Below are 258,156 nucleotides of genomic sequence, written 5' to 3'. Positions count from 1 at the left end.
AAATTCAATCAGGTATTTTTGGTAAAGTGTACTTTCATTCAAAATGATGAAATACTTACGTACATTTTGTCAAGTTTTCCTCACATTTTGTTATTACATTCCGACTAAAGTACTTTTAGTAACAATACTAAAATCAACTAATAACTTTTACTCAGTGCTTTAAGTGAGGAAAAAATAAGTGCAGGCTCTTCGAACGTTGCCAGGTGCCGGGTAACAACGGGTTATGAAGTTAATCAATTAATAAATGAATATATTGTCACGTATAGATAAAGGGGAATAAGAGTTAATCCACTCGTTTTTAGCCATCTCCGGGGGCGGCCATTTTGTCATCGACTGAAAATGACATCGCAACTGCCTAGGTGACGACCAATCACAGCTCACCTGTTTTCTGAAGCTGAGCCGTGGATTGGTCATTACCTGAGCAACTGTGATGTCATTTTCAGTCAATAGAAGTGACAAAATGGCCGCCCCCTGAGATGGCTAAAAAGGGGTGCATTTTGCTGCTTTACTCATATGCCACAAACGCAATATTCATCAGAATGCCGTGTTTACACTAGTTGGGCTACATAGAAAATAATTTTGTAAAGAACATTTTTGGGTTGACCTACACTTTAAGTCTTAAACTCATTTATTCTTGTTTATAAATTTTGCAGTGATGAACTTAATCATACTGGGTTGTTTTTTTTACACTTGTAAGACCAATAGGATTGGTAAAATCCATCCAGCCACATTCTAAAACCTTCATTGACTTGAATGGTTTATATGACACAAAGCGAATTACATCTTTTGTGTGCAGGGGACAAATGGTCAAACGGTGACAATCGGTGGTTAGCTGCACAAATAAAAAGGCCAACATAACACATTTGTTGTTCGGATTCTGTCAGCGGGAGCCTTTTCTGCACACTGTAATCGGTCCCTAAGTGTTTCTCATTTTCATTTCAAGGAAAAAAGGAAACGTGGAATCATTTAGATTGGAGAGTGTGATAAGCGGAGGCGCAGAGCGAGATCAAAATCATTTCTAAGTCCACCTCAAATGATGTGGATTAGCAGCCTTCATTGACTTAAGATGAGTGTGACATAATGGCAGATGTCGGAATCACAATCTGGGTAGAAGTATGGAGACATCTGGTCAGCAGCAACTGAACATGGAAGATAACGTAGCGATCGCTAATGCAGGGCCTCGGGGCCCAGCTCACAACGTCGGTTCGAGCACGTTCCAAAGATGTTTAATGGCGTTGAGGTCCTGACCGTTCTTATTAGAACTGGCGCGACCATTATAAATGATAAATTAAATAAATAAATACATAAAAAAGTAAGGGCGTTTGACTGGTTAGCAACTAATGCATTTAAAAATACTTTCCTATATCGAGCCATCATGTACTGGAATATTTTACCTCCAGAAAAGATGTCAATGAGCATTCGTGTTGCCTTCAAAAAACGAACATCAAAATATTTGTGTTCACTCGTGAAATTTCGCTCAATTGATGTAGCTCTAGTTGTTCAACTTGTTGAGTTTTTGTTTCGCTCTCGACAGTTGCGGAATTGGACATAACTTGACTCTGTGCCCAACGTTTAACTGCCTGTGATTTGTATATGTACCGGTTGCAATTGTTAGCGTTTTTATTAATTGTGAGCACAGATAGGCACATCAATGCACATCCATTATCTTTCCTTCTTTACTTACACATCTTCTCCAGTTTGCTCTGCTAACCTCAGCCAGCAGGTCTACAAAGTAGTGCTTTCTGTGTGCCGGCAGCAATTCCTGGAGGGCATTCAGGCACACAAACCCGGCCAGTGCCCGCTGCATGACTCATGGAGAGGCAGCCGAGGCAGAGAGAGAGAGGGGGGGGGGGGGGAGAGAGAGGAGGGGGTAGAATTGTGAAGATGAGAGGGCAAAAAGGAGTTTTAAGCCGTTAAGAGCCGATGAGAGGGGGCAGGTTGGGGGAGAGAGGAAAGAGAAGGAAGGGCGGGGGTGTGAGATTAACAGAGGGAGGGGTGAGGCGAGAGAGACTGGGGGATGAGAGAGCGAAGGAGAGAGGGAGATGGGGGCAAACGGAGGGCAACCTGCGCAAGCTTGCATGCACACGAGAGGAGCAGACAGGCACGCAGCCCAGCGAGGACGCACGAAGAGAGCAAAATAACCCCTGCTCCCTAAACCGCCACTCCTTCATTCCCACTCTCCGTAACTAAGAAAGAAAAAAAAAAAAAGAAAAAAAAAAAGAAAAAGTGACGCTCCGCACGATAGCCTCACATGACAGTGACCGGGGGCCGAGTAGAGGCCAAGGGAGCTTTGGGACAAGCAAAATGCAGGCAGCATAACCACAAGAGAATTTATCAATGCGCCGAGGAAATAAGGTGAAAGGTTACGCTGACTTGAAGAGAAGTGATATATATAATTTTTACTGCTCGAAATGAGCAAAGAAAAAAAAAAAAGCAATCACGTTAACCACCTCCAACAATTACGCAGTAGAAAACAACACAGCATATAAAAAGAATAACGAAATAAAATGGCAGTGAAAACCTGCAATAATGACAGAAATTGTGACTTTAATGGTGGACGGAGTGTTGTAAAAATATTATCTTAAATATACCCCCCCACCCCACAGTAAAATAAAATAAAATAAAATAAAATAATTACCTAACGTGTGATTATTTTGGATTTAGATGCACAATCGAATTTAGTCAGTTAACGACAATAATACCACCACCTTAATTGTATTGCTCAAGTGTTATTGTTACCTTTTTTCCTCCCCAACTTTTATCTTTACGTTCAAACAAACCAATGAAACCATCATTATCAGACTGAAATATTACCAAGTCAATTGGGAGTGCAAAGATGATCCGATGCTTGCTAAGAGTGATTTATTCTCCCTTTTACAAAGATAATGTGTCAATTTTGTCACTCTTATAAACCAAACATATATCAGAAGTAACTGGTTGCCCTTTTCATTTTGTTAAATGACCAAAATATTAGCAGTACAGCTCAGTATGATGACTCACCCCCCCCCCCCCCTGCCTGTACAAAATCGTGTACTTATACACAAACTTTGGTTTTGACACTTTTCGAGGCTTTAAAAGCTACAGTAAAATACGCAATGTGCATTTTAGACATAGTTGTTTCTGTAAGCCCGGAAAAGCTTGCAATTCCTCCACGGCAACAACATGGACTGTTGTGCCGGGACAGACGGCGTCCACCCCCCTAGACCGCATTAGACACGGCACTCACGTCATATCCCGCTGGGTACAGCTTTGGGTGGGGAGCCAAAAAGGGGGTGCGATGGGGTGGAGAAGGCTTCTCTACTGACAGAAAGGATCCAGTGATCTCACCAAGAAGTCCCTCGGAAAGCTCTCAGACTACAGTGTCACAGCGAGGACATTTTAAAGCTTTTTAAATAGTTAACATGACAGCTGCATAGCTTAATATAAATAATGTAGGACTGTAAAGGTGGAAGTTAGTGTTTGCCTCCCAAAATATTAAAAATAACTTTATTATTTGTCAGTGTGCAGAGGTAAGTAAAGACGTTTTTGTTGCGTAATCGTTTCTTTGAGGCGCCGTTGATTCGATCTAGTTTGTGCTCTGTTGAAAACGGGAAGTTTAGCTTTAGCTACGTCCACAAATCTGTCGCCCCCAAAAAAGTTCTCTAAAGCGGAAGTCAACCTAAGCATTTTGCATTATTTTTGCATCAGGGATTCTGATTAATAGTTTGTGGAATATGAGTTAAGAAACAAAATCCACCCACTTTAGCTATCTTAGGGGGCAGCTATTTTGTCAATTATGTCGACTGAAAATGACATCACAGATGCTCAGACTCAGGTAATGACCAATCACGGCTGAGCTTCAGAAAACAGGTCAGCCGTGATTGGTCGTTACCTGAGTCCTGAGTCATATTCAGTCGACAGAAGTGACAAAATGGACGCCCCCTGAGATGGCTAAAAACACAACCGCAAACCACAAACGCAATATTTATCAGAATGCCTTGTATCAACTAGTGGGCCTGCATAGAACATGCTCTTGAAAAAATATGTTTGGGTTGACTACCCCTTTCAGAAATCAAATTGTAGTTGTCCGGAAAAGAAAGGTTATGGGTTCAATCATGATTATTTCTGATTCCCGAGAAAGGCTCAAATTTGGGGAAAGCAAAAGTTGAATTCAGTTTGAAATGACCCTTGTGAGGATAAGCGGTATAGATAATGGATGGATGGATGACATGTTTCTTTTTAAAATGTTAAAACCGAGTACAGTAAAATTGAAAGAGTCCACAATAAAGCATTTCAGGATGCTGGATTATGTTTATAACAAGTGGCCTATAGGTGCGAATATGTATCAAACACTATGTTTAGTGGAATATCTTAAAAAAAAAAAAAGGGCTGAAATTCTCATCGCTAACATGTCAAATATTAGAATAAACCACATTACTGCATGACATTTGCTTTTCCATTTTTTTATTCAATCAATGTTACATTAAACTAACATAAATAAACATTTTTTATGAACAAAAGGCACACAAGTTCAAATATAAACAATGAACGTTTGTACAGTTTGTCTCAATCAAACTTGTCTACAGTCTCTGAACATGAGCAGTCAGAGAAAGAGAGAGAGAGAGAGAGAGAGAGTGAGAGATACGTTTCATTGCCGCAACTTCATGCAGCATGAAAACTATACACTTCAATTCTCCCTTTGGGAAACTAAAGCGGCGGGCGCCAAGGCAACAACGCCAACAAGGAACAGTTGCAACTTCGTATGAGTCCTCCGGCTGAAGGCTTACAGTACGTCGATGTCCATTTGGAAAAAAGTCTCACTCAAAACGTCCGTCCATTGACCGGTTGAGGAGGCCCCCGAGATTTAAGTCCACTATATAGAAACACGCAACACGTCGACTTGAAACTTGAAAAAACATACAGGTCAGCAGCTGGGAAAACACGCGTTTTTTTTCTTGATTTTTTTTTTTTTTTTTTAACGAATGCTATGGTCCGAGTTATTGGAAGCCTCTGTTGGTTGGTTGCTGCTTTCTTGAAATACTAAATTCAACGATGGCAACTGTCTACTACTTATTAAAAGATAAGGGCGATAACGTTTGATTTTTTTTTCTTGAATGCTCTACTGAATGCGGCTAAGACTCCAGCCAAGCATGACTACTGCAAGCTTGCCATCCACCTCGAAATGCTCAGTACGTTTACATGCACACATTCATCAAGTAGTAAGTCCTACTCTCCATGTAGTGGATGTACACTGCCCATCTCTCTCGCGAATTTGAATGTGATCCAGTTTTGGGTGGAGTGAAGTGTAAAAGGAGCGATAAGAGTTTTGATCCAAATTCAATGTTTACCTTAGGGATAGACCGATTATCGGCCGGAATTATCGGCGCCGATATTCGTCAAAATGTTGAATGTATCGGTATCGGGCTTTTTTGAAAAATCTGATGGCAGATAATAAATCAATGTCAAACTGTGTTAGCTTCAAGGAACTATTTATTTAATTTTCAGTTACCTTTTATAAGAGATCCTACAGACCCTAGGAACACTCGGCACCTTTTGTTTTTGTTTGAAATCAAAACAAAGAGTGAAATTTTAACATTTCTATCATTTAGACATTTTGGAGAACTTTATTTCCTGTAGAAAACTATAGGGCGCTATTGTTTAAGTTTTCATTGAACTTTTGAAGACAAGCTAATGACCCTGGCGCCTCCCTTTTTGTTAGAATTTATGTATATTGGCAAACATTTATACAAAGAAAAAAAAAAATCAACATTATGCAAATCTGAATGCTTAAAGACGATTAAACAAATTTCAGAGGTTCATTTTTTTTTTTTTTTGGACGCCAATATTTTCCTTTTTACACGAAATTGAATATCGGCTCCAAATATCGATTATCGGCTTCCTTGACGACTAATAATCAGTATCGGTATCGGCCCTGAAAAAAACCCATTGATCTATCTCTAGTTTACACGTATTAAGTAACACAGTCTTTTGGGAGTTTTTTCTCGTGCATGTGAACGTACTGAGGGCGTGACATAGATTGTTGTCCCTCGACAGTCCAGTTGTATCCAGTTGAGCCCGGTCCGGACTCGTCTGTGGTTCTTGACTGCAGAGCCCATTCCGGTTGAATCCAGTTGACAGCTTTGTTAGCGAGCGTCTCTTTGAATGCGTTTTAGGCCGTTAGGTGCGGCTAACCACCTGAACCGCCTAAAAGAAAGTGTGCTCAGAGGGCAACGGTGCTGGGCACCTCCTCGTAATGAATGATGAAGTACGGGTAGCTCTGGTCGTCGTTGAAGATGACGTAGATCTGAGGGTCCACCCAGTTGTCCACACAGGAGTCATACAGGTCACTGGAGGCGTCGCGGGGGTTGATGGGTGGCGGTCGCCGCATCGAGGGATTTCCTACAGTGAACCTGCGCACGGAGGAGACGAGGGCACGTTGAGTGCATGTCGACAATTAAGAGCGTTACGTGGTTTTCAGACAAAACCGTCTGTCTGGAGGGGTACGGAATAATTCAACATGTCGAAGAAGGCTCGTCTAAATTTAATGATGACAAGGCTGACGCTCTTTTGTGTGCTTAAGGAAGCTTGAGTAATGTACGCATCAGAGCTTATGGGTTCATATAAGAGCCGCATGAACCCTGTGTGGCGAACTTATATGAAATGAGCCCGCGTCGCCACTTTGTTTGTGCAGGCCTAAGGAGCCGTAAACCAGGAAATCTGCGAGCCGCTCTCCGGGCTTATGAATAAAATAGATTACAGCGGGGACATTTACCGCGACGCACTTGAAAGGCATTAGAGTGAACGTCAAGACTTTTCTCGGGTGACTTGACTTTGTGGTAGGGATCGACCGGTTATCGGCCGGGCAGTCGGCATTTCGACGAATGTCCGTATCGGCCTTTAATGAATAATGAATCCATTTAAATCTGTGTTAACTTCAAGGAACTATTTATTTAATTTTCAGGTGACTTTGATAAGATATTCGACTGACCCTAGGGACATCTCTGCACCTTTTGTTTTTGTTTAAAATCAAAACAAAGATGAGTGAAATTTCAACATTTCCGTCATTTAGACATTTTGGAGAACTTTATTCACTGTAGAAGGCGATATGGAGCTATTGTTTAAGTTTTCATTTAACTTTTGAAGGCATGCTGATGACCCTGGGAGTTCCCTTTTTTCTTACAATTTTACAAGATATTATTGGCATGTATTGGCAAATATTTATAATTATAATAAAAATAAAAAAAATTTTAAATCAACATTACGCGAATCTGAAAAATTGTTCAATAAACATATGCTTAAAGACAATTAAAGTAAGTTCAGTGGCATTGTTTTTTTTGGGCGCCAATATTCTCCTTTTACTGAAAATTAATATTGGCTCCAAATATCGGTTATCGGCTTCCTTGACTACTAATAATCGGTATCGGCATCGGTCCTGAAAAAAAAAAAAAACATATCGGTCTATCGCTAGGACATATACTGCAAATAAACTCACCACAAAAAAAAAAAAACGCTAAGGCTCAACAAAATAGCACTTTGGCAATCCAATAAAAAAAATCGGCTTCCTTGACTACTAATAATCGGTATCGGTCCATCTCTACTTTGTGGTGGTGATTCTTCACGGGGAGTAAACCTGTCACAAATGTGGTCAATTTCATATTTGTTTTTCACATATCTGTTATTCTTAGAAAATTACCGCCCAATCTAAAGTGTCAAAAGTGGCTTTGTCGCTTTGCTGACGCAACGTTAATGTTTTTGTTGGCTTCCCGAAAAGTGAGGGAGATGTGAGAATTCTGCACAACGGCAGTGATTACTGTAGCTGTAAGAATGTGGAACATATTTTCTCCTTGAAATAAAAATAAATAAATAAAAAATTTTTTTTTAAAAAAGGTGATTCTCCGCTGAACCTGAGACCAACGACAAAAATGTGATTTGATGATGAAACACACACCTGCCGGTGAGCACTTTGGCCAGGAACATGCAGTGGACTCCTTTGGGCGAGCGCTTGGAGAAGTTGTGCGAGTAGACGGCCTTCCGGGCGAAGTAGGAGCCCTGGCCGAACATGGTGGCGTGTTTGCCGCAGACCCGCGGGTCAAAGTTGTGCTTGCAGATGCCCTCCACCACGTCCGCCGAGGTGCCGTGGAAGAGGTGACGCTCGCTCAGCAGCCGGTCCATCTCGGACATACGCCTGGACATGTACTCCTTCTTCCTGTGGGAGTGGACAAAAAAAAGCTCAGTCACACATCCACAAAAGCGAATCTGTCTTAGATATTAGAGATAGACCGATATGTTTTATTTATTTTTTTTTTTTTCCAGCGCCGATACGATACCGATTATTAGTAGTCAAGGAGCCCTATAACCGATGTTTGGAGCCGATATTCATTTGCAGCAAAAAGGAAAAATATTGGGTGGGGTCAAAACTTAAAAAAAAACTGTTGAAACGTCCCTAAGCATGTTTATTGAACAATTTTTCAGATTTGCATAATGTTATTGTATTATTATTATACATGTTTTCCAATATAAATCAATTCTAACTAAAAGGGAGCTCCCAGGGTCATCAGCATGTCTTCAAAAGTGAAAAAATTAAACGATAGCTCCATATAGTTTTAAAAAACAGTCCTCCCAAATTCCGATGACAGAAATGTTAAAATTTCACGTATCTTTGTTTTGATTTCAAACAAAAACCAAAAGAGTCAATAGAAGCGCTTAGAATGTTAACTGAAATTTAAATAAATAGATCCTTGAAGTTAACACAGTTTTAAATTGACTTAATATCAGCCATCAGATTTGAAAAAAAGGCAGATGCCGATATTCGTCAAAACACTGAATATCGGCGCCGATAATCAGTCCGGTTGATAATCGGTCCATCCCTAGTAGGGATAGAACGATTCACTCAAGCTTCGATTCGATTTTCTGTTCCAGATTTTTTAAAATTGATTTTAAATCAATTTTCGATTAATCGTTTCATCCCTAGTAGATATGATAACCATATGCACCACCATGCTGCCCCACTAAAAAGTAGGAAAAAAGAAGGGGGGGGGAGGAAAACATGCGCAACTGCAGTTGATAAATTAGTACAAAGCATGAATTCAAAAGTTGTGCTCACAACCTTGTTTGCGCTCAAACCGGTAAGAACATTGGGCCTAATCCCTTTCTTGAGCACACGACTCGTTTTATGTGAGCGGATCAACCAGGCATGCACAGGCGAAAGCCAGCTCGGCGGTGACCCTGCCGTGACCTCCCGTGATCCCGCAGCTCGTGACCTGACACAGGCGGGCCACGGCACGCATCCAAACAACGCGCCCGACACTTTTCTACCATCTGAGCACACATGCGATGGCACGCACGCAGGATCGGATGAAGGATTTCTCTGTCAAAGCAATAGTGGGGCGGGGGGGCGTCTCAGAATGTGGCCTCACTTTCAGAATGACACAACGCCAGTCATTGTGAAAGCCTCGCCGTACCAGTTTGTGCGTTTGTGATTGTGCGTGTGTCGGCGCTGATAGGACCCGCCCTGCTCCGACCGCAGCGGCTTGCCCACTGCGCTCACCGACGGAACAGCGGCGTCACCCAAACATCGCCCCCGCCCGCTTCGTTCGCACACCGGCCCGTTCTCGCGGGGCCCCACCGGCGCTCGTTTCATCCGTCCTTTCTTCCTCTTCCGTTTCGCATGCCACACTATGTAATCGCGTCCCCTGTGAGAATCCAGCTGAGTGCGAAATGCTCGCAAGCAACAACAACAACAACAACAACAACGTGAACAAGAGGGTTGACGCGTTTCAATTTTCTGGGATTAAATGCAACGCTGCTGGATTGCTTTATCACACCGTACGTGGCGATGACAAAGTGTCTTTTTGTGCTAGTACGGTATCTTGTCACAGCATTTCCCCAACTTTTTTCAGCTTCAGCCGTCTGTCAATCCAAACGTGCGTAAAAACGCCAGGCACAATGCATAAAACAAAGACATATTAGGGATGGACCGATTATTGGCCGATGTTTGGCGTTTTGACGAAAATCGGCATCGGCCTTTTTAAGAATCTGACGGACGATAATAAAGCAAATTAAAACTGTTGAGATCAAAACAAAGAAATGTGAAAGTTGAACATTTCTGTCATTTTGAAATTTTGGAGGACTTCATTACTGTAGAAAACAATCGTTTTCATTTCACTTTTTAAGTCATGCTGACGACCCTGAACTTTTTGTTAGAATTTTATAACAAAGATGTGTATAAATATAATAATCACGAAAATAGTCACAAAAAAAAAAAAGAACATTATACAAAACTGAAAAATTGTCCAATAAACATCTGCTCAAAAATGTTTCAACAAAGTTAAGAGTTTTAATTTTTTTTTTTGTGGCGGGGAGATTTTGACGCCAATATTTTACTTTTTAATGAAAATAAACCATCGGCTCCAAATATCGGTCATCAGCCTCCTTGACTACTAATAATCGGTATCGGCATCGGTCGTGAAAAAAAAAAAAAACATATCGGTCTATCGCTAGGACATATACAGCAAATAAACTCACCACAAAAAAACCCCGCTAAGGATCAACAAAATAGCACTTTGGCAATCCAATAAAAACCTACGTTTAAGAAACCACGTCATACAGCATTTATTTATTTATTTTTTTTTGCTTTGCCTGATTTATGTAAATATTGCGTTCAACAGTGAAACATTCCTATTAGTCCTTCCTTTCATAACAAATTGCTAAACCGGATCGGGACGGCGGCTGCGTGAAAGCGGTTGATGAGGAAATCCACAACTCACCTTTTGTACTTCTCCCAGAGGAAGGGGTTTTGTACCCGCAGTATCTTAATGATCCTGAACTTGGTCTCCGCCACCGTTTTGTGGAACAAGCTGTACACGGTCCTGTAGCTGCGGTCGTCGCGGGATACGGGCACCTGCAGGAAGTCTTGGCTCACCGCCATGGGCAACCAGGTCTCGGGGAATAGGCTTGGCGGGTTGGTGGTCGTCGGCGAGAGCGGCTGCGACGCCGTCAGATCCATGGATGAGGAGGGTGAGGAAGAACTAGACAGTGGAGATGAAGAGATACCACCCAAAGTCCTGAACAGAAGAGAGAGAAGCACTTTCACATTCCATCCAATGACATTCCCGCCCGGTAAAAAATAGATTTGGTATGCGTTATAAAAGGCACGGGTATTTCATGACCTCCCGTGTCTGCGTTGACAGTAGCTACACGTTTGGATGGACGCTTTTGTTTACATGATCGGAATTCAAATGCGCGCGCCCTATTTGGAATATTCTGACCCGATCAAGCCCATTCCGATCAAGGTTTTATTCCGAACAGGAGTAGCGGTCATGTCGATTGATAATCCGGTCGGCCCGCATGGAAACACTTATTCCGAAATTTTGGAACAAACCGTCTTTACCGCGCATGCCTGTGACGTCATTATAGACGTTTCTTTTATTCCCGGAAGCGAGTAGAAGCGGAGCAAGACTGAACTGGACCGTATCTCCATTTGGAAGTGTTGACCCGACGTAACCTCGCCGACGGGAAAAATAAGGCGTAACGTTTAAAGTAGAAAAGGACAGAGCGATGTTTTGTTGACACAGAAGTCGCTACAACTTCGTCTACTACTATTTCCCGTGTATTTGGCCAATCTGCACGTGTCAAAATCATTTGTTCCGATCAAAAGTGTGAGGCGTGAAGTACTGATCGGATCAATATTTTTAGTGTCCTTGAAAACAGCGCAGCCGATCATAATTCTATTCGGAACTCTGATCGGATTAAATGCATTTTTGTCCATGTAAATATAGCCACCGCTTGAAAAATTGTAAAAAGGAATATAAAATCAGTCATAAAATATTTTTCTTGTAATAAATTTTGCGTCGGCACAGTAGACTTGTGGTTAGCGCGCTAATCCAACAAATCTCAGCTCCGGCCTGCCGAAATCGAATTTGCATATTCCGCCCGTACATATGAGGGTTTTCTCCGGATTCCCTCTTTCTGGATTTTTGCTGGGGGGCTGGGGGGGGGGGGGGTATTTCATGTCTACCCACTGTTTGTTATCTTCCCACTCTGAGCTTTATTGTTGTCAAAATGCTAGTTACCCCCACGAAATATCATGCCTTGGTCTTCCGCAATATCCCTCCGGCTGTCAACGACGATGCCGGCGTGTAACAGAGCCGAGAGAGTCAAAAACACCCGTCAGGAACGCGAGACGGATAAATTGCCGATTGCGGAGCGGTCACGGTGTCAGAAAAAAAAAAAAAAAAAAAAACATTTTGTCCGTCACGTGGCTCACTAACAGCCGTTTGTCTGTCAACTTCTCACTTTACCACTGTAAATGCAGCCCGAGCCATCGGCCATAAAAACGCGCCATGGGTGGGGGAGGGGGTTTGTCGGGGGTAGTTGGGGGGGTGCTGTCGAGAGATTTTGATCAGTTTGACTCTAAGTTACACTGACAGTTTTCCTCGTCCTGTCTGTCTAGTCCGGATCTCGCGCCGCGATCGACGTCTCCGTCGCCACGGGGGCTTTGAAGAATTGACACTAAGCAATTGAGAAATGAAACAAGAACAAGGGACCAGTGGAGTGGAAAGGAGGGAGGGTGTCACTCCAACAAATGACCTCGACCTATAAAGGGGGGGGGGGGTCAACCCAAACATATTTTTCTCAAGGATATGTTATCTGCAGAACTGATTTATATTGTGTTTGTGGTGGAGAAATCCTCCAATTTTGGGCATTTCAGGGGCGCGGCCATTTTGTCACGTCTTGTCGACTGAAAATGACATCGCAGATGCCTCAGGGCTCCGGTAACGACCAATCATGGCTCGGATTCAGAAAACCGGTGCGCTGTGATTGGACGTTTCCTGAGACCTGAGCAAGTGCGATGTCATTTTCAGTCGACGGCAACTGACAAAATGGCCGCCCCCAGAGATGGCTAAAAAAAAACGCGAGTGGATTAACTCTTATTCCACACGCGCGATATTTATCAGAGTGCCGCGTTTCACCCAATGGGCCTGTACAGAACATCTTGCTTGGAAAATAACATGTTTGGGTTGACTTCCACTTTAAGCCTCACGCGGACTGTTCCTAACACACACGCACACACGCTTGTTTTGGACGCTTAAAAACTCGGGACGCCACATTCGCTGGAAACTCTCGGGAACAAAATCCCTCGTTCCAAATTCCAGCTCACTGTCACGTTTCACACTCCGTTCAACTGGTCTGGAAACCATTTAGCGGCCTCCATCTTTCACTTTCTTGGCTGCGCGCCTCGCTTTCTCACTCCCTCACTGTCTCTCTCTCTCTCTCTCATTCTCTTTCTCTGTGTCCTCTGCTCCCACCATCTCATCTTCTTTCCTCCATCTCTGACACTCCTACATTTTCCTTTCCGTAGCTGCCAGGCCCTGTACGAACAGCTCGTTCTAATTCGCTCAGTGTGGGACGAGAGCAGATGACTGGCGCTCTGCCGAGGACGTGAAAAACTCCGCAAATGAGGTGAGATGACACTTGTTTTGAATCCGCTATCACATTCTTCTGGGCTATCACTGCGGCGAGGGGTGGGAATCCACAGAGAGAAGTGGGATCCCTCAAAGATGCTTATTTCCATCGTTGGTTTCCTGGGTTTTTTTTTTTTGTTTTTTTTTTTTTTCCCCCCCCCCGCGCAGAAAATTTGTTTGGGGTTTTTGTCTGTTCCTGTCTCACGGAGCCGTTTTCCCACCTGTGCGCTCAGAGGAAACTTTGCTTCTGCACTTTTGTCATTTTGTTGAGCTGACAAAAAAAAAAAAAAACATCGCTCCTAATGGCGCTTACAAGACGCCATGTGCGGCGACCTTGGCAGTTCAACTTTTTCCATGTCATGCCGTTGTTTAACGACCGATACTCGAAACGTATGGTGGTGCGTCATTTCGCCCCAATTGAAACGGTTTAACGGCATACGGCAATTTTGGAAGAGTTCATAGTTTGACTTACTCGAGGTGAGGTGCGAGCATCACCGAGGACATGAACATGGGCCGCTTCTTGATCTGACGCCTGAACCCGAACATGGCGTTCTGCTGGAAGCCCTCCCTGATGTTGAGGATGTACTGGTTCTGGAGCGTTATGAATCGCACCTCCTTGAGACCCCTCAGAGTTGCCTTCTCGATAAGCTTCACCACGGGCTATTGGGGGTGGGGGGGTGGGGCAGTGGCGGGAGAAGCGACGGACATGGAAAAGAAGATTATTAACATTCATAGAATGGATGAGTGTGTGAGGAAAGGTGGGTGGGGGGGGGGGCTGCAATAACCTCTGAGTATTCCCTCCAGCCAAAGTTGTCTCTGCAGTAGTACTTCCACACCGTGTGACAGCTAGGGGCGGGGTTTGGGCTCGCCGCGGCCATGGCGAGAGGATTGGCGGGAGTGGACAGCCGGCGGACGCGATCAAACTTCAGGTCACAAACCCGCATGGCTCCAAAGTCCAGGGAGAACACGGAGCCCCTGAAACACACGGCGGGAAAATGAAGACGTCATTGCAAAAACAAGTTTGCGTTCGTAGGATGTCGCGCCTCTGTTTTAAAATGCGGTCACAGTTCATGGAGCGGGCATATTAAGACCGGGGTCACGGAGCAACGTGGCCACGCCTCTAATTGCTCAGCAAGTGAGTCGGTCCGGATAAACGCGACTTATACGTCCGTCACTTGTGAGCGACAAGGGGAAAGCCATCAATGTCATAATCTACACAACCGCGGAATTGATGCTGTGCGCGTTATCTGATCAAAAGGCTCATGTTGTGAAGTTGCGTTTTAATCCAGAAAAGGAATACAAAACGAGGCATTCAAACGTGTTTGAAAATTGTTGACACGACTGACACGTGCGCAATAAAGAAGTGAATTTCGGCTTTTCCCTTATGTCAAATGACCGCTCGGGTTCAAGCTAACGCACAAGCATCGACAGAGTGCGCTAAAGCTAACGCGGCAGCTTTCCATGACTTGGCCAGAAATTGTCACTTACTCTTAATGTAAACACAAGAGCATATTTTGAATCTTTATGTACGGTGAGCTCTTTTCCAAAGCGCTATAAATGAGTTTTTACAAAAATCCTCTTGGGTAATTACTTTGCTCAGTCTCAATATGTTCAACAAAAGCTAGGAAGAGTCTGTACACAATGAACGATTGATCATTTTGAATGAAGTTTGGTTAAATCTTGTTTTGGTTCAGAAAAAAAAAAAAAAAAAAAAGGTCTTCATGTTACAATGGAATGTGAAAACATGTCTGTGTTGAGTCAAAGTTGTAAAAGCTGTTAAGCTAAGCGAGGACCACCTAAGCTAACGGGACGATATACTGCTGGCGTGGAGCCAAACCCTCATAAGTCCCATTTTGGCGAATCGTATTTTTTCACAAAGGTATACTATCGGTCACGCGTGGGTGTTACTTTGACACATTATTGACCAATTTCAAGGGTTGAAAATTGCTCGCTCGCTTTCACGATGCAATGCTAATGGTTGAACAAACTTGCCGTTTTTAGGGGTCGTCTGAAAACGGGCTATTTTGGAGTGTACAAGGTGTTGGCCCGACGCCAGCGATATGTATCCTAAATGGATCCCCGCATTGTTTTCGGAATGTTAGAATGACAAACAAAATTGGTGTCCAGTTTGATAGGGCCATGGCTCAAATATACACGTTGCATTAGCATAGTCGCTATTGGACAAAATACTGTAGCTTATACACGACCTCTCTTGAGCTTGCTAGGTCGTCACCTCATATTGTGTGTGTGTGTGTGTGTGTGTTTGGCGCGGGGGGGGCTGACAGTCTATCTACATTGGTCTGCCATATGGCCTCTAGTGTTTCTGGGTCAGACGTAACACTTGCATAAATACGGGCGCCATATATCGGCACGCTATGCCACAGACAGCGATGAGCCGCGCGCAGGCAAGCATACACGTAAACGGAAGCATATCAACATTGTAAAATAAGCCAAACATGCACACCGTCGGTTCATTAATCGGCCCGTCGAATTTGTTTCCAGGGAAACTAATTGACAGTGACATGTGTGTCTGCGTGTGTTAAAAGCAAAGACGTTGTGGTCTGGAAAGCACGTATGACGATGAAATCGCGGACGGTCAAACTGTGTGGAAGTTGACGGTGCAAACAGAGGGGCCCGGCTCGTTTGTGTCATGCCAGTAAAAACGGGTAAACTGTCACTTTTTGGAAAACGTTTGCTAACAACGGCATAGCACAGCTTCTCCATGAACGTGTAAATTCACTGCATCGCCACTGTGTCCGGTGGAGCCTACTTAAAAACTGCTTTCACACACTGCATTCCTGGCGAAAGGCCGTAAAGGCGCAAGCAACTCACACGCTCAGCAAAACAGGTCAACTTCACAGGAGACTTGGGAAAGCACAAATTCTTATCTCATGTCTTTATCAGAAGTCATTTTGATCCTTTATTATGAAATATTCAAATTTCTTGAGCAAGTGAAATTGGGGTTTTTGTTCGCCGTAAGCCATAATCATCAAATTAATTACGATGTATTTAGATGCACCTATTGCTAATACTGTATGTACTTTTACATGGACAGCATTTCTTTAATGTCCCCCCCCCAAAAAATTGATCCGACTAGGACTTGCGTGTTCATGCATCAAACGTGCCGAGTCATGCCTGCGCACACTTTGAAATCAAACGTATGTGACTGCATATATATTCACAGTCTGTTTCTACTTAGTCATCGTGTGACCGAATGAACGTTTGTAAGAGGAAGCAAAACTGGAATTAATTCGCTAAACATATGCAGAGTCGGAACAGTCAAAAGTCAGAGCACGTATCGTAACATTCGTGAGAAACCTCTAGCCCAGTCATTTCCAAAAATGTTTGATGATGACATCGAAAGTGAGTCGTTCGAGTAATCGTGGACTGAGAAAGAGGAAGAGGAAGGATCCAGCTGGATGAAAGAGCAGAAAAATATGAGAAAATGCACAGCACAGGCAAGTGGATTCAGATAAAAGCACATTTGTAATTGTTTCTGTGTTTTGATGGACTGTTTCTTCCCTTTTGTTTTGGATGTGGAAGCCCCTCCGGATGCAGCTGCATGCACCCCCCCCCCCCCCCTACACACAACGGTTGCTTGGACACGTACAGTATATTCTGTTGAACAATCACATTTTCAAATGTTATTATCAGTCCGCAAAGTGCACTTTTGTGGCATTTACAGGCAGCCTCCCAGATCCCCTTTGTGTCTCCCACCGTGTGGCCCGACCAGACAAATATTTGGACAGCACAGAGGACACTCGGTGATTTTCACAGACATTTCACTGAGCTCGGCCCTCCCTTGTTCCCGACTGGTTTGTAATGTTCCAAAAATAAAATTCCGCCAGTTAAATTAAGTGCACTGAAACGGGGACACGGAGGCTAATCAAATGTTGGAAAGAGATTTTTTTGGGGGGGCGGGGGGGCACTCACTCTGCCAACGTCAGCTTGGCGCATTACATGTGTAAATAATGAAATTGAAGCATCTGCCGACTTGAAGCGAGGTGTGCTAAAGGTGTGGAGGCAGGCTACGAAGAGAGAGAGAGAAAAAAAAAAAAACGGCTAAACCTGCTCTGTATGTTCACAGTTGTAATGCGAAGGGCGAGGCGGCACGCTTGCTGAAAAAAGAACCGGTGTAAAAAAAAAAACAACAAAAGTTTTGAAAACTCCCTGACTCTACACGCATGCATACTGTATGCATTCAAATGTTCTCACGGCTAGACACACACACAAACAAACAAACATACACACACAACCTGCATACCAGCATCAGTCATGCTAGTGTGAACGTCATAGAGAAGCCAAAAAAAAAAAAATGGAGCGCTCACTCACATACATTCTTTGGACAGATTCATGTACACACATGCAAGCTTCATCAAGGCATGCCTCCTCCATCGAACAGTTGATAAGATCTGCTGATGAATGCATGTTTCACACAAAAACACACACGGACACACACAAACGGAGACTGATGTCATGTTTTTTTTTTTAATTCACTTATGAAAAGGACACATTTTTACAACCTCGACGTAAGTGGTTATGTTTTAGTCAGTGCTTGTTTGCTGGCAGAAGTCTTCAAACAGTACCTAAGTGATGACAAAACTCTCGGTTGGACAAAGGACAACCTGCAATATTTTGTTTTTTTTGGGTTCATTTCACATAAACTTCCTCGAGTTCCATTATAGTCGCATTTCAATGACAACTGTGTACGAGTAACTCTTACGCAATGTTCACCCTTTAACATATTGGAAATGTTTATTCAAGTTGTCCGGTTAAACAACGGAAATGTGTTATTGTGATCATTTACACTTGGTTGTACTGTAATATCTCCTCCATGTTTTGACACAGCATAGCTGAACCAACAACAAACAAAAAAAATCATAATATGCATTTTTTTCCCCTCTCCTTTGGTAGCCAGACATGTCCAAAGATATTCAGTCAAGGCACGGTCATCACAATTGGTTTCGCTACAATAAGTCAAACGGAAACCATGAATCGAGAGCAAATCGTTTTCAGCTGCTAGAATCAGACAGTGACAATGGGCTTAAAGTGTATGGGAGAGGAAAAAAAGTTAGCCTAAAAACTTTTTTAAGAAGGAGTACAAGTACAAATAATAAGATTCCAATGATTGCTTTGGTAAAAAGGTCATGAAAGGGCCTCAAAAGAGAAAATGCGCCCGTTTTAGCTCGCTCAAGGAGCGGCCATGTTGTCACTTCTGTCGATGACATCGAAGTTGCTCAGGGCTCGACCAATCATGGCTCAGCTCCGGAAAGCAGGTGATTGGTCGTTATCTGAGCCGTGGGCAACTTCGATGTCATCTTCTGTCGACAGAAGTGACAAAATGGCCGCCCCCGGGGATGGCTAAAAGTGGGTGCATTTTCATCTTAATCTATATTCCACAAACGCAATATCAATCAGAATGCCGTATTTCAACCAGTGGGCCTGCATAAAATATAATCTGGAAAAAAATATGTTTGGGTTGACTTCTACTTTAGTTGAAGAAGAAACTAAACGAATCCGAAGAAAAACTATGACGAGCGCACTTCACTTGATGACGTCATTTCCGCCTTCTTCACGATTTCGCCGTCAGGCTGGCCCCGCCCACAAGAAGAATACAATATTTTACTAACACAACATATCACAATTTGTAAAAAATCGTCTCCCATACACTTTAAACAAAAGAGTTGATAAAAAACACTATTAGAGGGCAGATACATTTTGTAGTTTAGCCTTGCCAGGTCTGCGACTTACTGTGTGATTTTCTATTTTTCGAGCATTGTGGGTACTGAAAACACACGTTGATAAGGGAAAGAAACGCGTGTGTGTCATCTGCCTGTGCTGCATTTAACGCTGCCTGTACCCCACAACATTAAAGCGGAAGTCAACCCAAACAGATTTTTTTTCCAGAATGTGTTCCCAGTAGGCCCACTAGATGAAACAAGGCATTCTGATAAATATTGCATAATCCACCCGTTTTGAGCCATCTCTGGGGGCGGCCATTTTGTCTTCTGTCGACTGAAAATGACACATCACAACTGCTCACAACGACCAATCGCGGCTCAGTTTCAGAAAACAGGTCAGCCGCGATTGGTCGCTGTGAGCAGTTGTGATGTCATTTTCAGTCGACACAAGACAAAATGGCCGCCCTCCAGAGATGGCTAAAAACAAGTGCATTTTGCTGCTTAATTTATATTCCACAAACGTAAAAATTTATCAGAATGCCGTGTTTCAACTAATGGGCCTGCTGGGAACATATTCTTGAAAAAAAATATGTTTGGGTTGACTTCCGCTTTAAGCGTATGGTTCAGGGTGTCCCCTCCAAGAAAACTCTTCAAAAGGGATGCGCATGAATAAACAATTTACAGACTTGAAAAATATACTACTGGATTGATATAACGGTCGGAAAAATGATCTTGATTTCTTTTTTCACCTACAGTATGGATCGCTTTCTCCGGTCCAAATAAGATGATGGGTTTGTAATTGGGCAGCTAGTCGGCAACCTGAACAGGCTGCAGAAGAAACCGCAACACGTTCTGCGGCTTTTTGCACTATGAAACGTTGTCGTTTTAATAACGTCAATAAAAATTTTTTTTTTTAAAAACTCGTTAGGGAAATCTATCTTTTGAAGACCCATCGAGGATACTAATTTGGATACCCATCCCTATTCTTGACTAACAAAGCGGCAGAGCAACACCTGACCTCACCCTGCTGATTCACGGTATGCGAGTACACGCACGCACATGCGCACGCACAGCTCACGTTTGCACACAACTACAACAGCATCGACACAAAAGATAAAACAATCTCGTGTTTCGTATACAATTCGCGACAAAAACGAATGAATCCGACTTGACAAAAAAAAAAAAAAAAAACGCACGCATGAGCCTACTTTCCTACTTTCAAACACACGCGCGCACACGCAGCGGTGTCAGGTCACTTTGCCCTTAGTCCTCGGTGACTCTTTATGTCAGTTAATGACAAGCAAGCCTTTTATCACCTCGCTAACAAAGGAGCCCTATCTCCGGCTCTCATTCACTCGCACACACACACACACACACACACTGACACACACGCTTTGTCACGAGGTCATGCAAGAATTAGCGGGCTGTCTTTCAAGTCCGAAAACATGCCCTTATTACACACACAGATGACAGGAAATGGGCTTGAGACATTCTGTTTTCTAAATCAAACATCACATGCTGTGTTCTAATCATGGGTTGAATTACAGAAAGTACTGACACCCCTCCCTTGCGTATGAACACGCACGCGTTCAGCGACGAGTGGACCGCGGAGGATCGGTGCGGCGCAGCTTGTCGAACCCGAAGTGATGACGGCCACCGTCCCCACTCGCCGCTGACTTCGCGGCCGCGTGCGGGATGAGCAAACCCTTCCCATTCCCGTTTATCGTATGGCTGGAACGACCCTGGGCCGTGGGTGACTCACACGCGGGAACAGCATAGCACAGGACTCAATTTAGGACACATAAGAAGAATCGCAAACACAAAGAAAACACGTCAGCGTTGCCATAATGATTAAGTCGTCGACTGCTCTCGAGCTGGCTACTGATTTTTATCATTTGACTGACATAAGCACAGTGATCACCCGCCGCATGCGTAGGCGCGCAGCGAAACGCTTTGGCAGAACCAAGCGCTGGTGAATGGACCCAGAACTTTGAGGGAATGGCGCGACGGACTCTCCAAGTCGCAAAAAAAAGCCACAATAAGCGCAGCGCCGAAACGCACAATTTACCACCGGTCAAAAGGTCAGCGCGGCTAAGAGATAGGGCAGCTCGATCAGGAAACGTTTTGGTGAGAATTGAAGTCACGATTATTCGGACGATCGTTTACTTTTGGGTACAAAGCAAGAAAGTGTTTAGACGTCAAAAATATAGAGGCAAATAAATGTAAGTGAGTTCCTTTTGGACTAAACAAAATGTATAACATTCGCTATAAAAAGGTGCAAACGTATAAATTCAAGTATGATTTCCTTGTGTAAACAAGGATATGAATGATTAATAATCTTTTTCACGACAATGCCAATTTTGTAATCGTGGAGTGTAATAATCGTAATTGTAATTGAATTTCGGTTAATTGCACAGCCCTAGCAACGAGCATGAAAAACAAACTTTTTTTAACTTTCTAAAAAAAAACTTATAATCTTCACTGTTTAACTGTTATTTTTTTGGGCTTATCAGAGTTTTGCTCGTGTCAGAATCAAACAAAAATAAATAAATAAATGTACAATAGATTTGACGGTTATCATTACAAGTCCTTTTGTGATCAAAATTTTACTTTGAACATCTGCATTTATGCTGTACCAACCTGACGTTGCAAATCGATTCTTTCATTTTTTTACATCGATGCATATATTAAGCATTTTACACCGATTTTAGATGAATCTTTAAATCCCCAGTAAAGAACATTTTTCCCTTCGCTTCCCCTTTAAGTGAATCGATCTGAAAAAGTATTATCATAAATATTTGTGTGTTTTGACATCACTTTATCTGTTTGCAATTTGGGTTTTAGTTCAATCAAAACTGCCTTACCTGATTATTTTTAGTTAGTTATTTTTGGTTTGACTGTTATGTGGCATGTCACAATGTTTCTCATTTGTTTCACGCTTACGTTGTTCTCACACATTTACAAATGTTATTACACGTACCGTATGTACTTTCTCACTATGCAGGAGCAAATGTGACCAAAGGTGGCTGAAATTGCCTTCTTCGGGGGTCTTTTTAGGCCTCTTGGGGCGTGAAGTTCCTGGCATCAAGAATAAACTTTGTTCTTGCGTGGACATGTACTTTTAAGGACAACTGGGGTCACTTGCACTCTCCTACCAGCGACGGGCAGTTGACTAATAGTCAATTAGACACATAAACATTTACAAGTTTGTCGATTGAGTGGATGATTGGTGACTAATTGAGCTTTAGGCGATTGAAGCAAAAATCAAGTGTAATACTTGTCTGGAACCTGCTATAAACATGACCTGAGCTACATTAAAGACATCCGCCATACAAGCCCTATAGGTAGCAATAATATGCTCACTACGACACTGGCATTGAAACAGAAACCCAGAACAATAGAAAAGAGAGTCACTCATCCATGCGAGAAATCGATTTAATCGATTCATTCAAGTATTTGAAGGGACCATTTTTTTTGGGAATCTCCATTTCCCGTAGTTGACGTGCCCCTCCGATGGCGCGCGCCACTTGGATTGACGACATGGCTGTGAACCGAGTGGAGCTAGCTTCCAAAAGCAGTCCGTTTTCACGCCGTTTTCTTGACGAGAAAGGAGCAGAAAGCAGCGGAAGACAATCACAGAGTCAACCACGCTGAACATTACAAATGACATGGCACACGGTAAGCAGTGATTTATTCAACGTGTTAGAAACTTTCGACACAAGTTTTGCAAATCCTGTGGGACTATGCAAGAGAAAAGACGATGCTGCTTGATACCTCGTTTTATGATGTTCAAAAATGTTCATACATTAAGGATTTTGGAGACATACTTGTTTGGACTAGACTGGGATGCATTATAAAAAATTATCGGACCGATTTGGGGGAAATAATAACGTCACATCCATCGGTCCAATATCGACAAAAGTGGACCGATAACAAGATACACTAACTTTGGTGTGGTTAGTGTCACTTTAAAGCGGAAGCCAACCGAAACATATTTTTGTCAAGAATATGTTCCCAGCAGGCCCACGAGTTGAAACACGGCATTCTGATTAATTTTGCGTTGGTGGAATAAGTGTTAATCCACTCGTTTTCAAGCCATCTCTGGGGGCGGCCATTTTGTCTTCTGTCGACTGAAAATGACATCACAACTGCTCACAACCACCAATCACGACTGACCCGTTGTCTGAATCCGTGCCGTGATTGGTCATTGTGAGCAGTTGCCATGTCATTTTCAGTCGACAGAAGACAAAATGGCCGCCCCCAGAGATGGCTAAAAACGAGTGGCTTAACACTCAAGCCACAAACGCAATATTTATCAGAGCGCCTTGTTTCAACTAGTGGGTCTGCTGGGAACATATTCTTGACAAAAATATGTTTGGGTTGACTTGCGCTTTCAAGGCCATATCGCCCAGCCCTTTAAAATCACAACTTTACTACCTGCAGATGAACAAGCCAAATTTGCTGAGTTGACAACAAATGAACGGCTCAAAAAAAAAAAAAAAAAAAAAAAAAAAAAGAAAGGATGAGTGAGTGACGATTATGAACAATAAAAGCGTACATCACAATGGCATTCTTCCAATCTTTGTGGCATGTGCAGTTTCTGTCACGGGAGCCAGCTGAGCCTGTCTGGCTGTATGAGGGCTTGAAGGTACTCACAGCCGAATTTGGTTTGACATCACCAGGTGCATATCCTGTTTGAAGAGCACTTTGCATAAAGCTGCCGCTGTAGTCAACAACTCTGACGTAAATCTCCATGCAGAGCTGGAACTGCATGATGTCCAGTGTTGTCACGATACCAACATTTTGACTTCCATACTACACCTGCATAAAATACCTCCATACCGGTACCTCAACAAAAATCTCAAAATCGGGAAAAGCAGCAAAATTAAAACTGACAAAAGAACTTCGCATTTTAAAAAAATGTGTTATCATTTCAAAATATTAGGATATGCTTGTTTTCGAACGGCGTTAAACACTTGTGAACATTTGCATTTCTAAACTTGATTATTTATATTTACAGACGACATGTCAATGAAACTTTCATTCCATGAGTACTTTTACTTCCATACAAGTAATTGTACTTTTACTCAAGTACAGCATTGTCAGTACCTTTCCCATCTCTGCGGCAGTTATTTCTTTTCATGACGGTGTTCAAAGTGACACCGTCGCTATTTTTAGACACCGCTGCATCACGAATTCCCGTAATACCGCTCAACGCGAATACACTGCACAAGACACGCCCCCGCAAGACCTAATTACCGGTAGGTACATAACGAGACGTACCAAAAACAATACTTTTTTTTATTTTTGTTTAAAAGAACAGAAATACTTTGCTAGCCAACGTTCTCATTCATTTGACAATGACAACTGACACGTTCGCTGACAACTGACCTGTTCACTATTGATGTCGTAGCGGGGTGGAACGACGCTGCCTTGAAATGTCGACATTTCCGGCACCTTTTTTGTACTCATATTGTGGAGGTGTAGCGGAACTAACTAAAGATGTACTGTTCCCGCTGCACGCAGCACACCAAGGAATATTAACGATCAAGGCAAAAAAAAAAAAAAAACCCACGTCAACGCCTTCTTAGCGGCGGCGCTTTTCCTATTTGGAGCAAGGTCGCCGTGCGCGTTCTCATTGTGTGCGACTATGCATGCATGCAGTACAGTTCCGCAGGAAACGGCATGCTCCTTTATGTCACCCCGCCACCGTTTGCCAAGTGCTCGCATGTGTGTGTGTGTGTGTGTGTGTGTAACTTTGTGGGCGTGCGAGAGGAGAGTGAAAGAGAGGTTTATCTCTGTCTGCTAAACTGTGTGCGTGTGAGCGCTGCGAGCCACTGAGCCTCTCTCTTCTCATTCGTGTGAGCATCTGCGTGCCGAGCAGAGAGAGAGAGAGAGAGAGTGTGTGTGAGCGAGCGAGCGCGTGTGTGTGTGTGTGTGTGTGTGAGTGTGCTCTATTGTGTGCATGTCTATGACCGAGGGAGGGATAGAAGCTGCCAAGTGCGGCTGTGTCAGTGACCGCACAGGGGTGGGGAGGGGGGAGGAGGGGGGGGGGGGGTCACAGAAGTTCACCACGCTCTGCCATGAGTGCTCTAAAGTCTGCTTAGGACAGAGCTGCAGCCAAGCGGCGGGCTGACTTACAGGAAATGAATCACAAATATCACGGCGGGGAGAGGGGAAGTCGTATGCCGGGGAGCCGATAGATCACCTTTGCACATAATCGCAGACAAACAACCGTACAACGTACAATTACAGGCTTGAAATAGTTTGTACGCATGCGCGTATTGGATAAAACCCACATTCATATGTGACGTGCGCACGCCGGCCCCCCCTCCCCGGGTTTGTCTGCACCGCTGAAACCAAAAGAGGAAAGCGCGTGGCGTTCCCAGCGCAATGAATGAGAAGGTGCTCACCGGCGGCGAGCGGCCTATCGGCTTACTGCAGCATTGTCGTCATGGCGTTGGCACCCGGCCACTCGCCATGCAGCACCCTTTAGAAATACCTCCAACGCTACAGTATCGAGCGACGCCATTAACTCAAACTTAGGAAACGACACGATCACGTTTCAGTGCCATAGCATGGACATAAACTATTTGTAGAACACAAAAGACATTTACTAATTGCTCCAAACAGAATCCAAAGAGCCCTTTGGCATTTGAGTGTGTACTTGCTTCGACATAATTGCATTTGACTCTGACAGTCAAACGTCAACCTACGTTTGGGAAACTCTTGCCTTAGAGCGAGAACAAACAGGATATGGATTAAAACGTTACCTCCCTTAGGTTACCGGGTATTTGGATTCGACACGACCACCAGTTACGCTACATGACCCGATCCGCGGCTGAAAAATGTATATGCGTAAAACTACATTTGTTGAACCCATTAAGGCCGGGAGCGCATTACCGCGTTTCTACCACTAGAGCCGAGAGCGCTGTTGCGTCTTTCTACCTTCTCAAGCCGGGAGAGCGAATACGTCACTGTCCTTTTTTTAATCCAATTCTCCGTAACGACGATCGCCGGGGGCTCTGATTAAAGTAAGTAAAGTAACGGCTGCTATATAGACGCGGCGCACGACCGGTGGAACCAGTCGAACGTGGTGCGATATGGTTTGTAGACAACGACGATATTGAGGTCTTTGTGACAGAATAGAGGATGGTAATCGCCACTCGATTTTTAAAAAAATGAAAATAGTGCTTCTCTTGCGCTGAAACGTTATTTTTACATCTTTCGATTTTAACAGTAAATAATCATAAATTCTGCCTGCGTGAAAGCCACGTGTCTAAGATCTTTAATTCTTTTGGAATTATGTTTCTGTCTGCCATAGGGTCTGAGATATTCATCATTTTGTAAGTGTTGAATTTCTGGGAGAACTTCGGGTTTTCAAGGGTAATTCCAAAGGCGATCGACGGTTTTGGGGAGCTGTTGAGAAAGGCGCTATTTTTTTCAAGAATGTGTTCTATGCGGGCCCACTAGTTGAAACAAGGCATTCTGATAAATATTGCATTTGTGGAATAAGAGTTAATCCACTCGTTTTTTGTCATCTCAGGGAGCGGGCATTTTGTCACTTTTGTCGACTGAAAATGACATCAGAGTTGCTCAGGAAACGACCAATCACAGCTCACCTGTTTTCTGAAGCTTAGCCATGATTGGTCGTTACCTGAGCACCGAGCAACTTCGATGTCACTTTCAGTCAACAGAAATGACAAAATGGCCGCTCCCTGAGATGGCTAAAAACAGGCGGATTAACTTTATTCCACAAATGCAATACTTATCCGAATGCCAACTAGTGGCCCTGCATAGAACATATTCTTGAAAAAAAATTATATATTTGGGTTGACTTCACCTTTAGCATTTTAGTAATCAGTGTGTGGATTATCAATACTTGAAGGGCAGATTCTTCAGTGAAAACCGGGCCATCATAAAACATCTGACCCAATTTTTTTTTTTGCGCCATGTGGCAACCAGCTACTTGGCACAGGTACAGGAAAACACGAAGAAAGAGGGACGACACTTACTGATACTTGAGTCTGACTTGGTCATTGTCTGGGTTGCAGTAGAGTCTCTCCAGCTGTTCCTGGGATTCATCCGCTATGCTTTGCCACGTCTGAGAGTCGCTCCTGCGGATCTGCCAGTGGTAGGGCAGGACCGTGTGGTGGTGGGCGCAGTCACTGCCGTACACACATTGTCCTTGGAGGAAATCCACACAAATGTCCACAGAGTCCGACTGGTGTGTGTGATACTGAAGCTGGGTGAGCAGCTCAAACACCAAGTCCAGCGAGGCCTCTTCACTTTTATCCTGAAAAAGCACTCCCGTGTCAGGCAGCTGGGCTTGCAGGAGCAGGGCGTGGGAGTCCTGGAGGGCGGTGTAGTCTTTACCAGGGGGGGGATTTGGGTGAGTCGAGCGCTCGTTACTTTTGATGGCTCCCTCCTGGCGAGAAGCCTGGGGTGCGACGACGGGTGGTACATCCCTGCCGGCCGACGTTATTGTCCCCGTGCTCGCCGCAGCCCCGAGGCCTGCTTTGGGTCGCTCCCCTCGCCGCTCCATCTCCTCCAGCTCCGCAGTAGTATCGGCCATCTCCACATCCCCGGTCCCGGCGGCGGCAGCGGCCGGCGAGTCTTTGAGGCCGCACACCGGGCCGATGCAGTTCTGTTTGGCGGCCACCGCCGCGCAGAGGTTCCCCGGCGTGCGTCCGGCCTGACTCCGCGGCACGAATACGCCGTCCCCCGGCATGTCGCCGCTGAGCAGAGAGGTCAGGATGGGCTCCTCCAAGGCGCGGTGAAGGCATTTGGCGTCGAGTTTCCTCTGCTTCTTTTTGAAATAAGGTTTCACCAAAGGTATTTTGTCCGAGAGTCCGACGATCGCCTGCTCTGTGAAGTCCTCCCTCGCGTCCACATTTAAGCTCACGTCCAGCGAGATCCCAGTCGGTACAACGTCTGCGGATTTTTGGAGAATGTGCAAAGTTTTATCCATGTTGCACACCTAACCCTCGGCGGTCCTGAGGGAAAAGAGGAGATAAAGAGGTAGTCATCAAAGGAAAATGTCTATAATCTCTTCGTCTTTTCCCAAGGTGAAGTCATCCTGGCGTATACAGCAATGATTAATAGGTTTCTTCGCTGTTAACTCAAAACCAGCCTTTCCTTTGCTGGAAAGAGAGCAGGCACCGTCTATGTGCTGAAACGAAACTTGCACTGCATTCAACACCTGCGACACTACGAAGAACAACCAAGTCGATCGCACTTGGGTAAAAACGTCAATATAACTGCGTTGGGCACGTACAGGCAATAAATTGGAACAATGAGCTATTCGCGAGCAGCAACTGAAGCGGAAAATATATGAACTAATCCGCGTCAGAGGGGGGAAATAAAAGTCACCGCCACCACCTTCGTTTATCTTGTGATAATCGTATAATAGCGCTTTTATTAGAACCTTCTTGGGAGCCTTTTACAAAAACCGGTCTTGTGTCTCGAAGAAAGAGAGATAAAATCAAGCCTGTGGCACGGAACGAGCACTAATCTCTCTCTCTCTCTCTCTCCCGGGACGTTGTATTTTTGATCACGGGAGTCCGATACGCAGCTCCGGGTCGGCTACGTGCCGTGTACACGTCGCTGCCCCCGCGCAACTTTGCACGTAGCCCACCGCGTGCGCACCCACACACACACACACACACACGCTCACATATCCACTGCGGCGGAACGGCGGAAAAAGACCACCACACCAGAGCACCAGGCTGCCCTCTTTCATCCACCTTGCTAGCTTAGCTCCCTCGCATCATTTCAGAAACGTTGTCCTCGGTTGCCACGACCGAGGCTTCTTTACGGCCTACGTGGGTAGTGACTATATCCCTAAACAACCGCGGCACCACGTACAATGTCCCTTCAACGTCGTGGGTCCGCACAAAAAAAGAAAGAAAAATACTCCCCTACCTGTGCGACAAAGTCCCCCCCACCTCCCCGATTCAGGTCTCGGCGCTCTTTGGTAGGTTACAACCGGCGAGCACATCGGCGGAGCCCGGTCGGAGAGCTCCACAATATCTGTGCGCGGATGAGACGGTAGTCCGGGTAAACGTCGTCGTGTCTCTCTGCTGCCCCCGCCGCTCTCATGCTCCGTGTCTCTACCGCATGTCAGTCCGTCTCTTTGTATCCTTGAGCCGTGGCGTCTGGCAAAGCAAAGAGACCAAGTGAGCACAACGAGGGGAGCTCAGCTGCTGTGAGCGGAATCGCTGTGTTGTGCTGGTCTGCCTCTCCTCTGACGGGACAGGTCCCGCCTCCTAACCTGCTGGAGGTGGGACTCGAGATCCCGTCTTGAGCTCCACGAACAGGAGAAGAGTCGACTAGCGGTGGCCGGAAGAAGTTTCACCGGGGTGGGGGCCAGCGGCGGGCGCCTTTGTTCCCTCGCTCCTGCATGCTGAATTTGAAACCTCTATTCAGTGGGTGCACAAAATGTATTAATCTAATCTAATCTAATACACACGCACCCCCGCACGCGCGCGCACACACACACTTTCATATATATATATATATATATATATATGAATACATTCATAGATTCAAACACCGACCGTCAAAAGTACTCGTGTGTATTGGGAGCCGTTCTCACGTTCACTTGAAAGAGCCCGCACATGATTGTCAATTTCTAATTGTCAATTAGTTACAGACTGCACAAGCCGAAGTCACGCAATAAGAGCACATAGAGGAAACGGGTTAAACACACAGATCAGCTGCTCAAAGCGGCACTACTTAGTTTTATCAATCAATCAATCAATCACACACAATGTGAAGAAATAAAAATAGTTGATTCTATATAAAATAAGTATACATAAATAAGTAAATATATATATATATATATATATATACACACACACACAAATATAATGAATAAGCAAGTAGTTATTTTATATAGAATCAACTATTTTTATTTCTTCACATTGTGTGTAACAGTAATTTTTATTTTTCTTGTTGAGAAATTGATTGTCACATCTTGTCAAAGCTAAGTAGATTTTTAAAAAGCTCTGCTCTAATGTAAATTTATAGAATAACATTTTGAAAAGCATTCGTTAATTTACTCTATGACAGACTTACAAAAAAAAATTAGTACAGAAACCTTAATTAAAAAAAAAAAAAATGTGTATAGAAGTTGAGACGGCAATGAGGTAAAACTAAGTAGTGCCGCTTTGAGCAGCTGATCTGTGTGTTTAACCCGTTTCCTCTTGTGTGCTCTTATTGCGTGACTTCGGCTTGTGCAGTCTGCAACTAATTGACAATTAGAAATTGACAATCATGTGCGGGCTCTTTCAAGTGAACGTGAGAACGGCTCCCAATACACACGAGTACTTTTGACGGGTCGGCGTTTGAATCTATGAATGTATTCATCAATAAAACCTTTTTTTATATAGCGCCGTTCATACTTTAAAAGCAACACAAAGTGCTTCACAAAACCAATGTTAAAAGACACAAACAAATTCCCTCCCGCCCATCCGCAATCTGTATAACACCCCAATCGGAATAAAAAGGCATAATCCGAATCGAATTTCATTCGGATTCACAGGGGTGGTATATCCCTTTTGCCAATCCGAATGAGCCTCATGTAAACAGTTCAATCGGAATAGCCAGACTACGTCCGGTCTGCGCATGCTCTGTCTTGACGTTAATGCCAAGCGACGTCGTTGTACACGCACTTTAAAATGGCAGCGTCTTACCGGGGCTCGTCTGCGACGCGAGAACTTGCTTTAAAGTACTGGTAACTTATTTTTATCAAGATGCCGCTGGAACAAAATTGTTAAAACAATCGCTCATACTGCGCTAAATAGATGAATGAACTCCATCTTGATAGATCATGTGACTTTTACGTCGATCTCTGCGTGTCACACGGCTGTAACACAGCTGATCTGATTAACAGGAGAAAGTAAACGATCGGAATAGATCACGTCACATGTAAACTGGTGACCAGAGGACAAAAAAAAGTCTCCATGTAAACCTGGCTACGGTCTTTGCTAATGTTAGCGGGTAACACTTGCCGCAGTTAACTGACAAGTGCGCGCTTAGCTGTGAGTGCCACTGCTAACATTAGCGTCGTTCGTTGGCCACATGTTGATTAGCCGTTAGCTCTGAGACTGAGCGTTCAGAAATTCACTCTGACGCCCTAACACCACTCTGAGAGTGGTGAGTCCGCTGATTTCCGAACGCAGCCAATCAACAATCAGCACCTCGCACTTGAACTAGCACACCGTGTCCCCCAGTTGGAGCATCTAGAGCGCGCTCCAGCACTCCATTTTTGGTGAAACAGAACAGAACATGTGAAAATACACGTCATTACTGTGGTTGTCTTCCCAGAATCCTCTCTGTACTTCCTGATGTACAGTCAGGCAGCAATAAATTTAGTAAGCTTATAAACTTATTTAGTGCTCATTAAAAAGTCGTATTTCACAAACAGCAGCTGTTTGGTGGCGTTGGCTTGTCAGCAAACAATGAAACTGTGGCTACAAGGCCATGCAGCGCAGCAGGTTCCTGAAAAAGAAAAATGACTTCTGGTTAAACGGGAAGCAAATGGAAGCTGACTTGAGAAGTGGTGAGTAAACATCGCAACACCTGTGGAAACGAAATAGGCGTCTCTCTGTAAACAGTCCTCCAATCGAAAAAACAAAAAGTTGTAAGAACTCGTTCGCTTTTTCAAGTTGACCTTTTTCCTCTTTTGGCAGTTCTTGCTCGAAGACGTATGGTGGCGCCATGACCGAGTACAGTGTCTTGTCTTGGGAATGCTAAGTGTATTGTATTTTGTGTGGCGAACATCACTAACCCTTTTGCTTCAAAAGTAATATTTTGTGCCCCATTAATGGATTGGATTACAACAAATAATGCAACATCAAATTCGTTCAATGTGAAATATGAACTTGTTGGGTGTAGATATTTGACTATGTACATTTAAATAAATGTCTCACCCTTGTGTTGAGTATTTTGTAGTACAGTAGCGAAGTGCTATGCCATGGTGGTTCTGAAAGGAAACTCAAGGTTTCCCAATACATCTCTCAGAGTGTACTCTTTTATGCTGAGCTCTGCACGTCCTTAAAAGTCACGGGCAGCTGCAATTTCTCAGATACTTCCACAAAAGTTTTGAACTCAACTCCTAATGTCCGCAAGACTTTTAAGGTCAAATTTCCCTCCAAACATTTGGAGTTATAGGTGACATGACAGTGTCCCAATGGTTAGGTACTACTGTAATCCCGTATCCAAGGCGTGGGCGAAACAAATTGTAATCACAAGACTATCAGGAGATTTAAAAACACCCTAAGCGCCACTTGCGCACATATTTTAACCTCCCTACTGTTATTAACCCCATGAATTTTGATGATGAGGGCAAACATTCAGCTTGTGCGCGACAGTGATTTTTCAATTACATACGCCTCCCTGCAAGCATCTGAAGTCATCTGCACAAGCCGCAGCCTGAGCCGTCAGAGATGAGTCAAATGGTGTGCTGCCGTATCGCAGAGAAATACTTCCGCTGTCAAAGCAGTGGAAATGAAAGTTGTTCATCGGGAAAGTACGGGCTTGCCCATGCGCTGTAAACGGGGAGCAGTTGGAAGTATATAAAAGTGATTGCCTTGATGCATACCAACAGATCTGGAGCAGTCTTCCTTAGCTGACGCGCATACAGAAGAGCCATTGTTCAAGCCTCAGCTTGTCTGGGAGGACGCTCTGTCAAAGTGTAACCTGCTGATGTCAATTAGCACTTTGCGCACGCGAAATGAAAACAAAAACAAAGCAAAGCACTACGATGATCCTTTAATACATGGATATTGTAGTCATAGCAGAGGTAGGGCAGTAAGATCACTGCTGGGCGCGTTTAGAACACATGGAGACATTTTTGTTCGCTGCATCGCTGGCTGACAAGGGGGTCAAAGGTCAAGCAGTGAAGCAAAATGAGGTGTAGGTAGATGTCGGAGCCACCGTGGATACACACCATAATAAAATGAATAGTCAAATGGTTCTGCTTCGCAAATAGTGAAAGGCGTCTTTTTTTTTCCTTTTTTTCTTTTTTTTTTTTAAATAAGGTTGACGTGTTTTAGCTGTTTGGATTTTATCTGTTCACATGCCTGCACATATTATTGCAGGCATTTGACAGGCAGGCCCTCAGCCTTGACACGTCTTTTGTGCTCGAAACAGTTCCGCGGTATGGGAAATAATGACGGGGCTCTATTTGAAAAAGGAAATGTATTAACCGCGTTTCGACGCGTTTTGATTGAACGCCAACGTTGTGACGGATCGGTCCGTCTATGCCCGTTTTGCTGACGATTGACGAATGACGGGAGGAAAATAGTGAGTTGTTGTTGCGTGGTGGACAGATTTAAGTGAGGGACCCGGCTATGAACGGGCTACCAAAAGTGCTGTGAGTCACTATTTCTGTTCAGATATCGTCCAGCTAGCACGCTAGTGAAAGTTGAATCGGAATCGTCGACGGACGGCCGTTTAAAATTAGAGGCCTATACTATTTTTTTTTTTTTACCCCCGGAAAAAAAAGGCGAATGACGCCCGACGGAAGGGTAACCAGCTGCAGACGGATGACGGATAACGGACAATTGTAGTAAAATGCCCAGCTCTGGATTTGAAGTTTTCAGCTGACAAAATTCCCAAGCCTGTAATTCCTAAATTCAAGGTGTTTATTCATGCTTTGCCTGACTTGCACTTACACTATCTTGGAAGCACGTTTGTTTTTGTTTTACTTTTCAAGCACATTCCACAGCAGTTGAAACCCCCCCAAATATCCTTGACCAACCATTGTTACAGATCTAAAATTCACAACAACAACAGCAACAGTTCCTTGACCCACCTAAATCTAATGCGCCCGTTTGATAAACATTTTGGGCCCTATTTTCGTGCAGAGCGCAAGTCTCGCGTAAAGTGCAGCGTGCACGTTTGGAGTTTTCTCTCTTTGGCATTTTTGTGGACAAGCGAAGTTAGAAATAGGTGTTTGCGCCGTTGTGGGGCCGAACACACCTGACTTGATTGCCGGCCAGTCGAAGCAGGTCCCCTCATTCCTTTTGAATTCAGCGCAGGTGAGGCGCACGGTCTGCAGGGCGGAAGCATAATGGTGTCGACTCGGTCGGTGCAGGAGATCGGCACGCGCAAAGTACGTTGATGAAGTTCGTTCATCAGGAACTGCAAGATCTCTAATTGAGAAGTTGTAAAGTTGGTCACTGCAAAGTGGGTACTTGGAGAACACCTGCAACCCCCGATTGTACGTCTGTGTGCCACAGTATGGGGGTGCTTTTAAAAAAATATATTAAACATGATAATAATGATAATAATAAATACGCATTCAATGAATTTTTTTCAATAAGGATTCAGAGGGTTCGATGAATGTTTGGTGCACTCACCACACATAACACCAGCACAGCACAGAATGTGTTTACCTGTGCCGGGATCAAATCAACCAAAACCGCATTACACCACCTGCACCACAACTTAGACCTGATTTCACCTGGTCGAAAGTATAGTCTACTTTCTGTCAACAAATTGCCGGGTGCGCCGGGGGCGTGTGATTGAAAGCGCCCTCAGTCCGCTGGAACATCCAGCGAGGCGTAGCGCGGTCAGCCAAATTCCAAAACGCTGCAAATTAGCAATTAGCATGCGCTACTTTTTTTTTACTTTCTACTTTCTTTTTTTTTTGGCAATATAACGTGCCCATAACAAACCCATTAGGCTTGCAATATAAGGTTTTTTCTTCTATTTCAGATAGTAAATCAGACAAACCGGAATGCTTCACTCCAATGTTAGCTCTGGTGTCAGCGATTGCTGCAGTGTTTTTCGATTAAAGATGATCGTCAAGGCTCGAAATACATCAGTGATAAGCAAAGTCTTTGTTGCACAACTTGCAGACAACCAAGCTTTTCTCCATTCTTCCATTGGACTTTTTTTTTTTTCCCAAAATAAACTTTCCATCAACAAGGCCAATAAATGCGGTCACACTTCTTTCATCATGTCTTTAGTATGTTCTGATGCCACTCGGTGCATCTTTTGTATTAGTGTTAGTGGCATGCCAGGAATTAGGGCATTGATATAAAAGCGGAATTAAATAGCCATCTCAAAGGGGCGGCCATTTTGTCACTTCTGTCGACCGAAAATGACATCGCAACTACTTGGGGCTCAGGCAACGACCGATCACGGCTCAGCTTCAGAGAACAGGTCAGCCGTTAATGGTCATTACCAAAGCCCCGAGTAGATGTGATTTTCAGTCGACAGAAATGACAAAATGGCCGCCCCCAGAGATGACTAAAATCGAGAGGATTAATCCTTATTCCGCCAACGTTTCAACTAGCGGGCCTGCACTGAACATATGTTTGGGTAGACTTCTCCTTTAAATACCGTTAAATACGCTAAATAAATAAACATATGTTCAACAAATGTCTTTCCAAATATAATCAAAAGCCATGTTGTAATCTAAAGTATACACTAATGAAATGTGTTCAAGATGTTTTGTCAAAGTAAAACAAATGTTCGTTTTGACCAAATGGGCTACTGAGACCATGTTAGATTAGTGGATATTGCCACTGGGAGCCCGATTGCAACACAAAACTAGTGCAGTATTGTTCACAACAGTGCTGACATCAACGAGGCTGTCGCTGGTACAACTGACATCCTTTTGTCAAACGCGCTGATGCAGACAGGACGCATAAGGTCGCTCACACACTCTGTTCCCTCCGCATCGTTTTGATTGCAGCCAACAAACCTCCAGAACCAAAGAGAACTGCAGTGACGTGTGGAGGGGCTGGCATGCGAACCCCAATGCGGGGATTCAGCGCCACTGAATACTGTGCACGACTGTCGGACAAGCAAGCGCGAACAAGGAAAAGATCGTGTCAAAAATATGCTGTCATACTGTTGCCATATCTTTCAAATGTAATAATGTTGGGTTGGGGGGATGAATTTTAGTTGCAAACATCAAAGAATTATCCTTGGCCGCGCTTTTTGTCTCTTTCTTTGCTTTGCTACATGATGGTGTAGCTGCAGTGCTACTCACCTTCACGTTGCCGTGTACCGTCTTCATTACATTTAAGAGTTTTCTTTTTTAAAGCGGAAAGTCAACCACTTTTCTTTACAACGTGTTCTATGTGCCTTTACTAGTTGCATCTGTGGAATATGAGTTAAGCAGCAAAATCCAGCCGTTTTTAGCCATCTCAAGGGTTGGGCATTTTTTCCACTTTCCGTCCACGGGAAATGACGTCACGGTTGCTCAGGGCTCAGGTAACGACCAATCATGGTTCACCTGTTTTCTGGAGCTGAGCCATGATTGGTCGTTACCTGAGCCCAGAGCAGCTGTGATGTTATATTCAGTCGACAACAAGTGGCAAAATGGCCGCCGCTTGAGATGGACAAAGAGGGTGGATTTTGCTGCTTAACCAAACGCAATGTTAATCAGAATGCTGTGTTTGAACTAGCGGGGCTGCATAGACCATTTTCTTGTAAATATTTTTTTTTTTTTTATACCTGCATGGTATTTAAAGCGGAAGCCAACCCAAAGATATTTTTTCCAAGAATATGTTCCCAGCGGGCCCACTATTTGAAACACTGCATTCGGATTAATTTTGCGTTTCTGTAATATAAATTAAGCAGCAAAATGCATTCGTTTTTATCTCCGGGGGCGGCCATTTTGTCTTCTGTCGACTGGAAATGACATCCCCAACTGCTCACGACGACCAATCCCGGCTGACCTGTTTTCTGAATTTGAGCCGTGATTGGCCGCTGGGAACATAGTCTTGAAAAAAAATGTCTGGGTTGACTTTAAGAATAATAAAATATTAGTTGAAACACTGCCTGTATATACCTGTAATTAATCCACGTTTTATAATGGCAACAGTTTGGCTCTCGAAATAACAATCCATCCTTCATTTTCACCGATGGGAAAATTCGATTCAAGATCCGAACAAATCCGACTTTCACCAGTGTCACAGAATGCATTGTGTTTGACCTATGTGGTTCCGCTATTGTTAGACACTAGACAAAACCTTCACTCTTATAAAACCAGTTGGTGTACTTGCGAATGATGCTCTCCTACGACTTAAAGTAACAATTCCTCAGCAAACAGGCTTTCCAAGACGTGGTTTTTTTTTTTTGGAATCCTGTGACAACAATTGAACAAAGTGCTTGACACACATTCCTGCAGGCGTTGTCTACGCGTGTGTCAAAGGGAGTCACACATCGAAACATGCCTAGTGGGCGATGTTTGCAGTTGATAACGCAAGGGTCACTTTTGGTGCTCATCTCATGTTGAGCAAGCACATGATCTTTATTGCACACCGCAAGGCTTCTAATGTGCACGAAACGGACGGTGGGACGATCTCGGCGGCTCTTCGCGGAGGAACCCGGTGAACCTAGCCACCCAACTCGGGTTCAAAGCTTGCTATCAAGGATTTCTGCTGCTATGGAGACCTGGCAGGAATGTGCGCGCGTGCGTGCGCGCACACACACACACACCGGTGGTCTTTTGATGATCAGTTCCAATTGACTAATGTTTATATAGTTAAGGTTCAAGGAGAGGGAGGAGTGAAAGGAAGAAAGAAGCGGTGGGAAAAAAAAGAAAAGAAAGGGAGAAGAGGAGGGGCACGGTAGAGGTTGAGGGTCACCTAAACACAAGGCTCCTTGGCTGAGTTTCCCTGGGTGGGAGCTTAGAGGGCAGGAAGTAGCACAAGGGTATCCGGCGCTTCAGGTTGGGACCTCCCAGCCCCCCTCTTGTGCCTCTCTCACACACAGGTCACCCAGTGTGCCTTGACAATGTATGTTGATCAAAGGCATGGTCTGACTTTTGGGTCGAGGTGGGGGCGGGATCTTGGAGATTAGCCCTGGAGTGGGCGGGGGGGTGTCCGTGGGTCAGCCCAATTTATTTCACCAATCTATTGTTTGTAAATAAGCACATTTACATTTGCAAAAATAAATACGATTTGTGTCATAGCTCAGACCATCCACATGTATGAATTACTCTGTGAAATTCAGTTTACGTGCATCGGTTTGGCTTCCGCACCTCTAGGTGGCGATGATTGCTCTCTTTTTTTCTTTTTTTTTTAAACAGTGGAGATTCAACAAGGAAGATATGGTTGGTTGACGCTTTTTTTTTGTTCTATAAAAAGAACACCTGCTTTGGCTTTTGTGGTTATGATGGCACTCTACAGCAGAGAAAAAGATAATTGTGATAAGAAAAGTGGAAGTCAACCCTAACATATTTTTTTCCCAGAATATTTTCTATGCAGGCCCACTAGTTGAAACGAGGAAATTAATATGAAATATAAGTTCATCAGCAAAATTCAAACGTTTTTATCCATTTCTGGGGGGGCGGCCATTTTGTCACTTCTGTCGACTGAAAATGACATCACAGTTGCTCAGAGCTCAGCTAACGACCAATCATGACTCAGCGCCTGAAAACAGGCGATTGAGAATTTGTGATGTCATTTTCAGTCGACGGAAAGTGACAAAATGGCCGCCCCTTTGAGATGCACAAAAACAGACTGATTTTTCTGATGAACTCCTATTCCACAAATGCAATATTAACCAGAATGTCGTGTTTAGACTCGTGGAGGCGTATGCAAAATTTCCTTGTAAAGAAAATATTTGGGGTGACTTCCTAATTCAAACAATCAACGTCCCATGTTGTTGCCACTCGGTTTTATTCAATGACAATAACAAATATTCAGCTCCATTCTCCGTCCTCCGACCACAAGCGCATGACTTTGCTCGCTTACTTGCCTATCAGAAGTGACAGCAAAAAAAAAATAAATAAATAAAAAAAAATTAAAAAAAAAAGGCTCGCATGCTTCTGCGGCGCAAGAGACAACGCACACGCAGCGACAAGATAGACAGAAGGAACGAAATCAGATCAAAATAAGCGGTGATCAACCCCTGGGCGTGGAAACCAAAGGGGGAAATCTTCCATTAGTCAGTAAGTACGACGTGTGGAAATGGTGTGTGAACTTGCCGAGACTCGCAGGACGCAGTGTGCTCCGGCGGCGGCAAAGGGAGATAACAAAGTGAAGGTGGAAGGCGAGGCCGGCCGGGCAGGTGGGTGGACGCGAGCCAACATGTCACATGGGGGAACAAACCGAGGCTTCCGATAAGCCGTGCGCCCAGAGAAGGAAAGGAATTTTAATGACCCGCAAACCAGCCCAGCAGGTCCCATAGAACTGGAATGCCACAGATACCTCGCGCGTTCTCCTCCTCTATACATCCGCGACTGTACACGGACTCCACCTGTTGCCGCTCCGCTGCAAACGTGTCGTTTTTTTGAGGCCGCGCAAGCGCAGTCTGCCGCGTCATGGTCCGCCTTGTCGTTTAATAGGATTAGCAAACTCCCGCGATCCCGTTTCTGCCCTTGCAGCCAGTGGTTCCGGTTTCGGGGGGTTTTTTTCCCCCTCCTTCCCCACATCAGCTGATTCCACGAGCTTAACTTTGTTTCCGAGTGTGTGCGTGCGTGCGTGTGTGCGCGCGTGCGGATGTGTCACACACTACGATCTGCCGCTTTCCTTTCTCAAGTCAGACGGCCTCGGCCTCTCCGTCACGGGCTCGAGCCTCACTCGCTCTTTGTTTCGTTTTGCAAGCAGATGACTTACACGGACGGGCGGGTGTCACGGGTCACTTCAAAGTTGACGGGGGTCAACCTGGATCGGTCCTTTTCCTTGTTGATTTTTTTTTTACCCCAAACGAACAGGTCCACTCCTGGATTTCGAAATCGTTTGTCACATATGAAGTAAGGAATTAGCAAGTTGATCATTAACAACAACAAACCTCACCCTTGTGAGAACTGCTCTTAAATGTTATTGTTTCGTCTCGTTCCATTTTTGTCAGGCTGGTTGAGAATTGCTTGACTTTTTTTTTTTTTTTTACACTTTATTATATGATTACCTTTACAACCGCTAAAACTTTTGAGGACCGAAGATGGATTGGAATAATTTAGAGATAGCGTATCTGGTGTCCAATCATGGTTCGGCGCGGGAAAACAGGTGAGCTGCAATCGGGTATTCCTGAACCCTGAGCAACTGCGATGTCAGTTTCGGTTGACAGAAGTGACAAAAACGGCTAAAAATGGCTGGATTCCGCTGCTGAACTCATATCCCGCAAGCGCAACATTCATCAGAAATGCCATGTTTAGACTAGTTAAGCCACATAGAATATTTTCTTGGAAAGAACATTTTTGGGTAGACTTCCCCTTTAAAGTGAAGCTTGCTGTGTCAATTCCCCTTCAGGACTGAGTCATTCCAAGAATACAATTAATAAAAGAATGCATCATAACAACACCCTAACACCGGCCTTCCTTTGTTTCCTATCATCATTCATTTCACATTCTGATTATTTGGCGTGAAAAGTAGTCACATTCAGCGATAAAGATCGACTTGAAGTATTATGGTCAGTTAGATCTCATTAATGACCTTTTTTTTTTTTTTTTTTTTGTATTTTTTTTTTTTTTTCTACTGCTAAATCCTCAACCCTTCCTCAAAGGCCAAGATTATTGTGAAGTTTGATATTTATGTGTTGCCAGATTGGCATAAAATACATATTGTATGGTATATAAGTGAGTTTAAGCTTTTATTGGCCATTTGTATGCGGGATCAATATCAAAAACTCTCGGAATAAAAATCAATAGTCCAGCGGTCGTCAGATTTCAGAGGACATAGCGTATTATTTTGTTCATTCGTCATGACGCCATTGGGTGACAAGGTCTAACAATATCCAAAATCCCAAATTTGAAGTGTTTTTATGCTCTCCAAAAAAACAAAAAAAACAATTTTCATTTGGAGACTTGGCCTGGTGATCTTCAGTTTGATTGTTTTCTTGTTGATTGTATTTGGAAGGGACAACAATGCTATACATCTAAGTGCGCATTCAAGCGCCAACGCGATGATGTGATGGAAGCTGCTGAGAAAACGAGTTCGCCGCGCAACGTTTGTAAGGTGGAAATGTCATATATCGTAAACCGAAGACCTCCTGTTCTCACCCTTCAGTGAAGGAGAGTCGCGCTTGTGCCTGGGAGGTGTGTACAGTACATGCTGTTCTTTTGGATTGAAATTTGATTTCTTTCATTTCCAAAAAAAAAAAAAAAAAAAAAGAGAAAATATATGGATGCATGTCGTGATGCATGATGTGTTTGTCTGGCTTCTATAATTTGATGCTTGTGTTATGCTTGTGTTTTGGGGGTGATTTATTTATTTATTTATTTATTTATTTTTAACATTGGCTTCTATAATTTGATGCTTGTTTTGGGGGGGTTATTTATTTATTTATTTATTCATTCGTTTATTTATTTATGTATTTGTTTATTTATTTTTAACATTGGCTTTTATAATTTGATGCTTGTTTTTTTTGGGGTGATTTATTTATTCATTCATTCATTCATGCATTCATTCGTTCATTCATTCATTCATCCATCCTTTTATTTATTTATTTTTAACATTGGCTTCTACAATTTGATGCTTGTTTTTTGGGGGTGATTTATTTATTTATTCATTCATTTACTTATTTATGTATTTGTTTATTTATTTTCAACTTTGGCTTTTATAATTTGATGCTTGTTTTTTTGGGGTGATTTATTTATTCATTCATTCATTCATGCATTCATTCGTTCATTCATTCATCCTTTTATTTATTTATTTTTAACATTGGCTTCTATAATTTGATGCTGTTTTTTGGGGGTGATTTATTTATTTATTCATTCATTTACTTATTTATGTATTTGTTTATTTATTTTCAACTTTGGCTTTTATAATTTGATGCTTATTTTTTGGGGGGTGATTTATTTATTTATGTATTTGTTTATTTATTTTCAACTTTGGCTTTTATAATTTGATGCTTGTTTTTTTGGGGTGATTTATTTATTCATTCATGCATTCATTCGTTCATTCATTCATCCTTTTATTTATTTATTTGTAACATTGGCTTCTAGAATTTGATGCTTGTTTTTTTGGGGTTATTTATTTATTTGTAACATTGGCTTTTATAATTTGATGCTTGTCTTTTTGGGGTGATTTATTTATTCATTCATTCATTCGTTCATGCATTCATTCATTCATTCATCCTTTTATTCATCTATTTTTAACATTGGCTTCTACAATTTGATGCTTGTTTTTTTTGGGGGCGATTTATTTATTTATTTATTTTTGGTCTTGTATGGTCTCGACAATGTCTCGGTCTCGACCGGTGCGGTTGGAACTACGAAACTCACGTGAAGAAAAAACCCCCCAAAAAAAACCGATGTACTGGTCCAGTCAACGCACTCAGCATTCCATTGGCAGCTAAATGTGTTTCACACACCGTAAGTACCCCAGACACACACAGACGATCATGCGCAACACACCTTTGTCACTCTTTCGGCTGGGCAGCAACCCAAGCAAGCGGTGCGCGCACACGCCGGCGCTCATCCTTGACGAGCAAAACACAAGCACGTGCAAACGCGTGTGACCGTTCACCTCCATCGCTCGGAGTTAATATCCAACGCTGGTTTGACATGCAAGCGCGGACACACATAGAACAATGTAGAGGACAATGCAGTGTGTGCGCGTGTACACTGTGGCCTTGCTAAGAGACCGAGGGAGGAAGAAAATAATCGAACGCTCTGTCCTGCATGGCAACAGGAGGTTTTGCCGTCAACACTGGGTTGTATCCTGGAATAGAACAACTGTTATTCAATACAATTCAATAAGGACTGTAACAAATGTGAAGTTTCCTGTCACGAGTTCAACAGATGTTGCTTCCATAATGTCCTCACAGAAAAGCGCATATTTTAAGCAGTGAGGGTTCTGCATCATTCTCAAACAATGACTTCTGTTTTTTTGTTTTTTTTTTGTTTGTTTGTTTGTTTTTTCTTACCCACGAAAGACTGAACGTGCTCATCGTGTGACTTTCTGTCATTTGGACAAACAAAACATCGAGGAGGGGTTAAATGGCAAGAGTGCACGGAATAAAATGAGATGAGTCTAACCACCAGAAAGGATGCTGAGATAATAAACAGTCGAAAGGAAGTTATCTCTCTAAAGAGTGCTGTAAATGTGAGAGGAGGACACTAAAATAGAGACGGGAGTGGGAGTAAACGAAGCAATAGGAAGGAAGGAAGGAGGCGGTAATGTGGAAAATGTGTTGCCTGCTACTGACTTTTGTTCAAAGCCTCAGTCAAAGAACGCCATGATTCACCGGGGGGGGGGTTGCTGACCTCTTGGATAATGTACGTGCGGCGCAGACGTTTTCATCCATTGTCATGCATGATGTCATACAAGACCACTGCAGTATACATTGAATGTTATAAGATCAGTCCGCTTTTTTTTTGTTTTTTTTTAAGTTTAGCATAGCATTAAACGGCCCGTGATGTAATTATTCACATCGTCACTCATTTTGACTCTATAACTGATACATTCGTGGAAGCAGAAGTTCAGCAGCAAAAAATATCCAAGAATTGAAAAAAAAAAAAAAAAAAATCTGTAAATTTATTGGTCACACATGCGTGTGTAGATGAAAAACGGAGTTCCATTCTCTCTCGATCGAAAGCCGAAAAATCGATTCATCGATTTTCAAAATCACTCGATTAATCGATTTTCAAAATCAATCGATTAATCGATTTTCGGCTTTCGATCGGCTTTCGATTGATCGATCTGATTAAATTCAACTAGAAAATGACATCTTGAAACATTTTTTTCATTCCAAATGCATTGCACATTTTGAACGTGTAGATCAAATCTTTGCGCCAAACATCATTGCGTATTGCGTTTGCGCATTGTTGCAGAACCACACTAGTGCACAGAGACAAGCATGGCAGCAATTTTTTAAAAAATCCAATCGAATCGAAAATCGGGAACTGAAAATCGAATCGGGGCTTGAGTGAATCGATACATCCCTCTTGACGGCCTTTCAAAACCTAAACATAGCCAACACTGGGGTTTTGAAAGGGTTATTGATCGCATGTAAACGTAGCGACCTTTTTACCACATCGTGTGTGTTTGCGCACACATGAAATCGGTCAAAGCAGTCCACGCATGCAGTGCAAATCAATAAAACGGTTTACTCTTGTCATCTTCACTGGAATCTGTTGTGATTCTCCACCATGAATGTGCGCAAACGTGCAGTCACACTGCAACACGCCACGCTGCTCAGGCTCTCCCGTGCATGTCACAAAGGCTGTCTGCTTTTCTGGTGTCGGACCCGTCTATTCCTCATGCCGGCAGCTTCATGACCTACTGCCTAGCGTGCTTCTGTCTGCATGCATGTGTGCGCGCGTGTCTGGAGGCTCCCGGGACTGCCAGCTGTACGAGCAACATGCCCGGGGAGAGCGCGGCGTCGCGGGATAGACAGAGAGGGGCCGCGACCCGCCTCTTTCCACGCTAACACTTCCATGTTAACACAAGCCCTGCGTGCATGTGTGTGCCAAATAAGAGACGGGCAGACAGCATCCAATGCAGCAGTGGTAGTGGATGTGGGGGGGGGGGGGGTCGGTCTCGGCAGAGGTGACTTGGAGGCCTTTCACATTTCATTAGGTCGAGCGTTCACACATGTAAACGCGCACAAGCATTTGACACATTTTTGCCCACCTTCTAGTCCACTCCCGGTTTAGCATCCCGTCGCCTCACACGTTTATTCCCCAAACAGGCGCACGACGCCTCCCGTGATGGACAGGCTAAAAGTCTCGCCGCCTAATCATATGAGCCGGACCCCTTTGGCCAATAAACGTCAACGTCTGAATAACGCCGCTTTCCAACTGCGCAACTTTGGCACGGCACCGCTTGGTTAGCTCGATTTGGGCCCGTCCGTTTTCCCGCTTGAAAAAAAAAAGGCTCTTGTGTTGTCTCACGTCGCTTCTTTTGGTAAATTCTCCATAATCTTTTTGCTGCATGAGCATGTGTAAAAGTGGCCACGTTGGTTCAGTCTGATTGATTGATTTATTTATTTTTTTTTTTGTAATTTTCTTGTTGCTGAGCATCTGATGTTCAGCTCACTTGGCTCTAGGTGGAGTATCCACATTGAAGTGCGTCACATAGCACGGATAAATGCGCGCTGCTGTTAAAGACGAACTCGGGTGGAATTCCGTTACCTCACACATGTTCTGCAACTGCGCCATCTGAGGATGAAGAGGCTTCCCATATGGTGTGCTGCACACATCAGAGCTCCACACATCACAGGCACGTCGGTGGAATCACCAGAAATGATAGCCAAATAGCACAGCTGCAAACAAACACACATGCCGATTAACATCCTTTAATCTGTAAACATTTAACAAAATACAGAAAGTCTTGCGGACAAACGTGAGCATTTTGGGAAGGCCCTTTTCTGTATCGAGGAAATGGACAAAAACCTTGTGGCTCCGCTGTTTTTATCTACCTCTAAGACTGGCTGGACTGAAAAATGTTTGATTTTATTTTGGCAAGTGGATGTCGTGTAGTCTGCTCAACAAATAAAATGTAAAAAAAAAAAAAAAAAAAGTTAAAAGCATTTTTTTACGTTCACAAGACTTATTTTTTGAAAACCTCACATAAAACTGTCGAATTCTGGGAAAAAATATATATATTTTGGGATGGACTTCCCCTTTAAGTATAATGATGTGAAAATAATTCAACTTTGACCGGCACTGTCAGGGAGGCATTCATTTGGCGATATGATTATAATTTCGCTTGGAATTTGCAATGGAGTGAAACACACCACTCCATACCTTTCATTTCATTGTGCCGCCCTTCTCGTGCAGCTAAACACCACACCGTAGACACCACAATAGAAAGAACACCAAAGCATAATTATCTTTGAAAGTACGTTTTAAAAAAATACTATACAATAAAAAACAATAAAAAAAACACTGCTCTTGTACTGAATCTCATTACATTATCCAAGTTGTTATTAGTGAGCATGTGTATGGTCTCAAATTGGAGGCTTCCATTAATTCAAGTGGTAAAGACTGATTGATGAACTAATACTATATTTTTTTCCAAGAAAATGTGCCCAGCAGGTCCACTAGTTGAAACACGGCATCCTGAAAAATGTTGCGTTTGTGGAATAAGAGTTAATGCACTCGTTTTTAGCCATCTCCGGGGGCGGCCATTTTGTTTTCTGTCGACCGAAAATGACATCACAACTGCTCACAACGACCAATCGCGGCTGACCTGTTTCCTGAATCTCAGCCGCGATTGGTCGTTGTGAGCGCTTGTGATGTCATTTTCAGTCGGCAGCAGACAAAATGGCCGCCCCCGGAGATGGCTAAAAACGAGCGCATTAACTCTTATTCCACAAACGCGAAATTACTCCGAATGCTGTCTTTCAACTCGTGGGACCTCTGAGAACATATTCTTGCAAAAAAATATCTTTGGGTTGACTTCCAATTTACACATTTACACACTAGTTCAAGTCTTCAGTGAAGTGTGTGTGTGTGTGTGTGGGGGGGGGTGGGTGTGTGTGTGTGTGTGTGTTTGGCAGGGATCCCTACTACTTTGTTTGTGCTGTGCCCAGCACTTCCTGCCTCTTTGTTTATAGCCCTCTGCTGCTCTTTTCACACAGAATTGATAAGAAAGACTCACATTTTAAACGCTTTTGGCAGGCAAGTGGCGACCAACACACACGCGCGCGCGCAAACAATTCTCCCAAATCCACCGCCGTGACCTTTCAGATGCCAAATGCTCCAATGCCAAAATGTCAACATCTTTTGCCGCCGCTTTGCTTCTGATGCAAACTGAGCTGGCAGCAGGTTAGCCCTCATGTCGCTACACATCGTCTCCATGCACGCAACGCATTCTGCGCGGAGAATCTCCACGCGTGAAAGTGCAGAGGCCGGAAGTGTCGTTTTAATCGCCGGCGGCCGCAACGCCGGTTTACAGGAAGGTTTGTGGTGAAGATCCAAACAAAAAGTGGAAGAGTTTCCTCAAAGATTATGTGACTGTCCGTTGCATCTCCAAATAGCAAAATAATGACCAAAATTAGCATACAGTAGCGTAGCAAGCCCATGTTTTCATCCAGGCGCAGGGGGGGGCCAGATTACGATTTGAAGAGTCCAAATCCATGAGTTTTTTTTGTTGTTGTTGTTCTTTTCACTGTAAACTTTTCACATCTAAAATGTGGTCCCAAAAAAAAAAAAAAAAAAAAAAAAAACGAGCCCAATACATCGAGTCGAGTAGTCCAGCGATCGAGAAGGGGGACCGGAGTGAAACAGAACGGGACAGAGGTCTTTTCCTCTGATTGTTGGAGCCTATCATCTGTCACATATTTAACTGAGGAGCAAATTGACTGCTGTGCGTTCCCTCACAAACAAAAACAGAGCAGCCCGTTCTTATCTGCCTGTTGTATGAGCACACAGTGAAATCTCAAGTTTATCGCAGCGAAGGAATGGAACCACGTGAGAGTTTGTTTTGGGACTGAGCTCTGCCTGGAGGGTCACCATAACTTTGCGGCAAGCTGAGCCTGTGTCATCGCAGTCCGGGTAGTTATGAATCTCAGCGCCCGGGTCTGGCTGACCCGATAAATAATCTCTACACCTCCGCACGTACGGTATGAGTCACACCTCTGAAACACTTCCGCGCTGCTAAAGGAGGAAAAAAAAAAAAAAAAAAAAAAAATGAAGCGGCTTTTACTTTGTTAAAAATGAATTGCCTCCGGAGTACAATTGGCTTTCAAGGACTGCTCCAGAAATGTTTTAAGACGAATTCGCAATATTACAGATTTGTGTGTGTGTGTGTGTGCGTGTGTATGACCGGAAGCGAGCGGGTGGGGCTGCGGATACAAGTTTACATTTGTTCTCTTTGGTCACACGTGTGCAAGCACATGTGTGTGCAGCGTGCTGGTACGCACGCACACAGCTAGCGGGCGAGGAAACGTTTTATGGCAAAAGTGGGCATAAAGTGTAAACACATGTCTTTTCAAGGAGAAGTATTTCACTGCCTTTTTCTAGAACCCCCACCACAGCCGCCGACACCCTCAACCCCAGCAGATCACGTCCTCTTCCCTCGGAGCCCACGGCGAGAGGAGTCATCAATCACAGGGCACAAGGATGACAATTTGCAACATGCAAGCATTTAGGCTAAACTGCGATAAAGTTGGGCGGGGTTTTACTTTGGCGCGTGTAGCATGATCGGATTGGCTATTAGCGGCAATGTGTTATTGTTTAAGGATCTAGAGACATCTGCACGTTTGGCTTTTAATTTCACACCTTATTAAAGAAGAAATACTTTATTTTGTCTCCTTTTTTTTTTTTAAATCCATGCATTAGTGCGTTAGCACAATATGTCCCGGATAATGCAATGTGTTATGAGTACAGTACCTGTAGTAGTATTTTGATTTTGCGGGAGACAAAAAGTGGGGACTTTGATTCGTCCATTCATTTTCTATTACGTGCACTCTAAAAAGTTGGGCTGAAAAGAAGATAATTTTGCGTCAAAAATGGACCGATCCACTACTTGGGTCATTTTGACCCACCCCTTGTCAGGGGCGGAGCCATGGCTGGTGACAGACTGCCCACCCAGTGAAATTCATGAAAAAAAAAAAATTATATATATATACTTTTAAATTTTTAGTAAATTATTATACAATTATTTTTGAATTTGTGTTTTGTTATGGTTTTTTTTATTTTATTGATTATTAAGAATGATATAATTGTGGTTGTCTAAGGAAGATTTGATCTTCATATTATTCTGTTTGTCAATTTATTTGAATATACGATGGGCTGGGAGAGGAGGATTATGTTGAGTGAGAGAAATATTCAGGCCCACCCATTAGCCATGTTCTGGCTCCGCCCCCACCCCTTGTGTTCTTTTGTACAAAACTACTGTACCTATTTTGGGGGTTGTTTTATGTAAAAACAACCCAGAAAGTTGGGTCAAATTGACCCAAGTAGTGGATCGATCCATTTTTGACCCAACTGTTTTTAGAGCGTGTGCTCCCAATGGAGTCGCAGGTGGGCTGGAGTCAAATCCCAGCTGACCTTGTGCAAGAGGTGGGGTACACTCACGAATATGGGCAATGTAGAGTCAGTTAAGATAAACTAATCCTTCAGAGGGGAAATTCAGGATTAGAAGTAATTTTGAATGAGAAATAACCTAACATGCACGTTTTGGGGAATGTGGGAGGAAGCCAAAATAGACGCTGGCATGGGGAGCGTGTACAAAATCCACACTGGAGAGCTTTAGCTGAGATTCAAACCCTAAAGCTCATAAATGTGAGGCAGACATGCTAACAGGCATGTCCATTTTTTTTTTTTTTTTTTTTTTTTTACGGCTGACTACAACACCACTTCCCTCAACTACAGCAGATCACGTCCTCCTCTTTTTGAGCCGACAGAGAGACTTCATTCATCACGTGCGGGACACAAACAGAAATGTGTTCAAGTTGAAAAAGTCTTTATGCAAATATGCGCGGATATACAGTATTTAAAGCCAAAGTCAACCCCAAAATTTTCTTTACGATATTATGTTCTATGTAGCCACACTAGTCTAAACGTGGCATTTTGATTAATATTGCATTTGTGGAATATGAGTTAAGCAGCTCAGCATTCCAAAAGATATTGAAAGCCTAGTTAGAGATGTGGCTTTTCAAAATGGCCCCAGTTTATTAATCGTTCCTATTTCACTCAAAGATGTAAAAATAACCACTTTTTTTTTTTTCAGTGCAACAGAAGCACTATTTTTAATTTTTAAAAATCGAGCGGTAAATACCATTTATAATACTTCTATGGTGTCCGCCATTACTGGCGGACCTTACCGACACCCTCCGAGGAGTCGCGGCGCCATCACAGAATTGGATTTAAAAAAAAAAAGAAAATGGCGTATACGCTTCCCGGGCTTTAAAGGTAGAAACGCACAACAGCGCCCCCTGCTTGAGTGTTTCCGTCTGCGCCCGCATCGTGAAAAACTTTGTGACACGTCTGAGGCGAAATGACTGCACAACTACTTACGCACTTGCACGAAAGCGTGCAAAGCTCTGCCGCGTTATTGCTCAATATAAAGTCATTTTTAGGTGCCGTTTGGCCGAGACACAAATGCTGCTTGTTCTGATCTAGTTATAGTCTCATTTCATGAGGAAAGTCACAGTCACGGGCTCCATTAGCGCCTTTTCAGCTTTAATAAGGAGAAGAAAGCTGTGCACTGTGGAATGTTCCCATTCTCGTGGAGGAAATGAAGAAAAACAAAAGACATGCCCACGAGCTCCCTCTCTGTGAGCCCTTTCACTTTTTGGAGCGCATGCCACATGTCAGCGATCAAACATTCATAAAATGGCGTTTTGCTTCAAAACATCAAAGGGAGCATGTGACCACTCGCCCGCTCGCTTGCACATCAAACCAAATGTGCAAAATCATTAGTTGGGAGTCAAGGCAAATGTCATTTTAAATGAGCATTGGCGTGTCCCTCTTGAGTTCATTGCTTGTGCCTCTGAAGGAACATGTTGTGCTCCACTCAATACACCTCGGAGATGACACTTAATACACGACAAGAGGCGTGCATGTATACTTGCTGCTAGCCGGGGAGACAAAATGTCACTTTTAGGTCAAATGCCGGGGGCGGGGGGGGGGGGGGGGGGCTGCACAACTTGGAAGCTGACCAACATTTCGGAAACGGTGGTCAGCGGTCACGTGTCAGTGCAGTTCAGTTGAGTTTCAAAGACGTCAAGGTTTTGCTTTTTTCTTTTTGTTACTTTTTTGGGGGCATCACTTGTGCAAAAAAAACACACTCACAGCATGACCTGACAGTGGTACGTTGGTAAAATGTGAAAAAGAAAAAAAAAAAATCCGCCCTCTTTGACCCAATTTTGTTCCTCTAATCACTCCAAAAACAGTTGGGTTAAAAATAAACACAATTTTGCGTGAAAAAAAATGGACCGATCCACTAAATGGGTCAATTTGACCCACTTTCTTTCATTGTTTTGTACATAATAGCTCAATTGTTTAGGTTGTTTTGTGCAAAACTACCAATTTTTGGGGGGTTGTTTATGCAAAAACAACCCAGAAACTTGGTTTAGGGTTAGGGTTTATTGACCCAACTAGTGGATCGGTCCATTTTTGACCCAGAATTGGGTTATTTTTAACCCAACTGTTTTTAGAGTGATAAGAAGCAACTGTGCCCAAGGAAAAACAACCAATCAGACATTTGCCATACAATTGGGAACAGGGCTTTAAGTGGAAAAAAAACAAGTGCATACTGGGCAATGTAGTAGTCATAGGAGTATGAGTTATTATTATTATTATTATTATTATTATTATTATTATTATTATTATTACACCAGTAGAGCAGGGGTGTCAAACTCATTTTTGTCGCAAGCCACGTCGTAGTTACGGTTGCCGTCGGAGGGCTGTTATGAATCCATATAAATGTATGATCGCATTTTGTTATCACAAATACACAACAAATTGATGGATAACTGATTTTGAAATCACAAGCCAATAAATTGTTTTTCAACAATTTAAAAAAAAAATGAATGAGGGATTGGTGACCAAAAAAAATTGCAATATTTCACATTTCACTACTGTTAAAAGTAAAGACAGTTTCAAAGGAACATGAAGTCAACACATGATTTGCTTTCGCGGGCCACATGAAAGGATGTCGCGGGCCGGATCTGGCCCCCGCGCCTTGAGTTTGACACCAGTGCTTTAGAGTAAATAACGGCTTTACAATTGCAGTCGGAAATTTTCCTTCAAAATCCAAACAAATGAGAGGTTGACCAACATGCCGTTTCCACTGTAATTTGACATCACTACTGCCCGAGAAGGCTCCTGTCACACCACCACACACGGAAATAAATAACACGCACACGGTACACGCGCATACCGTGTGGTGGCATGCAGATGTAAAGTAGGACTCTCGCAGCTTAGCTTTAGGCAAGTGTCACAAAGTCATTGAAAAGGAAGACAAGGGCTCCACTTGAGGTGATCTGTCATGCACACACTGAAGGCTACAGTCAGACTATTGCCAGGCAAAACCATCCCGAGGGTGTCTCGCGTGTGCGTGCGCGTGCGCGGGTTGCTCGGTGTGCCCGCGGTGTCACCAAAGCCAAAGTAATCAACATGAGGGAGAGTGAGTGAACCTGGCATTGTGTTGGCAGGCCATTTGGGATCTCTTCCTGCTCCTCCTAGTTTTTCCTCCTTCTTGCACCCCTGAAGTGCTCGCTTAATCCTTAAACTCTACCCCCCCCCCCCCCCCATTTAAAGACAGGGCCATCACGCAAACCTGCCTGCGTGCATCACACTCGCTCACACGCACGCTGCCCCGCTGCAAACGCAGTTAAGAAAGAGAGCAGCGCGGCAGGGGGGGGCGGGGGCTAAACTATGATGTGGGAGCAGGTCAAGTATCTGTCAGCTTATTTTCAATTGGGACTCCGGCAGCAAACAACAAGCTTTGCATGACGACATAGCGACGAGAAAGGACTCGTGAGCGGCTGAGCGATCGGCTCGTGCAAACGCTTACTGGAATGTTTGTGAGTCATTTTTGACACTCAAGACTTGAATCGATCTACTATTGAAGAAGGCATACGCGTACAAATATTGCATCTATTGCTCATAGCTCGTAGCTATGGAAATACTGTATGTGATGCTGCACTCTGGAAAATTGAAAAGCAGATAGCCCACTCGGCGCTTTAAAAGGTCAGACCTTGAAATGTTCCGGGTGAAATTAAATTTCAAAAATGGCTGATGACATCAGTGAAGCGTCGCATAGCTACAGAGACGGGAAGGAAGGTGCTGTTCCATTACATGTACTTGAAAAAGCAGTCAACTCAAACATATATTTTTTTTCAAGAATATGTTTCCAGCAGGCCCACTAGTTGAAACACGACAATATGATTAATATGAAATAATATGAAGCAGCAAAACCCACCTGTGTTTAGCCATCGCGGGGGGGGGGGGGGGGGGGCGGCCATTTTGTCACTTCTGTCGACCGAAAATGACATCAGAGACCCTCAGGGCTCAGATAACGACCAACTATGAAGTTCAGATCGTCCTTAGACAACCACAATTATGCCATTCTTAATAATCAATAAAATAAAAAAACACAACAAAATACAAACTAAAAAAATATTTTCATAATTTACTCAAAATGTAAAAGTATATATGTTTTCATGAATCTCACTGGGTGGGCAGTCTGTCAATCTGGGTGGGCCTGGGCCCACCCATGGCTCCGCCCGTGGCACATATAGACACAGGCAACTAATCACAATGATTGATCCCACTCTGCATGCACTAAAATCAGGCTTGGTGGAGGTAGTTAAAGTGGTATAAAAGCAAATACTTTTTTTGTCACTCGGCACTATGATTATTAGACTATTTGACTTCGCCCTGCGTGTTTCTTGTTGCTAAGAACTTCCAGTTAGCGGAATGCGAGTAGCAATGAGTAGCGAGGCACACTTCTCCATTAACAGATAAAAAGAGAAGTGGAGTTTACAGTATGTTGGGTAGGAAGAAGAGAAGGAAGAAATATGATGAATGACCCGCTGCTGAAATGAACTGTGTCATGCAAGCATCAGGTTTATTTTCTGCTCTAAAAGCATTTCTTCTGTCCAAGTACAAATAATGGTGAGGCAGTGCACATCCAAAGATGCTGAGGTTGCACGAACGCAAATTGATGTAGTAGGAAAAAAATAAGCATGAATCACGATGAAGTAACATTTCCCCGAGAAGAGAGCTGAACCGTCTGCTGTGTCATGTTGACACATCTTGCTATGCTATTTTAATGTTTCAATTGTTTGATTGCTTGAACCCTATCAATAGAAAGTGGTGTACCGCTTTATAGAGGGGGGTGTTGCCCATTTCAAGTTGACAAACCATGTTGTAATGTGAGTGCGTACGTGCGTGTTTGTTGTGTATTGTGTGTGTGAGGGTGTGTGTGTTGGGGGCGGGGGGTGTTCGCACAGGGCTTCATTCGGGCTAGGACCTCTACTGACTAAAAAAACGAATTTAAATTAAATATGAATCCATAATAAAAATATAATTAAAATAAATAAAAACAATCGGTCAAATTTCACACTCACCATTAGTTTAGTGTTTTGTGTTGGTTACTGTTTTTATATTATGAATGTATTGTTTTTCCTGTATTTGCTTTCATGCGTCTGATTTGTACTTTATGTACAGCACTTTGTTTGAATCTGTAGCTGCTTTTAAAAAGCTCTATAGATAAAGTTGAGTTGGCTTGACAGTTGAGAAAATTTCAGATCATTTAAGACTTTTACTCAAGTAATATCTACAGGGTTACTAACTTCTATTTTCTGTTCAGACACTTGTACTTTAACTCAAGTATCGTTGTCAGGCACTTTACAAGGCTGATTGTATTTTTCCTTCGACTGTCGCTATTCATTTGCAATGATCATGTTTTACCTGTGGGTGGCGATATTGTCATCGAACGCCGTATCTCGTTGCTGAGCGAAGAAGAGAGCAAGCCGTGTACTTCCGGATTAATGCTGACGCGTCCCTCTTGAGCTCTCCTAGCGACGTGTCAGTCCTCTTGTGTCTGCAGCCGAGCAGTCAGACAGGACGCTCATTTAATCCTCACAGTTATGGCGCCTAAAGTCAACAACAAACAGCAGTCAGAGGAAGACCTTCTCCTCCAGGACTTCAGCAGAAACCTGTCGACAAAGTCCACCGCGCTATTCTACGCTAATGCTCTGATTGTTTCTGCCATCCCCATCTGTGAGTACCCCGCTGCTGCTAATTGCTAACTGCAACTATGCCACGCTATCGAGCGTCCCGAATGAATGAAAAGAAAGACGTCGCATGCGGTGCTTCAACTAAAGTAAATGCAATTTGTCATCAGCCACAACTGAGATATAACGTGGTGATGAGCTAACGTTAGCATATCTGTTCTACCGCGGGTTGGCTTTTCCGTAGGGAACGACGGGGAGCTCGCTGTCATTTGTGGGACGTAATCAGTATGACGTCATATTTGATTTGGTTCGTGTGCGTCTCCAGGGTTGTTCTGGAGGATTTGGCACATGGACCTGGTCCAGTCTGCGTTCCTGTACACCGTGATGACTCTGGCCAGCACCTACCTGGTGGCTTTCGCCTACAAGAACGTCAAGTTTGTTCTCAAGCACAAGTAAGATGGGTGTACTGCAAACATCAGCTTTACAGATGCCATGTCTGCTCTGTGGGTGAGGTGTGTTGTTACCGTCATCTACCCTGACATATTTGTTGCAAAGGTTATTAAAACCCCTCATTTTGAGATAGGGTGTTGAATTCCAAGTGTTTAGGCATTTGGTTACTATAAAGGAGGTCTTTGAAAGTTCTCAAACTTGTTTTGTTGCGATTGTTTGGGTTGTTTTGATGGAACAAACCACCAGCTTCCACTATTGTTTAATGATTCCCTCCTAGTACTCAAAACAATCTTTCTCACCAATTCATGTCCAAAATGTTCCCCGGTCCTTCCAGAGTTGCTCAGAAACGCGAGGATGCCGTTTCCAAGGAGGTGACCAGGAAGCTGTCCGAGGCCGACAATCGCAAGATGTCCCGCAAGGAGAAAGATGAGAGGTAACAACAGAACTTTTTTTTTTATATATTTATATACACACAGTGAAACTCAGCACAGACTATATTGTCCCGTAATCACAATAGTTAATCTGCTGTTTTGTGTTGGCTCAGGATCCTGTGGAAGAAGAACGAGGTCGCCGACTACGAGGCCACCACCTTCTCCATCTTCTACAACAACACCCTCTTCCTGGTGCTCGTCATCGTCGCCTCCTTCTTCCTGCTCAAGAACTTAAACCCGGCCGTGTATCCTTTCTTATCATCCCGCACCAACGGTTCAATAAAGTGTTTCAATGTGCAAAAAAACAAAAAGGGTCGCTTTTGCCTTAACACCTTTCCCCCCCCCCCAGCAACTACATCTTGTCAATTGGCGCCTCCTCCGGACTCATCGCTCTGCTGTCCACCGGATCAAAGTAGATGATGATAACGGGAGGAGGAAGGGTGGGATGTTTGGGTTGAATACTTTTCACTAAAGTTGGGAATGGGGAGCAATATCACATTTCAACTTCATGAAATTCATGATCAAAAATCTGGAGGCTCTTTCTCTAGGTATATCTTTTTTTGTAACAATAAAAAAAAATAACCCATATTATTTGCTCATTGTGTGCGTTGATCATTTTCTTCACTTTTCTTGGTCGGATTGCTACTATCGAGCATAAGTCCACAACTATAACTGCAAAAAAAAAAGACAAATCAATTTGTTTCCATTGGTAAAGCCTTTATTCAGGATCTCATTATTTACAGATAAATGTTCTGCGGGGGAAATGACGCTTGTGGTTTCAACTAAAAACAGGTTCGCATCCACAACCGGTGATGTATTTTCCATCTAAACACGAATGGAAATTTGTAATTCAGATTAAAATGAAATATTTACTGATATTAGAATTAAGTCCATTCGGCTACCGTAACCTGCTTCTTTTATTAGCTTCTGACTTTTGTCCCCCTCACGTGTACTAATGAAATGAAATTCATCCTGCTCCGGGGGGGGGCGGGGGTGTCTCATCAAGGCACACAGTTGAGTGTTTAAACCTGTACACAAACACTTAAGTCCACACACAGGGGAGGACACATTTCCTTTCACAACGAGTGACATGACATGACTCATCTTTTTAATTGATCATCTTCACTTCCTGTTTGCTAGATTGGCAAATGTTGAATTTTCGGTCACCGGTATAGAGACCAATATGTTGTCAGATTAATGTGGCGCTTTATTCCCCACAAGAACAACCAAAGGGGGGCATTGAGTCACTTTGAACTCGTCAATGAACATTTTTTTCTGACACTGTCGCAAGTGAAATATCCCAATCATGAGCTGTTTTATTGTGGAAAATTAAATGTCCTTCAGAACACATTTTGAAAACGAGTGACTGAACAATGCAACTTAAAAATAACTATTTACATAACATATCAACCAAAAACCATACACAACAGTGTACAGTTTAGAAATGCACGATGCTTCTGGATGTTTGTTGATATTGTTACAAGGCAAACCCTAGAAGTCTATACAATGAACATGAAAATAAACGTGTTAATCTACAGCTCCGGATTTGTACTGTTGAACATTTTTACATTGAATCAGTTCGAATTATTACGCCAATCGCCATGTTAGTTCCATCCACTTAGCAATGAAATTTTCGATGATAGGCACAAACTAAAATGGGGGACATGTATGAAAATAAATGCACCAGGAAGGAAGGAATGAAAAACGAGCACTTTTCCCCCTCTCCTGTCATTCAGTTCCTCCACTGACCACATGGGGGCGACATATTTCCATCTAGCTAACGGAACACGACATTCTTCCCCAGAGGTTTAAGAGGAGGAATAAAAGCAGTAACCCACTCGTTTTAATTGTGTGCTTTGCTGAACCGAAGCAGCAGAGAAAACATGCATCTAATAATTATTCATCAAATATGTTCCTATTAAGCCTACGTAGCGTTTTTATATCGGCCTAGGCTCTGCAATCAAGCTACTTGCTAGGGAGACAATTCGGGATTTTTGATTTTGTTAACGCATCATATTTGTTGTCTCCTTAATTCCTGAGACATCGAGTCATTTAACACTCAAAACGAAAGCCCCTTTCACACAGTGCAAAAAAAATAGTCTACATACCCCTGTTCAAATGCCATTTTGGGGGGTGAAATTACAAACGAGACCAAGAAAAACCTTTTCTAAAAAAAAAAAAAAATGTTCCCTTGTTAAAAATCATAAATAAGTAAAAATTAACCAATCACATTCAAACACATGTTAAATGGAGTCAGCACATAATGTACCTGCCACCATTTATAGACGATTAACCCCTAATAAAGCTCAGAGGTTCTAGTAGGCTTTTCTTGATTTTTTTTTTTCTTTTTTTTTTTAGCAGAGGTCCTGTACATTTTGTGGTACACTAACTGCTCTATGGAACGGTTCATAACTCCCCCCACCTCGACTAAGGCCACAGTTAATAAAGCTAGGAAAAAAAAAAAAATCCTAAAGCATGATCATAACAACTTTGCATTTGAACAGGGCTGTGGAGACATCTTATATCCACTGTAAGTTTTTCTGATTGGATGCTGTGTTGCTGTGAATGCAAGCAAAATGCGGTCAATATCCTGCTCTGCTGGGTTTTGTATGAAAGGCAAAGGTCGATAAATGCACGCTCTTCTCTTCCGGCTTGGCTCTTTTGCGGCATCTCTGCGTGAAAGAGGCTTAGTAACTTGCTCCCCGACTGTAATTAGAAGTTGCTCTCAAGCAAGGCACTTTTTCTTGAAACGCTCCTGATGTGCCACTCATCATGTAAAAGGTGCCCGAGAGCAGGGGTGGGCAAAGTATGGCATGTGGGACGCAAACTGTACAACCCATGCATACCTTTAATCAAACCCATTGAGCATTACAGGACATGATCAAGAGTCCTGTAATATTTGTCATATTAATTTACCTGTGTCCCAATTCATTTCATTCAATTCAAATAAAATAATAATAAAATGCATGTAAACAAATATTTTACGTCCATATAGGCCTTCTTTATTTTGTGGGGTAATCAAGAATTTGTTCAGAATTTATAATTAAAATGAGGATGTTGCAACTTTTGGCTTTTCCCATGAGTGGTCGCCACATTGAGATGTTTGGCACGTTTTTTTTACGCCGGATGACCTTCCTGACTCAAAAGCCGTCATTTATGCAGGCTTGGAACTGCCACTGACTGGGAATCGCCATCCAAACACTAACTAAAAAAATGAGAATGAATTATTATTTCCTCATTAAAATAAACTATTTGACTTTACATCATTTTACACTCACGTTGTAACTGTTTTCTTTTCTCATCTACAAATGACATTTGTACACCCGCCACACACCGAGTCACGCGGACGAATGCGACTGAACTATCGTGCAATGTGCGAGGTTATAAAATTATAGTTTTCATTGGGGATTTTACAAAAAATGGAGTGTCCGTTTTTCGTTATCCGTCTGCAGCACCCTTCCATCGTCCGTCTATAGGCCGGTCCGCCTCTAATTTTCCTCCGTCGGTGAGTCCGACTTTCACACACTTTTACAAGAAAGGAATGCCGTTCAAGGATCAAAGAAAGCTATTAGAAGAGTGTTTGAATCGATATATATTTGTTTTTCCAAGTAATTGTAATTCCAAGATTTTACTCAACTAAATACCTGGTATAAGCTTCGTAGGAAATTGTAGTTGAAAAATGCCATTAATCGCAATTTTGCGATTGATTAGTTAAAAAAAAAAATGCCATCGCTCGAAAACACCAATTTACATACATACTGACACAGCTGTGTCGCAATCGGCGGCGTCGCTCGGTGGGCGTCGGGCTTAAAACGAAACAATCAAATGTGGCCCTAGAGCGCAAAGGTTTGCCCACCCCTGTTCTAGACATACCGATCTTAGCTAACGAGCTGCGCCACATGTCCAGACTGATGCAAAACAGGCCACGCTGACTAAGCTAAACTAGAAGCGTCAAAGAGAGGCTCATCAGGTCGGCACCTGAGCTTAGCCCCGTGGAAGCGAGCAGGACGGCTCATACAGACCAGGTCATGCAATGCGGGGGTCTGTTCCAGTCTGAGGCGGGCCGCAGCAGCTCCATGGTAGCGGTATGACAAGTCTGTAGCAGCCTTGACCTTTTGGTGGTCCTACAAGCAAGGTCTAGGAGCGGTAGTCCTTCTTACTGTACGGCCTGTTGCCCAGAATGCGGTCGATTTCAGACACCACGTGAGACGTCATCTTGGGAAGGACCTGGATGGGAGACGCATGAGATTTATTCTTGTTCAAGTCAACCCAAATGTATTTTTTTTTTTCCAAGAATATGTTCGTTGCAGACCCACTAGTTGAAACAAGGCATTCTGATTAATATTGCATTTGTGGAGTACGAGTTAAGCAGCAAAATTCACATGTTTGTAGCCGTCTCCGGCGGCGGCCATTTTGTCACTTGTGTTGACTGAAAATGACATCACACACCCTCAGCTAAGGTTGCGACCAATGACGGCTCACCTGTTTTCTGAAGCTGAGCCGTGATTGGTTGTTACCTGAGCCCTGAGCAACTGTGATGTCATTCTCAGTCGACAGCCAGGGACAAAATGGCCGCCCCCCGCAGATGAAAAAAAATATGTCTGGGTTGACTTACGCTTTAAATTCACAGCTGTCAAAACGTAATCATTAAAGGCGTTCCAAGATTGTTATGAATAACAATTAGGAAGGTAAGGTATTTATTTGATTTATTTTTATCTTATTTTTGACAAGGCGCGTAAATGTAACATCAGCACGCGTGCATGTGTCTGCGTTCTCACCTGTATGGCCCCAAGGTTTTCTGTGAGCTGCTCGGGGTTGGATGTCCCCAACAGGACTGAACTCACACCTTCATTCCTTAAACACCATGCTGCAGACAGAGGACCAGGCGGAAGTGTGAGATATAGCAGCAACCAAGGTGCCACTAGGTGGCGCACATTGACTTTGTATTGTCTTGAACTGCTGATTTTGCCTTTGGAATGACATCTGCCAATCATCTGTATGTTGTTTTTTTGTTTTTTTTTATCATCTGTGCGCAACTTCCCGTTTGAGATTTTTTAAATTTCTTTTACAAAGAAAAGTATTGATTATGTAGCTGACACATTTTAGAACCATGAACCTGCGCTCTCTCTTTTAACCTTGCAAAAAAAAGGTAAAGCACAGTGGTGCCTTGACTTATGAGTTGAATGCGTTGTGTGACCGCGCTCATAAATCAAAACATTTACATCTCAATGAATGGAAATGTGATTAATCTGTTCCAGCACCCCAATAAAACACCAACAAAAGGTTTGTAACATGTTTAAAAACGAAAATGATCACTTCACATTCAGTAGTGTACAATACTTTACAAAACATAAAGTAATAATATGATTAAATAGAAAATAAAGAACTAAACAGTTTTTACGTCACAATAGTTCATCGTGCGATTCCTTGTGGTGTGTCCGCCTTGACAACCAGGAGGCAGTATAATTTATACTTTCGGACACAAAAGAAGACGGTCAAAACTGCTCAACGAGCTGCATTAATATTTGTCGTTTTCCCACAGAGGATAAAGAATATAAGTGAGTATTGATATATTTTTAATCTGCAACACCGTTTGTGTTCATATACCCTTTGAAAACGGTGATAACAATGCAACATAAATGCTGTTTCCTTACCCCATCTCTGGTGTTTAGCATTGTGTGTTAGCATTAAGCTAGCAGACTTTTGTATAAAGCAAAGCTATGCGGTTTGGTTTTATGTTTAGTTTTACCGTAAACTTCCACTGTGAGTGACAACAAACAGCTCAAGGCAATCACTTTGCCTCTTTTTTTTTTTTTTTTTTTAAATAATTGTTTAATACATGCCAAACCGTCAAATGATGCGAAGTGTGCGAAGTTTGAGTTCACTGCAACCATCTAGTTCACCAATCCCAAATTCTTGCTCACAAGTTAAAAAAAAAAAAAATCAGACTAAATGACAGCTCATCTCTTCACAACCTTAAGTAAACAAGGTCATTTGTAATTCCACCTGTATCTAAAGTGTATTTGCCAACACACATGCACGCGTGGGTGTTTTTGTTTTGCTTGGAGCCTTTACATCAAAGATGGCCAACGTGAGTGCCGTGGACGGGCTGAAGCGTCGCTTACCCACGGCGAGTTGAGGTAGCGTGCAGCCCAGCTTCTCTGCGATGTGGTTGAGCTCTTTCAGCTTGGCTTGCTGCTTTCGTCCATCTTCGCTCACTATTTTTTCTTTCAGCCATTGATACGACTGGAATGGCGAGAAAGTGGAAGAGTGAAAAGGCAAGGGCAGGTTTGAAATGCGAGCTCACCTCTGTGTGCTCATTTTAACAAGAGCTGGATGTAAAAAAAAAAAAAAAAAAAAAAATTAACGCATGCGACAAATTTAATTTTTTTAAATTCATTTTTTAAAATAATTTAAAATCAAAAGGGAGGTATGTTGTAACGTTCAAGTTTTCTTACAGTTTTATTTTAAATGATTATTGAGCTCAGTCAACATTTCATCTGTTTTTCATTTCAACTTCTGATGCAAGGGCCCTGTTCTAAAATGCATTATTAGAACACACCACATGCCGCTGATTTAAAGCTTTCAGTCGACCGAACATTTTGGACTATTAGAGGCAGCCAAAGAACCTGGCAAAAAAAACAAAAAAAAACTGGTGTGCGTACCTTCATGGACGCCCTGGAAGATTCGGGAATTCCATTCTCATATTTCCCTGTGATGATGCCGCACGCCAGCGGTGACCAAGTCATCGCTCCGACTCCTGCAGCCGAGGGGAAGGCAAACGGTGGACGTTAACAGAAGAAGAACTGTGGAAAGTGGAAACCATAACAGGATGACAGCAAAGACTCCTTTCCTATCTTGTGATAAAGCTCAGGCAGTTGCACTTCCACTTTCTCCCTCTGGAAGAGATGGTACTCCGCCTGCTCGCACACCGGAGGGATGAGATTAAACTGTCTTGCCACCGAGTACGCCTCCTGCAAGAACAAAGACGGACCGAGAATTGGGAAGCCTGATGGATTCATTAGTCTGCGTCTTTGTCACTATAGAAGATAGGAGAAGGGGGGAAGAACTAAAGGAGGACAGATGGGACGGACTTAGAGAGAGGGGGGACGGATGAGAGAGGGCTAATCAAACGGTGGCAATTAGGCGTTCATTCAGATGTTAATTAAAGACAGCAAATCGATTTTCCATCAAGGTACGAACGAGTACAATGAAGGGTCATTTAGATTTTGGTCAACAATGGCTATTTTTTAAAAATGTTATTCATTACAAATTGTTCCATTGCAAAGTACTTTTTTTTTTTTTTTTTTTTCAATTCTTACCATGATCTCCATGGCTGTCCACCGAGACGTTCCCCAGTACATCGCCATGCCTTGGTTGATCACATACGTCATGGCCCGGACTATCTCTGTCAGATAAAATGCAAACCACCAGTAAGTTGCAGTCAGTGTGATCACATTTTCAAATGTGTTTTAACTTCAAATTACGGTAGTCATCACTGATGGCTTATTAACATACACAAGGAAAAATATCGCTATAGAAAGCATTTTTTTACTTTGTTAAAAAAAAAAAAATCTTTGTTTTTGAAAAAATGTGGTCTATTTTTTTTTGCTGCTGTATGTACACAGTAATATTTTAAAAAGTGATTTTTGTGTTTTAAAATCAAATTATTCATCACTGATGCCTTTTTAAGTAAAGGCTATCCGGTTTTTAATTTGGTTGTATTTATTATGTTGTACGTATTTTACGTATGTTCTATGTATGAGTTATATGGATGTGCGTGTATGATCCGGAGATACCGTAAATATAGAGGCGAGAATTCCATCGGACTGACCGGCCGCTCCGTCATTCCGTCATGGACGGAAACCCCTTTTTAAAAATGACGGACCAAGCACTGATGCAAGTGGATTTTCGTCCGTCAGCGCAATCGTCACAAACCGTTTTTTCTTTAGACTGACTAACTGACGGACTGACAAATCGACGATTACAATTCGGTTCATCTCTAAAAAATGATGGGCTGACGAATGACGCACGGGTACCCTGGCCGCTGACGGATGACGAATGACGGACCAGCAAAATTTAATACAATGTAACGTAACGTAAATATTATCAACCTTAGCTTCGAAGAAGGTCGGTGCGAGTGGGACTGAGTTAAGCGTCTACAAATGGATCTTCTCTCAAAAAATGATAAGTCGACAACAAAGGAATGCAGACGCGACACCGCACACATGCACAGTTGCATTTTTGAATGGAGCTTTCTGACAACTCATTACCGACCCCAACCCACCGACCGAACCACCTCCCGTAGTGACGCTTGTGTTCAAGCCTACCGCAGCTCTAATGACGCAATTAGCCTCAAACAGTGCTGACAGCACGAGCCAACAAAAACTCAAGACTTGGGACTGTCATTAGGGCCATTCATCATCACCACGGCCTCACTCTAATTACACCGCCATCTCCCTCAGTGATTGCATCACATTTGCTTCTAGGCGAAGCGATGTAGTGCGAAGGTTCAGAACAGGGTAGGGCGGAAGAAAAAAAGATAGACAAAGGGAACTTTAGAAAACGGACTGAAATTTTAAGAAATAAAATCCCAACGCTTCCTTATTCTATGGAGATAAGAATTGCATCACCACTTGAGCTGGCAGTGGGGATGGTGCCTTGCTCCTGGGCACCTTGACAGTAGCCAACAAGCAGAACGCAGATTACTATCAGTCACCGGATTAGCAGGTGCGTCGGGGGCCAGGCTGCTTGGTGCGCCGGCACACCCAGGCAGGCGCAAGACGGCCCCAAACATGCGAGATTCGCGCTGGCACGGAAAGGAAGTTATACCTGTTTTTTTTTTTACGCCGAGTGCACGGGCGCCAGTCTGCCGAAAATAACATCTAAAAGTAGCAATCACAGGTCCTTTCTTACAGTTTTAATGAACAAGACTGCTAATAAGCGTGATTGCAAGCACTGTTAAAATAGAGCCTAATACCACTGCACATCCAGTAAATTCAACAATAATAGGCTGCGGTAAAAAAAAAACAAAAAAACCCCACACACGCAGTGTAATAAAATGATACCCAGTCAATAGTTACAACTAACTGAAATCGTTCTCTGTCCCTCCAGCCGCTGGAAAAGTGACAACATTGTGAGCGGTGTGTGTGCGTGTGTGTGTAGGAGGTGTGCAAGGCCCCGCCGGCGACTCCGCAAACCTCGCTAAGCATCTGAGACGTAATGGCGATACAATGTGAGAAGGTTGCGCCGCGGCATGCAAATACAGCAAATAAATATTAATTACAATCTGCCACCAGCTGTCTGGATCCACGCGTCATTCGACAACTTTGTCCAAATTGGGAAACGACTCCATGCAAGCGACAGCACAACTGTCTCTGATTGTCTTTTTGTTTTCGAAAGATTGAGGTAGTCTATCAATAAAGTTGAGTTGTATGCATTGTCCATTCATTCCCGATGCGGCACGAACTTCTCATGCATGTTGGTGAGAGGAAGTCAGAGTACAAGCATGGCTGCAACCTGCAAACAGCACACAGGAAGGTCGGAGCCCAGATTTGTACCCGCGACCTCACACCCGCGAGGCAGATATGCTAATTAGCCACTCCCATTATGCACTATATGAAGCTCACATGCTTCAAATAAAGTCAGTGATCAGTTTCATTTCTAGACTTATTCAATGATGTAAATTATGTAAATCAGGGGTGTCCAAACTCGTTCCTCAAGGGCCGGTGTCCTGCCTGTTTTCCAGCTCTCCTTGCTGCAACGCACCTGATGATCGTTAGCAAGCTCTGAAGAAGCTTGATAACGATCATCAGGTGCGTTGCAGCATGGATAAATGGAAAACAGGCAGGAAAGCGGCCCTTGAGGACCGGAGCTGGACACCCCTGATGTAAATACTTCAATTCTTTTTAAAAATTTGAAATTGTAAAAAAAAAAAAAAAAAAAAAAAACATGTTACAAGCGCATCCGCCTCAAAGTTGTAAAGGTTGGTGGTTTGAATCCTCGGTCCGGGCTTCCTGTGGAGGGTTTCTTCGTTCCCCCCAAAACATGCCTGGTAGATTCATTAAAGACAATAAATGGTCAGTAAGTGTGAACCGGAGTGTGAAAGGCTGTCTTGTCTGTGCCTTGCAATTGGCGGCGCACCCCACTGAAGTCAGCTGGAATTGGCTCCAGCCCACCTGCCACCCTCGTGAGAGGAAGTCCTTTTGAAGATGGACGGATGGCGAGGCACGCCATATTAACACTGCCAGACATTTTCAGACTCTCTTTTGTTTGAAAAAATTGAAAAAAAAAAAAAAAAAATGGAAATAAATTCCTGGGATGGAATGGCTGGACTGTAAAAAGACATATAAAAACGTTTTTGGCAGCGAATGGTTTTCATCATGTATCTTACATTTTTCTCTGTGGCCTTCAGTCGAAACAGTTTGGACATCCCTGCCTTACAATGGAATCAATGACAGTATTTTTTTGGGGGGGGGAAACTATAAATGCAAATTCCGACCCAGTTTTGAGTGTAAACAAAACGAGAAGATAAATGATGAGAGAAAGACGAATACGTGTTGTTGCGCGGACGTGGGCGTTGATTACGGTTTCGCGGCGCCTCACCTTCCATCGGGGTGTTGCTGTCAGGGCGGTTGGCAAAAACGACATCGACGTACTCCAACTGCATCCTCTGTAGCGAGCCTTTCAGACCTGCGGGGGCAAACGTGAGGGATGAGAAGCATTCCGATCGACAAATCTTTCTTCCGTAATCCATTATTAAGTCCAACAAGCGTGAGTGTTTTAGGAGCCATACCTTCGATAATGTGCTTTCGAGACAGGCCCCTCTCTGTCTCTGCTCTGATGGCACAAAAAAAAAAAAAAAAAAGACGGACAAAGCTTTTATTTTCTTTGCTGGATTGTCGATATGGCTCTGACAGTTCAGGGAAGTTATTATATATCAAACATGAGGAATTTGTGACAAATATATTTGACATATTTGAAATTCATTGTGACAAATGAAAAAAAAAACATTGTTGCACTATAGAACTCCTCACTTACTTTCCTCCCCAGTAAAGTTTGGTTGTGATGACCAAGCTGGATCGCCTTCAAAACATCAAAAGAGAAGATGAAAGGAACTTTGAAAGATGGTTGCCGTATTGATTTTAAGATCACAAGAAAATGACCTCGAGGATCGATACGGCGTCTTTCTAAATCTTAGTATTATTCTAGCTTGCTGTCTACAGATTTAAGTTTTAGTAGCTTTGGCTTGCTTGTCATCGCGTTTACATTCACGGACTGTTTGTTGTTGACGTGTTTCTCTTCTGGTCTCTTTTATGGTGCATGAGATGGACTTATCTTATATATAGTAGTATTGACATTACCTCCAGCACTTTTTCTTTATAATGGTTCCGAGAATCACTTCGGCCCTGCAAGACAGAGGATAAAGTCACAATCCTATGGCAAGACATTTATATTATTCTTAGGGTAAGGTCATATTTTCTAAAATAAAGGCATACATTTATGAGGTGAACTCATGACGAACAGTTTGTTACCTGCTGGATGTCGTCAAGGTCGTGATGAATAATGAAACGCGACTTGACTTGATTTTGCTTTTTTTTTTTTTTCTTCGTTAAAGCAGAAGTCAAGCCAGACATATTTTTTTCAAGAATATGTTCTATGCAGGCCAACTAGTTGAAACACAGCATTCTGATTAATATTGCGTTTGTGGAATATGAGTCAAGCGACAAAATCCTCCCGTTTTTAGCCATCTCTGGGCGTGGCCATTTTGCCACTTGCTGTCGACTGAAAATGACATCACGCGCGCTCAGGTCTCGGATAACGACCAATCATAACTCTGCTTCAGAAAAAAAAGGGGTGAGCTGTGATTGGTCGTTATCTGAGCCCTGAGGGTCTGTGATGTCATTTTCAGTGGACAGGAGTGACAAAATGACCCTCCCTTGAGCTAGCTAATACCGGGTGGATTTTACTGCTTAATTCATATTTTATATTAATCATATTGCTTTGTTTCAACTAGTGGCCCCGCATTGAACATATCCTTGAAAAAAAATATATGTTTGGGTTGACTTCCCCCTTTAAATGAACCTTAATGTCGTAAAAATAGCACTTCTCCAAATATGACTCGATGACATGTTGATCTCTTATCGCATATTCGTCTTTTAATGTCTAACCCAAATATTTTCGGTCAAAATGAAAAGAAATGGATTAATAATGCCATGAAATGACTAAAATGATAATGACTTTGAATGTCAAAGAGGCCAGTCGACGCCTCGTCAATGACTTTTTACGTGTCCAAATGACACTAAGTTGACTGTGTTTTTAAATCGGAGGCAGAACAAAGTGTGAAGAAAAACTCAATTTCAGTTGACAATACGTCGAACAGCAGTTGCTGCGAGTTGGAGCGGAAGCGCGGGGAACCCGAGATGCTGGAACAACACTCACCTGCCGCCCGCATAGACCTCAGCTGTGTCGAACAGGTTGACCCCGCTTTCGTAGGCAATGGTCATCAGCTGCTCCGCAACCTGGCAACAAAAGTTGAACCGTGAGGACTCAAATTTCAGCTCACATGAAAGAAAAGGAAGGAGCATGCTTGTGGGCCCAGTTTTTATTTATTTTTTTTAATAAATATGATGCATTAACCTACCCAAAATGGTCTTCACACCAAGGAAGAAAATGCCCCTTTCATAAGCGAGTGTATAAAAATACTGCATGTTTGAAATTATTAATCCGTGATCTCAACGTGCAAAATGCGCACAAACAATAAAGAAAGTGTGCTTTTAGTTCATTGTTGTCCAGTTAGCCCGGAATTGACTCAAATGCGCTCAAATGGAGTAAAAATGAGAATATTTTCAGTTTCAGTTTTTGACACCATAGCATTTATTTCTTTGTATAATGTGCAGCTTCCACTTTTTAGTGCACAAAATTTCCATGTTTAACGCCATTTTTTGGCGCATTTCCATAGCAATACGTCTTCCGAGTTATCCACGGTAATGAATAAAACGTTTCCTACTGCTCCAGTAGTGATGCAGCAAGAACTGTATTTTATTTGGCAAGTTCAACATTACGATGACAACATGTAAAAGCTGAAGGCTTCCACCAAGGATTTACAAGACAAATGTTCTTTGTGGGTATCCTTGTGGGCGGTGTTTTTACATCAGGTCAAATGGATCAGCCCTTAAATTCAACAGCTTCCCATTAAATATGTTGACGATGAACAATGAAAACATGACAAGTCCATAAAAATTGGTGCCGGTACTAAGAAATGATTTTGACAAGTTGTTATTGCAGCCGAACTGCTCCCATGTGACGTCGGAGCAGCGCAAACTCAACGTGGAAAATCAATTTTGTGAGTAAAATAGTCAGTGTGATGTCATTTCGCAATCTCCACCTCAACTCTGGGCCTCACTTTTATCTGCGCTTCAAAAGGCTCAATGACGTCTAGTTAACAGGAGAGCAACAAATATAAAAAGAAAAAAAATAGTAATAGTTGCAAGAGTACATCTGCTTCTTAGGGGGAAAACACAGCAGATGTCTCTTTGCTCTTCAGACCAGATCAAAAAAAAAAAAAAAAAAAAAAAGAAACAGTTCAGTTTAAGTAATGCACCAACTTGTGCAAATAACTTGTTAAGAAGAAGTCCAAAAGCTGAATTTAGTATAAAACATTTTTCACTCTACAAAAACTCGGAAAGAACAGCTTATGGTTTTTTGTTTTTTTTTTAATTAAGAAAAAGAAAAAGATGTTCACTGACCACTCATATTTCAAAATATCACATTCTTAAAAGGTAAAGCATTTTTGGTTGATTTCATTTTAGGAAACAATTCATTCATAAAATCAATTGCTTAGAAAATACAAACTCTCCTTTAAAAAAAATAAATAAAATTTTTTAAACAAACCTGGCCAGCCTATACAAAAGAACATTTTCTACTAAATTGACCTAATATTATGTTGGCTATATTCATCAATAAATCAAATTCTTAAATCAACTCTTCCAATTCCCATTTACAATCCCTCTAAATGCCCAGATCACATAATCAATGACAATATTGGCAGAAAAAAAAAATGCTATTAGATTACTTTTCCCAAACATTTAGCAATAATTTGCGCTTTTATGCGTTCCCATGAAGATGGTCAACCCAAACAGGTAGTCTGTAGATTATTTTCAAATATATCTTCGATGACACCAGTCCTGCAACTTTTCTGACACACTTTGTTTACCGACTCAACAATAGAGAACTAGTGAGACATGATGACTTTGCGCAGTTACTTGCGGAGAAGCTTCGTGTTTAGGTTGTTGCTGCTGTTTTTTCTCGGGCGGAGTGGGACCATTTGATTTGAAGACATGCATCATTCAGTCAAAAAAACAAACAAAACAAAACAAAAAAATTTTCTTGTAAGAAACAAGGCTACTCAAACCTCCCACGTGCATCCCGCACAATGCTGGCTTCATCACACACATGTCTTTAAGTTCATTTGAAATGTTTTACTGCAGTTAAGATAAGCCACGTGTTCGACAAGCCTTTGGGTTGCAGATATCGCCATGATGGATTACAGAAGGGCTCAAGCCCGACCTGCTGACCAAGTGCTTCGCTGTAAGCAGAGAGACAAATTGTCTTCAATTAAAGGACGGCAGTAACGTCCACCATGTTGAGCCAGTGATCGTCTATCACAATAAAACCTGTCTCGTTGCCAGAAGGTATTGTCTAGCAAAGTCTGCGCATGTCCCCACTTGACTCTAATCAGAATGGAGGCATGGTGTCGATACCAACAGAAATGGTCAACCGGAGAAGGGGGCTTCTTAAAGTGGAAGTCAACACAAACATATTTTTTTCAAGAATATGTTCCCAAACAAGCCCACTAGATGAAACACGGCAGTCTGATTAATTTTGCGTTTGTGGAATACAAGTTAAGTAGCAAAATGCACTCGTTTTTAGCCATCTCTGGGGGCGGCCATTTTGTCTTTTGTCGATTGAAAATGACATCACAACTGCTTACAACGACCAATCACGGCCCAGATTCAGAAAACAGGTCAGCCGTGATCGGTCGTTGTGAGCAGTTGTGATGTCATTTTCAGTCGACAGAAGACAAAATGGCCGCCCCCAAAGATGGCTAAAAACGAGTGGATTAACACTTATTCCACAAATCCGATATTTATCAGAATGCCTTGTTTCAACTAGTGGGCTTGCATAAGCAGGGTACACACATAAGCGCTAATTAAAACAAAAATCAAGGCCGCTACCGATGTGAGTCAGCAAAGGCCAGATTCTCGCATGTCTGTGGTAGATTATCCTGGACAATGATGGTGCGGTGCATCCAAGCGTACAATTTCTGTCCCCTGGTTGGAACTAACACTGTGAAAGTGACAGGATGTCACCAGTGACAGTGAACGGGGAGAATAATGGCTGGGAGGAAGGCGTGTGACCCCTTAGCGCGAAGTCTTTAGGGTCAAACAAATATTACAGTTACATAAGTTTACTCTTTGTGTGTCCCTTGCATTGGGCAATCTGTGTGTGTGTGCCCAGAGAGACAGCTGACATTGACCCATGGCAATGACAAAACAATACTTAAACAGGAAGTCAACACACACATATTTTTTTCAAGAATATCTTCTATGCAGGCCCACGAGTTGAAACAAGGCAATATGATTAATATGAAATATGACTGAAGCAGCAAAATCCACCCGTTTTAAGCCGTCTCATGGGGCGGCCATTTTGTCACTTCTGTCGACTAAAAACGACTTCACAGTTGCTCAGGGCTCGGATAACGACCAATCGCGGCTCACCTGTTTTCCAAAACTGAGTCACGATTGGTCATTCTCTGAGTCGTGATTGGGCGATATCTGAGCCCTGAGCAGCTGTGATGTCATGTTCAGTCGACAACAAGTGACAAAATGGCTGGCCATGGCTAAAAAGAAGTGGATTCATTCTTATTCCACAAATGAGTATTCCACAAATAATATTCAATAAAAGCATGAGAAGAAAATGGATCATACCTCATCTGTTACCTGACCCCCAAAAGTCACCCATGTACCTGGAGAGAAAACAGAAAGCCACAATTGCATTAAGACATTAAAGAGGAAAGTTAACCCAAACATATTTTTTTCAAGAATATGTTCTATGAAGGCCCAATAGTTGGAACAAGGCATTCTGATAAATATTGCATTTGTGGAATAAGAGTTAATCCACCTGTTTTTAGCCATGGCCGGGGGCGGCCATTTTCTCACTTGCTGTCGACTGAAAATGACATCGCAGTTGCTCAGGGCTCAGATAACGACCAATCATGGCTCAGCTTCAGAAAACAGGTGAGCCGTGATTGGTCATTATCTGAGCCCTGAGCAACTATGATGTCATCTTCAGTCGACGGAATTCACAAAACGGCCGCCGCCTGAGATGGCTAAAAACGGATGGATTTTGCTGCTTAACTCTTATTCCACAAACGCAATATCAATCAGAATGATTTCTTTCAACTAGTCGCCCTGGACAGAACATATTCTTGAAAAAAATATGTTTGGATTGACTTCCCTCTTTAAATAACATAACACGCTCCAGTTTATGAGCTGTGACATATGGAAGTAAACTAACAAGGCTGTCATGTTCCCAAGAGAAACAATTTCCCCTTTGATTAATGAACAGCGCCGTTAGCGCTTTATAATAGTGATGCATGTGTGTGTGACCGAGCCCCCCCCCCCCCCTCATCTTGCCGTGTTCAAAATGAGTGCGCATATCGGGATGCATGTTGCTGATTAGGGGGCAAACAATGCTGATGGCATGCAAAAGGTTAAGCCACCAAACGCAAACAGGCAAATTCCCTCACTGAATTATTAATATAGCTGTGTTGTGGGTGAAAACACTTCCCATTGAAAATTGCCGCAGCAATCTAGGAATTTACAGTGCCACAAAGCAGCCTGTGACAGGAACACCCATTTGCGTCTGCTTCAAACCTTGAAATGCTGCACGGCTTAAGTGTTAGTGGAAGGGGCTGTTTGACGACAGATAAGAAAGCAAGCCTGCAACTTCTTGCAGGGGTGACCTGCCACCATCCGATTTTATGCACTCTTCCCCCTGTCTACTTTCAGAAACAAAATGGTGCACCGACCACTTTTCCCCCTTCAGGACCTTATATTAAGATTCACATAGTCCTACACTCTAAAAACAGTTGGGTTAAAAATAACACCATGTTGGGTCAAAAATGGACCGATCCACAACTGGGGTCAATTTGACCCAACTTTCTTGGTTGTTTTTGCAGAAAGTAACCCCGAAAAAGGGTAGTTCTGTACAAAACAACCTCCCAAAAATAGGCTGTTTTGTACAAAACAATGCAAGAAAATGGGTCAAATTGACCCAATTTGTGGATCAGTCCATTTCTGACCCAAAATTGTGTTATTTTAAACCCAACTGTTTTTAGACATTATGATTATTATTTAGATATTATTTAGACTTTTATATATAGACACACAATTTTGGGTAAAAAATGGACCGATCCACAAATTGGATCAGTTTGACCCACTTTCTTGTATTGTTTTGCCCAAAACAATCCATTTTTGGGGGGGTTGTTTTGTACAGAACTACCCATTTTTTGGGTTGTTTTCTGCAAAAACAACCAAGATTTAGGTTAAAATGACCCAAGTAGTGGATTGGCCCATTTTTGACTCAAAATTGTGTTATTTTTAACCCAACTGTTTTTAGACAGTTTTTTAGACAACAGTTTTTAGACAGTTGGGTTAAAAATAACACAATTTTGGGTAAAAAATGGACCGATTAACTACTTTTTTAGACACTTTTTAGACAGTTGAGTTAAAAATAACACAATTTTGGGTCAAAAATGGACCGATCCACTCCTTGGGTCACTTTGACCCAACTTTCTGGGTTATCTCGCAGAAAACAGCCCCAAAAATGTGGTTGTTTTGTACAAAACAACTCAAGAAATAGGGTCAAATGGACCCAATTTGTGAATCGGTCCATTTTTGACCCAAAATTGTGTTATTTTTACCCCAACTGTTTTTAGAGTGTAAAGATTGTGACTCAACTACACTATTAGCTATCAAGCAACATGATGTCATTTTATATTCCTCCTTTTTCCGGTACTTGTTTCTAGGCAGAATTGATTAGGCTCAATCACGACTAAGGGGAAAAAAAAAAGTATTGTATCCGACCCACCTCTCACTCAAGAGATTCCAGCTCACCTGCGACCCAAACGAGGACAAAGACTATTACAAATGGAAACACATGTGGCTGTGTTTTCTTTTACACCCCCGCACATAATCATTCTTATGTGTCCGCTGTTGACATCTGTTGCTCCACTATCGCCGAGGGATGACAAGACGCAATGAAAAAGGCCGTTAACCACATGCTCAACTTTACGACAACAGAAGCCATTAGTCCACACATGCGTTTTTTTACAGCTCCTCAGAGCTTCGATTTAGTCGAACTTAGGCAAGGCATGTTTATTTGTTGAGCACATTTCATGCACAAGACGATTCAAAGTGCTTTCCATGAAACACTTTGAGACGATCCGAACTTCATATTCAGTTTGTCATTCTATTTGACTATACGAGACAAATATTTAGGCCCACCCAGATTTTTCCAGGCCCAACCATGAGCCACGTTCCGGCTCCGCCTCTGGCATAACATCTACGTTCCTATCAGCACCGGCCATGGGGGCTGATTTGAGAAATTGTTGAGATCAGTAACCATGGCGACTTCACATCTCACAGTCTCGCCTACTGTAAGCCCGCAGCCATTATGTGATTATAACAGTGGAGTGCTTTTCCAGTACAGTGCCGGTATACATATTTCTTATCTACATTTTGCAAATAACGGTGAAATGTGTGTGCTGAGCATCTCTCTTCAGGTGTGTGTGCGCCCGAGTGTGTTCAGTCAGCCCTTTAAACCGTTTCCAGTGCGGCGGAATTGTAATCACTGCTGCGGATGTCCAGTTGCTGCTTTGTGTCTGAGTGGGAGGCTCCGTGTGGGATGAAAACCCTGCAGAGCCCGAGTGTAAAGGCCACTGCACATGCGGGATCAACAGAGTTTTTGCTATTTGATGGAAATTGAATCCCTGCGAATGTCAAACTTTTTTTTTTTTTTTTTTTTTCCACGGGCGACTGCGGGTCGGCCGGTGGATTTAGGTAAGGTTGCTATGCAACAATTTGTAAAACCGGATGACTTTGTGAGACTTGTTCCTGAAACTGAGAGGCATTTAAAGTCAAAAGACAAACGTGAGGCCGGGTTTGAGCAAGTTATCTGCACAACTCAGCGGCCGTCTACTTGAGCAAAATCACCGAAATGGCGTTACGCCACCTGCGCCACGACTTAGACCTACCTCAGTGTGCATTTGGCTATGCAAATGTGTGTGTAGTCTCCATAATGGTGGTTAATATTGCAAAGTCATCAACACTGGCTAACATAATAAACACACAACAATCGTTGGATCTATTTTCAGGTGTGTTGCACAGGCCCATCCAGTGCACTGCCTCCTCATTTTTTTTTATTGATTTTTCCCGAACGGCACTTGAATCACCTTTGACTACTGCGATTTGTCTTTCCGTTGTGTCTACTTTTGACCGCGGCTTTGAGTGGGCGCAGAGAATAACATAAACAGCGCAACCCAGGTTAAAAATACTGTTACACTTTTTTTTTTTTTTGTCAACGCTGACAATGCAACTCAATAACTCACCTCACCTCACTGCTCTCTTTAATACTATAAACTAGTGATTATGAGCACACGTATGAATTTTTCATGGCTTTTTTTTTGTTTATTATACATTCACAGGACATGCTATTGGGTATAGAGTGAGGACCCTCCGAAAACAAATGCCATTAAATGTCTTGTCAGATGTCTTCAAAAGGGTAGTTAGGGTTTGGGTTATTTTTGTCATTACAGTGTGGTTAATTTTCTTTTATACTTATCATAAAGAGCAATACCAAAACTTTCTTAAAACATTGCTCATACAGCCAATACAGTTTTTTGTGATGTGCAAAAGTTCAAAATGAATTCCCCAACTCTATGTGGGTAAACCTCTAAAATTAGAAGAAGCTGCTGAATGGATTGCGTTCAATTGTACCAAAAATGAAGCTTTATAAATACGGTCACCGTCCTATGGAAAACATTTATGTCCAATTTTGGGAAAAAAAAAATAACCTTCACGTTAATGCGATGTGTGTCACGTGGAAACGCCATTCGCGTAAAAATAAGAAAGTTGAAAAAAAAATGGACATAAGTGTTTCTCGCAGGACAGCGACAATATACAGTGTTGCTAAATTGTGATTGCCCCAAATTCGCTTTACTATGTTTGTTATTAATTAGACGTCATCATGCTGGGAGCCGTTGCTCATATTATATCCCGCTTATAAAGCTTAATGTAATAAAATGGGTCTCGTTAGATTCTGCAGATGAACCTAGCCGGTCGTTTTCCGAAAAGATAGCGCGAAAGGGTAGAATTTGTGGAGGTGAACATTTGACAAGCCCAGTGCGTGAGAGGGTCCATTAGAGGAAGAGGAGCTGCAATAACTCATCTTCCACAGCTCAGGTGCATCCTCTCACTGCCTTTTTGCACCGCAGGAGTTTTCATCCGGGGCAAAATATTGTCCGAATTCATCAATCGACAACACGCGTTCATCAAAGCCCTGCGTGACAAGTCGACATGATAATTGGACAAAAATAGGAGCTGATTATGTACCAATTCGCAGTTTGTTGACATCACAGTGAAGCAGCAAAAAAAAAAAAAAAAAGGTGGCCATTCTAATTTGCAATGAGAAAAGACATGCAGAGAAAGTTTGGACTGATCACACAAATCACCTCATTATGTCAACAAAACCTTCTGACTCTCCAAGGTCAATAACCTGTTGGAAACGATAACTTCCATTTTAATTAAATTGGGAGTTATTTAATTCAGACTGGGCAAGTTGCTTCCAAATATTTGACGAATGAATTCATGAAATAGGTAACGACAGGTATAAATAACTATCCATTCTCTTTCTTCCTTTCTCCTTTATTTCTCAGCCTTCTACACACATTTTCTACAAATAATAAAAGAAACTAAGACGACGCAATCTCCAAGTAATATTTGTAACGTGCTACTTTCCTTATTTGGGACACATTTAGAGTGATGGATCCACATATGCAATATAATGTTACACAGTACCTTTAATCAGGGCCAGCGAGATACTGAATTCCATCTTGTGTGTTACACTCCATGTGTGTCATATTAACAGTTCAAAGAGCATAATGCATAGGCCATATGTGGGGGCTGGATACATGCTATATAATTTAGCAGACTATAAAGCATGTTAGAATGGAACTCTCAATGCCATTTTGTAGGAGGCTCCACTCTAACCTCTTTGATAAATAAATAAATAAATATATATATATATATATATATATACACACATTTTTATTTCTTGTGTTGTGTTGGTTGAAATCTTAACACACAAATGTGGGGATCCACAAATTCATGCATGCAGTATGTGCAAAGACATCCAACAGGCAAGCACTCAGAGTGAGGGCCAGCTCAACAATGTTGCTCCCCGAAGCAGTTTGGGGGCATTTAGTGCCTTAGTACAAGGGCACCCAGAGAGCGCCCAGAAAACAGACTGGCTAGACTTCAAACGGCAAGTATCAATTTCTATTTTTATGATCAAGTACAGACACACACACACATCCGGATTGATCTTGGCAACATCTCAGTTTTTCTTCTTTGCCCCTCTGGCACTGTCAGCAAGCGTGTCCACCTGAGGCGCAATATGTGGCGGACAGCTGGCATTCCGATGACCTTTTCTGGACTGCGCAGCTCCGTCAAATTGAAGCAGACCACTTAGACTAATGTGAAGCAGTCATAATAGCCAAGGGATTTGCTTGTGCGTGCGTGTGTGTTTTTATTCCAAAAAGAAAGAGATCACTAGATAATGCTGATCTGCTTTGCATCTGCTGTAGATGTGTTGCTTTAATAACAAACCAGGCTCACTAAAAGTGGAAGTCAACCCAAACATTTTTTTTTTTCAAGAAAATGTTCTATGCAGGCTCACTAGATGAAACAAGGCAATATGATTCATATGAAATATGAGTTAAGCAGCAAACTCCACCCGTTTTTAGCCATCTCAGGGGGCGGCCATTTTGTCCCTTCTGTCGACTTAAAATGACATCACAACTGCTCAGGGCTCAGGTAACGACCAATCACGGCTGACCTGTTTTCTGAAGCTGAGCCATGATTGGTCGTTACCTGAGCCCTGAGCAGTTGTGATGTCATTTTTAGTCGACAGAAGGGACAAAATGGCCGCCCCCTGAGATGGCTAAAAATGGGTGCATTAACTCTTATTCCACAAACGCAATATAATCAGAATGCTGTGTTTCAACTAATGGGACTGCATAGAACATATTCTTGAAAAAAATATATGTTTGGGTTGACTTACGCTTTAAATAGTAACTTTTGTTTTTTTTCATTTTAGTTCTTTGAGTTTGAATCTAACTACAGCACTTTACTCTTGATTTTTTTTTCTCATGACTTAATGCACAGTTAAATATGTTAATGTTATGTAAAAATATGACAAGAAGAAAGCGAAATTTACTTACCAAGTCCAAGGCAAGAGACCCGTAGTCCTGACTTTCCAAGGTTCCTGCAGAAACAGAAGAAACCAACTTAACTCAGTTACATCAAAACACCCTTTAGTGTGCACACCGTGTCACAAAGAAAGAAACGCAATTTAACCGTCAATACAACTTTCAGAGTTTGCCATTAAGATGACGTCGCCAGACAACAGCGCATCTGCGTTAATGCAACTTTTTATTTGACAGCATATTAATCATAGTTGTCATCAATCTCCCAGTTAAACCTGCCTGTCAAAATCAGTCAAGTGATTTATTGCTGACATGACTTTGGTGTCATTCCACATCTGAATACTTAATTGGACATCCAAACTTAAGCACCCAAAGCTAATACATTTTTGACGCTGCACTAGGTCCCCACAAGGCGGGTTTTTAGCTATGTAGACACACCTGCAGCAAACCAGTGCTTGTGGGTTTAACGAGAGGCAGATAAAGACCGAGAGGGAGAAAATAATATTTAACACTTAGTAGGTGCATTGCGCAATTCATCAGCTCCCTCATTTGTAATCTGTCTCAACAGTCTTTCGCAAACACTTATAGCCGGCACACACCACCACCACTTAGTGTGAGCACACACTCCAGCGCGCACAGTGTGCGGCCATTCTGGCCTATCAAATATTTATTGAAATTTTAAACCCCTGTAATCACTTTTCCAAACAGATCTAGCATAACAAGCCTTGCCTGTCAATGAAGCGATTCATCTTTACCTAAACACATCTTCATTTGCTTAATGATGGACAGTAATGACTTTCTCTAGATCTCTGCCATGATGGCAAAATTTACCTACTGCTTGATGTGAAAAATATTTTGTCCGCCTTTCTTTCTAATGCAACAGTTTCAGTGGTTGTATCAATGGCTTGCTCCTCAGCTTCAGTGCAAAATATCGTTGCATGAAATTTCCACTCAACACCAACTAATTGGCAGAACCACTGAGTCGATATACAAATAAGGTGGACAGCACCTGTTTTTATTAGATGTCTCATAAAAGTTAATAACATTCTTGTCTGTGATTATTTTGAATCAATCACAGACTGAGGAGCCTTTTATAGCTCATTTAGTTTTCACCCTCAAAATCTGGGATATTAACATTAACATCTTACTACCTTGAGATATAGCCTGAAAGTCTTGGATGAAAACAACACTGAAGTAGAACACTTAACTCTAAAAATTTCCATCGCTAACAACGGGTACATTTAATCATCAATTTATGTAAAAGTAAAACACTGCATGCCAAATTGGAAGTTGTCTTCTTTAATATCCCAATACAAAATATCACATTAAAAAAATGTGTGGATGAAAATCACCTGACGTTAGTGTTCTAGGGTTAATGAGGCAAACATTTTATATATGCTGACCCATTTTAATATTTAATGTTAAGACATTGAGGGGGGATTTCTGCATTTTTTTTTAAGTGGCGACAGACAGGACCGGAGTGAGCAATCTGGATGTTCTGGCGATTTCCCGGTGGGCCGGGTTGCTGCTTGGGGCCTATTTTCCTCCGACCCATGGACCCGTTTTGAAATCAGCAAATATAGTGCATCCACAATACTTGAATCCAAATATCACCTTCTCATACAAAAGTACTACAAACTCGCAGAGGCAGGCCATTAGAATTTCTATAGCACTGATTGCACTACCTTTACATCAGTCTGATAAGTAGTGAACAAAGTGGTGTGATAAAGAGCAGTGTATAATGTCTTGTCCCGTGTTACGTACACTTGCTTATTGTTTTTGCATTTTTTTTCTTTTTTTTTATGATTTCAAAAACGTATGTCCTCATACTTAATCCAAACACTGATTGTGATCTTGTAATTTTGATTTTTACTGAAATACATAACGAATAGCATTGGAGAGAATGTAAAGCTATTTTAGATTGACACACTCAAATTCAGAGCTGGGCATTTTACAAAAAATTGAGCGTCCGTTATTCGTCGTCCGTCTGCAACGGGGTAGCCTTCCGTCGTCCGTCATAGTACCCGTATAGGCCGGTCCGCCTCTAATTTTAAACAGCCGTCCGTCGACGAGTCCGAATAGAATTTCACTCAAGATAATGGTTCTGCCATAATGATCGCCATACTCTATTGGACTATCTATGCATGAACAGGTTTTTAAAAAAAATTGAAAGATATATAAATAAATTCCAGGGATTGAATAGCTGGACTGTGAAATGACAAATAAATACGTCAATGGCAGTGAATGAGTTAGGTGATGACATATTCTCTTGTGGAAGTTTGTCATTCATTGTGATTTTTTTTTTTTTTTTTTCGAATTTTACAAAATACCGACTGACACAGTGAAAACCTAGATGTCGTTCAAAACCTGGTTCGACACGTTTTGTCGGTCTCGAATGTCCAAGAAGCATTTATTTTTGTGAACAGCCCGGTTGTGAAAATTGAACTGGAAAAAAAAAAGGAAGAGTGTTGAGCCACAAGAGACTGTGACACACTTCTCCAACCGGTGGAAAACAGGCTGACAGAGCAGAGTGTCCGCACGCTGTCGGCCACATGAGCTCCACAGCAAAATGTTTGACAATGTTAAACAATCAGTTGTGCCAAAAGTCCGGCAACAGTCTGGTTTTTGCCGGTGGCCATTCTCCCCTAAATTCCCAATGGCCACCACGCCGCAGGTCTCTACTGAAGAAACACGGACTTGGCTGAACTTTAGCCCAACAGTTGTTTGACCTTTGCCAAAAGCCAGCCAAGAGAAAATTCAAGCAGCAATGACACACCTGTCAATCCGACACTGAAGTAGAATAGAAGATGAGTTTGGAGAAGGTGGAATGGAACATAAGCTTGCAAAAATAAAAATAAGTTTGTTGTTGTTGGCGCACAGTGTCACCTTTTTGTACAATTTTAGTCTTATAAGATTCATATATATAGTGTATTTTCAATAGTTCTTATAATTATCACGGCCTTTACGTATTCCATAGCGACACATTTCACCCGCACCGTGGGGCCGATTGTTCTTCAGTAATCCGGTATTCTCACTTCAAACGGCACGAACAAAGAGACATCCGGAGTCAATTAAAATTCTCTGCTGATTGCAAACGCTATTCCTCTATTTTTCACTGACTGTGTTATGAGTTGCTTAAAACAAAATCAACCATCGTGCAATTCGGACGACAACATTTCAACATCTTCTCACTTGGGAAAAGTCCCGGCTGTGTATCCGAGCTTTGAATATTTTGCAGCCGTGATGTAACTTGCAATTAGAAACAAAAAGGAAATGCAGAGGTGACAAAAGCAAAGTGTTTGTGACAATGATAAACTGCACCAGCCACAAATGAAATAAAGCATGCAGGAGACTGACAACAGGCATCATTCAGCACTTCTAAGAAGCAGTGAGAACTTGGAGGCTTGCTTTTTTTTTTTTTTTTTCCACCGACAGAAGAAAGGAAGCATTAATCATACTCTAACAACTCAAAAAGTTGATGGAGCGCATCCGAATAGACGGCGCGTCACTTTGTGTGTGAAGTCAGTCCACTTCATCCAATTAAATGACCGAAAATCAAAGTGGGCAACATTCTTGAGCCAAACAATGAATTGGCCCTCCCTCAAATCCATGTTGAGTCAGCTCCAAATGCATCCTGGGATTAATCCCCAATAAATAAACACTTTGTGAAAATGTCTGTGTTCAGCTGTTTTGTGACCCAGTTGTATTACTTTGGTAAGACGCAGTGGTTTTACAGAGCTGTGAGCCACAAAACCACTGAGACTGTCAAATTTGTTTTTGTTTCTTTTAGGCTCATAAAAAAAAGTCCCATTGGCTCATTCTTAACAATTGTGCAAGCAAATCAATCGCGCAAATAGAACATTTGATTTAGTGGATCACATTCTACAGGAAGTGAATGCAAGTATATGTTAAGTCCAAACTATACATACATGTACCGGGTACTTATATTCTGCTCCTGAGCCATCCATCTATCCATCCATTTTTTATAGCTCTTGTCCTCAATTCGGGTCGCGAGTGAGCTGGAGCACATCCCAGGTGACTTTGGGCGGAAGGCGGCTGGTCGCTAGCCAATCACCAACACACTTAAGCACGATTTGGAGTTTTCAGTTAGCTAACTAATTCATCTTTGGAAAATGTTTGAGGAAGCCGGAGGAGAAGAAAAAAAAAAAAACATGAAGGGGGAGAACACACAAACTCCAGAATCCTGATTTGAAGCTCAACGACCTGTGCTCCTGAAACACTGTCATTTAGCGTTTTAGCATTTTGTGCCCTTTGAAACAAACCGAACATTTCGGCACACTGTCATGGCTGCCTCGATCTCAATTCAATTCCCCTTTTAATTGAAATAAATAAATAAATAGCGACCAATCACGGCTCAGCTTCAGAAAACAGGTCAGCCGTGATTGGTCGTTACCTGAGCCCCGAGCAGTTGTGGTCTCGACAGAAGTGACAAAATGGCCGCCCCCAGAGATGGATAAAAAAGGGGTGGATTAACTTATTCCACAAACGCAATATTTATCAGAATGCCATGTTTCAACTAGTGGGCCTATATAGAAGATATTCTGGAAAAAAAATATGTGTTTGGGTTGACTTCCCCCTTTTTAAATAGAATACGAGGACCCACAAGTTACCCTCTTGGATAACTACAAGGTTGTACTTCCTCGGGCAACATTTTACAAGCAGTCATCTGCAACGTACCATGTTCATCATTTATTGATGAATGAACTCCTGAAAATATAAAAAGACTGAGCGCCCCAAAGTGTGTGAGAGGTTGCTCTTTTTGTCATGACCCTCTCTGATTTCTGTCTTTGTTTTTCACTTGCTATTTCATGGATGGGCGGAGCCTCCCACACGCACCCGTTGGGCATTACAATCAACAAGGGTTGCTAGAATTAGTATTCCACTTCTTCCTTTTATCTGTCTCCTAATTGTGCTCTGCCCATCTGCCTTTGTTTGTTGTTGTTTATTCCCAGGATTTTAAGTTGACATTTTTGTTGTCGTTTTTTTTTTTTTTTTTTTAAACTTAATTTGTGTTCATGCTCACTTTCAACATGTTCTAAGTGTTTAAAAATGTCTTGATGAGTTTGTTTGTTTCGGGGTCTGATTTTTGTTTAGACGTGCCTTAACACTTAGTTTGATGTGGCTATTGATTGATTTCTCTAGATGTTCTCTTCCCTGTGTGTTTCTAATCAGGATTTTTGTATGAAAGTGTGAGAAGATACATCCACTGTGATTCCATTTAAAAAAAAACATTTCAACGCTGTCCTGTGAAAAACACTTGTGTCCATTTTTTCAATTTCCTTATTTTTACATGAATGGTTACAGACATTGCATTAACGTGAAAATTAAAAAAAAAATATCCCAAATTGGACATAAGTGTTTCTCACTGGACAGCGATGATTTGGTAATGATAATAAAAATTGAGCCACCCGCTGAAATATCAAATATGTTATGCCTGCATATGTAACCGGTTATGTTTGAGTGGAAAAGTCGCCTGGAAATTCGAGGGGATTTGTTGTGATGACTATTATGAATTACAGCTGAACAATATCCATTTATCAAGATCCCTCAAAAATAACCTTCCGCTTCCTCCCTGCCGGGTTGTCGAACCGGCCTTGTAAACTTTTCTTGCTCTTTTTGCTCACTTGGCACCTGAGCGGCTCGGCGGCTCTTTGCCCTCGATCACCCCAGCCCGCCCCCCCCGCTCTGGATTTCCTTTCGGCTCGGTTTCTCCCTTTGGTTTCATTATCGCGTTTGCTCAGCTCGACTGCTGCTTCCCCTGAGCTCAGCGTAGCCTTGCTGCCACCAAAGCTTAAATAAAATATCTTTTTTATGACACACCAGGACACATAGCTCTCAGTGGTCCACACTAGAGTTCACTAATCTGCTTAACATATTGCTTTTGTTTTGTCTTTGGATTCTGAATAAATCCAACTACGCTGTACCAGAACACACTAGCCGATTTTCCATGATTTTGGGGTTTGCCCCTCACGTATTCACTTGTGTTAGTTTGCACTTCATCGCATTCGTTTTCAAGTCGGACTCAAACTACAGCCATGACCAAGTGCTTTTGTCCAGTGTTTTATGGGAATCGGAGAAAGGTCGGAGCCAGCACATTTTGTGGCCATTGGTGTGGACGATGGTGATAAAATCAATAAATTCCCACAGAGCAGCATAACTGAATTGCTGGCTGGATTTTCATTACTTTACTCTTTGTTAAATAATCTATCTAACGCACAATTACACACACAAACCATTTTCTAATAGTGGATATCAAAACAAGAGTGCGTGTCAAATATTCCATTTCTTTCACGGGATGAAAAAACTATTTTTATGCAAATTCATTATTATTGTTTATACTTTTTTTTTTTTGCTCGTAGATACATACACAGTGATGAAACAACCAGTGATTCTAGTGTCGAGTATTCTAGAGGGAAACAATTAGCCATGCACATTGATTAGGTCTATTCTTTCTGACTATACATTACAATCATATGCAAAAAGTAAACATAATCATCAGCGCCTATATTTTCCCTCAAGCGTTTGGTCTCATTTTTCTGACACACACACACACATACATATATATATATTTATTTATTTATTTATTTTTTTACAGCTAGCTAGCTTGTACTAAAATATTGGGATTCACAATAACAAGGCTAGCATTTGACATTTAGCATACACGCCACAGTGATCAAAACAAAACCGAATACAATCTTGATGGCAATAAAAGACACCCCAGGGATAAACAAGCCCGTATTAAAAAATATATTTTAAAATCTCTCTATATATATACTTTTTAAATCAGGTAATGTGTACAAGTGACCTTTTATTTCTCTTAACCTTTCCTTGGTTTCATTTGGTCAGAGGAGAAACAAAATGTAATTGAAGGAAAAAACATCACACACCTCCTATTATCAATTAATCAATAAATCGGCCAATCGCCGGGAGTTAAGGCTAAATCCCAGAGTGGACCTTGAGACTTTCCTCTGAAATAGTACATTTTGTACAATTGCAAAGCAGACATGCATTCCAAAGACTTCACACAAAAGTGGAAGCTTATACTGCAAAAGGGAGCCCAGCTGCACATTTCCACATATCGTTTAATTTCTCTTATAGTGACGCACGGTATGCCAAACCCCCAATACATTTGTCCATCTCATGTACGTCGATCTTGACCTCTCACGATGAGCCCCTTAAAAATCCCGCCAAACCAACAATACTGCCTTCGGATGATCTCACCAAAACGAGGTCGGCTGCATGCGGTGAATGCAAACCGCTAATGAGTTCATATAGACTCTGACCACGCTAAGCTTCACCACTGCATTATTCACCACATCGCTTTGCAGCTCGCTCGGCTGTGAACTCACTGCAGCAGCCGTTATTATAGCATAGAACCACTGCAGCCTTTCAGATGTGACCGTTTCAACTTATGTCCGCCACAGCATTAGGTACACCTTCACGAATGAGATCCAATGCATTAGAATATAATCAGCTGAGAAGCGGAGAGAAAAATATACATTGGATAAAATAGCCCGTATCATCATCAGATCAGAGAACCTCACCGTGTTTGGGTGAAGAACAGTCCAAAAAGTGAACCAATAGTGAATAGACGTCATTTCTCCCATAGGCGCTTAATTCCAGGTGTTGATCTAACGGGCTCGTTAGATTGTCAAGGAATGGACATGAATAAGGCCTTAATGAGGCCATGCTAGCACTTTAAGAATGTGATCACAACTTAATGAAGCCCCGTTTTCATCACCAAATAAAACATTTTAAAAAAAATCCTGATCTCCAGTGACTTCTTTATCTCCTTTGTCCTTCCACACCTTTCCTGCTCTTTCATCCCAAAAAGTCTGTCAACCCACGTCGTCTCATTGTCGCGGGGCCGGAGATCAAGCCAGGGGAAGTAGGGAGGTTGCTGTAATTACACGCCAACGAAAGCGGCTTCAAATAGGAAGGGGGTTGTTCAATAAAGCTACAATTAGCAACATGTGAGAGGATGTTGTCACGCGGACGCATACGGCCCTAATCACATGTTTGGTCCTCGGCAAAAGTGTTGGGAGACAGAGGAAAAAGGTCACTGACGGTGTAATGGTTCGCTAACGTGGACGTAATTAGCCGGGATATGCTCCAGCTAGCCAAAGCCCTCAACAGGATGAACATTATAGAAAAAGGACGGATCGATTATGATGACAAATGAGGAATTCAGTTTACAGTCTTTTTGATGATGATCGACTGTTTTTTTTTTGTTTTTTTTTCATAACAGTAGTTAGGTTATAACATCCCTCCAAGAACTACTTTGTTTTGCCCTCAGCGGGATTTGGACCGTCCTTCCAGATGAGCTACTGTCGCCTCACTACATACTAATTTGTTTACTTGTACCGATGCTATTCGCTTTCAATTACATTTATGTTTGAAATTCTTCACATATTCCCCCATTTTGTCCAGTTTGTGGCCTCATGGGGAAAAAAATGGATGAAGAAAAGGTTGCACACCAGATTCCTCAAAGAACCACATCAAACGAATTGTGTTCATGAGCGTGAGATGTGTATTTCCTTCTCTATTCACTAAAGTCAGCTAAATTCACTGAGTTAAAAAAAAAAAAAAAAAAAAATCGTATTAATGTCAAAGGCAACGCATGAAAATGAGTGCGGAGGACAAACCTCTCCTTGGAAAGATTTACTTTGGTGTTGTAAGAAAGTGGAGAGGAAGCGGAGCAAATCAATCTTGGTGGGATTTGACAATTAGCTGAGGGCGTCCCTGGCACATGCTGTGATTGAATAGCTGTCCATACATCTCATCCCGGCTCTCAATCACTTCCTCTCATCTCGTTTCGCTCACTGACACCCGTACTGTACGATCGCACACTTCAATTTCCTTTTAATTTAAAATGTTTGACTTGTGTGTTAGTCAGTGCGTGTGCACACACACACACACACAAAAGCAGCTTCTAAAAAAAAAAAAACGACATGACCTCCTCACACGCCCGAACACAAAATTTCACATTCCCACCAGGTGGTTTATTTTATTTTTTCGGCACCACATTTGTAGGGACTAAACCTCGAATCCATTGTGTATAAAAACACCAGCGTAAAACCTCCACTAAGACACACAAACACACATTTGAGGAAAAAAAAAACCCACACAACAGAGAGCCTCTCGCTCGCAGCTTTTTCTGTCATTCGCATCTCCATGGAGACGGAAAGTCAATTATACGGCCTTCATATGGATACAAAACACACACGGTCCCATTTCCTGCGCCTGGGAAACGATACACAAACACATCATTAACATGCATATTTTAGAGGCCTTCTGTGGTTTTGGCTCGCTGTTTATTTGACTTTTCCGAGTTTTTCATGCAAAAGTTGCAAAGAACCATGCAACTTACAAATCATGCGATATTTCCTCCCACATTGCATCTTGACCCCTCGTACGTCAGTAATGTCTAGTTCCTCACAAGGACATCAACACAGTACGAAGTCTGTGGTAGCGCAGTGCTAAATGCAGCTCATCTTTACTAGCTCGACGCTAATCGGGAGAAATTCCTTTCCGTAAGAAATGTTGATTAAAATCCTTTTTTTTTTGACTCATTCACTCCCGGACATTTTCAGACCCTCTTTTACCCGAACGTTTGAAAAAAATTTGAACAAAATATAAATAAATTCCTGGGACTGAATGGCTGGACTGTGAAAAGACGAGTAAATTCGTCAATGGCAGTGAATGAATTAAAAAAAAAAAAAAAAAGGAATTGGAAAAATTGAATTTTGAAAAGTTTGTCTTTAAGCAATTAGGAAGTAAGACCAACAACTCTGACTTGGCTTTGTGTAGGTCCAAAATGTTTGCCTTACCGAAAGCACACGAAATACCGAGCAATACGATAGACACGGCCGTGCGCATGTCATTCCGAGATTATTTTGATTTTGAATTTTTCCCTCAGGGCTTCGAAGACACAACACACACGGTCGGGATTGTGTCCCAGATTGTTTGTCATTCACCAAACGCAAATAACAGGCTCAGTATTACACTCAGCACTGGGACCCTGCGAGGCAGGACTCAGAGTTGCGTAAATCATTCCCAGCTGACACAATTATCAACAGAGAGGGCCAAATGTAAATACATTTGAGCGGAAGTGTGCGTATGTGTGTACATGTGTAAATGCCAGCCCACCGTGCGGAAAACATGCCATCAGCCTCAGGGCTCGGTTAAGTGATTTTCTCGATCGCAGCACAAAGGGAGAAACACACTCAAACGCAACTGCACTTATTCCCCAACCGCCATTTGTAAATCTTTAGAGGGTTATGATCAGATCATTTTTGTACGTTTTTTTCCGTGGAAGAATGGAACAGTGCAAAATAAGCAAAGTAAAATAACACTTATGGCGCAGCATAATTGCTGCTTTTGTCCGTCTCGTTGTCAGCCTCTTGCGTTCAAAGTAAAATCGACATCACGATTCAAATGGAATGCATCGTTTTTGATCTGGATCGGCGTCAAAAATCCTCCGGTAAAGTGAAATCATGAAAATGGCAGTTTCTGCGCGGTCCTGCGAACCATCAAAACCACGCCGACCATGATCGAAATAACTTTCGTGCTTGGTGCTGCGAACCATGAGGACGGAGAAAAAAACACCGACGTCAGCACGGTAGAGGGAGTGTGAATGCATTTGTCTTCATTTCCAGGCGCTGAGAGCTATTTGTCTACTGGGATGTTTTTCATTCCACTGAGTCGCACGTGCGCGCACGCCAACGGACACGCGATGTTTCTCTTCATCGCCGACACCTAATTCCCTGAAATTCTGCACCATGTCGTCAGCAGAGCGACACCCCCTGGAGAACAACGAAGACAAGCAGAAGAAGGTGGGCCGAAATAGACGCGAGGTTGGCATTCACGTCGACTCCTTGCTTCGGGATAATAGTTGCCAGAAGATCAAAGTCGACTCCCGTCCTCAAAGACGCTTTGTACGGATCTTTGACGTCTCTGATTGTGCACGTTTTTTTCGCGCAGTTTATAAGGATTGGAGCAGACGTACAAAGACGTCACATGAAGCCACCAGATATCAGCATAGAAAACACGAACGTCGTGGATGTGGTTTGTTGAGGTAAACGTACGGTACTGAACTGCATAACTTCGGTTCTTGCGGTTTCGAGAGTACGACGACTGAGTTCGCAACGACGATATTACCAATGCAACACTCTCATGTCGGAATAGAACGATTGACCCTACAGGCAAAGGACTGTCCAAATAGTCTTGCTAAGAGTCACTGAGACGTAAGATCATCTCGATAAGTCTTGTTATTGCTTTCAATTCAGATTCTGCCTAATTCACGGGTCATTGCTGTACTTCAGATGAAAAAGTTGGTACGCGCTGGCTCTCAGTTGCCCCTCACACAAATCGACTACGGCAATTTTTATTTGATTTTTTTTTAATCGAGTGCCAATAAAAGGATGAAATGAAGACAGCGGCTTAAGACAAGATAAGGTAAATGTGACACAGGTAATGAAGTTTTAACACAGGTATCAAGAAGTAATTGGCAGAGGCCAAATCCTCGAAAATGCTCCTGATCAAAATAATCAGGACAAGTTGCAAGATTATTGGTGATTGTGTGTGTTTTGCATAGTCTTTAGATTTTTTTTTTTAAAGTTTTCTTTTCAATCGTTATTTTTAAAAAAAAGGTCAAAATGACGTCACATGAGATGTCAGCCTATCGCAAAAGACTTTTTGTTCAGCAATGTGCATTTGCGATCCACACGATTTACTTTGTTCCTTGGCTTTTTTTGCAACACAAATTCCAAAAGGAATACGGGGTGTTAAGAGAAGAACACGAGAGGCAAAAACGCAGAATACGAGAGTGACGAATCACTTGTCGACAAAGTCAAGGCTAAAGAGTGCTTTGTGTTTTTGCATTTTCATGCTAGTTCACTTGTTTTTTTTGTTTTGTTTTTTTTTTTAGACTTGTGTGACAAGTGAGAATATTACAAAAGGAGACGCATCTGCTCAGGGAAGAATTGACTTAATTATTTGTGTATCCTAACATTAACAGTAGCTAACTGACTTTTAATTTGCGTCATTAAGAATGATACATTTAATTAAAAAAAAAAAAAGTTAATTAAGGGTTTAGAATGAATAGATTCCGTCAAGTATTTTCTATTAAAAAAAATATATGGATTGAAGTCTAAAGGGACAATCACATTGCAGACTGACTTCTTAAAACGAAGAGTGCAAAGAGAGACATCGCACCTTGTTGTTCCGTGCACATTTAATGTTGTATGCCCCTCATAGCGGTTTATCATCCATCTATCCATTTTCGACCACTTATCCTATTAAGAGTCTCACGGGTGAGCTGGGGACTGTCGTTGTAGTGATTAGAAATCATTTCTGGATGTCACACATTGCCTTTAATGGTGTTCCCTCCATTCTCTCGTTGATTTTAAAACCCCAACAAAAACTCCACCAGGCCAGATTTCCCCCTACTTTAAATTAGTTTATGGGCATGTGACTTTCATTTTTACGCACTCTTAAATTATTAGACACACTTCTTGTCACCAGCATGATGTGAATCTGTCTTTTTAAACTACTACTTTCACTTGCCTAGTCTCTCTTAGTTATCCATTTAGCTAATCAAACCAAGTAATATCCACGGTATGGACTGTTTATGCTTCCTGCTATGCAAAGAGGTATAATAATAGATAGGTAACAGGTAAAATAATAGAACTACAAGAGTCAAGGATGTGATTTCTATGGCAACAAGAAGAGAGCGTTGGTTAGTTGCGATTGTGAGGTCATTTGAAACGTGACCGGCACGCGTGAAGGATTGCGTCCCCCCACTTTGTACTACTCCAATATTACAGTATTCGAAAATATTTTGCCGATGCTCAATCGCTCCGCTCATGATATCATGCACTAACTCGTTTACATGCACCGGTGAAGTGGCCTTTTACATTGTACTGTGCTGTGCAAATATCTCAATAGAGGAAGTTAAGTCATTAAGTATTTTCTGAAATCCCATAAAGTTGTGAGGCACCTTGTTAAATAGCATCTGGCCGCAACGCTGTTTACTCGCCGGACTGAGAGGAAAGGGGGCACTTATTCCAAGTGAGCTCTTGTCAGCTGACTGCCCCTTCTAACAGGCTTTTTGGTCATAGCAGCAGAAAGGGAAAATGACTTGAACGTGATGTATTATTGAACGGGAATCCTTGAAATAGCATTCAAATATCAAAGGCGGGTGTTTTTGGACAACATCGCCGACTCGGCCCACAGGTAAGTCGCACGAAATCAACCTGACAAACGGATGTTAACCAACACCCCGGCCGCAGTCTGGTTCGCAAATGAGTTGGTGTTCAAAATGTCCCAAAATCAACGAGGTTAACTGACGGACAGCTTTCTACAAAGGGAGCGCTTGTTTGAAAAGGTAAGGAAGCCATTTCAAGAATGCACGACTATGGACAATCGGCTTGATTCAAAAATCAACGTCCTGTTGTGTAAGACGCACTTTACCCGCAAATTTACATTCGCAAAAACGACAACTGTCACTCAACACCATCAAAACCAGGCGCATGCCGGTGACGACATTTTCAACCACTGCCCGGATTAGTCAAAACAAAAGTTTGGTAGGTGTGCACAAGTTGCCGCATCGCCCAATCAGCGCCAAGTATTGTACAATACGATACAATTTTATTTCTACAGATTCACGTATCAATCTGGCTCTTGCCAGGTTACCGTTTAGCCCCGGGAGAGAAAATAATCCTAGCACCGTGCCTGATTGTTTACCAGGCAGGAATTTGGCCGCGTATGAATCAACCTTGTGAATGAGTAGGCGCATAAAGTCAGCTAATATGTTATTTAAATGCTAAATTCTGCTTATGCTGTCGTTCACAAGCCCTAGTTCACTGACTGATGAAGACGAAGGCAGACTCAGATGGCCGCGTAGTTGCCATGTTGGAGGATCACTGCACAAACCAACTCGGACCCGAATGACTAGCATGAAGAATGTTTCCTACTCATGTCACCTCCCCTCTTGCTCAGAACGGAGAAGAAACGCTGACATCATCACCGCCAATTGCCTGCTAAACATTTACGGGGTTGGTGGCGACTGCTGAATTTAAAAACATTTGGCATTCCGTCCTGGTATTTATGCTAAAGCCTGCTTCCAGGGCTAATACGACGTGCGTGTGAAACCGTAAACAGGTGCAGTGTAGTGGTCTAAACAATTAGCAGGACAGTACTTAGTTATCGTCTACTTACTAGCACTGCCACTGCCGCACCCCCCTTTGTGGAGGTTTTTTGCAGAGTCATCTAAATTCATGTTGAAGAAAACAAATCTGATTGAGATCCGAGACAGCTTGAACACTGGCAGCCCTATGAATACATGTCGATCATATTTGTCGTCAAGGCCGACTGGTCAATACACCCTCTGGTCACGCTCTGTCAGGACGTGTCATGTCATTTCTCAGTTACACGCGCCCATCTGTCACTCGGAATTCATATTGAGAGACCGAGCCCACGCAGGGCAATCGCTTTGGCTTCTCTGTGAAGGTCAATTAAGCCATTAGTTGTCGTTAGATTTTTTTTTTTTTTTTTTTGGAAAGAAACTAGTAACCAACATACTACACACTGATAACTCCACTAATGGCTTTCCGTGTCTAATCCGCCATGACGCAAACACATTTTTTTTGTCTTGCTTCCTGTACGTTTTCTTTCCGTGCCATTATCGTGTACCCTGCATGGTACCGAAACCCATAGAATGGGCACCTGTCTCTCATTACTGGTCCAGCTGCACCACAGCCCACTTGGATTACATATTGTCCTCACAGTGAGTAACTTGAGTCGGGTTCCAAAAAGGGCGGACAGTGTAATAGTTACGCTTAAAATGACCCGCATTCCAAAACGACCCCCAAACTGAGCTCGAGTGTTACATAATAAGTGGTCCAAGCCTAAATCCCGCCTCTATATAAATAACCGTCGACCTAAAGAGAAGACCAATTGGGATAGAAGATGATGGCAAGTACTGTCAATTTCAATACTTTTACATTCCCGTTTCGCTGACGGTCGACGAATGACGGGAACATTTTTTAAACAGACGGATTAAAGCATGGACGGAAACCCCTTTGTGGATTTATTTATTTCGCTTTTAAAAGTTACCCCCTTTTGCGGTAGCTTTCCTTCCCTGCTATGGTAAAGCGTTACACCGACAAGCTTATAAGTACTTAATAGCATCACTTTGCACAACCAGCAATGTGTCAGACACCCCCACACATACGCTATATAGCGCTTAAGAAGACGGTAGGGGCATTCTACGCAGGATTGTCAGCTCGAGACCAAGCGAGTCAAACACACAAGTCGGCAGAGGTCAAATCGGATTCAGACGTTCTGCCCACGCTGCAGATCTGTGTCATCAAACCACAGCAAAAGCTACGGAGGTGTGTTTTGGACGCGTGGGAGAGAAGCAGAAGCATCGGAGCTCCAGTTCATTCATGGCCCTTGAAAGCAGGTGGAACATTAGAGTGTTGATGAGGAAAAACAAAAAGAAGGTGGCAGGTAGAAGGAAAGAGAAAAACCAAAAAGTAGCTTGCTAATGAGAACCATCAGGTATCAATCTGAAGCGTGTATTCATATACGTTGGGGTTTATGAATAAAAACATAAACACATGCCAAATACAAGCTGACAAAAATTGTGCTTGCCTTGCATTTTTTTCTCCACTTGACAATGAAAATATAATGTTAGGTTTGTTGTCATACGGCTTAATTACTGTAAATCAAAGTCTGGACATTTGTGTTTGCTCGATTATGTCTCTGTGTAACAATGCTTTTTGCTATTGAATTTTACACAACACCGCATTTCACCGGTATGAAATTTACTAGCGAGAAACCTTTTTTAGCAACACAGAAATGATCTACCAAAGACGAAATTCCCAACTTTTTGTATTGTGTCAATAAGGTTGTTGGATAAAAACAACAACAGTGACCTTGCCAAATAGTGAGCCCATACTTATCTCAACTGCTCTGCCTTCTCTTAGTTATAAATGGTAAGAATAAATCTGTTTTCTTACACTTAACACAATAAGGCTGTCTTTTGCATAATAAAATGATTTCAGCTTATGATGACAGAAGATAACTCCTGGAAGTGTGGCAAGTCGCTCAAACAAGCAAAGCAGGCATCCCGTACTCAACCGTTGAAGATCATTTCTGTTCTCCACGGTAACCTCATTAACCTCAACCGCCATAGTTCATTTCTTATGTCATTCCAAATAAATAGCAAGCATGCCAATATTTAGAGGCGGGTAAAAGTCAACAAACCCCCCCCCCCCCCCCCCCCCAGACACACCTGTACTTCATTCCCGTGTGTTTCCCGGTGGACTCCTTGAGTGAGATGTGGCGTGGGGTGAAGGAGCCAAAGCTGCGAGCGATGATGGCCACCGTGCGGAACTTGGCCCTGGCTTGGTTGACCACGCTTGGGCTGGTGGCGCTCTGCTTGCTGTGGTCCCCATTGCCCCTCTTCAGGTTGTGGTCCGTGCAGGCGATGGACACCTGCATGGCTGAGCTTCCTCAAGGAGAAGGGGCTCGGGGTCAGCGGGGGAGGCGGGCGGGGGGGGGGGGGGGGGGTTTGAGCACTGACGGCTGGGATCGGACTGCCCTCACTTCTTTTGGAGAAAGTCTGTATGTTCAGGTTGAACTTTTGCAGGAGACAGATGGAGTCTTCGTCTGCTGCGTCGCCACGCGCATCACTTTGCCCGAGGAAGCAATTTCGAGCTTTTGCGCTCTGCTAACGATCTACGATCAAGTCTCTCTTTTTGCGGGAGGAAAAGAAATAAAAAAGGTCAGCCATCAAAAGCCTCCAAGATCCCGCATCTCTCAGTTGAGCGGTCGGCAAGTTACCGCCATCGCCGGACTTTCTTTTCACCGGCGCGATGCCTCTGATGCCGCCTCCAGCTGCAGAATGACAATCGCGGGAGCCGGAGGGAGCGACGGAAGCGAGCGAGGGAGAGAGATAGATGCTGCGCTCGCTGTGGAGAGCGCTGCTGTGAGAGCGCTGTTGTGTGAGAGTCGGGGGGGGGGGGGAGCAGGAGGGTGCAGTGGAGAGGGTCAGTGTAGAAGCAGGAACAAGATGGGGGTGGGGGTGGGGCCGGGGGAGTCACGCTGAGGTCCCGCCAGGGTGCACGGTTAGCGTATAGAGGTGCCCCGGGCACTTTTAGCACTCACTTCTTCTGCTCCTGGTTCCCTGATCAGGATCTTCAAACCGGCCGCTTCATCGCTTCGCACTGTCCCTACAAACCTGCAGCTGAGTCGGTTGCACTTGCAGCTCTTCCTCTGGTAATTTTTTTTTTTTGCTCAGCAGCTCCATCGACAGCGCAGAAGAGGTTTGGGTTACAGCACGCACCTCCCACTCCTCTTCTCTTTAGCTCCCACTGCACCTGTCTCACTCGCCAGGTTTAGAGACTTTCCTGAGCTGTTACAGCTTTTTTTATTTTTTTATTTTATTTTTTTTTTTTTACTTACACTAAGCAACATACACTTTGCTTCGTTTGGGTTTGCTGCCTATCCCTGCTCTCTTTTTGAATGCTTTCCAAATGCAAATAGCAATGTGGGCACCGTCCTTTGAAGTGGAGCAGAAACGGACTGCGTCACCGCTTGCTTTAAAAATAAATAAATCAATAAATACATTTTAAAAAGCCAGGATTTGACTGGGAAAGTCATTGCGGTGTGTGCAAGAGAAAATACGTATTTGTTACCGTTTGAAACCTCATTTTCTCTCCCGATGCCCTCACACACGCTCCACATCGAACTCCCACAGGCGGCCACGAATCAAAGTGAACTGGAAAGAGATGGATGCTCCAAATGGGGGAGGTGTCGACTTTTTAGAATGTGGAGATAGAAAATGACTACAAGCAACGAGCGAATCAGGCTGAGGCAAATACAAACTATTTCTTCGCATGCCTCACTGCAGCACAGCGTTTGTACAACATTTTGTTCATATTTGGTACTTTCCAAGACAAAAAAAAAAAATCACGGTAAAGATGAAGGGAGCTTTTTTTTTTTTTTTTTACAGTATGGTTTTTGTGTGTTTGTGCCACATTTTATAATCACCCTTAAAGCAAAAGCCAACCCAAACATATTTCTTTCAAGAATATGTTCCCAGCAGGCCCACTAGTTGAAACATGGCATTCTGATAACTATTGCCTTTGTGGAATAAGTGTTAATCCACTCGTTTTTAGCCATTTCTGGGGGCGGCCATTTTGTCTTCTGTCGACTGAAAATGACATCACAACTGCTCACAACGACCAATCGCGGCTGACCTGTGTCCTGAAACTGAGCCGTGATTGGTCGTTGTGGGCAGTTGTGATGTCATTTTCCGTCGACAGAAGACAAAATGGCCGCCCCCAGAAATGGCTAAAAATTAGTGGATTAACACTTATTCCACAAAGGCAATAGTTATCAGGATGCCGTGTTTCAACTGCTGGGAACATATTCTTGAAAAAAAATATGTTTGGGTTGACTTTTAATGTGGAGGAATCAGATTTGCAAATACAGTCAACACTCGTGGCCCTATTTTCGTCCCCAGGCACAACAGGGCCCCCGGTGTTGACTTTTGGGGGTTGAAATGATGTCAAGGGCGGGCCAAACCGTGGCCGGTCTAAAAGCAACGCATTTGCTCTACGGGGATGGAAATGGGCCCTTGGTAGGGAGTGATTCACACGTCTGACTTTTGTGCTGCCGGCATGGACTCAGTTCCCGTTGAACGTCTCGTTCACAATCAACAGCGGCAACTGGTCCCGGATGTTCTCCCCCTTTTTGGAGATGAGGGAGTGGAAAAGAGATTTTTGTGTTCATCACCTCACTGTGTGTTTTGTTATGGGCAAACAAAAAAGTCGAATCAATCAAATTTGATTTATATAGCACTTTTCACACATAGGATGCAACTCAAAGTGCTGTACATTAAAAACGTCAAAATACAACATAAAAAGAGAACCCGCTTCCGCCTTCCCTCCCTCCCTCGCAATATACGCAAAGACAGACATCTACAAGCACACCTGCACTCACGCACGCACGCGCACACACACACACACACACACACATATAACCCTAAAAAGTGGTAAAATGTGTTTGCTGTTTTTTTAACAAACGACTCAGCCAAACAAATTTGGAGCAGTTTTGCACAGTGGGTGTGCATCAAGCAAGCAGTCAGGAGATGTGTACAAGAGAGAAAGTTGAGCGTAAGTAAATAATGGTATGCTTTACACAAAAAAAAAGTCAAAGAAAACAGGGGGCAAGTACACTCTAAAAACAGTTTGGTTAAAAAGAACACAATTTGGGGTAAAAAAAAAAATGGACCGATCCACGACTTGGGTCAATTTGACACAATTTTCTGAGTTGTTTTTGCAGAAAACAATGAAAAAAAAATGGGTAGTTTTGTACAAAACAACCCAAAAAATTGGACTGTTTTGTACAAAGCAACATAAGAAGGTAGGTCAAATTGACCCAATTTGTAGCTCGGTCCATTTTTGACCCCAAATTCTGTTTTTTTTTAACCCCAATTGTTTTTAGAGTGTACACGGTATACAGTATGTCTTATTTGGGGATTTTTTTGTCTTATGATGTTTGTGACTGGATGAATGCGTGTACAATGGGGATAATAGACCATTGTATCTGTAATATTTGCATTGATTTCAAAAGAAAGGAGACAATTGTTTTTGCCTTGTTTAATCCATGTCTAATCGTCTTTGCAGAGCAAGCATTTTTTTTTTTTTCCGAACCTTTGGAATGAAATCTTTGCATATATTCCCAACCACCTACAGCACAAACATTCCACTGAACCCTACCATGCTTTATTATGTCGTGCACTTCAATTACGCTTACCTCTGCCTTCTCCCAAAATGTGAAGCAGAAAAGTGCTGAGTGGTGTGTGGATGCAGACCGACTTAGTGTGCTGGAGTGTGTGGATCTACATGCAGAGCTAACAAAGCAAAACGGCAACACATTGAGGTCAGGCTGGTTTATAACACTGCAAAACTGGCACACACGACACACTACATTATAAGGCCACTGTCCAATGACATGAAAAAACCGAGAATGATTCCACACTGGGAACCTCAAAACCTCTTTTTTTTTTTATCTTCGGAAGTCGTTCACTACATTATTGCCAGTGAAGCGGCTCATGTAAATACAGTCGGTATATGAATTATTAATATCACTGTCATTTATGAATCTATGCTGTTCCACTTCAACCCGACCAGTCGTACTTAATACTGGCCCTGTATATTGCTTAAAGTGTGGCTTATAAAAAAGTAAATAAATAACTGAATTATAGAACAGGTTGTAGAAAGGGGGGGCAAAAAAACACCCCTACATTTTGGTAAGGATAAAGTCGAGAATTGAGAATGAAAATTGTAAAAGCCCACCCATCAATTTGTTCCTTATAAATAGGAAATCAAACCAAACATATTTTTTTCAAGAATATTTTCTATGTAGCTCTACTAGTCTAACAACGGCATTCTTATTAATATTCCATTTGTGGAATATGAGTTAAGCAGCAAAATCCACCCGTTTTTAGCCATCTCAGGGGGCGGCCATTTTGTCACTTCTGTCGACTGAAAATGACATCACAACTATTCAGGGCTCAGGTAACGACCAATCACGGCTCAGCTTCAGAAAAGCCGTGATTGGTCGTTACCTGAGCCCTGATCCGTTGTGATGTCATTTTCAGTCGACAGAAGTGACAAAATGGCCGCCCCCAGAGATGGCTCAAAACGAGTAAATTATTCCACAAAACGCAATATTTACCAGAATGCCTTGTTTCAACTCGCGGGCTTGCACAGAACATATTCTTGAAAAAAAAAAAAAATGTTTGGGTTGACTTCCACCTTTAAAGCTCCCAACACAGAACAAACATGCTCTCCAACTAAACTTTGTAAAGTGCGGCACAGACTCTTGTAATGAATATTTACCCTTCTTCGTATAGGATTGTATCTCCTCTGCAATGATCTATTATTAGTGGGTGCAAGCATCCCGAGTAGCCGGAAAGTATGCACATGCTTGCCGATGTCACACATTACTGCGGGTGAGGATTTACTCCCGGATCATTTGTATCCACGAAGCATGACGTGCATGAGGTGCCCAAGCTGTAAGCATATTGCGCCGATAGCGCTTGGCCTCGGGAAGCTGCGAAGCTATGATCCCGTGCGTCTGGAGTGAGCATCACTCATTTCCTGTTCCATCTACCAGCTCGGCATGTTAGTCAGGCGGAGCCTGCGAACGACTGTAAATTGTACATTGACTCTTCACTGAGCTGCATAATTGGGTGTAATAGACTGTAATTGTGGCTCATTTCATACAGAAGGTGACAAAGTGAGAAGTTATTATATAGTAGAGGTGGAGAAAGCAAGGCAATTAAAATAAAGTGCAGGTGATGTAAGCTATTCTCAAGTGGAAAGAAAGCTGGGGGGGGGGGGGGGAAGAAAATACTCCTAAGCATGAAATTGAAGTTTTTAATCTTCGGTGGTTGACCAATGGTGCGTGTTAGAGTGAGGAAAAATCCCCCCCCCCCCCCCCCCCCCAAAAGTATCCTGTGCTCAGTATCAATATTAACCTTTCAAATAAAACCACATTTCTCCTATAGAGCTATAGGAAAAAAAAAAAAAAAAAAAGTTTGTCTGAGTGGCACACACTAGCGTTACTCGACTTTCTTCATCGGAAAGATGAATGCATTGCTTGTCTTATGCTTTGCTACATCCCTCATAGCTGCTGCCGGTTACACACTACACCGAAATAAACAACTTCTAATTGTGGAGTTTAATCAATGCACCTTTTCGAAGCCAAACGTTTCTATGAGGTAAACTTGTATCATTTGTGAACAAATGACTGACATAATGGCTCTCATCTCGGGCCATGTAGCCTAATGAGAATGTACTCCTACGCTACAGCTTAAGAGTCTTCAGATATGGACACTTGACACTGAAGAGTGGCAACAACCACGGAAAGGCATCATCTCGGTAATAGCATCGCTATGGAAACAGTATGGAGGTGCGTGCGCGTGCGTGTACACTGTAGCAGTTCGTTTTAACAGAGCAGAAAATTCATAGCAAATAAAATCACAAAGTGGCAAATACACTTTTGCTAGATGGCAGAAACCCCACTTGGCTTTAATCGCTTTTTTTTTTTTTAATTCACGCTTTAAATCTTCCTAACACTTCTCTGCTCTACGACTTTGACTGTTGCCAAGCGCTACTGTATATGGCACACACACACACACGCACGCTTATAGCTGCAAGTGTAAAGATGGTACAATAACAGAACAATAACATGATCATTTGTGAATATTCAACCAAGTGAAAATCTATGACACTATTTGAAACGCTTCATATGTATTTCATCTCAAACACGCACTTAGCCGGTGTCCGGTCTTCAAGGGGAGTTTAAATGAACGTGTTGAGATTTGGCTCCAGGTGAAGCATTTCAATCATGAGGGAGTCGAAAATAAAAACCCGCGCCAAGTTAATGGGAGGCTGAAGAGCACATTTGAAGGAAGCTCTCAGATCAGTAACAGGTGCTTGACACAGCTCTGTTAATCATCAACAGGGGACGGGCGGGCGGGGTTTAAGGAGTCTGCGCCTGGAAATGAAGACGAGGGCGCTTGGATGTATCTGATTTCAAACGCCGGGATGTGCACGATGCGCTGCGCGCGCACACCGCGAGGGAATTTCAATCACTGGCGGGGAAATTCAGTGGTACATTGTATTCTACATATTATAAAAAATGCGTACTATTCAGAGGCTGCAACATACCTGGAGGAGTTGCCCTGCTGGCTCATTGGGAAAAGCCATCTTTACATGTGTCGAAAATATTCTTGGAAAGGAGTGTCAAGTTAGCTATAGTTTCCGGACATTTGACTTTTTTGCTTTATGAAGAGCAGCCCCGAATTTGCTGCATCTGCACTGCATTGCAGCACCAAAGGCGGTAGAGTGCAGTGTGGGAATGCTGCTATATAATGTAAAGCATGAAGTGTAGTCTATAAGGAGGGTCGTCGAGGTGATATGCACACTGTCCCTCTGTTCTCCAAATAGGCCTGAAGGGAAAACACTGGAGCGTTTGCGTACAAGTTATAAGACCATGACCCACAACAATCCAATCCGTTTTTTCTTTTTTTGCTGCAGTCTGGAAAGACTCAGCACTAAAGTGCTGATACAAGTACAAAGTACGTCTAAACTTTCCATCCGTGTAAGGCTACACCGTGACCCATTCAACGTAACGTATGAGCAAATAACTAGCGGAAAGTCCGAAACGGAAGGATACAGAAACAGGGAGCAAGCAGTCAGATTGGAATGGGACAATGACTCAAAAACAAAACTTTGCTAGGGGGAAACGCTAGCTACAGAGAGCACAAATGTGTTCAGTACACTCTAAAAACAGTTGGGTTGAAAATAACAAAATTTTGGGTCAAAAATGGACCGATACACAAATTGGGGCAATTTGACCCTCTTTCATGCATTGTTTTGTACAAAACAGCCCATTTTTTGGGTTGTTTATCTGCAAAAACAACCAAGAAAGTTGGGTCAAATTGACCAAAGTTGTGGATCAGTCCATTTTTGACCCAAAATGGTGTTATTTTTAACCCAACGTTTTTAGAGTATAGAAAAGAATGAAAAGGAGGTGAACGTTTATTAGTTATTATTATTATTATTATTATTATTATTATTCCATTTAGGTGTTTGAAGGGATATTACAACTCCTTCTCTTGATGGAAAAGATCGTCCTTCAATCCAGAGTGGGTCCCAGTCCAGCAGAGCACACCTGGCACCCTTTAAATATTTCACTTTCCAAACAATTCCTCCTCTCCCAGCAAACACACAAAGCCAGAGGACCGATCCGATGCATCATCATGAGCTGACATGGGATGACTGGCAATCAAAATGAGCACTGACAAAGCAGTGCTTGGAAATTCACAGTCGGCTACAATCCTGTACGAGGAGATGACTGTGAGAATATAGAGAAGGATCTATACGGGCGTCGGGGCTTGTATTTGTCGCAGTGTTAATTTTAGATCCACCTTTAAAATGAATCATAGGAAGTGAAAATGTCCACAAGAACTACTGTTCAATCTCTTGACACGGCACACTCATCTGCTCGCGCGCGCGCACACACACACACACACACGAGCATCGGAGCTAGTATGTCGCAAGACCACAGCGCCCCCTAACGGCAAGTCTAGCAACAAGCAGCTATTTGAGTCTGCAGCGTTTGCCAGCTCTGTATAGATAAAACTCACTCACGATGTAATGTGCACACCCACATACACCATCTCCTCCAATTACCCCTCTAGAGATTCTCAATGGCACTACTTGCATTCTGATTCATCACTCAAAATGAGACATCTGCCCTTACCACATTGATATGATGTGCGTTTATTAGCAGGAAAGCCGCCAGTGTTGTTTGCCAAAATCTGCCGGGTACACGGCAGGGTCACCTTGAACATGAGTTGAAATATTTCCATCAAACAAAGTGTATGTGTGCAAACTTTATCATTAGGCACAATGCCATCCTTGCTCAAGGCAGTGTAAGGGAGCAAGATGTTATCCTCAGGCAACCACAGAAAGCTTCTGGCCTTTCAGGAACATCTATTTAGCAATGATTTTTTTATAGGTCCATACATATGTACATATGTATATATGTATGTATATAAATGTATATATATATTTTTTTTAATATATATATATATATATTTTTATATATATACATATATATATACCTACATATATATACATACATATATATATATATATATATATGTACATATACGGATATACATATATATACGTATATATACCTATATACATATATAGGTATATATACACGTGTATATGCATATATTTTTAATATTTTATTTTATTTTTTCCTGGGGTCTTGGTTTGCACAGCTGCACATTGATAACGATTGGCCTCCAACATATTTACATCACGTTTTAGAACCGGGCTACTTTTTATAGAACCACAACGGATACCAAAAGTAGATACCAAAAAGAGCAATTAGAATAGATCTGGCTAGATTTGTTGGTGGAGAATGGGCTTTTTTTGAGTAGAGTAGAGTAGAGTAGAGTAGAGTAGAGTAGAGTAGAGTAGAGTAGAACGAGGCTTTAGAAACAAAGCTAATGCTGCGGCAACAAAAGGTTCTTAAATTAGTCATGATTAACGTGAGTTTGAATCATGCGAGGAGCACTGACTTCCCCTTTTCTAAATTTGAATGAGCGGTTGTATTGGCGCTGGCCCCTCTTGGATTCGCTAAAGAGGAGATTAGGAAAAGTCATTAAGCACAACCTAGCATAAAACGTAAACGAGATTTTCCCATCTTGCTGTCAAAAGTCATTTGTCATCTCGACGCTGCTTGAGAGCCAAATATTTTAGGGGATCTTCATGGATCTACCGCCAGACACTCACATTTGATTTATGACGCCTCAGCTATGAGATGTTTGGAATAGCGATAACCCTATACCAAGTTATTGTGGTGATACGTTTGGAAACTGACACGGGCGGATGACCGTCTTTAGAGTGCGAGAATTTTCATGACAAGCGCAAACATTATCAACACTATAAAAGGATCTGAGATGATGCTATTCAATTTAATGATTTAATCCACAAAATCGCACATAAAAACTCAAGTCGTCACCCATGCCGAAGTCCAAAATATGTTGACTCAATGAGTGCCCAGCGATTGAGTTCGCGGTGTACGGTGACCTCTGACCTAATACGTCGTCAGAGGGCATCAGTTCTAGCTAGCTTGGCCGTGACCCCAGTGAGATTGAGAAAATTGAAAAAAGTTATATTAGACAGGGCAACTTCTACTTATACTTAACATATTACTGACATATGATCATAAAATTTAAATTAAAACATGGCGCGTGGACTCTGGAAACAAATTGTTCCGATTAAAACATCTTTCCATTTTTGGGGGGAAAGTTGACCTAATCTAACCTTGTTTCTCCACAACCAAGGTCACATGGGTTGATTTGTAAAAAAAAAGATGTAATAATAAATGTCATGTACTATTTCAAAAATCTGCGTAGTGTTTTTCTTCTTTGCTCAATTCCCTGGCAAGCCCTGCTGCTAAGACAGCACCCTAAATTCGGAGTGCCACCTACACACACACCAAAGTTGCAAAGGAAAACCAAACCGAAAGTGACTTCATTTACAGCTTGTACATTGAGTTATAAATGTTAAAATGATCGTCAACGGAAAGGAAAGTAACAGACAGACCAGCTGTAATGACACTAATACTGTCACCTTCGCACTCGGCTCTGTCAGCACAGTTCACTTAATCTGATGGACTGACAAACATCCAGACTATCGCTACACACACATTGAAGGCACACACACACATCCGTGCACACATGACATATGCTGTCTAGTGACACCTAGTGCACCCTGGAGGTCTAAATATCCCCTCAATGTCACTGCCTTTACTAACTAACACGAGGCTCCTTTTTTTCCCAATCATGTCATGTGCACGCCATCAAGCCCTGTCAGCGATTTGATTGAATTGGTGTCCACTTTAATTTGGCATATGCGATTAAAGTTAAGCTGCAGGCATTCATTTGAGCATCTATTAGCATTTTGCTTCAAAGCGGATGTACTATCTTTATGCGGCTGTTTAATTAATTCACGGCCCATTTTGGTCAATACTATTTCAGTGACACAGAGTAAGCCTGAATGCTGAGTAGTGCTCGGGTAAATTGATCGTCTTGAAACTGACACGTAGAAAAATTAAATTAAATTAAAAGAGGACTATAGTGGAACTACCGCAGTCAAACACAATCAGCTCCTTGATTTTGATCTACATACGATTTGTTCATGTTTGTTGAGCGGTGTATAAAATGGATGGAAGGAATAAAAATGTTCCTTGAGTCGAAACGGTCACAATCTGTAGCGCTTGTCCTGATTAAGGTCGTAGATAAGGTGGAGCCTTTCCTAGTTGACTTTAAGTGGGAGGATGGGTCCACCCTGGATTTCGTCAATAACAAGGCACAAATAGACCAAAAAAAAAATCATTTTCATTGAAAGTGTTCAATTATACAACATAGCACTGTGAGTCAGACATGTTAACCGTTGTACCACCGTGCTACTCCGGAAGTCAACCCAAACATTTTTTTTTTCAAGAATATGTTCTATGCAGGTCCACTAGTTGAAACACGGCATTCTGATTGATATTGCGTTTGTGGAATATATGTTTAGCAGCAAAATCCACACATTTTTTGCGATCTCATTTTGTCATTTCTGTCGACTGAAAATGACATCACAGATGCTCAGGGCTCAGGTGACGACCAATCGTGGCTCAGCTTCAGAGAACAGGAGCAAAAGTGACAAAATGGCCGCCCCCGGAGATGGCTAAAAACGGGTGGATTAACTCTGCTTTGTTAATCATTGTGTTAATAACACCGGCCAACATTTTATTTTCGAGTGCCAAACATATTTGAATGGTTTCTTGGTCATCTTGGACTAAGTGCGAAAATGACATCCATTTCTTTGACTTGGCTCTAGTTTTAGAGATATTGATATTTTTGACAATTAATTGATTGATAAATCACTTGGGGAAATCAAAAATTCTCATTGCTTATTCTCTACTAAAAGTAAAACAAGCATAGTTTAATGTCCGTCCATTTTTTAAAAAACCTGTCGTCCCCATCCGGGACTTAGTTACTTACTTTTCCCCAAGGAAATGTGAATGCAGATCTTCTGTGATGAACTTTTTTTCGGACTCCAAGATCCACCATATCAAGAATATTATACATATATGAAAAGAACACGCTTATGTATCATCGACTCAGTGGTTGCGTAAAGTTTCTGTGAATTAACACAATAACAAACAAGCCTTCGGGGCATCCAGCTGCTTTGCTATATGCTGTACATACAATGCGAACATTGTATGTAAACGAAAACAAGCTTTGCAACACATACACTCTTGAACGCACATATGCTAAGATCCCGGGGCAGAGTGCTAATAGCGCCCGGCCATATGAGCTCTCAAAAGCCAGGTCGACCCAAAAGCGATACAGCTTGCCAGCACACCCTGCCCCCCTCTGTGATGGAGGGCTTTACGGGCTCATATTCTCATTTCTTCTTCACCAACACAACAGTGGACTTTGCTAAGGTCATGTTATTTTTGCCCTCATTGATAGTTGGTCAAATATGTCTGTAGAATACACACAGCAACAATTGGAAAGACTAACGTGAAGCCTCACATAGATTGTTTGTTTCACGGGTAGGCATGGATTTAATAAGAAGTTGCTCTCATTGGGCTTTATTTGAGATGTTGGTAAGGCATATTCATAAATTAATCATTTATCCCTTATGCCTCTGTATAGGTTCTGTTTAAAATTCATGCCGTGTGTAAATATCACCTGTGTTCTATCAGTCCTGCTCTGCTTCCCCTTGTGTTGATCAATCAAGTCGTCCTCACGTGTTGATATTTTTTTAATACCGTAATAAAAAGAAAATGCAAAAATATAACTTGCTTGTAATCCGACCTTGCTGCTGCTTGTATTTGTATTGAGACTCATTCCTGTTTACTTGGAGGTAAACTAAAAGTTTATGTTTAATTAAATAAAAAAAAAATATTATTGAGTTTTTTTCATCATTATTTCATGACTTTTTAGCCTTAGCGAAGCGGTTAGCTACCAAGTATGACACTCTCAAGGCAGTTGTTGACAGATTTTTGTTTTGAAGTCCGCATTGACAGCACATATTGTTGTGCAAAGCGGGCTTCCTTTCTGCGTGGGAATCATTTGTCGCCATAAAAACATATTTCAAGGACGTATTCCGGTATTTTTTTGTGAAACGTACCCTTCTTTTTCTTCTTGGGCATAGGCTCTTGTGTTGAATTCTCACTGGGCCTTTTCCCCATTGCAAAGAAACTTTCCAGATATGTCTGTTTTTTTTACTTTTCTCTTTCTTCAAATGGTTTTTCATGGCAGTTGGCAAAAAAAACGGACAAGTTCATTACCGCCACCTACTGGCAAGGAGTGTGAACCAGGCATGCTGCTAACCCAATACCCCAGGAGAGAAAAATATAACAAGTACAAATAATAATAACAACGACAGTAAAAATGATAACAATCAAATTAACACACAGAACAACCCATAATACAACTACTTAAATCCTCCCAAGCAACCCTGAAGCCTTTTAAAACCTATATAGAAGTCAGCAACTTTTTTTATTCACACATTTGCTAGCTTGCGCACTTAATATTACCGTTACACGACGTAGACAACTTGACATGCGTCAAGAGTCAATCGTAGATGGACGTAACGGAGAGAATCCAGTCAATTTTCAAAATAAAATATTTTTCAGCCTTGAATAATAAATAAACCGGAAGTACTGTACTTTTTAAAAAAAACTTTTTCTTTCATCTGTGCAGAGCCGCCGTGACCCGGTACCGGTCTGCGGCCCGGTGGTTGGGCACCCCTGCTTCAAAGAATTTAACCTGCACTTTCTCTCTCAGTTTGAAAAAAATAGATGAGTAAACAAGCTAAAAAAAAAAACTAGGAAAAACACACATTTTCTGCTACTATGTCCAGACGTTTCATTCACAGACAATGGCCATGCTTACCTAATTTCGCATGGAGTCATCCCAGCATGCATTTTGTATAATTTGGTGCGCCGGTGTGAAATCAACTTAAGAACAAATCCATGTCAAAAACAAACTCCAACTTCTCCCCGAAAGAATGAAGTGCACATTTTCCATAACAAAAGAACTTGCGCAACGTCGATAGGTTTCTGGTCAGTTCAGTTTGTGTTTTCCACGAGGGTCAATCAATAGTCCGTGTGGTGCCGTGGTCATTGCGCAACAGCCATTTAAAAATAGGCTTATTGTACTGTCGATTGATTAAGTAGAAGACTGTTACTGTCCAGCCGTCCCATTCATCGTAATTTTCTCCAGCGCTTATCCCTCATTAGGGTTGCCGGTGACCCCAAGCCTATCCCGTGACAGGCCAGAGCCTGAATTGGAACCCCAAACTGCACAACTGTGAGCTGGATGTGCCGGCCACTCCACCAGCTACTACCCTGACGTGTTTTTCTCCCCTTACTAAAACTTCTTTTTCATATTACAGATTGCCTTGTTGGTACGCAGCCACGTCGACTACTATCGATCATAACAAGTGCAACTAGTGAGGGGGAAGCATCAGTGTTAACGAATAAGAAGTCAAAAATGTATCAATATGAAGGCAACAACCATCTGTTGCGATGAGTTTTGGAAATAGCGTCTTAGGAGGTCCGCGCGCACACGCAGGCACACACACGCGCACACTAGGACGCCGGGTTACCTGTACGCCATGCCGGTCTGGCTCCTGATGGAGTCGTGCAGCGACAGCGAGTGGAAGTTCAGAAAGTCCTCCAGCTGTTTGAGCTCTCTGGCATTGCGCGCTTTGTTGGCGCTCCACAGCATGAGAGGCGCGCACGCTCGGGGCCCCGATCCCGCACACGTCTGACCCGGCAGCCTCCCCTGACCCAAGCCCGGGGCCTGGACCGCGCTCTGCCTTCTGGACGCCTTCTGCTTGGGGTTGGGGATATCCGGGCACGTCGCCTTGTACAGATACATCTTCGCGCTCGATCCGGTCTTTCAGCCAAGTTTGCTGTGAGCGGGTCCCGCTGACACGCACACGCTTGGGGGAGAATCCAGGTAGGCCCGCCGCCCACACGGCGCTGGGCGTGCGAGTAAAGCTTAAAGAAAAGTGAGTGGTTTGTCTCGGGATGAGTTCCCACATAGATGAATCCTCTTGTTTTTAAAAAAAAAAAAAAAAAAAATCAAAGGAAGAAATGGCAAAAATTCCAATTGATGTGGAAAAAGTCCATCATGAAGCTGCTCATAATCACATGTGCTCCTGCAAGAGGGCTGTCACATATGTTCAGTGCGCACATGCAGATGAAGAGAGCAACACATACATGCACTCTCTATCTCTCTGCGCTCTCTTTCACACCCAACACACACACACACACACACACACACACACACACGGACTGTCACTTTGCCCCCTGCACAGCCAGTCTGCATTAGAGGCACACTTTGGTTTTGCTCCCTATTAAACGGTCTGGGAATCTGGGACATTTTTTTTTTTTCCGCCCTCCCTAACTCCCTCCCTCCCTCTCTGTGTTTAGCTTCTTTCTTTCCATCTCTCTCCATCCTTTCACCCTTTCTCCCCCCCCCCCCCCACTTCCTCTCGCCCGCCCTCGCATCCTCCATCATCCCCCTTTTGTCTCCCAGTATTCCCTCTCTGTCACTTACTCCCGATCTCCTCCATTGACTCTCTTCCCGCATTTTCTTCCACCCATTTTCAGCTTCGCCATCTGGAACGGGCCGCTCTTGAAGGTGTTGTTATTATTTACATTCGCTCAACCTCCATTCACATTATTTCTTTTAGCCATGCTTCCGTTTTCTTCTTTTTCCTTTTTTTTCTTTCTTTTTTTTGTAGCGATTTCTCCGGTTTTTCCTGCCTCTTTCGAACCAAGGCGCACGACGACAACAAACGTACGAACAAAAGCACACTCGCAGCCAACAGCGTGTTCTGCACATTTGCACACTGTCTGGGGGCAATGTTTTTGTAATGAAGTGAACCACAAAATATCATGAGGGAAGCCTCTACTCTGCTCCGTTTGTTCTCTCTCTCTCTCTCTCTCTCTCTCTCTCTCTCTCTCGCTCTCTCACACACATGCACACCCCATCACACAAATTCACAACACAGAGTCTCACACCTCTGACCTCCCGTTGGGGAATAGACAATGACATCATGTCTGGTTCCCCCGGAGGATTATGGGACTTGGGACCTAGTGTCATCCTTGCAAATGAGATTTGGATTCAGGCACGCAATGTCGCAAACGCAAAAACACGTCAAAGGTGAAATGCTAAATTGAAGTGAATCCACGTTTCACAATCGCAAGCGTAGTGTTTGTTAAACCGTTGAATTTATTTCAAGTCTTTCGCAGATTCTTATCCGATCTCTTATTGATAAACTGATGGCAACAAAAGTGAGCGCACCACGAAGTGAAAATTTGACATTTTCACTTCATGGGCCCAAAGTGTCGATATTTTGTGCAGCCGCCATAATCTTGCACTTTTCCACAACATCGTCGAGCCGGTGGTTGTGAGAGATCTTTGTGCTTCTCCACCTTCTGCCTTTGGATGCCCCGCAGGTGCTCAATAGGGTTTAGGTCTTGAGACATGCTTGGCCAGTCATTCGTCCTTACCCTCGGCTATTTTAGATCTTGAAGATGCTATTATCACGTCGGAATACTGCCTGCGGGCATTCATCATTCCCTCAGGTAACCTCGGCCGTCGGATGATTTGACGTTTTATTTATGTTTTGAAGGACAGCCAGTGGGGGGGGGGGGGAAATTGGACTCTCCGGAAGACGTAATTATTGTGTGATTATTAATTGTGGGACGTAATTGTTGCGCCAGCTAAAGCTAACTATAGTTAGCTTTTTACTAGGTATGTCATTTTCAGAGCGCCAGCAAAGTCAAATAGTGAAAAATGCTAAAACTTGTTTGAGGAGCTTTTGTCATATCGTCGCTTGTCCTACGAAAAACACTTATGTCCAATTTTGAAAAAAAAATAAATAAATAAAAAAATTCACGTTGATGTGATGTCGGTAACGCGGAAACAGCTTTCGCGTAAAAATAAGAAAATTGGAAAAAAAATGGGCGTACCTGTTTTTCGCAGGACAGCGACCATATGAAGATTTATAGTGCAGTTTAAAATCCGCATTTGAGTTGTTTTCTCGACACACAGCCTCTCGGTGGTTTCAAGACTGACAGAGGGGCAGCTGTGGCCATTGTCCAGTCGGAAGAGTGGAAAAACTGATCCTGCCTGGCAGACGCAATGTCAGCTGAGCTTCTGCAACGTGACTTTGTTTACAGTTGTCATAATAGACACTAGTGTTACACCTGGGGTGATTTTGTGTTCGGAGCAAGTGGACAGAGCCCCAGAAGGCTCCGGATTTTGCATGCTTTCTGATGAATCTCACTTCCCTCGCACTGATAAGCGACGCAGCCTATAACCTAGCTAGCTAGCGCGTCACATTTAATAGGAAGAAAGGATTGGCTATGACTGAAATCGGCCGTGACCGCTCTCACAACAGCGCAGCCCGCCTCGCGGCGCCCGTCTGCAAAATTCAACGATATCGGGTCCAAGCCACCTCCGCGCAGAGTTGCTCCAAGCATTGCGCAATATTTACGCCAGTCACAAAAACAGAGCCCATTCTCTTCACAGGCTTTTGACACATTCCTCTGATACAGCATTTTACGCTAAAAGCTACACGTTCTCCAAATCCAAATTCACTTTAACCAAAAATTGAAGCAGTCTATGAATACTTTCATTTTCAAATAATATGCCTTATTGTGCAATTGATTTGAACTGAAACATAACTGCATCCTCAGCCTCTCACCGTTTTTTTTTTTTTTTTTTTCTTTTCTATTTCTACATCAGCTTCATGTTCCAGGAGACTAATTAAGATTTTATTCTGTGGTCCACCACCTCCACAGTCCACACACACTCACTCCTACTACAATAGTGTGCAACTCTACATACAGTATCATGATCACATACATATTTCCATAATGAGCAACTGAGCTGATTAGGAACAGAAGAGGAAATTACTATTATTTTCTTCTTTTTTTTTTTACTGTGTTAAGCTGTGGCTAAAGCTACTCTGTGTTCCACACTCCGTACTCAGTTTGTCATTTTATGTACATGCAGCGTGAAATCATCTTAGTATTTAGTGAACTTAAATGAGAAGGCTCTTTTCATTTCATTCGGTGCTATGGCGGCAATAATTAAGCCAGTGATCAGTTTCCAGCCCTCAGGGACTGTCCTGCTCCTATTTAAGACCAATGTGGTGGCCTACATTTCCGACTAAAGCCCAACGTTATTATCGCTGAAGATCTAAACCCGCTTAATGCCGAAGAGCACGGTAGGGATCATATTTTCAACACTTAAAATAAAAACTATCCAAACAATACTAATCGTTGCATAGTTAACATTTCATTCAGCTGAAGGAAACCCTTTTTTTTTCTTCACTATTTACCAATAACTAACTTGAACTAATTTGATAAATAAATAAGTTTTCGAGAAAGAAGAAACTTATTAATCAAAAATTTTGTAAAAAAAAAAAAAAGACAATTTGTTAACGCTATAAATCAATCTCAACTCAGATTGTAGGCTACACAAAATTACAATCTCAAAGAATTTATGATATCATGTATCATACACAATATCATATTTCTAATTGAATTGGCATTAATAGCGCTTGACGTGAAAAAAAAAAAAATACAAAAGCTATTTTTAGCTCGCTTAAAGATCCCTGGGAAATCTGCGGTTATATTCTGCCCCAGTTTTTAAATAGAACCGCTAAAGGGCTAAAAGCATTCGCGTGCGCGTGTGCTCACGTGCGTGCATGCGCATGTGTGCATGTGTATTTTTTTTCTATCCTGGTGGGTACAACAACCAAAAATCTACGGGGTCCAAGATTACCCGCGGGGACCACAATTTGGACCGAACTTTACAATCAACGGGGAACTGATCCCCTCAGAGTCAGAGTCAGGGTTCACTATTTGTTGTGTTTGCGTGTGCGCACTTGCGCGCACCCGACCAACTGGGGGGGGGGGGGGGGGGGTCCGTGTGTGTGAAGCTTGTCTTAATCTTATTGCGATTCACACACTATGGTACATTTTACTTCAAAATGAGCTAGTGAACAGAGCCAAAAACAGAAAGAATTGTGAAAGAGGGAAGGCGATCGGAGAGCAAATGAACGTGGCGCTCTAAGCTTGGATGATCGCAATGGGACACAGAGCAAAAAACCGAGTGTGGGAAGGCGCCCGCATTATCCATGCGTGAGAAACAAAGAGAGGAGATATTCACTCCATTCAAAATTGCACAAGGCGAGGTTTTGATCACCATCTTCGAAGTGACGTCACCGGGGGGCGGGGGGGGGTAAAACTCACCTCCATGTGTTTTGTCGCCATGGTGTTAGGAAACATCAACAAAAGCAGCAGGGCAGATGCTGCCTATGAGCATTAGAGCAAGATCAGGTGACACAAGTCTTAAGTCAGGTCAAACTTTGGTGACACACGACACTCACAAATGAAACGATGGTCCGGGAGAGGAAACACTTTTCATCACTGACAGCCTTGGCCAAAAATACTTTGAACATCTATCGACAATCGGGCCAAAATGGAGCATTTTCCAAATAAGTCAGTCAAGGAATGATTACTGGATGTCCCGAAAAGATCGAAGATCGATCACTGTCCTGTGAGGTGGGGTCTGTTAAATTGATTGATCCAAACGTTTTTAGCCATCTCAGGGGGCGGCCATTTTTTTCACTTTCATTTTGTCACTGTCATTTTGCTGTCGACTGAAAATGACATCAAAGCTGCTGAGGGATCAGGTCAACCAATCACAGTTCACCCGTTTTCTGAAGCTGAGCCATGATTGGTCGTGATCTGAACCCTGAGCAGATGTGATGTCATTTTCAGTCGACAGAAGTGACAAAATTGCCGCCCCCTGAGATGGCTAAAAACGGGTGTGATTTTGTTGCTTAACTCATAATCCACAAACACAATATTAATCAGAATGCTATGTTTCAACTAGTGGGCCTGCGTAGAACATATTCTTAACAAAAATACGTTTGGGTTGACCTCCGCTTTAAAGTTCTCTTGTGAAATTTGAAGTGAGACTTGTAATAGTTTAGATGGGAGGAGGCAAAACTAAGAATGATCATTTGCCGTTTGGAACGAGATGACGTGGACTTAAGTTTACAATACTAGTCTTGGATATCAGAACCAGTCTTGCTTGACTGCTGGTTTGGGAGAGGAGTCATTGTTATTTCGTTGTTTGTTGTGTTGGTCATCTCGTGCACCCCCCCCCACAAACCACCGCCCCAATACACAAACAGACACACATTTTTTTCTCATCTTATGTGGGGTAGGCTGCCTATATCACATTTTAAAAAAGATATTAAAAATGTGTATGTGTGTCTGACTGTATATCCCATTTATGAGACAAACGCACACACAGCAAAAGTATAACATGTTTCACCCAATATGATTTTTTTTTCCCCATACTGGGCAATGTGGGGACCGTGCAATGCAGGGACTCACCTGTAGGGCATACCCGTCTTATAGGTGACCGTTTCCTCTTTACCCAGTCCAAACATTTTCAGGTACCAGTTGCTCTCCACCTCTCTGAACATCGCCGCTCTGCTTTGATGAAGCGCCCCCTGTCGTCCGGAGTAGGCGTTGCACCTGAGCTCAGCCGAGTTACCGTGGCCGTGACCTTTCGTCCCAGCGGCGGAGCTGACAGAGTGTTCCCGGTGTACAGGGGGAGGCTGGTGTCCCCCGACCCCTCCTCCGCTACTCCGGGCGGCTATCATGACCCCTGGTGGTGCCCGATCGGACCACTCAAAGACAGATTTGGATTGGATTCGCCACTTCAGCACCCTGGCCTACTCTTCCGCCATTCTCCGCCGTCCGCAAGACTCACTGCTTGCTGGGGTGTGTTTGGCACGTTTGCCTTCTTATTCCCCGCTTTGTATGTTACTGCAAAGTTCACTCCGGCCTCTTATAGCCTCATCCACCCTGAAACAGGATCCGGGTTTCCTTGTCCCGTCACCGCTCTGCGCTGGCCTAAAAGGAGGGAGACAAACATGCCAGGGTGTCGACAATACACACATACGTAAACACACACTTGCAGCAGGATACGTAAACAAGCAGATGGTCAAGTGTTTTGCTAGTTTTAATTTAAGTTCACCAAAGGAACACAATATGAGCTAATTAAGGATAAAAATAATGACTGCATTTGACATATGCTACATGTAGACCGGCACACTTGATTGTTTTTCCAACGACAGCTCTATATTTACACACCTACCAGACTTCTTCGAGGTCTCAGGCTTTAAACACCATTCCGCGTGTCACAAGACTGGGCTGGTGTGTGAAGAGCGTAAATGTGTTACTTTGCCAAGTTATAGTAATCTGACATCTCGCAACTACAACTTGGAACGTCAGTATCCATTATACTATGAAATAACACTAAACTGTATTTACCTTTCCCGCCCGCCCGCCTCACAGTTGGGAGGTTTGGGGGTTCGAATCGATGGTTCCGCCTTCTTGTGCGGGAAGTTGCACATTCTCCCCGCGCTCTCATTGGTTTTCTTGATCGGCTTCCGCCCACATTCCCAAAACATGCACATAGGCTCATTGAAGACGGTAAACTGCGAAGGTGTGAATGTTCGCTTGTCTGCATGTGCCATGTAATTGGCAGGGTACCGCCTCTAACCTAAAGTCAGCTGGAATGAGCTCCAGGTCAACCGCCACCTGGGCAAGCGTGACAGAAAATGAACAGGCGGTATCATCATTTGTTGAATACGCCATAACGATGTGGCTGGTTGGACAATATAATTTTCTTTAAGTATAAATAGTTATCTATTTACCTGTGAAAGGGTGTCTGGAAGAGGTTTAAAGTCTCTTTTTCACTGCAGAAGCTTTCTGCCCGAACTAGGAATTTTGAAAGCAGCACTCTCATATGTCAGTTTTTGTTGAATATGGCGGAACCATGTGGACAAAAGCGGTAGTGTTTTGACAAAAGTCAACCGCGTTTCCCATGCGCCGCCAGCGAGTAGTGTCGTGAAATCCCGAGCTCTCGCTGGCCTGCAAGTTGGACTGAATTACATTTCTATTTCCAGTGGCTGTGTGAAAGATGAATAGCGATGAGGTCATGAATCTAATTTTGTTTAAACAATACTTTTGTTTCTTTGTTTGTATTGGGGCTTCTGCCATGACACCAGTAATAGCGCGTAGACGTTCGAATCGACTTCCGTCCTTACAGCGAAAGGAGGAAGTGAGTATGCCCGTAAAGCAATTCAGGACATTTGTATTTTTTTGGTGTGCCGGGGTTGCTCTCATCCTTCTCAAAGTTGCTCAGTGCCAGTAAAAATGATACATTCGTATCATGAAAACGTTACTGATCACATGATTACACTAATTGGACATTTGATTATACCGAACGATGTACTGCTATCCAAAACAAGAGTGGGATTAAATATTTATGCCATTAGACAATAACTTTCAGTTTTGATGGACTGACAGAGCGGTCTCCATTTAACACTGTTTATTTTATGCGGTTGTACTTTACACTGCGCCATATTGACTGCTATTGCTAATATATTTTTTTTTACCCTCATGTAACTAATTTGGGTAATAGAACAGCTGTCATTATAATAGTGTACAGTTGTACACTACAGAACTATGACAACAATAATAAATATATTGTTAAATGAATATCACGCTAACATTATCAGTCAAAAACGAATATTATATCGGTGTAGGTTTGTGTCTTCTTACATTAAACACGGGCTGATTAAATGTTAAGTGATATTTCGTTTTCCAGTTACCCACAAAAAAAAAAGTGAAAGGTGGTGAAAACAGTTCGACTGTGTTCAGGGTTTGGTCACGTGATGTTTGCCACGTGAACCTGAGGGCTGTTTTGACGTCAGTTTCAGTTACCAGCAGAGGGCGGTATTGGCCAAAATGGCGGACCCAGATATGGATGAAAAGTGATGGATTAATCTACTAATTTCTTTGACCACAAACACAACATTAATCAGAATACCGCGTGGGGTACATAGAACATATTGTTGAAAAGATTTTTTTGGAGTGTGTTTACTTCCCTTTTAAAAGTCAAAACCGTTTGACACACACAGACACACCGACAATGTGTTGGTGCTAAAATTCAGTAGCTGTGCTATGGATACAAGTCGTAGCCGAGGGTTACCACTCTTTCACACACATCCTCTCACAAGAAGCTGTTCTTTTAAAAGCCATGTGCCATTATATAATAGTGAAGAAAGCTTTCAAGGATACACTTCCTATCTTCTCTTGCAAGCTCTGAGCTCTTATACATCACAAGAGTTGAGCTAGATGTAATACACACACACACACGCACAAAAAGCAAGTAGGGAAGGGCAAGTGATGCAAGAGACAACTTTGAGCCAAAACAGCAGCATCTGTTTTACGTGGGGAAAAAAACAAAACAAAAAAAACATATATATATATATATATATATATATATATTCCCAGTATATAACACAACCATACACTCCTCACTCACTAACTAATCTGGGGCTCAAAAGATTCTTTACACCGCTGAGCCATGGCGAAGACAGTATAAATGAAGCGTTACAGCACGCCTACTATGTGACCACTCTCACAACGATCCCTTGATCGTGTTTACAGCGTGCTTGAGCGCCGCGAACAGGTGAGGATCACTTCTTTTATAACCTCGTTTTCATCCGTAACGTGAATAAACGATTGGAGGAACGAATTCAGATGAGTCCAAGCACAAGGTGTGAAAGTTCACCGCGGGGCTTCACCACAGAATGAAACGTGCGCAATCAGTTGTTTTGACCTTCACAGTCAAATAGTGTTGAACCCAACTAAACTCGCATGCGATATTTTCAGAGGCAATAGCTACTCTCTGCTGACAAAAAAAAAAGTGAATCTACTGTAGATCCAAGCTAGCATTTTCTTCTTGAGAAAAAGCTACGGCAGCTGACGTCTGACATTTAGGAGGACAGCATGGGGCACGTGGCTCAAAGACCTGACATGAGAGTCCCTCAAAGACGCCCGATAGGTGCCGCAGTTGCGTAATACAGTCATGACACCTAGGTGCACCTTTTAACGTGATTCAGCAGCTGCCCCGGCTTGTCGGCAAGCGGGAAATTCTAAAAAACATTCCTTCAGCGCTCTGTCACCAGCAGGATTTATTATCGTGCACTCTGACAACTTTGATTGGACACATTCGCAGCTTTGCAGATTCCTGGAAAGGCAGGTGCAACACGTCAATGTACTAATGGACTGTCGAGGTGGCACACATTCGACGCAATTTGATGTCGCAATGCTTTCTCGGGAAATTAAATGTGTTGTTCTGGGGCACTAGAATATATATTTAGAGTCTACATTTGTATCTATCGCTTTATTCAGTTTAACATCAACGTAAAAAGTTTGTTTTCATTCATTTCTAGTACTTATGTAACAAGATGATGATCATAATAATAATAATGATGTTTTGGAACTGTAAACCATCTCACTCAAACAGCCCCTTAGAAAGTGTATGAAAAGTCAAAGCCACATTTACTTCCATTGGCTAAGTGCATTTTTTTTTTTGTCTGTTAAAAAGGAAGTCAAGCCAAACTTTTTTTTTTTTTTTCTCAAGAATATGTTCTATGCAGGCTCACTAGTGGAAAGTCAGCATTCTGACTGATATTGCGTTCGTGGAATGTGAGTTAAGCTGCAAAATCCGCCCGTTTTTAGCCATCTCATGGGGCGGCCATTTTGTCACTCCTGTCGACTGAAAATGACATCACAACTACTCGGTGCTCGGCGAGCGACCAATCACGGCTCAGCTTCAGAAAACAGGTGAACTGTGATTGGTTGACCTGATCCCTCAGCAACTGTGATGTCATATTCAGTCGCCAGAAGTGACAAAATGGCCGCCCCCTGAGATGGCTAAAAACGGTTAATTAACTCTTATTCCACAAACGCAGTTATTAATCAGAATGTCTTGTTTCAACTAGCTTGCCTGCCTGCATAGGACATTTGTCAGTGTTCATTTCATTGTATCGAATTAATGACCTTAATATTATATTGTGTGACAAACAATCTAATCTTGCCCTGTCTAGCTACACGCTATGAGCTGTCACCTAATCATCAATAGCGGTTGATGCGATTGTAGAGTTGACCTCAGTGGCGGAGGTCGCGAGTGACGCCGACGTCCCAGTTGAGGCGCCGTCACGTGCTCTGTCGTGGGGTCTCATCATCTCCTCAGTGTTGCGTTCAGGTTTGAGCAGGAGAATATAACACTTTGGCAAGAAGACGCAGGTGAGCAGTCCAAAGCTGGACGCCAAGATGGCAAAAATCTGGACGGCCACCATGAACTTGCCTCGCGTGCTGAGGTAAGCCGGGACGAAGGAGATCCACACGATGAAGAAAACCAGCAAGCCGAAGGTCACACACTTGGCCTCACTGGAACACAGAATTGGACATATGCATAAAACCAAACGGCTAGGTCTGTTATGTTCCTTTACCTGAGAATTTACTGCTCTCCCACCTGAAGTGATCTTCCAGTTTCCGGGCCAGGAAAGCGAAAATGAAAGCCAGCAGAGCCAGTAGGATATCATAAGCAAAGATGCAACAGATGAAGACCACGGAACCTTCATTGCACTCCAGAATGATCTTTATATTCTGAGCGGAAGTGTTCTTCACGGGGTGGGGCGGCAGGATGATGAGCCACACGGTACAAGCTAAAGCCTGGATGGAAAGTTGCTAGGTCAAAATTGCAGAAGAAAGCACTTTATGTCAGATAACCGCCGCTACATGATCAAATGTATTGATTGAAGAGGAAATCAACCCAAATGTATTTTTTTTTCAAGAATATGAGTTAAGCTGCAAAGTCCACTCGTTTTTCTGCCATCTCAGGGGGGGGCGGCCATTTTGTCATTTCTGTCGACTGAAAATGACATCACAACTACTCAGGGCTCAGGTAACGGCCAATCAGGGCTCAGCTTGAGAAAACAGGCCAACCGTGATTGGTTGCCTCGATGTCAAATCAATCCCCCTTTTAAAGGCCAATGCTTGAAGCCATAATGGCAAAAATTTGGATAATCATGCTAAAAATATGAAAAACAAAGAACAAAGGAGGCTTTTGTACTTTACTTGAATCAATGTCGCCGCAGCGGCTATCGCCCTCTGGTGGGCAAAGGTGAGGCTGTCAGGCTTGACACGAGCAGCAACATCATTGAGGCTCGCCGTGTTGGTCGCGATGACGTCAGGGCCGCCGCTGCGGGCCGCCGCTTCGGCTGCGGCTTTGGCAGCTTTGGCGACAGCCTTGGCCTTGGCGCGGCTCGCTTTCATAGCCTGAGCTCTCAGCATCAGCAACGCCGCCTTGCCTGGGGGCAGAACGATAGCGGGCATGGATTACAGATCATCTATCGCACAGAAGACAGTGCTGGCGTTGGCTCGAAAATTCGAAATTACTTAAAATTCGAAATTTCAAGTGAAAACGTGTGTGCGGAATCTTAAATATATATATATATATATATATTTATTTATATATTTTTTTTAGCTTCACCGTTTTAAATTATTTATCTTGGTCTAATTTATTTTCTTTTTTACACAAAAACCTGCCATTTGAACAGTGGTGTGTTTTTTTTTTTTTTATATACTTTTTTTATATACAATTAAATACTTGCCTTACCCATAAGGGAGGAAAGGCAGAGTGCGAAGCCCAGAGCCAAAGCTACTTGGCTGGTCATGCAGCTCCAGTGTTGAGGCTCTCCCAGGAAAACAATGGAGGAGAGGAAGGTGGCCATCAGCGAGAAGAGAAGCGAGAAGCTCAGCACGGCATCGTTGGCTTTCACCAGAGGAGTGCCGACATGTACGGCAAAAACCACCTACAAAATCACAAACACTTGTATTGCGCTTCCGCAGCCGTAGGAGGGATTTTGTTGCCCATTCCTCACCGCTACGGCAACGGCGACGAGGGCTCCGAAGGCGGAGATGACGATGAGAGTGATCCCAAGCGGTTCTCCAAAGGACAGGAACTCGATGATCTTCGGCACGCAGGCGTCGTGAGCGTCGTTGGACCAGTGATCACCGCTGCACAGGACGCACTCACGGGCGTCTGGCAACGGCAACAATTAAGGAGATGATCTGAAGGTTTTTGATTTTAAAAAATTAAATCAAAATAAAAAAATAAAGCATTTTAATTTGCACAAAACGCTGCTGAGTTCAAATCGTCATGTATGACCGCACACATAATGACTGTTTGCAGAAATTAATTGATTGAACAAGTTATTATCATTATCATCTTAACTCAGTCACTGGCAGACATTTTCAGACCCTCTTTTACCCTAATGTTTGAAAAAAAAAAATAGAAAAAAAAATGTAAATAACATTCTGCGATTGAATGGCTGGACTGTGAAAAGACAAGTTCCAGTTTCAATTTCCTGACTTTGACTGTGTGAATGGTTGTCAGTTTCCATCTGCCGAGAGATCGACTTGCACTGAGCGTGAACAAGTGAGCAGTGCAGACCATGGATCCAGGAAGTCAGGCAGTTTTTTTGTTTTTTTTTTTGTTTAAGAAGCCATTTTGTGCAAATTCCTGTGCTCATACTTTTACAAGCCCTACAAGGTAATTCGTAAAAAAAGGGCCCCACTCAGAGCCAGGTATATTGTATATTTATTTATTTACTGGATATATAAACAGAAAAAACATATACTATAAAATATATTTTTTATTAAAAAATAAAATATATACATATTTTAAAAATTATATATATATATATATATATATATATATATTTTTTTTAGCTTCACCTCTCGAAATGTTTTTTTATTCAGTTGAGTTTTACATATTATAGGTCACATTAATGATGGAAAAAGTTTTAAATTATTTATCTTGGTCTAATATATATATTTTTTTTTTACACAAAAACCTGCCATTTGAACAGTGGTGTGTTTTTTTACATCCACTTTATGTCTTTTTTTTTTTTTTTTTTTTTTAGGAGAAAGAGAAAGTGGTATACAGACTCGTCACGTTGCTAATCTCGCCATCGGCACACGGGATGCAGTCAAAGCAGCAGACCGGCTCTCCCTGTCGGATCCCTTTCCTGGTACCCGGCTTGCAGTTCTCACTGCACACCGACCGAGGAGGCTGAAGAGCACAGATGCACTTATGCGACATTTCCCGGCCTAACCATTTAGAAATCATTTGAATGCGACCGCTTCAACAATGCGCTCCTGACCTCCAATGCTTCATTTTTCCAGACAATGGAATCATTCATTATGGTCATCTTCTCCTCCGAGGCCACGGAACTGTTGTAGTGTCCCACGGTCACGTAAGCTATTTCCCCGTTACTGCCGACCCGCCAGTTGATGATGTCGTAAAAGCCCTCCACATCCCCATCAGTGAAGTAGACCTCCTCGTCTGTGTGTGGCACTTTGAAGCGCACGTTCTTCAGGTAGTACATCAGCTACAAACGGAAGAAAGAAGTAAATAGCAGCTTTGTTCTGTGCACGCAAGTTCAGTCAAAGTTGGAATGAAGAGAAAACACAAACTGCAAAAACTGAAAATGCAATCTGTGTGTATCATTCACATAGTCAGTGCAGTGTATCTTAACCACAATGAAAATTGTTTTTTTTATTGTGTCACATTTTAACACGTGGTTCCCTGAAGAAGACAGTTGCATAAATATTGCGATGTTTTCCCCCCCGATATACACGTTCTCGCATAATCACAATTATACTTCTATCGTCTAATGTTGTGATATCAACATATTATGAGTTAATTTGGCTTCTCGGCACTACTGCTTTTGCCCCTTTTAGTGCTCGTCCTCATTAGGGTCACAGTAGAAGTAGGAACTGGAGTAGTCATCGGTTAGCTACAGGGCACATATAGACAAAAAAAACCACAAAAAAAACCACACATTCACACCTATAGACATATTATTGAATGTATTTTCAATTAATCAATGCAGGTGGCGGAAGCCACAGGAGCGTGGAAGCTCACGGGAAAGTTTTTAGCTGAGATTCAAAGCCCAGACCCGAGAAATGGGAAGCAGATTATAAACCCTTTATATAAGGCAACCCTTCCATTTTTTTTTTTTTTTTTTTTACTTGATTGATTTGACAACACACGTAATACCTGCCATGGCTCAAACTTGGTGATGTCAGCGCAGCCGATCCCAATGAACGGCCCCTGTCCCGGCTCGCAGTGCTCCAGATTGTGCAAGGCGTGGGCAACAGCGTACACCGCTTTGTATACACTGCGGTAAGATATTCACAGTCTACCATGACAAGTCCACATTAAAAATACGATAAAAGGATTCATCTACATTTGCCACGATTGTTTAGTCGGGGTAGGCGGCGTGTGAAGTGACCTGTAGGTGATTCGCAGCTGGGAGATGTCAGAGTAGGTGTTGTTGAGCTGAGCCAGGGACTCAGTGCCGGTACACAAACCGCCGAGAACAACCCCCGCTGCCTTGGACATCGTCCCGTTGGATGTCTTGGCCCTCTCTTTGGCCTTTGTTAGAGCTTTGCCATAATCTAACGTGCAGTTGAACAGCTGTAAGACACACACAGTAGTAATCGGTAAGTGTTCTTTTATTAGAGGTGGTTAAGGTACACAGAATTCGTATTTAAGCAGAAGTAGCAAATACTTAAAATGTGAGTGGTGGTAGAAGTACTGATTCAACTCCTTTACTTAAAGAAGATAAGGAAGGAAGTCAACCCAAACTTATTTTTTTCAAAAATATGTTCTATGCAAGCCCACTAGATGAAACGCGGCATTCTGATAAATATTGCGTTTTTGGAATAAGAGTTAATCCACCCATTTTTAGCCATCTTTAGGGGCGGCCATTTTGTTACTTCTGTTGACTGAAAATGACATCATAGTTGCTCAGGGGTCCGGTAACGGCCAATCGTAGCTCATCTTCAGAAAAAAGGTGAGCTGTTATTGGTTGTTATCCGAGCCCTGAGGGTCTGTGATGTCATTTTCAGTCGACAGAAGTGACAAAATGGCCGCCCTTGAGACGGCTAAAAACGGGCGGATTTTCCTGCTTATCTCATATTCCCCAAATGTAATATTAATCACGATCCCATGTTTCGACAAGTGGAGGCACATTAAACATATTATTGTCAAGAACATTTTGCAGGTTGAATTCAACTTTAACTAAGAGTTAAAGAGAACAGACTGAATTGTTATGTACAAAAAAACTAAAAAAATGTCATTGGTAGTTATTTCTGGTAGTCAGTTTTTTCTACTTGACACAACGTCAAAAGAATGCGTTTTTTCAGATTAGATGGAGAAATGACAACAGCGCCATTTTTAAGACTGAGCAGGAGACAAGGCATTCATTAAGAATTTTGGCGCAAGTAAAATCACCTGAGCAGGGACTTGAACCCTGGACCCTCAGATTAAAAGTCTGATGCTCTACCAACTGAGCTACCCAGGCTCTTTGTGTCACCCCAATCTATGAGAAGCGAGTCGATTGAAATTAAAGAGCCCGAGGGTTTACTGACTATAAATGGACTAAAGTGACTTTCTTGAGAAGAGCTTTGCAGGTTGTGTTCAAATATGGGCGTAAAAAGTAGGAAACCCAAAGAAAAATGAATGCTCAATTAAAGGACAGGTAGCAAAAAAAAAATTAAGTACAATAACAAAGTTAGTTGTCAGTCACTCGATTTATTACACTGACCGTCTCCCAAAATTCCTCGGTGAGCGTGTCGGCATAAGGGTCCAGATCCAGTAAATGTCGCTCGAGGCCAGGAATGTTGGCCCTCTTCACCCCAAAGCCGATGGTGCCACCTAACACCGAGCTCACCTGGGCACAAATAGTTGAGCTCGTAAAAGTGAGTGAGAACGGCGGTCGGCCCAATATAGGCTCTTATCCTCTCTCTTACTCCGGGTCGGTTGATGAGAGCCGATGTGACCCAGGCCTCACTGGCGACCCAAGTGCGGTTGGTCACATTTTGCCGCATCAGCTCAAGCGCCAGAGGACTGAAGTCCACGTCTGATGAAAAGACGACAATGATCTTGGCCGTGGACTCGATAATGGTTTGGACGATTCCCTGGATGTCTTCGGGGGAATTTACCTGAAATTCCAGGAAGAAATCATTAAAAAAAAAAAAAAAAAAAAACAACAACACGCAATTAAGTGAGACAAATGACAACAAAGAAAATGTGAACAAAACCACAGATGCGTACCTTAGGAAGAGTTTTGGAGAAGGAGATACAGACGCCGGCTTCTTCTACCTGCTCCTTGAAGTCTTTGATGCCGTACTTGCCGTAGTCATCGTCTGCGGCTACGGTTCCGACCCAGGTCCAGCCGAAACGCAGCACCAGCTGGGCCATGGCGGTTGACTGGTGTTTGTCGTTGGGAATGGTCCTCAGGAAGGTTGGGAACTGGAACTTGCTGTTCAGGGCCGAGCAGGTTGAGGAGTAGCTGACCTAAAGGATGGTTGAAGGAACACGAGGTTGTGACAATAACGTGTTTTGGGGAAACTACACCTTTGTGCTTTACTTAAAAATAAATAAAAACAGCATAGACCATCATGGTTTTGTTCAGAGATGGGCACTTTACCCTATTTTGACGGTCCCTCCTCCGTCCGCAACCTGGGCACCCTTCCGTCATCGTCCCTCCGTCCTTATTCATACAATAATCGTCCTACGAACTAGTCCATCCTCGTCCTTTTAAATAGGAAATCAACCCAAACATATTTCTATTTTCAAGAAAATGTTCTATGCAAGCCCACTAGCGGCATTCTGATAAATATTGGGTTTGTGGAATAAGAGTTAATCCACCGTTTTTAGCCATCTCAGGGGGCGGCCATTTTGTCATATCTGTCAACTGAAAATGACATCACAGTTGCTCAGGGCTCAGACAACGACCAATCACAGCTCAGCTTCAGGAAACAGGTGAGCCGTGATTGGTCATTACCTGAGCAGTTGTGATGTCATTTTCAGCCGACAGAAGTGACAAAATGGCTGCCCCCGGAGATGGGTAAAAACGAGTGGATTAACTTTTATTCCACAAACGCAATATTTATCAAAATGCCTTGTTTCAACTAGTGGGCTTACATAGAACATGTTCTTGAAAAAATATGCTTGGATTGACTTCCATTTTAAAGCGCTTCCATCCTTATGGTTCAATTACATTACAATTACAAGGACGCACGAAAACCCGCTTCCCGTCTTTGCTTAGTTCGTCCTTTTAAAAAAAAAAAAAAAAAAAACACCCAGCAAGACTCCAGCTGCTCACCAGCAAAAATTCTGGGCGGCTGTGGCTCAGTTTCTAAAAAGGGTTGTCCATTGACCAGAGGTTCGGCTGTTTGAATTTTTGTTCCAGTTTGTATTGTATAAGACCAGCACAAAAAACACAACAAAACCAAGCGTGTCTATGCTGTTTTTTGTTTTTTGTTTTTGTTTTTTTTGCAGTGTAGTCACACATAAACCTTTAGTTGGGACTTTAGTTCAATGAGCAAAGTGACCTGTGTTTATCCTCAAGTGTGGTGCCCTCATACAGTGCCATTTTGATTATTTCCTATTGGTGAATACTCCAAAACATTTCGTCAAACAAATCAAATCATCCGACAATACGCTTTGTTCTACATTAGCTATTCCATTTTATTCTCATATATTTATCGTATACCTGTGGGAAATGGTAGAGTCCCAGAATCCTGGCAGTGGCGATGGACAGGTCCGAGCCCCCCGCCCCCACGAGAGCAGCCAGGGGAGCCCCCGCGCCACAGCGGAAGTTGGGCACTGCCTCGTCTTGGCCGGTCAAATATGTGAGGGTGCCTTCCACCGCCTTGGAGATGGTGAAGCAGGAGTCATAGATGACGTAGCCCAGGTCGGTGTTGGGCAGCAGCTCATCCATGTTGTTTATTTCGTTGATGGCAAACAACATTGTCTGGGTCCAGCGGAAGGTGCGGGAATTCATTCTAGCGCGTGAAGGGATGTGGGAGGCCGTATCATATTTTCAATAGGTTTTGACGTCATTGCCTAGTAAAAGCTTCAACAAACGCTACACTCGTAAGGAAAGATTTTTTTTTTTGTTGTTTTTTTTTTGCTTGTTTTGTTTTTTCGCGGGATAAAGTCAAACCACAAAAGCGCTGCTCGAGGGCGTGAGTCAAGTGGCAGGTTATAAATGTGTTTTTTTTTTTTCACTTTGTTGCTGGTTAGGGACTCGGCAGGAAGGTCTTTTGAAATAACGCATCCTACTTTTTCTCCACCGATTTTTCAAACAATTTGATTAATACAATGCCAGTGTTTTTTTGTTGTTGTTTTTTTTTGTTGGACACCTTGACCTTTCAAAGCTACAATGGTGAAATTGTGGTGTGAGAAGCCGACAAACAAATCTACATTATCTTGCACTTTTACTTAATATGACTGTTGATCGAATCCAGCTTGCTGAACGTCCCTGATTGATCCTTCCTCCAGAATTCAAAACAAATATTTACACAATAGCTTTCAAGCCTTAAAACCGATCATAATCCGATGCCGATTAGTCCAACCGGATTTGCTAAATATTTCATTTCATTCTTGCAGTGCTGCTATTCTTAAACATGCCACTTGAGGCTTAACTTCACGTCGTTTCTGACTACAGCTGCGCTGCCCACTGTGCGCATAATAATGGTGTTAGCTGTTGGGGCTAATTGGTCCCTGAGGTGCTGTTATTTCTCATCTTAAAACAATTTGAATATTTCAGTCGGAGCAATGATAAGAATCAAAGAATTTGACCTGGACAAAAAAAAAAAAAAAAAATTGTGCATCCAACCCAATGCACATTTTATTAAAATATCACAAATAAACACGCAAAACTCGACTCACCCTTCACACCCAGAGGACACGGGCAACCGAGAAGTGTTGCCAGAGCTTGAAGCAACGCTCGTGTGGACAGGAAACATCCCGCCAATGATGACCTTTTTTTTCTCCACATCCTTGTAGCCACTCAGGTTGAACTTGGCCTTCAGCCTGCACGCGGCCTCTGTGGAAACAGAGGCGTCAAAGTGGAAAAGGAGGATCAATCCAAGCAAAAAGCGGCAGGGTTCCATGCTAAGGCGATGCAGAAGAGAGTCAGAAGAGCTTTGCTGTGTGAGGGCATTGAAGGAAGCAGCCAGGTGCGTCAGGTGTTTCCAGGGCCCTCGTGGGAGAGGTGACGGGTGCTAGCTGGAAATTGGATTCAATTGGTAGATAGAGGTGAAATGATACAATATATAGGTACGCTCAAGAAAATTTGTCAAAATAGTTTTGACAAGTCTTAGTATTTTTATTTGAAAAAAAAAAAATAAATAGTTAAGTTTTTTTCTTTTTTAAACAAAGGCAAATAATTCTCCCAAAAACTCTGATGGACATTAAATATACGTTTTGCCACCAAAAAAAAATCCAGAAAAAAAGGGAAAAATCCAAAATATGAAAAAAAATACTGAAAGAAAAAAAAAAAAAAAAAAAAAGTAAAAAATCTCTTCATGTGTGAATCTACAAAATGCACAAAACGATCTTGTACTTTGTTAAAATGGGCCTCTTGTTCAGCAGTTTTGTGCCATCCTTGAATTACAGTATTTATGCGAGAACCCTTTTTACTGGGGAAAAAAAATACAGTATGCGCTTAATTTGTTTTTTGTTTCAAAGCCTTTGATGTTGGGTTAGGTATACATGCATTGAAAAATGTTTATCAATAATTAAAATATCCTAAGAGGAGATATTTTGTTCATATTTCAAAACTTTTTTTTTTTTTTTTAATCTAAAAATTGTGGCCCGCTCCAGCATTTAAGTCCCCTGTTGTAATTGGGGGTATAGTACATAAAATGGCCGTAATTCCTAAAAGAACTTTAATTCATGAAAACTGATTGCACAAAAAGCTAACGCCAACCGTGACATTTTACCATATAGACAGACAACCAGCCATACAGTCTTGCGTTTACCTAACTTTATTTCTTAGCCACTCAAGCAGGGAGAGACACATCAGTACACTCAAGTGAGCCGCACGCAAGGCTGCATGTGAGAAGTTAATTGGCCGCATGCGGTAACATGAAGTCTCTACACATAGCCAAGATACTGTTCCAAAATCAGCCAGTGTCCCCTGAGTTTGATGGCGTGTTGTGGTGGCTGACACAACGTGTCTGCTCTTGTTGCTCGGTCAGCGGGGAAAAAGACACACCTGTTACCCCCACCCACACAAACACGTCCCTCAGACCTCAATTTATTGACATTGTGGAAAAAAAAAAAAAATACAGAAAATGCCACACATTAATTTATGACTAGCGATTACCTTGACCACATTCTAAAATCTTTTTTTTTTTGTTTGTTTGTTATTTTCTGTTGACTTTTTTTTTTTTTAAGTGTCACTTCCAGCTGAAAAAGCAAAAATAACTCATCAAATATTAGACCAGGCTATATCCACAGTTATGTGGTGCCGTATACTGTCGGTACAGAAGAGGTGGCTGAGATGAGGTTTCAACATGGAGATCTTTATTAAAGCTCAGTTTTTGTATAAATTTCATTATTGTTGAACCTGCATGCAGTGACTTTGTTTGAGGCACATTACTAAGAAAGAATGAGCAAAATGACATCAAAACATAACCCCCAGACATACAATTGCATAACTTAATCATGTGGATATTGCAATTTAATTCAACTACAAAATGATGTTTAAGATATCAAGCCACTTTTTTTTTTTTTTTCCATGAAAGCATATGGCAAAAAAAAATATACATTAAAAGGCAGATGAGAGACAGAAAAAAAACAAAAAAAAAACCTTCAAATGTTGTCAAACCATTTGCTTTAGGGTAACATTAAAAGCCTGACCATGTGTTTTTGTTTCAACTCAGTTAAACCTGAGCCACGTGTGACGTTTAGATGGCGTGATTTAAGTACTGTCGTCAATTTAGAATAGAAAAACGTTACGTTTAAAATGGAGCAGGTAACACACGACGCAGTGAAGCATTTAATATGGCCGCACCTCCCAATGACTAGGTTTCTCTTGATAAAGCTTGAAGGCTTTACGTTCAAAAAAAAGGAACAAATGTGCAAAGACGCACTCTTGCTCAACAACAAGAGCAGCAACAAAAGACAACCACAATTTACAAATGATTATGTACTAGTTCTGTAATTATTGTTTAAAAAGCATACGTATTGCAGCATAGTGAGAAAGTGTTATACTCTATTTTGGAAATATCAGAACTGGTCACATTAGAGAAGAAAAAAACAAAACAAAAACAACCCAAAAAAAAAAAACAGGCACGTATAAAGTTACCCACGAGTTTGGCCTCCTGCACAGCTTCACACGAGCCGTGATAGTCAGGATAACAGTTGTCCTTTATGACCACCAGGAGGCGCCAAAGACAACAGCATCTACTTTTGGCAAAACAGAGCGCTTACAAAATGTTAAGGGTTAATGTCAAATGGTCACACACGGAAGGTTGTCTATTCAACTCCACTTCAGACAGGCAACCGTCCTCATAGCACAGTATACAGGTAGAAGGTGAAAATAAGCGGCTGATCATATTCAGACCCACTACAGTTACACGCAACTTTGACAAATGGGGCGGGGCGGGGCGGGTGGATGAACAAACCCTCTTCCTGCTCTTCTCACAACATGAGTATTCCGAGTTGAGCCCGCAATGCACCACAAGAACAGTCTAAAATGTTCACAGTATCTTGTCGCTCTCATTGTGATGCTTGACTCACAACGGAGGGGAACCTTTTGCTTTTTAAACCGATTTTTGAAGGAAAAAAAAAAAAAGAAAAAGATTATCTATAATCGATCCCTATCGCCAAAATGATTAAGACAAGGGGATAAGGGGCGGCGATGACAGCCTGGTCTGTCGCTCATGGGAATGTTGACGAAAAAAGGGCTGCACGGAGGAGATGAAAGCTTGGGACGAGTTCACCAGCCTTCTGATAACTTTTGTGCACTGCATGTGTGTGTGTGTGTGTGTGTGTGTGCGCGTGCATGTATCTGTCTCCTACCACTGCCATGTTATGTTTTTTTTGTTGTTGTTTTTTGTTTTTTTTACTCCCACTCTGTGGTGCCAGGTGGCTTGGAGGTCAGGTCGTACATGACTCTGGAGATGCCTGGGATCTTTCTGATCTCGTTGACCATCTTTAGCACCACCTGGGAGGGGAAATGATGTTGCTGTGACACCAGATATGCATTTCAAATAGCCTGCGCTAGTAACATTAACGTGTTAAAAGTAAAACACATGCCGGTCGGTGTCCCCGACAATAACTGCGTCATATGTTGCCGCTCCATGCACGCGGCCAAATCTAAACCTCCCGACCGCTGCTATTTACCGTAACATCTATGCTAATTTCCGCCTCGTTTGGAACCCTGAACCTTGCCGTACCTCCTCTGGGATTTGGTTTCCCGGCGTGGCAGGGATGCCAGTCATGAAGTCGCTGGTGATAAACGTGCGGACCACGACGGAGCGGCGGCAGGACGGCTGCTTTTGCAGTGGGTCCCGATCAAAGTGCAGGGGGGTCAGGATGATCGGCATCTGGCTGATCTTTCCAGAGTATCCTAAAAGGAGAAGTAGTAACGGTTTCACAGTTAGGGCAGGAAACATACAATCCCCTCCAAAAAATATCGGAATCGTCTCTGATAAGCGACTTACGCATCATCATGTTCAGTTTTGCAGCCTCCGATTTCATTCTTGAAATAGTATAGCATGTATAAAAATAACAGTTTCCTTGTTCCTAAACAAATACTGTGTGAAATCCTTGCCGGGGCAGCCGTTATGTAAAATGACAAGCCCGAATATGAGCGGAACATTTTCTCAGGTTGCGTGTTTGCCTGTGTAGCCGTGAGACATTCCCCTCGCGGGCGCAAATATGTAGCAAGTCAAGTTACGCGGCTCCTTAAAGGCCAACCTATGTGTCACGCATTCTTCAGGTAGGCACTTCACATGCTCGCCGATTTACGAAAAAAAGAATAATCCTGATTATTTTCGATTGATTGAGACGCCGAAATCACAATTCTTAAAAACAACTATTCACTGATTTGAAAACTTTGCATTTATTCAACTACGTACTATTCAACTACTCACACCTACCACCAACCTCCATGGCGATTCATTCACTTTTTTCGCTCAGCACTTTCCATCCATCGGGATGTTTTTAATAAATCGCGAGAAGCCAAAAATCCAGATCCCGATTCAAATTTGACCAATTTGCCAGCCCTCGTCTCTTGACTGCCTCCTTTTCAAGTACAGTATGTGATATAATATTTCCCCCCGCACTATAACGTCTATTTGAACCACAGACACTCACCAGACTCTCTGAGGATAGAGTGAGCGACAAAGTCAGCCTGTCTGAGGGTGCCTAGAACGCCCGTGGTCAGGAAAGTCGGAGTGATGTCTATCGGTGGCTCCTTCACATGGGACCCAAATACATAGACGACTCTGAAATGAATTTAAAAAAATTTTTAAAAAACAATTTGGGCAAGAATGCTCCACTTAATCACAAAACGCTAACCGGATAAGAAATCTATACATTAGCTTTGTGTGTTACCTATTGATGCTATGGCACATGCGAGGGATGAGTCTGGCCAGGAACATGAGAGATTCCCAGTGAGGTGATTCTTTGCTTGTGATGCCACACACATAACTGTAGGAGCGGCAATCTCCCTGGATGAGAAAATCTTTTATTTAGTGGGTAAACAAGAAGAAACAAAACGAAAATCTCGACCTAAAAATGAAAGGGGAGGGGGAAAAAAAAAAAATCACCCCTTGGCGTGTGTGCGCGAAAAGAGGTGGAGGAGTTCAACTTTACAATGTTTGTCTACTGTCTCCACCACACTTTTGAGGTTTAGGCTAAAATTAAAACTTGAGTGAGAAAACAGGAAATAAAAGGGAAAACTTGGCCTCCCAAAAAAAAAAAAAAACGGCAGACCAGGGAATGGTTCTTTCAGCGATGCCGAGTCGTTTTTGAGAACGGGATAATCAAGTTTTGACCAAGTTGTAACGTTTATACCCGATATACGTCACGTGAACCACACGTCTCCCAAGTCCTCCGGGTGGAGGGAGGGGGGCCGAATGTATAAACATGACAGGAACTGTGCGTGCGTGGAGGAGGGGTTTATGTCTACCGCCTGGGCAAGTCCAAACGTAACCACGGGGCATCTGGATGTGACAAAAGAAAGGACAAAGTGATCACCTGGACGCCAACAGTTTTGATGGGCAGCAGGAAGGCATTAAGTGAATGAAGGCTGGTGATCTGCATGAGTTTCTCTTCCTCCTCGTCCGATATGCACGACTTGACTCTCTGCAGCAAGGCATGTGGCTGCAGATGAGAGAGACAGAAGATCCCTGAAAACCATCGCAGGGCTGGACAGCGGACGCGGGGGATTTCCAGGAGGCAAACGTTTCCCGTTCTTGCCGTTTTATTGTTGTTCGGTGACGGCGGGGAGGGGAAAAAAAAAAAGGTAGTGGAGCAAAACGGACCTTTTTGACGCTAGCAGAAAAGTCTGTGACAATTTTGAGGATGTTGTTGGTTTCGGCAAAGTCTTTGCAGATGTATGGCTCCTCTGCGCAAATAACTCTGATGGACAGGCCAGGACCTGCGTGAAGGAAAGAATGAGATAGCCTGGCAAGTAAACCAGAAAAGCTGACATATCAGACAGTCGTATTATGACTGGTTTGTTCGTGCAAATCTCCTGCACAGGGCATTAAGTCGTCATTATTGTAAATATTTGCCTGAAAAATAGAGATAGGCCGATGTGTTTTTTTTTTTTTTTTGTTCCAAGGCCGATACTGATTTTTAGTAGTCAAGGAGGCCGATGACCGATATCAGGGGCCGATATTCATTTTCACTCCAAAGGAAAATATTGGTGTCAAAATAAAAAAAAAGTAAAAAACTTTGAATTTTTCAGATTTGCATAACGTTGATTTTTTTTTTCTTCTAAAAAGACATTATAAATGTCTGCTGATGTGGCCATCTTTGTTGTAAAATTCTAACAAAAAGAGATATTGTATTGACTTCAAATAAAAGGTGCACAGTGTTCCCAATGTCAGTAGAATCTCTTATAGAGTTCACCGAATATTTAAATAAATAGATCCTTGAAGTTAAAACCGTTTTAAATTGATTTATTATCGGCCATCAGATTTTTACAAAAGGCCAATGCTGATATTTGTCAAAATACTGAAATCGGCGCCGATAATCAGTCCATCCCTAATGAAAAACACTTGTCGGCCACAAATATGAATCAAAAGGGGAAAAAAATGAATTAATGCGGGTATACTGTTTCATTGCGTACATATTTGTAAAACCAGTCAAATCATACAATACGTGTGTCTGTGTGTGTTTATGTACTTGCCAGGGAACGGATGTCGGGAAACTATCTCCTCTGGCAGGCCCAATTCTCTCCCGAGCGCTCGAACCTCATCTTTATGGAAATCTTTCAGCGGTTCGATAACTTTTCCCTGGAGCATCACAAACCAGCAAAGTCGGCATTTTAACAAAAACAAACACGCTTTTAGGTTCGCAAGGGTCAACAGAGCACCGATTATGAATTGGCAAAGTCTCCGCTGTAATGGCCGCCCCATGCGTCACTTTCCCCTGCAAAAGTACGTCCGCGTGCAAAGAATTGTGGATGCGTAACGTCTGCCTCTGAAGTACCTCATCTCTGAGTTTGCGGATAAGCTCGGTGTCATTGTGGTGTGTTTTGATGACCTCTGCCTTGCCGCTGGCAAGATGAGAGGCGCTTTCGATGAGATCGGGTCTCAGGGTACCCTGAGCTAAGAGAACCTCCTCCGGTTTTAGATTCATCTCTCCTATCACCTCGTTTGCCACCTGCAAAACGACACAATCCACAAAGCGTCGTCGAGGTATCAAATCAAATCAAAGTAAAAGCAAGGCGGCGAAGACAAAGCCGGCGTGCGCGTGATTGCGCAACTCAGAGCAAAGTGAACGCAAAATAGACTCGGTTGCAAGACGTGTCCCTACCTTGACGAATGTATCCCCAATTATTTTCCTTTTCTCTTCGGGGTTGGTGGTCATATTCAAGGTCTTACTGATCCGTTTCCGGGGGGTCCGGTCCTCCTCCGAGATGGGAAGCGTCGTGGTCCCGTTGTAGAAAGTGTGCGAGGCATTCACCACTGAACATTTCGGCAGAGCGAAAAGCGGAAAACCGAAAAATAGTATTTGGCTAGGCAAAGACCACGCAGTATCGTTTCGGCATACGAGGCTTAACAGCAAACACATTCCGTCATTCCGACCACACCCACCTTTGAGCTTGATGCCTAATTTGGTGAGGGCCTCCTCGACGCTCTGGCTCTCTCGCTTCCTCATGAAGCCATTGTCGATGTGAACGGCAATCACTTGGTCCTGGTTCAAAGCTTTGTTGAGGAGGGCCGTGCACACCGTTGAGTCGACGCCACCGCTCAAAAGCACCTGAAACCATCATCAGAAACAAAGTCACGACTGGGAAGCAGAACATGATTTTATTTTGCACAATATTCCTGTTGGTGAAACGTGTTTTTTTCCATGCTTTTTTTTTTTTTTTTTTTAATGTAAACCCAACAGACTTTTTTTCCCAGTGTTCCAAACAATCCCCGCAAAAAAAAAAAAAACTTTGGATGTACTGAAATATAACACACAAATTGATAGCTGTAACAATCCGTAGGTCACCATTGTTGTTTACATCAAAAGCGGTGAAGTTGGAACGACACTTTGCTTCCCCTGTAGTATTTGGACTGAAAAATGCTACAAAAAAAATGTATGCGACATAATAATCAGTGAACTTAATATTACTTTGTACATTTATGAAGCTGCCGGAATCTGCGACGACATAATAGTCTGAATGGAGAGGGTACCCTTTAAATAAAACGTTATGAGCCACTCTCATCTCCTTCACATTCCCTTGAGATGAAGCCTAGTTTATAAAAGCACTTAGGAAGTCGACGGGCGCTTTTCAGACAAAACTGTTTCATTTGAGTGTTTAATTGCCTCGACTGATGCGGTCACTACTTCCCAAGTGGCTAGCCCGCGCACACGCACGCACGTGCGCACCTTCCCAGCTTTGGATGGATTTTTCCCTCTTTTCTTTTTTTTTTTTTTTTTTTTTTTAAACCAATTTCTCAACAGAAAATCGCATTGAAACAACCCATGACTTGCAACAACGTTACTCACCAACACTTTGGACTTGCCGACTTTTTCTGTGATGCTACTGATGCAGGCCTGCTGGCGGTTCTGGACAGTGAAGTTACTCGTGCATCCTGCAATCTCAAAGAGGAAGTTGCGAAGCATCTCCATGCCACGCTCCGTCAAGTCCACCTCGGGGTGGAACTGAGTTCCGTACAGCTTCTTCTGCTCATTGGCAATACCTGGTAAATGCAGAGGCTGTTAGCGGAACCCTTTCCAAAGCCTGTCCTAGCGTATTTGACAAAGCGCTACAACGTAATATGTGCCCTTTCTTGATTGCAACACTGTCTTTTGTCAATTGAAACGAGGAGCATTGGTGAAAATGAGATCACATTTGGACAAAGTAAGCATTTGACACTCACCAGCAATGATGTTTCCCGATTGGGCCACCACTTTAAAGCCATCAGCCACTTTATCCACACTGTCTCCATGGGTCAGCAGAACCACCTCGTCCTTCTGAAGGCCTCTGATTAGATAAACACAAAGAGGTCGCAATGTCGGCTTTTAACGGGAAAGCGTCCCGTCTAAAGCAGCGCCTCCTGAACGAGCTGGTTGACGAAACGTGTTCATAAAATAAGTTAAAAAGGAAAAATGTAGGGAAACTGACCGGAAGAGTGAGCAGGTGTTGTCCACTCCAATACTGAATACCCCATCTTCCCTTACACATTTTTTGTGAACCGTGCCACCAAAAACTTTATTCATCATCTAGAAATGGAGCAGATGAAAATGTTCAGACGTCATTTTAGTTTGACGCGGCAGCAGCATGCAGTCGGGAGAAAGATGCTTGAGAACACTTTAGACCCACAAGCTGCCTGTGAAAAGAAAGCGAATGATGCTTTTATCTCCCTCAGTTAGTCTCAATGTGCCCTTGAAACAAGATGATGAAATCCCAGCTGGGCCATGAGAGGAGAGTAGCAGCCAGGAAATCATGGCCAAGTGGAAGCTACTCAGAGTGAATATATAGAACATCTCATTCCTTGGATAAATAAATGCCTTCGGACAGCGATTCTCTGTGTGCCGTTTTACAACTAGTGCTCTGCAGGTTCCCTCTGGTGGTATTCCAAAGAATCACTACCTGAGTACATTTCAGTTATATCAAACATTTAAGTCCAATACATTTGCATTTAATCTTTAAGAAATGCTTAGGGTATTTTCCGGACTATAAGCCACTATTTGTTTCCTAGGTGTTGAACCATGAGGCCTATTCCGTGGATTTTTTTCCTCCACCACTAGGGGCGCTAGCCGGCTCGGTGCATTGCAGGTTTTCAAAAAGTATTACCTTTGACTAAAATGCACTACGGCATTCTAGTTAAGGTAAGTCAATATTATGATAAACAGGACAACTTTAACGTAGTTAATAGCGAACGCTCCATCGTCAACTGCCGCGGTTGAAGCTCACGTTCCTCTCACAGCCTGCAGCTTGGTATTTATTCTTCATTTAGCATTTTTAAAGTTAAATTTGCTGTATATAAGGAGGGGGGGGGGGACCATGCCAGGCGGTTCGCAACGGCGTAATAGGTGTAAATCCATCAAAGCCAAAACTGTAAATCCATACATTTACAGTTCCAGATCGTTCTGTGAATGCAGCAAATATCCAATTTTTCAACAAAGATAAGTGCGGCTTATATAAAGGAGCAGCTTTTACATATCTTTTTTCATTTCTTTTTAAGCGCAGCTTTAAAGTTCAAACTCGTTAATGTTGGTCGTGATAGTGATACCTGGAGACCTAATAATATTTTAGATGATACGCGGTGCAAAAAGTTTTTCAAACCACTGCCTTCTAGGAAAAGGGGATCAGAAATCATATAATAGCCTAACAAAAGACTTGTACAGCATGTACCTGCATTCCATAGCAAATCCCCAGGACAGGTTTTCCTATAGTGAATATAGTGGGGTCAAACCATGGTGCATCCTCTGCATACACAGAAGCAGGGCCCCCTGAAATGATGATTGCCCTGAAAGAAAAAGCACATTAGTACAAATATGAATGGCAGAAAAACAGAATTACAGTGGAACCCCCGAAGTTGCTGTGGCTTTGTTTTTTTAATGATTTACTCCAAAAAATGAACCAGCCTCAACAAGACAAGAAAAACATGAGAAGTAAACACACTCAAGGCTGTGTGAAATAAGCAGATTTGCGATCAAATTAAAAACAGTAGACAATATTTCATTATGGTTCATTTATTTTTGCACTTGTCTGTTGTTGAATGCTGTTCAAAACGTTGCCTGAGGAATAAAGGTTTGAGTAAAGGCAACAGTTTGACCCTATAAGTTATTTATTCATTATAATAGGGGACAATTCAAAATCTTAGACGCTCCACTGTACAATGAAATCCCACCACATTAAAGTGATAGATTGATAGGCAGACGTAATCCAGTGTGGAAAATTAAGTAAAATGCTTCATATATTCACCTGTAACCTTGTTCTCTAATAGCAAAGGCCGGTGTCTCTAATGGGAGGATCTCTGAGCGCACACACAGCTCTCGCACACGTCTGTCAATGACCTTGCCATACTGGGCACCAGCATCCAGGATGGCCACGGCTCCCTCATATGACCCATTCTGCTCCACGCTGCCAATCTGAAGCCCAGAGTCACAGTCACAAGGTCACATGTTTGTCCATGAAATACAAGTCTTAATTATTGGCAACTCACTTCTTGACTTAACTGAGATCCATTTCTACTTTTTACCCTTACCAGAGCAATTTGACTTAGTTAAGCTTGTCCTTATCAATGGCATGTGACTGACAAGGTCTTAGTAAACGTGCTGAAACTATTCATCTTATCAGGAGGACCACATGATGCAATTCATTTGGGTATTTATTGAGAATGGGAATAAATCATCTAAATTTGTAGTCGGATTAATTCATTCAAGATTTTAAAATCTCTCAACATAATTGCTTCAAGTGTTTCACTGCCACTTTTGTATCATTGAGCTAAAGATACCCATTCACCAAATAAATTCCCTCAAAAATTGCCCCGCACATTTTTGTTAGCATGGTTCGTATTTCCTTCGCATGCAGTTAAATTCATCTCACCACTTTCACCCCCTAAACAGAGTTAAATACAAATAAGCATTATTCTGACAAATTAAAGCACTGATTAGTGCTAATACGTGTGGCGGTACTAATATTTACTCAAAATGGCGGCTACGTATGATGTTATTTAAAAACGCTCGATTTGACGTCAATGTTATGACAATGGTTGATGGATTTCTGTAAGTGGAGCGACCATTTCTAATTTGAGTGTCCGGCTAGAAATGTTTAGGGAAACGCCGCTTTTACCAAATAACGGACGATAAACCTTAAAAGATACACACGCATTTGGCTGAATAAATTACATGCTGACACGCAATTCGATCATGAAAAATGACAAAACGAGCAATAACAGAAAAGAAACGTGAACTCACGTGGTTTATACTACGCTTGGTTCGCTCACACCAGTCAAGTGCCCCTCAAAAACACCACCAACAATAAGGTTAAAGGAAAGCAAAATTGCACAGAGGTGCCCAGATGAATAATATTACAGTCAATGAGGTGGTATTTATCTCTATCAAGCACAAAACGATGTTAGCAAACTGTCCGGACGAGACGCAAGTTTGTTACAGTGAGTGGTCGAAATAAATAAATTAGCTAGCCAAACGTTGAGTGTCACTATCAAAGAAAAGATCCGATGCTTTTTCGTAGCTACCCGATGGCAAAAGTAACATTTGATCAATTTAGCTGCTCAAGCTAACAAACTGTGCCAGTGTCGCATCCTAGCGGACGGTCAAAATAAACAGTAGTGAGCATTTAGCATGGTAGCACGTACTGGTAGAAGCCGAGCTAAGTTAGCGTTGCTATGCTAAACCCACGCGGTGACTTCATTTGGTGAGGGTCCAGCGTTACAGAAAACTATGCGACATTAGTGGATAACGTTGTTAAATCTCCATGTGTAGTCAACCTGAGTTAAGAGACGACCCTCGGCTTTAGCAACCGGGAGCGACATGTTCACGTCAAGCGGCAACAGGCACGGGGCGACGTACACCCCGGGGTGGTTAATGTTAACAAACACGTTCCTCCAACTTTCCACGCGAATCAACACAGGCCGTAGTGAAAGAGAAGGAAGGGGAAACCGCGACACGGCGGCGGCGGCGGCGGCGGCGGCTGCTGCTGCTGCAAACCGGCTCCACCGACCTTGCTGTCTCCGTTGCACATAGCCATGGAGGACTGCTGTGTGGTGGAATGAGCTCTCCGCTTTCGCCTTGCTGTCCTCGGTCGGTAGGAGGGAGAGCGACAGAGACACTGAGAGTGAGAGAGGGAGGGCGGGGGAGAGAGAGAGATTGTCTACTCTCTGGTTAGCTTCAGACTCAGCACGCTGACTGACTGGGGCAAAACAGGACCACACTTTTTGCTGTGAGTGGACTGTCAGCGTCTCTCCTCCTCTTTTCTACGGAGGACCCGTTTGATTTGGGCCAAAATGACTGCGCGTGCGTGTGAGGAAAGAGTTGTCCTGTGAAAAACACCGGGATTAATGCAATGTCTGTAACACAGAAACACCATTCACATCAAAAATGAGAAAAATGACCAAAAAATGACATAAGTGTTTTTCACAGGACAGCGATGATATAATACTTTTTTTACACAGGACATCCTTGGTTTTACAATGAATACCTCTAACTTTCGACATTTTTGTTTTAATGTTATCTATAGGTGGCTTGCAACACAGCTTAGCATCAATGATCATTCCAAGAAATGTAGTATTATATACTCTTTCTATTTGAATAGAATGTACAGTGATTTTAACATCCTTTGTTTTTATTTTCAGTGCCAAACACAATAAACTTGGTTCTTTCCAAATTTAGCGATAATTTATTGACATCAAACCAATTTTTCAGTGTGTTCACTTCACTTTCGACAGTATTCAGAAGCTGTTTTTGCCAGCACAGGAGAGCTGGTATCATCCGCAAATAGGATACATTTCAATATTCTAGAGACATTGAGTGTATCATTATTATTATTATTATTATTATTATTATTATCCATCCATCCATTATTAATACCGCTTATCCTCACAAGGTTCGCGGGGCGTGCTGGAGCCTATCCCAGCTGTCTTCGGGCAGTAGGCGGGGGACACCCTGAATTGGTTGCCAGCCAATCGCAGGGCACACACAGACAAACAAACATCCGCACTCACAATCCGCACTCACAATCACACCTCGGGGCAATTTAGAGTGTCCAATTAACCTCCCATGCACATTTTTGGAATGTGGGAGTACCCGGAGAAAACCCACGCAGGCACGGGTAGAACATGCAAACTCCACACAGGGACGCCGGGGCCGGGATCGAACCCACGACCTCTGAGGCGGACGTGCTAACCAGCCGACCACCGTGACGCCTATATTGTTGTTATTATTTTTATTTTAGATAGGGTTAGGGTTGTGTGTTGTTTATGTTATATGTTTTTCTCTCCTGGGGTAATAGGTTAGCGGCATTCTTGGTTCACACTCCTTAACAGTAGGTGGCGGTAATGTACCTGACAGTTTCTTGCTTACTGCTATAAAACTCCTTTAGAAGAAGAAGATATATGATATGAATAATTTAGTTGTCAACTTTGTACAGGTTTGCCTGACTATAATTTATTTGTCCTATTCTATTCGTATTTGTTCCACGTTCCTACCGTCATCAATGTTCACAAGCTGTGGGTCATGACTGAAAGAACAAGATCCCGGATACAAGCGGTCGAAATGAGGGGTGTCCAGGCTCTGACTTTAGAGATAGTATGAGAAGCTCGGTCATCAGCTCCCCGGTGACCATGATGAAAACAAGCAGCATGGGAAATTGATGGACCGTGTAACTGATATCTCATGTAGCAATGTGAGAGAGTCAACATATTAGAAAGAGCTTTCAGTAGGATGGAGTGCAGTTATAGAGCAATTCAAACTATAACCACAATAAAGACATTGTTCAATCAATACATCTCAGTGTGTCAGGCCAAATGGAGCGTTATTATTTTTGCAAAGGCATGATTGATTGTGCATGTCAAAATGTTTGGGCTGGTTGGTGCTGATAATAAATATGAATGTGATTACGCTTCCTGCAATGGAGCAATATTTATTTTACAAATGTGTTTTAGTCCTCACAGTCAGAATCGTAAAGCGTCTTATGGATTAACTTGCTGTTGGCTGTTTTAAAAGCGGAGAGGGTTTGTAACACTGCATTATTTATAACAGGGAGCCATTCAGGACTTTGGCAAATACATTTTGGAGTAAAATGGAATTCAAAGCAGGGTATGCTTTGAATTCTAGTTTACTCTGAAGTCGCGTGTCAAACTTTAAGTACGGTATACACCTTGTCTTTCAAGAAACAACCCAGATTCCCCCAAACTGAATCCGATTTTTTATGTATTTGTCTTGATGTCTCTATATCCGATTTTTCATTTATTATGCAATTATTTAAATGAGTTATTTTCTTCTGTTTGATATGTGGTCTGTTTTACTTTCTGTAGCTATCTTGTGCATCATGCTGTTATGAAAAGCGGAAGTCAACGCAAACAATTTTTTTCAAGAATATGTTCTATGCAAGACCACTAGTTGAAACAGGGCATTCTGATAAATATTGCGTTTGTGGAATAAGTGTTAATCCACACGTTTTTAGCGATCCCCGGGGGCGTCCATTCTCTCTTCTGTCGACTGAAAATGACATCACAACTGCTCACAATGACCAATCACGGCTCAGATTCAGAAAACAGGTCAGCCGTGATTGGTCGTTGTGAGCAGTCGTGATGTCATTTTCAGTCGACAGAAGACAAAATGGTCGCCCCCAAAGATGGCTAAAAACGAGCGCATTTTGCTTCTTAACTTCTATTCCACAAACGCAAAATGAATCAGAATGCCGTGTTTCAACTAGTGGGCGTGCTGGGAACATATTCTTGAAAAAAATATGTTTGGATTGACTTCCGCTTTGAATCTCAACTAAACCAACTGCTGAGTATGACACTCAAATGTCTACTCTACACAATCGCAATTGCAACAGCAGCAACAAACATACTGTCAGATGACTTGCATTTTGTTTCAAGGAAAACCTCTTGGTTTATTTTTATTTTTTTTACATGACCTGGCTCTGTTGGATTGCTGTCAAGTCACCATGTATGATACGGTGCACGCTTTAGTAAAACAACAGTAATTGTAGTCGACAGTAGTCACATGCTCTCAGTTAAATTCGAAGTCCTCCAGAGTGAAATTGGAATTTCACAGGGAAGATGCAATTTCGAGCACATGACTTGACGTTCAACTGTAGAGTGAGTCTGAATTTAAGAGCCCAACTGCGTTATAGTGTCACCACTGTGAACGGTGATAATGCAGTTATTGGGCTGAGATTTCAGCAACAGGAGAGTTTATAATGGAGACTTATGAAATATGTCAAGACTTGACTAAGAACCACAAATGCTGTCTAAAACGGACCAGCTTATGCCTGGTTGGAGTTGAACTCTTTAAAGTGTAGACAAAACACATGGACTGCTACAAATACAATTAGTTCATAAAAATGTTTGAAAAGACAGAACACAGGATAGCGGGTGATGAGATTCAAACACCGAACCACAGAACTGTGAGGCAGGCGGGCGTGCTAACCACTCGATCAACGATCTGCCCACTCATCCTAAAAAGACAATATTGCAAAGTACGGTAAATGTTATTAAATATATAAGCGAACAATGAGGACAGCATATCTTTATTGAATTTATTCCCCCGCAAAATCTCATAAATTTTCAAAAGGGTCCATTTGACACGCAACCTAACAGAAGGGTTAAACAGTAGGCATGAAAAAAACCAAACAACTCCACTGCCCCATAAAAAAATGTCACAGTGACTGTAAGTAAAAGGCAGCAACGACAACGACACACCGGCACGTGGTTACAATCAAGCCTGTCCTCATCACGTGCTGATCTTCAAATTTGCCTGTGACTTGTCACATGCCATCTGTGGTGATAAGCAGCTTCACATGCACTCATAGCAACCACAAGGCTGAGCGTGCTGCCAGTCATTACCTTCGACTTCAGCATGGCGCCTTGGCAAAAAGGCCTTTTGATCGCAGAGAACGTTGCTGCTTGGAAATCAAATAACCTGGTGATGATTTTAGACTGGACAAGGACACGGTTTTCAGAGTTGTGAAATATGATAAGTGGCAAATTCCCCTGAAGTGACTCACAATTTCTCAGATGCTACAATCTGTGTTTTTCTTGCAAGGTTGTTTTTTTGTTGTTGTTGTTGTTGTTGTGAGCAGAACACAAGTCACATTTTTTACGTGGCTCAAAAGTTCAAATTAAAATTTTGTGTCTTTGTATATTGTTGAAATCTCACTTTGGGCCAACACTGTATCTCATTCAACTTTGATGCAATTGTGTTATGTTTCTCATGGATTCAATGTTGAGGAAGTACAAAATAACATAATAATACAACAAAATAACCACACACTATTGTTTTTCCCAGTACAAAGGGCTTTCTTGCATAAAAAATACCATTCAAAGGATGGCACAAAACTGTTGAACAAGAAAGCAATATTAAGTGCGAGAACTCATTTTGTACATTTTTTCCCCCAAAAATGAACTCACTCAATACTTTAATATCATTGAGGTACTATGTTTGACCTACATATCAGTCCAAATCCACACAAAAAATATTAGGCTTACTCAAGTCGTAATATAGGGCAGTACAAGACCCTGCAGTGTAAGCACAACTAAGACATGTCTGCTATGTAGGGGTGATTGGTAATATGATATTACTATTAACTTAAAACTACAGTCGACACCCTTTGCATAGGCACAGATTTCTTTCTATTTTTTAATTTTTTTTTTTTTTACCCAGTTTGTCTTGGGGTTTTTTTCTTCCTCATTTCCCCCCGTTTTCGTGGAAAACGCGACTCGGGTCGTGGAAAACACATATTGAATCATCATTAGGTTTCTTTTTGAATTTTGAATTGAATTTTGGCGGTTTGTAAAAAACATGAAAAATTCAAAAAGATTAACACAACAAAAACAATATATTGGGTTATTTAAGAGGCCACAGAGTGGGTTTGTGGGCCAGGGTCCCTGAGATTTTTAGGTGCACTCATAGGTCTTTAACACCGATTTCAAATTTGTCTTGCTTTAAAGCCATAACTATTGTTTAGTTTCAATTCACGCAATTAAAAACCCAAAGGTTCGCTTTCCTTCCTCATGCAAAGGAATATTAATCTCATACTGAGCATGCATTCTTGATTCAGAAAAAGCGTAACAAAATATATTTGTTGCCAAGGAAAATAGAGCAGAGTTAATACATTGGAGCGGAGAATACGAGTGTTTCAAAAAGAGAAGTCTTTATCAAAACCACCAAAGGTTTCAACCTTTTTCACTTGTGACAGCATAAAATTATGTCCGTACCCGACAAGAAGCCAGTCATTCTTACCAGTCACAATAGCGCTACTAGTGCCAGCCGAGGAGGCTGCAGTACAGGTCAAGAGTGACATTTTTCGTCACAAAGGTGTGAGTATTATTAAAGCGGTCGTAATGGTAAACTGTTAACTGTTGATTCATGTTCTTATCAATTACAGGAAGTGTTGCGATGATTCGCTATAGGATAATAATAAAGGACTATATGCACACTTTTCAGTTGCTATAGCAACACTCTCATATGTGGCCAAAGGATGACGCGATGCTTTTCAGTCGCTTTATTCACACGAGTTAGCAAGAGAATGCCCATTTATTCCTTTGCGCTTTAACCTTTGATGACATCACAACCGCCACTTCACAAGCCCGCCCTGAACGACCCACTCAGGGAAAACAAATGCATGTAAACAGCAACGTTGAGCTTGAGTGAAACAAATGCATGTAAACAGCAACGTTGAGCTTGAGTTACTAGAAATATTTACAAAGTGCGCTGCACCACCACAGTTCTACAATCGGAATAGGCAGGACCAGGACCTATAGCGGAACCAATTATTCAGGTAAGTTTTAACACGTCAGCTGTAGTGAATCGGACACATTTGAACGTTGCGCACCAGTACACTTCCTGGTGCGTCTGACATCGATGTTGTTAAATTTTCATCGGTGTGACTTTTCAAACGTCTACGGTAGGCATTTTCAGTGTTTGGTGTTGTCACGTTTGCACCGACCAACAAATTCACTTTTCGCGATCATGTGTAATTTGGCTTCTCGTGTGTGCTTTTTTTTTTTTTTGTTTAGCATGTTGCTTCTTCCGCCGCCATCACAATCAGGTATGCTTGCTGTCATATGAATGATATTTCACCTTTTCTTCTCATGCTTGCATCTGCATGCCCTTAACAACAAACCTTCCCGATTGAAGAGTGTATATACGAAATTTAATGTATAAATTGTAGATTGACAGCGATCTTTGTTTTGCTTTCGTTTCTATGGCCAGAGACCATAGCGCATTGATAGTATTTCTTTTTATTGATGTCGTGATACAAAGTTAAAAGTGGCTTTGGCAATTGTCATTTGACTGACGTTACGTAAAAACAATCTCCAATAGGAAATTGGAGATTACAACCTGGGCAGATTCTTTCAATTATCAAGTTATAAAGTTAAAAGTGGCTTTGGCAATAGTCTTTTGACTGACGTTACGTAAAAACAATCTCCAGTGGGAAATTGGAGATTACAACCTGGGCAGATTCTTTCAATTATCAAGGCGTATATTTTTTTAAAATCTATTCACACAATATTATCTAAATGAGCAAGTGCACACTACTCTAGTGCCGGCTTACCACCCATATCACCGTCCTTATTTGTCCCAGAGGCAGACAAGACTCAATGGACTCGTTTAACTTTTTTGTTGTTATTGTTTTTAAATCAAGTCTTGAAGCCATTTCTTGATTTTGTTTCAGATTTGCGGAGTGCACTGCACCCCTGGACTTCTCCGGTGCTATCATGGAACACAGTAATCGCGATCTAATTCCACCTAAGAATGGCCGGCAGAGAAAGCAGGTAGGTGTGGGCCTCCGCCATTCCGAAAGCCAGAAGGACAGCGGCCGGATAGATATGGGCGTCTCTAAGCCGGAAGTACATGGGGAAGTGGACCCATACTCTGAGGACAGGATGCATCCTAAAGTCCACCGAGGTATTCGGGCCGAATTGGGGAATGTGTCGCTGCTTTTCTTCCTCTATGTGCTGCAAGGGATTCCCCTCGGACTGGCTGGCAGCATTCCACTGATCTTACAGAGTAAGAATGTCAGCTACAAAGACCAAGCTGTCTTTAGCTTTGTTTTTTGGCCATTTAGTCTCAAGCTTATATGGGCACCGCTGGTGGATGCGCTCTACTTCAGCAAGTTTGGTAGAAGGTAAAAATAACTGTATGGATATGTAACATGCACTGTTAAGTTTTTTTTTTTTCATACAAGTTGAGCCCTCTCTATTTCTGCCCATGTTTGTGTAGAAAATCGTGGCTGGTACCCACGCAGTACCTGTTGGGCCTCTTCATGCTCTACCTTTCTCTAAGAGTTGACTCGCTGCTGCAGAGTGAGGGAGGCCCGAATGTGGTCGCACTGACATCCGTTTTCTTTATGCTCGCCTTTCTAGCAGCCACGCAGGTATGCATCCATAAGCGTCATGATGGTCAGGCATATATACCGAAAGAAAAGTTGGCAATAACATGGTCAATAAAGGGAACGATTCTACGAATAAAAGAAAGACAGGATAAAGCTCGAGAAAGAAAATGAAAAAACATACATTTTTCATTTTGAGAAGTAAGCTAAGTGCATAAAAATAGTATGTAAAAAAAAAATGGTGAGAATACTCATACTACAAGACCCAAGACAAGTCGTCATATCTGCAAAAAAACTAAAGAAAAACACAATAAAATCATATGAGAAAAAGGTCTTCAATGAGAAAAAAAAATATCTTAATTTTACAATAATAATGTCAATATCACTAGAGGAAAATCCATAATTTCACAAGATTGAGGTCAACATTACAAGGAAAAACGTCATTTTAGTTAGTTATATTCAGAGAAAAAAGACTATTACAGGATATAAAGAAAACAACTCGAAAAATAGAATGCATTCCATTGTAGAAACAAACATGATTTTTTTTTTAATTATGTTACGAGGAAAGTAAATAAAAATGGAATCATAATACCATTACATTTTTTTATGATAATAGTCATAAACTCTGCATAAATTGAGAACAAAAAATCATAGGTTCATAAAATTGAATTTATAATATCACAAGGAAAAACAAATTGATTAAAAAAGTGAGTGAGAAAAAGCTAGGATTTATAAAAAGGAAGTCATTTTATAATATAAATATTACCAAAAAAAACATACTTTACAAAATTGGGGTTGCAATGTTAAAAACAAAATGGTGCTATTCCAAGAAAGTCGTAAACTGACACTAAAGTTACCAATTTTCATGAATTATGTATGTAGTATGAAGGAAAAATTGTAATTTCATGAAAAAAAATAAATATACAGTATATGTATTTATACCGCAACAATGTCATTTTATTATGAAAACAAAGAATTTTTTTTTGAGTAGATAGAAGTAATGTTGAGACAATGTTTATCTTTTCAGTATGGCCGTAGAGCTCTTGTTTACACAATTACTGTAAGCAAGTACATGTTTGGAGATGGAGTAGTATTTTAAAAAAAAAATATATATATATTATTATTATTTTTTTTGTACTGCTGTCTTCGTCAGGACATTGCTGTAGATGGCTGGGCGCTCACAATGCTATCTAGAGAGAACGTAGGCTACGCGTCTACATGCAACTCGGTGGGCCAGACAGCCGGCTATTTCCTGGGGAATGTGCTCTTTCTGGCTGTGGAGTCTACCGACTTCTGCAACAAATACCTCAGAACGGAGCCCAAGGAGACCGGAATTGTCACCTTGGCAGGTAAGCGGGTGACCGCAAGCACCCAAAGGTCACACAGCTGTCATTTTCAACATCTTGTTGTTTGTCCGCAGACTTCCTGTTTTTCTGGGGCGTGGTTTTCCTGATTTCCACAACGCTGGTGGCCATGTTGAAAAGCGAGAACGGCGTGCGCGGCAAAGGCAGGGCCGGCGATCCCGAGGAGACGCAGGGCGTTTTCCAAACCTACAAGTTGCTGTTCACTATCATCAAGATGCCAGCGGTCTTCACCTTCTGTGCGCTGCTTCTCACTGCCAAAGTAAAGCGAGCGTTCGTTTCAACACGGTTGGAGGGATTTGCCTGGACAGGAGCGCCATTGAGGCCCGCCGCTCTTTTGGCCGCTTGTTTTCAGATCGGCTTCGCCGCAGCCGACGCGGTGACCGGTCTGAAGTTGGTGGAGGCCGGCGTTCCGAAGGCGCAATTAGCATTGCTGGCCGTGCCCATGGTGCCTCTGCAGATCCTTCTACCGGTGGTCATCAGTAAATACACAGCAGGGCCCAGACCGTTGGATGTCTTCTACAAGGCCTTCCCTTTAAGGTTTTAACAACCACACACAAGCGCCGTGCTCTGTGTGCTACGGGTTTTGTGAAGTGTTACGTTGTTGCAGGTTAATCATTGGCCTGGGGTTTGCGCTGCTTGTTGCGTGGACGCCGAGTGTGAGACAAGAAGGAGGTTTCCCCCTTTACTACTATGGCGTTGTAGTGTATAGCTATGCAGTGCATCAGGTGAGATGTCACTTGTATACGCTTTCATCTTCCATCATAGTTTTGCTATTCAGTGGGGAACTTAACCTGACTTAGCCCAACTCAAATACCGCCACTAGTCACGTCGCGATTTTATAAACCGGCAGTGTTGGGCAGTAGCGGCGTTTCTTGTTTAACTGCAGTACATTTCTTTTCCCCTTCAGGTGACCCAATTTCTTTCATTGGCCAGCAGGTGTCACTATTGTTTTCATTTGATCAGAACATCCCGTTTTATTGTCATGATTTATTGTTGCAGCTTCTTTTGCCTAATTTGATCATATGTACACCTGCCTTCCAAGTTGTTACATCCACAATTTAAATAGCTAAATTATTACGTTTTTTCTGATGTAAAATTGTGACTTTTTCCCCCCCCTCAGTATACGTACTAAGATACTTATGGAGGCCCATTCCCGCTGGTAAAAAAACGTTTTTTGGGGTTTTTTTTTTTGGCGGCAGTGGATTTTTTTTTCTCCCGCAGGTAAAAAAAAAAAATTTAAAAAAACTTTGACGTGCAAGGCCCATCCACAGGCAATCACCGTTTGAGCTGATGTTTACTTTATGAAGGTATTATTGTATACTTTTATTTGACGTGTGTTAAAATGGTGTGAGTTGTGTTTTTTGTGTGGCCATTATGCGATATAGCCCATTACGGTGAAGCAAGGTATGTCTGCGGTCCCCCCTTTTTTTTTTTTTCTCCACTGGTGGAAAGGAGCTTCTGCAAAAAAAAAATCCACTGGCCGAAACAGGGCTTCTGCAGTAAAAAAAAAAAAAAAATCTGTGGCAGGAATGGGCTGCTTCTTCCAAAGAACTTTTGAATTTTTTTTTATTTTACTGGCGGATTATTTCTTCCTTTTTATTTTCATCAAACCATGACTTATGTTCTCAACAAATGACTTTGAAATGAAATGATCGAAAACTATCGCAATGTACTCACCAAATCTTCCTGCCCGCAGGTGGCTTTGTACAGCATGTACGTCGCCGGCATGGCCTTCCACGCCAAAGTGAGCGACCCACTCATAGGTGGCACCTACATGACGCTGCTGAACACGGTCACTAACCTGGGAGGGAACTGGCCCTCCACTCTTGCGCTTTGGTTGGTGGATCCCCTCGCCTGGAAGGAGTGCCAGGGCGCCGTCGGCCAAACTTGTTACTCACCGGAGGAAGTGGGGGTCAGGGCGTGTTTTCTGCCTTCTACTACTCTTGACTGTACTGCACAGTAGTGCAAATTTTGGCATAGCAGTCGGACGACAAATATTACTCGTGACGCTAATGGTGATTTTGGTGCTTCTGGCAGGGTCCAGAAAACTTGTGTATTAATAGCCAAAAGTGCCACTCATCGTCCAAAAGAAAAATATTACTACTTAAGCGTCGTAAGCAGAAAATACTCAAGTGTCACGTCTCTTTTCCAGCTGTGCGTCAAGGAAGGCGGCACCTGCGTCACAACGCTGGACGGCTACTACGTGGAGTCGGTGGCGTGCGTGCTGATTGGCCTTGCCTGGTGGGTGTGGTTAGGGAGCAAATTGAAGGGGCTGCAGGATCTCAGACCAGCCGCGTGGAGATGCAGTCGTCACTTTTGATGACTAAACCAGTCCATTTTGTTTTCTTTTTCCTGTGCAAAAGAACATCTAAATGCTGGATGCCTTGCTATCTTTTAGCATTAAAGCCTATTTTATTTTATTTTATTTTTTTTGTCGATGGAATCAGCATGACCAAATCAGAACTGGCTCGGGACAGCATCATGTAACGATCCGCTACCATATGGATAGTGGGCAAGAATGTTCACAAAACCCATCCAGAAACTATGCAACATACCTGCCTGACTGCTGGTTTTTGTTTTATCAACTGATAGGAGAGCAACAACTACATGTTGTAAGTGGATCACATAGTATACCATATTTTGGGACTTATAAGTCATTCCGGACTATGAGTCGCACCAGTCAAAGTAAGAAGGAGAAAAAAGGTCAAAATTCTGGGTGAAATTTATTTAACAAAAACAGACCCAAGAACAGAAGGGCTCGGATTCAGCAACCAAAATCCCCGTTCCCAAATCATGGGCGCGTTTGGAAATACTCTCCGAGCACATACTGCTTCACTCCGACTGTTTTGAAAAGTTAGCGTCGATAATGTGCCTTCATTTATTCAGAGTACCCCGAAAAAGGAAGTGTCGGAGCCTAGTGCGTCAAGCAGTATAGATGGAAATAATTCAAGCACGACCTGATGATTTAGGACGTGTTATGTTAAAGGCGGCGAGTACTTTCGGTACTATTTTCGTACACATATATAACACACTCAATTGTCTCATTAAATTGCCAGGACGTTCTGCCTGCTTGCGCCCCCGTGTAAAGTATTTAAGGGATTTTTTTTCACTTTTATTCTCAGAATTCTGACATTAAAGTGATGATTCTGACTTCAAAGTGAGAATTCTGACTTTATTCTCGGAATTCTGACCGTGAGAATTCTGACTTTAAAGTGGGAATTCTGAAAAGGGAGAATTCTGAGAATAAAGCCAGAATCCTCACATTAAAGTCAGAATTCTGAGAATAGTCAGAATTCTCACTTTAAATGACTTTAAAGAACAATTCTGACTTTAGAGTTAGAATTCTGAGAATAAAGTCAGAATTATGACTTTAAAGAACAATTTATGAGATAAAAGTGTGAATCTTGCCAACCTATTACCCCCCCCACTGGCCCTAATCCTCTTCCGTATTATTGTAATCAAGATTATAATTTTTTATTCAGGGGTCAAATTTCTTCTAGGAAGGGGAACAACGTTTTTAACTACGGTAGATTACAATGTAACAGTGATGTAAATTCATGTACCGTACATGTTAAATGGGATCTTATAGTTGGTGGGTGTATAAACAATTATCTAGTGTATTTGTTGTTTTTTAAATTGATCTAAACCTGGGGTGGGAAACCTTGAACACAAAGCCATTTTGACCGGGTTTCCACAGAAAAAAAAACCCACTGGGAGCCGCAATCACTTTTTGACATCTGAAATTGTTAGCCTACATATATATCTTTATACTTTTAAAATAATATGTTGCTTATGAAATCCATGCAGTCCATCCATGTTCCACAAAATTAAATTTTCTTTAATTAGAACACATTTTGAACTCTTACCCCCCCCCCCCCCCCCCCAAAAAATGCAGAGTTGGTCTCTTTCAAATTAATTAAAAAGCTTAACTTAAAAAAATGTCTGAATTCAAAAATCCAATGGAAGTAATAGCACTACTTCACTGAACAATAAAAATAAATATTTGCAACATAACTGCCTGATTATTTTACCTGCATGGCCGGCCGGGACTTCTGCTCCTGAACCTCTGCGCACAGCGTCTGCAAATCGGGGCTGTAGGAAGTCACTTTCATCTTTACGCAGGACTGTAAGATGCCGTCTTATTTGAAAAAAAAAGAACAGATTTTTGGGTGTTCAGGGCCGCAAAGGCTATAGACTTGTATGAACCGGTCCGCGGCAGAAAAAAAAGGTTGGTGACAACTGATATAAAACATGCAGGAGGATACATATAGGTATTTTGTTTATTGGTTGGTCACCAAAAAATGTGCCGTTTTGAAGGGAAAGTAGTTCGTAAACGTTACATTAACGTTACCATCTAGGTACCCGTGATTTTGGATTCGATCCAATACCAAGTAGTATCTGATATCGGTACCGGAGGTTTTTTTTTTTTTAACAAAGCTGCGAAAAAAACATGTGCGCTGCTACTGCGCTTACATCAGTTGAACGAACTATTTTGTTACCACTTCATGTCATCTTGTCAACAGTGGCGTGCACTCCATGCAGTGCCTACGAGACGTGGGTCTGCAACCTGATCGTTCTTCATCCAATCAAATGTGTTCGCAAATTTCAGGTGGGCGGGCCGGAGCCAGCAATTGTTCTGCCAAGGTAGAAAGCTCTTTGCCTTTGGCAACACACAGGGAAAATTCTGATTAGATGACAATAAAACCAAATTATAAATTTCAATATCTATATAACAAATATCAATACTTTCATCTTGAGGACTTAAAATTAAGCACTCTGGATCGGAACATTAGGTATTTTGGTATCGATCCGCCCAGCCCTAGTGGAGAACAGTTGTGGAAATTTCTAGTTTGATGTCACGGTAATTTATGAGTTGAAATGTCAAATAAATGTCAAGTGCTGTCACACAAGGCACAAAACAATATTTTTTTATGTTTTATTATAATTCCCCTTGCTTAACCAGGAAATTTAAAATGTCCTCCCAAACAAGTGATCTTGATGGCGGTAGCAAATAATGCAGCCAAAACTTTTTCGAGAGCATTCAAACTGGAAACATGTCCAGATCAACTGGCGGCACCGGGAGCAATGTTTCTTTGGAAGTAATGTCCAATGACAATCCAATCAGACGTCCCAAAGGTGCTGGTGGTGGTGGTGGGGGGGGGGGGGGGGGGGGCAATTAATTCAGTACGGGCTTCCTTGCACATGTAACCCATAATGCCCCCCAAAAGGTAAAACGTCCACTTTTTCCAAACATGATATGTTTAATTTAGGCTCTCTTAATTCATAATCGATGTATAGCACAACATTAGATGAAAGCTACAGCCACCAATACATCTCTTTTGAACTATCGACCTAATTGCATCTTTTTTTTTTTTTTTTTTCTCCATTGAATCAGGAATCATTTGCTGTCTTCCCAGCAACATGAGCAACTTCTTCAATGGCATTCACTAAATCAGCACAAAGCACTCGGATGGTTTCTTGAACAGCGGATTGCGCTCTCTGATTAAAAAAAAACAACTCTTGCTTGAAGCTCCTCCGATCGTCCGCGGTGCTTCTTAGCTCCGGCTCGCTACGATGTGGCGGGAGGGGTGGTCAAATGTGAAACCAGAAGCGTCGGCGGAGAAATGTCGTGACGACGATGCGAGACGGTAACACTGATAAATGAACTGAGGCACGCTGACATCCCGGACCGGCGTTCCACCGCCGGGCTGTGACAGCACGTGTGTGTGTGTGTGTGTGGATGGGCAAGATTTGATTGATAATAGTCTCTTAGCATCCATATCTTTTTGCTTTGCTTCTTAAAAATGTCAACAAAAGGAAAAGAGTCAAGAAATAAACTTAAGGAGGCGAGCTGGGTCATAGGTTCATACGTAAATGCTCGGGCCTTTTGGCCACCACGGGGTACGCTTGTTGCTTCATCTGAGCCAGGTTGACCCCGGCAGGCTGACGAATTGGAAGAGGGGCGGAGGCTTCCGAGTTGGTGGTCACATCCATTTGCTCCGGTGTGGAGACCTCCATGGCCTGGTCCTGAGGAGACTGGAGGAGAGCCGGCCCTCCGCTGGGGAGGAGGGAACTCCGCGGCCAGCACTCCCCTCCTGAAAATTTGACCGGGCTGAAAAGGATGGAAGCGGAGAGGGCGACATAAGGAAATGGCGTGTTAGGACAATGTAACTGTTAATTCATACCTGAACAAGCAATTCAACACAGTTATGGACATGACAAATTACAATATCATGCATCACTTTTTATTTATTTATTTTTTTTTTTTAAATAAAAATGGTACTACTACTTTAACCCATTAGTAGCCGCCTGGCTCAAACCTAAGAGCGATGCATATGGCTTTCACACGGGCCCGAGTTGATTATGATTTACTGTTTCAATCGAAGATAAATGTCAGTGCAAGAGAAGCACAATTTAAAAAAAAAAAAAAAAAAAAAAAAAAAAAAAAAAAAAAGAAATCGAGTGGTATACTATCCTATATTCAATTACAAAGACGTCGATATCGTCATGCGGCCTCCAAACATATTCTAACCAAATGTCACGTTCGACTGGTTCAAAGTCCACAAGCGCGTCGTCTCCATCACTGCCGTTCTTATTTCGGAGCCCCCGTGATCGACGGTGTCCGCACTTACTGCTCGAAAAAAATCCGGACATCCCCCAAGGGTTCACGACACTGTCACGTGTATATTCTGATGCATTGAATTGGCTAAGAGACTGACGATTGGATTAAAAAAAAGGAAAAGACGTATCCACTCTCCCCGCATTAAAGGTAGAAAGATGCAACAGGACTCCAGTGGTAGAAACGCAGTTATGCGCTCCCGGCCTTAATGGGTTAAAGTATTCCTAGCACCTGCTTTCATAAATGAGGGGATTATCATATATCTTTTAAAAGACTTGCTTGCACAATTCCCCAACTAAGAAGACAAGTGTGCTTGCTTCAAGCTGTCTTGTCACCCACAGTTGAAGTTTACTGTAAAGCCCGTAACTCACCGAGCAGCGTATCGGCGTACCAGTATCGGTATTCGGAACAACACTAGTTACGATAACATGTGAAATGATATACACGACAGGTTATTCTGCCCGTTGTAAAGTCGATATGTAATGCAGGTTTATATGCAGCCTTAGAACGCCCTCCTGTGGTTGTTTGGTGTATTGTTTGCTGACCTTGAAAAGGAAAGGGATACGATATAATGTGATAACAATTTCACACATAAGTCGCTCCAGAGTATAAGTCGCCCCCTCGGCCAAACTATGAAAAAAAAAAACCCAAAAAATGCGCCTTATAGTCTGGAAAATACGGTGGGTCGTAGACAACAGTGTAGTGCATGGAGAGTTCAGGCCTCATGAGGAATTTGTGCTTCAGCTGTTACATTATTGTCCTGGCATAGCATCACAACTACATCCACCCACTGAGGTACACATGTACAATCTAATGAGATCGGAAATTCCATCTTTACAAAGATGACAATCCTCAGCTATATATTAGTTTTTGTTTTTTTTTAAAGCCGATGTTACTCAGCATTGACCACGCTTTGATATACGACAACATAAAGCCGCCTTACCTGAGAGGCGTTCTCGGACTGCCGATGAATCGTCGAGGTGAACGGATTTTGGGCTCAAAGGAGAACTTCTCTTTGATATTTTCCAGGACTGAGGGAGCCACATACGTGAAGCCCTGTGAGGAAATAAGAGACATCACGTGAGTGTTTTCTGGCCAAGACACCAAAGGGTCCAAATGAGCGCAAGTTACCAGGAAAGCTTGGTTAGCACTTTCACTCAGCGTCGAGTCATCGGGGCTGTCGACTGGCGTCTGACTGGTGAATTTAGAGTCAAACTGACTCACGTCTTCAGCCGATTGCTACAAAGCCAGAGAGAGGGCAATCCCTCGTCAAAACGTGCATAGAAATACATTGGGATCTTGACTTTTTCAGTACCCCGAGTTATGTTTTTCAAGTTATGAGCTGTCTCTTAACGCATTCAATGTCAAGGATTTAAAAAAAAAATGTTTTTCAAGAATTCAGGCATTCAATACCTGGTATGTCTCTGTGTATTTTTTTTTTTTTCCCCACGATGTTGGGGAAAAGAGGGTCGGAAAATGGCTGAGCTCAATGATTTGAAATTTTTCCCCCCCTACTTTGTATTGCGAACCCAAAATTGAATTACATCATCATTTATGTCATGGGTCAAACAAGAAAAAAAAAAAAAAAAAAAAAAAAAAAAAAAAAAAAAGGCACTAGAATGGCCTCACATGTTAGGGCTGTGCAATTAATCAAAATTCTATTATAATTATGATTATTACCCTCCACAATTACAAAATTGGCATAATCCTAAAAAACGATTAATATACATTTATATCCAACGCACTATATTTGTTTACACAAAGAAATCATACATTTGCACCTTTTAAATTTTTTTTTTTATAATAACTCATTTGATCTATATATATATATATATATATATATATATATATATATACATATATATATATACATACATATATATATACATATATATACATATATATATCTATAGCTATGTAGATGATTTCAATCGTTACCAAGATAATTGTCATTCATATTTTTTTTTCATAACCAAGCAGCCCTAACCAGAGTTCTAGCCACCGATGCACTTTCAGCCGTTTGCTGAACGGTACAAGCAGTCAAATACCCAAATACAAAGTTAAAACGCTTCGAAGGAGTTGCAGTGGGCCAAAACAGGCCCGGATGCCCACAAGCAGATTAACCGACGCCGAATACAACAGTAGGTAGAGTAATTACAATTTATAAACCCAGTTTAATTCTTTGCCTTGTCTTTTATAATACTTTTTTTTTTTTAAGAGGGGGTGGATTAATGTCATTTCATTTCAATGGGTAAAATGATTTTGGTGTAAATTCAACTCATTCACTGCCAGGCATTTTCAGATCCTCTATTACCCTAACGTTTGAAAAAAATGTGAGAAAAAAAAATTAGAAATAAGATCCTGGGATTTGAATGGCCGGACTGTGAAAAGACAAGTAAATTCGTCAATGGCAGTGAATGAGTTCAATGGAATTACAAGCTTGGTCAGGGAACAAATTGGCAGGGGGCGTAAGAATGTCACGCGGCGCAAGGCGCCTCACTTAGCTGAACTTACTGTGTTATTGTTTTATATTCATGACCTGGAAGTGCTTTTCATACAAATACTTACCTACAAAAATGATATTTCCAAGTTATGAATCAATCAAGCGGGCCTAATATAAGGCTACAAAAGTTGAAAAAAAAAAAGGTCCAGTTGGAAACACACTGTGGCCCTCTACTCACCAAGAAAGGTTTGAAGGGAGGCTCCACTTTACGAGCCAACAAATCTTCCCAATTTATATGTCGGAAGAAGGGATGTGCCTGTGGGACATGACAATGAGCCATAAAAAAAAAAGAAAGAAAGAAAAAAAGAATCAAGTACCTTATCGCCGCCGTCCTGTGAAAAACACGTACGGCCATGTTTTTTTTTTTCATGTCTACGTTAACGTGGTTCCCGGCGTACGGACATCCCATTCAAACGGACGCTCACCTGCACCTCGGTGGCGTCGCCGGCGCCCGCTCCCAACCGCGCCGAGGCGTTTCTCTTCAGCAGCTGCGTGCACATTTCAAAGTCATGAGAAAAGGCATCATCCAATCACAGAGGCGCCTCGGGCTGAAAAACGCTACCCGCTTCAGGAGGTCTCTGGCTTCCTGTGTGAGGTAGGGCGGGAGGCTGAGCTTGCACTTCAAGATTTTGTCGATGGTCTTTTTACGGTTTTCGCCAGTGAACGGTGGCTAGAGACGCAAGACGGGGAAAAGAATTGCTCAGCCGCCGTAGGACTCGTACTACGGCAGGATTTGGAATGCTAGGCAAGGGGAGAGAGGGGGGAGAAAAAAAAAAAAAAAAAAAAAAAAAAAAGGCAATTTTGTGAGTCACACTGACCGCCCCTGTGAGCATGTCATACATCAGAGCACCCAGACTCCACCAGTCTACGGCTCTGTTATGTCCGCTTCGCATTAATATCTCCGGGGCCCTGTACCAATGAGAAGAAGGCGCGTCGTTATTGTCTTACCCAAACAACGGACTCATTCGCGTACAGCACAGAAGAGCAACTGTTGATATTAGTTTGGAGCGGTGAAGGAGGTACTTGCATGTATTCAATGGTGCCACAGAAAGTGTGGGTGACTGTACCGTCGTGAATCGACTCTTTGCACAGTCCGAAATCTGTTAGCTTGACATGGCCTGCAGGGACACGCGCGCATGGTTTGAGTTCACATTTGATGAGTTTAAGATCTTTCCGTTTGTACAGTATATCAACAAATATTTGCAGTTTGAAATTCTCAAATTCACTTTTTTTTTTTTCTCGCAAAAAATGTTCTATTTGTTGGACACTGTGCAATGACAATTAAGATTCTATTTTTAATTCTAATTCTATTCCCCGTTGTTTCATTCGGGACAAAATAATTATTACTCCGGCACCATCTGGTGGAATCCTGACGTTATTGTTTGGGTTCATTCACAGCGTTCCAGTGTTTTTTTTCGTACGCGTTTGAGATGTCCTGCTTTGCAGTACGTTTCTGCTTCACTCTAAATAAGAGACGCCAATGTAGTCTACTTTGTTGTTACAATGAGCCTCATGTGAAGGTGCTTTGCCTTGTGGAAATCGGCCATTTTGTCACTTCTGTCGACTGAAAATGACATCACAACTGCTCACAACGACCAATCACGGCTCAGCTTCAGAAAACAGGTCAGCCGTGATTGGCCGTTACCGGACCCCCGAGCAGCTGTGATGTCATTTCCAGTCATCGGAAGTGACAAAATGGCCGCCCCTGAGATGGCTCAAAAACGGGTGGATTAAGTCTTATTCCACAAACGCAATATTTATCCGAAAGCCTTGTTTCAACTAGTGGGCTTGCAGAGAACATATTCTTGAAAAAAATATTATTTGGGTTGACTTCCCCCATTCACGACTGAATGCAGTGATTATGTAACAAACATTCATTGTGTACATTCTAAATGCATGGCATTGGTCCTTTATGCCTCTTCATAGGCTGGATCTATAAAATTGAAAATATTGGGGTGATCGTTCTAATATTTTCAGAATATGAAGTGGGCATGCATACGCGTGCGCATAAATGTTGCTGATAATCCGTCACTATTTTTGTTGATTGAAGTGACAATGTTTTTTTTGTTTTTTTTTCTCTAGGAAGCACCGGTGGCAATTACACACGTGCTACGTAACAGAGATCACGTGCACATTTACGTGATCACGTGTGTGAGCACGTCAAGTCGGCGTCCCATCACTGCTGTGCTATTTTCATCAACCAAGCAGTTGGTCACCCAACCAATATGTTGAAGCGTCGACACACCTTGATTGTTTAGCATGATGTTCTCCGGCTTGAGGTCCCTGTAGATGATGCCCTTCTGGTGCAGGTGACCCAAAGCCATGGAGATCTCAGCGAGGTAAAAACTACAAGGAAGAAAAAAAAAAAAAAAAAAAATCCTTTATTGGCACTTTTCACATTTAAAGCCTTAATTAAATTGCCTCCAAAAGCATAATGCCCCTGCCCCGCCTTTTTTTTTTTTTTTTTTTTTTTCAATCTCACCAGGCTGTGTCTTCCATGAAAATGCCCTCCCTTTCCAACTGCATGAATAGTTCTCCCCCTGCAAGGAAAAAAACAGCAGCGTGAGTGAATACACACCTCACCAGATTGTCCGTCCTTGACTCCTCTGCAGACAAGGACATCTTCGTGTTTTTCCAGCACGATTGACTATTTTAACTCATTCACTGCCAGATATTGTCAGACCCTCTTTTATGCTAACATTTGAAAATAAATAAAGAACGAAATTCCTGGGATTGAATGGCTGGACTGTGAAGTAAATTCGTCCATGGCAGTAAAGGGCATTTTTAAAGTTTTGAACTTTGTTTTTACATTTTAGACTGGTTAGCTCATTCACTGCCATTGACGAATTTATTTGTCTTTTCGCAGTCCGGCCGTTCAATCCCAAGAATTTATTATTTTTTTTCTTTTTTTCCAAACCTTAGAGTAAAACAGGGTCTGAAAATGTGTGGCAGTGAACGAGTTCATCCCTTCATTTTAAGAGAATATGTTTACTGTGTTATAACACCAACCAGTAAATTGTTTTCGACACCTCTATGCCAGTTAATTAAGAAATGTTTCAATGATAAATGGGGGAAAACTGCACGAGCAGTTAACCGGAGTTTTACGATTTCCATTGGGCAATCGGCCTCCAAATCCTGTGCCGCTATCCTCTATTTGTGTCAGGTGTGCACATTGTCGCACTGACCGCTCAGGTACTCCAGGATGAGGTACAGCTTCCCGCCTGTCTGAAAGGCGTAGATGAGATCGACAATGAAAGGATGCTTCACCTCCTCCAGGATGTTCCTTTCCGCCTTGGTGTGGGCTGTGTCCTTGGCGTTGCGTACAATCATTGCCTGTCACCCAGCCAACAACAACAACAACAACAACAAAACATTAAGCGCCGCTATAAAACAGAGCAGAAGAGTGAGAGGTGTGCGCTGAGCCCAGTCATTGATCCACCTGCGCATAGATAGCGACATTTGTTAATGATTGCTAACACGGCAGATCAAATGTTTGTCCTTGTTTTTGCTCCATACTCAAACACACATTTTATGAGAAAAAAAAAAAATCCTCACGAAAAATGTTCCTTAAATCATACGTACTGAAACAATGAGTCTGTCACTATACATGGCCGGCATAGAAAGTTGGACAAAGATAATGGGATTTGCGGCGCAAATCGAGCCGGGATTTTGGGGGCAAAAATATGTGGAAGTCGTAAAGCTGAACATTTCAAACTGCCATAATGCATAACATCAAACAAGACATCAGAATATCGCTTTGAAACCTCAGTTGATGTGTGTGTGTTGCTTTTTCTTTGGCTTGGAATGTTTTAAGAGAGTTCAATGCATATACACTGTGAGTTACGGCGGCAGCAGAGAGTGCAACTTTTTTTTTTTTTTTTTTTTTTCCTTATGTGTGAAAAAGTTACTAAGTTGCGTTGTCATCTCTGTAACTGCATGAGAACTTGCTTTTCTATCACTAGGTAATCATGTGAAAAAATTAACTATTAATTCTTGTTCACACTGCATTCTCTTAACTCGTGGAACTGTTTTTCCAAATTTTTCTGATCTGTGCTCTCATGACTGGCGGTGAAATTCGTATTCCTTTATTTCTAGTCAACTCTTTTGTTTTGGTCAAGTTCTACTTCATTTGTTTTCATCTGGCTCCGTATGGTCACTCCTCATATTACACCTAAGTACGGCATTTGCACAATTTACATTACCAGCCAGCAAGCTTTTTTGCCTAGATTTCAGTGACAGAGAACCACACATCAGCCTACTACTTTAAGAGGGAAAAAATGGTTAAAAACCATGTGAATTGAGTACAGTTATGAATGTTGTCATTTAAAACTTTCCCTGTTCAGTTAATAATGGTTTTATGATGGAAAACTTGACCGCGGTAAAGCAGTGGGAGAAACGAATGCAAAATACGAATAAACTGGAAGTCAAGCAGCATTCTGAAACTGATGGTGTTACACTGTATTTCCAGAAAGAAGCTTTATCAAGGGTATTCAAAACATTGAGCATATAATATATACACCATAGTTGTATTTAAGAAAGGGGACTAAAACGTACCTTTTTTAAGACTTTCATGGCAAATATTTTGCCCGAAGCAGCTCCCATGACTTTTCGAACCTGAAAAACCTGCCCCAAAAGAAAAGAAAGCGGGGGGGGGGGTTATTTGTGAGCTTGTCAAAAGAAGAATTTTAAATAAAATAGGTCCAGACTTTGTGCCTCTCCAACACATACCTTTCCATAACCACCTTTCCCCAGAACTCTTAGCAGTTCAAAACACTCTGGTCTAATATTTTCTGTCCCTTGATTTACATTGTCTTCTGATATCTCTATCTTCTCACAACCTTCCATGTTGCTGCAAAGAAGACATCAATACAGATGAACATTGTGGTTTTAATCATCTCTGGTGACGACCGATATGCAATACTTACAATTCGAATCCGCTGCACTGCTCCATGATCTCATTAATTTGTGCCTGGGAGGAAAGCAGATGCTGATGTCAAACATAAAGAAAAGAGCAAGGTGTGCGATAAAACAATGCCTTCTTCCCCAATGCATGATTGTCACGATTATTATTTATTCATTTTAGTTTCCTGATAATGTTTCTGAGAACTATTAATGCCTTTTTTGCGCCTGATTAATATTTAATAACATAATAGAGCCGATATACATCTAGCACTAAACGTTTGTAAAAGGTGAGGGCTGAAGACTTAATGCTAAATACTGCTGGCGTGGGACTCCTATCACCATTGGGTAAATTTCTTATTTTTTTCACAAATCGATATACTATTGGTTAGTCCACATGTGCGGGTGTTATTTTTACATATTTTTTTTTAACCAATTGAATGTGTTGAAAATGGTTTGCGCTCTTTGACGATGTATCAATGGTTGAACAAACATGCTTTTATGGGGGCCTCCTGACAAGTGATGATTTTGGAAGTACAGTACACGCCTATGTCGCCTGACGCCAGCAATGTTTCCACTATATTGCACAAGGTGAGGCTAGGGTTTTCTGCATAAAATGTCTGTTTACAGAGGTGAACCTCTTCACGTGATAAATATGAGCTGTTGAGGCGCTGCACTGTTTATTGAACATGAACGTTAAGCAAGATGTTAAGCAATATTCCTAAATATAAACACCCAATAGATAAAAACTAATCTTAAATGTAAGCTTGATTTTAATTCAAATTGAACATTTTGATAACGCTATTAACTTTGAAGCACCTCTCTCAGCAGGAACAACAATAGGTTGTCATTGGGAAATACAGTACTACAACACAAACACGAGTGTGCTAGTGCGTTTATTTTGTACTATTAGCTGGGACTCCACACAGAGCCACTCTGTCAAAGTACTGCCAACATAAACTGTTGCACACTGAGACACATTTATCACTACTGCCCAGTGGCCAAGTAAGGCTGTGCTTGCACAATTCCAACATGACAGCTATGGCATTTAAACGTAAATGCGTCGCAGTTCCACTAGCTGTCGGTATTAGGTAGAATCAAAGTAGTGCAAGTTAATAAAAGCAGCGAGCATGTTAGCTTGTGCCAATACTACCCCGAGGAGGCCCGGGAGCTCCGGCTGCGGGAGTAGGCCCGCGGCGGTTTGGAGGCAGGCTAAGCGGCTAAAAGCTAGCGAGCTAACTAACTAGCTCGCTAGCTACTGGGCATTAAGACTTTATGCAGTGACATGTCGAGCGACTACGCTCAGAAGCTTCGTTTAAAGTACCTCGTCAGTCTCATCATCGGAGACATTTTGCTCCGGCTGGTCCAAATCAATGTCAAACACTCCGGCCATGGCAGCGCTTCGCTGGAATCGCTCTGTCACAGACCGCAAGAATTACGTCCCCCACCTCATGGACAAACACACACCGCCGCCATGACCGGCTACTACACTGAGCATGCGCAGTACTGTGCACAACTGAAGGGGCGGTGGGCGGTAACCCAAGAGTAGGTTTTTTTTTCATTTTGTCACAAAACAATAAACGCTGAGTCAAAAGTCCTCACCGACCTATGTCATTTGTTTTGACAGGATCTAAACGCAGTGACTACACGTCGGAATTCAATTACTTGTTGTTGATATTAAATGTCCCCGTAAGTAATTAATCTTGCTGGTTGTTAATGTTATTGTGAGTGAGTCAAATCACAACAAAATAAGAGTGAAGTCTTGTCACCGTGAATAGAAGGATATATTCGAACATACATGCGAAAAAAATGACAGTGTATCAAACCTGAATATTTTTTGTCACTTGCGAATGGCCGAATTTCTCATTGACCTATCGAGACTAAGCAAAGAATACAAGTCATTTACTTTGAAAGTTCAGCAAGTGCATCCAGGAAATCCGCTGTCAAGGCGGCAACAATGAAACATTTCCACATTGTCGCTTCCAAATCCAGAAATGACCAACCGAAGTTGGTCTCAGTAGCTAATTGATTACATGTAAAAGTAGACGTCTCATGCGCTACTTGAATAAGAAATGTCAGTGGTGACGGTCCAATTGGGTCAGTGCGGCAACCAAGTGGGTCTGGAGTTATTTGACACGCTTTACAATGACGCTCAGGCAGGCCAGAAGAAAACATACACTACTGCCAGCTGTGAACGCTTCTTCCACCAAACGGAGCATGGAGGTAACACAGGTCACCCTTCTCTTTGATCCTCACTTTATGTCGACTATTACCCACTTTCTCTTGATAGTTGTACTGTTTTATTGTTCAAAGCCGGGGCGGAGCCAGATGGGTGGGCCTGGAAAAATCAGGGTGGGCTTGAATATTCCTCTCACTGAGCACAATCCTCCTGCCCCGACACATCCTACAGTATGTTCAAATATTCTTATCCAATAAAATAAAAAAAACACAATGGAACACAAATTCAAAAATAATTTCATAATTACAAATAATGTAAAGTCTTTATTTTTTTCATGAATCTCAGTGGGTGGGCAGTCACTCAGTCTAGGCTCCGCCCCTGGTTCAAAGCAAACTGATTGATCGTTCTATGTTTTTTAGGCACTGTCAGAAAAGTCCCACAACTCAGGTCACAAAATAGTTCAGCCGCAAAATACAAAGGTTTTCCTCTTCAATGTGGGCCATACGATCAACCAGCACATTTGCACATCCTGCAGCGTTTGCTTTGTTCAATGCGCAAGAAGAGGCAAACGTTTTTGATTCACTCTGTAAACATGCCTGCCCATAATGCCCCAAGCACCTGTAGTTATTTGCCGTGAAGAACAGAACTATACTAGAGCAACCACCCTACTCAGTGATTATTTTTTCCCCCTCTTTGCCAAGTTCAGTGGGGTCATCAAGAGAACCCGTTTTGAAGACATGGGCGACATCAAGATGGCCATGACGGTGAAGTTGCGGAGGACCCCAGAAGAATCATTCCAGAAGTGAATGGGGAGGTGGCCAAAATGGATGGGATAGTGCGTTAGTTAGACTGCAGGGGGGTTACTTTAAAGGGGACTTTGTAGTTGGGAAAACGTGTACTTTGTATTTGGGATTTCAAATATATTGTTCGTGACAGCAGTCCTGGGACTTTTCTGAGACACCTGTGTGTAACCGATTGACACATTTTTCGTTTTATACATTCTTGATTTAGACCTTGTTGCCAGGGCAGTGCTGATAGACATGGAGCTAAAAGTCATCAAGCAGAATTTCAGCAAGACGGCCAAATCTGGCACATGGACGTATGACGATGCATCAAGCTTCAACCAGAGGCAGGGGAGCGGGAACAACTGGGCGAACGGGTGAGGTGACCAAATTTGATGATTTATATAGAAAGTGTTGATTATACAGTACAAATGCACTAGTTAACAGGTACATTTTTAATGTATTATTATTATTATTAGTTTGCATATTCTCTGCTTTCCTTACACATTCCTAACGTGCACGATACGTTCACTGAAATGAAGACAACAAAATGTGAACCTCATGATGAGGACTGTTTGGATCGATTAAATATCCAAATTATTAAATATACTACTATTAAATCTATTAAATATTCCAAATGAGACATTTCTTACACCTAAAAAAATGCATAACATATCTTCTTAAAGAGAAAACAGGTCAGCCGTGATTGGTTATTATCTAAGCCCTGAGCAAGTGTGATGTCATTTTCAGTCGACACAAGTGATAAAATGGCTGCCCCCGGAGATGGCTAAAAACAGGTGGATTAACTTTTATTCCACAAACACAATATTTATCAGAATGCCTTGTTTCAACTAGCGGGCTTGCATACAACATATTATTGAAAACAATATGTTTGGGTGGATTTCAACTTTAAATTAAATAAAATTGTATTGTATTATATTGTATCCAAATATTTTCGCCCAATGATATCATGCATGACATGACGTCAATATAAGCGGCGCCCGTAAAGCTCAAACTTGTCTCCAGGTTTTGCATCCAGGGCCCTCGTCACAGAGAAGCGGTGGAAGACATCTTGCGGCGAGAGGTGGAACGCTGTGACCGACTGCGTGGCTTCTTAGCCACGATGAGCGTGGCGGGTGGGACGGGCTCTGGAGTGGGCACCTATGTCACTCAGTGTCTGCGCGACGTCTACCCCAAATCCTTCATTGTCAACCACCTAATCTGGCCGTACGGGACAGGCGAGGTATGAAGCCTTCTATCGGCACGCGTAAGAAATGTCCTGATACAAAGGAAGAACCGCTGCGGGTCTTTCAGGTGATTGTCCAGAACTACAACTCGGTACTGACACTGGGTCACCTCTACCAGCTGTCGGATGGCCTCCTGGTGCACGAGAACGACACGGTGCACAGGATTTGCAGTCAGCTGCTCCATATCAAAGACATCTCCATTGCTGATATCAACAAGGTGATCGCTCATCAGCTGGGAACCGTCTTTCAGCCTGCGCTCACCGCCGACTCCAACGGAGTCTACAGCACAAATCCTCTGGGTGAGCGACACACTGCACGCATTGGGGTAACGCATAACAATCATCTCCGTGCCAAGCAACTATGACGCGGTGGGTTAAGGAGCTTTTTTTTTTCAACAATACTGCTTCTTGTTGCAAAGGAACATTTTCGAAGTGAGCCGAGGGTCTTTGTTTACAGAAGGCGTGCATTTTAGGGCATTTATAGGCAAATTGAAACATTTTTCCCCAAGATCCGTCGCTTCTACACTATAGAAACTATAGTATGACTCATACTTAGGGGCAGGCATTGAGTGTCAAGAATAATTGGAACCGGGACCAACATTCCCATTCTCCCTTTTTGTCCTGTACTGCCACCTGCTGTCGACTGAAATTGATGTGGCAGTGCACTGTGACAAAATGGCCGCCCCCTGAGATGGATAAAATGGGTGGAATTTTCTGTTTAATTCCTATTCCACAAATGCAGTATTAATCAGAAAAATGTGTTTCAACATAGGACATATTAAAGAAAAATGTTTCGCTTCCGCTTTTAAGGCATGTTTGCTTCAGGGGTCCCTATCCGCAAATAGCAAGGTAACAGCGTAATAACGAGACATGCTAACAAAGAGTGGAGGAGAATGAGCCGATTCAATAGAAAAGCAATCCATGCTTGTCCTCATTAGGGCTGCCGTTGAGCAAGGGTATAAATGTAGAGCATTTTGGGAATAACAAACACCGATAAATTTCCCTTGGATTATTGACAGGATGTATAACCGTTAATGACACGCCGTCATTTCTGCTTTCGCCTCAGGTGAATTTGTGAGCGCCCTTGCATGCCACCCAGAGTACAAGCTACTCAGCGTGAGCACCATACCTCAGATGCCACGTTCCTCCATGGCATTCACCAATTTCAGATGGCCAGCTCTGACCAAACACCTGCGCCAGATGCTCATCTCCAACACCAAGATGGAGGAAGGCAAGTGTGGCCAGAAATGGATTCCGTTAACAACACTCAAGGCCGGTAGTCTGTCAACTGAAAATCCTATCACATCAGCAAAATACATGAGTTACGATGCTGGCGGGGAAAGAAAAAAAAAAATCAATCAATGGAATGTCATAATTGCAGTGCCTAACATAAGGACAACCAAATTGATTTGTTACAAAACCTTGAGTTTTGTTTCAGAATCAATATTTTCTACGGCACTCTATTTTTGTCTTACAAAACACTCCTAAAAACGTTGCAAATGCGACTTGTTCTCTCTAAAATATGTAAATCTAAAAAAAAAAAGAATTAAAAAATCATTTTGATGTTGCACACAAGCACACACTCCTGAAGCTAAATGTTAAAATAATAGATTTTAATTCATAAATAATAGGTGAGTAATCATGAACATACATTCAAGTTTTCTCAGAGAAATGTATAAAGTTTATTTTTCCCAAAGGGGTGTCATCTACTGTTGCATATCACTTTGAATATATTCCAGTAATTGTCTTGTTTTGAATTTCAAAGTTATTGTCGTTACCGGGGCAGCAGTCGCTCATCTGTACTTGGGCTTTGGAATTGCAGGGTTACAGTTGAAGTAGAAAATCATTGTTGCAATGCGCATTGTTACCCTTTTTCAGTCTTTATGTATTACATCATAATTTTAGCAATATTTCCGACATTGTAAATGCATCTGCCACAGCTTAAAAGTGATATTACAAAACGCTGTATGTTGGCAGGTATAGACTGGCAAGTGCGTCCATTGTCCGTCTCAGAGCGGACGAGGAGTCTGACTGGATCCGGCGTCAACACTTCCTTGGCCAATCTGCTCATACTGAGAGGCAAAGACGTGTTCAGCGCAGAGACAGGTTTGACAGATCGTTTGTTTTTGTTTTTTAACACCAGCAGCTTTCTGTTCAAAGAGCTAACGCGTGAATAAAATCTCCATGACACTAGCTAACTTCGACGATGCAGCCCTTTACAGCTCATGGCTGCCACCTCAAGACGCTTTCAACATTTGGAAATGTCCCGTGTCGTTTAATAAGTACGAAAAAACGGCTACGCTGGTCAGCAACAGTCAAGCTCTGATCGAACCATTGGACAACATGGTGAGAAAAGCTTGGAGTATGTTTGCTGCAAGGTGAGTTTGCCCTGGAGACAAGCCACGTTATTCCCTCTAGGGCAGGGGGGGTCTTCAATCGTGTTCCTCGAGGGCCGCTGCCCTGCCTGTTTTCCATCTCGGGCTGCTGCAACGCACTTGATTCAAATGATCAGCAATGGTCTGCAGAAGCTGGATAGCGATCCTGATCATTTGAATCAGGTGTGTTGCAGCAGTGAGAGATTTAAAAAAAAAAAAAAAAAAAAAAAAATAGCCAGGACAGCAGCCCCTGAGAAACAGGATTAAAGACCCCTGCTCTTGGGTTAGGTAAAAAGACAAAATCAGATCGTAGAATATTAAAGCTGCAAGAACCATGATGATGTGGGAATTTATAATATATGACCAATCAGGTCTTGCTCTTTTTTTTTTTTTTTTTTTTTTTTTTTTTCTTAAACCTAGTGTTGTTTTTTTCCCCCAGGGCCTACATCCATCAGTACACAAAGTTTGGGATCTCCGAAGAGGACTTTCTGGAAAGCTTTACATTTGCAGAGCAAATCATTTCCAGCTACAGTCAACTGGGCTGTAATGGATAAATCAGAATGGCAGCTATCTTTTATCTTGAGGACTCCCAAAACATATGAACGATACATCCACGCTGCAAATAATGTACATGACTAATTCCATGATGAATACATTTTTTCTTGCATCTGTGCGACATACAAGAGACTACACTTTTAAAGGAACAAACACTACACATAATACTTATATTAATTTATTGTTTACGGATTCCACACAGTTAACATTTATAGCATTAATTAAATAAAAACAGGCCATGAATGGGAGTGCGGCACACTCCACGCAAGTAAAAGGCAGCTGAGGACCCACAAACTTCAGTCAGCTTACAGACCACTGTTGCCATGTGAGACTTAACAGCCAACACCAGTCTGATAAGCTAGCTGAGGAAGGTGGACATTCGGTGGTCCAGATGCACAATGCCAGGCTGAAACAAGAACCATGAAGAACAGAAGGCCGACAAGGAACCGCCACACGCAGAAAGCGAACGTAACCTGGACGCAGCCACCTGTGTCAATTTGGTCACTTACCTGGAAGCCGATCGTTTCTTCAGGGGGCAAATACATTTCCAGCCTGAGCCCAATACGCAAACCAATGACTCACACTTGGATACAAGTGTCATTATTGACATGAGTTTATATATGATCCGATCCAAGGTCCAATTTTAACAGTACAGAATTAGAAATGGGACTAGATGCATTCAAGTACAGTGCCACTACAAATTATGTCACTTTGTTGTTGGATTCGAGGTGACTCCTGGCCACATACTGTTAGAATAGAAACACATCTATGCATATAATGTCCATGACTGAGATATCTACACAATGTGCAAACCATCACCCACATTTTACATTGATATTGCTTTTTCCTTTCTTTCATTTTTTTGGGGTAAGGGGGGGAGAATGACAAGTCCAGGAGCAAATTAAATATTAATGTCTAACAAGTCAAAAATATGAGAATATCCCAACCCTGAAAAGAGAGAGCATTTACAGCAGAAGCAGTTATCCCGGCCGCACGTTGCACACAGAAAATCAAAAGCCAGTCACACAATGTTACAAAATTAAATAAGAACTATTTTCAAGGGAAGTCGACACTTTCCCATCTTTGCATAAGGCATCGCGTCTGATAGGCAGTGCCCGTGCGCAGAAGACACCACTGCTTCACTTGTGGGATCAAAGTATGGAATCATCAGAAAGTAAGACCATTAAAATTAGCAGGATAACCAGGCGCACACCGAGTGAGATGAGACAAACTACAAAGATGGCGGAGACAGATTTTAAAACGCAGACACACATACCAGGGACAAAGTCTGCTTTGGAGCGCTCAGCCTCTGAGCCTGGAGGGTGAGGTTTGTCGGCAAGTCATGAGCGGACACGGTCCGAGAGGACGCACAGTCACTTCTCGGATGTTTGTACCAATCGGCCCGTCGTCACTTGGTCTTCTCCACCAAGTGCCTTTGCTGCTGGAGCCGCTTGGCGTAACTCTGAGCCATCGAGTTGACGATGGAGATGACAAAGTAGCACACCATGACCAGCACCAGCTTCTCAAACAGCCAAGAAAGCCAGTTGTCATCCTGGAAAGCAACAGCGACGGTACATTATTTATTGCTACATCATCTTCATGAATATGTAAATGCAGCAAAGTAAAAAAATCAAATAAAATTCTCTATAAACACAATGCTCCCCTGATGTATCGCTAGTCGGCATTTGCGCTTCCGCTATGTTGTGTTATTTTTAACGAATCTTTTTTTTAAACCGGTTTTCACAGTATGTTATACAGAAGTTACTGTATACTGTACTGTCGTTACTGTAATGCCTTCTCGTGTGGGAAAGGAGAGCCAGTCACCAATGCACTTCTTAGCCGTAAAACACACTCGTACAGAAGCTGCTGTTAGCCAAAGCTCGCACCTATCCCTCTATATTAACATATTTTATGATCTTTCTATATAGACTCCACCTATTTAGTCTGAAACATATCCGCCATGATAAACGGGGGTTGGGAATAGCATTTGAACACAGATTTTTCCTCTGTAGGGCACAATAAGATTCTAAATAAATACGGCATTGACCATTTAGGAACGAAAGATGTTTAGTAGTAGCATGATTTGCAAGCGGCTCAATGCAATCCGGACCAAGTGACTGTGAGCGTTTAATATTTGGATGAAAATCCTTAGTTGTCCATGGCAATATGAATCACTGTCCTGAAGACGCACTGCAATGTTCAACTGCGACTATTTATTTGCATTCAAAAGTTGCTTTTCTCAATAAGAGCAACTCAAATACTCCGGAGCCCCTAAAATTTTGGTTTCTGTGTCGTTATATATTATATAATATAAAAACAAAGCTATTATTACTTAAAGAATCTGTAATTGTGTAATCCTTACCAACAAACACTCAAATTCTTTTTGAAACTTTAAGTCTACACTCATTTTACTTAACTCCATTGGCAGAAAAGAAAAGACAAATCATTGAAAACTACAAAAGAAATCTGTGTTCAAACGCTTAACAAAATTTGAAGTAGTTGGTCAAACGCCAAGCCATGTAAATGCCATGTCCAGCATTTAATCCGCAACATTTGACTTGAGAGATAACTATTTGCAAATGAAAGAGTTTGTCCTTACCGATGACTTGCTTCCTTGACCATGATGCAACTTGTTCCTTTGTGCTTCCAGGTAATGGCTGAACGGCTTCTGGAGCGATGCTCCTACTTTGGGTATAGACCTGCCAAAACAACACATACAGAGAGATCAGAATGACTTTATTATACTCACCCAAAGACCACAAGAGGAGGAGCCCGAGATCACAGAGCATGAATACACTTTGATTTTTTTTTTTTTCCCCCCCCTTTTCATTTTCAAGCAAAGATCCCGAGAGAGAAGCCATCCCATGCATGCGAGTCCGGCAGGAGGAGAGGCAAGTGAAGCTCTTGGTCCTCAGCCCTCCTTTTATACTCCTCAGCTCTCCTCAGGCACTTGTGTCAGCCCCTTCAATCGGGAAGTGACTCGACATGATGTCATCACCCTTACCACCATCTGGGTGCAAAGACATCTAATCAGGGCGTACTTGCCTCCTTATTAGGCAGGGTATGCTATCTCTTTAGGGGGTGGGGCAAAGCACAATGGGCTCAAGGTCTCTGTACTTTAAATAATTATTTAAAATAAAAAAAAAAAACAAAAAAAAACAGCGAGTGAAACATTCAATGCTCTCAGAGAATGAGTCTGATCAGGACAAAAGCAGACCGTCTAGACTCGACTAAGCAAAATTAGACACAACTGAAGCAACATCAATGGCAGCTGATTTCACTTAAGAGTGACTCGCCGTTACCTCCACATGTTGCCATGTGAGCGCACACGAATACATCGCGGCGAGTCGCCAATGCTTGGATCAGAATGTCGTTGACTTTGCCAAATCAAAGCAGGATTCCCTATTCAGCCATGGACTGGGGTCCCGGTGTCAGCAAAGTCCATCCAGTTTTTGCGGGTGTTGTATTGACTTATTTATCGGTCAAAGTTAATTTGAGCGGATTTTATGCCATGGGCTTTATGTTACACTGCACTCTGAGTCTGAATTTACATCTGAAAATAACCAACATATTTATTGTATTCTATGTTGATATATATTTTTTATTATTAAATATTACCAACACATGGCTTGAGTAAATCATTTAGTATTTCCCTTGGCAATTGATTTAATTTTGTACCTTTATTTTAAACTAATGCTGTGAACTGTCTTTAGGTGAAAAAATGACCACAGTATTACTTTTTTTTTTTAAACTATATGTGGATTTATTTATTAATGACAAATATAAGCTAGGTGTGGAATAAACAAATCAAGTAGTATTTACCTTGGCAATTCTGCTGAAAAATTGGCTTAGTCTCATTGTTTTTTTTTTGTTATGTTGCGCACTGTTTGGATTAGGAAATGGTCAAAAGTGTTTTTTGTATTATACGTTGATGTAGATGCTGTCTATCATACGATATAATAGTATATAATTCATATCGTGGATTTTTTTTGGTCCTTTTTTCAGTTATTTCGTTTATGGACAAGGTGTGCTCGCACTAGATTTGACATCACAGTCAGGCCTTCAGAATAAGCAGACCATCTTGTTCGTAATCTCAAATCTCTGAAACTGTTGATTCATTGCCACTTTTACTGGGAAAATGTTTGGCAAATTTAAATGTTACTCAAAACACTGTTTTGTATTTATTTTAATTATTTGCAATGAACTGCATTCCTTGAAAAATTGTTATACTGACAGATATTTTCAGTGGTATTTTTGGGCCACTGGACATTCATGTTTCATTTGATGTTTATTATCTATCATTATCTTTTAAAAAAAATATTTTATTGTATATATGTATAAAATATGCATTTTATAAATACATTAAGAAAATGATCTCAGACAATTGCCATTGATTTCATGTCATTTTAAAGTAAACATTAAATGGGGTTCTATAACGTTTTCGGGATATAAAACGACCTGCATCGGGATATACATTTTTGTCCGTATCGCACACCTCTAAGGTGATGTACTTTGTACAGTATATTTACCAAAGCTCAAAATAACCTTTTTTTTCTTTGAGGAGCATTTTTGCTAGTCAATGACTTCATTTGAGGAGCAATTTTTGGCAGGTTAATTTCAGGGACCTGCAGCAAGGGTTTTATTAAACTATAAAAATATGACAATATAACGGTGAAGCTGCAGGGCTGTAGCTATTCAATATTTCATTATTCAAATACCCTCCTGAAAATTCTATTGAATACCGGTCATCAAATATTTGGATAGAATATATTTTTGCTTCATTAAAGAGCAATTATGAATAAAAGAGAAAATAAAACATTTCATTTACTAATGAATGACCAATTCATTTCCTTTTTTTTCATAGTCAACTTGTGCTTCGCAGCAAACTAATTTCTGGTCTTGATTTCCATGGGGCAATTTCAAACACAGACATTTCAGTCTAAACTTTTACAGTATATCTCAAATCACGAAAACAATACAAAATCCAAATGAAATATCTGCTCAATCAAGTACAGTTTTTTTCAACAACGACACCACCCTTAAAGACGACTTGGATACTACATTTGATGGTTGAAACACTACCATAAGATAAATGAAGCTATTCTAGCAGACGGTTTTAATTATTTAAGTCTAGGTTCAAGTTTCCCCACATTGCTGGGGAACATTGTTGAACTTTGTGAGTCATATCAACATGTCTGAATAGGACCTCACATGCCTGACCACCAATGTTGCAAAGATGTAAATGGCTGGCGGAGAATGTGGACACCCGTCCTGTCTCCCCCCCTACAGTGAAAGCAGTTACCGTATTTTGCAGCCTTTAAGTCACTCCGGAGATGCATGTTTTATATGTGGCTGCGGACAGATTCAATGTCGTAAAAAAGTCAAAAAATGACATGTATTCCGATTTGTGGATACACTACACAGTTCCCGCAAGGAACATATTGAGTAAGGGGGAGGAAGTATAACTGCCTTGCGCTCTAGCCACTAGTTTACTTCATGAACAAATACAGTGCGGCTCAGCCTCTGGCTAGCGGACGTCATGGCTATGCCGACGGTGGTACATCGTACTCATTTAAAACGGCGTCTCATGAATGTGAACAGCACTGCATCATTGAAAGATTTTATTTATCTTTCAGTCGGATCAAACTGGTACTGTTACCCTGACCTAAAAAGAAGATGTTGCGAAAAGATCAGAACTGAGAAATTTCACATTTTAATTTTTGGTCGGCACACGAGCGTGAACCTCCAAATTGCTGATGTAAGCACAATGTGGTTATGCTTATAAAAATGACATACATGTTTTCGAGGTTATTTTAAAATGATATACTTTATCACATCTTGTAACAGTGGGTCATGACTACTTTGCAACAACAGCAGAATGCAGGTTAGAGTGGTGAGAACCACTGCAACAAAGCACCTGACCTGGGTTAGGAGTGTTACTTTAAAATATTTATTCTGATACAGGTAAGAGTTACTTGTTAAAACATGTACTTAATAATGTAATCCAAGTACCATAATTACTAAAGTAACTTGAGTACTTAAAATTACTTATGGATTACTCCAACAGAAAATGTCTTAAAAAAAATTTTTTTTAAATAAATTATATAAATTTTTACAACTTTGTATGGTCTTTCTCTCTTTTTCGAACCTTTCCACATGGTCAAGGTTTGTTACTAGTGGAAAGGAAAAAAGGAGGAGTTAGCTTCAATCCCCCCCGTCTCATACACACATACACGTTTATAATTTTGATATGGTGATACGTGACCTCAACCACGAAAAAATGTTTTTTGCTTTTATTTTTATTCCCGGTGTCTAGTTTGGAGGATGTCACCATCCTTACCAAGACATATAAAGTCCTGTCTCATTTAATTGCTGGACTCAAGGATTGACTGCGCTCTCTCTCTCTCTCTCTCCCCCCGCATTAAAAATGTAACTACGCAAAATAATCCACATTTTTAATCAATGACTGACTCACATGAAGATACTTACCCAATGAGAGACACCATTTGCTCCACAATATGCTTGCTGAAGGTGATGATAACAAACAGCTTCTGTTGACAGATGACAAACGACAAATGCGGTAAAGCAGCAGATTACATGACACAATGGTGAACTGTGCTGTAGGACATCAGACCAAGGCTGAAATTGACGAACAGACCTACTGATGTTTACTAATTACAAAATCTAAACCTGACAATATGTTCGATTTCAAGCTGCGTGGAACTTTTGGTGGTTTACAGTGTTTGGTGGGGGTGGGGGGGGGGGGGGGGGTTATACCACAATATTATTCTCCGGTCATGAACGTGATCAGCATTTTAAAGTGTATGACACATGGGCCCCCTGGACAATTCTAGACAGGATATGACATGAAATGTCCACCAGGTTTGAAGCATGCGCACACAAATGAGCCTCAAGCCGTTCAAGACATTTTATTGGGCTAAACTTTCTAAAGTAATGTCCACTTTACATCCCCTGCTGCGTGACAGGAGCCTTTGTCTGAAATTTGTGATGGTGAGGTCACTGGCTGGTACCACCCAGGGATGGAAAGGTATAAGACTCACTGACTCACATACACAATGTTACTCAAACAAGGTTCATATTAGTCACTTGTGCGGAAGACTGAAAAGTTATCTATTTAATTAGTGGGACTTTCTGAACTGTCCAAAAAGTCCAAGGAGGGTTTCTGGCTTTTTTTTTTTCCCCCCCATGTGCAAGTGTTGTACATCCTTTCTTTCCGTCTTTGTTTTTTCCAACGGTGGTTCATGATTAGAATAAAACTGCGCCATTATTTTGGTGGCAGTTAGCCTCTACTTGCCAGCTTTTTCTCAGCTTTGATAGGTGGGTGAATGGAGGCACTGACCTGTATGTGCATCTTGATAATGGCTTTCCCAATGAGCGTTGCCCCAAAGAAGGTCCAAAAAGGAACCAGAAAGTGCCCACAGGTGATTCCCGCCAAGTCAAAAAGTGGATTTGGGATCTAAAAGGATAGACGTCACATGGTTCGAAAATTGTCACCTACAATTGTAAAAAAAAAAAACAAAAGCAAAAAGATGACGGCACATTTTCACAGAATATTTTCCTACCGAAGCACAAGCCAAGATCCCAAAGAACCCCACTTTCTGCACCATGTGTTGGACTCCCATTTTTGCTCTGGTGACAAAATCCTGCAAGAGGAAAGGAGAAACATTTTACAAAACTAAGGCACAACATCTCTGTAACCAGATGCGTTCAATTTTCTTTGGGTGTGACTCGCTTTTTAATAACTGATATTAAACAGTCATTTACAGACGGTACGCCTTGGCATGATTATTACAAGCTGATTCAAGACAAATGTAGCAAACACAAAATCTGTTTCTTTTTTTTTTTTTTTTTGAACCTGACAACAGCAATGCGAGTGAAAATGTGTGATTTATTTCTATACTTATCTTTTAATACACGTGCGTATGGCTATGCAAAAAAATGTAAGGCTCAGTCAGAATCCTGGTAACATAGCTAATATGTTTGTCCTTTTTGTGTTTATTTTCAACGTTTTGCTGGCATTACTATTGAAAAATGGAATGTTTCAAAATACATCAAACATGCATGATTTAAAATGCACAATTATATTTGGTGAATAAATTTGAATAATAAACTATATTGTGTACCACATATTTGAAACGACAGCACTGACAGACTTTTTTTTTTTTTTTCAATTTGTCTCTCCAACAGCATATACATATTTAATATGTAAGGATGTCATCAATCCAAAAGTAACGCCTCAAACATACACTGAATCGATAACCCTTCAACAAATATAACCAAAATCAATCAACACATTTCCACATTTAACGATTGAGCTTTGTCTGTATATGGTGAGCAAAAAGGTGATGTTATGATCGTTCCGAAGTGACAGAACACGCTCAGTCGTGTTCTTATGATGGCAATCAGCTGTGACCCAATGAGGAGAGATCAGATGATGGCAATTGTGAAAATGTACTGCGCACCAGGTTTCTCCAATTACCGTCCCGCTGACTCAGCATCTGATCTCAGCAGTGTCCAGTCATGTGAACCTGCTTCCTGACAGAGCTGTCTGTCATTCAAATTAGAGACCCGTGAAAAGAGAGGGGAGGGAGGGAGGGATGCAGACAGAACAAAGCCCGGGGGGGGGATGATTAAAGGGGGAGCAGTGCTCAGGGTGACTCACGCGCACACACAAGGATTTACTGGAAGCGTGAAGTGGGAGGGGCTTCACTGAAGTCATGTGGCACTATGGGACCAATGACTGGACAGTTGTTTCATGGTCAGTTGGCATTATGAGGACTAGCGGCTACCCGTTTGGATCGGAGCGGCATATATGTCGTGCATGATATGTAAAAGAGGACATGGAGGTGATGTGCGTATGAAAACACGCCGCTGTTGAAATGTCAGGTTTTTGGTGCCAAAAAAAAAAAAAAAAAATTACACCCCTACAAATCATTTCAAAACTTTTTCCACCATTAATGTGACCTACAAGCTGTACCACTTAATTGAATAAAAAAAAAATATTGTACATCTTTGAGAGGGGAAGTCAAAATAAACAACCGGGATGCACACCCATTTACAATTGGAGATCTGGATTTGTTCAGAATTAAACAATCACATTCAACCTCATGTTAAATGGTTGTCAGCACACACCTGCCACCATTCAAAGTGACTCTGATTAATAAAGTTCAGATGTTCTAGTAGGCTTGTCCTGACATTTCTATAGTTACCTCACACAGAACAAGCCATCGTCTGCAGAGAGATTCAACGGCATCAGAGGGGTCTCATTGTTTAAAGGGAAGTCAACGCAAACACATTTTTTTTTCAAGAATATGTTCTATGCAAGCCCACAAGTTGGAAAAAATCAGGTAGTTAAACAAGGATGTGGAGATTATTGATGTCTGTCAATTGTGTTGCTAGTTTAGCCTCCTTTCCGGCCTTCAAACAAACGGCTGCGATGTGCATTTTCACGGCAATGGACCTTGTCAATGGAGATTTTAGGGTAGTCAGTATTTGAGAGACGCATGTCTTGTTCTCTTTTTGATCAACTCTGGATCAGCAACTTGTCCCCGCAAATGTTCTTTTGAAGCAGAGCAGCGCACCGTGACTACTGTAGTGATTTCAAAGGGCCCTCATTATACATGGAACGACATCAAAGCATGCCTATTCATGTACTGCCCATGTGATAAGACACTCAAAATGTTGCAAGCGGTACGCTTTTAAAAATGCGAACGATAACGGCATCACAACAAGGGGCCGCGCGCAACTCGGACCTGTGCGTTGTCAGCCTGCTCCAGCATCTCCTCAAACTCCTCATATTCTTCATCTTCAGGATCAGTGCCGGACTGACGTGCCGCTCTGGCCATGAAATATGGAGGCAGCTCTCCGATGGCAGTGCCCGCACCCTAAAAAGACACAAACCATTCTTAGCTCCTAGCACTGACCAACGCTTTTTTTGTTCTGGCTCCCCCTTACGAATTGAAAAACAATGTCCACTTACCCACATGCAGGCTTCCAGGCGGACCTTGGACATGATGGAGAAGAGGGAGATACTTCCCTCAGCCCCCGCAAGTTGAGGACACACAATCTGGTCTGGGTACGGCGGCTCTGGGAAATCTATTGAGCTGCACTCGTACGCTGCCAGTGTGACTGATGCTATATGAGGGCCCTGAGAGAAACAAAAAAAAAAAAAAAAAAAAAAAAAAGAAACAAATTCAACCTACTACGGCATGTTACAGTGTAGCTGCGAGAACGGAATGAAACAATGCAAGGTCAATATTTGATCTTATTCAAGAGTGGCAAATGTTTTTGGACCGGTGCTCGTCTGACACGAGCAGGATCAGCTCCCTGCAGGCACGGGCAGAGAGTGGCTGAGTCACAAGGTCTCCGTCTGACAGGTTGTCGTGTCATCATTATTGGCTGAAAAGAAGTGTTGTTAGGCTTCCCCACCTGGCCTCAATAAGAGCAGGCCCACCTGTAGCCACACCACACAGCAACTCTATTATGCCGCCTTCAAGTGATAAGAGGCAACTCTTGACACAAGATGGACAGTGCGCGATTGCAGAGTGATGACGGCAAACTTGTCTTGCGGTCTGAAGCTGCGCCATGGGGAGCCTTCTTCAGTTTACACACAGTCCACTTTAAAACCACGTTTTACAACATTTCTTCACACAAGACAGAATCATTTTTCTGGCCTCTTCTGTTCACAGGGGAAAGCGACACTCTGCAACCAATTAATTGACAATACAAGCAAATACTCAAAATACACTGAGGGAAAAAAAACAAAAAACATACATGGACATGGGGGGCTAACAAACAGAGCCATTGATAATCATTATGTATCTCTAAGTCATAAATAACATTCAGAAATGAAGACTGCGATTAAGTATAAGATCATCCTCTGATTAAATCACGTTTTCCATGAGCAAAGTGATCTCATCTTTGGGGATGCGTTACACTGGTAGTGGGAAAATTCCCCTCCCAATTTCAAATAATCTCTCTCAAGCCTGGGAGCACCACCCCAACAAAATTATTGACAAACGCATGCCCCCCTTAAAGAAAGTACGGAAACATGTTTATTGGCTGACATCCTTCACAGCCATAAATAGTAAAAAGAGCACAAAAAAAGGATAATGAGGCCGTATTCCATACTGGCGGTCAAAACTCCTTCACACACAGATGGGAGAGCAGATTAGGTCACCTTCTCCACATGAATCACACAACCACTAACATACACATTGACATTTTCAGGTCCTTATGCACTTTTTTTTTTTTTTTTTTTCTAAAGCTTGAAACAGTGTGTGAAACAATAAAAAAGGAAAAAAATATGGGAATGGAAATAGCTGAATCATGTGCCCAGTACAAGCACAAATTACCACGCCAATTTATAGCCTCCCCATCTGCTTGCATCTCAGGATTTATCATCTTTCCCCAAAACCACAAAAAAAGAAAAACACCACTTTAAAGTTAAGCATGGTCATTTCAGCAACTGCCTGTTGAAGGACATGATATTTTGCTCGGGTAAACAATGAATGTAGAATATGAAAATCAAAGCGGTCAAATTAGAAGTGAATCAGAAATCTGAAAAGCCAATATAAATATTTTAATTGTGCGGGCATTCTGTACAAAGTACTCAGCCAGTGTCCAACGAAAACTACGGATCAAAAGGTAGAAATTAGCAAACTTGAGAGACAAATGCTCTTCATGACAGCCTCAAAAGTAGCCAGAATAAACTGGTATCATAATTAAGATTAAATACTGGAACATTTTCAGTTCTGGGAAACGTTGAAAGTGTTTTCCCCATCCGATTATACACTCCAACAGCAACCGATATGGTTTCTCAAAACTGTATTCCCAGAAACATTTGTAGCTCCAACTTGAGGAGTGAAAACATTCTGCGTAGCTATTTTAAAGCATGTAAAACTATGATGGCTCTCGGGCGGAGCAGACCTCCACCAAGGCCCCATGGATAACAAAAGTGAACCAAAAAAGCTTGACAGCTGATTTGTGAGTCCAGTTGTCCGTTAGCAGTGTTTCCAAACAACTAGCGGACAAAAAGAACCTCCTGCCTGCTATTATCCAATAGGCCCTGTGTTTCGTCGTACACGCTTTAGCTGCTAGCGGTTGGAACGTCCTGGAATATCAGCGCCGGCTAGGCGGCTGTTGCCATAGCACACGTGGTCAATCAAAATGTATTGATGAAGCTGTTTGCTGCGAGCAACCAAATGCTAGTCGGCGGCCATCTTATGACGGATTCTTTTACTCAGCACAACAATGGAATCTCATACTTGCGGGTTCAGAGTGGAACTGTATTTTTCCCATGTTCAAAGTACATGCTGCATTCATGTTTACAAGATGAATCTAGAAATACCATGCCTACCCCCGACCGCCCCCATCTTACCAGGTAGAGAAGGAAGGTGTGCAGACCAGTCCCAAGGCCAACAGAGGACAGAATTCCTAAACCTACCCAGTATGCACACCAGAGGAACCTCTTCTCTAGGTACCGGACATACTAAAAAGGAAATAAAAATAACATTACTTCCATTATATGCATTTCAAAAATACATACATCTCGATACACAGTTCTTAAATGCTCATATTACCTTTAATTATATTACTATTAATAATTGCTCTTTGTGAAGATACTGATCATGTTGTCATGGCGCTACCTGGTGCCCGCGAAGCTCGCAGTGGTGCATTTCAAAAAGTGAAACTGAGATTCTGTGGATTTCTAATGATAAATGTTGGGGTTCTGGCCTCGATAAGGAGCTCTCATTTAAAACCAATTTAGATCATTTGGTCACTCAACTTTGGGGTTAAGATTGGGTTCTTTTCCAGTAATAGAACCTACTCCTCTCTCAGGGTCACAAAGAAATTAGCGAGAGCGAACTTCTTGCGCATTCTTGACTTTGGGGACATGCTTTATTTAAGTGCATCACCCCAATGTCTCCAGTCATTAGACACAGCTTTTCATTTGGCACTTGGATTTGTCACTGGCCATTTTGAGTTGGATATAAAATCGAACTTGCCTTCTCCGAGTAGTACACGCAGATCTGCACATTGGCTGACCCTAATTCACAAGGCTCTTTTAGGTTTGATCCCTTCTTATTTGTGCACGTTATTGCAAAAGAACAACAAGAGCAATAAAAACCAAACAAACAAACAAACAAACAAAAACTAGCAGGGCCTTCTTGCACAACACTTGATTCATCTGTTCATTGGGTAAGGACTGAATTTGGAAAAAGAGCTTTCAGCTTTGCTGCCCCTGCAGCATGGAATACTCTGCCAACAAAATTGAAACTCTCAAGTTAATTCAGCTTGGAGTTTTCCATTCTATCCTGAGGGACTGACTACCAATTTGAGCTTCCACACTTAGTAGAAAAACACTATCGCACATTAAACATTGTATGTTTTACTTTATACTGTCACTTCCTTGTTACCGTTGTCATATGACGTGGCCAGGTCACCCTTAAAGGGTGCAATAATGGTTGCATGAAAAAATGTATAGATTCACTATGCAGTGCAATGGTTCAATAAATAAACATACATATATTCACTCAGGCATATATCACTGGCGTCGGGCCAGTGATAACCTTGTACCTCCAAATTCAAGAGACCCCAAAAGTATACTACCTCAGAGACATTTGATTTCAGTGGTTCCACTGTATTCAATTTGTGCTTAATTTCTCTTATCGCTACTGCGTGGGCCATAAGCATCCATATATAGATTTTGTTGTATACCTACTATATTTGCATATCGGAAACAAAACAAAACAAAAAAAAAACATTATACATTTTCCCGTGTATGGAAACTTATGGCTCATCGTGTATTAGGGGTGGGCGATCTGGCAAACATATCATATCGTGATTTTTTAAAAATAAAATCACGATCCCGATTTTATCATGATTCTTTTTTGAAGACTAATTTGCACATTTCTGACCATTTTCCTCATGTTAAACATATAAAACATATGTAAAATGTGTATAAAACTAAAAAAAAAACCAGCTAGTAACGCAGGTCTAGTACTTTGAGTCTTTTAAACACCACTTTTCCACTGTTTTAATGGGAATCATGTCTTCAGCAAGGTAATAAGTCTGCCTCAGTTACTCCTTTACACTGTTTGCTTGTTTTTCATATGGAGTGCCCTTGTTAAATGACTGTGTTACCGTGGGTTGCGTTAGCTTGGAGCTAGCGGCTGCCTCTGGCTATCATGTGTCTGATCTCCGTTTGCTTTGGCTGTTGCCATAGTTTTTTGGGTGCCGTCTCTCTCTCCGCAAGTGATTACCGGTAAACAGGTTTGTCGTGTTGCCATCTGACATCCGAACCGAGTCTCTGCAAACTTTGCAAATAACTGGTTTGCGCGTTCTCCACTGAGGAAAAGTCAAACCAAATCTACACTGTGGATGTGGAGTTTCTTTTCAGGACCAACTCTGCTTCGTGGTGACTTTCCGCTATCGCCTCCTGCTATACAAACAAACATGGAGGCGGGGAGTGTCACATACCGTGCACTGTGCGTGCTGTGATTGGTTGGTCGGTCGGGTAGACGCGTCAGCGGCTTTGCGCCGCCATTGAGCTAAACTGTTTGGAATGTGCCATGTAGACGATCAAACGATCTTTCGGCTTTATGAGATCGAGAACACGTTAAACCGCTTAATGATCTAATATCGTCATATCGCCCACCCCTACCGTGTATTCATAGTTCGATCATCAAAATATTACATATCAATGAAATTGAGAATTGAAATTGACTGTTTCTTAGGCACTACTAACGGTAATAGGCATTTTCAGAAACTTTGGGGCGTCGATATAGGGTCCTCGGTTATTAACATTCACTCAAGTGCTCAAAGGTTACACGTAAAACTGTGACGTTACACAGAAGAATTAACATTCACTCAAGTGCTCAAAGGTTACACGTAAAACTCTGATGTTAGGCTCACAGAACTGTTTTAAAGAGTGACTTATCTCTGATCTTTAAACTGCTGATATAGCAATGGTAGCTGTTTATCTTTCACTCACACGTGCAAAGACCAAACTCAGCCTTACTTTTTGATGTGATCCCTCTATGGAGTAGGCGGCAGAGAAGAGACTACATAACACCAAAACTAAGAACACAATACTCCGTCGTTGCCAAAGCCTGAACAAGAAAACAGACAAAAGCATCAGGTTGTATGCAAGTTACGCAGGCTTGACTGTTAAACAAGAGCAGGACTAAGTCAACAAACTGTCATTAAATAGGTAAAAAGTCAAATGTGTACAAACAACATGATATGTGTTTTTAATGGCCAAAGGAGAAAACAAATTGAGCTTCTTACTTAATTGTCCACTCCTTTAGCTTGATTAAGGTCTCTAGGAGGAAGTAATGGAGTGTAGTGACAGGCCTCCTCCATAACACAAGAGACAGGCGCTCTTCCTTATCTCTCTGTCGCCTCGCTCTTATTGTTGAGTCTGAAAACAAACCACAATTGCGATCGTCTTGACATTCTGTACTTGCATCTACAGCAATTATTACATTATGTTCAATGATCAACGCTGAATGCTGCATACTACATCTGGTCTAATTCTGTTCTCAGATTTGACTTTCACGACCAACTATAGACCTGCTTGCTTACTTGTATGACTTATGCAATGCTGATAACACCGGACTGATGCGATAGCGATTAAACGAGTTGACTTCCCTCGGAAATGAATCGCAATATTTCTAATGACCAACCTGTGGACTTGCCATTCTGTTTTTCTTTAGTTCCTGTGCGTCTTTGATGCTTTTCACAACTGTCTCCATTGGCTGCCATGTCAGTCAATGTCTAACTTACCGGGAAAGTCTGGGGAAGACAGAGAATAAATTACAAGTTGTTGTTGTTGTTTGAACATCCACATCAGTGTCAGTCTACTCCTACGGCTCCTTGCGCCTTACGTGGTGTTTAAAAACACTAGATTGTGGTGTTTAAAAAGAAAACACACTGTATTGACAAAGCCCCCTGAAACGTTTCTCAGTGTCACCAGATTCTTGCGTCGACACTTGTCAGAAATAACCTTGCTAGTTAAGCTAGGCGGTCTTCATTATGGGACATGATTGCAACACATTTCTTCACCCCCACATGCTAACCGGTTAGCCAACCCGCTGAGAGGGACGTATGAACTCTATAACTGAACAGTCACTTCAAAGGTCAATACGAACCTCTTAATCATGATATGAAAAATGCTCTTATAAAGCCGACAGGTATAATTTTGTCAAAAACACGTTATATTAGGGGATAGTCGAGTGGTACTTGCTCAAATGAAATGACAGCCTTACCTATTTCCTGCCTTTTTCACCCGGAAACAAACGTGGAATATCAAAATAAGACGAAATGTGATTGGTTGTGAACAGAAATATGTATAGATATATTTGAAAATGGTTATTGGCGGAATGATAATTAAAACTTAAAGATATTTTCCAATTGAGGTTCTTATTCTAGATGAAAGTCGAATGGGCTTATTAAATAGTGTACTTTTACTGTGAAAATGATATTGTAGCGATGGTGAGGCACCGCACTTCCTATCATGCTTTGCGGCGCTTCTTGTAAATACAGTTGTAGCTCTATATTTGCTTTGTTGTATCTCTGTGATCACAAATATACATATGAACAAATAAGACGAAAGGCCATACAAGGCTGAACGTAGGCTCGAGTGTGTGTGTGGAGTTGTGGCTTACAACGACTCACTGAATGATGGTGCAGCCTGTTACCGCTCGGGGAAGAAAGAGACTACGTTACCATATTAAGTAGTTGAGTTCCTTTAAGCTATTTTTTTTCCCAATCACTGTTTATCAAATTTATAACAACTGCGTTACAAGCGTAATTTAAAATTAAGACTACATCAACCAAAGTAAAAACAAATCACTGACATAAAAAAATGAAATCGATGTATTTCAAAACAGTTTCCATCAACTGTAATCACACACATTTTCTCTCACACATCCATGAGAAATACCTGCAACAGCAATGAATGCAAAATTTTTGCGCAACAAAAACACATTTTATTCCAGGCTTGGGATAAACTACTTTTACTCCCAAATTTCACATTGACGTCTAAAATGTTGTATTCCATTTCACATTTCTTATTTACATCACTTTTTTTAAATCATAAAACATATGAAAAGTGAAAAGTCCTATTCAAACAGATTAACACATTTATTGGAAGATGCATATTACAAAATGTAATTTGTACATGGCAACATGTTTAACTGTTAGTTGGTTTAAATCAAACCGGAGTCAAATATTGACCAAAGGAATGCTGGCCCATCCTTGAGAACAAACAAGTATTCAAAAGAATCGACCTACTGCTGTGAAACAGCGTCATAATCATAAACAAGCGTGTGAATACAAAAAAAGTGTCACATTTGCTCTAATGCTGCAACAGCCAACAACACTGGTAAAGTTAAAGCCTAAACAGGCCAAACATAATCATTTCAGTTTACAAGGTCTATGGTTACGTTATGACAAGGAAGCCTGGGCATCGGTTCGCCAGATGGCTTCTATTCCTGGACATAACTGAAGTAGGTCATGTTATAGCGACCCTTTCCTGTTGGCTAGTCCACTTTCATTCATCGTAGTGAAGTGAAGAAAGGAACTTATCCACATCCAAGTCATGGGGGAAGCAATTTATGAGTGTTTTCTTTTGCTGAAGAATTCAAAACAAAGAGTTGGGATTAGATGATGAACATGGGAGGGGAAAACATCTTTATAACTTCCAAGGTTTTATCAAATATGCAACTTGGTCTGTCGGCCTCCCGAGTGTCAGTCAGGTTAGTTAGCTCATTGAGTGCCAAGGACAGTCTTTGGGATTGAATTAGTTAATCAATCAATATTTCTTTAACTCATTCACTGCCAAGGAGATATTTGTCTTCACAGTCCTGCCATTTAATCCCAGGAATTCATTTAGATATATTTTTTTCATATTTTTCGAACGTTAGGGTAAAGAGGGTCTGAAAATGTCTGGCACTGAATGAGTTAATATAAAAAATATATATATATATCCCAAAAACCATAGTAACAAATGAAATAGTGCCACCATGTGATATGGTTACATTTGGCTGACCGCTGGCACCAAAAACAAAACCATGTACTTGCTTGTTTGTGGCCTTTTTGTTCGTGTATTTTTGTGCTTGTTTTTTTATTTGCTTTTGCAAAGTCATAATTGTTAAACCAAATACTGTTTTAAGTCAGCATACTGCCGAGAACAACCAGAATCTTTTTATGTGGTCTTGCACCACCTGTTTTGGTGACGTGTGATCTGGAGGCAATCCTGATTTCTCTGTCATTGACTCAGCTTGAAAAGGCAGGACTCAAATTTCAAGTTAAGAAAAGCACCAATTAAAGTGGCCACTGCAAAAGTGTTGGACAATCAACATCATTTGTACAGACAGTGAAAGAATAGTAGTAACATTTAGACATGCAAATATCTTGTCTTACCCGTTTTTCCTTTTTAGTGGGAGATTGTTTTGAAGACTTCTTAACAGGGGTGGCGGCAGTGGTTGGGGGCTGCTTACGTTTCTTTGAATTCTTCAAGCCCGCGGGAGACTTTTCGCCCGCTTCCTGGCGCAAACTGTCCTTGAGTGGAGTGCTGCTCCTGGCGATGGTGGTACGCGACAGGATCATGAGTGTGTGAGCGGCCATATTGATGCTGTTCTCGCTGCCGGCCTCTCTGGCGGGGCTGCAGGTGGGGACGTCTGGGGTGTTATGGGGAGGAAGATTTCCGGGGGTTCCCTCTGCATCTTTACCCTTCTTCTGTTGCAGAGGAGTTCTCGGACTATTCATAGACTCTTCCTGATCACCACCAGCCCCTGGCGTTCGTGGACCAGTAAGGTCAGGGCTGGTGAGTCCTACGGGTAATCTCTTAGCAGGTCTGGGAGGAGAGTTGAGCCCCTGAATGTTTTGCAGCATCTCAGCTGCCTGCGTGGCCAAAGAACTGGTCTTTGAGGGAATGTTGGCAGCTTTGGAGAGCGAGCTGGATGTATGTGTGACAGCCGGCGGAGTAAAGTCCGCTGGTGCTGAGGAGAAAGGTATGTGACAGGACTGCTGCTGTTCTTGTGAGCAGCCCATCGCTTTGTTTTCTTTGTCGGCCATCACATTTGGTTCGTCTTGAGTATGCGTATTCTCTGTGCGTTCTTCTGCAGGCTCTTTCCTGCTGCCCTGGACTTTGTCTTTACTGCTCACTGATTTGAGCACAGAATCAGGCGACGTTGACAAGCTACCAGAATCCTTCAGAGTAGCGACATCACTTGCCGCATCCTCACCGTGACTGTGTTTCCCCCCTGTGGATGTCAATGTAGTAGATCCTGGTTCTGAGCTTTTTACAGACTCGGGCTGCGACACATCAGCCGTGCTCCCGCTTGCAATTTGAGGTTTTTGATTGCTTATCTTAGCATCTTGTTTGCTAGAGTTCTTTTTGACATGATTTTGTTGTTGATGAGGAGAAACCAAATTCCCACCAGCTTTGGGATCTGCTGGGCACTTCACAGTCTCGACCTTCCGCTTGTGCTTGTTGCACCTTAGGATATTAGGCCTTGTACAAGGGGTCGTTTGTGAACGCCCTTTCTTAGTTTGCGTGACACATTTTGAAGTTGAAGTATTCACAGATGAGGAGGTGGCCGTTGGTGGTTGAATTTTGGTAGATGACTCAAAACATAAAATTCTTTTATGGCTGGATTTGGGTTCATGCTGTTGAATTGAATTTTGCAGGTTCTGCGTCACCTCATTGTGCATGATTCCTAGAAGTCACAGAAATTAGGTCAGAGAAATGAGCACACAAAATGCTTTTCCCCTACCGCCTCGGCTTAACTCCAGTCACCTCGGTTTGGGGCGGTCAAAATAGTCCAGAAGAAAAATGAGAGCGAATGCACAGCAACAGGGTTAGATTATTGTTGCATTTCTCGGCCAACGTATACAGTATTCAAATGTTATAATACGACAATGATGACTGTTCAACCAATGAGAGACTATCCAGGCTTGCTTCTAAGAATGCCCTGTGGTATATCCGATACCAGAATACCTAGTACAGTGGACCCCTGCTATTTGTGGGCAAGGACTGGCCTGCAAATAGAAAGAAATTACAAAATATTTTTTTAAACCTTAAAATTCTTTAAAAAGTAATAGATGATAACCTTTCCACATATGCCATCTAAGAAAATGGAGAGAAAATTTACGAATGTGCAAATCTGCCGGAGCTGAACCCTAAGACAGTGGTCCACTGTGCCTGCTTTCGCTGATGGAAAAGCATTGATTACAGAGGAGTGCAGTGTAAAGGTGGTATTAGTCACAATTTTGAAACGAACTCAGGTCCAAAACGATTATGAAAGCAATGTACACCTAAAACTTACCACCAGTTGTGGACTGTTTGGCGGAGGCCATCGAAAGTTTGGGATCCAACGTTAAAGTCTGCTGCATTGCCACCGAGTTTGGTATTCCAACAAGCTGTAAAGCAACACCCCTGATCAGTATTCTGATAACTCACCAAAGTGTCATGAGCAGAATGAATGAAAGTGGGAAAGTACGACAAGTTATTTGACCTGATTAGCCACCATTTGGACATTTCCAGTAGCGTTCTGTCCCACAACAGACACAGGAAGGATCATAGGCTTAACAGGTGATGGTAAGATGAGTGGTGACCCTGTGAAGAAAGTTCAACACACTTTTGTTTTGGTTTGTCATCTAAGCACTAATGAAGCAAATAAAAAAAACACAAAGCATACCGAGCTTACCGGTGATGAGGCTTTGCGTAGGACTTGTTGTTGAAACACTATTTTGGGCCAAAAGTTGTAATTTTGAGGAACCTGCTGGCACTTGCACATGTCTGCCTGAAGTATCTGCTTTCAAGGGTTCCGTCATGAGGAAATAGCTGGTACTTGCTCCTTGGAGCACAGGGTTAGCAGTGTCCAAGGGTAGTTGAATAATGTAGCTTTGCTGCGATTGCGTCGTCGTTGCTAACGGATGAGCTGGAGCTAGTGCTCTACCAGGCGAATTAGCTTGCTGTGTTTGTGTTGTTGATGTTAACTGATGAAACGGAACTAGTGCTCCGGCTCCACTAGACGAATTAGTTTGCTTTGTTTGTGTTGTTGACGTTAACTGGTGAAACGGAACTAGTGCTCCGGCTCCACTAGACGAATTAGCTTGCTTTGTTTGTGTTGTTGATGTTAACTGATGAAACGGAACTAGCGCTCCAGCTCTGCTAGGTGATTTAGCTTGCTGTGCGTGTGTTGTTGTTAACTGATGAAATGCAACGGGTGACCCAGCACTACGAGGCGAATTACCTAGCTGCGTTTGTGTTCTTGCTGTTAGCTGATGACATGGAACTTGTGCCCCAGCTCGACAAGGTGAATTAGCTAGTGCCTCTGAGTTTTGTAAGCCATGAACTGCCAGTGCCGTTTCATCCAAGTTAGTGCCTCTTGGTGTGCCGGGTTCTCTGGGGGTCTTGGCAGGGGAGGAAAGGTAGATTGTAGGTAGCTTCTCTGTTGAAATACTGGAAATTGCCTGATTCAAAGCTTTGTCACTCGAGGAATCCTCGTCTGGGTTATCGCTGATGATGATCTTCAAAGAAACGACATTATTTGAATCCGTCATATCTTTACTCGGGTTGTTATAAGTGCTGGTCGCCGAAGGAGCTTGAGCGGCTCCTAGCATTCCAGGGAAGGGGGACGCGGCGGAAGTAAACGTGGACGAGTCAAGTAGACCTGCATGAGGTGTGCTGACAGAAGAAGATGGAGGGGACGAAGCGGTTACTACATTTGTTGCACTGGTGTTCGCGACGGTGGCACCCGCAGAAGAAAATGAGCCAGGCGAAGCCCGAGATGTTAATGAGATGTTCATCTCAGGCTGAATTGTACCGCCGCTGGTTGCAACTGAAGTAAGAGAGGGGTTTCCGCTCGATTTAACTTGCGCGGGAGACAAAAATACAGACTCTTCACTCTGCAAGGATAAAGATTGAACAGCAGATTGAACGAGAGAGCCGTCTCCTTGTTTACTTGCACTTTGATTGTCCACATTAACAACTGGTTCCGCTGCAGCAGGGGCTTGCGGTAAAACGACAGCCGTTGAGTCGATGAAGGACATTGTGGTGGGTAAGTTGTCTCCGGTGACACACTCCAGTTCCCTGAGAGTGGGCGTACTCTCCAAAATAGCCGAAGCATCCACTGCGGTGTCGACATCCATTGATGATGCATCGACACTATTATTTAAGAGTGAGGCTTTTTCCTTTCCATTTTTACCAGGTGGCTCCTGAGGAGTAATTAGCAGTTTAGTAGGGCTGTTTTCTAAATGGGATGGCCTGCTGCTTGATCCGAGTACACTCTTCTTTAACAGAGAGTTTGATTTTCTGGTCTTGCGTTCTTGTACAGCTTTGTGCTTCACCGTTGCTGCTGTTAAATCGGATGCCTCTTGCAGGATGGTACCTGTTAAATGACATGGGTACTAAATGAATCATCTCAGTCTAGACCTGAGGGATTTGAAGCTCAGCGCCCGATCTGGTTGGACAACTACCTGGATTGTTAGTCAGAAGCTGCCCGACTGTAGATGGTGGTGGTCCAGCATTATCACTCTCCCCTGTCTTATTGTCCATATCTCCTGATTCTCCATCCGCTCGGGTTTTATCTGCAAAGAAAAATCTGCATTATGCATTCATAAATGTCTACTATGGACAAAACACAGACATGGTAGAACTTACTATAATCAAAGAGGTCAAACAGGGCCTGAAAGGCGGGGTCAGATTCCGTTTGCACCAAAATGTCATGGATTGCATCCTCACTCATATGTATTTCTCCCTGAATCAAAGGGCAAATAATTAGGTTAATGTTCAACTGTAGAGAGGTATTATCGCATATAGCACTATATAAGGAACATTTGTGATCAAAATAAATACAAAATTAAAGAGTTAGGAAACTGAGCACCTGTAATCCGAGAATCTCATCAATTGACTGGTCGTCTTCTATTGAGCTTGATGGGGCCTTTTGCGTTTGGGGAGTTGGCTCACTAAGGTTTGAAGGGAAAACAAGAAGAAAATATTATATGCACTTTAATATGTGTCTGCGGGATTTTATGGGAAAACATTACTTTGAAGACCGTTGTCAAACTCTGAAACAAAAGCAACGCTTACTTTGCAAGAATTTTGTTGATGTTTTCAGCAAGTTTTTCCTGCAAGGACCTGTCTCCCAGAATCTTGTCACGAGCATTTTGTATCACTAGTTGCTGTGGAGACACATTTGGTGTGAAATTTTCACTTGTACATCGATATCGTACTCTTATTAAAAGTGGGATGTACATATACGTACAGGAAAGTTCTCATCAACTACTTCCTCAGGTTGTGGTTCAGCAGTGACATTGCTGGCAGGTGTGCTTTGCTTACCAGGACCGCTGGAGCCTCCCAAAGCACCAGCACGTTTCCTTGGAGTATCCCTGCAGACAGAACACAGGATGATATTGTTTAATAGAACAGTACTGAATAATAAAAAAAAAATACTAGTTTCAAATTAGCAACATGAATATCATCATATGTGGATGGTGGAGAGAGAAACAATGTAAATATCTACATGAATATCAGTTTATAGTGTTATTTAATCGAGAATTTTTCCGCCAATGTGTTGGCAATCTGTCTGTGTGCAGATAAAAATAACAGCTTTCTTTACCATTTCCGTCGCCCTGGGGACATTGGTCCCGGATTTGCTCGCTGTTCTGAAACTATTATCTGTATAGGGGAATCTCCTGAAAGAGACAAACATGGTGAACTTCTTTCTTTCCTTCTTACTTTTTCCGTGTCACATACAATTCTCATTGTATGTTTTTTAAGTAATATACGACGAAATATGTGTAAATATGTTATGAGATACTTACTCTGTATATTGAGTGATCGGCTGATATCATGGAACTGGTGATGTGTTGCAGTGCCCGGAGGGTCTCTGATTTGTGTGGAACTGTGGCTCACAGGGGTGGGGTGGCTGAGCATACACTGTGAGTTAAGTGCAGGGCTGCTGATTAAGGATGTTCCTGAGGAACATACCAGACTGGTCGCTGAGGTCATCGTCAAAACTTGTTGTCTCGCCAAGTTTGCCAGTCCGACACGTGAACGTGCTATAATAGAAAAAGAATGTTAATATAATTGTTTAGTTTAGGTCCGGGCCTTAAATTTGTCTATATAATCTAAAATCAAAATCGGTCTACATTTGTGTAGTCTGACATCAGCATTAAGGCCATACCATTTGGAAATCAAAGGGGAATTTCAGGGATTTTTTCCCCCTTCTAAATCACTCAATAAGTCAAACAACCATCACACAAGAAGCAGACTTCTGCTTAGCGAGCCGTGCCTCCCACACTGGAACATATAATTTCAGTTTTTATTGTGTCATTTGGGGAAAATTCTTTAGGAATTGGAAAACAACCGATGTGGACAAGCGTTCTGAAACAGATCATGTTTAACCTTAAGCTTCCAGACATTGCCATTTTGTTTTTGGTTACTCACCTCTCTGATTTGCTGATATAGCTGGAGAACTCTGTAAGGATCTGAGATAAAGATAACAATAACATGTTTATGTTTTGAGAAAGTAATGGAACCCCAACAATGCATTTTCTAAAATTGCTTGTTTTGTACATGGTCATTGCGAATCTTCGGTGAATCTAGCGAAATATGCTTGGTAATAAATCAATTGCATTACTTTATTTGTTTGAGTGTAAAATCCAGCTTTTTCCACAATGATGTCATCATAGCAGGTACTTCGTGGCACGTCTCTGTAAAAAGATGAAATGGGAAATTGTAAAACTAACGACACATGAGCTGGATATATTGCAAATACTAAATGTGGCAATACTACCTTTTGCTTTGACAGCCATATACTCATTTAAGATGGTTGTTAGTCCCTTCCCAAATACAGACTGCCGGGGAGAAAAATAAGAGGTTTTAATCTTGGGGCATTTTCTTAGATGGATACGTGCAACTTACAAAAACACATGCAGGGAGCGCTCCATCTCCCATGGTGTGTTCTGCATATTCTTTCAGGTTTGGGCTCTCCTGAATGAATGCTTGACTTGTGACGGGCAGACCTTCTTCCTGAAGATAGCCTGGTGACGGAAAACGTTACATTAACAGTTAGATACAAGGCAACTCCCCAAAGAACAAACACATTATCTACGTTCAACACTGCTTTACTCGTGTTAGCGCTACCTAGTCGAACGAGCGAGCAAAAGCTTTTGGCAACGATGTTTATACGTAACTATGCCAGCTAATGCTACAGCTACAACTAGTTCGCTAGTTTTGAGCAGACTGACCCAGAACGAGACGAGCGACGTCGGATGGCAGCAACATAGCTGCGAGCTGGTTGGTTCAAAGAATAAATAGCCCCCAGTACTTTAGCAACATTTCCACTAAGAAAGCTACTTTAAAACGTCAAAGTTTTGATTTCAGCTGTATTATTGTGAAGACGTCGAGCCCAAAAGGCGGGGAACTCGAGCACATATAACCCGGAAGCCAATCATCCTGGCGATTGTGGTTGTGGGAGCTGTAGTTTGTAGTTCCTAAACATGGAACAGCGATTTACGTTACATTACACTTCTTTCCATTTCGTAAGTGTAATTACTCAACTAGTGTGTACACTGGGGATACGTAGCGTGTCATTGTTTCATCGGGTACAAATATCAAAATGTGTTAATGCTTTATAAAATAAACGGAAACACCATTGTCATCACCAGGAAGTGTCATACTACCCGGAAATTGTGGCTCTGGAGGCGGGAATTTCCTGTTACGTTTTTACGCATGTCAAGATGGAAAAGTTGTATGGAGCGCAGCAGGCTCTCCTGGACCACCTCAACTAACAAATGCATCATACTGTGTGACTGGTCGTTGGAAAGTGTCACTGTAGCGACGAAAGGTGAACTGAGAGCATGGCTTAGCAATTTTATGACTCGAGTTAATTTAGTTTTGTGTTCTTCATGCTACTCGGTTTAAGGACTAGGCCCAATATGAAGTTATTACTGTTTCTATTATAGCTAATCAAACTAATCAATATGTGCCGTAGTAATTGTCTGCAGTGACAATAGACTTATTGTCTAATTCAAGTTAGAGCCAACATTTACGAATGCATTAACTGGTATGCATCTAGAAATGATTTTGGACTAATAACACAATCTAAACATCCTGTCGTTTCAGGTGGACTCAACTGTTGAGTGTTTTTTTTTCAACTTGAGTCGCGATGAGTCTGGCTCTTTCTGATCTCTTGGTGTGCTGCAGGGGACTGGAAAATGACAAGGTTACAGAGAGGAAGGTACTGTAGTCACACCAGCAAATGTTCATCCAGTATGTTCCCACAGGTGCATTTCCAGGTCCACCTGACCCGTTGTTTGCTTCTGTTCACGCTTTATGCCTTCAGAAAGAAGCTGAACGCTTCAGACAGCTCATACGATCTCCAGAGATTGTGCAAGAACTTGATCGTACCTCGGGGCCTAAAACCAAAGGCTCCAAACAACTTACATGGGATGCTGTTTTCAGGTAATCTGTTACTCCATTTTGTGCTTGAGAACTACAGTGCCTATTGTGTAAGTAATTCAATATCCCCCTGCTATTTCCGGAGAAATGATCCCTGCCACCGAGTGACATCCCCACCCAGCCACCAAAAAAGATTTATAATAGCCTGTAGATGGCAGGAAAGCGCACTTTTGTCTAAATGAAGTTCCTATTCTCACTTCAACATAGTTGTTTGGCCCTAAAATCCCACACGATAGTGGCAAAGTTAAACTTTTGTCTATTTGAAGCTCCTCCTCTCACCTTCAACATAGTTCATTGCAAGATGGAACCAAAACAATAACTTTTATTGGTTCGGCCCTTAGCACAAAAACAGCAAATACTGTAGATGTTTTTTTCAGGAAATAATGGAGGATAGGTTCCTCCCGAAAAGACGCGAATGCCAAACTGTAATGAGGGATCACTGTACATGTTTCCGAGTGACTTCCTTGTGCATTCTACAATCTACATAAAAAACACTCTTTAATATGTTTTCTGACTTGTTTGTGAATGTCATTTTGAACTATAAATTGTAGCTGTGTTGATGGAATTTGCCCAAACTACTTGCATTATGTTAATCTGCCAGTATTGTTGCACATGTTTTTTTTAATTTGTGCTGTGGAAGATTTCTGCAGCGATACCTCCAACGGGAGACCGAAGCCATAAAATCGAGTAAATCCAACGTCACGACCACAACGCTGGCCATCCGCCAGAAGAAGATGGCTGAAATGAGCAGTTTGATCAAGTTTTTCGTATGCTACGCAAACAAACGTAAGGACCCCGTGTTTGCAAATGGCAGCAGGTTTCCTTTTTCTTATCGCAGAGCTTAGTATGGGTATGCTACATTTCTGTTCCTTGTGTGGCTGGTATTGCAGTGTCATTTCTCTCTCCATTCAGGTGGGCCTCGGCTAAAGTGCAGTGAGCTGCTTAAGCATGTGATTGAGGTTCTTCAAAATTCATACAGCTGTTCAGCTTATGGCAAAGACTACAGCAGCCTGCTCCTAAAGGAAATCCTGTCCGTTCGCAAGTACTGGTGTGACATCACTCCACAGCAGTGGCACAGTCAGTAGAAAAATGAATGAGAATTTAACACGTTTCATTTAGGTTTTTTAAAATGTATCAACAGGGCTCGATTCATGGTAGCGATCAATGGATGTTTGATGTTTGCCCAAGGTCTTTTGGATGTGTACAGCGGCTTGTTCATCTCCTCATCCAAATCCATTAACCGTGTTCTTGTAAGTCGGGTCATCAACACGGTGGTGCGGGGCTGTTGCGTGCAGACGGATGGATCCAACAAAACCCTGTTTAGCTTTTTCTCCAAGGCATTGCTCAATGCAAGGTGAGTAACTTCAACCCAAACGTATTTTTCAAGAATACAGCATGTTTTATGCAAGCCCACTAGTTGAAACAAGGCATTCATCAGAATGAAAATGAAAAATATTGCGTTTGCGGAATAAGAGTTAATCCACTTGTTTTTAGCCATCTCTGGGGGCGGCCATTTTGTCATTTCTGTCGACTGCAAATGACATTACAACTGCTCAGGGCTCAGGTAACGACCAATCACGGCTGACCTGTTTTCTGAAGCTGAGCCGTGATTGGTCAATACCTTAGCCCTGAGGAGTTGTGATGTCATTTTCAGTCGACAGAAATGACAAAATGGCCGCCCCTTGAGATGGCTAAAAACGCGTGGATTTTGCTGCTTAACTTCCTATTCCACCTTTTCTTCCATTTGGGGAAAAAATAAACAACATGGGGTATCTGTCAACACCTTTTCATGTCTGAGTGGCTCTCGGCAATGGTCAACTATGAGGAAATTTGGTACAGTTCCTGTATATAACTCTTTGCTTTCAGACATGAGAAACACTTGGCTGTTTTGGAGCATGTCATCTCAGCGCTTAACACCTTCTTGAAAGCTGTGGCAATGAACTGTCGGATGAAGGTGTGTCGACTCGGGGAGGAACTACTACCATCTATACTGTATGTCTGGACCAACATGAGGCCCAGTGCTGCTCTCAAAGAGGAAATTGTGGAGTTCTTCACCCTGCAGATCTGCATCCATCATCCCAAAGGAGCAAAGACCCAGGACACAGGTCTGATTTAGTGCTTTATGATTAGATTTTTAGCGTTGATATGTGCATGTTGTCACCAGAAAACGGTCTAAACGGTTCCCTTAGTTGATAGTATTTGGTAGGGCTCCTCAATTATGAAAAAAATATTGATAACGATTATTTTGGTAATAATTGAAATCACGATTATTCAAACGATCATTTATTTTTGGTACAAAACAAGAAAATGTTTAAATATAAAAAAAATAGAAAGACAAATGCATTTCTTTGAAACACTATAATTATGTAAGTTCCAAACAACATTTTTACAAAATAAAAGGTGCAAAATTGCGAATGTATAAATTCTAGTATGATTACCTTGTGTGTAAACAAACAGTGCATTGGATACAAATGCATATTGATCATCATTTTTTACGATTATGCCAATTTTGTAATCATGGAGTGTAATTATTTGTAATTTAATTTTGATTAATTGCACAGCCCTAGTATTTGGAATGGTTTCATTTTGTATTTGAAATTGGTTGTATCTTGTGGTTCATAATAGAAAATATTCACAACAAAATATACATCTCTCCCTTTTCCTTTACAATTCTATCTTTTTTGTGTCTTTATTTTGGGTGTAAGTACAGTAGAGGAATTGTAAATGTAAAATTATTTTACTTTTTAGGTGCTCATGCGGAGGACTGGGCCAGGTGGCGGGATTTGCTATACAGCCTCTACGAAGCATTAGTGAGAGAAATCAGTCATATTGGCAGCAGAGGGAAGTATGTCACTGGCATGAGACACATCGCCGTCAAAGACAACATCATCAAGCTCACAGCTGATATTTGTCACCAGGTAACAAAGATGGCGTCAACTATAGGATGAATTTAATTGAGCTTTACACGTGGGTAAGTCGTGTCAAGTCAATTTACCACGTTTATTCTTTTTGTGCTCGCTGCATTTTGTAGCTTTTCAGTGTTGACTCTCAGATCTCCGAGGCAACGCAGGCCTCCAACAGATCCTCCCTGACGGCTGATTCCCTCTGTGGGACGCCAAGCAAGCGGCGACGAATTGACCTCAGTTGGGAGGTTCTTTTGGACCGCCTGCAACCTCAGTGTAGCGACTTTGATATCATCCCCTGGTATGAAAAGTACAGCACACATTTGACCGCATAAAAGATTTATTGAGGGGGAAAAAAAGCTTTCATTTTTAACTCTCAGGCTGCAGGTCACTGAAGCACTCATATCGAAGCACCCATCTATGGTGCCCAGTCAAGCGATCGTCCGGCTGTTATCAGGGTTGCACCAGCTCTTAGCCGAGCACCGGAGAGGAGAAAGGGGGCCGTACGTGCTGCGCTGTTTACGAGAGGTCGCCCGATGTCAAGCCCGTTTCCCAGAAAGGATCAGAGTTTACAAGCCAGAGCTGGACAAACTATGGAGTCGGGTGTGGCCTCTGTCACTGCGGGGTGTGAGCTCACCCCAGTTAGAAGCTCTCAGCCTTGACCTACTGGTCTCCATTGTCCACGGTGGACTGGTCAATATGGATAGAGAGTTCTGGAAGCTCTTCTCAGGATCAGCATGTAAACCGTCCCAGTGAGTCACAGCTCATTTTCATGCTGAAACTTTATGCATCTTTCCATTTCCTATACCGCTATTATGGATGTCACGAGATTCAAATGGCGCGATACGGTAATATCACGATATGGACCTCACGATACGATAGTTATCACGACATTGTGGCGAGGTTGGCAATGTATAAAAAAGATCAGGATATTGTAAAAAAAAAACAAAAAAAAAACATCTCAATATTCTTCAGAGGGTGCTGGAACTCCACAAATGAAAAACCACTTGGGCTTTTAAACAGACTTGCTGCTATTAATATCGTGACATGACGATGACGATATATCGTGGCAATTTTAATATTGCGATATCACAATACTGCCGATATTGTGACATCCCAAACTGCTATCTTTTTTTTTTTTTTTTCGCTTTGACTTGCGAGCTCAAACTTAAGTTATGAGCGCTGCTTTAATATGTGTACTTATATATAGATAATATAACTGAACTCAGATTTTATATAACAGTCACGAGGCATTGAGGTTTTATGAATCCCACTTGAGTTCTAGACAGAACACGCCCTCGTGCGTCATGATTGGCTGTTGTATCTAGGCTCGACTTAACTCGCTGTCACGCAATACTAATCTCAATCAGTCAGACACTTTGCTGCCCCTTAAGGTGTTTCTTTTGAGTAGGTCTTTGACTGTGTGTTTCTCTGTAGGAGCGCTGTGATTTGTCTGGCCCAAGCTCTTCTGACGTGTCCAGTCCCTAAAGACCATCTGGGAGTCCCAGATGGATCAGGGTCACCTAACCTGAAGGAAACCCTCATAGGTTGGTTGTTGATGACAGATCAGAGCGATGAGATGGAGGACAGCTCCAGACCTCATCCCATCATTTGCAGGTTGCAGTTTTTTTTTTTCCTGTAGTCTTATTTCCTTCCTCGTTTTTATGGTTCAGTCCTCTTAAGTTTTTATTCTATTTTGGTCTTTTACAGCGATTTTCCTCACAATCTAATAGCAAACATCCTGGTCTCCTTGACCTTGAAAGACACCCGTGCTGGCCTGAATTTTCTTCTCGGTTCTGAGGGAGTAGAGAGGTGAGAAGAAACGTCCTCTTGCACAACAAGAGCAGGAAAAAACATGTCGGAAAATTCAGCTTTTATCGAAGCATTCCAATTTCGATGTTTCTTTCTTTTAGTGCTTTTTCATCACCCTGCATTAATGAGGATTTGGATGAGATTGAGAGATTGTTCTTGCAGTTCAGCTTTAACACGCAGTTGGCACAAAGCAGAGCATCTGACAAAAAGTTCAAGGTGACGTCAACAGATGGGCACTTCACGGCCATCTCCGGTCTCAGAGAGAAGTTGGAGCAGTCTCTTCTTTGTGTCGCCGACAACCTTCTTAACTGCTACTTTCCTGACGTGAGTTTTGAAACTGTGCTTGCTCATGTTTGTGGTCCATCATGGTCCAACTTACACTGATTGACCTTCCGCAGAGTCAGTCCACGCCTCCAGAGTGTCTGCTGCGCTGTTTTAGCCTGCTGACGAGTGTTCAAGCAGGTTACATTTCCACTGGCTGTCTGACTGAGGATGAGGCAGGGCGCTCCCAGCTATTCACCAAAGCTAAGGTGACAATTTAAATAGTTTCAGGTTTAAGTGGTCATAAATTCCTCCAGCTTTTTGGTCCATAATTAAAGTATGCCTTGTTTGAAGACCCTGGCGCAGGAGTTAAGTGGATTTGTTTCGAGCGTGAAAGTGAAGATGAGTGAAGAATTAACAATGACCACACTGAGGTCTGTCATGAGGTTGTGCACTATTTCCGCCGCAACAAAAAACAAGGTGATTTTTTTTTTTTTTTTAAATTGTTGACTGTTTTACTATTCAATCTTACTAATTATTTTTTTCATCTTCTTTTCAATAGGAAAATGTTTGCACGTTATCCTCTCGTCTTTTCATAATGACTCTCCCGGCTAGTCTTGTCAGCGAGCTGGCAGAAATACACAAAATGATGGTAAAGGAAAACCTCCTTTTTATGTAAAGTGCTCAGCATAGTTTTTGGTATAAGACAGACGTTCATTTAATGAGGATCCCCATATCTTCAGCTAAGCAGTGTTTCTCCAAGGGCTACGGTTGTGGATGAAGATGAACCTACGGACAATGACTGGGAAATGACCAGAACTCAGCATGGAGACGACGATCCTCTATTTGACGATGAGGAGTCCCACAGTGGGACGCAGAGACCCAGGGGAGGAGATAGCAATGAAATGTCAAGTGGACCAGGTAAGAGGGAATCTCTTAGCACCACAGTTACGTATGTTAATTGGAGAAAAAAAAAAGTTTAATTCCACACAGCAGCATTAGCCTTATTTTTCATATCACGACTAAATGAGTTTAAACGCTCACACCGATATTTAACGGTGTCCCTTCCGTAGGTGCAAAAAGCCTGTTAGCCGACGAGCATTTGGTCCAGCAGGATCTTGCTCTCCTCGGAATCTTGGAGTTCTTGTGTAAGTGCGGTTCAGTCCAGCCCGTCCATGGCCAACTTTTTAAACCCCAGGAGGTACGACACAGGCTCTTGCTGCTGGTGGAGCAGATTGACCCTAGCAAAGCCCTGCATGTCAACATGGTAGGTTGTGGACATTCCACCTTAAATGTTTGTGAGCACAAGCACTCAAAGAAAAAAAGTTTCACTTCTCCTTGTAGTATCTTGTCCTGTTAAAGAAGCTTCCTGCTGAGGATTCCCTCACTCCGGAGGAGTTTGATGCTCTGCTCCGTCCTCTGGCGTAGGGAAATGTTTTTGCCTTTACGTTATCTGTTGTTCTTAAATTGGAAGTCCACCCAAAAATTGTCTTGACAATAATATGTTCACTGCGCCGCCACTAGTCTAAACACAGCATTCTAATTCATATTGCATTCGTAGAATAATAGTTAAGTAGCAAAATCCACCCGTTTTTAGCCATCTCAGGGGACGGCCATTTTGTCTCTTTTGTTGACTGAAAATGACATCACAACTGCTCAGTGCTCAGGTAATGACCAATCACGACTCACCTGTTTTCTGAAGCTGAGCCATGATTGGTTGTTACCTGAGCCCCGAGCAACTGTGATGTCATTTTAAGTCAACAGCAAGTGACAAAATGGCCGTCCCCTGAGATGGCTGAAAACGGGTGGATTTTGCTACTTAACTATTATTCTACGAATGCACTATGAATTAAAATGCTGTGTTTAGACTAGTGGCGGCGCAGTGAACATTTTATTGCAAAGACAATTTTTGGGTTGACTTCTTTAAAGTTAGCAAAACTGAAAGCTAATGCCATGATTTAGCTTCTCCTTTCACGAATGCACTTTGCTCTCTTCACAGGGACCTGTGTTCTCTGTATCGTCAGGATCAGGAGATTTGTGTTGCGCTTCTTTTGGCTTTATTGCCCTCCATCAGGAGCTTGGGGAGAACCCACTACATGCAACTGGAGATGAAGCATGTGCAGGGCTCCCTGCTGCAAGTAGTGTCAGGCTTCTGGTCTGTAGCATTGTGAATTTTGGATGCATGGGAGGTGTCTCTGTGTGTGTGTGTGAAACACACAAAGTTTATGCCGGTGTTCTGTTTTAGTTACCTGAGCCAAACGGGGAAATGCACGGCTACTGTCCGAGCTGCCTTAGTGCGATGTCTGGTTGCGTTACTAGAGGTAAGGCTTCTATGGTAGTTTTGCTAAAGATTACGATCTTTACAAGTCAGTGCTAGATGATATACTGCAAGACATTTCATTCATCCTATCTGTCAAATATTGCTACCACTGAGGTTCCTTAATATGTTAAGATTAAATTTTATCCCCGTGTACACTATGCCAGGCCGACCCATGTTGCAGGTGGGCCATATTGAGTATCAGGGAATCCGAAAGAGAGGAAGACCGTCCGGTGTCGGTCATCCTTCCATCTCTCCTAGCAGATTCCCATCACCAAGTCCGCATGCTTGTGTCAATGTCATTGGAAAGGTACGGTAAAGCGGTAAACCTCGCTCGCTCACTTTGTAGTGCCTCATTATATTGCAATCGAGATATCCACTCATTTACATTGGGGTGCTTTCCATCTAGGTTGTTTCTGGACATGAGACCAGAACAAAGAGACATCAGAAATATGTTGTCGCACCAACAAGCAGCTTTTGAGAACATTTACTTGAAAGCTCAAGAGGGCATGAGACCTATGGTATGATAACTTCATTGTTCCCGTCAGCCCTCTTTTTATGTGTTTTATTCGACAATAATTTGTTGATTCCGTCCAATTCAGAAAAGCAGCTCAACTGACGACGAGCAGGATGAGATTTTCAACCGTAAGGCCACCTTGCTGAAGAGTTTGTCAGTTGTGTTGTGTTGTAGTCCAGTCTGTGAGAAGCAGACCCTGTTTGCCCTCTTCCAGTCTTACAAGGAAAATAATATAGAGGAGCACCTCATTAAAAAGGTAAAATACCAAAAGGTTTTTGTTTATCATTTTAATAAGCAATTATTTTATTATATAGACGGACGGACAGATAAATCTTTATCATCCAATGACGTAAATTTAAGGATGAAAATAATTAACGGTTAAGGGTTGTTGTTTTTTCAACGTAAGCATTAAGATAGCTTGAGTTAATTTTTACAACTGTAATCCAATTAACTGTATTCGAAGAGCTGTACAATATCAATGAGTGAATTATAGACATATTGTACCTGTAGTTTGCAGTGGTGTCAGACTGAGTGTTATGTCTTGGTTACCTTTGTGGCCCTTTTAGAGGGACAAAGTATTAGAAAAAAAAAAAAAAAAGTTAGTGTGATTCATGCCACTGCAACCGCGATAATAAAGATTCTTGAATGTATACCCCTTTGGCATAGGAGAACATTTTATTTACAATTCTTGTATATCATTACAATATGCTGGTATAATTTAGGCAGTGGCCACGGAGTGTACAATACATCGACAATGTACAAAAAGGCTTTGCTTTACAACAATATTGCGTTTGTCACAGATGTTGTGTAGTGTATCCAGAGCACTCGGCTACAACAAGATGAAAACATTTGTCAGCTCTCACCTGTACTACTTGGTTGCCGAGTGGCTCTCCCAGAAGCAGTCGGACGACAGCTACACGCTTGAATCTTTCCCTTTCACTCTACTTGACCATGGCACGCTCAAAGATTTCTATAGGTTAGAAAATCAAAACTTGAACATGCCTCGCAACATGGAGCATTTGCTTAACATACTTTTGCCCGCTTGCAGCTCCTCCTACCAGGTGCTCATCCCGCACCTTGTCTTCCTGGATGACTTTGAGCAAGTGAAGTCCATTGGCCGGTATCTTGAGAGGGACTGGAGAGAGCTTCTGGCTGACTGTTTCCCAAAGATCATGGTCAACATCCTACCATACTTTGCGCTGTCTGGCCAGGAGACACAGGCGGCACAACAGAGGGAGAAGGCCCACCGTGTGTACGACCTGCTCAAAGATGCTAAGTGTTTGGGCAAACAGGTAAAGTTGAATTTAAATCGAAAGCTTACATTTGACTTCTTGTGCCATTGAGTTTTAACCACATTGTCACACGATATTTTGGTTGGTTTACTATATAACAGACAAATGTGATTTTAGGCCGTTTCATTACCTGACATGTTTCGGCGTGTACTTCCGCCTTCGTCAGATCACATTGTGATACATTCAGCTTCAACTGTGCTTTCTCATGCAGGGAGAAATGATGATGAATGAATGTCATACTTTACTAAACTACACTTGATATTTGCCTTCATTTGCCATAGCAAATTGACAGCCTGATCCACAGTAACCTACCAGAGATAGTTGTCGAACTGCTAATGACGCTCTATGAACGGGGTGCCGCTGAAGAGGACAGAGGAGACTTGAAACGATTTGTAGGGTAAGGGTGTCAATTTTTTTTGTGTTTTTTTTCTTTTGTAATTATTCCCCACTTTTATTTCATGTCCTCCAAAGTGGAATACTATATCCTTTGGATTTCAACCAACATTTGGGGAAAAATGTACATAAAAACTCTGGGGTCAAACCATCAAGGGAAAGCAATACACAACATATGTTCCCTGGCTGCTTAGTGTATTGGAGCTAAAGAGAGATATGGAGTTACGGGGCTCCAGCTCACCGACGACCCGAACGAGGACCATCGGTATAGAAAATGGATCGATAACTTTGGGTGAAACAATTTGCAGGGGTTGGCCATTTGGTTAAACTTGCAGGTTCCACTATACTTGATTATTCAGTTCCTAAGTTGTTCATTTTATCATCATATCGTGTTCTTTTCATAAAAAAAAAAAAAAAAAAGTTCTAAAAAGGGCCAATGTAAAACCTCTTCTTAGGGATTTGGACCCTGTCCCAAACCCACCGTACTTCAGCTCTCAGGTCATCAAAGCAACACTGGACTATTTGAGCAAATGCCACAGCGCAAATCACAAGTCCCTGGTGGCCATTCTGTCAAAAACTCCGGTAAGATGTTCTCATCTGATTGGAAGACTACTTACTGTATTTTGTTCATTATACTTTGGAAGTACTTTGATAAGCTGTCCCTTGTGTTCTAATCTTCCTCAGATATCCATTCAGAGGATTCTGCTGGCAGTGTGTGAAAAAGCAGCTGTGACAACAAACAGTTATGAACGTCATCGCATCTTCCTGATGTATCACCTCTTTGTCAACCTGCTGCTCAGGGAGGTGAAAGACGGTCTTGGAGGAGCCTGGGCCTTTGTCCTCAGGGACATCATCTATACACTCATTCACCATATCAACAGCTGGCTGGTGCATGCGGACACACACAGGTCAATTGATAGTATTCCACAGTATGTTGTACATACAGTCATCTTCCACATTTGTGTATCTTGTCTAGGACAAGAGCCCCAAAAGATGGCTTGATTTGGATTGTTTTTATTTTTTGTTTGCTCACAGACCGGGCCAGTGTGATGAGGTCTCCGACCGAAGCTTGTCCCTGTGCTGTGACCTCTTGACTGCCGTGTGTCAGGCTGCTCTGCAGTTCTGTGATGATGCTCTTGACTGCCACCTAAAGGTCATTGTTGGTACTCTCACCGCACAGGTGACCAGCCAGCCAGCTATCTCAAAGCAGGTAAAGTTTTTTATATTAAAAGACCTCACACACTGAGCTGAATGCTTACCGCCAAAAAATCAGTTTTTACATTTTTGAATCAATTTCCCAAAGGTGCTTTAAAATATTTGAATATTCAAGTAAATGAAAGATGAATGCGCGGAAGAATTCTTTGACCATTTACATTCTTTTGAAGCAACCTCACCATTATTTGTGTCTCTTTTTTGGCCCTCTAGGTGCTCAGTCTATTGCAATTTCTTGTGATAAAAAATCAACACAAACTGAAGGAAGCCATTTGCAAGTTGGAACCGTTTCCTGACCTGCCTGAATTCCAAGAGCTGCGCTCTGTCCAGAACAATCTCAAATACAATTCTGGGACCTTCACACTGAGACAGGTAAACTATTTTCTTTAATTCTCTGTTGTCACAACAACACTGTGATTATTCTGGATTTGTCTGCCGGAATGTCTGGACATAGTTTGAGTAAATCTGCCTCTGTACTGTAGTATTGTGTTTAACTGTCACATCCTCTTTTATGTACAGGAGATATCACACTTCCTGTCTGTGACTCCCTGTGACTCATTACCACTAACCAGACTTGAGGGAATCAGGCAACTTTCCCAAAAACTGCATGACAAGAAGGATGAGATAAGAGAGCTGCTCAAAGAGTGCCATGGTGGTTACACTGGTTGCATTTAGTGCTAATACGTATTATGTCCTATGTTGATTAGACATGACCTCGAATACATTCTGTGTGTGCCCACCTTAGCTGAGCCCACCAACAGCATCTTAGTGAAGCTGGTTCTGAACCTGCTCCAGCTCTGTAAGATGGCAACCAACCACCCTAGTGGAGCTGACATTCTAGGTATGCTAGTTCAAGCGTCTGGAAACAGCAAGCCAGTGTGATTTTTAGATTCAAACTGCAACATGTCCTCCAGAGGCTGCAGGAAGTAGTCTGGGAGAGCTGGGGCCGGTAGATCTCTCCACCATCGTCTTGCTCCACGGCAGACATCCCCTTTATGAAAAGGCTGCGAGCATCTTCCCGTCCACTGACTCTCAGTGTGTTTACATCATGCTTAACTGCATTAACGACTCCCTCACTCACCAGTGGTAAGGAATATCTTTCATCCCCGTAAATGTGTTGAAGGGGGATGTTTTATGACTCTACTGTGATTTGGCGGCAGTATTGACGTGAGGCAGGCAGCAACTCAGTCTGTGAAGGGCATCCTTGCCACTCAGTCTGGAATCGGCTTTTGGGAGCAGCACAAACAAAGTAGAGACCCAATGTTGGCTTATCTAAATCCATTTAGAAAAGCCAACAAGAAGGTGAGTTTATGTCAAATGAAAACACAGGTAGAATGTGCTGGACGTTTGGACAAGGTGGGATCGTTGCATTACATTAGAAGACATTTTGAATCATGAAAATACTATTGACTGTCGTCCTTAGAATCATCGTCATGTTTATGACAAAACACACAAGAGGAGAGGATAATACTTTTTTTTCAACAAAAATGACGTAACTCTCTCACATGTACAGCCGGCTTAAATGTTTTTGATGTGACTTCCGTATTTTTATATACAGCATAGTATTTTTATAGTACAGTATATACGGCAAATCATTGAGCATTCCTTTTCCATTTGCTGAAATATAATAAACTTGCAAACTACTGAACACAAAATTTGAGTCACAACCATGACAGTATATTTTGTAACTCTCACAACAACGCTTTTAATTTGATTAGCTGTCACTTAATGTGCATCTTGTTTCAAACAGAACCACGTTGTAGGTATGTGTTAGCACTGACTGTTCTCATCGTCAGGCGGCTCCTTTGAGTTCCGAGGAAAGTTTGCTGGCCAGGGAGAATCTGGAGAACCAAGACTTTTGGATCCCGCAGATGGGCGGCCACGCAGTCTGGCTGAAGTCTCTGTGCACTGCCCTGCTGGATAGCGGAGGAGTCAAGTGTGAGGCTCTCCTACTGTCCCGACCTCTTTGTCTGGTAAGCAGCCTGAGAAGCAAACTTCAACTTCTCCTAATACTTTTTGACCGGAAAAGGGCCTTCATTGCGTCGTTGATCGATGTGCTGCTTCTCTGCCTATAGGTGAACTTGGAGTGTTGCCAGAGGTTGTTGCCGCTCATCATTCATTCCATCCTCCGGGATGACACTCAGGGCTCCTGGAGAGAGTTGCTCTCTTCCCATATCCGGGACTTCTTTAGTTTTTGTTCCAGAAACGCTCAGGCCGCGAGCCGCTCCACCACACCACTTAACTCGGACTCCGGTATGACTTGACAGCAGATGACGGTTATTTCTAAAAGTTCTTTTGACATTAGCATCAATTATTCCTTGCAGGGATTGACACCGCCGGCCAAGGCTTGTACGACAAGGCGTCTCTGCGTACCATGCTGACAGTTATTGACTATCTGAGACACCAGCAGAGACCGCGGAGGTTTGATAGGTTTGCATTCATATTGTAAAGTAAAACTCTTTGTGTTTTTGTAATACTGATTCAAAGGAGATACATGGTGCGTTTTTTTTTTTTGGTATGCGGTGCTTGAAAGCTATGTTAGTCTGCAGACGCTTATTCCATGACATGCATATCCGTCTTTTAGCAAGTCTTGTGGCACAGTGTGTGATTCCAACTTCTGGCTGGACCTGAACTACCTTGAGGTGGCCAAATCTGCTCAGTCATGCTCCGCTCACTTCACGGCCTTGCTCTACACCGAGATATATGTGGATAAGATTAAATCTAACTTGGAGGACAGTCGCAGGTATGTAAATGAATTGTAATGATCAATTTTAAGAAAGAGTTACTGCATTGAATGTTTCCACATTTATTTATTTTTTTGGTCTTGTTTATGCATCTCGATTAAATGAGCAGAACCAAAGGCAAAGCGACACGCAAGATCAACTTTGAAGAGAACAGCCAAAATGTCACCATCTCCACCTTGACTGAAAAAAGTATGGAGGACTCCAATATCAGCTTGCAGGTCAGCCATGTGTCAGATATGACACTTTTCAATGAACGTGATTTCGATTTCTATTCGCCACATGGGTTTTGCGAATTGCAAAACGATTGATCACATTAGAAGCACTGAATTAGATTTTTTGGCATTAGAGTGAGGCTATATTTAGCATCATGTAACACATAATCATAGGAACTGCTGATTGATGTCTACCGAAGCATCGGAGAGCCTGACAGTCTTTATGGCTGTGGAGGAGACACGATGACCAGTCCACTAACAAGGTAATAAACAATCTTGTAATCAGGCGTCCTTTCCAATGTCACATGTTCTCTGCAACCGATCAGACTCACTGAAGTCCGTCGAACCAATTATGCAGGATTCGAACATATGAGCATGAAGCTATGTGGGGGAAGGCTCTGACCTCATATGACCTTCACTCCACCCTGCCTGATGTCACTCGACAAGTGGGAATCGTGGAGGCAAGTTAAACATACCGGTCCGCGGTATGTTAATGCAATTTGCACTCTTAGTCTCATGGGTCTGAATTTGCACAGTGACTTACAAAAAAAAATATGGATTAACTCTTATTCCACAAATGCAATATTAATCAGAATGCCTTGTTTCAACTAGTGGGCTTGCATAGAACATATTCTTGAAAAATATATGTTTGGGTTGACTTCCCCTTTAAGTCTATATGTAAAATTATTTTGGTCATTGTTTTTCAAAATGTTCTTATGCATAATTGATTACCCAAAATTAACTGTATATAGTTCAACCAATTTAAAGCGGAAGTCAACCCAAACATATTTTTTTCCAGAATATGTTCTATGCAGGCCCACTAGTTGAAACGAGGCATTCTGATAAATTCACATACGTGTAACCCGTACAGGGCTTGCAGAACTTTGGTCTGAGCAGCATCCTCACCACCTACATGAGGGGTCTGCAGAGTGAAGGGGTGGAGTGGGGAGCTGAGCTGAGGGAGCTCCGTTTCCAGGCTGCCTGGAGAAACACTCAGTGGGACTGCGATCTTCCCGAGAGGTGCGGGGAGGGAGAAGGGTACCGTTGCGCGTTACGAAGTGCAGGGGTAACTTGGTTTTCTTCATGAATGTCAGGAGTGACAAACACAAGCCGGGCTTCCATGAGTCTGTGTTCTGTGCCTTGCAAGCATTGAGGGACAAGGAGTTCTCCATGTTTGATGATACTCTCAAATGGGCGAGGTGAGTTGCCTTTTTAGACGCGAACATAATATCAGATGGTCAAAGAATTTGCCTCTTTTTTTCCCCTCAGGGGTAGAGAGGTAGAGGAGCTGTGTAGAGGCAGTCTGGAGGCAGTGTCCTCACTGTACCCAGCCCTGAGGAACCTGCAGAGCATCAGGGAGCTGGAGAGCATCAAACCTCTGTTCGCAAGGTAGTGGTCGAATATCAGTGCCAGTGTTGAGAATGTTAAAAAAGCTACTCTAATCTTTTTTTTTTTTTTTTTTTTTTTCCCCCTCATTGTTTATCAGATCGTTCTCAGAGCTGGCCGTAAAGAATGTGTGCAACCAGTGGCGGCAGCACTCCCAGCTGCTCGCCAACAGTGAGTTTGCTTTGGTGGAGCCCATCTTAGCCATTCGGTCTGTGTTCTGCAACACCCTGATGGCCCGGACGGTGGACACCGACACAACTCAATATCTCAGCTCAGTGCTTACTGACCACTTACTGGAACTGTGCCAGCTGGCTCGTAAAGCGGGGAACACACAGGTAGGACTCACATGAACATTTATTGTTAGTTAACCTTCAAGCCACCAAGCTGTGCATTACACTGCCGTATGTGATAAATCCTCATCTGGTTTGTTCATCCTTAGGCAAGTTAGTTGCATATTTGTATCGAGTGACTGTACAGTATAACCATGGTTGACCTTCAGCCATTAATCATCTTTTCTTATAACCAGACAGCGTTGGGAATATTTGCCCATTCATTCATTACATTCAGTGGCAAAAGCATTATGCTCCACGTACCCTACCAAGCAAATTTCCGGAAACCTTTAGAGGTATTCTCATTGTTCCACTACCCCAAATCTCCACTACCCAAAATCTATGACCACAGGCAAGAATGTTTCGCATCATCTGAGTGAATATCCCAACTTACAATGTCACATTTGCAGTGTGGAGCATAAACCACCTCATTTATTGAGTTGCCCTCATATTCAATAAACTACCTGCAAATATTCAGTAGAGCACTACATTTAGTAACATGGCTAAAATATAGGAAACAAAAATGTATTATTCATTGCTATTTGTAACAAAAACACTGACGTGTCCCGCTGTTTTAAGTAAGTACAATATTTGAAATTTGAAGTGGACATAGTATGCATTTTTTGTTGCACCTGCTCAACCCTTAACCCATTAAGGGCGGGAGCGCATAAGCGCGTTTCTACCACTAAAGCCGGTAGCGCTGTAGCGTGTTTCTCCCTTTAAAGCCGGTGATATAGAGTGCTTCACTTGCATCTTCGATTGAAACAGTAAAGATTAATAAACTCGTGCCCGTGTGAAAGCCACATGTCTAAGCTTTCAAATTCTTTTGGAGTTATGTTTCTATCTGCCACAGGGGCTGAGATATGAATTCTTTTGTAGGTGGCGAAAATATCAGCTTTTCAAGGGTGACCCCAAAGACGACCGTAGGTTTTAGAGAGACGTCTCACGAGGGGCTTCAGTCTTTTAATGGGTTAAGGAACATTTCCAAAGCATTCAACCCCCCCCCCCCCCCCCCACAAATTGCATACCAAACTGTGCTGCTTGGCGTCAACAGCGCTTGATTTGTGAGGTGATCGTGCTTTCGCAATGAGTTACGACTGTAGGCGACTGCAGCCCTCCTATTGTTGTCAACATGGCGACTCCTGTGTCCAGCTGGCCGAGCGAGCAGTGTTTCAGATGAAGCAGCATGGAGTCGAAGGACCTCGACCATCATCACCCGTATCACGGTGGCAGCTGGAGGAAGCTCAGGTGTTTTGGGTAAAGGGAGAAAAGGGTCTGGCTCTAGGCCTCCTGAGGCAGATGATACAGAAGCTTGAGGAAAAGGTAAGACAACTCAAAACACTTGTTCACATCTAAAAAATGTTGATTGCTGTAATAAGAGATACTTAAGACACCTTAACCCATTAAGGACATTAGTGCATAACCGCGTTTCCACCACGAGAGCCGGGAGCGCTGTTGTCTTACGCCTTTTTCTTTTTTAAATCCAATTCTCGTTCCCTTAACCAATGAAATGCATCAGAATATACACGTGATGGTGTCGTAAGCCCGCGGAGGATGTTGCAGAGTGTTTTCGAGTCGTAATGGCGGACGCCGTCGGTCACGGGAGCGCTGAAATAAGCAACGGCAGTGATAGAGACGACGCGCTTGTGGATTTAGAACCAGTCGAACGTGATATATTGTTAAGATATATGTTTGTAGACAATGACGATATCGACGTCTTTGGAACAGAATAGAGGATGGTAATTTTTTTGTATGAAAAGTGCTATAAATTTGATTCGATTTAATTACCACTCTTCTTGTGCTTCTCCTGCACTGGCACTTTATTTTTACATCTTCGATTGAAACAGTAAATAATAATAAACTCGGGCCTGTGTGAAAGCCATATGTCTATGCTGTCAAATTCTTTTAGAATGATGTTTATCTGCTGCAGGGGCTGAGATATCAATTATTTTGTAGGTGTTCTGGGAGAACCTCATCTATAGTCGTCAATAAGTTTTGGGGAGATGTTGAGCCGGGGCGCTTTAGTCCTTAATGAGTTAACTTGCTCTTGATCACAATAATAAGTCTGACCGTAGTTTTCTTCTCAACAGTTTGACTTTAATCCTGCTCTGGCACCGGTCTACACTGAGTGCCTCAGGATCTGTGGTAACTGGCTGGCTGAAACATGCCAGGAAAGCCCTGGAGTCATTTTGGAGAAGTACTTGGAGCGGGTGAGATCTTGCCTGCACTTTTACCCACTTATCTGCACTCATGATGCAAAAGAAAACCCAAAATATCTGTATTTTGTTATTGATAACCAGAGCTGTAAATGTCTCTTTTTTTTTAATATTCTCGTAGGCTGTCGAGGTTATTGAGGATGAGTCTGGAGTGCAGGACGCCCGGCTTCAGAATGAGCGAATTGAGGCCTTCCTGTCGCTGGCTCGTTTTTCAGACGCCCAGTACCAAAGCATTGATAAATACATGACTTCATCTGAGTTTGAGAATAAGCAGGCCTTGCTGGAGAAGGCTAAAGAAGAAGTGGATCTAATGAAAGAGCGTAACGTGATAAAAAACAGGTTTGCGCGACTACTCGCATTGTCATTGCGTTTTATTTTATGCTCTACTGAGCCCCGCTGACGATACTTGGGGCGGGAGAACCAGTTATTGATGCCACCAAAACGGGGCCCTGGAATCGTAACGGATTTTAATTGATATCATGTCAAACTCATCCTACAAAATTACCTCTAAAAATAAATGGCTTACAGATGATTTGAAAGTGCACCGTTCGTATATATGAACATGCTTGGGAAGACTCTCAGTTACTCCACTAACAACCCAGGCTATACTTGGCTCCTCCCCAATTTACAAAGTTTATGTCTCGGTCAAGATGTATCACTTCACCACGCGTATTTGGACGGATCATTGTACACATTTTCTATTTAGACACATTTTGAAATGGGTAAGAATGCACTTGTGTTTTCTCTCCGTCCAGGTACACAGTAAAGGTTGAAAGAGAACTGGAGCTGGATGAGAGGGCCCTTTCCAACCTGCGGGCAGACAGACAGCGCTTCATGTGTAAGGCAGTCGAGAACTACATACAGTGTCTGGAACAAGGTGAGGAGCACGACACCTGGGTGTTCCGCTTGGCGTCCCTCTGGCTGGAAAATGCTGACGTTAAAGCAGTCAATGACATGATGAAGGTTTGTCAGTCACGTCTGAATTTCAATGTTCGGGTTAGTGGTGTTTGCCTCGTAGGCCCCGGTGCACTTCTCTCTCGGGATAATCCGGACTCATCGTCATTCTTTCACGTTGTAGAAAGGAGTGAAGAAGATCCCCTCCTACAAGTTTCTACCGCTCATGTATCAGCTGGCTGCCCGTATGGGAACCAAGATGGCGTCTGGCATAGGAGAGGACGTGGGCTTCCATGACGTCCTGAGTGATGTGAGACATTACTCTTTTTGCGGCAGATGATCCGTACGATTCTGTTCTTGGCGGAGAGGAACATGCATGACCTTACACTTACTTTGTCTCCTCATAGTTGATCTTCCGCTCCTGTCTTGAGCACCCTCATCACACACTCTTCATCATCTTTGCCCTGGTCAACGCCAACAAGGACGAACAGTTTTGCACTAGTCGGCTGAAGAAGCGCGCTCCTCAGCAGTCATCGCCATTTGACCTGGTAGGGTGAGATCTCAATGAAGGAAGAAAACCTAATGGATTTGATTGCTCCCACCCATTTGTAGTGTGCTGTCTTTTCAGATTCGGTCAAACAAATACGGTACTTAAAGTATATTTTGCCTTGCAGGAGCGTTCGGACGTGGCCCAGAAGATCATCGGTGCCGTGAGGAAAAAGCGAGGAGAGATGATCCGGGACATCGAGCGACTATGTGACGCTTATATCACACTTGCTTATCTGGATGCCAGCAGGCACAAGACGGAGAAGAGTGAGTAAAACGGTTACGCATCCAGTACATGTACTGTAGTGATTTCCCACTAATAATTCAGGTAGACAAGAGTATACTTTTGTAATGTTTGGTAACGGTGCACTCATTTCGGTTCTGTGACATTGATTACAGAGGCAATTCCCGTTCCTGCGGATCAGCCAATTCATCAAATCAAAGACCTGGATGAAGTTGCGATTCCCACTGTTGAGCTGAAGGTGCTCAACGGCCATTGAACACGTACTGTTTGGGAGACCGATATGTTTGGTATTTTAAATTTGTTTTTTTTAACTCATTCACTGCCGGATCTTTTCAGACCCTCTTTTACCCCAACGTTTGAAAAAATATATAAATAAGTTCCTGGAATTGAATGGCTGGACTGTGAAAAGACAAATAAATATGTCGATGGCAGTGAATGAGTTAATAGGAAATAATGGGAATAGAATTAATTGTTTTGATAGTAGTTCTTTTCAATCAAACTTTTCAGAAAACGTAAAATATGTATATATAAACATATAAGTCAATAAACAAATGGTTTGTTTATCTGCTTTAATAGGTTGATCCTTCGGGTCGCTATGATGACGTGGTGACCGTCCATTCCTTCCTGCCTCATTATCACCTGGCCGGAGGAGTCAACCTGCCCAAGATTATCGACTGTGTCGGCTCTGATGGCAAGAGAAGAAGGCAACTGGTCAAGGTGGGTGGATGTTTATTTGCAGGGTAGGTGTGTGTGCGCGTGCTTCAAGCTCATTTCAAATCTGGCTTTGATGTTCTGGTTAAGTTGGGTGTCAGTCACAAATATATACAAGTGTTTTTGTCCCCCTTTCTCCTGAATGTTTATTCTAGTTTAGTCCCATGCACTCATCTGTTTGATTGGTGACGTCTCTCGTTTTGCCTCCTGTTAATAATTGATGGTGTTTCTGTGTGCAGACAAACACAAAGTTTGCAGATCACAAATAGGTTTTCGCACCTTTGTCATCAAGGGTGTGTGTGTGTGTGTGTGTAAAAAAAACTTATAAGCTAATCATTTACTATTTGACACTGTCGTAATTGAATAGTGACTTGGTCTTCAATCTTTCAATTGTAAATTTCCATACCTGTACAATTTTTCGTATTTTCTATCATGAACGAATGCGAATGATTTCGACTCAAGGAATCACATGATCATCAGACTCGTCTCAATTGTTTCAGCGCCTCTCTTTGTGAACAGGGCAAAGATGACCTGCGGCAAGATGCAGTGATGCAGCAGGTGTTTGCCATGTGTTCCATGCTGCTGCAGCGCAACGCCGACACTCGCAAGAGGAAGCTCAACATCAGAAGATATAAGGTCACACGCTTTCGTAGCGCTGCTTCATATTTTCAGCGTCATCTTTCACAGATCATTCCTTTCTCTACTAGATGCAGGGAGTCTTCAACATACTGTGTCTTTAATGTCATTCTTTTATAAGTACTAATTCCGGTTACGTCAGGACCCATAGTAACTGATATCTGTCATAAATCAAGGACCTGCTGTATATCCTTTCATCATAATTTCCATTGAAATGATGATTTTATGCTTGTTTCAAGGTGGTACCGTTCTCCCAGTGCAGCGGGGTCCTGGAATGGTGTTCCGGTACGGTTCCTCTCGGAGAGTTCCTGGCGGATCCCGTCAAAGGGGCCCACAAACGATACCGACCTCAGGACGCGTCCAGCTTTGCCTGCCGCAAGATGATGATGGTACTACCCTGTAGGCCTTGCTCCGGGCAGGGTTTCCCGAGCTTTACTGAGCCAAGGCCATTTATTATAAGACTCTCACGGCATACCACCAAAACAAAAATGTCCCAAAAAAGTATAGATACTGAATTAATGTTGTTTTTGTCTCACTGTTTTAATTGTCTCAAATTTACAGGGATAAATACATAGATGAACAACAATGCATCTTTTGGAGTACACAATTTTCGGACCACTTAAAGGGGGGAAAATCAACTCAAACACATTTTTTTCAAGAATATGTTCCCAGCAGTGCCACCAGTTGAAACACGGCATTCTGATAAATATTGCGTTTGTGGAATAGGAGTTAAGCAGCAAAATCCACCCCTTTTCAGCCATCTCAGAGGACGGCCGTTTTGTCACTTCTGTCGAATGAAAATGACATCACAACTGCTCAGGGCTCAGATAACGACCAATCACGGCTCAGCTTCAGAAATCTGGTCAGCCGTGATTGGTCGTTACTTTAGCCCCGAGGGTCTGTGATATCATTTTCAGTCTACAAAAGTGACAAAATGGCCGCCCCCAGAGATGGATAAAACCGGGTCGATCAACTCTTATTCCACAAATGCAATTTTAATGTTTAATATAATTCACGTAAAAAAATATGTTTGCGTTGATTTCCCCTTTAAGTGAAGTTGGACAATTTCCCGTAGCACACCGGCTAATGAAACACAAAAGTGCTGCGGCACAGTGTTTGTGAATCACCTCTCTTGAGTTTATGGTAGTCAAATTGGTGCATTGCAACTAAATAAAAGTTACTTTGTTCGTTAACTTTGTCATTGTAGGAGGCACAGCAACATGGGTTTGACGAGAAGCTGCATGCTTACATGGAGGTGTGCCGAAACTTCAAGCCTGTTTTCAGATATTTCTGCATGGAACGCTTCATGGACCCCGCTGTGTGGATGGAAAAGCGGCTGGCCTACACCCGCAGTGTGGCCACTTCCTCTATTGGTACTCAAAAACAAAGCGACCTTTACATAAGTTGACACACATCATGTCCAAACAACTGTCTGGATGCATGAACATTGCACAACAGTAAGATCTACGTTTTCACCATGACAATGCCAAAGCTTTGATTATTATTATTATTTTTTTTTAAATGGCGGGTGAATGACGTGACTGTTTTGTGACCAACAGTCGGCTATATTGTCGGCCTCGGTGACCGACACATACAGAACATCTTGATTGATGAGCAGACCGCCGAACTGGTGCACATTGACTTGGGTAACGTCATCGTCACTTCAATCATAAGCATCATTAAATTCGATAATCCAACACTGTAAACACTTTGAGTGACTCTCGTTGCGACCACAACCGTAACTTTGGCCATGGTCTTGCCTTACGTTTGTGCGCAGGCGTGGCTTTTGAGCAAGGCAAGATTCTGCCCACCCCCGAGACCGTCCCCTTCAGACTCTCCAGGGATATTGTGGATGGGATGGGCATCACTGGAGTGGAGGGAGTTTTCAGGAGGTCAGGAGGGGACAGGGTGGGAGGAAACTGTGACTGAAGTTTAAAATGTGACTAGTGGCAATTGTTCTACAAGGTTTCTATTGTTTGAGATATAATGGGGTAGAATGACACTTTGTATTTGTGCGTAGCAGCAGAACACAAGAATAATTCAAGAAGAAAAAAAAATCACATTTTTTTTTTTTGTGTAATTTGTAGAGCACTTTAAAAACAACCACAGCGCCATACAAAGTGCTGTACGTAAAGTCAAATTATGTGATAGTTCCCAATTATTTTGTTCTCAAACAAAAAAACAATACATTTCAAGATACTGAGACATACAGTATTTCCATCCCTAGTCAGGCACTGTTCATATCACCGCTGCCGTTATATTATCACAGGCACAATCCTAAAATAATACCTCAAATGTATACAAAACAAAATCTATAACATTATATTTAATCATCCTTTTTAAAACACAAATGAGAAGAAAATATGAAAGCGAAATGTCATTTTCTTCCCATTCAGATGTTGTGAGAAAACCATGGGAGTAATGAGAAGCTCTCAAGAAGCTTTACTGACCATCGTGGAGGTACCACAAAAACTCCCCCACACAAACAACCGGCTGATTTTTCTCATTGAAATGTGTCCAGTTTCTGCCTTAGCGAAAAGTAAGCCCTGTGAACGCTGTGGCCGTGTCTCGCTAAGTGTGTTGCGTCATCCAGGTGCTGCTCTACGACCCCTTATTTGACTGGACCATGAACCCCCTAAAAGCCTTCAACCTGCAGCACGATGAGCAGCAGGAGCTCAACGCCACGCTCAGTTCAACCATGGGAGGGGACGACTTGGACAACCACCGTAAACACAGGTGCTGAATAGTTTCTCATTTACATTATTGTGGGCAGCCTAAGGCACACCTGTGCAAAAAAATGTGCTTTTATTCTTGATATGCCACCCCTGTGAGGTGGATGGATAACACAGATTTAAAGCTTGCAAACAAAATTTGAGAAAAAGGCCTTTTATGGATATCGAAAAAGTCTCCTTTTCTTGAATCCTTTAAAAAGTCTTTATTCAGTATAGTTTCGTTCGCTTTGTATAAATGATATGCTCCGAAAACAGATTATTGCTGGCCATTGTCTCCTTTAACTCATTCACTGCCATCGACAAATGTACTTGTCTTTTCACAGTCCCAGCCATTCAATCCCAGGAATTTATTTATATATTTTTTTCAATTTTTTTTCAAACCTTAGGGTAAAAGAGGATCTGAAAATGTCTGGCAGCGAATGAGTTAAAGCTTCTTCTTTCTCACTTGATGTTCTTCCTCTCGCAGCGACAGCCAGAACTTCAACAAGGTGGCGGAGCGAGTGTTGCTGCGATTGCAGGAAAAGCTGAAGGGAGTGGAGGGGGGCACGGTGCTCTCTGTGAGCGGCCAGGTCAATCTGCTCATCCAACAGGCTATGGACCCCAAAAATCTCAGCAGGCTCTTCCCGGGCTGGCAGGCCTGGGTGTAGATGGTGTAGCAGAACAGGTTCTATATGTTCATTTTTACATTAAAAATGCAAATCTGTTCCTTCGGAAGGTGACAAACATATTTGAAGGTATTTGTTGCGATTTTTAAATTCTTCACTGCAATTTGAATGTTTTTATGTTGACTTCCTTTGTAAATGTCATGCATAAATGTTTTCATTTATGACTTTGTTGATGCTCTTATTACTTTATAATTATATAAAATATAGCTGAATTAAAGAAAATTGGAAAAAAAAAACAAAACCCTGATATTTGGAGTGTTTGCACTGTGCACTCAAGCATGGCCGTGTGTGTTTAGACAAGTGAACAAAGCTTATTGTGCTTGTTGTGGGCTGAGGTGGAAAACTTCAGAAGATGTGAGAAAGAAAACGAGGCGTGTCCGCATTGCCTCACCATCACTCATTCGATCACTCTGGTGACACAGCGCAGTGACATTAGAGAGAGACCTTTTTTTAGAAGTAGCCGCTAGTAAAGAATAACCCTTATGTCATCATTGCACTGGGTGGCTATGGTTAGTTTTAAACAGATTTGAATTTGGGACATTTAAGCCATCCTGACCGAAAAATATCCTTGAGGGGACGGACGCGTTTGTTAAGGAAAACAGAAATGAGCACCAATCCGGTAAGTTTTTTATAATTATTTCAATAGTGACATGCATAAAATATTTATTGACATGCTTGTTGTCCTCTTTTGTCAGATGCCTGCCGTTTAGTACTTACAAATTGTGAATTCTGTGTTCTGTATTCTGTCTTCAAACTTTTGTGCTCGAGGGCTACATTTCATCTTTAACATCCATATGGAAAATAGTTTATTTTAATAAAATGATTAATACTCATTTTGTATTTATAATTTCATTATCATTAATGAAACAATTTAATAAATCTATTTATTTTACCAATATTTTATTTAAAGTAAATCAATTGACATTATTTAGAGAAAAATGATGACATATACTTTTTAATAGACCAATCTTGAGGAAGAAAAATGATCAATTAATGTTAGTGCTTGGTGAGCCAGATTAAAGAATGGAATTACTGCCAAATCCCCCCAAATTGACATTTCTGCAGTAGATGCTGAGGGGGCTTCTTCAAAGGAAGGACTCGTTTGTGGTGTGTATGATGGATCAATTGCCTCATTGTGTTCTTCCTTTTATGATACTGAATTCTCCTAAATTGATTGGCCGGTCATTTATCTCCACAACATGCTTCAAATTGGTACACAAGCCTCCCCTGCAGTATATCTCTACAAAGTATCCTTATTGTACTGCCCGTCCCAACATCTGTGTAAAAATACTCCTGGAGAACACGACGTTGAACCTTGTATTGACCGAATGAATGAAGGAGGAGCCACATGTCTAAAGTTTTACTCTGAACTATTCAGTGGCTGGCCATTGACAGGACGCGTCCTCCTAGCCGGTCAGAAGTGAAGCCTCAGTATGTTCACCATTTGGCCCCAAATTCCCCGCCTGAAGTCACCTTCCCGACTCCACAACGAAAAGGTACATAAGATTCTGAACACAAGACTGAAATAATGATGATCTCCTCATTTACTCACAAATGTCTATCGTCAATGTGAAAGATTGTGATGGCGTCTCTTGTAGTCAGCTCTTTTCAGGTCACCCTGTATGGAAAATTCCAAATCTGTTGCATGTTTTAAATAATCGTACTGTGTTTGCTTTGTGAGAGATTTCAAACAGAGGTGTGTTAAGTGTAGTGTGGTTGCTGTGATCTGCTTGCTGCTCCTCTTGCTGCTGGCGGGCATCCTCCTGGCCTATTACTGTAAGTACAGTATGTACTCGTGTGCTCCTCCTCAGTGGACTAAACACTCATCTGATGACGTCAAGTCACTAACTACACTGTCCTTTTTCACAGATTCCTCCACGTGTGTGCACGGAATACCGTGCGGTGGCCATACAGGCTGTGTGTGGAAGTCCCAGTGGTGTGACGGCGTGGTGGACTGCCCAGCAGGCCAAGATGAAGCTCACTGTGGTAACTTTTTTGACTCCTCTAGGTGGCACTGTTGGTTTAAGAAACGGAAAGTCAATGTGCTTTTTGTGTTGAACAAAGAGTGACATCTAGAGGGCTCAATAAACACAACAACTGGTTCATGAAGCATCTTGAAGCTTCGTTTTCCCATCACTAGTTGCAGTTGTCTAGAACATGTCGGCCAACTATGTTGTTTTTAAACTTGTTTTTAGTGAGCATGTTAGCATGTCTAGATCTGAGGTTCAGGGTTCAATTTTCACTTCCTGTTCCATGTTCGCTTGCAAGGGTTCTTGCTGGATACGCTTGTCTTCCTTCCACATGCTAAAAACATACATGCTAGCTTTATTCAACTCTAAATTTTTAAAATTAAATTTAAAAATACAAACATTTAAAATTGTCCATAGGTGTCCATTTGAGTGTCGATGTTTGTGTATGAGCCCTGTGAGTGCCCGGTGAACAGTCCAGGCTATGCCTTACCTCTCGCCCGAACTCAGCTCGAATTGGCTCCAGTTCACGTGCTCCAAGAAAAATGAATAATAGAAATGATAACAATAATTGCTCCAAAATTATAGTTGTTGACCAAATAACTTGACTAAAATGAGAGTATTTTTAAAATTCTATATTCATTCCACTAGTTTGTATTCCAAGCTGCTTTATTCCCCCTTCTGTGGTCAGTGAGGCTTCATGGCTCCAGTTTCCTGCTTCAGATCTTCTCAGTTCAGACCAAACAATGGAGGACTGTTTGTTCTCACGGCTGGACGGCGCACCTGGGCCAAGCAAGCTGCCGGGACATTGGATACGGCGGGTGAGAAGACGTGCAGTGTGTAGTGTTTCGCTCTCCAAGGATGCGTTTACATCATGTGTTTCCCTATTATGTGCTTTGACAGGAGCACAGGAATTACATCAGGCCTACATAAGGCACATTCAGGTGACGCCTTCTTGATGGTGAACTCGGAGCCAAACCCTCATGTACCCATAGTGCAACAGCTTACTCTCAGGTTGGGAGAATGCCCAAGTTAAAAACATCCAACTTATTTCTCATTCTCACCTCTAGTTTCATTTACCTTCTGCAGCAATTACTGCCCAAACAACACTGTAGTGACACTGCGATGTACAGGTACAGCTTCTACTTACCGTAATTTGGTCGTATTATATGTTGTAATGTTTGAAATAAGCCAGCTCACCCTCAAACTAACAAAAGTACAGAAAATGAAGAATGGATAACATCCTTCCTCTCTTCAGACTGTTCAGGAGGAGTAAATTCCAGCAGGGCCTCTAGGGGCCAGCAGGCCTCCTTTGGAGCCTGGCCATGGCAGGTGAGCCTGCAGCTTGCGGGCTCCCACCGGTGTGGAGGTGCTATTATTTCCCCCTACTGGATTCTCACAGCGGCCCATTGCGCAATGATGTGAGTCTTCACAGGCCACAGCTGGTAGTAATCGTCGTCCCGCCTATCCTTAAATAGGACGTCAACCCCAAAACAGTCCCACTAGTGTAAACATGGCATTCTGAGTACTATTACGTTTGTGGAATATGAGTTAAGCGGCAAAATCCACCCGGTTGTTAGCCATCTTAGGAGGCGGCCATTTTGTCGCTTCGGTCGACTGCAAATGACATCACAGCTGCTCATGAAGTAACAACCAATCACGGCTCAGCTTCAGAGAAGAGGTGAGCTGTGATTGGTCGTTACCCGAGCCACTGTGATGTCATTTTCAGCCGACAGAAAGTGACAAAATGGCCGTCCCCTGAGATGGATAAAAAATGGTGGACTGTGCTGCTTAACGCATATCGCACGAATGCCACATTAATCCGAATACCGTTTAGACGAGTGGAGGCACATAGAACATATTATTGCCAAAAAGATTTTTGGGTTGACTTCCCATTTAACTCATTCATTGCCAGACGTTTTCAGACCGTCCTTTAGCCTAATGTTTGAAAAAAATTGAGAAAAAGTCTAAATAAGTTCCTGCCATTGAATGGCTGAACTGTGAAAAGACAAATAAATAGGCTGAACGGCAGTGAATGAGTTAAATCTGCTCCTCTGTGTTGTGTCCCTGCAGGACACCCAATCCTGGAGACTGGTCAGTGTATGCAGGTCTTGTGGAGCCATTGGGCATTCTCTTCAACCCCGCCCACGCCGTGAGCCGTGTCATTGCTCATGAAGGCTTCGACAGAGTTACTTACAGGAATGACATCGCTCTGATGAGGCTCAGCAAACCTTTGGACTTCACAGGTATGACACAGCAAAGCTCATCTCGGTTTCGTCTCTACCAACTGCCGTTCAGTATATGCCAGAAATACATCTACATAGAATAAATTATGTGAGTTTATCCATCCGGCCATTTTCTAGCGCACTTTTCCTCATTACGGTCTAAGCAAGACACCAATTAAATCCTCTAGCTGTCATACCCACACTATGTGTTTGGGTGGGAACAGCCCCCCCCCCCCCCCCCCCCCATTCTGTAGCACCTCAAAGTAGCCCATTTTTGGCTTCATTCCTAAGCAGCAAGTGCAAAACTTTTATCCACCACACTGAATTACCGATAGGAAATGATAATCAAGTAGAAATAACACGGAAGTATCAATTCTCAGTTGAGTCAACAAACAGCGGAGTGTCGGGTACTATCCGTACACAAGCATTGGTGCAAATAAATGACAACTCTTGACATAAAACCTACACTTCAATCCAATAGATGAATTTGTTAAATGATGTATTTGTAATATTCTGTATGGATTTGCCTTGGTAGCGTCCAGTAACGTTGGTCCTGTGTGCCTCCCAAATGTTGGTCTAAACATCTCGCTCCCTCTAAATGGTTGGACAACGGGATATGCTGTTTCAGTGAGTGGAGGTGAGGAATTACACAAACTACTTTTTTGCTTAGTCAAGGCATGCACACAATCTAGATGCTTGTTGCTATCTGTATTTTCTGTCTGAAAGATAAAGGTCAACCCAAACATATTTTTTAAGAATATGTTCTATGCAGGCCCACTAGTTGAAACACAGCATTCGGATCAATATTGTGTTTGTGGAATATGAGTTAAGCAACAAAATCCACCCGTTTTTAGCCGTCTCAGGGGGCGGCCATTTTGTCACTTCTGTCCACTGAAAATGACATCACCCACCCTCCGGGCTCAGCTTCAGAAAACAGGTGAGCTGTGACTGCTCGTTATCTGAGCCCTGAGCAACTGTGATGTCATTTTCAGTCGACAGAAGTGACAAAATGGCCGCCTCCTGGAATGGCTAAAATCGGGTGGATTTCCCCCCCCATTCATGTTGAAGAGTAACTTGGTTTGGAGGTGGTCATTTTGTGAATTAGGGCGAATTGACACATCATAACAATTCACAAAATTCGGAAATGTTGTTTCTCATGTACATGCTCAGAAATAGGCCGCTAATAAAAGATTGACTTTTGGGGTGTAATTAATCAAAAAGTCAATTCTGCATAATACTGTAGGTCCCCTTCAAAGTTTTCAGTGAGACAGAACTTGTAACCTTTTGCCTGAGTCCCACTCTTGAATCGCGTGACTCAAGATGGTACGTGAAGGTGACATATTTGCGTATGTGCTGTGCCTCAGAATCTCCATACCTGGTTGAGGCTCAGGTCTCCCTCATGGATGTTGCGGGATGCAACAGCTCCACGGCCTACAAGGGACAAATATCGAAGCAAATGCTGTGTGCTAAAGCGCTGCGGACTGGATCGGACGCATGCAAAGTGAGGGCTGCAACATTTGCAGTTCTATAAACTCTATGGTAGTGATGTGCAGATCAATACTGAAATATAATTGTGTATACCTGAGATAATCTCACATAGGCAAAAAAAACCTACATTTACAGTGTTCAGTTTAAAGCGGAAGTCAACCCAAACATTTTTCCCAAGAATATGTTCTATGCAAGCCCACTAGTTGATACAAGGCATTCTGATAAATACTGCATTTGTGGAATATGAGTTAAGCAGCGAATTCCACCCGTTTTTAGCCATCCCCGGGGGCGGCCATTTTGTCACACATGTCGACTGAAAATGACATCGCAACTGCTCAGGGCTCAGGTAACGACCAATCACGGCTGACCTGTTTTCTGAAGCTGAGCCGTGATTGGTCGTTAGCAGGGCCCTGAACAACCGTGATGTCATTTTCAGTCGACAAGTAACAAAATGGCCGTCCCCCGAGATGGCTAAAAACAGGTGGATTTTTTAAACTCATATTCCACAAACACATTAACCAGAATGCCTTGTTTCAACTAGCGGGCCTGCATAGAACATATTCTTGAAAAACAAAAAAGGTTGAATTGACTTCTTCTTTAACTTTTAAAATGTACTGTCAGTATTGACAAACTGTATGAGTATTTTTACAATTATATTTAGCTGTTTATTTTGTTTTTGTTTATTATTGTGGCATTAATGTCCTAAAATATTTACTGAGAGTTTCAATTTGAGTTTTCATTTTGGATTGGTATCGATGCGAATGTCATCAGAATTCTGAAAAATAATTCAAACGTCCCACTATAACAAATGCAGAAGAATACAAAACTCATTGATGAGTCATAATCATCAGACAATGTAGATTTTGACAGCTTTTTGTTTTTCAGACTGACAGCGGTGGTCCTCTGGTGTCACAGAGGGATGGCATATGGTGGCTTGTTGGGGACAACATTTGGCCAGAAGGATGCACTGACTTGAACAAACCAGGTGTTTATAGCAACGTCACCTTTTTTTTGGACTGGATATACCATCAGATGAAGGTAGTAACTTTGTAGAGAGTTCTGTTTACACACCGCTGCAAAAGCACCATCACTCTTGATTGAGAATATTCCATACGGTAAAATCAGCCTATTGTTTTATTTTGACGATGGCAAGTTTTCATCATCACATCCATTCATTGTATTTGTAGAAAAAAAATCAAGATGACTGAAGCCACTGTTCAAAGACGTTGATTACAGTTGGTTTCAATGTTTTTTAGCATTATTGCGAACAAACTAAGTTATTTCTGTAGTACGGTACTTCATCCTTTTGTATTTGTGTTTAGTATGGAATCATTCTAATTAAGTTGATGGCTATCCTTATTTTCCTAAGACTACAATTTAGTGTAGCGGGCGGAGCCATAATCAGAATCTGATAAAGCGGCCTTATTCACAGTTCGGTTGTTGCATAGAGCTTGAATAACTTTAGACATGAATAGATGGTATGTCAAATTCAGGTGAAGTGGCCTCATTGCTTCTAGCAGACAGATATCACAAATTCGAGGGAAAAAATATAAATAAAAGCTCACGTCTCTACAGTATATTTGATCAATCACCGGCAGCCAGTCTTTTTTAAAAAAAATGTTATCATAAGGATTATTATTGAATCACAAACAAAAGCACTAATTCAAATCTTCAATATGGTCATAAGTTCTTTATTGGCAGCAATTTTAGTACCGAAAAATACACGTAACGATTTAAATGAAGAACTAGTTGTGGCTTATTTGGCTCTCCTCTGCTTTCATCACGAGTCAGTTGCTTGCAATCGCCGTTTTTTCCACTGGATGGCATTAGATACCGCATTTAGGTTTTAAACGAAGCTGAAACTATGAGCCAGGTCGAGCAGCCTTGATTGTACGTGTGCTTGAGTCAGCTATATGACAAAGCAATATTGCTTTGTTACAAATGTGCAGCATGTGCCAAAATACAATTAAACAAACATTCAAATAGATTTAAATATGAAGTTGAACACAGACACAACTAGCAAAACGCCATTCACACAACAGCACGGCATTGAAATACATGCGCGCGTCAATTTGGGCTTCACAAGTGCAAACCATTAACTGGTCATATAAACAGGAAGTGAAACTCGAAATGGGGATCCCCATTTTGTGCCTTTCGGGTCAAATTGTCCAGGCACTCTCTGGCACTCAACTCATTTCTTTAACAACTTGTAACACAATGTCAAGCGCTGAATCGAGTTCCACGTGTGCACACCGGACAGTCGTAATGGTGGATCAGTTCATTTAAAAAAAAAAAAAAGCAAATAGTTTGGCATGCCACACTGCCAGAACACTACATGAACCCCCTTGATTGGGGACTCTGTATAAACAAGCAATGTAAGCATGGTAGACTCACTTTCGTGACAGTGTCGTATAAAAGTGCACAATCACTCAGTAGGAGTTTTCCAAAGGCACTACAAGCAATGTAAACATGACATTTTACCTCCAACATTACAGAAGTGTCAGTAAGTGTCCAAGCAGCTTCTCCTTACATGTATTTCACCATAATTTGGAAGTGAATTTAATGAGGATGTCAAACTAAGAATTTTCTTGACAAGAATATGTTCTATGCAGCCCCACTAGTCTAAACGTGCCATTCTGATATTATGTTTGTGGAATATGAGTTAAGGAGTAAAATACACCCGTTTTTGTCCGTCACAGGGGGGGCGGCCATTTTGTCAGTTTCTGAAAATGACATCGCAGTTGTTCTGTGCTCCGATAACAACCAATCATGACTCGGCGTCAGAAAACAGGTCAGCCGTGACTGGTCGTTACCTGAACCCTGAGCATCTGTGATGTTATTTTCTGTCAACAACAAGTGACAAAATGGCCGCCCCATGTGACGGCGAAAAACGGCTGGATTTTGCTGCTTAACTCATACTCCACAAATTCATCAGATAAACGTGTTTGGAATAATAAAGGCGCATCAAACATATAGTCAAGAAAATGTTGGGGTTGACTTCGCCTTTAAAAGGATGGAAGACTGAAACCCATCCCATCACTGATCTAAGGGAAAGGGCACGTTTAAACAGACATGTACCAAAAAATTATTTGACTTTGTTTGCCAAATGACATCTGTAATATACACCACTCCCAAAAACTTAGGGATACTGGGCTTTCGGGTGAAATTTCAGGATGAACCTCAAGTGCACTCTAACCATTATAGCCTTATGTCAAACTGTTCAATGTTTCAGTGCTTGCACAACTTGCTGTTCCAATATTCCTAACTTTTTGAGAGCAGTGCATGTTTTGTAGAAAAAAAAAAAAAAAAAAAAAAAAAATAGCACTGATTCATAGATTGCGTCAACCATATGCAGAGACACAACACTTTTGGCGAACAATCAAGAAGTAAAATACAAACCACAAGTTCATCATGCACCACTGACAGTGTCTTTTGAGAGTTTATCAGGAGGATTGTCCTCGGAGGGGGCAGACGCTTCCCCGTCAACCTTCTTGTGCAGCCTCACCCCGTTTTCCACGTCAGTGGTAACGCTTTGCTCGCTCGCGCTGCCCCGCCCGTTCGCGCCCGTTGCCCGCGCCTTCCCCCTCAGTCACTTGATACGGTGGCGCACCAGCGACGACTGGTCGGTAATCTCCCCGGAGTAGCCCCGCCGCCGGCAGGGCAGGACCAGCAGCAGCAGCAGGATGATGAGGATGACGGCGCACACGGCCACGAGAGTGTAGGAGATCACCCACAGAAGAGGCTCCTTCAGCGCTCGGCCGGAGCAGTCCGACGCCACGTCCGCCGACGAGAAGGGGCCGTCGATTTCGGACAGAGCCGCCCCGCCGCTCACTATGGAGAAACATCAAGATAGCAAACCGGGAGAAGTTGAACGTCGCAATATGGTGGCCTCGCGAAAAATGAAAACGTCAAACCGATAAGAGTGGTAGTTTAAAAGTACACTTTATTAAGAATAAGGTGCTTTTATGGGTCTGTGCAAATGATTGACGGCTCTTCGGGCACACCTTTTGACTCATTGGTTGTTTTTCCTTGGGCATGGAAGTTTCTAGCAAGACAAGGTAGAAGCACAAGGTGGGACAATAGTTGGCTGATATTTCACGGATTCAAATAGCGCTTTAACTAGAGAATTTGTCATCAAATCTTTCCAATAGTCAAAGCAGTTCAGATAATGGATGGATTTAATTATTTTTGCATTTTTTTTGGGGGGGGCTGTTTTTTTTTTTTTTTCTTTTGACCTTGGAACAAATCAATTTCATTTCCAAATTTATAAATTCAAACCATTTGGAGGTTTCCCTGACTCAAATGTATTGTTGGTATCAAGTGAAAAAGCACATCAGCACAACACCTTGTGATATATACCGTAAGTAGGGAGGAGCTTGTTCTAAATATGGAAACACAAAATCATATCATGTGGGGAGCTGACACTTAAGTAATCTAAACTGCATAAAATCTAAATCGCACACCGCCTTTCACAAAAGGACCGCGAGCTGGTAAAAAGGCTTAGATGGCCATTGTGCATGGATCATTAGTCACTACTGACTTTTTTTTTTTTTTTAGTAATTATGTTTTTTGAAAAAGGGAGTGTATTCTATCCCTGAGACTGTACATATTGTATAATGATGCATAATTGTGGTGATTTACGGCGACCAACAAACACCTTGAGGCAAGAACGCTCATTGTGAGAAGTGTTCGCTATCTGCCAAACTACACGCCGCACGTTAAGAGAGGGCACAATGGAAAGAAAACAAAACATGCCAACCACAGGAAATGAACTTAAGTGGAATCACCGCAAAGTACACAGATGCCCAAATACTCTGGTGCAACATAACATACACGAAAAAAAAAAATTCCATACTGCACATTCTCATTGTGACACCAGCTTCACGTTAGCTTCCCGTGACAACTACCAGAATCTTCCCCCGTTGGCTGTTTACTTCCGCTTGATATATATATATATATTTTTTGTGTTACTTATTTAAAATTATAGCCGTCGACTATTCTGAATCTAATTGTGAGTAACCATTAACATGATCAGCGTCTTGACATAAATGAGTATCATTAATTATTCATATTCAACGTATAATAATAACAATATTGAAGGTAATTTGAGCAGATTTGTTTTTTCAGAAGTGTGTGTCAAGCTGGTAGCACTTTCGCATTCATCAGTGCCCAAGATGTAGCTCTCAGCTTTAAAAAGGTTGGTTACCCCTGGTTGAGCGTATAAATATACAAAATGTTGTTTTATGAATAATTATCGAGTTTATCTTTCATTATTCATAAATAACATGAACAACCCTGGCGATCTCTCTCATATTTCACTCATTGTGTGGAACGACTTAAAGAGTGTCTGACAGATGCGACTTTGCAAGGCGCTTTTGCAAGGTTTGTAAAATATTTTCAAGGGGAAAATGTGCCGTGCTGGTAGATTGAAAATACTGAATATATTAAATCAGCACTGGGCAAGAATTCGACCTCAATAAAAATTTTTCACATGGGAAATGTGGTTGACTTTCGTCAAAGCACTACCGCTTTTGTCCACATGGAGCCTCCATAATCACCAAAAACTGACATATGACACAGTGTCGCTTTAATGTTTGATTTTATGTGTGTTTGTTTTGTACCAGTGCAAAGCTTGATGCCCTCCACAGCCCAATAACACATTTCGGCCGCAAGGGACTTACTTTCCTTTCAAATCTAGGAACCTTTGGTGCGCCGTGTGGTGTGTTTGGACTGCCAGGAACTATTGTCTTTCTCGCGCTCACCTGCACAGTTGCTGAGGGCAAAACCCAGTCTACGCTGGGCCCGATCGAAAACCACGTAGAAACCCTCCATAACAGTTGCTCCAATCACAAGGCCGTTAGCGGATGAAGACACGCCGAAGCGGTAGCAGTCCAGTGTGCCGTCCACATCTGTGATTGGCTGGATGTACAGCTTTAATACACAAAAGAAATCAATACAAAAAAAAAAAAAAAAAAAAGAATGACCACCATAGGACGGATTGAGGAATCTTTTGAGGAGCATCCGTGTGTGCGTTTCTGTACCTGAGGCAGGATGGTGATGCGGAAGGACTCGCTGGTGTTCGTGTCCCTTAGGTAGATGGACAGTTTGGGGAAAAATCTCCAGGGGGTATCTCCCCTCATCCAGCACGCCAACTTGGTCCCATCCCAGAATCCTGATGAAAACTCCTGGATCTGAATGAATGAAGGAAAGAAAAAACGGGCAGTGTAGCACAACAGCTGTAAATAATATTGCAAATAACGTCGTATAACCCCCCCCCCCCCCCGCCCCCGGCATATTCTGTATAGTGCATTCTGAGCTGAAGAAACTGCATCCTTGAAAGGTGACAGCGACACCCCCCCCCCCCCCTTCCCCCCAGGTCTCTTTGCGCTGACGCGTTTCATCATTGCCTGTCGAGAGACGTTGGCGTACCAGAGAGCTGCGCGTGATGGCGTCCACCACAGCATTGAAGACGTTGACGGGAAGTCGCAGCAGCGTCGTGCCGCTGTCAACTATAGCTTTATCCATGTTGTACTGAAAAGAAAAGGCGAGACAGAGAAGTACAGCTTGTCAGTTCAGCACACTCCTATGGAAGACCTTTCAGTTAGCAAAAAAAAAAAAAAAAAAGCATCAGTTCAACTTTTTTCTTGAGCTGAGAAACAGGATTTATAGAAGCCTGCGCCAGGATGAATTTCAGCCCCGGACGCAAGAAGCATCTTGCGATATTATTGGTTCTTGGTCAGACATTGGGCGAGATCAGTCAAAATTGAGTGGCGAGGATAGTTTACTGATAGACTGATTGATGCTAGCTGCCTCAGCCGGGTTCCCTGTGTTGTTATCTGATTCAATTGGTTTGTTGCTTTGACTTAAAGGGAAGTCGACGCCAAAATATTCTTTACAATATGTTCTATGCAGCCCCATGAGTCTAAGCACGGCATTCTGGAGTTTGTGGAATATGAGTCAAGTCGCAAAATCCACCCGTTTTTGTTCATCTCAGGGGGCGGCCATTTTGTCACTTGCTGTCAACCGAAAATGACATCACAGTTGCTCAGGGCTCAGGTAAGAACCAATCATGGCTCGGCTTCAGAAAAAAGGTGAGTCCTGATTGGCTGTTGCCTGAGCAACTGTGATGTTATTTTCAGTCAAAAGAATGTGGCAAAAACGGGTAGATTTTGCGGCTTAACTCATATTCCACAAACACAATATTAATCAGAATGGCGTGTTTGGAAAAGTGGAGGCGCATAGAAGGAGTTATTGTAAATAACATTTTTGGGTTGATTTCCCCTTTAAAAAAGATGGGTTGAGATTCCTTTAAAACCCGTTGTTGTCTCGGTAAACAACGGATATAAAATGCAGTGACGCTCCTGTTAAAAAAAAAAAAAAAAGAAGTTTCAAAAACATTTTTAACAAATGTCAACGGACTAATATTTGCTCACTATTAAGTGCAGAACCACCCATCAAATTGCTAGGACAACTAGTCCACACATTTAAAACTAGACTTTGGTCTGGGCTTTGCCTGGGTCATTTCAAAACTTTTTCTCTGGTCAGGCCATTTTTTGGTGTTCATTTGCAAGTGTGCTTTGGGTTGATTTCAGATGAAAAGGCGAATATCTGAAGTTAGTTTTACTGATTGCGCATGCATGGTGTTGACTATTTGACTAAATCCAAAAATCACCTCTCTGCAGTCAAGGTCCAGGTTCTGCTCGCCAACCTCCAGCTTTAAAACCTCTACTTGGTAGTACCATTCCTCAACTATAGGGGTGTACCAGATTGACCCCCGATATAGAGTTGGTTCAGCCCCTCCCATGATCTAAAACACACACACAAAACAAAACAAAACACCAGACGATTAGACATTTGGCATTCGATCATCGATTTCCTCCACATGAATCTTCTCCGGTGGTTAGACGCAGAAAATATCGATAGCTATGCACGGTTAAAATTATGGATAGCGCAGAAGTGTGAAGAATAGACTGCTGAAAGAAAAAAAAAAAAAAAAAAAAGTCTTTACAATCCGAATATATCCATCCCTGTGATGTATCATTATAATTTCTAACTCAAATTCCTCTGCGCGCAGCCCCTGCTGACTACTCACAAGACTACCACCCGGAGGGTCGACCACGCTGCTAGCCGACATTCCGGTCCCGCACATCTGTAGGGAAAAGACATCAGGAATACCAAGCTGTTTCACCGCAGAGTCGAAGAAGGGTTCCACCGATGAATCTGGCTGATTTAAGACAAAACAAAAGGCAAACGCAATTACTCATTTGTGCTGGGTAAGGTACTTTTAGCTTTTGGGATCAGATTTTATTCCCCCCCCCCCCCCCCCCCTCACTCAACCAGAAAATTACCCAAACATTGTATTGACATAAACGACAATAGGTGCAGTATTTGACATCTATTCCCCATTAGATGTGGACACAAGGCAGGATATGGGAAGGAAATATAGCTGCGACGAATCCTCCCATCACATCGCTTAATTGATTATAGCAAAAGTAACCCATTCAAATTCCTTGAATTTCATTGCTACACATGGATTATTTTTATATACCCTTTTACATGGCTGCTATATTACATGTATTACTTATCATTACAGATAACGATGATATCATTACGTGTGGCTATCATTTCACCACAAGGGTTTCTATACTCAGCACTGACGGAAATGTTATTAATACGCTGATTTATGCTTTGATATTCTTGTCCCACTAACAACTAATATATACATATCACGTATACAGAAATCCGACACTTTGCAACAGCCACAAAGCACACTCACGCTTCTTCTTCTTCTGTGTCTCCAGAGAATATTTTCAGGCAGAATTAGAAACCATGACGACCACAATGGCTATTCTCCAGTTTGATTTCATAATAAGGTAAAATGTGCAATATATGTACTACGAAAGTTGTTCAACAAAACGATGTGGCTCCGATAACTAAGGTTGGCTTCAAATGAACCTGGTTAGTGTCTTGAAGAGTTATGCAAACACAAAACTTACGAACGTGAGCCAAACACAAGTGAGTGAAAAACCCGCCGACTATGAAGGTTTTGTAGCTACAACAGCGCTTCGGCCAAGCTTGGAGCTAGAACATTTTCTCCTCACATCATGTATGCTGGGCCTTTCTAATCATGATTAGAAACACGTTACCATATCACATCTATTTCAAAATGCATTGGTAATGGGTCATAACTGATCCCTCTCCCAACTTTTTATAATGTGCAGCTGGCCTGAATGTCAGGATCGGATGTGCTGCGAATGTACATCAAGTACAATTAAGAGTAAAAACGACTATTTTTTTTTTTTTTTTTAAAGAAAAATGTGCACTCATTTTTTTTTTTCTTTTCTTTCTTTCTGGTAATTTTTGAAGCAGCGCAGCTTATTCGACTTACCCGAGCCAGCATGGGGTAGCCGAGTCCGAGGATGCCCTGCCAGTTGATCCCAGGTAGGAAGAAGCCTTCGGATGACAAGATGGTAGCGATGTTGACGGTGATGGTACCATTCGGGCCATTGGGGATGGTGATCAGGTCTACACCAAGTGCACCCATCCAGTTTCCCTGGGTGTACCTGACAGCTACAGTTTGGCCATCTGACCTGAAGGTACTGGAGCTACACACAGACAGTAGCCGAATTAAAACCCTTCTCTGTAACTTTCTCTAGAAGTCAGACTAAAAATACTATAAAGAATGTACATTTGTAGGACTAAGGTGGTGACATCACAAGAAAATTATGAAGGAGATTTGTGACTTATTAAAGCGGAAGTCAACCCAAACAGATATTTTAAGAAGACGTTCTGAAACACAGCATTCTGAATAATATTGTGTTGGTGGAATAGGAGTTAAGCGACAAAATCCGCCCGTTTTTTTTCGCCATCTCCGGGGGCGGCCATTTTGTCACTTCTGTCGACAGAAAATGACACCGCAGCTGCTCAGGGCTCCGCTTCAGAAAACAGGTGAGCCGTGATTGTTCGTTATCTGAGCCCCGAGCAACTCTGATGTCATTTTCAGTCGACAGGAGTGACAAAATGGCCGCCCCCGGAGATGGCGAAAAAAACGGGCGGATTTTGAAAATGACATCACACACCCTCCGAAAACAGGTGAGCTGTGACTGCTCGTTATCTGCGCCCCGAGCAACTCTGATGTCGTTTTCAGTCGACAGGAGTGACAAAATGGCCGCCCGATGAGATGGCTAAAAACGGGTGGATTTCACTGCTTAACTCATATTTCATATTAATCATATTGCCCTGTTTCAACTAATGGGCCTGCATCCAACATATTCTTGAAAAATCTATATTTGGGTTGACTTCCCTTTTTTAACTCATCACAAGCATCAAATCACAACAGTCTTATTACAGTGGTCCAACAACATTTTCAAACGTGTTGCAGCTACTCACAGTGCAGTGTTGAAGTAGCGAGTAATAAATGGGTGTGAAGCCGCAGCCACTGCAAAGTTACTGCTGCCGGTATCCACCAGGATGTTCAGCTGAAAGAAACCAAGTCGGAGCTGCTTTAACAAACATTGGCTTTTGTCTACAACCCTGCCCCACCCCAATTTGCACAGATCAAATATTTCTATCTACTGTCCAAATTCGAGTGTCAGGCAAACTGCTACGACAAGCGCTAAAGCTTTGCCATCGGGTGGAAAAAAAAAAAAAAAAAAAAAAAAAAAAAGACCACGTCGCTCGTAAGAATTCATCCACAATGTGATCCTTGAGTTAAGCATGACGGCCTGAAGGCTCCAGCATGAGCGCAGGACCTGTCCAGCCCTCCCGGTAGGTGTCATGCACAAAGCGCTAACCGCTAACCGGCTGACACTATCTGCAGTTGAGATAATGCTGTCTTGCGGCCATCAAATTAATGAGCGGGAAATCATTTGCCAGTGATGTCTTTAACCTTCACCACTAAATGGAGACCAGATTAACACCCTTGTGCAAGTGTCCCTTATCCTGACAAGGTCATTAACCTAATACCTCGCAGCTACCTGAGGCTTTAACCACAAAGCGCTCTTTGACGAAAGACTTGACTGATCTGGTCAGGAAAAACACACGTTTAAAAATCGATCTGTTCCCAACCCCAATTTATGGCCGTGACAGTATCGGAGAAGCTTAAAACGTCAACAATCCGCGGAAAGTGTTGTGTGTTGCGTTTTGTTCTCTTAAAGAATACAGACATACACAAGCAGACTGCATTTAAAAAGTTGCTCGACAGAAACTATAACGGAAGCCCGTTTAAAGTGATAGTCCGACTGACCTATATTTTTACTATTACTATTTGGTCCGGCTCGACAAAAAGGCGCTTGCAGACGGAAGGCGATAAACGGACCGGCAAATTTTTGTAAAATACCCAGCTCTGGTAATCGTCACTGACCACGTCCGTCAGTCCGCCACTGAGGGGACCGTTATGCCGTCACTGGGGGACGGACGTTTTTTTCTGACATTTTTTGGGGGGGACTGACTGACGATTATAATTCGGTTCGTCATGAAAAACGACGGACTGACGAATGACGGACCAGCAAAATTGAGTAAAATGCCCACCTCTGCTTGATACTGTCACGATACATCAACATATTGGGGAAAAATAACAACTACCATATCTAAGTAAGAGCAGAAATGTACAGCCAATCGTTCCAGATCACTCATGCCACAAATAAATCTGCGATATAGAAATAGAAGGATGAAAGATCGCCTCATCCGCGGGGAGAGGGCCCGAGCTGCATTGAATGCGCACACCAAAAGCCCTTTAATGAAGTCGACGACTGAACATTCTAAACTACTTCCTCTCATTGTCTTGTTCTGCTCTTCAGATAAGAATGAGAAGTAACGCCTTGTTATTCATCGCCTGTATTAAAAAAAAACAAAAGTACAATTCAAAGTTATTTCAATCAGCACGGCTAATAACCCTGGTTCAATTGAAAAAAAAAAAAAAAAAAAAAAAATCTTCCTATGTTTTAAGCGATCCCTCCAAAATGTACAGAAATTCTCCCTTGGTTCGCACTCCACTTCCACACAATGTCTTGGCACTGAAAACAGAACCTCTTTGACGTAGGTTGTTATCGGCAATGTGCCGCTTATCGCTTCCTCCTCACTGCTCTGGCGCTGGTCCACACGCTGTGACTGTGCCTTGTAAAATACCAACTGTGATTTTTGGATGGCATCGCTGTCATGGGCCTTAACCATCACAATTTCCTCCCTCAGCTTGGCTACCGCGCCTCAGGCAGATAGCCCCGCCGCGATGCTCGGGCGGCCTGTAGTCACACTCGGCTTGATCTCTCACTGTCTAATTGGTGGCGTCTGTGGCGACAATGTGCGTCCCGACACCTGTTTGTACCAATTAGCAGATGCGAAGCTCAACCGGCCGACACCTCGCCCCGCGTCTCTGCCACATGCTAACAGATGCGGCAATTAGTGGCTCGTTTAACACTGCCTCATCTAACACTGCAGCTGTGTAATCGCATCATCATTTCATGTTAATAACGCTGAAAGTTTAACCCAATATTGTGAAATCACGTGGACGTTTTTGTGCCCAGCCATCATTAGTGAAATGTGCACAGTTCCTGTTGTGGCAAATTATAATCTTGTTCACATTCAAAACAATTAAATGGTCATGATAGCTACAATTGTGAAGACTGAAGGGAATCCGTCACTAAGGTTACACACGACACGCAATATTTAAGATGTCTGATGGCGTCTGATTTCTGTCTCCTGTTTTTCTTGAAACTGGCTATTCCCGTCAACGAGCTTTAGAATTACATTTCGTCACATCCTGGGCAATGACGCGGGGGAAAAAAAAGGTGAGGGATGCGCTAACATTCAATTTTGAGGTCATGAAGCAGGCTGTAAAATACTCTATCATCCGGTGGGCCGCAGATAGGCCCCCGGGCAGCAAATTTGAGAGCCGTCTTTGTCATGGTTTTCGGTTTTTTCTTTACAGGCATAGTCACAATGAATGCATTTGATGTGGCGGAAAAAAATACATTGCGGGGGGGGTTTCTTCATTACTGTCAGTCTGCACACTTTCCTGTACAATGCCTGTAAAATGTCACATAGCTGACGCAATTTCCTTTCCACTGGCGCACCTCACGGTGGAAATGCAAGCCGACGGTACTGAGCCAAACCATACCACGGGCGAAGTGAAACCTCAAAAGTCCTGTTCTGAGGTTGACAAAGTAGGGCAGCGACACAGTAGGCTCAAGTGCTAAGTCGATCTTCAAAAGCTCTGATCTGTGTAACTTGAGACAGTTGAAAACACTCGCAAAGTTACTCATGAAATCCTTTGCCAATGGTTTAAAGCGGATGTCAACGCAAACATATGTTTTGAAGAATATGTTCTATGCAAGCCCACTAGTTGAAACAAGGCATTCCGATAAATATTGCGTTTGTCGAATAAGAGTTAATCCACCCGTTTTTAGCCATCTCTGGGGGCGGCCATTTTGTCACTTCTGTCCACCGAAAATGACATCGCAACCGCTCAGGTAACGACCAATCACGGTTGATCTGTTTTCTGAAGCTGAGCCGTGATTGGTCGTTACCTGAGCAGTCGCGATGTCATTTTCAGTCGACAGAAGTGACAAAATGGCCGCCCCCCCTGAGATAGCTAAAAATGCCTAGTTTCAACCAGTGGGCTTGCTGGGAACATATTCTGGAAAAAAAAATGTGGGTTGATTTCACCTTTAAGTAGCCTATCGAGCACACCACGAGAAAACAATGTTGAACCGACAACACCCTAAAGCATGATGTATTTTCAATAGTCCAATCCGCCGGGGACCATTTAGTCACCCGTAAACATTCATGGCACATCTTGTTAGGCATTTTACGTATCACGTAGGCTAAGTGAAGTCGTTCACATGAGCACATCTGTGTGTAATCCAAATGAAAACGGGTACGCGGAACCGAGACTAGTGAGTGACTGCTTAGTGCAAGTACAGGGCAGCTCAGTGCTCTTGGGAGCCTCCTAATCCCGGTCAGCTGCCTGCTAAGAAACAGTGGTTCTCACAGGCCATCATCATGTGAGCGCATGTGAGCGGGGTTGAGTCTACCTACACACCTCCAGGCTGCGAAGCACAGCTGCTGCGCGCGCTCCACAGACACCGCAGTATCCCACCGTACCGGTTCGACTGATTTATCAAGCAACAATAAGACAATATGGTGCTGTGTTGCATTCTCCAATGATGTCTCTAGCGTCTAGGAGTGCTCCGAAGTGAAACAACATGGCCGCCGTCCCCGTGCATCACATGGAGCCCGCGTACACCGATTTGCATTGCGCCGATGCGAAGCCATAATGCGGTGCAACGCCTTGTAGATAAATCTAAAATCGACGGTTTTGCGCTACAGTCGTGTGCTTCATTTATGGCGACAAATTATTTGATGAATGAAGTGGAACGTCCTAATATGAATGGCGCGGTGGCTATGACATTCAGCAGCCACATTTTAATGACTTCAAAACGTAATTACTTTCAAAAATAAGTAACCAAGGTTAAATAGAAAAGTAATCAGTAAAGTATCAATCCTTGTCCACATGACTCGAACGGTATCATAAAAATAACAATAATGCACGTGCACATCAACTACAGTACTTGTCCTCGCGGATGAAATTCACACTGTTAAGTGGTGTGAATGCTACTGCAGCCCCGTGTTCCAAATTCACAGTTTTGCCCAACTCGCGCATGCCAGCGCTTAACACGCATAAGGAGGCCCTCTCTTTTTAAAGACTCCTGTTTTCAAGCGTGGAAAATGGAAACAGTAGCTCTGTTGTAAACTTAATTTTAGGCCACCGACAACCGACATTCAAAAACCTTGCCCAGGGTCAACCCTCTCCAAAAGTGTTAGTAATTGCGTGTGGATAGCAAAAGTAACAACCCTGTATCATGTCGCTGGCTGTTGCCTCCTTATGTTTTTCTTTTGTTGCTGTTTTGGCAAGTGTGTATGATAATTCCTTTTCCTAATTTGCAATTGATGCTGTTGCTCCTTTTTCCGGAAATGACTTTCCTCAAACCCCAACAGCCCGACAGTTATCATGGTGCCATGCCACCTGTTGTTTTGTCATGCACTTGGCAGTGTGCAAATTCATTTTCATGCGGAAAGAAATTTGATTAATTTGTAATTGGTGTGAACTGGAATTTTTCTAATCCGCTTTCTGTTTTGTTAAAATTACCCATTACAACGAGTATGAAATGCTGACTGTAGAGGTGTAACAACAACAACAACAACAGCGAAACCTACTGCATTTGAATCAGACAAACGGTTTGGATTTAAAATATGTGAGTGCAGCCGAACCGAACCGTATCGAATCATTCCACTATAAAATAGACCGAGGTCCATATCGAATCGTCTTTTACTGGAGAGAAATATCTTTGAAGGAAATGCCACATATACAAGTAACCTACTGACAAGTTCATTGGTCGTGTAAAACGACGACAAGAAACTCAATGCAACTGAGCCGCCCCATAATCGAATTGTAATCCCACCGAATCAAAACAATCCTTCCGCTTAAAAAAAAAAAAAAAACATCCTTGAATCATATACGTAATGAATCGGCTTTTATTGGAGAGATGCACACTGGGCCTGAAATACACAGTGTCCATAAAATCCCTTTACAGTCGAACATATTGTCGCTGTCATGTGAAAAACACTTACCTCCATTTTTTTGCATTTTCTTATTTTTACATGAAAGGTGTTTCCGCGTTACAGATATCGCATTAATGTAAAATTTTTTTTTTAAAGTTTCCAAAATTGGAGATGAGTGTTTTTCACACGACAGCGACGATATTTTATCACTATTTTGGCCTCATTTAAAACACGTTTGTACGAGTATTATAGTGGATTACGATGCAAGCGCCGCTAAGGCATTAGTGATATTTTGCTTTCAGCTTGTTGCAGTCCCGCATCTTTGTTTGATTCACGAAAGAAGTCCAGGGGAGTGACATCTAAATAAAAAGTTGGCCAGGGAAAGTTACGCATACATTTATACATACATTTAATGTTAAACATAAAAGTTTTGATGACAATTTAGTACAGAAAATAATCAGAGCTGAGCATTTTACGAAAAATTGAGCGTCCGTTATTCGCCATCCGTCTGCAGCGTGGGGACCCTTCCATTGTCCGTCATTCAGCTTTTTTCAGGGGGGAAAAAAATAGTACCCGCCTATAGGCTGGTCCGCGAAAAAATAGACGAAAGACGGACTGCAGACAAAAGAGGGATTAAATACCATGCTTAGTCCGTCTTTTTTTAAATTTTCATTCGTCAACCGTCAGCAAAACGGACGACCGTTTTAGGCGGATGAGACGGACCGGTCCGCCATATAACGGAATGTCCAGTTCTGAAAATAATTTTGATTAACATTTCTCATCAATTGCTTTTGTCTTTTTTTTGTGAAGAGAGTTTATGGACACTTTGGTTGTCACTATTATAAAGTTCTAGATTTATATACATTTGCAGAGAGGCCAGGAATCAAATTTCCTCATTTTCTCAGAGCAGGTGTGTGAAGCACGTCATGGAACAAAAAAAAAAAAAAAAAAAAAAAAAAAAAACAGGTTCCACCAAGGTAACAAACAAGTTATTGAGGAAATAGCTCTGCCCTATTGTGTTGCAGTATTCGCTAATGCAGACAGTTTGGGATTTTGATTTTATGAATAGAATGTAGATTCTACGCTGATTTGTCCTGTTTTTCCAGGTAAAATCAACCATTCATGAGTCATAAGTGTAGTGCTGGTGAGGTGTGTCAGAAAAATTCCTGGACTGATGTCACAAAATAGTTTCCCAAGACACTCGACGTCAGGCTTTGCGCACATACTTGTCACATCACGGACGCGTTGCATTCACATTAGAAGTCGCATTTGTTTTTGAAATGTGAATGAGTGCAGTATGAACGTCGCTTTAAGGACTTTCCTAGCCTTCCCTGACACGCTTTTCATGCAATCCTGCAAGGATTCTTCGGGATCCTCCGCAGCGCCATCGTCACGGCCATTTTAATGTTATCCACGTCTTCGAAATGGGTCCTTGTGATAACATTCTTGAGTTTGGGAAGGGGTTAAAAAAAAAAAAAAAAGTCACACAGATCCAGGTCAGGGGAGTAGGGAGGTTGCTCCAGCATGGTGATTTCTTCTTGGCAAGGAACTGTCGGATGCTCGGGGAATTGCGAGCAGACTAGTTGTCATCATGAAACACCCACAAGTGTCGCCACAACTTCTTCTCACGCACAGTCCGAAAAACAAAACGCTGCAGGCCCACACTGAAGGGGAAAACTTGCAGTTTGGCCTTTAATATCTTCTGTGACATAAGTCCTGGAACTTTAATGACATACTTTGTACATTTATAGCAGCATTTGAAATTCCTACGTAAAAACTCACTGACTGGCAGGCAGTTACATGGTGTGAATTAATAGTCACTCAATCTGATTAGATATTTCAGGTATCTGTACTAGGATTTATTTTACTGACATTTTACTTTTACTCCACGCATTTGAAAACAGACATCTGTACTTTCTACTCCTTACCATGTAAAAAAAAATAGGCCTTTTTGAACATCTGAAGATGACGCAACATTAAAAAAAGAAACACAAATGTTAATAGAGCGCAGTAAAGTCAATGGTGTTTGAGATATTGATTAATTGATTGGAATCAAGTGAGGTATGTGAACCAGGGAGCATAACGACCACGGCAAAAGATTCAGAGAAGCAAGATATTCCCCATCCATGTCCTTATTTAAAATTGCTTAATGTTGTCGGCACGCCATACTGTCTGGAACAAGTTGTTTTGCTATTGAAAAGTTGAGCCACTAGCTAGATGACTAAATCTTCTCAGCACTATGTAAGTTAGCAACAGAGGGGGGAAAAAAAATGTGTGTACAGTGAAGTTTTTCTACTATGTATATAATCGGCAGTCATTTTTTTTCTCTAACCCTTTTTAAGTGCCGGAGTTCTGTACTTTTACCAGCCTTATTATTATTGTTATTATTGTACACAGCAATATCGCTCCTTCCACTTACTGGTTCCTGGTGGGGGAAAAAAAAACCTATACAGTATAGTACTGACACATCTTAATTAATTATCATAGTAATTATCTTAGAAATCAAACACAGAAACACTACCTGTTGTCCGGGAGTGCCAATCATCATTTCTATGTAGTAGCCTCTGCCGGAGTCCCCTTGCAGGTTGCCCACCATGTCCATAAAGTTAACTTGACCGCTGGGGTCGGACGCCAGAGAGAGACCCTTCCCATCAGGAGCGAGCGCGACGAGGCGAGTGACAGACAAAGCCAGCGCCGAGGACACGTTGTACTTCCCCGGGTAGATTTTCAGAGGTATGGATACATAACTCTTGGCCACGCCGATGAGGCAAACGCTGCAAACAAATGCCAAAATAGTAAGGCGAGCGCAGCGTGCCATGGTAATGCTGTTTTGTTTTGTTTTCCCGAATTTGCACAGGCCAAATCTGGGCGGGAGAGATTCCAGGTCCAAAAGTTTGGCTTTTAAGTTTGCAGAGCAGCCATTACTGAAACGCCATCATTGCCCACTTCTGTACGCCAAGTAGAAAGCATTCATGTTGTCATGTGACAATGCAGCAGAGCCGACGTTTAAAAGTGCAGTTGTGTGGAAAGGGAAACTTCAAGATGCGTCGCCTCTTTGCGAGGAACAGAGTTAGCTAAAATAGTTGTTTACTTCCGGTGTACACCTTCAAAATAAAAGGTAGGCTAAAGGTAGGCACGACCAACTTCAAACTGAGAGCTAAGGGCCGCCCTTTTGATAACACACTTCTGAAATAAGTAACACATTTTCTCAAATGTCATTATTATATCATGTTAATGATTCCTCACAGTAATCAGAAATCACATAAATATCAATTATGCAACACAGTATCTCTGCCAGTATTGTATCGTTAGTATATTTCCAAGTTCCCAAAAGTATATTTCACAAATTAACTCTTCCATCCACATTCCTAGAAAATTGCAATGTCCCATCACTGACGTGTAAACTATGTTTAGAACAGGCCCACTGCGGCTACTCATGTGGTCACGTTGGTGACCACTGATCTAAAGAATTACAAAAGCGACGCAAAATGTATCCCAACTAAGTTACACACTTCATAACAAACAGTACATGAGAAGGAAGTACAATAATACAAGCTTCACTATTCTGTGTTAGATATAAATTAATAAAAAATAATTTAGTCAACCACAATCATAAATCTAGGTGAGTTTGTTCTTTTCTTTATAACGTTGCTTTTGTGTGCTGAGACTGTTAACATTCTATGTTTTATTCTGGAGTCAAAGTGACGGAATCTTATTTCTGCAAACTCAACCTGATTTCCTGTTTGCCTTGAGTCATGTTTGCCATGTGATGGAACTCACGCCACATCTCGGGTTGGTTGGCATTAACACGTGAAAGAGTCTTTAAGAATGATATGCGACAAAATTTGGGTTTCACCCATTCAGTCATGGAAACTCCTCCCTGCTATTTAAAAATAAATGTTCATATCATTTGATTAATAACTTAAAAGTTGCTTTCGCCTATATTAATTAATCTAAATTAAAAAATATATTTTTAACCCTTTCATGCACCAATTATGATTTAATGTTATTGTTTAGAATATAGATATATTTTTTGGATTAATTAATATAGGCGAAAGCAACTTTTAGTAGCTGACCACTTTGCATGAAAGGGTTAAAGATATTACCCTCTGAATTTCAGGTCAGTTAATTTTACTGACAGTGAGTTTGAATTATTTGCAGTTGTTATCATTCAAAACAGACAACTACTACCAGTTGCGTATAAGAAAATAAATGTAAATAAAGTAAAGTGAAAACATGGGGGGGGTTAGTGCGTGGGGCTAAAGGGGGTTTACTTATAATACCCTTTCATGCCTTTACTGTTATGTGTCCCGAATGAAATTTCATGATTTGCTTTTTGAAAATACGAATTAATTGCTTTGAATCGTTGAATCTTATATAATTAATTACGTTTTTATAATGTCTTCAGACAATAACTTTTCTTAGATGGTGTCCAAGGTTATGTCTTTGAACAAAAATGTTTATTGTCTTACTAACAAAACACTTTCTTGTCAATTTCTGGCATTCATCGTGACTCAACTCTTTAGATACGGTGGTTATCCATATCCTTATCTTTCAATTTTTTTTTTTTCTGATGTAAAGGAAATACTAAGGAAGTAAATGAGGCTCCCAGTGGTTAAGCAAGATCAATGTCACAAGCCTTTGTCTATGCAGTCTGTTCCTCACAGAGACATCCACTGCCTCGCTGTGAATTCCTCATGCGTCCACAGTTAGACTTGTCACATGTTCACCGTCATCTCGCTCGCTCTCTCCAGTCAACCACTATGTTTACGATAACCTCAATAATACAAGGAAAGGCTGTTACATTTTTCCTCAGCAGTGTTTGTCATGCATTGATTGAGTCTTGTGAATGAAAGAATTGGAGCGTATTTCCTGCTTAATTCATGTGATTTTTTTTTTTTTTTTTTTTCCGTGTTTCCAATGGTTTCCATGATGGCATCTAAATGAATGGGAACATGGAATACTTTGCTCACTTGTGTTACGCAGCATGGAACCCCTAATCTGGCGTTTCACCATGGATGTTCGCCTTTTTGGCTTCAAAAGGCTTTGCCTTACATGCTCACGAGTCTTTTTTTTTTTTTTTAATACCTGGGGCAGCACATCGGAGTTGTGATTAGTCTGCCCCACAGTCCAGTGGACTCGAATTTTGTCAGGCCATCCTGGATTCGAGGTGGGCATTCCGTCAGACCGACGGACAGACGCTCGTTTTGCTGACGATTGACGAATGACTGGATATCTTTCAAAATGACGGACTGATGGATGACGGAAGTGCTTTTTAGGTACTGTGCTTTGCTGATCTATCTATCTATCTATCTATCTATCTATCTATCTATCTATCTATCTATCTATCTATCTATCTATCTATCTAGCTAGCTAGCTAGCTCGCTAGCTAGCTCGCTAGCTAGTTCGCTAGTTGAGTGTTTTTCAAACTGTGTGCCAATATGTGCCGCGAGATATTGTCAGGTGTGCCGTGGGAAATTATCTAATTTGTGTGCCTGTGCGGTCTAGCACCCGGCAGCGTAATCATGTTTTTACTACATTGTAGTAATCTTCCATACCAGCAGGTGGCAGCAGCAGGTAGCTAATTGTCTTTGTTTAGAGACAAGCGAATTAGTGACGCATGTTTATCCAAACAGGCCCATGTTTCACACTAAGTATCAATATGAAAGATAATAAAACCTTTTTCTTTTTGTTTATTTAATTCCTATACAAGACGTTATAATATAACATCATTCTTCAATGATAAAAAAATGCTTATATAAACAATATAACGCTTATATTGTTAAAATAACTTCTTTTTTTTCACAATTTCAGATGCTGGTGTGGCGCAGGATTTTTTCAATGAAATAAATGTGCCTTACTCCAAAAAGTTTGAAAAACACTGCTCTAGTTATCTAGCTAGCTATCTAGATATCTATCTATAATTCATTCATTATTCATCTTGTGTTTCTTGCAACACTACTAAAAGTCTTTATAATACCATATAATATGATATTTCGGTAAAACTATATGATATTCTATTCGATACAAAATTGTAATTGTTCAGAATGTTGTCAGGGATTATGATGAAGTCTAGAATAAACAAATGTGATTAGCCCCATGGGAGTGACATGATGATTTGCTATGACAAAAGGCCCATATGCTTGCAATTCAACGGTTGACCACAACAAGGCACTCTACTCCATTCTTACGACTCAAGTGTTGCAGCGTCATCTGTGGATGAGCAAATTAGGTAGATTAGGAGACGCCGTGGTCACCACATTTGGCAGTGCCAATCTTCTTTACTGCGACATTGGTGCTTAATCCCGAGCTCTGATCATTACAGTTGATGAGAGAGGAGGAGAGTGGGCTCCATTATCTCATGTGCGCACACCCTTGCTTGGCCTCAAAAACACAACCAGAACATCACCTTGCTTTGCACTCCAGCAACATTTAAATTATGGATTGTAAATTGAGCAGTGAAGTTACTGTGGATTCGTACAATTTGTCACACTAATATTTATTCCTCAACTACATGTCCCACAATAATATTAGTAATTTGTTAGGAAGCATTGATTGCAATTGGCCTGCGAACAGTCCAGTGTACTCCCCCTCTCACATAAAGGCAACTGGTAAAAACTCATCTGTGACAATAGTAGGCTCTCTGTTGCTACAGTAAATCAGTCCCCTTCTTCATCCATGTGTATTTACATGCGTTATCAATTCTTTAAAAAAAAAAAAAAAAAAAAAAAAAAGCTGTCACAACACACATTGCCGGAACAAGGGGATGTTAAATGAATATTCCAAATAAATGGCCTGAGTCATTAAAATGCTATTAAAGTGAGTACCAATTAGCCTTAGCAGCAAAGCAAGCGAATGTGTGACTTTCTCCGAATGCAGATGGCCCTGTCTCAAATAAAATGCATGAATGGTTAAGGTAGAAACTCTCAAAGCTTCATTGTGTAACCCAAATGATCATTTGTTTGCAGCTCATTGTAATAATATTTTTTCGTAGGTGCGCAATAACAAAAAAAAAAAAACAAAAAAAATTCGGAAGTGGAACTTGACAAGCCTCAGCGGTCCTCAATGTAGCACAGTTAAACATTGAAGTCATCACCTAAGCAATGTTATTGTTGTAAAATGATGTGTTTCTTATAATAATATTACTAACACGGGAAATTTACATGGAAGTTTCTGTTAAATGTGTGTGTTTATTCGAGTATTATACACGAGGAAAACAGAAAACTAACATGATAGATCATTACTCAGCGCCATGTTGGAGGTCGACCCGTTGTCCCCATCTCAACTGCCAACATGGCGAACAAACAGTATGGGTATAAAATAATTGGTGTCTCGCACGTCAAATTCAGTGTGAAATTGCATAATTTACGACTTAACTAAATATATATATTGAATGTAATCCTTTTTGCCAGATTTACTCTCAGTGTTCCCTTGATCGGTAAGTCTTATTTTAGCGTCAGACGGGGACGTGGCCTGCGTTGTCCCCGGAAATCCAATCGCTGCTGTTACGCTGATCTCAGATTTGCTGAATATGCGTTTAAGTGTGGTAACTGCAAGCGGCGTAATTATAACACGGGCATTACTGGGCTCAATGAATTGAATCATAATGACAGGCCTTCCGCTTCCGATTTAAATAAACATGTTGATATGCAGTTTTACTCGATTGGCGTGAGATAGCATGCGTTGCATCCGCACACTTCTATGTGGTCTACATGTGAAAAGTTGAAAAGATGCACTTTGGAGGTTTTGTTTACTCCAAGTCTCTGACTTTCTATTGGTGTACATTGTGTTCTTCATAACGAGCTGTCTCTCCCACAGCCCGAACTGACTAACAAGGTGTTTGTACTCAACTGCGACGGGAAAGTACTTCAAATGAGGCGAACCTGGAGAGAATATAAGTAGGACAGGCCAAACAACACATGCACCTGCTCATTTACTGGTAACACATGGGCGCTATTTTCGTGCCGGGCGTAAGTCTAGTGCAGTCTAAATGTGTGGAGACTGCCATATCACCCCCGATTGTACAATTGTGTGTGACCCCGCCCCCCCCTAATAATGACAGGGGTGCTATTGAATTATTTTAAGATGATAATGATTAGAATATGTTCAATTAATTGATTTCTACAATGATGAAGGGATTGTCCCGCGCCGGTGTCATATTATGAATAAAATGCCACAAGGCCCACACCATGCATATCCGCGAAGCGCCAAATGTGTCTGCCTGCGCCTCCATCAAATACACCAAAATCGTGTTAGACCACCTGCACCACGAATTAGACCTGATTTTTGGAAGTCTAAAATTGAGTCTACATTTTGTAACCAAATTTGCAGATGCGCCGGGGGGCGAGGCAGGAACGCCCGGTGAGGCATAGCATGTCTACCAAATCCACAAACACGAACCGGACCATTGCCCCGGCACGAAAATTAAGATGCCGCCCTTTTTACTCAGAGCACAGACTAATTCCTGTTGCCAAATTGTCGGATGAGGCGAGGGCGAGTCGATTCCATGCGGCGGAATGCCCAGAGAGGCGCAACACGACCCAAAACACGCTAGACTAGACAAGCCTAGTCACTGGCATGAGAATGAAGTTCCGCTCATTTTTATGCCGAGCGCACGGGCACCGGTCTCCCAAAATAGGGCCCTCTATTCCGAACTGGTTGTGATTCATTCATCATTTACCAGATCAATTACTCATTGAAGAACGACTCTCTGTTGTTAGTCTGTCCGAGTATAAGCGCGATGGTGATGTGAGCCTTGCAGGCCAGTCACGCGAACACATCGGCGCACGGTAGTGGTTTTGCATTTGTGCTCGTGTATCTGTATCCGTTTGTTCATTCATAGGATAAGCATTAGTGACATGAAGATGAGTCATTGAGGCTAGCGCCATAACAGGCCGCCACGGGAGTCAGGATCGCTGCCACCCTGCTGCTTGTTGCCTCAAGGCACTACTTATGCCCTCACCAGCCTGCCTTGTTGCTGTCACGCTGCACACACACACACACACACACACACACACACACACACACACAGACACACACGCAGATGCCATCTGTGTTTGTTCAGATACCCACCTGATGCGTTGGATGACTCGGAGCAGATGTTGCTGTGGCAGTGGACTGTGAAGCTGCGACTGTCCTCATTAGAGCTCTCCGCTTTAGGAGCAATGTCCGACCGACTCTGTATTTTCGAGATGCATATGAGGCTGGTTGCATCAAGTTGGATGTGCTCACACCCACAACGTCGCAAAAAACGGCCAAAATCCCCCAAACTTCGTCCAGCCCACCCTTGCGGATTTAGACTGCGCTTCACATTGAACTTGAATAGGGCACGAAAGTAGAGCCCGATGTGTCACAACACATCTCACTTACACAAGATGAAAAACTAAAGAGCCTTGCAATCCGTTGACCTCGAATTGTGGAATGCGCTTTTTATTTATTTTTTATTTTATTTTTTTTTTTAGCAAAGAGCCACCGCTTCGCTGTGCATTATTCCATTAAGACTAGATCACTATTGCTTTGTTTTGATTTGTATTTTATTTATTTATTTTTTCTCATATTAACTTCAAAATGTAAACCGTTGTGTATTTCATATGCTCGGATTTTGCGGAGCACTTTGTGAGTCCTCTCAGTGAAAAAGTGCTATGCAAATAAAATTTACTTACTCACACTCCCCATCATGACTTTCTGGTGCAATGCCTGGACTTTTGCTCCTCATTAGGATAGGGGCTGCCATCGCGATCGGCAATTAGAGAGGCTGAACCTGGCTGCGTAAGGACTCACATCGATAGGAGTCAGGTTCATCTCTTTCATTCCCTAAAAAAAAAGAAAAAACAATGGTATATAACAAATCCGTCCTCTCATCTATTCCACTCGGAAGTCATATTTTTCACGAGGGCTGGTTCTCCAACTCACCTTGCAGTGGTTCATATATAGTCTCCTTTGCGCTTGAGTGTGTCCCTCACCTATCTATCAGTTTTCATGGCATGCAAATCTCCATCCTTCTGCCTCCCACGGCCACCCACCGGTGCGCTTCCTGTTGTGGTCTTGACGCATATGAATTGTTCACCACATTGCGCATCTTTAGCAAACGGCTCAAGTGTGCCAGTCTCGGCCCTTCCTCCTTAAAAAAAAAAACGAAATACAAAAAGAGGATGCTGCGGGGCAGATAAGATACGCAGCATACAGCTGCCACGACAGGGGTAGAGGGGGCTTATCCCGTGGCTAGATGCTCTATGGTGGGGGGGAGATAAGGGATTTGAGGGCGCTTGTGTTGTTGCAGGAAAAGCCGAATGGGAGCTTGGGAGGGGGTTCAAGACAATGCGATGGGGAGGGGGGGGGGGTTCTTCATACATTTTTATGACCACATAGATAAGGTCAGTATTGTGCTATCGTTACCAGGCAACGCCGCAACCCTGAGTCGGATTGAGTTGCGAAGCTGAGAAGTCAGATATCGTCACGACAACCCTGATTCGATTCTTCAGATGGTGTCGGAGCAAGGGCTGAAAGAAAGGCAAAGGACGGCACAAAGGACAGTTCCGAAATGTGAAGGTGATAACATTGATGGCAAAAATGACGTTTTGGATGTCTTTGGTGATTTATTTTTAATGATGCAGTTCATTTGGGGATACAGTTAACAGCGGGTATTGATTCTTGTAGTTTTCAAGCAGAGCATAGAGTGGTTGGAGACCAGGCGCTATGTATACGCACCCAAAGTCCAAATCACCGCAACCGGTCCACTTCTCTTCCTTCCTAAATTACACCCCACCCTCCCCCTTTTCTCTTTCTCCTCCAATCTTTTTTCTGCCACTCCTCCAAGCAGCCTTCCATTATGTTTTTTTTTTTGTTTTTTTTCCCCCTCCTCTACATGCTATTGCTCTTCGCTCCTCTCTCGCTGTCCCCTTTGGCATTTTAGTTGAGCATGTCAAGGTTGGCTACAGATATTCTCCACTGGGCCGCGGGGCTAACCAATGGGAGCCCGACCGGGATTGCTTGAACAGCGGAGTATGCCAAGGAGAGGGAGGTGGTAAAAGGTTACTGGTTACAAACAATAAAGGAATGGCCATAGACTGAGACGTAATTGCCGACGGGAGGGGGGGCGGGGTATGTGGGGTTCCGGGGTGATGGCTGCCGGCGGCCGTGATGGCCAAGACGTGCCTGGAAATAAACCGGCCGTTTCACATATTTTCCTGACATTCTCAGTGGCCACCCCTGGTAGTAATTCACATCGCTGAGTATCATGAAAAATTGTATGGACCTTTTTCCATTCTTTGTATAATTTTCCCTTGGATGGATGGATGGATGGATGGACTATATCCTCGCTGTCCTGTGAAAACACTTATGTCCATTTTTTGAATTTTTCTTATTTTTACGTGAATGGTGTTTCCGCGTTACAGACATCACATTAACGTGAAAATAAAATGTAAAAAAAAAAAAAAAAATTGGACATCCGGGTTATTCACAGGACAGTGACAATATGCAATTTTGTACATTTTTGTTCAAGATGCAGAAGTTGGCATTTTACTCAATTTTGCTGGTCCGTCATTCGTCAGTCCGTCATTTTTCGAGCCGGCCCGAATTGTAATCGTCAGTCTGTCGGTCAGTCCGTCCGTTAAGTCTGGCACTGAGTCCGTCAGAAGTCCGTCGATCGGTCCGTAAATCCGCCCTAGCCCCCCCCATTTTTAAAAAGTGTCCCGTTATTCGTTAATCGTCAGCAAACCGGGCGCCCGTCACTGACGGACACGATTAGTGACAATTACTCTGACGGGTGAAAATCTGCTTCCATTAGTCCTTATTCCGTCATTTTTAAAAAGTGTCCCGTTATTCGTTAATCGTCAGCAAAACGGGCGTCCATCACTGACGGACACGATTAGTGACGATTACTCTGACGGGTGAGAATCCACTTCCATCAGTCCTTATTCCGTCATTTTTAAAAAGTGTACTGCCATTCGTTAATCGTCAATAAACCGGGCATCCGTCACTGACGGACACGATTAGTGACGATTACTCTGATGGGTGAAAATCCGCTTCCATCAGTCCTTATTCCGTCATTTTTAAAAAGTGTCCCGTTATTCGTTAATCGTCAGCAAACCGGGCGCCCGTCACTGACGGACACGATTAGTGACGATTACTCTGACGGGTGAGAATCCGCTTCCATCAGTCCTTATTCCGTCATTTTTAAAAAGTGTCCCGCCATTCGTTAATCGTCAGCAAACCGGGCATCCGTCAGTGACGGACTCTGTGCCAAGGTGGACCCGTAATGCAATTGTTCATAAAAATCTTTTCTTTTTCCTCTGACCTCAACATGAATTGATGAAACGTTTTAAAGAGCACAACTGTGTCTTATACTTGATTGATCCCCAGTGTCTTGCCTACTACTGGAACCAGTGGAACGGTACGAGTACACTGGCTTGAACTCAGCTAAGTGGACACCTCACTTCTGTGCAGGCAGCATGTAACCTAATCCACACTTCTGTCAGAAACCATGAGCGTGCCTCGTCTCTTATCAATGTCATCGTCTCAACAAACAAAGGGTATCATTATACCAGAGCTGGGATTGTTTCTATTCTGAGCTAATGGCTCGCATAGTATACGAGCAACCTGATCCTCACGTTTTGCTGATGAGAGGTCAGCCCGTGTGTTTTGTTGTAAGAGACACTAGGCTTGGCAGGACTTGTCAAAACAAGAGGCTCCATCCTCAGGGATTACTCAGACGGGGATGGGGGGGGGGGTGGGGGTTGTATGCTCCTTTGGTGTGATGTTTTATTTTTGTTTGTTTTTTTGTTTTTCCCAGAACTAAAAAAAAAAATCACCCCTATACTATTTTGCAACATCCAATAGTTGTTACTAGGATTACATAATGGAATGCGATACATTTCAATAAATGACCGGCAACGCTTGATTTGTCCCATGATGAATTTAAGCGAAGCACACCGCGCGGTGTGCGTTTTGCCGTTGCCAATGACAATTTTCGTAAAGGACGGTGCATTTGGGTTTGGCAGTAGTGAAAAAGTAATTTCGTTAAAGGGGTAGGCCTACCTGGATTTGACGTTGTCTTACATTTGACGTCCGTCACAGGAACGGGATAAATGATGACGACTCACTGGCAGAAGTCAGTTTTACCTGGAATGACTTGGCCGTATGACTTGATTTTTATTTGGATCATATTGGTGCGGATGATATTTGTTGACATCCTGTTGCAGCATCCATGATGGGTTTTGGAGTGAAAAGCTTTGCACAACAAGGAGTCGTGGCCTCCTGTAGGTGTTGTTGCGTTGTGTTCATGAATTGTCTCACATGTGCTCTACTTCTGCAATACACACGCGCACGGGTGCCTGCACACACACACATATGCACGCACACGGCCACACAGCAAGACCAAGACTGTGCAGTAGCCCAAGGGCCTCATTGTCACATTCACTTATCATGGTTTGGGCATCATGCTGGGGGGGTAAAATGAACTTCCCCGTCTCTCCCTCCCACCCACACAGCAAACTCAAGCCCACCCAAAAAATCTATTCTGCTCATGTTTAAAATTTGCCTGGAGAGAAATTGCATCATTTTTTTTTTTTATTCATGCTTGTATCGTGTGATTGTTTTCATAAATCGGAGAACTCATGTTATTTATTATCCATCCGTCGTCTTCATTATCTGGGATCTGATGTCCGGCAAATACAATCGTAATCATGTGAACGGCGATGTGAATGTACAAAGCAAAACTCACAATCTGAGATGGGAATCGAATGTAACCAAATACATGAAAAGGTACTTAGCATTTAAAGCACAGGTTATTTATTTATATTTCCCCAATGAGGATAACGTTAACGGTAAATTAATCAGAATACAGACTTGTCCTTCTTAATGTGCTAAAAAAAAAAAGCGCAAAAAAGTATAATGTCTAAAAAAAATTAAATAAAAATTCAAAGTCACCTCGAAACCTTTAAATGGTAGTGTATACTGTATCTACCTGTATGACACTGTGTATTCAAGGAAAACACAAAACTGTCTGGGTGACCCCGAACTTTTGAAAAGTAGTGTATGTAATGTAAAAACAATGAACTATTTACTCTAAACTTTGACAGTGTGCGCCACAATGATGAATGAGAATTCCGCTTGACCCGTATGAAGAATTTTAAACTTTTTGTGACATACATTCCGTTCACCCCTATTATTGTTATTGTTGACTCACCCGTATTCGTATTCTATCTCTACTAAAGAGTATTTGGGGTAGTTTAATTTGTCCTTTAAAAACATGATTGATATTGGGATGTGTTTCAAAGCTAAGGCATTCGCATTCAGCATCGTCCCCTACATGCCTGAAAATTGTCGAGTCGGAGTTACCGCGGAATACCACCGCCTGCTGTCGGCAAGGTCAAGGCTTTTGTCTTTCGGTGTGATCATTTCACGGATTGTCTTTCACGTCACAAGTCGTCTTTTGTATTGTCCAGTTGTCCTCCTGGTGGAAGTGATGAACTCGGCACCTGTTTTCCGTAGGGACAGAAGAGCTTGTGTGAGGAGCAAGGGATGTTCATTGTTATCTTGCTAAGATCTAAGTACCTAAAATCTTTGCAATGTCGATTAAGACCTCCCATTCTGTTAATGTCTGGTAATATTTACGTTACTCCGACCGGCAGAGCGGTCAAACACACCTGCTGTCATTTGGTCACTGTAAAGACATTGGTCAGTACTGATGTTACCCCATGTTTGTTTGTTGTCAAACACACATTGTAAAAGTGTGCTTATACCGGGCAGCTTCCAACGTATGGAGTGTGTGTACATTGGCGTGAGTGTGTGTATACACTGTACACACAGCGCCCAACCCCCCACACACACTTACTACAAAATGCATCCATTATTGCAGCTTGTACTTATGTGTAGTGTAATCTTCAAGGTCACAAAAAAAAAATCCAATATGTGGTGGGGGTCAACCTCTGATTTGTTAGAATTAAAACAAATTATAATACGTGGGAAATAACTGAAATGTAATGTATCAAATTATCTGTACAGAAAATGCTTTAAAGCGGGAGTCAACCCAAGCATATTTTTTTTCAAGAATATGTTCCCAGCAGGCCCACTAGTTGAAACACAGCATTCTGATAAATTTTGCGTTTGTGGAATATAAGTTAAGTAGCAAAATGCACTCGTTTTTAGCCATCTCAGGGGGCGGCCATTTTGTCTTCTGTCGACTGAAAATGACATCACAACTGCTCACAACGACCAATCACGGCTGAATCTGAATCTGAGCCGTGATTGGTCGTTGTGAGCAGTTGTGATGTCATTTTCAGTTGACAGAAGACAAAATGGCCGCCCCCACAGATGTCTAAAAACGAGTGGACTAACACTTATTCCACAAACGCAATATTTAGCAGAATGCCCTGTTTCAACTAGTGGGCTTGCATAAAACATATTCTTGAAAAAAAATATGTTTGCGTTGACTTCCGCTTTAAGTATATTTTGAACATTCTTAATTGTCAGACACTGAAAGTGTAAAACAATTTTAAGCATTGTGCTATTAGTAGTTAGGGCTCTTAAACACTCTCTTAACTTTAATGACGAATGAGCAAGGTGTCTCATTTCAGTCGCACCGGTGTGCTAAAAGTTAACAACTGTAAAATCTAAAATCAATACTGTAGTCTACCGTTGATAGCAGAAAGCTAGGTGGCTGGCTAACGAGCATTTCGCACTAGCAGCTAACATTAGCAGTTTTGGGTCAAATTTGAAATTGTATGTGCTTTGGAGGGTTTGAGTTTTGACACACCGCTATACTTTTTTTCTGTTCAATTTTCTTCACAACTTGTCTTAAACATGAACTGGTCGCCAGCTAACTATAGGGAACATATTGAAAAACAACCAGCTTGCCACCAAGGACATTTTTCATAGCAATATAATTTAGCAATATACTTTTTTTTCTTTTTTTGCATTAAATTAACCACACAGTTCACCCACTGAATAGTTGTAGTTATAGTAATAGTTTTTTTTTTTTCTGTCAGTGCTGTGTAACGTTTGTGCTACCAGTGAATTAGCTTGAAATGCCCAAAAATTAGCTAGCCTAAAACACTCGCACTGTGCCTCAAATCCATTCTCAATAATAGGCAGGATCCCTGACCCACTGCCCTGATTTGCCCAGGCTTTCTTCTTTCTCACTGCCACTGGGAATTCAAGCCGTTTAGCATTTGTATTTTGAAGGTACGCAAAGAACATGTTGCGCAGACAATGGACATAATCTCCACAACGCATCCGAAAACGTCCGTGCGGCTAACAGAAGTATCCGCTCCTTTCAACCAATGCTAATATTTCTTTGTGTACAAGCAGGGACGGGACCCAAATGAAGGCTGGCGAAGCTGTGAATTTGTCTGCTATACACCCTTTTGTTTGTTTTTCTCTCAGAGCATCCTTGCCTCTCTGCCTTAAAGTGAGTTCAGACAATGAATATCCCGCAGTAAATAAACATGACTCTCCGTATATTCTGTCATGTGGAATCGAGAATGAGATGCAGACTACTACCCTGCTGGTAATATCACATCGAGTGTAACCCAGCT

The 258,156-nt window shown here is 42.2% G+C and overlaps 13 protein-coding genes and 1 non-coding gene across 31 annotated transcripts; 5 read left to right on the top strand and 9 right to left on the bottom strand.

Annotated features, from left to right (window-relative positions):
- Positions 1–4,426: 4,426 nt before the first annotated feature.
- tiparp (TCDD-inducible poly(ADP-ribose) polymerase) lies at positions 4,427–45,301 on the bottom strand. 6 transcript variants are annotated; one of them, XM_086035470.1, is made up of 9 exons: positions 45,171–45,301; positions 29,397–29,528; positions 29,048–29,280; positions 27,139–28,119; positions 14,228–14,417; positions 13,915–14,102; positions 10,746–11,042; positions 7,928–8,185; positions 4,427–6,389 (listed from the first exon to the last, which is right to left on the bottom strand). In XM_086035470.1, the coding sequence occupies exons 4-9, from the start codon at positions 28,092–28,094 to the stop codon at positions 6,200–6,202; spliced, it is 2,079 nt and encodes a 692-aa protein (XP_085891596.1). In that variant the 5' UTR covers positions 28,095–28,119; positions 29,048–29,280; positions 29,397–29,528; positions 45,171–45,301; the 3' UTR covers positions 4,427–6,199. The 6 variants fall into 6 exon arrangements, with proteins under 6 accessions (XP_085891596.1, XP_085891595.1, XP_085891597.1 ...); XM_086035469.1 differs by lacking the exon at positions 45,171–45,301 and adding an exon at positions 30,820–31,338; XM_086035471.1 differs by lacking the exon at positions 45,171–45,301 and adding an exon at positions 29,683–29,747.
- A 9,157-nt stretch (positions 45,302–54,458) lies between these two features.
- Positions 54,459–56,142, top strand: ssr3 (signal sequence receptor, gamma). Its single transcript, XM_086035468.1, has 5 exons — positions 54,459–54,719; positions 54,999–55,125; positions 55,458–55,556; positions 55,668–55,799; positions 55,904–56,142. Exons 1-5 carry the CDS (start codon positions 54,587–54,589, stop codon positions 55,968–55,970), a joined length of 558 nt encoding a protein of 185 aa, XP_085891594.1. The 5' UTR covers positions 54,459–54,586; the 3' UTR covers positions 55,971–56,142.
- Positions 56,143–56,256: 114 nt separating this feature from the next.
- Positions 56,257–109,143, bottom strand: kcnab1a (potassium voltage-gated channel subfamily A regulatory beta subunit 1a). Of its 3 annotated transcripts, XM_086035467.1 has the most exons (15): positions 94,976–95,057; positions 94,425–94,886; positions 78,119–78,162; positions 71,544–71,581; positions 67,996–68,075; positions 66,918–66,962; positions 66,595–66,639; positions 66,350–66,393; positions 66,160–66,246; positions 62,877–62,962; positions 62,410–62,528; positions 62,220–62,316; positions 61,680–61,800; positions 60,333–60,421; positions 56,257–59,781 (listed from the first exon to the last, which is right to left on the bottom strand). In XM_086035467.1, exons 2-15 carry the CDS (start codon positions 94,631–94,633, stop codon positions 59,692–59,694), a joined length of 1,194 nt encoding a protein of 397 aa, XP_085891593.1. In that variant the 5' UTR covers positions 94,634–94,886; positions 94,976–95,057; the 3' UTR covers positions 56,257–59,691. The 3 variants fall into 3 exon arrangements, with proteins under 3 accessions (XP_085891593.1, XP_085891591.1, XP_085891592.1); XM_086035465.1 differs by lacking the exons at positions 94,425–94,886; positions 94,976–95,057 and adding an exon at positions 108,406–109,143; XM_086035466.1 differs by having other exon boundaries at positions 94,425–95,153.
- A 9,384-nt stretch (positions 109,144–118,527) lies between these two features.
- vmn2r1 (vomeronasal 2, receptor 1) lies at positions 118,528–127,741 on the bottom strand. The gene is made up of 14 exons (XM_086036025.1): positions 127,518–127,741; positions 126,337–126,628; positions 124,893–125,135; positions 124,589–124,780; positions 124,384–124,509; positions 123,067–123,251; positions 122,832–122,952; positions 121,933–122,160; positions 121,718–121,841; positions 120,649–120,809; positions 120,384–120,579; positions 119,843–120,075; positions 119,238–119,437; positions 118,528–119,152 (listed from the first exon to the last, which is right to left on the bottom strand). Exons 1-14 carry the CDS (start codon positions 127,739–127,741, stop codon positions 118,831–118,833), a joined length of 2,847 nt encoding a protein of 948 aa, XP_085892151.1. The 3' UTR covers positions 118,528–118,830.
- trnak-uuu (transfer RNA lysine (anticodon UUU)) lies at positions 124,068–124,140 on the bottom strand. The gene has a single exon. It is a non-coding gene; the product is annotated as a tRNA-Lys (tRNA).
- An 860-nt stretch (positions 127,742–128,601) lies between the features above and the next one.
- Positions 128,602–140,201, bottom strand: gmps (guanosine monophosphate synthase). Its single transcript, XM_086035508.1, has 16 exons — positions 140,002–140,201; positions 138,241–138,407; positions 137,668–137,782; positions 136,435–136,532; positions 136,190–136,293; positions 135,816–136,009; positions 134,912–135,077; positions 134,631–134,782; positions 134,304–134,477; positions 134,002–134,107; positions 133,130–133,245; positions 132,843–132,968; positions 132,198–132,313; positions 131,958–132,088; positions 131,036–131,208; positions 128,602–130,803 (listed from the first exon to the last, which is right to left on the bottom strand). The coding sequence occupies exons 1-16, from the start codon at positions 140,026–140,028 to the stop codon at positions 130,702–130,704; spliced, it is 2,067 nt and encodes a 688-aa protein (XP_085891634.1). The 5' UTR covers positions 140,029–140,201; the 3' UTR covers positions 128,602–130,701.
- Positions 140,202–145,581: 5,380 nt separating this feature from the next.
- On the top strand, positions 145,582–152,580 carry slc33a1 (solute carrier family 33 member 1). 3 transcript variants are annotated; one of them, XM_086035510.1, is made up of 10 exons: positions 145,582–145,785; positions 146,024–146,055; positions 146,683–147,135; positions 147,231–147,384; positions 148,493–148,688; positions 148,760–148,962; positions 149,056–149,240; positions 149,311–149,428; positions 150,400–150,615; positions 150,856–152,580. In XM_086035510.1, the coding sequence occupies exons 3-10, from the start codon at positions 146,726–146,728 to the stop codon at positions 151,021–151,023; spliced, it is 1,650 nt and encodes a 549-aa protein (XP_085891636.1). In that variant the 5' UTR covers positions 145,582–145,785; positions 146,024–146,055; positions 146,683–146,725; the 3' UTR covers positions 151,024–152,580. The 3 variants fall into 3 exon arrangements, with proteins under 3 accessions (XP_085891636.1, XP_085891635.1, XP_085891637.1); XM_086035509.1 differs by lacking the exon at positions 145,582–145,785 and adding an exon at positions 145,786–145,911; XM_086035511.1 differs by lacking the exons at positions 145,582–145,785; positions 146,024–146,055 and adding an exon at positions 145,826–145,911.
- Positions 152,581–153,615: 1,035 nt separating this feature from the next.
- On the bottom strand, positions 153,616–164,244 carry rps6kb1b (ribosomal protein S6 kinase B1b). The gene is made up of 15 exons (XM_086036473.1): positions 164,049–164,244; positions 162,751–162,794; positions 162,554–162,674; positions 162,380–162,448; positions 161,011–161,158; positions 160,308–160,365; positions 160,071–160,171; positions 158,853–158,943; positions 158,644–158,734; positions 158,388–158,495; positions 158,251–158,313; positions 158,004–158,081; positions 156,454–156,561; positions 156,266–156,378; positions 153,616–154,815 (listed from the first exon to the last, which is right to left on the bottom strand). Exons 1-15 carry the CDS (start codon positions 164,115–164,117, stop codon positions 154,560–154,562), a joined length of 1,518 nt encoding a protein of 505 aa, XP_085892599.1. The 5' UTR covers positions 164,118–164,244; the 3' UTR covers positions 153,616–154,559.
- A 346-nt stretch (positions 164,245–164,590) lies between these two features.
- Positions 164,591–169,876, top strand: tubd1 (tubulin, delta 1). Of its 5 annotated transcripts, none has more exons than XM_086036288.1 (8): positions 164,591–164,956; positions 165,915–166,062; positions 166,712–166,928; positions 167,051–167,231; positions 167,998–168,162; positions 168,909–169,037; positions 169,126–169,309; positions 169,746–169,876. In XM_086036288.1, exons 1-8 carry the CDS (start codon positions 164,797–164,799, stop codon positions 169,858–169,860), a joined length of 1,299 nt encoding a protein of 432 aa, XP_085892414.1. In that variant the 5' UTR covers positions 164,591–164,796; the 3' UTR covers positions 169,861–169,876. The 5 variants fall into 5 exon arrangements, with proteins under 5 accessions (XP_085892414.1, XP_085892415.1, XP_085892416.1 ...); XM_086036289.1 differs by having other exon boundaries at positions 164,592–164,956; positions 165,915–166,002; positions 167,000–167,231; XM_086036290.1 differs by having other exon boundaries at positions 164,594–164,947; positions 165,915–166,002; positions 167,000–167,231.
- Positions 169,877–170,456: 580 nt separating this feature from the next.
- Positions 170,457–186,278, bottom strand: vmp1 (vacuole membrane protein 1). Of its 3 annotated transcripts, none has more exons than XM_086036292.1 (12): positions 186,154–186,278; positions 185,572–185,680; positions 185,174–185,306; positions 184,905–184,995; positions 182,262–182,372; positions 179,862–180,029; positions 179,635–179,766; positions 177,445–177,525; positions 177,222–177,338; positions 176,351–176,412; positions 172,461–172,560; positions 170,457–171,413 (listed from the first exon to the last, which is right to left on the bottom strand). In XM_086036292.1, the coding sequence occupies exons 2-12, from the start codon at positions 185,648–185,650 to the stop codon at positions 171,270–171,272; spliced, it is 1,218 nt and encodes a 405-aa protein (XP_085892418.1). In that variant the 5' UTR covers positions 185,651–185,680; positions 186,154–186,278; the 3' UTR covers positions 170,457–171,269. The 3 variants fall into 3 exon arrangements, with proteins under 3 accessions (XP_085892418.1, XP_085892417.1, XP_085892419.1); XM_086036291.1 differs by lacking the exon at positions 186,154–186,278 and adding an exon at positions 186,037–186,147; XM_086036293.1 differs by lacking the exon at positions 186,154–186,278 and adding an exon at positions 185,773–185,924.
- A 462-nt stretch (positions 186,279–186,740) lies between these two features.
- npat (nuclear protein, ataxia-telangiectasia locus) lies at positions 186,741–195,380 on the bottom strand. Its single transcript, XM_086036485.1, has 17 exons — positions 195,149–195,380; positions 194,823–194,941; positions 194,695–194,755; positions 194,539–194,611; positions 194,346–194,386; positions 193,721–193,957; positions 193,516–193,591; positions 193,162–193,285; positions 192,987–193,078; positions 192,781–192,862; positions 192,558–192,654; positions 192,374–192,484; positions 190,600–192,285; positions 190,408–190,508; positions 190,219–190,312; positions 188,312–189,609; positions 186,741–187,520 (listed from the first exon to the last, which is right to left on the bottom strand). The coding sequence occupies exons 1-17, from the start codon at positions 195,183–195,185 to the stop codon at positions 187,440–187,442; spliced, it is 4,410 nt and encodes a 1,469-aa protein (XP_085892611.1). The 5' UTR covers positions 195,186–195,380; the 3' UTR covers positions 186,741–187,439.
- Positions 195,381–195,625: 245 nt separating this feature from the next.
- Positions 195,626–221,083, top strand: atm (ATM serine/threonine kinase). Of its 3 annotated transcripts, none has more exons than XM_086035410.1 (63): positions 195,626–195,747; positions 196,026–196,140; positions 196,246–196,364; positions 197,002–197,147; positions 197,274–197,438; positions 197,550–197,715; positions 198,228–198,466; positions 199,110–199,279; positions 199,393–199,565; positions 199,645–200,016; positions 200,702–200,881; positions 200,975–201,076; positions 201,178–201,400; positions 201,475–201,606; positions 201,692–201,817; positions 201,900–201,989; positions 202,081–202,258; positions 202,411–202,604; positions 202,682–202,761; positions 203,337–203,492; positions 203,583–203,658; positions 203,822–203,964; positions 204,064–204,175; positions 204,257–204,427; positions 204,972–205,147; positions 205,220–205,463; positions 205,745–205,860; positions 206,312–206,438; positions 206,541–206,764; positions 206,892–207,066; positions 207,282–207,440; positions 207,588–207,720; positions 207,814–207,909; positions 207,992–208,154; positions 208,229–208,370; positions 208,865–209,041; positions 209,144–209,321; positions 209,393–209,498; positions 209,653–209,811; positions 209,922–210,030; positions 210,199–210,287; positions 210,383–210,485; positions 210,896–211,044; positions 211,119–211,223; positions 211,294–211,413; positions 211,511–211,745; positions 212,892–213,062; positions 213,830–213,949; positions 214,077–214,294; positions 214,711–214,918; positions 215,034–215,159; positions 215,257–215,397; positions 215,524–215,662; positions 215,795–215,877; positions 216,216–216,356; positions 216,870–216,986; positions 217,226–217,375; positions 218,194–218,359; positions 218,546–218,632; positions 218,764–218,878; positions 219,383–219,446; positions 219,580–219,722; positions 220,185–221,083. In XM_086035410.1, the coding sequence occupies exons 2-63, from the start codon at positions 196,069–196,071 to the stop codon at positions 220,363–220,365; spliced, it is 9,240 nt and encodes a 3,079-aa protein (XP_085891536.1). In that variant the 5' UTR covers positions 195,626–195,747; positions 196,026–196,068; the 3' UTR covers positions 220,366–221,083. The 3 variants fall into 3 exon arrangements, with proteins under 3 accessions (XP_085891536.1, XP_085891535.1, XP_085891534.1); XM_086035409.1 differs by having other exon boundaries at positions 207,983–208,154; positions 209,393–209,489; XM_086035408.1 differs by having other exon boundaries at positions 207,983–208,154.
- LOC147144452 (transmembrane protease serine 2-like) lies at positions 220,988–228,538 on the top strand. The gene is made up of 12 exons (XM_086036024.1): positions 220,988–221,002; positions 221,762–221,879; positions 222,067–222,159; positions 222,253–222,369; positions 223,042–223,171; positions 223,254–223,364; positions 223,440–223,483; positions 223,609–223,771; positions 224,424–224,596; positions 225,111–225,212; positions 225,940–226,076; positions 226,949–228,538. The coding sequence occupies exons 1-12, from the start codon at positions 220,988–220,990 to the stop codon at positions 227,114–227,116; spliced, it is 1,371 nt and encodes a 456-aa protein (XP_085892150.1). The 3' UTR covers positions 227,117–228,538.
- On the bottom strand, positions 227,739–244,728 carry bace2 (beta-secretase 2). The gene is made up of 9 exons (XM_086035411.1): positions 244,143–244,728; positions 236,453–236,541; positions 235,452–235,668; positions 234,156–234,287; positions 233,736–233,870; positions 232,493–232,594; positions 232,105–232,254; positions 231,826–231,994; positions 227,739–229,894 (listed from the first exon to the last, which is right to left on the bottom strand). The coding sequence occupies exons 1-9, from the start codon at positions 244,437–244,439 to the stop codon at positions 229,653–229,655; spliced, it is 1,533 nt and encodes a 510-aa protein (XP_085891537.1). The 5' UTR covers positions 244,440–244,728; the 3' UTR covers positions 227,739–229,652.
- Positions 244,729–258,156: the final 13,428 nt, after the last annotated feature.

This window comes from Filicampus tigris, chromosome 7 (genome assembly GCF_054856515.1).
Source record: "Filicampus tigris isolate MCC_2025a chromosome 7, RoL_Ftig_1.0, whole genome shotgun sequence".
Lineage (NCBI taxonomy): Eukaryota > Metazoa > Chordata > Actinopteri > Syngnathiformes > Syngnathidae > Filicampus > Filicampus tigris.
The sequence above is the reverse complement of the archived record's forward strand: the minus strand, read 5'-3'. Positions and strand labels throughout refer to the sequence as shown.

Coding starts and splice junctions, on each gene's coding strand:
- tiparp (XM_086035470.1), bottom strand. CDS start 28,094: ATGGATAAAACTTTGCACATTCTCCAAAAATCCGCAGACGTTGTACCG. Junction 14,103..14,227: donor GCTGGAGGGAATACTCAGAG/GTTATTGCAGCC, acceptor CACCCCCAATAG/CCCGTGGTGAAGCTTATCGA. Junction 11,043..13,914: donor ATGCTCGCACCTCACCTCGA/GTAAGTCAAACT, acceptor TCTTCTGTTCAG/GACTTTGGGTGGTATCTCTT.
- ssr3 (XM_086035468.1), top strand. CDS start 54,587: ATGGCGCCTAAAGTCAACAACAAACAGCAGTCAGAGGAAGACCTTCTC. Junction 54,720..54,998: donor TGTTTCTGCCATCCCCATCT/GTGAGTACCCCG, acceptor GTGCGTCTCCAG/GGTTGTTCTGGAGGATTTGG. Junction 55,557..55,667: donor CGCAAGGAGAAAGATGAGAG/GTAACAACAGAA, acceptor GTGTTGGCTCAG/GATCCTGTGGAAGAAGAACG.
- kcnab1a (XM_086035465.1), bottom strand. CDS start 108,680: ATGTATCTGTACAAGGCGACGTGCCCGGATATCCCCAACCCCAAGCAG. Junction 71,582..78,118: donor GGTCTCTTGCCTTGGACTTG/GTAAGTAAATTT, acceptor TTTTCTCTCCAG/GTACATGGGTGACTTTTGGG. Junction 62,529..62,876: donor GGACAGCCATGGAGATCATG/GTAAGAATTGAA, acceptor TTGTTCTTGCAG/GAGGCGTACTCGGTGGCAAG.
- vmn2r1 (XM_086036025.1), bottom strand. CDS start 127,741: ATGGAACCCTGCCGCTTTTTGCTTGGATTGATCCTCCTTTTCCACTTT. Junction 126,629..127,517: donor GTGTCCTCTGGGTGTGAAGG/GTGAGTCGAGTT, acceptor TTCACGCGCTAG/AATGAATTCCCGCACCTTCC. Junction 125,136..126,336: donor GACTCTACCATTTCCCACAG/GTATACGATAAA, acceptor ACCATCCTTTAG/GTCAGCTACTCCTCAACCTG.
- gmps (XM_086035508.1), bottom strand. CDS start 140,028: ATGGCTATGTGCAACGGAGACAGCAAG. Junction 136,294..136,434: donor AACACCTGCTCACTCTTCCG/GTCAGTTTCCCT, acceptor TTATCTAATCAG/AGGCCTTCAGAAGGACGAGG. Junction 132,969..133,129: donor TTTCTGCTAGCGTCAAAAAG/GTCCGTTTTGCT, acceptor TCTCATCTGCAG/CCACATGCCTTGCTGCAGAG.
- slc33a1 (XM_086035510.1), top strand. CDS start 146,726: ATGGAACACAGTAATCGCGATCTAATTCCACCTAAGAATGGCCGGCAG. Junction 149,241..149,310: donor TACAAGGCCTTCCCTTTAAG/GTTTTAACAACC, acceptor ACGTTGTTGCAG/GTTAATCATTGGCCTGGGGT. Junction 149,429..150,399: donor ATAGCTATGCAGTGCATCAG/GTGAGATGTCAC, acceptor TCCTGCCCGCAG/GTGGCTTTGTACAGCATGTA.
- rps6kb1b (XM_086036473.1), bottom strand. CDS start 164,117: ATGGCCGGAGTGTTTGACATTGATTTGGACCAGCCGGAGCAAAATGTC. Junction 158,944..160,070: donor CATCATGCTAAACAATCAAG/GTGTGTCGACGC, acceptor GTGTCCCTGCAG/GCCATGTCAAGCTAACAGAT. Junction 154,816..156,265: donor AGTCCGAGAACGCCTCTCAG/GTAAGGCGGCTT, acceptor CATCCTTTTCAG/CCCGGTCAAATTTTCAGGAG.
- tubd1 (XM_086036286.1), top strand. CDS start 164,797: ATGTCAGTGGTGACGGTCCAATTGGGTCAGTGCGGCAACCAAGTGGGT. Junction 167,232..167,997: donor CTACAGCACAAATCCTCTGG/GTGAGCGACACA, acceptor CTTTCGCCTCAG/GTGAATTTGTGAGCGCCCTT. Junction 169,310..169,745: donor TGGAGTATGTTTGCTGCAAG/GTGAGTTTGCCC, acceptor TTTTTCCCCCAG/GGCCTACATCCATCAGTACA.
- vmp1 (XM_086036292.1), bottom strand. CDS start 185,650: ATGGCAGCCAATGGAGACAGTTGTGAAAAGCATCAAAGACGCACAGGA. Junction 180,030..182,261: donor ACACCTTCCTTCTCTACCTG/GTAAGATGGGGG, acceptor TGTTTCTCTCAG/GGCCCTCATATAGCATCAGT. Junction 171,414..172,460: donor GTCAAGGAAGCAAGTCATCG/GTAAGGACAAAC, acceptor GTTGCTTTCCAG/GATGACAACTGGCTTTCTTG.
- npat (XM_086036485.1), bottom strand. CDS start 195,185: ATGTTGCTGCCATCCGACGTCGCTCGTCTCGTTCTGG. Junction 194,942..195,148: donor CGTCGCTCGTCTCGTTCTGG/GTCAGTCTGCTC, acceptor TTCCGTCACCAG/GCTATCTTCAGGAAGAAGGT. Junction 192,485..192,557: donor GTTTGACCTCTTTGATTATA/GTAAGTTCTACC, acceptor TTTTCTTTGCAG/ATAAAACCCGAGCGGATGGA.
- atm (XM_086035408.1), top strand. CDS start 196,069: ATGAGTCTGGCTCTTTCTGATCTCTTGGTGTGCTGCAGGGGACTGGAA. Junction 198,467..199,109: donor AGCAAAGACCCAGGACACAG/GTCTGATTTAGT, acceptor TTTACTTTTTAG/GTGCTCATGCGGAGGACTGG. Junction 207,910..207,982: donor TAGTGGAGCTGACATTCTAG/GTATGCTAGTTC, acceptor CATGTCCTCCAG/AGGCTGCAGGAAGTAGTCTG.
- LOC147144452 (XM_086036024.1), top strand. Junction 221,880..222,066: donor CCCGACTCCACAACGAAAAG/GTACATAAGATT, acceptor GCTTTGTGAGAG/ATTTCAAACAGAGGTGTGTT. Junction 223,772..224,423: donor GCGGCCCATTGCGCAATGAT/GTGAGTCTTCAC, acceptor GTGTCCCTGCAG/GACACCCAATCCTGGAGACT.
- bace2 (XM_086035411.1), bottom strand. CDS start 244,439: ATGGCACGCTGCGCTCGCCTTACTATTTTGGCATTTGTTTGCAGCGTT. Junction 235,669..236,452: donor CGCTACTTCAACACTGCACT/GTGAGTAGCTGC, acceptor GTCTGTGTGTAG/CTCCAGTACCTTCAGGTCAG. Junction 233,871..234,155: donor ACCCTCCGGGTGGTAGTCTT/GTGAGTAGTCAG, acceptor TGTGTGTTTTAG/ATCATGGGAGGGGCTGAACC.